At 39.9% G+C, this 288358-nt stretch overlaps 1 protein-coding gene, 1 long non-coding RNA gene and 1 other non-coding gene across 18 annotated transcripts; 1 reads left to right on the top strand and 2 right to left on the bottom strand.

Moving 5' to 3' along the window:
• Positions 1–96001: 96001 nt before the first annotated feature.
• On the bottom strand, positions 96002–105971 carry LOC136144376 (uncharacterized). 2 transcript variants are annotated; one of them, XR_010658532.1, is made up of 3 exons: positions 105876–105971; positions 103350–103474; positions 96002–97758 (listed from the first exon to the last, which is right to left on the bottom strand). It is a non-coding gene; the product is annotated as an uncharacterized lncRNA (long non-coding RNA). The 2 variants fall into 2 exon arrangements; XR_010658533.1 differs by lacking the exon at positions 96002–97758 and adding an exon at positions 101999–102182.
• A 52603-nt stretch (positions 105972–158574) lies between these two features.
• Positions 158575–282942, top strand: TSC22D1 (TSC22 domain family member 1). Of its 15 annotated transcripts, none has more exons than XM_065902375.1 (4): positions 158575–158607; positions 161813–161856; positions 280246–280297; positions 281463–282894. In XM_065902375.1, exons 3-4 carry the CDS (start codon positions 280295–280297, stop codon positions 281718–281720), a joined length of 261 nt encoding a protein of 86 aa, XP_065758447.1. In that variant the 5' UTR covers positions 158575–158607; positions 161813–161856; positions 280246–280294; the 3' UTR covers positions 281721–282894. The 15 variants fall into 15 exon arrangements, 11 of the variants coding, with proteins under 11 accessions (XP_065758447.1, XP_065758445.1, XP_065758441.1 ...); XM_065902373.1 differs by lacking the exons at positions 158575–158607; positions 280246–280297; positions 281463–282894 and adding exons at positions 158643–161449; positions 191937–192083; positions 192985–193832; XM_065902372.1 differs by lacking the exon at positions 158575–158607 and adding an exon at positions 158665–161449 and having other exon boundaries at positions 281463–282934.
• TRNAR-UCU (transfer RNA arginine (anticodon UCU)) lies at positions 254532–254604 on the bottom strand. Its single transcript has one exon. It is a non-coding gene; the product is annotated as a tRNA-Arg (tRNA).
• Positions 282943–288358: the final 5416 nt, after the last annotated feature.

Genomic DNA, 288358 nt, shown 5'->3' with positions numbered 1-288358 from the left:
TTTTTGCTGTGTGTTTAAAAAATTAAGAGCTTGGAGTAAAGAAAATAAAACCTCTCTACCCCATCGGTCCCAGTGTTGACAACAAATTCAGTCTTGAGGACTTGCCTCTCCCCGTATCTCCTTGTTTATCTGGGTAGATATTATTTCAGCTTCTGGGATATAAAACTTGCTCCTGGAGTCATTTGGACATTTTTATCCTTCTGATCAATCATTTTTCAGGAATGTATGTCATACAATGCAATGTTCTTTTGTTTGTTTGTTTTGCTTTGCGTTTTTGTTTTTGCATTTTGTTCTGCCATGAGGCTTACAGGATCTTACTTCCCTGACCAGGGACTGAACCCATGCCCCCTACATTGGGAGTCCAGAGTCTTAACCATTGGACCACTGGGGAAGTCCAGTTTACTTTTTCCTTCATAAGAATGATCTTCTGTTTGTGTATCCAATGGACATGAATTTGAGCAAATTCTGAGAGGCAGTGGAGAACAGAGGAGCCTGGCATGCTGCAGTCCATGGGGTCGAAGAGAACAGGACACAGCTTAGTGACTGAACAACAACAAAATGTGTATGAGGTTGTCAAAGAAAGGAATTTACTTTTGATGTTAGAAACTTCAGCTTTTCCTTTCTGCCCATACATCTCGGGAGCACTCAGCAGCCCTGAGTCTCTCTTTGACATTTATTTTGTTATTTCTTTGACCACTTACCATATAAGAATTGGTGAACTGTTCTGATCCTTTTCACACATCTGTCTTCATGCTTTCTTTCCAGGTCTATCTTTTTGTGTCTCTGTTCCTTTCTGTCTCAAATACAACCTATAATCTCTTGCACACACACACAAATTAAGCTTTACAAGAAGTTATGTATTTACAAAGAGTATGTTTAATTGCCAAAACTCATTGAACTAAAAATTTGTACTTTTTAGTACATGTAAAATTTCCACCATCAATAAGAAAAAGAAGTTTCATGTTTACAAATATGTCACTAGCTTTATGCCCTTATTGCTGGTTCTTGGCATCTGATGGTTCATGGTATGCATCCCTTAGTGCTGGAAAAGTCCTTGTGTGGATTCCCACATCTCAGTACCATGGAGATGCTTAGGATCTTCTTATATTCTCCCAGAGTCTAGTATTAATAGATGAGGCTCAGTCACTGTGTGCTTAATCAGTTGTGTCTGACTCTTTGCAACCCCATGGACTGCAGCACCCCAGGCTCCTCTGTCTGGTGGATTTTTCCAGCAAGATACTGGAGTGAGTTGCTGTTTCCTCCTCCAGGGGATCTTCCCGACCCAGGGATAGAACCCAAGTCTCCTGCATCTCTGGCATTGGCAAGCAGATTCTTTACCACTGAGTCACCTGGGAGGGCCTGATAGATGAGGACCACATAGCAAAGGTGGGGAAGGTGGGTAACTCTAGGATGAAAGGGAGTTTAATGTGTTACAAGGTGATGAAAGAACCCTGACCCACTCACTGAGCGGAGGGAAGCAATAACTTGAAAAGAGAATAAAACATGGTGGATGGTTTGAAATTCTCATTGACCTCCCGCTACACCCCTTAAGTGAAGGGTCCTGCATTCTAATTCCATTTATATGTTCTCTTTTCAAACATCTCCAACATTATTGCTATTACGACATGTACAGAGATGTAGGTAGATTGGGGTTATGCATCTGAGCTGTATTTCTAGTTTCATTGTTACATATTGGGAAGAACACTGGCTTTGGGTTCAGGCAACATTGCCACATTCTAGATGAGACCATAGTGGCTTGTCACCTCACCTGTTTCCACCTCAAGCTCCTAACATCGATCATCTCTTTGTTAACTGTACAGCAATGTTAACAGAAGAAAACCAAAGACTGGTATATGCATGTGTATGTCTTTCTGTGGCGGGAGGTGATTGGAAGCTTTCTTTTGAAGTTGGAGCCAATGAGCAAATCTTCTAAGATGAGATCCAGTTGCCAATATTTTCACCTTCTACCCCTCAGGCCATAATCCATTCTGCTTCTTCAAGCAAGTGGAGGTTACTCTGGATCCTGGCTTCGTCAAGGGAGAGCATGAAACAAGTGTTCTCTTGTCCTCACCTTTGGTTCAAAGGAGCACACTCCTAAAATCATCGGTCAGAGGAATTGCCTCTTGTCAGTGAAAAGAGGCTTCCCTTAACAGTTTAAAAAAAGATATTCATTCATTCAAAAAAATTCATTAAAAACACCAATATTCATTGAGCCGTCACTGTATCCCAAACACTCTAGCAAGTGCTGGCACCAGGAAGAATGGACACTGTGCCTTATTAACCTCAAGTCCACTCCAGTCCAGACCTTTTTATTTAACTTGTGACTGTTCCCATACAATTGTTTTAAGTTGATATGTTGTATTTTCATTTTTATTCAGTTTAAGAACTTTTTTTTTTTTTTTGGCAGCATGGCATTCGGGGTCTTAATTCCCCCACCAGGGATCAAACCCATGCCTCCTGCAGTGGACGCACGAAGTTCTAACCACTGGACTGTCAGGGGAGTCCCTCAAGTCCAGTCTTGAAGTCCTCTTAAATAATTCTGCCAACCCTGCTCTATTTTGTTGTTAGTTAGCCACAGCTGTGAAGATCTCCGGCATCCGCATCAGCTGCATGCCTCTCTCTCCTCCTCCAAGTGTCTGCCTCATCTGTTGATCCCCTCTCCTTTCAGTTTTCACCTACTTTTAGAGTTTCATCCTCATGATGGTACAGGTAGCTGTCAACGGTTCAGAAGCGTTTTCTTCCTGGGGTACTTGCATTACAGCAGGGTTCAATATCCTCCCAACAGCACTTTTCCTGCTAAACCTGGATTTGGTCCTAGAATCCATCTGTCATTATCAGTCAAAGCTGGCAGTTATGTTGAAAACTATTCATCATGGTTTAAGCCAAGGCTGCAATTTCAGGAATTGGATAGTGAACAATAGTTTTCTTTTTTTTTGGAGGGGGGAAGCGGCTTGGAATTTTCACATATTTTGTTGTCGTTTTTTGTTTCCAGGGCCCTGAAAAGTTAAGTGATATAGATAAGAGCCTACACCTACTCTCTCTCTATATATATACTCTCAACTTATGGAAAACATAGCCCAAGGGTGGCAGTTGTCATACAGTAATGTTCTTTACCAAAAAGAAAACTGGAAATGATATTTTCTGTGCCTGAAAACTTTGTCTTTGTACAAAGCAAAGAGTGTGGCATTTACTAAGACACTCTTATCCCTGGGTTCCTCATGTGTGGATACCAGAGGGCTTATTGTATGTACCATTTTATATAAGGGACTCAAATATCTTCAGATTTTGGTATCCTGGTACCAACTCCCCCTGATACCAAGGGGAAATCTGTATATCATTATAAAGTCACAGACACTCAAAATACCCATAGTAAAGGCAGAATTCAGAGCAGAAGCATTGTGGGTAAAGAGGGCTTAGAGGTGCTTTAAGGTACCTAAGTGAACAGTTTGCCTCAAGAAGAATATAATTTGAATGTTGTAGAACAACCTTATGAGGAGGTCTGTTCTAGGAAGTTCTAGCATCTGAAGCCCCTTGTTTGACAGTGGCTAAAGCACAAAGAAGAAAAATGAACTCATTCATTAGTGAGGATTCAACTTGCTGTTGTAAGATCAAGGAGACTCAATAATTTAAATAATATTTTCTAGCTTTAATACTATCCAAATGTAAAAGCAGTCATTAAGTTTGGGTACCTGCTGGGTTATAGTAGATTGTAATAATTTCAGCATAATTGTAGAATTTTTAATGCCATATTAAATACTCATGACTACAATAAAATGAGAGCTTAGTTTAAATAACTGCATTATTGGAGTTGACAAGAGAAGTATAAACACCTCCCTGACTAATAGGAGTGCTCGTGGCTCCTAGGTCCTGGTAGAAAGATAGAACCGTCTATGGTATTATTTTTGTTCTTGGCATATATGCCAACTTGGTACAGGCTAGGCTTTCTCAAGAAGCTCTCTTCCTGATGAATTAACTACAAATCCCTGAAACTCATCTCAAGTTGTGGAAAGTATTTGAAACACTTGTCTACAGACACGTGAGCGTGGTGACATAGCCACCTTAATAAACCAGAGAAACCAGCATGTTTTAAATATGCACAGTTATATTTTCGCCTGACATCTCATTACCAATATAAGCATATCATCTACTTTTGTTATTTGCATTAACAATTAATTAGATGACTTTAAAATTCCCATTTTATTCAAAGCTACTTTTTATAAATGCTTGATTTTTCTCTCTCAATAATTTCATGAGGGAGTTTTTAGCAAGTAAGTATTTTTCTATCTAACTTGTAAATGTATACAGAGATAAAAAGTATTAACAATTAATGGTTTGTAAGGTACTCATATTATTTTTATTTTTTTAAATCAGATTTTAAACACAGGCTTAATATCATGCATACACACATCCATGTGTTTGTCTTGATTAGTGAGGTTATCCTTAAACTATTCCTTCAAGGATATTGTATCATTAGATGATCGTCCCTATCACCTCACAGAGAAAGAGCCCAAACCTCCTTCAACATTTGGAAAATATATTTTCCCCAGATGCAATTGTAGTGGAGTAAATAAACAATGGATTTGGAGGCTGGTTTTATGCTTTAACCAGATTACCTGCTAATAGGAGGTAAGTTTTCAGAGCCTCAATTTTGCTATCGCTGTAAGGGAGATGTAATTCTTATTATGTAGTTCATTTAATTAAATAATATTTAATAATAAAATCTTAGAGAAAAGCACCTGGTAAAGACCTGCTGTTATAAGGTCTTGTTATAAGACCTGCTGTTGTGCTCTATCACACCATGACTTTATTAGTCCCTCTCTATTTTAACAAAGCCCAAACATTAATGGTCACTGGCCACTTGCAGGCTCAGCTCTGCCCAAAACCAGGCCAGAGAGACCCTGCCTAATAGAATATTAGTTAATCACTCGTTGTAGTGGACATCTTTTGGTTTTATCTTTCCCCCAACCAGATCTTCTTCTGACAATAGTACACCAAATTTCCATAGTGAACCACTTCTTTTTAAAATTTATTTATTTTTAATTGGAGGATAATTGCGTTACAGCATTGTGTTGGTTTCTGCCATACATCAACTTGAATCAGTCATAGACATATGTCCCCTCCCTCTTAAAACTCCCTCCGACCTCCCACCCCATCCTACCTGTCTAAGTTGTCACAGAGCACCAGGTTTGAGCCCCCTGTGTCACACAGACAATTCCCACTGATTTTTTATTTTACATATGGTATTGTATATTTTTCAAATTTGTCCCCCCCTCTCCTTCCCCCACTGTGTCCTCAAGTCTGTTGTCTATGTCTGCATCTCCATTGCTGCCCTGCAAATAGGCTCATCAGTACCATCTTTCTAGATTTCATATATATGTGTTAATACCAATGTACATTTGTTTTTCTCTTTCCGACTGACTTCACTGTATACTAGGCTCTAGGTTCATCCACCTCATTAGAACTGACTCGTATGCATTTCTTTTTATTGCTGAGTAATATTCCATTGTATATATGAACCACAATTTCTTTATCCATCTGTTGATGGACATCTAGGTTGCTTCCATATCCTAGCTCTTGTAAATAATGCTGTGATGAACATTGGAGTACATGTGTCTTTTTCAATTATGGTTTCCTCAGGGTATATGCCAGTAGTGAGATTGTTGAGTCACACGGTGGTTTTATTCCTACTTTTTAAGGAACTTCCATACTGTTCTCCACAGTGGCTACATCAGTTTGCATTCCCACCGACAGTGTAGGAGGCTTCCTTTCTCCGCATCCTCTCCAGCATTTACTGTTTGCAGATTTTTTGATGATGGCCATTCTGACCAGTGTGAGGTGATACCTCCTTGTAGTTTGATTTGTATTTCTCTAATAACGAGTGATGTTGAGTATCTTTTCATGTGTTTATTAGCCACCTATATGTCTGCAAGGAGATCCAACCAGTCAATCCTAAAGGAGATCAGTCCTGGGTGTTCATTGGAAGGACTGATGCTGAAGCTGAAACTCCAATACTTTGGCCACCTCATGCGGAGAGTTGCCTCATTGGAAAAGACCCTGATGCTGGGAGGGATTGGGGGCAGGAGGAGAAGGGGATGACAGAGGATGAGATGGCTGAATGGCATCACTGACTCTATGGACATGAGTTTGAGTAAACTCCGGGAGTCGGTGATGGACAGGGAGGCCTGGCGTGCTGTGATTTATGGGGTCGCAAAGAGTCGGACACGACTGAGCAACTGAACTGAACTGAACTGATATGTCTTCTTTGGAGAAATGTCTGTTTAGGTCTTCTGCCCACTTTTGGATTGGGTTGTTTGTTTTTCTGGTATTGAGCTGCATGAGCTACTTGTATATTTTGGAAATTAATCCTTTGTCAGTTGTTTCATTTGTTATTATTTTCTCTCATTCTGAGGGTTGTCTTTTCATCTTGTTTATAGTTTCCTTTGCTGTGCAAAATCTTTCCAGTTTAATTAGGTCCCACTTGTTTATTTTTGTTATTTCCATTTCTCTAGGAGATGGGTCATAGAGGACCTTGCTGTGATTTATGTCAAGGAGTGTACTGCCTCTTTTCTACTTCTTAACCCATGTGATTTGCTAGAACTTGCCTAATGTAATTAAGTGTAGCCAATCACAGTATCATTCTGAACATAGTGGTTGGTTCAGGCAAGATTCAAAGATCAAACCAGGCAATAAAAACTGTATCCTGGAATTTACTAGGGCCTCTCTTTCCACTAAAAGAGGGTGTAAGTAAGTTAAGAAGTAAGCCTGGCAGTGCTAATGGTCATCTTATCCATCTGAATTGTTGAAACTAACTCTAAGCTAACTATTGAAACTAAAACAGAGGAAAGCAGGAGATGGAGAAGGTCATATCCTAGATTACATCATTTGAGTCCCTGGAGCCAGTCATTCCTAAAGTTTTACTGATGTACTTTAGACTTTAGAGTTTAGTTTCTGTCCTTTGCAATGAGAGTAGCCCCAACTAATAGACTTAACTTCTTATCATGAAAGAGATGCTCTATTAGGCTACACTCTGACTTATGCTTGCATTGATGGAAACAGATCTAACTGCCAGTGATAGTACTGTGTGGTGGCCTTCATCCTACCTTCCTGTGTGCGATTAGCCTGACAAATAGACCTTGAGCCTGGATCAATCCCTAAATCAATCCAGCCAACAGGTGAGTCTGCCCTTTTGTCAGGTTGATTTCAGCTTTTTAAAAAGTGTATCTAAGGAAAGATCTGCCTTGAAAGTTGTAGATACCAGCTTTTAACCCCAGGGCTGGGATAAGCTTCTAATAAATACTCAGAATCTTTTCTGATGTGTCAACTCCTCCTTGATCTATTCAAGATTTCTTATTGACTGCAGAGACTTAAATATTGCCCAGATTTGGCACTCCCACCAGCTTGTCTATCTTGGACTTTAGTATCTGCCAAGACTGGATTTGAGCTTGTTTTGGATAACTGCTGAGTATAACATTGAACTTGAATTCCTGACCATCGTTCTCCTATACTCTGAATAGGATCTAGCCTTTCTTTCTCAGTTCTGCCTGGTTCCTACTCAGGCAATTCCTTTTTTTGGTAACTTTTGCTGGAATAGAGTTGATGCACAATGTTGTGTTGGTTTCAGGTGTAAAGCAATCTGAATCAGTTACACATATACATATATTAACTCTTTCCTTTAGATTCTTTTCCCATACAAGCCTTTACAGAGTATTGAATAGAGTTCCCTGTGCTATCCAACAGGTTCTTATTAGTTATCTATTTTATATATAGTAGGGTGAACATGTCAATCCCAATCTCTCAATTTATCCCTCCTACTTAGGCAATTCTTGTTTACCTTTCTACCATTCTTTGGGAGTGGTAAAAATAATTTCGTATATAAACTTCTGAATATCCTGAGTCTATGTCAGGACCTTGGAAATGCATTTTGTAAAACTAAATGAGGTTCTCAATTTTCCATGTAGCCAGTGCCTCTTCCCCATCTACAGCTCTGTAATCACTCTGGAGTTCTCTGATCAGATTCTACTTTGGAAACCAGCCAAAGGGAATCTCTGCTTCACATTGGTCCCATCCCATTTATGGCAGGGCGGTTGGAGAAGACGTGACTCCAACAAGACATGGCCTGCCCAGAGTCATTCGGCATGTCCTCATTCTGGCCCTGCAGAAGCTGAAATAGTAGAGCATGCTCACTGACACAGGAATGACTTGATGTTCCACTCCTGGAATTGCCTCTGAGCTTGTCCTAGAAGTGGATATTAGGTGCTGACCAAGAGAACTTTGATGATTGTTGGTAAAGCCAGGGCATCTGAATTCCTTAGTGGGATCCCTCCTCTCACTCTCAAGTTGGTGCAGGAGTCTTCCTGACATCTGAAGGGCTGAGTGATGGGTGCCCTGCTTGAAGGTAGGAAGCTGAAGACAGATATTACAGGTAACCCAGACCCTGTCTACTTATCCTGAGGAGCCCTGGGCAAACCACTCAGCCCAGACCACTGAGGCAGCCAAGACTTTCTTCTCTCCTGATGGCCTGCCATCATCTCCTTTCCCAGTCAGGACCAACTTGTGGATCTCTTGCACATCAAAGGGCCAGTGGAGAGGATATAGGTTCAAGAGAGGAGTCCAGAATGTCCAACTCAAACTGCAATAGAAGATGTTTAGTCCCAAACCAGAAGTCCTACGGAGGCCCAAATACAAACACAAACACAACATTTTTTCCTTAAGAGCTGACAGTATGGCTGAGCCCCCAAGGAGGAGCCAAGTTCAAAAAAGACATTGGAAGCCACAGGGTGATGCTACCCTTCCCATCATTGTTCTGGGTTTTTCTACAGTTGGGAAAAGGGAGCGGAGTGGTGAGTCCCAGCAACTGAGCTATAAACTGAAATGTGCCAACACTTTCCATGTACACAATATGCTGCCTGGGCCCTAAGCTAGCTCACAAAATTCTATCATTAATAACATATAAAATAGGAAATAAAATGCATGCCTGTAAGAAACTTATTCTGAGTTAAAAAAAAAAAAATAAACCTACCAATGAACTTGGGCACATACCTTCTGTGCAAAGCTGGAGATAACTTGTACTGTGCTTAGGTAAACAGAGAGTGGTTTTGAACATATGGTAAGTGCTTAATGACCACTTTATACTTAATAGGTTTCTTATTCTATTAAAGTTTACTCATGTTGTTTCGTTTGTTTTCTTTTTGTGTAACTCACTTTCAATCAACTTCAGTGTTTGACACTCAGAATCTTGCTAACAGAGACATCTTTAAAGGGGTACTATCTATACGTCAGTGTATCTTAAGTCTTCCTTTTCTTAGAATACACTTGCTGCTATATACAGAATACAAGGCAAAAATGTTTGGGGTTTTTGAGTGTTAACTAAAGGCTTGGCTTCTACCATTCATATAATAGAGTGCAGATTTTCCTTAAAAATGAGTTCTCCGTTTCAAAAAGGCTGGAGACAAGGGTAGCACGTATAAAGAATTTCAACAATTTAAATTTAAGGTCCTAAGACAAGTCCTCATGGAGAATATTTTCTGATCATGGGAAGATAAAATTTTTATTTGATTGTTTTTTGCAGAGTCAGAGGAAACCCAGAGTATAGTCAGGGGGTTGAGAGGTGACGAGTTCTTGTTGTGTTTTTCCTGTGAAGTAGGTCAGGACACTGTCTCAAGACTCAAGGGCATCATGTGACCAGCTGAGCTCGGCTTAGCTTTGGTGAGTCCCACGGATAGTCATCAGTCCCTGTTCTTGGGTTTCAGCTTCTTCTGTTTTTGAAAAGACAAAAACCAATTACTGATAGCTCTGCTGACCTCAGATGCGTGGTCCGTCTTAGTGAAAGTGAAAGTGTTAGTCACTCAGTCGTGTTCGACTCTTTGCGACCCCTTGGACTGCCTTTGCAACCCCATGGACTGCCAGGCTCCTCTGTGCATGAAATTCCCCGGGCAAAAATACTGGAGTGGATTACCATTCCCTTCTCCAGGGTATCTTCCCGACCCAGGGATCAAACTTGGGTCTCCAGCACTGCAGGCAGATTCTTTACCATCTGAGCCACCAGTGAAGCCCAGTCTATCTTAGTGAAGTGGTCTTTTCCCACCATTGCCAGTTAAAGGTGACCCTGGACTTGTTGACATAAGATCAGTGAAAAAAAATCACAATAACCATGAAAGAGATATTTTCCCTGAGTTTTCTGTTTTCGATCACCATTGTGGGTTTTGATCCCATTCAAAAAGATCCCCTTTGGGACTTCCTTGGGGGCCCAGGGGTTAAGATTCCATGCATCCAAGGGGCATGGGTTCAAATTTCCCTTAGTTGGATAATTAAGATTCCACATAGTCATGTAGCTGAGCCAAGAAAATAAAAAATAAAATAAGATAAAATGCAAAAAAGAGCTGTTTGTTTAAAAAACAACAAAAGATCCCTTTTATCCTTTTTGCTGGCCTCACTCTCCCTTTCCAAGGCATACTTTATAAGACTACCCGACCTTCACTGGGTAACCTAGTGGAGGATTATCATACTTTCACAGTTTGCTCAGACCCACCTCCCTGTCTCCACCAAGGGGTCCTAAGGGGCCTGAGTCATACCTGGCTCACCTCCCCTGCTCAGGGGCCAGCAAGTGCTTTGAACTTATAGACTCTCAACATATACACTCTGGAATTTTGAATGGAATGGAACCAGTCCTTGCCATCATCAGTTGATGATTAAAACAAGACTCAGATTAGGATTTGCTCCTTTTCAAGATCACCCCCCATGACCCAACTCCCAGCTTCTCTGCGAGTCCCTGGGGTCCCCCCACCCCATCCCCTCTTCCCCAGATGCCCCCCTCCTCCCCCTCAGATCCTTTCCCAGGCAAGCAGCAGCAGCCACCCAGGCCTTCACTCCTTCCCTCCACCCCCTTTGCCTGCTCAGTCTCTACGGCCCTGGCCTCTGGGCCCTGCTTTTAAGAGGAGTCAAAACCATTGAAGTCAGGACTTCTGATATTTCATGACATCTATAAATAATAGTCATTATAATAACTGTTCTTTATGAAGGATTGGCTGAGCTGGACATGTTTAAAGCCTGTGATTTATTTACCTAGCCTCAAGCCAGAAGAGTCATTCTCTTTGCTTATTCATTGGTTTGAAAAATATCTAATGAAGAGGACGGGGAAGATGACTGCTCCACCAGAACTTATATTGCTATGGCAAGAGAGAGACCAGTAAGCAAGTGAGCAAGGGAATTTCAGGTAGTGACTTCATTTTGAAGGAATGACAGCTGGGTCATGATGCTGTGAGTACTGCTTTAAGTCTCAAGATCGGGGAAAACCTAAGAGGTGACATTAATGCTGAAACCTGAATGAAGTGTAGGAGACTGATGGGGCTCCCCTAGTGGTCCAGAGGTTAAGCATCTGCCCTGCAACACAGGGCACACAGGTTCGATCCCTTCTCTGGAAAGATCCCACATCCCACATGCTCTGGAGCAACTAAGCCTGTGTACCACAACTACTGAACCTGTGTTCTAGAGCCTGGGAGCCACGACTACTGAGCCGCTGCACCCTAGAGCCTGCACTCCACAGCTAGAGAACGCCCATGTGCAGCTAAAAGCAATTAAATAAAATAATTTTTAAAAAGGAGACTGATGATGTAAAGAACATTCCTGCAGAAGGGCCAACCTGGGCAAAGGCCCTGTGGAGGGTATGAGCTTATCACATCACTGAGTCATCCCGTGGGCCTGTTTTCTCTGCTAGAATCTGAGCAAAACCCTTGTTCTCTCACACACTAACTGCAGGAAGGACTACCTTGTCCTTGCTGGTGATGGCGCTTTCCAACCTAGCATTCTCCTGACTCAGCTGGGACACTCAATGATGCCCATACACATGTTCTCTACCCTTCATGATATAGCCAAAACCCCACCTCTCTCTGACTCATCTTGGTGTCCAGTAGATTCACTTTATATTTATTATCTCCTGGCTTATTTACTTTGCCATATGAAACACGGTTATCACATTTACCCAGGCAGCTCCTGGCACTTCTGAGGCTCAAATGAGATCATTCATTTAATAGATTCCGGAGCATCAACCTTGTGCCAGGCACTGGGTTAGGACTTGAGCCCTGAAGATGGGCAAGAGTTGATTACTGCTCTTGAAGCTTATCTGTTATGATAACTGGACCTGTATTTTAGAGAGCTCTTTCCAATAAAATGGTGGAAAATTGCCAAAGAACAACCAGACAGGATACGGGGAAACTGACATGTATGTTTTACATGTATGTGAAAGTGTGGTCTGTCTGTATTAAACAGCTGCTGTTTCTGAAAGGCTAGTACTCATTTTTTTCCTGGGAAGAACACCTAAGTTTTCATTGATTAATCCCCTCCGACTCTTCTTCCATGTGATTGGGTGGGATTGATTCCATCCCTAGGTTTAAGAGTGGCCATGAAAGAGGTCCTGCCCAATCATACCAAGTGATCCTGAGATATTGCCAGAAAGAAAATGAGATGAGCTCTCTTTCCTCTAGGGTAGTGGGTAGCATAGGATGCCAGATGGCTTCTCTGATGGTTCAGAGGGTAAAGAATCTGCCTGCAATGCAGGAAACACGGGAGACACAGGAGACGCAGGTTCAATCTCTGGGTCAGGAAGATCCCCTGGAGAAGGAAATGGCAACTCACTCCAACATTCTTGCCTGGGAAATCCCATGGGCAGAGGGGCCTGGCGGGCTACAGTCCATGGGGTCGCAAAGAGTTGGACACGACTGAACGAATAAGCACACATGCAAAGGCAATGCAAGACTGGGCCTGCAGAAGAGACCCAGCCACCACAAGGAAGAAACCTAGGTAAGAGTGGAACTACAACATGGAGGAAATCAGCCCAAAGAAATAAGCAGCAGCACGATGAGCTCTGGGATCTAACTGGACACCCTTGGCCCCATTAGATGAACCACAAAACTCTCTTTTTGTTGAAGCCACTTTGAGTTGGGTTTTCTGTTACATGCAAACCAAATATTCCTAAATAATACAGTAGAGAAGGCTGAGGCACATTTAAATTAGTTGCTCTAGGTCCCGCAGCTAGTAAGTAGCAGTGCTTATTTTATTTTTTAAAAAAACACTTTATTTGGCAGCATTGGGTCTTAGTTGCGGCACTCAGAAGGTTGGTTGCGTCAGGCAGGCGTTTCCATCACAGTGCTCGGGCACTCTGTCTGTGGCACGTGGCCTCTGGAGTGCCTGGGCTCAGTAGTTGCAGCACGTCGACTTAGGTGCCTCCTGGCGTGTGGTATCTTAGTTCCCCGACCAGGGATTGAACTCATGCCACCTGCACTGGGAGTGAAGAGTGTTAACCACTGGATGGCCAGGAAAGTCCTATTTTTCTTGATTTACACATAGACATTCACACAATAAAGTCACGTTCTTTGCATGATGGCTTGACTGAAAGCTAGGAGAGGCAGATGGCATCTACTTCCACCATTCTTTCTCTGCCCACTCAGAACACTCTCAGATGTCTTCCATTTTTCTTACACAAAGCAATACCACATCCAAGGATTTACAAATGCTTTGGGCTTTCACTTTAGAGCCTATTAATTTCTTAGCATTCTGATTAAGGGCTATATCTTCTCTAGTCTCTACTGGGGAGAGAGATGGTTTTACTTAGATATAGATAGACTATGGTTATAAACAAAAACATGTTTTTATGCAAATATATGTATATACATTATTAGTTAAAAAATGACATTATGCTCTGTACTTTTTATGGCCTACTCTTTTTCCAATATAAATACATTTTAAGCATTTTCAGTGCCAATAAGTCTGAGTTAGAACATGCTTTTTAATGGTTACTTATTATTCCAGTTTATGGCTATAATGCAATTTTCAGAGGTAGTTTTGACATTTTTTTTTAATGTTTCACCAGCATAAATAATTCAGTGGAGTCTATATACTGTCATATCCCTGACACTTATGACAGTTTCTGGCACTTGGTAAATGCTCAATAAAATATTCGTTGAGTGATTGAGTTGGATGTGTCCATTCAATTTCTGTTCTGAACACTAGCATTTGTTTTCATACTCTGTATTATGTTTTTAATGTGTTTTTAATGACTGCAGTTATTAAAAATCAAGGTCACAGTTCCACTGTGCAGAGTTTCAGTTAACAGGATGCTGTGCAAGGCAAAGACTGCTTTGTCTCCTGAATTCAAAGCAATGCATGTTGACTGCAGAGGATTTGGGAAGCACATGTGAAGAAAGGAAGAAAGGTAAAATTACCTATAATTACAACACAAGTCAGAGTTGACATTTTGATATACATCCCATTAGTCTTTTTTTCTGTGCAAATACATCATTTTAATTTTTTTTTTTAACAAAAAGGGGGAATAATACTAAACATACTGTTTTGTTATCTGCTGTTTTTTTATTAATAGATGTCTTGCGAGCATTTCCTTATGCAATTACATGGTTTCTTTTACATGATTTCTTTCTTTTTTTCTATACTTTTTAATTTTAAATTGGAGGATAATTGCTTTACAATGTTTTGTTGGTTTTTGCCATACAACAACGCGAATCAGTCTTAACTATATATATATATATATCCTCCCTCTTGAGTGTCCTACCCTTCCCACTCCCCTAAATTATCACCGAGCGCCAGGCTGGACTCCCTGTGTGATACGGTAGCTTCCCAGCCTATCTGTTTTACACATGGTGGTGTACATATATCAACGCTACTTTCTCAATCCGTCCCACTCTCTCCTTCCCCCACTGTGTCCACAAGTTCATTCTCCACATCTGTGTCTCCATTTCTTCCCTACAGATAGGAGTATACAAGGTTTTTATTGTGTTTTTAGGATTACATTTTATGGATGGACTGCAGTATTTTTAACCAAATCCCCCATTTGTTGGTGAAGTATGATATTTCTAATTTTCCTCACTATAAATACAAATATTAAAAATCCTATTAATTTAGATATTTTAGTAGTTTTAAAATCTTGTCCTATAAATATACACTAATTTATAAATTTTTAAAAACCAGGAATATACTCCATACTATAGTTTTGAAAAGTAAATTAGGGGAAACATAGGTGGGACATTTTTATTCCTTACTTGATACAATTCTATACTGCTTGAAAATTTTTCCAACAATGTATATTAATTTTATAATGAAAAACACTAAAAAGTGTTTTTATTTATTTATTTTTGGTCTTGTCTTGTGGCTTGCAGAATCTTAGTACCCCAACCAGAGAGTGAAGCCATGCCCTTGGCAGTGAAAGTGAGAAATCCTAACCCATGGATTGCCAGAGAATTCCTTAAAAAGTGTCTTAAAATTCTAAATAATTTTCATTCAATGACCAGACCGTGGTTTCGAATACCATTCTCCAACAAAAGGAACCAGAGATCCTTGGGAAAATAGCCAATTCTAGGTTTGGGGCAAGGAAATTTCTAGATGAGCCTGGAGTATCTTGTGATGCTGGAAAATAAGAAAAATTTCAAAAAATAAAAGGATAAAAAAAAAATAAAAGGATAGGGCAGAGGCTTCTCTGTGGTTCAGTGATAAGAAATATGCTTGCCAAGACAGGAGCCCTGGGAGCTGTGGGTTCTACCCCTGGTTCCGGAAGATTCCTCAGAGGAGGAAGTGGCAACCCACTCCTGAAAAATCTCATGGATAGAGGAGCCTGGCAGGCTACAGTCCATGGGATCGCAAAGAGTTGGACAAGACTGAGCGACTGAGCATGTATCATATGTGTGTCTATCTAGCTAGATATCTATTATTTATGTACATTAGTGTGTATATGTACTTGTCTATATAAATAAAATATACAGAACAAAATATATGAACTTTTTTTTTTTTTTAAAGAATAGGGCTTGTCAAAGTGACACAAATGCCCATCTTAAAGAAATTCCAGTGACCAAAGCTGGAATACTATGAGTGACAAAAAAAAACAGTAGTGGATTATAATCCAAATTATAAAATGAATAGCCATGAATTTATTTTACTATAAATACGTGGTTGAAGAAATAAGCAAATGAGGAAGAGGGAGAAGAGGCAATGCCCCCTTACAGATGAATTTCAAATAATTCACACAGCTATTCCCCCCTCCAGGAGGTGGAGCTTAAACCCCACCCCAACCCCTAATACACACTACACTTTCAGTGTGGAGAGAGAGCTGTCTTTAGTGACTTGATTCCAAAATATATAGTACAGAAAGAGAAGAAAGTAACTTTATTGTGGAGAAGTCTAGCAAGTACTACCTCCAGAAGGCAACCAGGGCTGATTGGCATAAACAATGATAAGTTGGGACTTTCCTGATGGCCCAGTGGCTAAGACTCTGTGCTCCCAATGCAGAGGGCCGGCTTCGATCCCTGGACAGGGAGCTAGATCCCACATGCTGCAACTAAGACCCGGTGCAGCCAAATAAATAAATATTTAAAAGCAAACAAACAATAAGAACTCATGTTGATAGCATGTACCCTTGACAGATGTGATGAAAATAGTCCTTCCCGTCTGTGGTCTTCCTCCCCAGATACCCTCATTAGATTATAGATTCCTATAATCCAGTCTAATCACGAGAAAACATCAGACAAACCCCACCTGGCCAGTGGGGTTTCTATGAAACACCCACAGTGGGGTTTCTATGAAACACCTGGCCAGTCCTTCCCAAAACTATTAAGGTTGTCAAAAACAAGGCAAATCTGAAAAACAGTCATGGATCAGAAGAGAGCAAAGAGATGTGACGTCTAAACACAACATGGAATCCTGAATTAGATCTGGAGCAGAAAAAGGACATTCATGCAAAAAACTGGTGGAATCTGAATAAAGTCCGGAGTTTAGTATTGAGCCAACATTGGTTTCTTACATTTGATAAATGTGGCCAAGTTTAGTAAGAATGATATTAGGGGCAAGCAGGTCAGGGGTCTACAGGAACCTCTGGACTGTTTTTGTAACTTTTCTGTAAATATAAAACTGTCATAAAATAAAATTTTTTTTATTTTAAAAAATGAAAAATGTTTCCATCAATAAAAATGCCTATCAGCAAATATCTTTACATATTAAAAAATACTTTTAAGCCTTTAGATGATATTTAATCATGGTGTTATAAACACTACAAATTAGAATCAATTCTTTAGGCCTACATAGTCCAGAGCCTGCATTTTTAATACTATATTTTTATCCTTTTCCAATAGGGTTGCCTCAGGCATGCCTGTGAGATCAAGGCTTTGTTTTTAATCCTGCCCTACAACCAGTTGAGGCTTCTGTGCAGCATCTTTGCTTCCTTGACTCCCAAGGGCTAGAGTTAAGCCTAGTGGATTTTTAATGGACAAGCAGTGATACACTGGATGTTTTGCATTTCAATCTACCTTCTCTCAGAGTCAATCAAGGTCTTGGTAAGGAAAAGAGCTAGTTCTGTTAAAGATCTTTGATTGTATTCTAAGAGCAACAGGAAGCTTTTGAAGGTTTTAAGTGAGAGGGTTGCATTATCAGCAGAGTATGAGATGGAAGGGGAGGGAGGGAAGCACTTGTTTAGGAGGAAGTATTAGAGTTATCCAGGCAAGAGATACAGTTGCTTAGACTACGGTGCTGGCACCATGGGTAGGGACTTGTGATATTAATACCATGACAGCTAATAATTCTTGTACTTTCTTGCATGCTCAGTCATGTCTGACTCTTTACAACCCCATGGACTGTAGCCTGCCAGGTTCCTCTGTTCGTGGGATTTTTTAGGCAAGAATACTGGAGTGAGTAGCCACTTTTTCCTGCAGGGGATCCTCCCGATCCAAGGATCAAACCTGTGTCACCTTCTTTGGCAAATGGATTCTTTACCACTATGCCACCTGGGAACTCCATGATAATAATAAAAAACCATTTGTACCAATCCTGTAGAGTTTACTTTGCAAATGCTTTGACATTCTTCATCTATTAACATTTATAGCTCAGGGTAGAATTTTCATTTTGCAAATGAAGAAAATTGGAGCTGTAAGAAATTAAGTGAATTGCTCAAGGCTAAGTAGCATAACTTTAGCCCAAGCAGTTTGAGTCCAAATCTGATGTGCTTTACAGTGAAGTGAAAGTCACTCAGCTGTGTCTGACTCTTTGCCACCCCATGGACTGTAGCCTGCCAGGCTACCCTGTCCGTGGGATTCTCCAGGACAGAATACTGGAGTGGGTAGCCTTTCCCTTCTCCAGGAGATCTTTCCGACCCAGGGATTGAACTCAGGTCTCCCACATTGCAGGTAGATTCTTTACCAGCTGAGCCACCAGGGAAGCCCAAGAATCCTGGAGTGGGCAGCCTACCCTTTCTGCAGCAGATCTTCCAGTCCCAGGAATCGAACCAGGGTCTCCTGCATTGCAGGCAGATTCTTTACAAGCTGAGCTATGCCTGACTGCAAATTACGTGTGGGAATGGGGGAGTGATATATGTTAAGAATTTCTTTTTTTACCCTTTTGGATTAATGGTTTTCAAAATCACTTAAACAAACAAAAAAGACAGATTCCTGGGCCCTGCTCTCAGTGATTCTCAGTAGTTCTGAGCAGGGCCCAGCACTCTGTGGCACCCTGGAGTCAAGGGAAAAGCTTTGTGGACCACGCTTTGAAAACCAGCACGACTGTGGGTCTCTGCTTGTTTTCTCAATTCCCACACACAGGCAACACTGAACCTGGGCAATTGTTCTCCAAGTACACCTTTTGATGATTTGAAAGTGGATGTCAGGCTTCCCTGGTGGCTAGTGGTAAAGAATCCACCCGCCAATGCAGGAGACACGGGTTCCATCCTTGACACGGAAGAATCCCACATGCTCTGCAGCAGCCAAACCCGTGTGCCTGTGCTTCCGACCCCGGGAGCCGCAGCTGCTGAGTCCACGTGCCACATCTGGTAAAGTCCGGGGACCCTAGAGCCTGTGCTCCAGAACAAGAGAAACCACAGCAATGAGAAAACCGCACACCGCAAATAGAGAGTCGCCCCTGCGCGCCGCAACCAGAGAAAAGCCCGAGAGCAGTGAAGACCCAACACACCCATAAATAAATAAATAGAAGTGTTTTTTAAAAGCAGATGTCGATTTTGAAAAACTATTGTTTGAGCAGTCATCTTTGCTCATCTGGACAGCATTTGCAAACTTTGCTTTGAAACTATCTCTGCTGTTTCATGATTACCTTGTCCCTTTCGCTTCTGTCTTGTAGCAAGTTTCTCCCGTGCGCACTGCTCGCTTGGCCTCCCCTCTGAGGTTTCCGGGCAGCAGGCCTGTAACCCACGGGGCTGGCCGTGGCGCCCAGGCCTCCCTAGCCTCAGCCCAGCATCACCTGCCCTGCAGTCACTTTTTCACAGCAGAAACCTCAGCCTGTAGGAGTCCGTGTTTGAGTCTTTTTGGTCACCACAGGGGAAAGGGGATGGGAAAGGCAGGTTTGGGCGCTCTCCCATCTTAAAGCCCTCTGGCCAAACCGCAGGTCATGGCTTCAGTGTGTCTATCATTCTTCTTTTAGTAAAAATAACTCGCCTGTCCATAATCACTCCCTATCTTATTTTGCCTGAAAAATGGATTTCCTTTCTATTTTGTTTGGCTTTCCAGCACATCTAAACTCAAATGGAGTCCTTTATGTAATGACTTTTTCTTACTGCTCCACTGGAAGGGAGGCACGCAGTGCACCGTTGATGAATTTTATCTGCTTTTCCATCACCACGTGGAAATAAATTCCCATGCACTTGCACCTGAGGTTACAAAAAAGGGGCCTGGCTCATGCCATTTAGATGCTTTGAAAGAACAAGACTGCAGTGACCATCACTGTTTTATTCTCTCACCATTTGCCTCAGCCTCCGTCAGCCCGCTTCCCCCATGTGGTCCGTAGGAATGTTTTCCTGGAAGGCAGAGTGGGAGAAGTAGGGACCCAGAGAAAACTATTCCGCGTGGTGATGGCTTTTCAAAGTCTCTCCCAGACCCATGGCCTCAGCCAGGGGTGTAGAGGGGCACAGTTCCACCTTGCCCAGAGGAGCCCTGGGTGCCATATGCTGCATGTGCAAACTCAGGGGACGTTTCCCTTTTCCTACCGCAGCCCCTCGACTTTTGGTGGGTGGTGACTGTGAATGTTTATTGAATGCCCTCTGTGGACTGAGCGAGGCTTCCCTGGTGGCTTAGTGGTGAAGAATTATCCTGCCAATGCAGGAGATTCGGATTTGATCCCTGGGTCAGGAAAATCTCCTGGAGGAGAGAATGGCAGCCCACTCCAGCGTTCTTGCCTGGTGGAGAATGGGGTTACACAGAGTCAGTCCATGGGGTCGTACAAAGTCAGACATGACTGAGAGACTCAACAATAACAGCAAAATGGACCAGGCACTGTAGACCTGCTTTGATCAGTTACAGACATCTCTTTCTTTCAAGCAAATAGGGTTTGACTGTGTCTGTTTTGATGGTTGCTTGGTTGTTTGGTTCTCTGGGATGCTTCAGCCCCAGGGAGGACACAGCTCCCCATCTGGGCTTGGCAGGATTCCCCAATGGGATTTAGCCAAAAACCCACCACAAAGTGTTTTCCTCTTATAGAAAGCTCCTCAGGGTCCAGAAATATCTCATCTCTTCCTCCGGCTCTTCCTTACCCTAAAGGGTGCAACAGGAGGGCACCTTTTCCCTTTATTTCCCTCCAAAGAGTGGTCCCAGGGACACAGCCTCAGTCTCTCCATGGCCACCTGGCCAGGAGAAGTTAGCAAACCGTGTTCACTCCAATGCAATGTATAATTTTGGACCCTTTTCAATCCCTCCTACCTGCTCGTCAGGTTGAATAACAGCCCCCCACAAACACCCCACTTTTCTGGAAGCCTGGACACACCCTCTCTGTAGGCTACTCTCTAGGAAAGATGAGACCTCCGTCAGCTGTCACAACCTTTATATATATATATATATATATATATATATTTATTTGATTGCACCAGGTCCTAGTTGCATCACCCAGGATCTTCGATCTTTGTTGCCGCACGTGGTATCTTTAGTTGCAGCAGGCAAACTCTTAGTTGCAGCATGAAGGCTCTAGTTCCCTGACCAGGGATAGAACCTGGGCCCCCTGCACTGGGAGCGTGGATCCACTGGACCACTAGGGAAGTCCCTGCTGTCATAACCTGTTTAAGAAAATGACTCAGTGGGGGTTGAACTGGGCTGGCTTCATAGGGGGACTGGCTGAAATCGACATCTGACTCCCCAAAGGGTTTGGTGAATGAGGAGGTTCTAACCTTCCAGAGTACTTGATCAAAGATGTGGAGGCATGGGATGATTAGGGTTTCCCGGCTGAGGAACACTCATGACAGGCAAGTGACTTGATGGGGGAAGAATGTCTGGGCCATGAGGGTAGAAGCAGGACCGCTGGGAGCAGCGGAAGAAAGGGTGTGATGACAACTCCAGCCCTTCGGGGAGAGAGAGTACTCTGGAAAGGAGTGGGCAGACTGTCAGGCCCTGCGCCAGGCAGCTGTGGTTTGGGGCAGGGTTCCAGGGCTGGCAGGCAGCGGCGGTGCCAAGTGGGAGCAGGCGCCCAGTCATATGCCAGGCTTGGCCCACAGGGTGCGTTCAGACAGAGACGCTCTGGCTGCAGAGCACCTGGGTGCCAACGAGCTTTCTTGAGGCACCTGGATCCTGGCCGTAGGGCAGCAAGGCTGACCACTGCCCCTTCACCACTAGGGGCCAAAGGTCCCGCATTGTGAAACAGGAGGCTTGTGTAGGGGCTTCCTGGGTGGCTCAGTGGTAAAGAATCTGCCTGCAATTCAGGAGTCGCTGGAGACACAGCTTCCATCTCTGGGTCAGGAAGATCCCCTGGAGAAGGGAATGGCAACCCACTCCAGTATTCTTTCCTGAAGAATCCTACGGACAGAGGAGCCTGGCAGGCTACAGTTCATGGGGTCACAAAGGGTGGGACATGACTGAAGCGACTTAGCAAGCACTCCGGCTTGTGTAGGATCAGCCCAACTTCCTAACCGGACAGAGGAAGTGTGCAGGTTTCCTGGGACTACAGGGTACCATATCCCCCATCCTTCCCACCAGTATCTTTTTCATGAGAGGCAGCCATTTTTACAAAGTGAAACAGATGAAGCCTTGCAAAGGCTCCTGGCAGATTTTTTTTTTTAAATCAACTAAATACACAGACACACAAAGAGCTGAGGGGTGATGGACAGATAGATATATACATCCATACACACACAGGGACACTTGCACGTGTAGATAGGTCTCAAACACATACTAGATGAATTCCTAAAAAGCCTCATTTAAATTCAGTTTTTGTAAATAATCCCTTGCTTGAAATTTATCATGACAACATCTCCTAATGAGTCTATATGTTCTCTTTAATTAAATAATGGGACTGATGCAGCCTAACTTCTTTTTTTTTTTTTTCTTTCTCTTTCATTGCCAGGAAGCTCACAGCTAAACTTCATTTTTAATTTCATTACTTCCTTAGCTTAAATCTCCTAGCATAATTGCTTTCTTCTTTCAACCCATTTTACCACTTGAATTCTATATCTAGGTCCTTAATGTAATGATCTCATGGCTATTTGTCAGATGTAATTTTTGATGGTTTCAAAAGTGAATAATGAGTAAGTAATAGATGTGCCTGCGTGTGTGTGCTCAGTCGTGTCTGACTCTTTGTGACCGTTAGGGACTGTAGCCCGCCAGACTCCTCTGTCCATGGGATTATCCAGGCAAGAACACTGGAGTGGGTTGCCATTTCCTCCTCCAGGGATCTTCCTGACCCAGGGATCACACTTGCCTCTTCTGTGTCTCCTGCATTGGCAGGTGGATTCTTTACCACTGAGCCACTTGGGAAGCCCAAGTAATAGACACATGAGTTGAATTTTTTAGAATCTGAAAAATACCTATGAGGGAAATTTGTCCATTGATGGCTTTCTAAGTTCTGGAAAAGCAGAGTTCTGTTGTAACGGACAATATCCTATTAGAGAGCCCACCCTGATAGAGTTTGGAGTGTAGGATCCCCTTTGGCCTTGGAATGTGAAATGTGTGTCCATCTGGGTTGGAAGGATACATCAGAAGTCCCTGTGGCAGGAGGGAAGAACTGGGCTCCGGATATGGGCACGCTCTGCCAGCATCGCTGCCTTGACACCTATTCTCTGGGCCACATTTGCAAACAAACCTAGGAATGTTGGCCACATCCTCCCTTGGCAGTTCAGACAATGCTTTTGCAGCCCTGCACCTGACCCATTTGGTCACCACGGCGCCTGGACTCCAAGATAGCAGAGAAGAGAAAGGCCGGCTGTGTCACTGAGTCCATTCCTCAGGGTGGGGCAGGAGGGGGAAGCAACCTGATCGGCCGCCTCCTCCCCTGGGGAGAAGCACGCGGTGACGTCTCCTCTTTCTACCAGGGGCAAGCCACTGGCACCAGCCATTCCGGGAGTAACCCATTCAGTTTCCCACTCTGGCGTCTCTCCTTACCTCTCTGCATCCTCACCGCATTCTTGGAGACAATTTGCGGAGGCACGAATGGATGTTCAGAAACCTTTCGTAGGGCCAGTGGGTGGTGGGCGTCCAGCTGGGTTACCACCAGCTGGGGAGACAGGCGGAAGCTGTACCTGGCTGGGGGGTGGTGGAGTGGGCATCTGGGCGACTCTGCTGACCCTCTGTGCTTTGGAGTGAGTGCGGTAGCAGACAGGACACTGTGAAATGAGTCACCCCCTTAAGTAGCTCCCCAGGCAGGGGGTCCTTGATGTGGGTTGATGGGCTGAAGATGCCCCATCCTCGGGGCAAAGAATGAATGGGCAGAGGTGTCTCCCTCCAAAGCAGCTCCTCCAGCACTGGGTGTTTGTTCTCAGGCCTCATCTCATAAGTCATAGAGTCAACTTGGCTTTGTTTTAAGATAACAGAGGACTGACTTGGAAAAGGGGACTCACCATATTTTGTGTAGGTTTGAGAGCCAGAGCTAGGACCTGCGAACACAGGAAACAGAATTGGATTCAAAAGAAGGAAGGCTTTTCTAACCCGGAGAGCTGTTCAAAAGTGGGTTGGGTACATGCACAGATGAATGAATTAAAAAAGTGTACACATATAACCGAATATTATTCAGTCTTAAAAACGAAGGGAATTCTGACACATGCTTTAATGTGGATTAACCTTGTGACGTCATACAAATGAAATAAGTCACAGATCATTTCCACTCAAATGAGGTGTCTGAAATAATCAGATTCATTCATAGAGAAAGAAAGTAGGATGGTAGGTAGGTTTAGGGGTTTGGGGAATGGGCTGATACTGTTTAATGGGTACACTAAAGCTTCAGTTTGGGCAGTCTTATGGGGGGGCATAAATTGGGAGAGGGGGATTGACACACACTACTATATATAAAATACATAACTAATAAGGACCTACCATATAGCACAGGGAACTCTACTCAATACTCTGTAATGGTCCATATGTGAAAAGAATCTAATAAAGAGAGGATATATGTATATGTATAACTGGTTTACTTTGCTTTATAGCAGAAGCTAACACAGCATTGTAAATCAACTATACTCCAAGAATAATTAAAAAATAAAACAAAAACATCAATTTGGGAAGACGAAAAAGTTCTGCGGATAAATGGTGAAGATGGCTGCACAACAGTGTCGATATGCTCAGGACACTGGATGGTACACTTGGAGAATATTTAAAGGGAAATTTGTCTATTTTAATTGGCTGTGCTGGGTCTTTGTTGCTGCACGGATTTTTCTCTAGTTGCTGCAAGTGAGGGCTACTCTCTAGATGTGGGGCACAAGCTTCTCACTGCAGTGTCTTCTCTTGTGGAGTACGGGCTCTAGGTCTCATGGGCTTCAGTAGTTGCAGTTCCCAGGCTCTAGAGCACAGGCTTGGTAATTGTGGCACATGGACTTAGTTGTTCTGAGCATGTGGGATCTTCCCAGACCAGGGATCGAACCCATGTTTCTTGCATTGGCAGGCAGATTCTCTACCACTGAGCCACCAAGGAAGCCCTAAAAGGGAAAATTTTTATGTTACATATATTTTATCACAGTAAAAAAATTAAGTAAACTACATTGGCGATTAAAGGGCCCTGTGATACTGAAAGAAAAGTGGTTATTAGCCAGTTTATTTCATTGTCATGAATGTGCTTCTTTGGTAGTTTCCACTGATTTGGTTTTGATGAAACAGTGCCAGATACTACAACCTAATATGGAGAGGAAGAGGCCCTTTGTTCAGAGTTTTAAAGACAATTAGAAAGTAGAGTCAGAAGGCCAAGTTCCTACAGTAAAGGCGTCTCAGTTGCTTTCCTTAAGTAGACGTGTGTGAATGGCAGAAGTGGAGTGGTCATTAGCCTTTGAAAGGTAGCACGGTATAGTGATGGAAGGTAGCATGCACTGTGATGATGAAGAAAGATTCTTCCTGGGAATTCTAAGTGCTAGTTTGTGATTTTGTGGTTATGCAACCTCTTTGAGCCTCACTTTGTATCTGTAAAATGGGAATAATAGCTTTTTTTTTTTTTTTTTTTTTTTTGCAGAAATAAAGAAGTACTCTATGAAAGAATTTGCCAGGTAGTGATTTCCCACAAAAAGGGTCACTATTATTGGTCTCTCTATAATATTCATTTTTAAATATTTTACATTGAAACAGTTTTACTATGATTTGTCTGTCAGTGATGTAGTTCTTGCCAAATTCATCAACCAGGAAGTGAAGTTGATACTGCAAAATATATTATCCCTTAATAGCTGAAAACTTCCCTAAAATGGGGAAGGAAATAGCCACCCAAGTCCAAGAAACCCAGAGAGTCCCAAAGGGGATAAACCCAAGGTGAAACACCCCAAGACACATATTAATCAAATTAACAAAGATCAAACACAAAGAACAAATATTAAAAGCAACAAGGGAGAAACAACAAATAACACACAAAGGGATTCCCATAAGGATAACAGCTGATCTATCAATAGAAACCCTCCAGGCCAGAAGGGAATGGCAGGACATACTTCAAATAATGAAAGAGAATAACCTACAACCTAGATTACTGTACCCAGCAAGGATCTCATTCAGATATGAAGGAGAATTCAAAAGCTTTACAGACAAGCAAAAGCTGAGAGAATTCAGCACCACCAAACCAGCTCTTCAACAAGTGCTAAAGGATGTTCTCTAGACAGGAAACACAGAAAGGTTGTATAAATGCGAACCCAAAACAACAAAGTAAATGGCAACAAGACCATACCTATCAATAATTACCTTAAATGTAAATGGGTTGAATGCCCCAACCAAAAGACAAAGACTGGCTGAATGGATAAAAAAACAAGACCCCTATATATGCTGTCTACAAGAGACCCACCTCAAAACAAGGGACACATACAGACTAAAAGTGAAGGACTGGAAAAAAATATTTCATGCAAACGGAGACCAAAAGAAAGCAGGAGTAGCAGTACTCATATCAGATAAAATAGACTTTAAAATAAAGGCTGTGAAAAGAGACAAAGAAGGACACTACATAATGATCAAAGGATCAATCCAAGAAGAAGATATAACAATTATAAACATATATGCACCCAACATAGGAGCACCACAATATGTAAGGCAAACGCTAACAAGTATGAAAGAGGAAATTAATAGTAGCACAATAATAGTGGGAGACTTTAATACCCCACTCACAACTATGGATAGATCAACTAAACAGAAAATTAACAAGGAAACACAAACTTTAAATGACACAATGGACCAGCTAGATCTAATTGGTATGTATAGGACATTTCACCCCAGAACAATCAACTTCACCTTTTTCTCAAGTGCACATGGAACCTTCTCCAGAATATATCAAATCCTGGGCCATAAATCTAGCCTTGGTAAATTCAGAAAAATTGAAATCATTCCAGTCATCTTTTCTGACCACAGTGCAGTAAGATTAGATATCAATTACAGGAAAAAAATTATTAAAAATTCAAACATATGGAGGCTAAATAGCACGCTTCTGAATAACCAACAAATCATAGAAGAAATCAAAAAAGAAATCAAAATATGCATTGAAACAAATGAAAATGAAAACACAACAACCCAAAACCTATGGGACACTGTAAAAGCAGTGCTAAGGGGAAGGTTCGTAGCATTACAGGCTTACCTCAAGAAACAAGAAAAAAGTCAAATAAATAACCTAACTCTACACCTAAAGCAACTAGAGAGGAAGAAATGAAGAACCCCAGGGTTAGTACAAGGAAAGAAATCTTAAAAATTAGGGCAGAAATAAATGCAAAAGAAACTAAAGAGACCATAGCAAAAATCACCAAAGCTGAAAGCTGGTTTTTTGAAAAAATAAACAAAATTGACGAACCGTTAGCAAGACTCACTAAGAAAAAAAGGGAGAAGAACCAAATTAACAAAATTAGAAATGAAAATGGAGAGATCACAGCAGACAACACTGAAATACAAAGGATCATAAGAGACTACTACCAGCAGCTCTATGCCAATAAAATGGACAACTTGGAAGAAATGGACAAATTCTTAGAAAAGTATAACTTTCCAAAACTGAACCAGAAAGAAATAGAAGATCTTAATAGACCCATCACAAGCAAGGAAGTCAAAACTGTAATCAGAAATCTTCCAGAAAACAAAAGCCCAGGACCAGATGGCTTCACAGCTGAATTCTACCAAAAATTTAGAGAAGAGCTAACACATATCTTACTCAAACTCTTCCAGAAAATTGCAGAAGAAGGTAAACTTCCAAACTCATTCTATGAGGCCACCATCACCCTAATTCCAAAACCAGACAAAGATGCCACAAAAAAGAAAACTACAGGCCACTAACACTGATGAACATAGATGCAAAAATCCTTAACAAAATTCTAGCAAACAGAATCCAACAACATATTAAAAAATCATACATCATGACCAAGTGGGCTTTATCCCAGGAATGCAAGGATTCTTTAATATCTGCAAATCAATCAATGTAATAACCACATTAACAAATTGAAAGATAAAAACCATATGATTATCTTAATAGATGCAGAAAAAGCCTTTGACAAAATTCAACACTCATTTATGATTAAAACTCTCCAGAAAGCAGGAATAGAAGGAACATACCTCAACATAATAAAAGCTATATATGACAAACCCACAGCAAGCATTACCCTCGATGGTGAAAAATTGAAAGCATTTCTCCTGAAATCAGGAAAAAGACAAGGGTGCCCACTCTCACCACTACTATTCAGCATAGTTTTGGAAGTTTTGGCCACAGCAATCAGAGCAGAAAAAGAAGTAAAAGGAATCCAGATAGGAAAAGAAGAAGTGAAACTCTTGCTGTTTGCAGATGACATTATCCTCTACATAGAAAACCCTAAAGACTCTACCAGAAAATTACTAGAGCTAATCAATGAATATAGTAAAGTTACAGGGTATAAAATTAACACAGAGAAATCCCTTGCATTCCTATACACTAGCAATGAGAAAACAGAAAGAGAAATTAAGGAAATAATACCATTCACCATTGCAACAAAAAGAATAAAATACTTAGGAGTATATCTACCTAAAGAAACAAAAGACCTATACATAGAAAACTATAAAACACTGATGAAAGAAATCAAAGAGAACACAAACAGATGGAGAAGTATACCATGTTCATGGATTGGAAGAATCAATATTGTCAAAATGGCTATACTACCCAAAGCAATCTATAGATTCAATGCAATCCCTATCAAGCTACCAACGGTATTTTTCACAGAACTAGAACAAATAATTTCTCAATTTGTATGGAAATACAAAAAACCTCAGATAGCCAAAGTTATCTTGAGAAAGAAGAATGGAAATGGAGGAATCAACCTGCCTGACTTCAGACTCTACTACAAAGCCACAGTCATCAAGACAGTATGGTACTGGCACAAAGACAGAAATATAGATCAATGGAACAGAATAGAAAGCCCAGAGATAAATCCACGAACCTATGGACACCTTATCTTCGACAAAGGAGGCAAGGATATACAATGGAAAAAAGACAACCTCTTTAACAAGTGGTGCTGGGAAAACTGGTCAACCACTTGTAAAAGAATGAAACTAGAACACTCTCTAACATCATACACAAAAATAAACTCAAAATGGATTAAAGATCTAAATGTAAGACCAGAAACTATAAAACTCCTAGAGGAGAACATAGGCAAAACACTCTCCGACATAAATCACAGCAGGATCCTCTATGACCCACCTCCCAGAATATTGGAAATAAAAGCAAAAATAAACAAATGGGACCTAATGAAACTTAAAAGCTTTTGCACAACAAAGGAAACTATAAGCAAGGTGAAAAGACAGCCCTCAGATTGGGAGAAAATAATAGCAAGTGAAGCAACAAAGGATTAATCTCAAAAATATACAAGCAACTCCTGAAGCTCAATTCCAGAAAAATAAATGACCCAATCAAAAAATGGGCCAAAGAACTAAACAGACATTTCTCCAAAGAAGACATACAGATGGCTAACAAACACATGAGAAGATGCTCAACATCACTCATTATCAGAGAAATGCAAATCAAAACCACAATGAGGTACCATTACACGCCAGTCAGGATGGCTGCTATCCAAGAGGCTATAAGCAATAAATGCTGGAGAGGGTGTGGAGAAAAGGGAACCCTCTTACACTGTTGGTGGGAATGCAGACTAGTACAGCTGCTATGGAGAACAGTGTGGAGATTCCTTAAAAAACTGGAAATAGAACTGCCATATGACCCAGCAATACCACTTCTGGGCATACACACTGAGGAAACCAAATCTGAAAGAGACACGTGTACCCCAATGTTCATCGCAGCACTGTTTATAATAGCCAGGACATGGAAGCAACCTAGATGCCCATCAGCAGATGAATGGATAAGGAAGCTGTGGTACATATACACCATGGAATATTACTCAGCCATTCAAAAGAATTCATTTGAATCAGTTTTAATGAGATGGATGAAACTGGAGCCCAATATAGAAAGTGAAGTAAACCAGAAATATAAAGACCAATACAGTATACTCACGCATATATATGGAATTTAGAAAGATGGTAACGATAACCCTATATGCAAAACAGAAAAAGAGGCACAGATGTACAGAACAGAATTTTGGACTCTGTGGGAGAAGGCGAGGGTGGGATGTTTCGAGAGAACAGCTTTGAAACATGTATATTATCAAGGGTGAAACAGATCACCAGCCCAGGCTGGATGCATTAGACAAGTGCTCGGGCCTGGTGCACTGGGAAGACCCAGAGGAATCGGGTGGAGAGGGAGGTGGGAGGGGGGATCGGGATGGGGAATACATGTAAATCTATGGCTGATTCATGTCAATGTATGACAAAAACCACTACAATATTGTAAAGTAATTAGCCTCCAACTAATAAAAATAAATGGAAAACAAAAAGAAAAATAATATATATTATCCTTGCTCTGTATTGACCTGTCACTGTCACTTTGCCTTGTTTTGGACACCCCGGAGTGTTTCACAGAAGGAAAGGTGATTTCTTCCTGTTTTGGTTTCACTGAGACTCCCCCAGGGGTCCATCAGCTGCAGAGCTACAGCGTGGTCGCTTGACCCAGGAGACCCTTGGCACCACTGCAGGGCTCACTACAGTGTGCTCCAGCTCTCGCCTAATTGCCTTAATTAGAGACTCCTCTGGCAGGAGTCCAAGTGCTACCTCATCAGCATTCAGCATCTCTGCCAAAGTACAAGTGGGGAAGAGAGTCCAAAGCCAGCCAGGGGAAATGAAGGCAGCAACAGTTTTTCCTAATTAATCCAGCAGCAGCTTGAGGCTGTGGCGTGCTCCCATGTCGTAACCAATCTCTGTATATACCTGCTGGTAGTTACCCCGGGCTTGAACTGACAAACTGGTAGAACACAGTGACACTTCCCCAAGGACTGGAGGAATGGAAACACTGACATGTGGAGCCACCACTCTGCCTTTTCTACAGCACCTTGGAGCCATGGAGGTGCTTGCCACCAAGGCACAGAAAAGGAGATTTTGGCTTGTGTTCAGGCCAGCGTGAATTATCTCTACCCATTTCCCTGCCTCCACTGACACACCTATGGCAGCTCATGGAAATGACAGAAGCCCGTAGGTAGGGTTGTCCAGCTGTGGCCCGCCAGTGTTCCTGGCTTGAATTTTGCCAGGTCCTTACCATCTGAGGCTCAGGTCCACTTGCCATCTCTCAGATGAGTGTAGCAGCAAGCTGTGGGGGAGCAACATCTTTAAAGTGATGGAAGAAAAACTATCAATCTTGGATATAATACCTAGTGAACATGTTTCAAAAATAAAAGTGAGATAAAAACTTCTCAAAGGTGAAAAAATTCATCACTAGGTGTTCTTTGCTGCATGAAATATTAATGGAAGTTTTTCAGGTAGGATATCATACAAGAGTCTAGAATGATGGTAGAGTCCAGAAATGATAGACAGATATGTAATTTCTTTAAACAGTGATTGGCTATTTAAAGCAAAAATAGTCAGAGTGTATATAGACTTCATAACATATGTTGAGGCAAAATATACGAAAATAGCACAAAGGCAAGAAGGAAGAAATAGAAACATACTGTTATAAAATTTTTATACTATACTTAAAGTGGAATGGTATTATTTGAAGTTAGACTGTGACAGTTAAAAAGTATAACTATAGAGAACCAAATTATGTTACACATATTGAGTCCTGTTAAACTCCAAAGTGCTATTTCAATGACTTTGTCATTCTCAAATTGGTGTCTTTCATTTGGGTTTAATTAGTTATAATAACATGTGTAAGTTCAAATTTTAACCTGCCTCTATAGTTCAACATCTGCTCCACTTTTATTAAACATTGCCAAGCAACAGCAGAGGAAGTATTTTCAGCATTGTGCTGGTCTCACCAAGCTAAATTTGGTATTGCAGAATTTATTGGTGAGGATAAACTATGTGAGAATTCCTATGCTTGAAGTAATATTGGCTTTGGGCCATTTCTATTTAAGTGATGGACTTGGAGAAAAAAGTGTGTTTTCAAACAGATTCTGCCATTTACAAACTGCACTACCTTCTGTTGGGGAAAATATGTAAAGTCTCTGTGACTTGGAAGTCCTGTGCATCGCACGTAGATAAGTAAAGAACATACCCTACTCTGGTGCCCTTCTTTTACTCATTGTGAAATGAATAAGACTTTTGGACACCATGATGGAAAACTTGATTACTTAATAAGTAACCATTCTTGTCAGATGAGTAGAAGGCAATACTGACCTCATTGATTTTTTCCACCAATGGGTCTCCCTATTCAGGGCTACAAGTGGTTCATATTTGGAACTATGAGCTTTAAACAAAGCCTATTACTTAGTGGCTGGATAATTTGATAATGGCATGACATGGTAAATGCTAGTAAAGAGCTTAGAGAAGTAAGGTATATAATTAACAAGTGCATCTAGATAGAGGCTCAGGCAGCCTGGCTTACTGATGAGAACAAATAAGGGATTCAGGAGAGCCAAAGAATGTCCTAGTTCTGCCTCTTGTTTGACCTAAAGTGCATAACCTCCCTGGACCTTAGTTTCTACTTTAGACCAGAGTAATGTTTCCATATGTGGAGTAAACACCACTAGTGGTTAACCAGATTTTTTTTTTTTTAATATATGTAAGTGTATTTTAGGAAATCTATTTTAGAAAACATAGTTATACCAAATCATTATTTCATGAATATTATTCAATAGGATGAATTAAAATACAGAAATCAAGTCAGTGTAAAGAAAACTACTAAGGAAACAATAGTCCGAACAAAAGTCTTTTCAGTTTAAAATGATGTATTTATTCTACTCTATATAAAATAACTAATAAGGACCTACTGTATAGCATAGGAACTCTACTCAATACTCTGTAATGACCTATATGGGAAAATCACCTTTAAAAAAAGTAGATACATGTATAACTGACTCATTTTGCTATACAGCAGAAACTAACACAGCATTGTAAATCAACTATACTCCAGTAAAAATGCTTTTTAATGCTTAGGAAAAGGTAAAATAAAGTAAAATGACATGCTTAGAAGGATTTAGTTTTTAAAAGTTTTATTTCAGGTGTAAAGTGATTCAGTTATATATTTTCTTTTATATATTCATTACTGGTTATTACAAGATGTTAAGTATAGTTCCCTGTGCTATACAGTAGGTCCTCGTTGGTCATCTATTTTATATACAGTAGTGTGTATATGTTAGTCCCAAGCTCTTAATTTATCCCTCCCTCCCTTTCCCCACTGGTTAGCCATAATTTGGTTTTCTCTGGTTGTGAGTCTGTTTTGCTTTGTAATAAGTGCATTTGTATTACATTTTAGACTCCACATATAGGTGACAGCATACGATGTATGTGTTTCTCTGATTGACTTACACGATAACTTCTAGATCCATCTGTGTTGCTGCCTCCATTCCTTTTTCTGGCTGAGTAATAATCCATTGTGTGTGTGTGTGTGTGTGTGTGTGTGTGTGTTCACACACTGCATTTTCTTTATCCATTCATCTGTCAGTGGACACAGGTTGCTTTCATGTCTTATATATTGTAAATAGTGCTACTTAGAGTCCCTTGGACTGCAAGGAGATCCAACCAGTCCATCCTGAAGGAGATAAGTCCTGGGTGTTCATTGGAAGGACTGATGCTGAAGCTGAAACTCCAATACTTTGGCCACTTCATGCGAAGAGTTGACTCATTGGAAAAGACCCTGATGCTGGGAGGGATTGGGGGCAGGAGAAGGGGATGACAGAGGATGAGATGGCTGAATGGCATCACCGACTCTATGGACATGAGTTTGAGTAAACTCCAGGAGTTTGTGATGGACAGGGAGGCCTGGCGTGCTGTGATTCATGGGGTTGCAAAGAGTAGGACATGACTGAGCGACTGAACTGAACTGATGAACACTGGGGTGCATATGTTTTTGAACTATGGTTTTCTCCAGATATGCCCAGGAGTGGGAGTGCTGGATCATATATACACAGGCAAAATTGTGTCTGACTCTTTGTGACCCCATGGACTGTAGCCTGACAGGCTCCTCTATCCATGGAATTCTCCAGGCAAGAATACTGGAGTAGGTTGGCATTCCCTTCTCCAGGGCATCTTCCCAATCCAGGGATCAAACCCAGGTCACTGGATCATATCGTAACTGTCTTTAGTTTTTTAAGGAACTTCTGTGCTGTTCTCCATAATGGCTGTACCAATTTACATTCTTACCAACAGTGTAAAAAGGTTTAGAAGGACTTGTTTTAAAGCATACGCAGTAGCACAAAATTTGCACCTAATGATACAAATAAAATGAGAGAGATATTATGGCAACAAAATCTTAGAAACTAGACATCCAAGAAGGACATGGGGTAATTGATGAGTCGATCTGGGAAAGTTGAATCCTAAGCCAGCAGCGGGTGAAGTTCACAGGCAACCTGATTTGCATCTCAGAACCTCTGAAAAGCCTAGGGATTTGTACCATCAATTACCCCTTGAAGCATAGGCAGGGAGGTAAGATGAAAAGCGATTAAAAGTCTGCTTAGATCTTTCTTGGTAAATGTCACATTGCACTTGAAAATATATCGGTTATTTTCAAGTATCTTTTGATATTGATTTCTAACGTAATTCCACAGTGATAGGAGAACAGACTCTGTATGATTAAAATACCTTTAGGCCATGAAATTTTTGCACCTTCTTTTTATGTTCCAGTGTCTCCTAGTTTGTAATTTATGGGAACTTGAATAGAATTTGTACTCTACTGTCCTGTGAAAATTGTATCATTCTTAGTTATCTTGGATTAGTTCATAGTGCTTTTCAGGTCTACCATATCCATCTACTTCTCTATACATTCATTCTATTAATTTTTGAGAGCTTGATATTGAAACTCTAACTAAAAATTAAACTAAAAGTTTAATTTATCTACTTAAAAAATAATTGTGATATATAGTATAACTATGTGTAATCTTGTTCTGTATTTTCCAAGTCTCCTGTAAATGTGTTATCATGCTTTCATAATTTAAATTTTTTAATTAATTAATTTTAAACAAAAGAAAAAAAATTTTTATTTAAGAAGGAGTAGAACTCCAAAGGGCCAGAAATCTGCCCCCTCTCAACCAGCTGTTCAGAAGACTCCAGAAGAGAAGTCTTCAAGAAGATCAAACTGTTGTGATATCAAGAATATGAATGCAGAGAGAAGATTTAGGCAACTAAGGGAAGTTTGGAGGTGTGTTAGGGAAAACTATATAAAAAGTCTTATCCAACTCTGGTACCATTATCAACACTGCAAAAGGTTTCCCAAGGAAAACAAAAATTTGCTCAGAAAAGGAAAGGAACCATACTTTACTACATGGCTCAGATGTCAAGAGTGTTTTCATCCTTAAAGTAATGTCAACTGAATATTGATTTTATCCACATGCTTCTATTGAAAGAACGGGGAAGGTTGGAGTGTGGGGGTGGGAGTTGGGTAAGGGATATTGAAATTAAGCTTGATCTGAATCTGCCACAGAAGTCAATCAATAAATAATGCTAACATTAAAAAAAATCAAGGGGAAACATCAGGACTTGTAAAAAATAAAGAATTGGAGGTAAACAGGAAAATAATTTAGAAGTGCTAAAAGTGATAACTTCTAGATATATGGAATTAGTTAGACATGACAAATACAGAAATCTTTCACTGTTTGCAATATCATTTTGATACACTTTTCAAAATTCCATTTAAAAAGGTTTATGAAGATTTATGCAATTGACTGAACTTTGAAAAATATTAACCTGGAAGACTTAAGTTCCGACAGTCTGTGAGCTGATCCAAAGAAACAGTGAAAAACACTCTCTATCGCCATGTGTGTTGTTATAATACTCAGACAGCTTGTCACATGCATTTGTCGTTTAAATTATGGTGAATTGTTTTAGAGATGGTGGTGTAGAGGATTATAATCTGGAGACATTGCAGAGTCTCATAAACCAATGCTGAAGGATACCTGGAACATCTGAAAACCTAAGTGGTCGTGTGTAACGGCGTATTTACACATTTTTGCCTGTGTGTTTGTGCGCTCAGTTGCTCAGTCGTGTCTCTTGTGACCCCACGGACTGCTGTCTGTCAGGCTCCTGTATCCATGGAATTTTCCTGGCAAGAATACCTGAGTGGGTTGCCATTTTCTATTCCAGGGGATATTCCCGACCCAGGGATCCAACTTGAGCCTCCTCCATCTCCTGCATTGTAGGCAGATTCTTTACCACTGAGCAACCTGGGAAGCCCTCATTTTTGCCTAGTAAATACTATTTCACACCCCATTTCTTCCCCACACCTTGAAGCTAGAGATGATTTCTGGAATGGTGAGGACCAGGATATACACACCATAGCTCTAAGTCTTTAACAGTTTCATTTCATGACATTTGTTACATTGAAAATATTAGAGGGCTGGGTGGGCATATTATTAAATGAGATAAAGCATGTGAAATATCAGCTACTGAAAGAACTTTTGCTACCCTCTTTCTCTTTCACTGCTCACTCCTCTGGGAAAGGAGATTAGCTGGCAACCACTTAAATTATGACACATCACTCCTTGGGTTCCTGGAATCTGGGACCAGAGCAATGGTGGGGATGTGAGAAACTTCTTCCATAAAGCAGAGTCGAATGGCTGGGAGAAGCTAAAACCATATCCAAAGAAAGGAAAATGTAATGAGAAATGGCTAGACTTTACATTTGATAGTTTGAAACATTCCAGAGCCAAGAAAAATCCTTCTTACCACACGTGACCTCATAATATTTAGGACGAGCTGTGCCTGGGCAATTCAGGTCAAACCAGATGCCAAACTCTAACTCAAGTACTTACATAAAGATCCTCAAGGTCAAAAGCCACCAAACATTCAGTAGATAATCAAAAGAAGGGGAGTTATGTTATCTCTTCCCATTCCGTCAAAATATTTTCCTCCTAAGTACTGGTAACTTCTACGGTTTTTCCTTGTGCTTCCTATCAGGGGATGATGCTGCTGATGTTACATTGTGCATACATGAAATAATCCTTAAAAAAAAGTGCTTCTTTAACAACTTTTCCATTCTACTAGGATTTGTTCTTGGATTACTGCCTGTCCTCATAAGCCAGACCAATTCACCAATAAGTCACACATTTGTTGGCCAACAAAGATGAAAAGGGATGACAGGGTGAGTTGGTTAGATAGCATCACCGACTCAATGAACAGGAGCTTGAACAAACTTTGGGAGATAGCGAAGGATAGGGAAGCCTGGTAAGCCAAAGTCCATGGGGTCGAAAAGTGTCAGACACAACTTAGCAACTGAACAACAACATCAACAAAAGACGAACTGTCTCAGCATCTCTCTGAATTGGAGAGGAATTAAGTGGCTGGGAGGATGGGTTGTCAGAAGGGAGACTTTTATTAGGCTCTGTTGCAAGTTGTGAATTTAAATGAAAATGTGTACAAGAAATTCTCATTCCAAATATAAGCCCTAATTTTTTTTAGTAGAATATACCTATTCTTTTGCTGACTGACTCATCTGAGCTGTCAAATTTCTGGTGGACGTGAACTCCACTTTAGAAACTAAAAATGTCCTTTCCTCCAGGTCATTTAAATTATATTCCTGCCATTGAATTGTGGATTTCTTGGAGTACTTTAAATTGCAGGTCCTTTCATCATTTATTTCTTTTACTTCTCCTATTGCAAGGCTATTTTGTTTTTAAGCAACAGCTGAGAGAGACATTCAATAAAGCCATGCAGCATTTTGCCTCAGTGTTGGGGACTTGCCTGGTCTCAGGACTCCCCACTTAACTCATGCTAGCCTGCTCCTTCTTCAGACCCCTGTTTTCACCAGTCACTTTGTTGCAGCTGAAAAGGAGGTCGAACAAAAGCTGTGGCTCTATCGCTTTTTGCCACGATGACTAATTTTGGGCTAAATGTAGAATTCACTGCATTCCTCAAGTTGACTCACTTTCATCCCAAGCCCTTGGGCTAGAGTTAGAACTCAACTCAGGCTCTCCAAGGGGCTGCTCCTGTAAGCTGATCTTAAGTCATCTTACCTGGACCAGTCTGGGGTTTTTCTCTACTTTGGGGACCTGAGTCCAGCTTGTTCGAGGCCAGACTGATTTTTTTAAGGTTTTGATATTCTGAGATGGGAAAGAGAATTCAGAGAAGGAGACTCTGAATGGGTCATAGGCTCATCTGAGTTCCTTGACCAGAAGAAACGTCAACAAAGTAGCTTCCTCCATCTTCCTGGGACCGACCACAGTGCATCAAAGGCATAGTAGGAAACAGGCCATCCTCAGAAGAGCAGGAAACTCACATTTAATGTGAGCCCCAGTTTCGGTTAACGTCATCCTCCCTCTTAGATGTCCTCAATCCCTGCAGCAAAATTAGTTTAGAGATGCAATAATATTTTTCTTCAAGGCATTTTAGCCCTTTCTCTGAATAATTCAACAATGTTTAATGGAACTCATACCATTGAACCCTAGGTCTCCTCTGCTTGGAGGGAACACAGACTCATTTTATAGATCAGTGGGCCTTAAAATGAAGTCTTTGTACCTGGTAGACGTGCAAGACAATGCTTTTGAGCAGAATAAGAAAATATTCCAGCTTAGATTTATTTTTATCTACAACAAAACAGAAATCAAGCTTTAACTAGTGCTTAATAAATGGGTTGACACAGGTCTCCTCTCTCAGTCCTCCTGTCAGAAGGTCAGGTGTTCTGGACGACAAAGAAGAAAACCTGAGGGAATCCCATAATCTGGAGACATTAATAGCATCCCCATAACACATTTGTTTCTATTGTGGGACACGCTGCAGTTTATGTGTGGCAGTTTGCATGGATTTATAGATTTCTAAGCTAGTTTTGATAAACCTAACCCTGATAAAAATAGGCTAATGGCTTAAAATTATTTCTCTAATGGAATCAGAGAGTAAAGCTAATAAGAAATGCAGGCAGAATTAAACAGCAGGAGCATGGCAGAGCAGACACCTCTATTCCTTATTTGTCACATGAGGTAAAAACAAAAACAATCTAATGCATCACATGGTCCCAAGCAAAAATACTAGTGAGAGTAGAGTTGTAGTTATTTTATCTCTCTCATCATTTTGAAATTTTGTTTTAATAAATGTTTTAAAAACACACATAAATGTTAGTGGAACTTTATATGTATATAATTTTATAAATAGATAAACACTTCATAAACAAGCATGCCATAACATTTTTCTTTTTTTTAAACCAATGGGATGTGCAATAAAAAGAGTTTGGAGACCACAGTTCAAGAGAGGCAAACTAAAGCAAACTAATGTTGAATTACTTCTCCAAGTTCACACACCAAATGAGTAAATGCCAGAAATAAGTTCTGTCCCAGCCACAGTCAGCTCCCACCTCTCAGGGTCTCTGTGATTCTCTAAACTTCTTAAAATACTATTGCTAATACTAATTTCTAAAAAAAATTTTCTAATATTAGATCCCTGAGGCAATAAAATAAAACTGGAGAGAGTGAAAGCCCTGGAGTCTGAGCCGGGGATGTAGGCCAGGCCCTGGAATTTCAGTCTCCTCATTTGTCAACTGGGAGTAAATGACCTCTCAGAATTGTGAGAATTAAATGAATGAATGAATACCAAGTCTCTGGCACAGGGGACCCTTCCTTCTCTCCTTCATTTTATTTTAATTATAATTCATGACATTTCACTGTAGAGTGTGAGGTTGATCCAAATACTTAAAAAAATATATTTATTTGACTACATCATATCTTAGCTGTGGCATGTAGGGTCTTCAATCTTCATTGCAGCATGTGGGATCTTGAAGTTGCAGCATACGGGACCTAGTTCCCTGACCAGGGATCAAACTCAAGCCCCTGCATTGGGAGCTCTGAGTCTTACCCACTAGACACCAGGGAACTCCCCAAATACTTTTTTAAGTCAGGAAACCTGTGGAAATAAATCATTCCCTTCATCCTAAACATACTTACACACTTACCATCTGCTCCACCTGAGGAACCTGTACGGAAATCCTCCCAGCACCCAACATTAAGTCCCTTGAAGATGCTTCACTCTGCTGAAGGGCATGTCCAATTTCCATTAAGTCTCTTGGCAACACTAATGGGCCATGTCACTGGGAGACAGACGCTGAAACAAAATCCCTGAGGGACTCATGTCAAAAATCTTAGGAGTGGTGGTTTGACAAAGTAGACTAATATGAAAATATAGTTTTACAGTTACAAATTTTAAATGCTTGCATAATACATACCATAAAGAGTAAAATTCACCAAACTGTCTTGACTGATGAGGGGATACCTAAAAAGAATCTGTGATTATAATGGGGGAAGTGTAGAGTGAGGGCAGCCCCCATGGGTGGGGATGAAGAGAGACAGAAGTGGGGGTGAGAGTTTCAGGTCCATAAGGTGATGAGGAAATGGACAGACAAAAGATTTGAACAGACACTTCACCTAAAAGACATTCCGGTGGCAAATAGCCTGTGTGTGTGTGTGCTCAGTCACTTCAGTCGTGTCTGACTCTCTAAGACTCCATGGACGGTAGCCCGCCAGGCTCCTCTGTCCATGGGATTCTCCAGGCAAGAATGCTGGAGTGGATTGCCATGCCCTCCTCCAGGGCATCTTCCCAACCCAGGATCGAACCTGTGTCTCCTGCATTGCAGGTGGATTCTTTACTGCCGAGCCACCGGGGAAGCCCGCTAATAAACATGACTGTTGAAATATGCTCAGTGTCATTAGTCTTTAGAGATGGGCAAATTAAAATCACAATGAGAATCACGACACACTTTTAGAATGGTTTTAAAAAGAACAAGAAAAAAACTGACACCTTTATGTGCTGATAAGGATCAACTCTTGTACTTCATTGGTAGAAATTCACAATGGTGCAGCCACTTTGGAAGACAGTTTGCCAGTTTCTTATGAAGTTAAATATATACTTACCATACGACCCAGCAACCTCACTCCTAGATGTTTACTCATGACTGAAACCTTAATACTTCCACAAAACCTATACATGGATATTCACACAACAGTTTTACTCATAATTTCCCGAAACAAAACATCTGATTGATGTTCTTCAACTGGTGAATAGATAAACGAACTGTTATATATCCATATGTGGAATACCACTCAGTAGTTAAAAGGAACAAACGAGTGGTCCATATAAGAACATGGATGAATCTTTTTATTATTTTTATTGGAATATAATTGCTTTGCCACTTTGTTAGTTTCTGCTGTACAATGAAGTGAATCAGCCATATGTATACATATATCCCCTCCCTCTTGAGCCTCTCTTCCACCCTCCCAATCCACTCATCTAGGTCACCACATGGGCATCCCAGGTGGCCCTAGGGAGCCCATTGATTTCAGGAGTGGAGCAGCGATGATACAAAATGAGCCTGAAACATCTCGTAGTGCTATAGAATGAGGAAGTGCTCAAACACCAGGGTTGGGGGCTTGTTGAAACCTGAAAGTGCTTCCAATAGCCAAAGCTGAAACAATTTGAACAACAAAATAAATAACAATAACATGGGATTACAATGCAAAGAACAAAGTAAATATCCATGAGTTTATAGTGTTGTAAATGAATAAAGGAAAGAGAAAGGGCAACCCTTCCTTCAAGAAGAATTTAAATTAATAAATTCTAAATTTTTCCTGCCTATGAATCTGTAAGTTTTATTTTTAAAACTTACTCAGAAACATGTATATACTCCAGTAAAATATTAGTACCATATTAAACTTTACATGTTGATCACCAATAGAGAAATGACCATTAAGAGAGCATTTTTAGAAAGCTGAGATTTTTGTAATTCTAGAAGCAAGTATAATTTCCCTATCAAGTATCCAACTATTCAAAATATCAAGGCCTTGAAGTAATGATCTGCTGGAAATCTTATATTTAAAGATAAACCACCAATGAAGAGAGATAGCTTCTAATAATAAATAATTTTTGTTGTTAAACTAATGTTGTTTTCATTTGCTTACAGATTTTAGGTTTATTAGTTTGAGGCCAGTTTTGTTTGTTAAAAATTATTTATCAGAGAGAGACTCACAGACTTAGGAAACAAACTTATGTTGGCTGGGTGGAAGAGATAGCTATGGAGTTTGGGAAGGTCATGTACACGCTGCTGCATTTAAAATGGGTAACCAACAAGGACCTACTATAGAACACAGGGAATTCTGCTCCATGTTGTGTAGCAGCCTGGAGGAAAGTGGAGTTTGGGAAAGAATGGATACATGTATGTGCATGGCTGAGTCCCTTTGCAGTTCACCTGAAACTATCACAACCCTGTTAATGGGCTATACCCCAACACAAAGTTAAAAATTCAAAAACAATTATTTATCATTTCGAAGTCTTAAAAATATCATTTTGTCAGTTTTAGATTTTTACTTTTCTGGTTAAGGCTACTTCAGATAGGATCATTTGAACACCACAGAAATAACTGCAACAGGCACAAACCACTTATGGATGCTAAAATTAGTGAGTGAAAGTTTGAGGAGAAACAGATAGTAGAGAACCCTGGCAGACAAATGATAAGGGGTAACATCACCGGGAATTAGGACATACCAATAATATCTGGTCCCTGACATGATACAATGAGAAGGGCACATCTCATGGCGTGTTCTTCCCCAAAATTTATAACCTTAAGCTACTCAGGAGACATCAGAAAAAGCCAAGTTAAAGGACATTTTACAACATACTTGACTAGTATAGTTCAAAACTGTTAAGATCACAAAAGATAAGGAAACATCAAGAAATTGTAACAGATTGGAAGAGACTAAGGAGCCATGACAACTAAATGTGATGTGGTATCCTGGACTAGAAAAAGGATGTAAATGGAAAAATTGGGGAAATCTGGTTCAAGTCTGTGCATTAGTCATTCAGTCCTGTCCAACTCTGTGGTCCCATGAACACCTCTGTCCATGGGATTTCCCAGGCAAGATTACTGGAATGGGTTGCCATTCCCTTCTTTAGGGGATATTCCTGGTCCAGGGATTGAACCCATGTCTCCTGCATGGCAGGCAGATGTTTTACTACCTGAGCCACTTGGGGAATAAAGTCTACAGCTAAGTTAGCAGTATTATAATTATATCAATGTTTAGGCAACATTGTTAGTCACATCTTGATTATGTAAAGTGTTAATATTAGAGGAGGCTAATTGAAGTTTATATGGGAACTTGCTGGATGGGCTTTTGGCAACATTTTTTGTCAGTCTAAAATTATACAGAAAGAATAAGCCTTTTTAAAAGATGAGAATCTTGGAAGTATTCTTCTGCATGATTCCTCAGTCCAATCACAACACCTAAATTACATTCCGCAGGCTATTCACTAGCCCTGAAAATGCGTACATCTTCTAGAAACGGCTACCAAAGGTCCATGGAGGTAGCTAAGTGACTCTGGGGGTAACCCCTGTGCACCGTACATTCTCTGGTGTCAATCACTTCTAAGGAATTGAATGTTCCATCTTACTTCTTATAGATCTATAAAGCATACCATAGTTTCCCTATAAACTGAGAGCTTGATATCACCTCAAAAAGAGGATGTGGCACCAAAGGTGTAGATAGACTCATTTCGAGTGAAAATGAAAAGAGATGGACAACGTGGTTCTTTTTCCTGGTAAACCCATTTCTCCTCCTCCTGGATTTTTCATCAGGTTTTCACATGCTCCACCGGATATATGCAACATTGCAAGAGGACGCGTGGGAGAGGGGCCCTGGAACTAGCAAATGAGCAGGGAAGAGGGCCAGTCCTTACTTCAGAGACAGAGGAGTGGAAGACTGGGGAGACGAGCAGCCCTCTTCTCAGTTCACTTCTGCTGAGCATCCACCTCCGGACACTGCACAGGGAGCTCTGTGGCCATTTCACGCTTATTCCTCACAATGGGGACTTACCTGGTGGTCCAGTGGCTAAGACTCCTTGCTCCCAATGCAGCAGGTTTGGGTTCAACCCCTGGTCAGGGAACTAAGATCCTACATGCCATGTGGTATGGCCTAAAAATAAAATAAAATGAAATGAAATGTTCCTCATAACAGCCCGGGAGGTGCTGTTGGTATTGTCCTGGTTTGGTAGATAAGAAACTGCTTCCCGGGTGGGGCTAGTGGTAAAGAACCTGCCTGCCAATGCAGGAGACTTGAGACTTGGGTTCGATCCCTGGGTCTGGAAGATCCCCTGGAAGAGAACATGGTAACCCACTCCAGCATTCTTGCCTGAGAAATGCCTGACAGAGGATCCTGGCAAGCTAGAGTCCATTGGGTTGCAAAGAGTCAGACACAACTGAAGCGACTCAGCACTCAGAAGAGCTAAGTGACTTGCCCAGGGCCACACAGCTATGAGCAGCAGAGCCAGGTCTTAAGACCAAACAGTGTCAAGCCACAGTGAACACCATCACCACTTTTCCTCAAGTCCTGCAAGAGGTCATGGAGATTAAATAATCTAAGGCCGGAAACTAGAAAGTCGTTCTAGAAGCTGTGTGTCTGGCCATTAGGCTCAGAAGTAAGGCAAGGATCAGAAGTCAGATGAGACAGGAATAGGCAAGGCTGGCAGAGGTCCTGGAGCTCAGAGGTCAAGAGGATGTCTCCAGGGGCTTCCCTGGTGGTCCAGTGGCTAAGACTGCACTTCCAATACAGGGGTCCTGGTTCTACCCTGATCAGGGAACTAGATCCCGCATGTTACAACTAAGAGTTCACATGCCACAACTAAGACCCTGTGCAGCCAAACAAATAAATATTTTAAAATTTAAAAAAATAAGAGAGAAAGAGAGAATGACTCCAGGGGCAGGGTGCAAGAATCGGTCTTCCCCTCAGGCAGGGAACATGTGCTCCAGAGACTTTTTTTCCTGCTGGCAGCAGACTCTGCTGGTGGGTGCGAGTGTGAACTATGCTAACCTGTAGCTGTGTAAGGAAGGAGGCAGAAAGGCGGATGGTCCAGGCACATAGGGCTGTGTTCACATTGACATGATGGAGCCCAGGGTCTGAGATTTCCAGCTGTGTGACATGGGGCAACTTCCTTATCTCTCTGAGCCTCAGATTTCCCATCTGTAACACCGGGATCATAGTTGTGAACCAGATGGTCACTCCTCTACCCCAAACTCACTTTCAACATCTGATCACACCCAGAAAAAAATCTCTAAAACTCTAAGATCCCCATGTGACTGGCCCCTGGGTCCTTCCCACCCTCTCATCCTACTTCTTGCTCATGTTGTTCCAGCCATGCCAACCTCCTTGCTTTTCCTCCTACCTTTGGTAGGCAGTCTTGGAAGTCTAAATTGGTAGACAGGTTAGAAGACTACTATTCAGGTGGTCTTGTGCAGGAGACTAATGGACATGGGTTTGATCCCTGGGTAGGGAAGATCCCCTGGAGGAGGGCATGGCAACCCACCTCAGTATTCTTGCCTGGAGAATCCCATGGACAGAGGAGCCTGGTGGGTCACAGTCCATGGAGTCACAAAGAGTCAGACACGACTGAAGTGACTTAGCACATACAACATGCACGCAGGCCATAGGTGTTACCTCCGGGAGGAAGGCATGGTTCATTTCTTCATTCATCTAGGATCAGCTCAGAGGGTCCTTCCCCGCCCACCTTCTCCCATCGTTCTACTGTCTCCCCTTCATCCCCTTCCTCCACTTTATACTCATCTCTTCATTTGGTACAGCAAGCTACTTAACTAGTCCAGAATTGAAATGCAATTATTTATATCAGGACTGAGATATGGAAGTGAATTTATATAACTGAGCTCAAAGCAGGGAGTGGGAGAAAGAATAATTAAGAAAGCTACCTGGCGAGTTCCCTGGCGGTCCAGAGGTTAAGAATCCACCTGCCGGTGCAGGGGGCACAGGTTGGATCCCTGGTCTGAGAAGATCCCACGTGCCTCGGGTCGACTAAGCCTGTGAGCCACAGCTACTGAGCCTGCAGGCCTAGAGCCTGTGCTCGGCAACAAGAGATTCCACCGCAGTGAGAAGCCCACGCACCGCAGCACAACACAGGGTAGCCCCCTGGTCGTGAAACTAAGATCCCACATGACTCAGAGCAGCTAACCGCATGGACCACAACTTCTGAGCTCTTATGCTCGGAAGCCGGATCACCCCTTGTGAGAAGCCCTTGAAGACCCAACACAGCCAAATAAACAAATACATGCAAATAAAAGATAAATTAAAAAGGGAAATATTTTTTTAAAAAGAAAGTGACCTAATGCTAATTGGATGTTCTTTGTAAAAGTAAAGTATTGGAAACAACTTAAATGGTAACCAAGTGGGTGCTGATTAAATAGACTGGAGTATATCCATATCGTGTGATACACAGTACGATCATGGGAAAATCTGCAAAATAGTTTAGTGAAAAGGGCAAGTTACAAAACAAAACATGGTGTGATACAATTTATGTGGGAAAAAAAATTCTGTATATGTGCATATAAATGTAAATTTAAAGTATTAATTGGGTATACGGAGACACACACACATATATACAATTGGTTTTTTTTATCTTGAAAGAATATATATATTTTTCATGTACTTTATTTTAATTTCTGTCAGATAACTACCCCAAACTGAAATTGTAGGTTTTGAAACCTGGAGAGAGGAGGGGTCAGTGGACATACCGAAAGCTGAAGCCGCTGTCCTCAGAATCTCTCCCTCCTGCCCGGGAAGGTGAGCTCGTCACCAGTGACCCCACGGTAACGCAATCCTAGGGAGGAGCCTGAGTGTTCACCTGCCTGGTCACCTTTGCTTCTAAACTGGGGGTGAATGGTTTTCTCTCCTGTTGGAAACATTTTCAGGAGGGGATCTGAGGGTCCGGTTGGGAGGGCAGGCTGGGATTCACCCACCATTTCTCCCCTTGTCTAATCCAGGTCACCCTGACTGGATTTCGGTGTGTTCAGTTCACACTGGAGCCTCGAGAAGGGACATCCAACCAAGAGTTTTCAAGAGAAGCATTCATAAAGAATTGAGAAAGATATCCTTAAGTTACGTTTTGGTCTTCTGTGTCTTAGGTAGAGCTGTCTTGATTCATCTTTCCTCCTCACACACATCTATTGACTCTCAAGCTGTTTCTGCTCAAAGCAAAAGTTTGTCAGTTATATTGTGTAAAGTTGGTGCAGGAGCCTGAGCCCTGGAGGCACACTGTGCCGAGTATCCTGAACAACTGTGAACAGAGCTGTTTTCTCACCATGAACAGAGCTGTTTTCTTCTCCAGCCTTCAGTTCTTTTCTGTTACATGAAGGAGTTGGACTGGGTGCTTTCCAGCATCTCTGTAAGAGCTGACATTTATATTCCAGCCTATGAACCTTTGAGTGAACATATACCCGCTGCCAGATTGCGTGGGACACCATGAATCCACAAGTTTAGAGGATAAATGAAGTTTAAACTCTTTTTCTTTTGACTGCTCCCTTGCAGTAAAGAATCTGCCTGCAATGTAGGAGACCTGGGTTCGATTCCTGGGTTGGGAAGGTCCCCAGGAGAAGGCAATGGCAACCCACTCCTGTATTCTTGCTTGGAAAACCCCATGGAGAGAGGAGCCTGGTGGGCAACCCTCCATGGGGTCACAAAGAGTCGGACACGACTGAGCACGCACACATGCGCACATATTAGTGCATCAATGACATCACGAGATGAGAGACAGGCCAATGTGATTAGAGAAAAGGCTAGCTGCCTGATGGACTTTGTAGGCTGTCTCCAAGGCTCTCTTGAAGCCCACAGCTCGATGATGGCCTTGAATTGCCTCCTCCTCCTAGAATTTCTCCCAGACTGACTGAGAGTTTCCTAAGGTGCAGGAAGTGAGAAAAAGAATACTTGCCATCCTCTGAGTAAGCTATACCCCTCCATAGAATGTTCTCTAAGAGAGGCAGTTTTAACCCACCCCGAAATAGAGCCCTTTATTTTTTAATTATGGTTGGGAGGTGAAGGAATGCTACTGAAAAGATGCAAATGAAGGTGTTTCTGGGTCTATTTTAGCAAGTAGATGTTACTCGTTTAAAGGCAGTATATTACATTTTCTAAAAGCTTGAACAATACTTGAAAATTATTCTGTTAGCTTTAAGTAGGTTAAACTAATTTGTCTGTATTTTGTTTATCCTCTAGTTGGTTTAATAAGTTCTGTCTTCAAAGACAACACAAAGATAAACTTCAGCCAATGTAAATTTTTTTTCATTGAAGTATAATAGTAAAAGGAGTGTGTCAAGGCTGTATATTGTCACCCTGCCTATTTAACTGCTATGCAGAGTACATCATGAGAAATGCTGGGCTGGAAGAAGCACAAGCTGGAATCAAGATTGCCGGGAGAAATATCAATAACCTCAGATATGCAGACAACACCACCCTTATGGCAGAAAGTGAAAGAGCCTCTTGGTGAAAGTGAAAGAGGAGAGTGAAAAAGTTGGCTTAAAGCTTAACATTCAGAAAACTAAGATCATGGCATCCGGTCCCATCACTTCATGGCAAATAGATGGGGAAACAGTGGAAACAGTGTCAGGCTTTATTTCTTTGGTCTACAAAATCACTGCAGATGGTGGTTGCAGCCACGAAATTATAAGACGCTTACTCCTTGGAAGGAAAGTTATGACCAAACTAGACAGCATATTAAAAAAAAAGCAGAGACATTACTTTGTCAGAAAAGGTCCATCTAGTCAAAGCTATGGTTTTTCCAGTAGTCATGTATGGATGTGAGAGTTGGACTATAAAGAAAGCTGAGTGCAGAAGAATTGATGCTTTTGAACTGTGGTGTTGGAGAAGACTCCTGAGAGTCCCTTGGATGGCAAGATCCAACTGGTCCATCCTAAAGATTAGTCCTGGGTGTTCATTGGAAGGACTGATGCTGAAGCTGAAACTCCAATACTTTGACCACCTGATGCGAAGAACTGACTCATTGGAAAAGACCCTGATGCTGGGAGGGATTGGGGGTGGGAGGAGAAGGGGATGACAGAGGATGAGATGGCTGGATGGCATCACTGACTCTATGAACTTGAGTTTGAGTAAACTCTGGGAGTTGGTGATGAACAGGGAGGCCTGGCGTGCTGCGGTTCATGGGGTTGCAAGGAGTCAGACACGACTGAGTGACTGAACTGAACTGAACTGATAGTTGGTTTGCAATGTTATGTTAGTTTCTGGTGTACAATAAAATGATTCATATATATCAATCTATATATTCTCTACACATATACAAATACTATATCCCTTTTCAAATTCTTTTCCATTGTACATTATTACAAGATATGGAATATAGTTCCCTGTGCTATATATAGTAGGTCCTTTGATTATCTATTTTATATACAGTAGTGTGTATAAGTTAATCACTTAAGTGAAGTGAAATCACTCAGTTGTGTCTGACTCTTTATGACCCCATGGTAGTCTGTAGTCCATGGGACTTTCAGGCAAGAATACTGGAGTGGGTTGCCATTTCCTTCTCCAGGGCATCTTCCTGACCCAGGGATTGAAGCCAGGTCTCCCTCGTTGCAGGCAGACAGAAGCTTTACTGACTGGGCCACCAGGGAAGCCTATAGTCATTGAAGTTTGTGGAGAAAGAGCAACAACCTTGAATATATATCAACAATGATATGTATTCTATTACTATGTGTGTGTTACTTTCTCAGTCATGTCTGACTTTTTGCATCCCCATGGACTGTACCCTCTCAGGCTCCTCTGTCTATGGGATTCTCCAGGCTAGAACACTGGAATGGATTGCCATTCCTTTCTTCAGAGGATCTTCCTGACCCGGGGGTCACACCCTGGTCTCATGCATTGCAGACAGATTCTTTACCATTTGAGCTACAGGGAGGTCTCTTTAATCCCCTACTCCTAATTTATTTCTTCTTCTTTCCCCCTTTGGTAACCATAAAATTGTTTTCTATGTCTGTGAGTCTATTTCTATTTTATAAATAAGTTCATTTCTATCACTTTTTTAGATTCCACACATAAGTGATAACATGTGATATATGTCTTTGTCTAATACTTCACTTAGCATGATAATCTCCAGATTCATCCATTTTGCTGCAAATTTCATCCTTATTGAGTAATATTCCATTCCCTAGATGTGCCACATCTTCTTTATCCATTCATCTGCTGATGGACACCTAGGTTGCTTCCGTGTCTTGACTGTTGTAAATAATTCTGCCAACTTTAATTATCACAAACCCTTAAATTCAGTCATTCAAATAGATCTGTTAGAGTCATTATTAGTTTTCACATCTGATTCTTCCAGAAGCTCCTACTGATCTGTGACATCAGTCTCCGTCAAGTCATATTTTACTGGAAACCCTCTGATTTCAATTTCTTTCTTTTTTCTGCTGATCCTTATTCTTTCTAGAGTTTCTAGTTTTAACTCCTAATATTTCATTGGCAAGTGGCACCAAGCTTCTATGCTCCTGGTATTTCTGAAACATCGAGTCCCCACTCCTCACTACATTTGTGTGCTCCCAGAAAATCAAGACACATGAAGAAGGATCAAACGTAGTTTGGTCTCTTTTGAATGCCTCTTTGGGTCATGGCCAAAGTGAGAAAGAACCGAGCAAGAAGGTAGTGCAGCCTAGAGCGGGGAGCAAGCTTGACCAGTGGTCTCTAGAGCAGGCCTATGCTTTTGTGTGTGTGTGTGTGTGCTGAGTTGTGGCATGTGGGATTTTATTTCCCTGACCAGGGATCGAATGGACACCCACTTCAGTACTGTAGAGTTCCAACCACTGGACCACCAGGAAAGTTTCAGGCCTGTGCTTTAAGGACATGGGTTCACCTTTCCAAGTCTTACTTTCCCATTGGCAAAAAAGGGCTATTGAAGCTGACCGGTCACCTTGTTTTCAGTTCTGACTTTCCACTGTGTTGCAAGAGGCAGCATTTGGAAGTAGTTGGTATGATTTATAAGCCGTTTTAGGTCAATCAGAAAGAGATCATGTAAATCTTGAGAAGTACAACTACCAGTGTGCCCATGAGACTCTTGTAATCACATCTTTTCCTGGAGAGATTAGAAAATTGTGGTTGAAAACCAAAAATCCCTAAGTTGCAGTCCTGCTCTCATTGATTTGCCAAAAAAAAAAAGCTGTCAGTATTTTCGTTTTCAGAAAAGAGTATAAACAGCATGTTTTGAACTGAAAGAAAAGTAAACAAGAATAAAAAATGTTTATTAACATTAAAAAAATTTTCAGTCCCATGATTGTTCCAGAACACAAAAGCCCTCTCTGTTTTTGTTACTAAGTGGCCTGTGATTTAAAGCTGCTGACAACACCAACCGCTCACAATGCCCGGGTCCCCCTTTTCTTCCCTCTGCAGTCCTAGCAGGCACTCATTTGTATGTATGGGTTCAGCCTGTCTACAGCGTCTGGCCAAAGGGACAGATACTAATGGCATATGTTAATTACTATCCAACAACTTCCTTTCATTAGAGTGTTTATTAACATTCTCACTTCTGCCCATTGAACCAGCTGGCACGAGGCTACGCTGGCAGCCCCAAGTTCACGGGCTGGTTTCATTCGGGGCTTATAAAATAGAATGGACGTTTCCTTTTGGATAACAAAACCTTTCCTGTTCCTTTCTCAGTCGAGAGCTTTCTGAGATGTCACCAAAATAGCAACTTGGGGAAAAAAATGTCTTGTTGCTGGGACCCATCTTCAGAGTTGTTCTAGATAAATTTTGCTGCTGTAATTTGAGAAGTATCTATCTGTTTAGACACCTTTATTTTTTCATTTTTTTTATTAGTTGGAGGCTAATTACTTTACAATGTTGTAGTGGTTTTTGCCATACATTGACATGAATCAGCCATGGATTTACATGTGTTCCCCATCCCGATCCCCCCTCCCACCTCCCTCCCCATCCCATCCCTCTGGGTCATCCCAATGCACCAGTCCTGAGCACTTGTCTCATGCATCCAACCTGGACTGGCAATCTGTTTCACACTTGATAATATACATGTTTCGAGGCTATTCTCTCAGATCATCCCACCCTCGCCTTCTCCCATAGAGTCCAAAAGTCTGTCCTATACATCTGTGTCTCTTTTTCTTAGACATCTTTATTTTTTAAAAACTTCATTAATGGGCAACAAATAACCCTCATTCCAATCGTGGACACTCAGAAGGTATGAAATAATTTGTGTATCAGTGACAGTATGAACTATTTTAGGAGGAGTACTCAACTTCTCTAAGTACATTTCTAGGCTACATTTCTCAATAGCATGACCAGACGCAGTTCACTAAACTTTAGGCGGTTGGGGAGTATAGGCAAAGTAAAATAGCTGAGGAAATGAGAAGCTGAAAAGCCAAAACTTTGGATAGAATGATGAACTATGAAGGGACATATATATTTCCTTTTTTTTTAAATAAATGTTTTTAAAAACTTTTTTTTGAATTGGAATACAACTGATTAACAATGTTGTGATACTTTCAGGTGAAGGGACTCTGTCATACATATACACGTATCCGTTCTCCCCCAAACTCCCCTCCCATTCATATGCCATTGAGCAGAGTTCCACATGCTACACAGTAGGTCCTTGGTTATCCGTTTTAAATCTAGTGGTGTGTACATGTCCATGAAGGGACATATTTTTATATTGAGCAATGACAACACCGTTTACCACGAAGAACTCTAGGTCTGGGACTTCCTTAGAAAGTCCAATGGTTAAGACTTTGCCTTCCAGTGCAGGAGATACCTGTTTAACCCCTGATCAGGGAACCAAGATCCCACATGCTGCACAAATAATTAAGCAAACATAACACTGTAAATCAATTTTACTTCAATTTTAGAAAATCTTTAGAAAAGAACTCTAGATCTTTCTATTTCATTGGTTGCTCATGTCCCTTTAAGGTGACCCGAGGTGGGAAGTGGACTAGTCCCCATGAGGATGACAAAGCAAGAATGACATGGTAAACAAGCATTTTCCAGTGTTTTCACCCAGTGACACCCCCCACCCCCCAACCAACAATCACTTGTAGAAGATCAAATGTAGGAAAAAAGATCAGAAAGCCAAAGAGAAAGTTCTTGGTCACTTTGTCGGGAAATTATAGTAGATTCCGCTTTCAAGGGAATCAGAAGTTTTGTTGACATCTGATCAGGCCATATATGTTAGACTAACGGGCTTTTTTGCTTTTGTATTAGAGCATAGCTTTTGAATATCACACAAAGAACTGGGGTTTTGCCAGGGAGTTTCATAGCTGCAAAAGACATGAGCTTCTGTAAATTATTTTTTTACAGCTTTTTTTTTTATGTGGAGCATTTTTAAAATCTTTACTGAATTTGTGACAACATGGCTTCTGTTTTCATGTTCTGCTTTTTAATGGAGTCTTAGCTCCCCGACCAGGGATCAAACCCTCACCTCCTGCATTTGAAGGCAAAGTCTTAACCACTGGACTCTCAGGGAAGTCCCTATAATTTCTTTTTTGAAATTTATTTATTTATTTTTGGCTACACTGGGTCTTCATTGCTGCGTGAGCTTTCTTGAGTCGTGGTAAGCAGGGGCTGCTCTTGAGTTGCGACAACTGGGCTTCTCATTGTGGTGGCTTCGGTAGTTGTGACATGCAGGCTTAGCTGCCCATGGCATGTGGGATCTTCTGAGAGCAGGGGTTGGGAACTCCCTGGCTTCCCAGAGGTTAGGACTCCGTCCTCTCACTGCAGAGGGCCCAGGTTCAATCCTTGGCTAGGGAACTAAGAGCCTGCAAGCTGCTCGGTGCACCTAGTAAGTAAATAAATCAATGAGTAAACCAGAGCAGGGAATGAACCTGTGTCACTGCTTTGGCAGGTGCATTCTCAACCCGTGGACCACCAGGGGAGGCCCCTGTAACTTCTTCTTAAATTAAAGGGAGAGCAGGGCTGTGCTTTGTACTATAAACCCCTTGAAAAGGCTATACTCCTTCCTCTTCTGCCCCCTCACATCCCAGTCACCTGACCAATCAGCTCCTGAGGTTATGTGACCTGAGGCTAAGACTATCCTTCCTCACTCTGCATGGGTCCAGTGTCAAGGAGCTCTGGGAAGCAAAGTCTTTTGGCATTTGCTGGGGAGTTGGGGGGAGCAGATAATGGAGTACCAAGCACCATGAGAAGGATGCTTTAGTGAGAGGCGTTCATTTCATCAGCAAATATTTGTTATCTACAAACAAGGCTGCTATTTGGCTGTTCAGCACCAGGACGGCTGCACGGACCAGTTTCCAAAATATCAAAGTACTTCCATACTGATTGGTAATATGTCACTACCCTAAACCTCCCCAGTGTCCCCCTCTGCCCCAGACATGCCAAGACCCCTGTACCTCCTGAATTCCCTAAGACCAAGCACCCCCAGGATTCTGTAAGATCAAGGACCTATGAGATTCACACCTGGCCCCACAGCGACCTTCAGGACTCTGCTCCAGCATCAAGACTCATATTATATGGAAAGGACAGTGCCACTGACATGGGTGTAAATACTTAGACTGTCACCCTTGCCTATAATGTCCCAGGGCTTCCTTGGTGGCTCAGATGGTAAAGAATCTGCCTGCAATCCAGGAGACCCAGGTTCAATCCCTGGGTGGGGAAGAACCCCTGGAAAAGAAATGGCTACTCCCTCTAGTATTCATGCCTGGAGAATCCCAAGGAGAGAGGAGCCTGGTGGGCTACAGTCCCTGGGGTTGCAAAGAGTGGGACACGGCTGAGTGATTAACACTTTCACTTTTCACTATAATGTCCCAGCACTGAGCTGGGTATAGAGGATATACAGAAGAAGACGATATTGATCTCTGTCTTCCAGGATCACCTGGTGGAGAATTATCACGAAAAAGGTTCTAGGGACTTCCCTAGTGGTCTAGTAGTTAAGAATCTGCCTTCCAACTCAGGGGACACAGTTGTGATCCCTGGTCAGACAAGTAAGATCCCAGCTGCCTTGGGGCAATTAAGTTTGTGTACTACAACTACCGAGATTTTGAGCTCTGGAGCTCCTGTGCCACAAATAGTGGGACGCTCATGCATTGCAATGAAAGATCCCTTGTGCTGCAGCTAAGACCTGAAGCAGCTAAATATGTATATGTATGTATATGTATATGTGTATATATATATATATATTTTTTTTTTTTTTAAGTTCTCTGCTAAGCAACAGGAATTTTGAGATGGTGTCGCTTTGGTGCATTGATTTGCAGACTTATTAACCAGCAAAAGAGGATCTCAGGGATGGATACACATAAGTCAGATCTTTGAGAGACAGCCATATGAACCCAAGTCACAATTTATTACTTTGCAGAGAGAAACAAGCACGTCTAAGCAGAGTGGACGTTTGTGTCACCTTGACTGACACGTTCTCTCCCAGCAGGAAACTAAATAGGAAGGCAAGTGGTAATGAGAACACAGCTTGAGCACACAGCCTGAGCAGGGATATTAGAGGGATGGTTGTCATGTCAAAGGTGTCAAATGTTCTTAAGCTCATGCTTTCACTCACTCTGTGGAGATGGGCCTGCCAAACAGAAAGGACGGGATGTTCCCGTCAGCTCACCCGTGCCCTCTCCCCGTGGCGAGCCCTTCCCCCTGACTCCCAGTTTCTCTCTCCATGCAGACAGCCCCCTCTGGTTGACACCTTCTATCTTTAGATGTGTTAATACCGCCCAGAAATCTCCAGCCAGACTCTGCTGCTTTCCTGGCCCTGGCTTGGGAGACATTCTACCTTTCGGGTGCCCTACACAGATCCTTGGTGTTTGGGTTGGATTGTTATCATTTAATTTATCGATTCTCAGATTTGGCTTTGGAAACATCTGGGAAATCTGAAAAATACTGGTGCCTGGTTCCCTCTCCCCAAAATTCTAATTTAGTGGATACAGGGTGCAATTTGGACATTGTTTATTTTGGTTTTTTTTCAATTTTTCTTTGGAGGATAATTGCTTTACAATGTGTGTTGATTTCTTCCATATATCAATATGAATTAGCCATAGGTATACACAGGTCCCCTCCCTCCTGAACCTCCTTCCCACCTCCGACCCCATCCGACCCCTCTAGGCTGTCACAGAGCACCAGCCTGAGCTCTCCCATTAGCTATCTATTTTACAAATGGTCATGTATATATTTCAGTTCTACCCTCTCGATTCATCCCGCACCCCCAACTCCTTCCCCCACTGGGTCCACGAGTCTGTTCTCTATGTCTGCTCTGTAAACAGGATCATCAGTACCACTTTTCTAGATTCCATATATATGCATTGAGTGATCATTGCTCAGTCGTGCCTGACTCTTTGCAACCCCGTGGACTGTAGCCTGCCAGGCTCCTCTGTCCATGGGGTTCTCCAGGCAAGAGTACTGGAGTGGGTTGCCATTTCCTTCCCCAGGAATCTTCCCTACTGAGTGATCAAACATGGGTCTCCTGCATTGTCAGGCGATTCTTTACCAACTGAGCCACCAGGGAAGCCCGAACATTGGGGTACATGTGTCTTTTGCAATTACGGGCAATGGGTTTTGTTAAACCTCCCTAAGCTGTGCAACCGAATCTGGGGCTCCTAAAGAGTTGAAATTCAAAGAAAAGAGCTTAAATTCAAAGAAAAGAGCTTTGAAGTTGAGTCAAATTTGAGAACCAATGATTTCACTCAGAGTTGCAGGATGCCTCGAGCTGTGCCAGCTTTTAACGCCTGTCCGTGCTCTGTTTCCAGCCCAGGATGATGATTTATCTGGTCTGGAGGGGGAGTGGGGCATGGGCATTTTTACAAAGCCCCCCAGATGACTCCGCTGTGCAGTCAAGAGTTGAGATTCAATGGTCCAAGCATTCATTTGACTGAGTTTTTGGTATCAATTAGTCCTTGGACAAGGCATTGTACAGAGGGGAACACAGAAGAAAAATGGAAGGAAAGGTCCATAGGGGTGAGGTTTCCCAGAGAAAGAGCAGGAGCCTAAGCACAAGAGCAAGCCCCGTGGCCTCAGTAGGGAAAACGTGTGGGTGGGGTGGATTGGGATGTACAATCTTTTAGCTATTTTCTACTGTGTCTTAGAGTAACTTCAAGAGAAGCCAAAGAAGTCAGTGAGCATGGATTGGTCTGTTGCATCCTTTTCTACAAGAAATCTGACTCCTTGTCTTTTCTGAGTGATCTTTTGACTTGCTCCTCCTACCCTCCACCTGAGTCCCCTGCTGACTAAAGGCTACCATCTTGAAAGAGGCTGAGCTATTTTTGGTCCACATGCTCCTTAGCAGAAGCTAGGTTTAGCTGAGAAGCTGGAGACTGGAAAATCCCAGCCTGTTCTCTGCCTAAATAAGCTGAGGATTTTTCCATTTTCCTCATGATTCCCTAACTTCCTGCTGTCATTTCTAACCTTGCTGACAGGCGTTAAAATCCACTGGAGTTTTCTGGGGTGTTTGCAGCCTTGTCTGATTGCAGGACATCTGGGAAAACCATCAACTCCACTTTGTAAGCAACTTGGGGGAAAAAAAAAATGCATTCCTAGGAGAGGAAAAGGCAGTGGGAAGGGCAGAGTTTCACTCCAGTGCCTCCGCCCGTCCTTCTCCAGGGACTGCTGGTCGCAGGACTTGGAACTAAATGACTCTGAGTAGGGAGAAGGAGGCAGAGCCAGGCTGCCACGTACGGTTGGGCAGGTGACACGCAGCGCAAGACTAGGTGAGCCCCTGGCACTCTTTCTTTGCTCACAGTGACTACAGCCGCCTCCTTCTATTGCCCCACTCAGCATCCCTGGCAGATGCATTATTCTTTGAATTTCAGCTCTTCCGCAGCTCCAGATTCTGGTGGCACTTGTGCTTATGAGACATGCAGCATCAGAGAAGTCCCTTGCTTTCTCTGGGCTTCACTTCATTCGTTTAGAAATTGATAGGTGCTTTCCAGGTCTCAGCATAATTTCAAACATCACTTTCTCTTGGCGTGTGAAAGCAAAAGTGTCATTCAGTCATGTCTGACTCTCCCTGACCCCATGGACTGTCGCCCGCCAGGTTCCTCTGTCCATGAAATTCTCCAGGCAAGAATACTGGAGTGGGTAGTCATTCCCTTTGCCAGGGATCTTCCTGGGATCGAAGCAGGGTCTCTTGCATTGCAGGCAGATTCTTTCCCATCTGAGCCACCAAATGAGGCAGCATGTGCGGGCCCAGCTATTTGTATGCCTGAAACAATTTGTGCATAATCTTGCTGGTAGAATATAAGGAACATTAATTTGAAGATGTCAATAGCCAGGCCTGAGGCTGGATTCTTCCCTCTGGCCCTCTGTTTTGCCCATCTAATAATCCCTTGAAGCCAGTCCCCAGTTTATTCAAACAAAGATCCAATATCTCTCAGAAACGGAAAGTCAAAGTCGTTCAGTCATGTCTGACTCTGAGACCCCATGGCCTATAGCCTACCAGGCTCCTCCATCCATGGAATTTTCTAGGCCAGAATACTGCAGTGGATAGCCTGTCCCTTCTCCAGCGGATCTTCCCAACCCAGGAATCGAACCAGGGTCTCTTGCATTGCAGGCGGATTCTTTACCAACTGATCTATCAGGGAAGCCCCTCAGAAATGGAAGAAACCTCCATTATAAGACATCTCCTTATATCATTCAAAGAGCAGCCATGCTCAGCTCTTTATGATCATCTAAAAATCCACAATTAAATGTGGTCTTTTAACATAGAGAGCAGACTTCTGGTTGCCAAGGAGGGTGGTGTGTTGGGGAGAGATGGATTGGGAGTTTGGGATTAGCAGATGCAAACTATTATGTATGGGGTGGATAAATAACAAGGCCTTGCTCAATACAGCATGGGGAATTATACTCAATATCCTGTGATAAATCATAATGGAAAAGAATATGAAGAAGTATATACATATGTATAACTGAGCAGAAATTACCACCACACTGTAAATCAACTATACTTGAATAAAATAAATTTTTAATAAACTATGATCATTTTAGCTATTCCTCTCTCTCACAAGAACTCATAAGCTATAAATCAGGATTGTCTTTGTCTTGAGAAATCAGCAGTCTCTGTACATATAGGTTTGTTCTCCTGGGGTTGGGTAGAGGTGGGAGTGGGGGAGGGTGGGTTTCAATGTACCACTGTCTCATAGATCTCATCTTTAACTGGTCACAGTTAGATGCTTCTTCAAACTTCTAGATGCTGCAATGAATGGTAAACCCATATACCACTGTCTCATAGATCTTATCTTTGGTCACAGGTAGATACTTCTTCAAACTTCTAGATGCTGCAATAAATGGTAAGTCCAGATGAAAAAGAATCGGATCTTTATTATATTGATGGATACCCAGGGCAGGGCCTATCTGTGTGGGCCCATGAGAGAGACTTCAACTTTTGTTACTTGATGACATTTATTTGCTCTTTACTGAATAATCTACCAAAAATGTCCAGTGGGCAGCTGTGCTGGGAGGGTCCTGGGAGGGTTCCATGCAAGTAAAAGGTCTGGAAGCTTAAGCCTCCTGGCCCTCCAACGCTGGCTTCTCTGGGAAATGAATAGAAAATCGCTCACTCACCAAATCCCCCCTTTCCTTCCCACCCCTCCCTCCACTAGGCCAACTGTTGCTCATATAAAACTAACCTAGAGTATGAGGGTGCATGGCTACTGCGGAGAGATTTTAAAAACTGGACTCAGGGTTCCAACTGACTTCTCTGTGATGCTTGCAGCGTTTCCAGTTAATAAGTGGATACGTTTATGTTGGATCAAGTCACTAAGCAAATGTTAGGAATGAATGAAAGTTCCTGCGGTGTCACGCTCGCCTCATCACTCTCCTCGAATGAGCGGTTTTCAAACACAGACCCCTCAGTTTTCACAGAGTTCCTTAGGGGCTGCCTAGAGTTGGGAGGGGGGAAGGTGGAGAAATACTCAGGGAGGCTTTATGAGAAGGGCTCTGTCCCCCTACAAACCCAACCATATTCCATCAAATTCAACTCTTTCAGGTACTGAGGCTTTATGAGAGATTTCCATTCAATGAAAATATTCTGCTTAAAAGAAAAGTTTGAAATGTTTTCCAATCAGCTTATTTTCATCAGGAACAATCTTATGCATCCCTGGTTTGTATGCTTTGCCATTTAGAAATATCATCAGCTTCTTTGCCAATGATTACTAGTCAAAACCCTTACATAAATGCAGGTTAAATAGTTTTTTTTTCTTCTGTTCGTGTTTCACTATTACATGTTCACATAATATATAGGTCAGTTCCTTGCAGGATTGCATTATTTCTGCCTTGCTTTCAGTTTTCCATTCAAAAGGCAATTGGTTGAATAGAAAACATTTTTTTTCAGTTATTTAACACAAATTCTCTGGGAACACCAGCAATTTCTTGGTACAGCGGGGACACATCCACTGGCTGGCATTTAATAAGTGTTTTTTTTTTTTTTTAAACTTTCCTTTTTAGCTCTCAGAGTTATTCTTGTATTCATTTGAGGTTTGCCCTAGTAATTTTCTCTGGATTTCCTTATCAAACCCTACATCCTGCCAACTCTCCCATTTAGGTGTTTGCTTTTGGAAGATAATTTGCAAATGAGTAATTGATAAGCATTTTTCAGATATTGTTTGTTACTTTTGTTTGTTTGTTTGTTACTTTTATGCCACATCTTATTCTCTATTTTTATAAAGGTCAAGTACATGTATTCCCTTTTTCTTTTTCTTCTTCCTTACCTTCAAGAACTAGTTAGGAATTACATGCCTTGGGCAATTAGTAAGTCAATTTAGACTTGAATGAGTAGATACCTGAACAACTTGGTATTTCTGACCCCAAGTTTTCCTTCCTGTTTTTGTTTTGTTCTCTTCTGTGGATTCCTTGGGAGCTAATTTGAGTTCCTTCACTTATTCTACCCTTTCTACCTGGGAATTCCTACCTACGACCATTGCTCCAGTATCACAGCTTAAGAATGACATCTGTTAATGTCTAAGGCTGTGTCTACTTTCCTGAATTCAAGATCTGTTTTTTAAAATTATTTATTTAAATATCATGTATGGATATGAGAGTTGGACCATAAAGAAGGCTGAGAGCTAAAGAATTGATGCTTTCGAACTGTGGTGTTGGAGAAGACTCTTGAGAGTCCCTTGGACTGCAAGAAGATCAAACCAGTTGATCTAAAAGGAAATCAACCCTGACTATATTGGAAGGACTGATGCTAAAGCTGAAGCTACAATACTTTGGCCACCTGATGTGAAGATCTGACTCATTGGAAAAGACCCTGGTGCTGGGAAAGATTGAAGGCAGAAGGGGGCAACAGAGGATGAGATGGTTGGATGGCATCACTGACTCAGTGGATGTGCGTTTGAGCAAACTCCAGGAGATAGTGAAGGATAGGGAAGCCTGGTATGCTGCAGTTCATGGGGTTGCAAAGAGTCAAACACAACTTAGTGACTGAACAAACCAAAAAACAAATAATTTAAATAAAGACCCGTCTGCATGGGGGTCTTAATTGCAGCATGCATTGCAGCATGTGGGATCTAGTTCTCTGACAAGGGATCAAATCCTGGCCCCCTGAAATGGGAGGGTAGTCTTAGCCAATGAACTTCCAGGAAAGTTCCTTGAGATCCATATTTTTAATGGCTCATGAGCTACCAGCACAAAGTCCTCCAGAGCCTCAAACATATGTCTAATATTAAGCCTCTTCTTGTGATAAAGGATTAATTTGCCTCCACAAAACATGAAAAACCATTGTGCTTGCTCTGTAACATTACTTTCTTTTGAGTGAAGCATAATACCAAGTCCATGAAATTTCCTTTTCAAGGTCAGCCAAATTCAAAATGGTAAGAGCAAGTGTAAAAGAAAATAGCTATTATTAGAAGTAAGCTGTTATACTTGAATTGAGGTAGTCAAACCAACTCATTACCCATTGTGATGAAGGATTGCCAACCCTCTGGTAGTCTAACAGTCAGTCCTCTGGTTAAGGATCCAGGCACATGTCCAAGCTGTGTCAGGAACCATACTTATAAGACTATAAAATAAGGAACATAATTTTCTGTTAGAAATCTGATTTTGGGGGGGAAAAAAGATTGAAAACCTGTAGAGATATGTTTATTTTGATTGGGGTTTGGAACAAACTTCTCTGTCTGAGAGAGATACTTTTCTGTGTCTGAAAGTCTAGACTGTGGGACTTCGTTGATGGTCCAGTGGTTAAAACTCCATACTCCCAATGTGGGGGGCCAGGGTTCAGTCCCTGGTCATGGAAATAGAATCTGTATACAGCAACTAAAAAAAAACAACAACATCCCACATGCTGAATGAAGAATCCATGTGCCACAACTAAGACCTGGTGCAATCAAAGAAATAAAAATCAATAAATATTTTAAAGTAAAATCAAAGTCTAGATCTTATTCATCCCTTGATGACCATTTACTCATCCCACAGAGATTTGCTAAGTGCTCTCTTAAAAAGGGGGGCTTCCCCACTGGCTCAGTGGTAAAGAAACCACCTGCAATGCAGGAAATGTGGGTACAATCCCCGGGTCAGGAAGATCCCCTGGAGAAGGGAATAGCAATCCACTCCAGTATTCTTGTCTAGAGAATCCCATGGACAGAGGAGCCTGGCGGGCTACAGTCCATGGGGTCCGAAAGAGGCAGACACTACTGAGAGACTAAAAACCAACAACTCTTGTACCAGAGACAGTTCTAGATGCTGAGAGACCTTGGAGAAACAAGTTTCACCTTCCCTGTAGGAAGACAGTGAACAAGCAAAGAAACACATAATAAGCAACATGCCTCAAAGAGTGGTAGGTAAGGTGAGAAACGACGGAGCAGAACAAGGGGAAGGGGTGTGACTGGTGGATTGGGGGTGCTGTCTTCCCTAGGGGGTGAGGCCAGGACTCCCTGAGAAAGCTGCCTTTGGACTGAAGCTTGGATGATGTAAGAGTGAGCTATGCAGAGATCTGGGGAGAGAGCACCCCAGGGAAAGAAATAGTAAGTATAAAGTCCCAGAGGCAGGGATGTCCCTGGCAGTCCAGTGGTGAAGTCTCCATGCTTCTACTGCAGGGGCCACGAGTTTGATCCCTAGTCAGGGAACTAAGTAAGGTTCCCACAAGTTGCGTGGACAAAATTAAAAAAAAAAAAAAACCCTCAAAACACACACACATACAGAACATTACCTTAAAAAAATAAATAAGTTAGTAAAGTTCCAGAGGCATAAAGGAGCTTGACATGTTAAGCAGGGGTTCTTCATTGAGGGGGACCCATGGATAGAATCAGGGACCCCTGACTCAAATGGGAGGAGAAAAATCGTATCACTATTTTCATTAACTTCTAACTGAAATGTAGCATTTCCTCCGCTAATGAATATAGACAAAGGAATTGTAGTTGTACGAGCAGCATCTGTGACCCTGTCATCGTAGAAATTGTGAACATTTTCATATCACGTGACAGCTCTTACCGAGGCTTGCATGTCATTTGCACTCATCACGACTTTGAAATTATGATCATTTTCAGAGCTGCTGCTAGATCCTGTTATTTAACAGGTGGATGAAGAAAACACAGATTTGATCTTTAATATTCTATATCACAAATTTGATCTTTAATATTCTGATAACCATATTTCAATGTAATATTATCTTTCGTAATCTTCTGGAGTTTCTTTTATGCACTGAAAAACTTTCTTCTGAGAGGCAAATCCATAGGCTTTACCAGACTGCTGAAGCGATCCATGGCATGGAAAACGGGGAGAACTCAGATGTTAACAGAAAGCAGGGAGGCCAGCGTGGCTAGGGCAAAGTCACGACTTAGTAGTGGAATGGATCGGGTGGATGAGGACCAGGTCATGAGGGTTGCATAAGCCACAGTGGAGAGTTGAGGTTCTAAGATAAAGGCAACAGGACGTTATCAGAGGCATCCAAGCCAAAAGGCAACATATCTAAGTATTAGGTCACTCTGGATGCTGAGTGGGAAAGAGATTATTGAGGTGAAGAGTGGCCTCCTGGATGTAGATTCTAACAGGCTGGGCAGCTGGGAGATGATGGTTGAGGTGGAGGTAGTCAAAGAAGTAGCTATGATGAATGTATTTTTTTTATTTTTAATTTTTAGATTTTTTTATGTGGACCATTTTTAAAGTCTATATTGAATTTGTTACAACATTGCTTCTGTATGTGTTTCGGTTTTTTGGCTATGAGGCATATGGGACCTTAGTTTTCCTGACTAGGGATCGAACTCACACCCCCTACATTGGGAGGCAAAGTCTTAACCACTGGACCACAAAGGAAGTCCAATGAGTGAAGTATTTTGAAGGTAGTACCGACAGAATTTGGTGGGATGTGGGTGTGTGAGGGGAAAGACTCTTAGGTTTACAGCAAATGGCTGAAAAACATGGACACTCATCAGGATGGAGAAGGCTAGGGAGGAATAGGTGTGGGAGTGGGGAGTGAGGTGACTGTGAAACCAAGAGGTGTTTTTGAACATGCTGAATTTGAAATGCCTATTACTCATTCACGTGGGGTGACTGAGTGGAGCGTTGGATATGAGCGTGGGACTTGGAAAGGGAATAAGGGCTGGAGAACTACATTTGGGGGTCCTGAATACACAGTAGATCCATAAAGTCACAGGACAGGACCAGATCACCCAAAAGAGAATGTGGTTAGTGCTCTGGAGGGCAAGGCTTTGAAGTCTGAAGAGAAGGAAGGAGCTGGTAAAGCTGACTGTAAAGCAGCAGTTTGTGAGGCAGGAAGATAGGATGATATTTAAAGAAATAATGAGAAAGAAAGAAAAAATCTTATTGGAAAGATAAATGCACCCCAGTGTTCATAGCAGCACTATTTACAACAGCCAAGACACAGAAGCCACCTAAATGCCCATCCACAGGTGAACTGATAAAGATGTGGTGTAAATACATATAATGGACTATAACTCAGCCATGAAAAAGAATGGAATAATGCCATTTGCAGCGAAATGGATGGACCTCAGTTCAGTTCAGTTCAGTCGCTCAGTCGTGTCCGACTCTTTGCGACCCCATGAATCACAGCACACCAGGCCTCCCTGTCCATCACAAACTCCCGGAGTTTACTCAAACTCATGCCCATTGAGTCAGTGATGCCATCCAGCCATCTCATTCTCTGTTGTCCCCTTCTCCTCTTGCCCCCAATCCCTCCAAGCATCAGGGTCTTTTCCAATGAGTCAACTCTTCGAATGAAGTAGCCAAAGTATTGGAGTTTCAGCTTCAGCATCAGTTCTTCCAATGAACACCCGGAACTTATTTCCTTTAGGATGGACTGGTTGGATCTCCTTGCAGTCCAAGGGACTCTCAAGAGTCTTCTCCAACACCACAGTTCAAAAGCATCAATGTCTCGGCACTCAGCCTTCTTCACAGTCCAACTCTCACATCCATACATGACCACTGGAAAAACCATAGCCTTGACCAGATGGACCTTTGTTGGCAAAGTAATGTCTCTGCTTTTTAATATGCTATCTAGGTTACTCATAACTTTTCCTTCCAAGGAGTGAGCGTCTTTTAATTTCATGGCTGCAGTCACCATCTGCAGTGATTTTGGAGTTAGAGGTTATCATACTAAGTCAAGTAAGTCAAAGAAATACAAATATCCATATAATATCACTTATATGTGGAATCTACCATATTTTCAAATGAACTTACTTATAAAACAGAAACAGACTCACAGACACAGCAAAAAAAAAATTAAGTCTACCAAAGGGAAAAGAGGAAAAGGCAGGGGAGGGATAAATTAGGAGTTTGGATTATCAGATACAAACTATTATATATAAAATATATAAACAAAACAGTCCTACTATATAGAGCAAGAAACTATACACAATATTTTGTAATGAATTGTAATGGAAAATAACATGAAAAAGAATATATATATATATAAATACACAAAACAGAATCACTTTGCTGTACATCAGGAACTAAGACAATATTGTAAATCAACTATCCTTCAATTAAAAAAAAGAATTTTAATGAAAAAATGTGCTTTATTGTGTACTAAAAAAACCTACCTTTGTAACACAATAACAGGAGAGTAGAGTCTCCTACAACTTCCAAAACTCCACTCAAAACTGCAGTTCAGCCATGGATGAAGGGCTGGATTTAAGGACTTGAATTATGGACCACGGCAGGCTTTCAAGCATTTCGTGTTCTTGGGCAAGTTGTTTAGCCACTGTTTTCTCTCTCTCTCTCTCTCTTTTTCTGTCCATAAATTGAAATCCATACTTCTGACTTATTTCACAGGAAGATTGTGTGAAAAACCTCACAGAAGAGCCAACAGACCACATTTTGCTTTGCCATTTTAAGGTGTTAAACATCATATGTTAACATGTCAAAACATACCCAGTTCTGGGTTCAGTATGGCTCTTATTCAGACCCTTTGAGCATCAGTCTGTTTTCAGCATAAGACTTAAACAGGCTCCGTTCTAGACAAAAATGTGGGAGAATTGTTGATTATGAGCTACTTCATGTCTTTTTCTCATTTTAGTTTTTATTGGGGTATAGTTGCTTTACAACATTGTGTTAGCCTCTGCTGTACAGCAGAGTGAGTCAGCTATACGTGTACCTATATCCCCCCGCCTCTTTTTGTATATCCTTCCCCTTTAGGTAACCACAGAGCATTGGGTAGAGTTCCCCATGCTATGCAGTAGGCTTTCAGCAGTTACCTATTTTATACATAGTAGTTTATGTACATCCATAGCAGTCTCGCAATTCATCCCACCCCTTCCTTCCCCCCTTGGTATCTGTAAGTTTGTTCTCTACATCTGTGTCTCTCTTTCTGCTTTGCAGAAATAGCTCATCTGTACTATTTTTCTAGAGTCCACATGTAAGCATTAGCAGTAGTGGTATTTGATTCTTTGTGACCCCATAGACTGTAGCCTGCCAGGTTCCATGGGATTTCCAAGGCAAGAATACTGGAGTGGGTAGCTATTTCCTTCTCTGGGGGATCTTCCTGACCCAGGGATGGAACCTGTGTGAAAAAATGTCAGTGGGTATTAATAGGGCTAACACATTTCCTCTTCTAGGTCACGTTTTTTAACTTTACCTGGGGTGCCCTGAGGAATTTTGTCTTCCTTTATTCCAAAGATTTACTTCAATATTGATTGTATATAAATATTGAGGCAGGTCTGTGGGAGTATATTATCTCAGGTGTTCAGCTTTCAGTGGCCTTCCAGCCACCTTCTTCATTTGCATCCATCACACTCCTGACTGTGAGGACCAGTCATTTGAATGGAAGGGATTTGGAGATAGGTCAGTGAGAATGATCCACTGAAGCAGCATCATTCTTCAGGTGCATCAGTTCAGTTCTGTCGCTCAATTGTGAATTGCAGTACGCCAGGCCTCCCTGTTCATCACCACCTCCTGGAGTTTACTCAAACTCCTGTCCATTGAGTCGGTGATGCCATCCAACCATCTCATCCTCTGTCACCCCCTTCTCCTCCTGCCCCCAATCCTTCCCAGCATCAGGGTCTTTTCCAATGAGTCAACTCTTTGCATGAGGTGGCCAAAGTATTGGAGTTTCAGCTTCAGCATCAGTTCTTCCAATGAATATTCAGGACTGATTTCCTTTAGGATGGACTGGTTGGATCTCCTTGAAGTCCAAGGGACTCTCAAGAGTCTTCTCCCACACACACCACAGTTCAAAAGCATGAATTTTTTGGCGCTCAGCCTTCTTCACCGTCCAACTCTCACATCCATACATGACCACTGGAAAAACCATAGCCTTGACCAGATGGACCTTTGTTGGCAAAGTAATGTCTCTGTTTTTTAATATGCTGTCTAGGTTGGTCATAACTTTCCTTCCAAGGAGTAAGCGTCTTTTAATTTCATGGCTTCAATCACCATCTGCAGTGATTACGTCTCACTCCAGAGGGGGGACCAGTTGATGGAAAAATGAAAGACTGCAATTAACTGACTGTGAGCTCCCTGCTCCACTGGCCTAAGAATAACCATCCTAGGGTCCTCTCCCATGGATGAGAGTGCAGAGTCAAGGTAGTTGGAAAGTCATTCCAGACATCGCACCTGTATTATAGCTCCCAGAGGGCAGAAAGATCCTCCGGCCTCTGTGAAATCCAGAAGGATATCTCAGTTCTTCAGAGGCTGCCAGACTCTGCATCATGACATAAGAGGAAACATATCAAAAGCAAGGATTTGTAAATCCCACCACTATCCTTCTCACTGCATCTCCTTGGCACAGGATGACTACTGTGGCCTTTTTTAGGCTGGATTGTGGTGTCATTTCCAAATGTGCACGTGGTCTAGAGAGAAGCCCTGTGGAGGAGAATGTGGAAGAAAACGTCACCCCACTCCCACTCTTTCAGATGGGAGGTGGAACGGTAGGCACTGCGCAGTGTCCTCGGGGAGAGAAGACGTCTATCATCTCACTGACTTTGGACTTTGGAGAGTCCAAGATCAGACAAAGTGTGCCTGAGAGATAAGACAGATCACTTGAATATTCAGTTCTCTGAAATATCTACAACTTAATTAAACAACAGAGTTGATCTTGGAGCTCTTTTTATTTAAACTTTGCATCTCTTCTACGCTCTGCGGAGGCATTCCAGGGTAGCATTTGGCTTGGAATGAGCAGTCATTCTGGCCACCCACCATGGTTCGAAAGCCTCATTGCTGAGTTAACAGAATTCTTAAATGTGAATATCATCGGCCCCATTTTCACCCATATTCAGAAACTTCCAGTAGGGTTAATGAAACTCATGTGTTATTTCATTTATTCTTTTGTTGGCTGTCTGCATAAAATATCTGACTCTACATAGAAATCAGATGTCAATTAACTTTCAGGTCAAATTTCAGTCCTTTCATCTATAAAATGGTGTCACAGTTCTCACTTTTAACACAAAATTATGCTCCGCTTTGGGTGGACATGACAAAAAGAAAAGTTTATGACCATGTGTGGCATGATGTCTAAAGCACAATAGCCAGAATTCATGATAGCTGGGACACCAGTCGCCCTGAACAAAAAAGTGAGGGCTCTGCCACTGTAGAAATTGCTTGGGTCTAAAGTAGGTTTTACTTGTTTATTTATTTGGCCACTTTGTATGGCTTTCGGGATCTTAGTTCCCCAACCAGGAACTGAGCTTCCGTAGTGAAAGCGCCAAGTCCTAAGCACAGAACTGCCAGGGAATTCCCGGAAGTATCGATGCTAAAGGTTAGAGTGGAGAGAACCCCAGGTAGGGTAAAAAGAACATCAAATTATTATGTGGATGTTAGTCTCATAAACTACTCATGCTTTTAACTGGGAGAGGGCTTTGTACACATGTAGACTACTGATCGACTCCATGGTGGCTCAGCTGTAAAGATTCTGCCGGCAGTGCAGGAGACATTGGCTTCAGTCCCTTGGTGGGGAAGATTCCCTGGAGAAGGAAATGGCAACCCACTCCAGTACTCTTGCCCAGAGAATCCCATGGACAGAGGAGCCTGGCGGGCTGCAGTCCATGGAGTCGCAAAAGAGACAAACATGACTTGGTGACTCAACTACCACTACAGAAAACTGATTGACGGGTGAAAAAGAGAGGATGAGGTTAGGAAAGATGGGCAGATGGAGATGGGTAATGGCCTTCCTACACTACTGACTCTAATAATCTGGAACTATATTTTCTGCTCCATAAAAATGTACTTCACCAAAACCCCATTTCAATCAAATCCCCTACACATATATTTGTAATTCAAATGCCTCTGTCTAAACTCTTAAGGAAAAAGTGAATCAGGACAGCATAGATTTCAGGTTGGAAACAAAAATACCTCAAAATAATTCAGATTATTAAACTACAAGGTCAACCACAACGCGGTTAAAAATATTACTATAACTTTCCCAACAAATTTGGTTGTAGAATGTCCTTTTAGAGTGTGGCAAAGCAAACTCCTTAAAATTGATCACCAGAATTAAAAAAAAAAAATTTTGCAACATGGGAAGTCTGGCAAAACTCTTTTGCTCTACTATATGTTGGGAAACTTCATTTATTTTACAGCTAATGCTAAATACATCAGAAATAATTGCATTACAGTGTGTACATGCATATAAATATATACACACCTTCCTGGTGGCTCAGACAGTAAAGAATCTGCCTGCATGCAGGAGACACAGACTTGATTCCTGGGCCAGGAAGATCCCCTGGAGGAGAGAATGGCTACCCAATCCAGTATTCTAGCCCGAGAAATCCCATGAACAGAGAAGCCCGGTGGGCTATAGTCCATGGGGTCACAAATACATGTAAGAAATAAGAAATTTTAAGTTGGGAAGTAACCAAGAGGGTTTTCAAAGCTGAGTTTCTTCTTTCTGAATACAACATGATCCATATGTCCTTTTCCTTCTCCATATGAAAACAGAGTAACTCTTATTGCTCTGCATTACTGTCCTTGAGAGTTTGCTTCTAATCACTAGTCACAAGCAATTAAAAAAAATTTTTTTTTATTTCTATGGGAAAACAATGGCCCCTCTAGAGTGTGTTTTGCTTCAAAACTGACTGTCAAGATTATCTACATCATTAATGAACACAAGTGGCTTGAAATGTTATACAGGGAAGTCTGTTCTTCTTAAGAGCAAGATTAGGAACATAGAAACAAAGGAGATAAACCCTTTCATAATAATAAATGAACAACCATGGGAGAAAAAGGCGGAGATCTCTTTCTAATGCAAAACAAGGAACTAAACTATTAAAGGAAAAGAGCTATTGTTAATTCTACAACCTGAAATGTAAAGTGGATCATTTTCCTGAACCTCACCTTCATGGTAATTTTCTAAACTTTTGGAAAATGGAGTTTCTAAGGCAGGCATTCTGAGTGCACAGATGTAACAGACTTTACTGAGTAGATGCAATCAATGTTAGGATTACTCATCAACATCTTTAGCTAGTGGAAGATCTGGGTAGCATTACTTTATGTAGGTCAAGGCCCATTAAAAATGAACTCCAAAGTCAAATAACAAAACACAAGTGAGAAATACTTTGAATGTTAAAAATGCAATGCAAATGTAAGAAAGTATTATGTTATATCAAATATAGGGAGAATGAGAACATACGGCCTGAGCTTGGGATTCATTTTTAGATGAAAATTCTAGGGATATTTATTCTAAATGAAAATAACCAAAACATTTATCCTTTGCCATTGAGTTAGAAGAAAAAGAATGAGAGGAGAAAAGGAATTAAAATTTGTATGAGTTGGGACTCTATTTGCAGATAACAGGAATTCAACTCCAACTAACTCAAGCAAAAGGGGAATTTATTGGCTCATGTAAAAGTGAAAGTCCAGGAGAGCTAGACCCATGGACACAATCACGTATCATTTGGCCCCTCTCTCTCTGTCGACCTTCTTTTCCACTACCAGTGCTCTTTCTTCAAGAAATAGAAAAGATGGTGTGCTAGGGTTCTGAGAACCAGAACTAATGAAATGTGTGTTCAAAATCTGAAAGATGGGCTGGTAGCCAATGTCGAAATTCAAATTCCTCTTTCTTGGGGGAGATCAGTCTTCTTTCTATTCAGCCTCTCAACTAATTGGACGAGTGCCACCTACATTATGGGAGGTAATCTGCTTTACTCAAGTTCACCTATTTAAATGTTAATATCACCTGGAAAAACCCTCACAGAAACTTCCAGAGTAATATTTGACCATATATTTGCTCACCGTGGTCTTGCCAAATTAGCACCTAAAATTAACCATCACAGGGGGCTTCCAACAATTCTTAGCCTTCCAAATTAGCAATTCAGGAAGATAAAGCATCTTCTTTCTCCTAGTATTCAGACCAATCTCAAGGAAAGACTCTGATTAGTCATGATTTTATCCCAGGACCATCCTGGAGCCCAGAAATGCCTACTACTGTGATTGACAGTCCCAGCAGAACCTCATGGAATGGCAAAGGGGAATTGCAAGTACTTCAAAACTGTTCTGTCATATTACCCACTGAGCACATATCATCAGGACATACTGAGCCATCCTGTACGTGGGCCTGTGCTATGTAAATTTCCATCATGTGCAGAGGTCATGTGTTGGGGAAAGGTATATGTGGCTAAGGTTGTAGGATAAGAGGAGATAGGTGGTAAGGAATAGGCAAGGAAAAGCACATCTTTAAGTAAGGAGGAAGAAAGTCTGTTGCGATTATAGAATCTATAACCCATATACTGCTCACCACTGAAACTCATCCCAATAGGAAAGCTTGACAATAATGGATGCCCTTCTCAAATTAGACAAAATTATTTGTATTCTTCTTTAGTCAAGAATCCCCAGGTTGATTCTTCCCTGCTGGTCCAGTGGCTAAGACTCCATGCTTCACTGCAGGGGGCAGGGTTTCCATCCCTGGTTGGGGAACTGAGATCCCATATGCTTCATGATACAGCCAAAAAATAAAAATAAAATGTTAAAAAATAGAACCCCAAGTTTCAACATGTGGATATAATTTGGGCTATAGTATAGATTATATGTTTTTATCTCACTAGCTATAAATATTGGTATATCTGGAAAGTTGTTTAAATTTAGCTATTGATCTATATTTAAAAGTGATACAGAGATCGATGGTTTTGGAAAACTCAGCAGTGGCCCCAGGACTGGAAAAGGTCAGTTTTCATTCCATTCCCAAAGAAAGGCAATGCCAAAGAATGTTCAAACTACCGCTCAATTGCACTCATCTCACACACCAGCAAAGTAATGCTCAAAATTCTCCTAGCTAGGCTTCAGTAGTACATTACTGAGAACGTCCAGATGTTCAAGCTGGATTGAGAAAAGGCAGAGGAACCAGAAATCAATTGCCAACATCTGTTGGATCAAAGAAAAAGCAAAAGAATTCCAGAAAAACATCTACTTCTGCTTCATAGACTACACTAAAGTCTTTGTGGATCACAATTAACTGTGGAAAATTCTTAAAGAGATGGGAATACCGGACCACTTAACCTATCTCCTGAGAAATCTGTATGCAGGTCAAGAAGCAACAGTAAGAACCGGACATGAAACAATGGACTGGTTCCAAATTGGGAAAGGAGTACGTCAAGGCTCTATATTGTCACCTTGTTTATTTAACTTCTATGCAGAGTACATCATGGCATCCAGTCCCATCACTTCATGACAAATAGATGGGGAAACAGTGGGAACAGTGACAGGCTTTATTTTTTTGAGCTCCAAAATAACTGCAGATGGTGACTGCAGCCATGAAATTAAAAGACTCTTGCCCCTTGGAAGAAAAGCTATGACCAACCTAGACAGCATATTAAAAAGCAGAGACTTTACTTGTCTGTCTAGTCAAAGCTATGATTTTTCCAGTAGTCATATATGGACGTGAGAGTTAGACCATAAAAAAAAGCCTGAGGCCCAAGAATTGATGCTTTTGAATTGTGGTATTGGAGAAGACTCTTGAGAGTCCCTTGAACAGCAAGGAGATCAAACCAGTCAATCCTAAAGGAAATCAGTCCTGAATATTGGAAGGACAGGTGCTGAAGCTGAAGCTCCAGTATTTTGGCCACCTGATGCAAAGGACTGACTCCTGAGAAAAACCCTGATGCTGGGAAAAGATTGAAGGCAGGAGGAGAAGGGGATGACAGAGGATAAGACGGCTGGATGACATCACCGACTTGATGGACATAAGTCTGAGCAAGCTCTGGGAGTTGGTGTTGGACAGGGAGGCCTGGTGCACTGCAGACCATGGGTTGGCAAAGAGTCGGACACGATTGAGTGACTGAACTGAACTGACAGTCATCCATGGGAAAAATTTTCCCTCTCAATTTCAGACATACATCTGCTGAACAATAGATATATTTTTATCTTGACAACTTACCTCATCTTTCTTTTGCGACCCACCTCTCTTATTCATTGATTCATTCGTTAACTTATTGAGTAAAAGGCGCTGTGAAAGATGCTAGGGATAAGTGGGTAAAGACCACGTGGTTCATACATATCCTAACAAGAAAGCCACATTGGAACAAGATATTTTATGCATGTATTAGGACCTCAGGGCATGTATTTGTGTGCAGTTGACTTCTATCCACAGGTTCCACATCTGCAGATTCAACTAACTACACATTGAAAATATTATAAAAAAAAGAAAAAGAAAATTTCAGAAAGTACCAAAAACAAACTGAAATTTGCCCCTTTATTGGCAACTATTTTTATAGCATTTACATTGTATTAAGTACTATTAGTAATACAGAGATGACTTAAACTATACAGGAGAATGTTGTAGGTTATATGCAAATCTACATCATTGTACATAAAGGACTTGAGCATCCACAGAATTTGTTATCCGTGGGGGTCCTGGAAGCACCCCCCAGGACACAGAAAGAGGACTCAACCAACCTCAGTCAGGCTCCCTCTGGCTCTTAACTCTCTCTCTCTTTTTTTTTTTTGCGCTTTACTCTTCTTATCTATTTTACTTTTATCTTGCAGTGTTTTACCTACATTTGAAAACTACCTAAATCCCTTTTGGAAGAAGACAGAACATATATGAAAGAACAGTTCTTATTTTACAGGATGAGTTCAGCTATTTTAGGCAATACATTTTGTTCTCTTAATGAAACGCCCATGAAAGAACTCTCTGAAGGAAGCTTGTAGGTAGATGCACGTACCAGGTAGAACCTGCCTCACTCTTCATTCCAGATGTTCATGCCCATCCCAGAATGGGCAAATCAGATAAACAGCTCTCTTATAGGAATGCTTTTCAAATTTAAAGAATAGATGACTCTCTTTTGAAAGGAAATCATTATCATAAACTTTTGTTACTGACATTTTTATTATAATATTACCTAAATATGTAAAGTCATACAATGAGATAAAAGCTGTTTAGTTATATAGTTAGTATATAACAATAAAGCCAGAACAAATGTATTAATTAAATATAAGCAAAGTTACACACCTCAAATATTAACAATTTTAATGTGATTGAAGAATGCCATTTGCGGAAATTAAATTTCAAGTGCAGTTTTATATCTAATTTGTGTATTTTTTTGGTTTCCTTCCTGTGACTTCTGAAATACTAATGTGGCTTCAATAATACTACTGTTAATAACTGTTCACCTAAGTATATTTTTCAAGACAGTATTAACATTTTCAAAACTTTAGTTTTTACTTCAATAAAATATTATCTCATACAGAAGCAAAACTGCCAGTGAGAATCCCATGGATGTCAAGTTTCACGTGCACCCGTGACTGATTCATGTCGATGTATGGCACAAACCATATTGTAAAGTATACTTTACACAATATTGTAAAGTAATTATCCTCCAGTTAAAATAATTAATTTTTCAAAAAAGCAGTTCTGTGAAACAATCCATCTCTCTTGAAGATAAAATTACCATCACAGAGAAATTGGAATATGTGTTAAATGGGTAACAAAACCAGTTACTGCTTGACTAAGGAGCAGGAAAATGCTTCACTATACATTTAGTATTGTGCTGGCTACTAATGAATTTTTGCAAGTTGGTACGTAGAATGAGGGGATCTGCTTACAAGAGGAATATATACTGACTGCAGTGGAGCAGATTCTTTTGAATGTAAAACTTTGACCATGGGATTAATGCATTGACTCTCTCAGCACTTTCCTCTTTTCAAACTCCTGCAGAATTTTTGTCTGCATAGCATCCTCATTGGAAGTAGACATGCTGCATGGAGATGTTTGGAGTTCCATGTGATTCTGATAATAGTGATTTTTTAAAGATTATCAATGAAATTAAAATGTAATATTAAAAAAAAAAGACTCCAGACCCTAAGGAAACATGTGCAGCCTACAGCTTGAGAAATACTGCCTTGCAGAATGCTTCTACATCAGACTGACTCCTGAGAGGCAGAACAGCAGCATCCCTGGGTTGGGACCGAAAAGCTACTCCGAGTGCCAAGTCCGGGCTTCTTCCCTTCTTTCCCTCTTCACCGTTTGTCCCTGTGTGTGGATGGGCCACCCACAACCCATCAGCCCCTGCCCTGGATGCAGAGGGCTCCTTGTCCACCTTTTACAGAGGATCTGACAAGAGAGGGCTGAGGAACTCTCGGGCAGCGTTTCTCATAATTTAACACGTATGCAGATCAGTTAAACTGCATTTAGCTCGTGCTCAAATGCAGATTCTGACTCCATAGGTCTGGAGTGGGGCCTGAAATTGCATTTCTTCTTTTTTTTTATAGCTACGCTGAATCTTCATTGCAGGACACAGGCTTCTCTAGTTGCAGCTCCTGGGCTTAGTTGCTCCAGGGCATGAGGGATTCTAGCTCCCCAATCAGGGATCGAACCCGGGTCCCCTGCATTGGCAGGCAGATTCTTAACCACTAGATCAGCAGGGAAGTCCCCTGAAATTGCAGTTCTCACAAGCTCCCAGGATCCCTCCAGTGCTCCTGACTTGTGGCCCACACTTTCAGAAGCCTGAGTCCAAGGCCTGCCGGCCCTTAGAGGATGTGAACTTTTCATCATTGACCCTGAGTTACTGGAAAGTTGTCTTAAGACTATATTTTTGCTGGGACTATGGCATTTTGGCTTCTATAAATGGAGCAGAGGCTTGCTAAGCAGATTATACAGATTACAACAGTCTCACTTCAACTGAGAGAAAGAACGTTTCAGCCCACCCAAAGGATCTTTCTATTATAGGGATTTTTCATACCACTAGTTGGTACAAAGTTATGAGAAGATTAATTACCAAAGACTCAATATAGATAATTCTAGAAACTATGAATTAATTTTAATTCTACTTGTTGGTAAATGAAAAATTGGAACAATTTAGAAGTAAATTGAGTGATTTTATTTTCCTTTCTTGTCGGATTTCAGTGACTGCTGGGTAGCCTTCATGTACTATTACATCAGCCTGCTCCCAGACTGATATTCATGGTTAAGAAGTATTCTTATTTTTAATTAAATGTTCTACAGTATTAGAAGAAATTCATGACGAGTTATCTCCCTTCTGTGAAGCCTATGAAAATCTCCCGTGTCAGTTATAAATGTTAGTTGGCTGTGAGTGACAGACAATACAACCCATTGTGATTTGGATGGTAGCTTACTATGGTTAGCAGATGGTAGATTGCTTTTCTCACATGCCAAGAATCCTGGATGTAAGTGGCTTAGCATCAGTTGAGCAACTCAGTGATGTCAGGGTCCTGTCTTGGCGATTCTCCTGGTCTTTTCCTCCTCATCACAAAATTACTACCTCTGTTTTAGACATCAAATCTGCATTTAAGGAAGGAAGAAGGAAGATCTAAAAGCATCAGCCTTATACATTGATTAAACCACGAAAGCCAAATAGTTCTCAAAAGCCCCCTGCAGACTTCTGCTGACACATCGTTGGCCAAAACTATGTCACGAGACCTCTCCCTCCCCAACTCCCAGTGCTGAGACCGAATTCTGAAAAGCAAAATGCTGTTTATCTCTTTTTTAGGGTACCTCTCTGTTGGCAGAAGTTGTGATGATTTAAAAAGTATGACAGATACATGAATTTCCCAAAAGGAACCATAGAGTCCAGAGATTTCTGATGAATAAGAAAAGTGGAACATAAAAGAATTCCCTGACTTGACACACCTTCTAAGAACGTGGGACCAACCCCTAAGGTCATTGGGTCATCATCAAATTCAAAGCACTCTTATGGTTTCATCCCCCTAAATCTTTCACCAAGATTGCAGAATTTAGCAGAGAAGATTTTCTTTTTTGATTTAGAGCAGTGTTGGAGCTTCTAGAATGAGAACTTCCAGAAGTGAAGTGGAGTGGAATGCAGTAGTATAGAGCTCCCGGCTCTGCCTGCACTGTCCGTCCCTGGTCTTATCACAGCAAGTCTCTGCTCCCAGAGATTCACCTACTGCCGGAGGCCTCAGTGCAGTGGCTTCCCCTCCTCCTGCTTGCCCATATTATTATGCAACCAAGAAAGAACATTGCAGAGATTCCAGGACCTGTTCAGTCTTTACTTTACCTCCTCTTTGTTTTGATGCATTGATATGATGCAGAGTTCTTGACATTAAATTTTGCATATATGATTAATTTGTTTTGAACTAGCCAGAGATTCTTGGCTTTAACTATCCTTAATTTCAATTTCTGTTTTTAAACACCAGGGTTCTTAGTGACTCTTTCTAAGGAAGAAGTAATTTGGGTGCTATGCATTTGTGGGTTAGGGGAGACTTCTGTTTTCCAGTTTTACTAGGAATTCTGCAATTCCTATCTTTTTTTGCAGAACTGAGATGTTGAGTGACTGCTTTTATGATGTGAGGCTGAACTATCGATGGATTTCTTAGTTTACTTGTATCAGTTCTTCAGGTGGTGCCATATCGAATGCTGGTGCTCTAGATTATAATTTTTAGCCTGGTGCCTGCCACTTCCAGACGTCAGCCTCAAACAGGATGAGAAACAGGTAACCGTATTGTCAACCTTGTTTTCACTGTCTCTAGGACCTCTGTTACTGAAGAAGTACTAGACTATAATCATGCAAAATTGTAATTTTAATAAAAGAAATACATTAATATGTTAATATCAATATATATTAATAATAAATAATTCACATAATATTTATTATTAACTATATTATACATTTAGTACATATTCTTTTAACATGTTTAATATACAACATATTTTTGAGATTTATTTGAATGAGTTATTCTTTTTAAAAATTTATTTATTACTTTTGGCTGTACTGGGTCTTTGTTGGGAGGGTTACAGGAAATAGCTACCCACTCCAGTATTCTTGCCTAGGAAATTCTATGCACAAAGGAGTCCGGTGGGCTACACAGTTTTTGAGGTCGAAGAGAATCAGGCACAATTGAATGACTAAACAACTACAAATATATAATGTATTTTTGAGATTTACTTGAATAAGTTCTTTTAAAATATTTCTTTATTTGTTATTTTCGGCTGCACTGGGTCTTTGCCGCTGGGTGAGGGCTTCCTCCACTTGCAGCGAGTGGGGTCCGCTCTCTAGCTGCGGCGTGCAGGCTTCCCGTTGCGGCGGCTTCTCTGGCTGTGGGGCAGACTCTAGGGCGGGCGGGCTTCAGTAGTCGCGGTGAGCAGGTTCAGTTGCCCCGAGGCACGTGGGATCTTCCTGAACCAGGAATCAAACCCCTGACCCCATGTCCCCTGCATTGGCAGGGGGATTCATAACCACTGGACCACCAGGCAAGTCCCATGAGCTATTCTTTTAGAGGTATTTCAAAGAAGACAAGGAAAAAGAATCCAGAGATAGGACCCTGTCTGTAAAGGGCTCGGATCTTGGAGCATCTGTATTGAAAGAGTTGCAGGGAGGGAGTCTAATCTGGGCCACTTAAAGCATACAGTGCGGATGGAGCTGAGTCTGCCTACTTCACCAGTTTTTTACAAGACATGGCCCCATTCACATGGGATAAGAAAAAAAAAAAAAAAAGCTGCATGAGGAACCCTACCATAGCTTGAAATACCACAAGTGTCTGGGTAGCGGGGAGGGTAGGGAGACAAGAGAATAGCATGGAAGGAGGAGGTGAGGAGCTCCCAGAAAAACTGAATCTGCCTCTCTGTTTTCCTTGGAGGGAACCCCAATATCTTCTATCACTAAATACTTTCAGAGGAGAACTTCCCTGGTGGTCCACTGGCTAAGACCCTGCACTCCCAATGCAGGGGGCCTGGGTTTGATCCCTGGTCAAGAAACTAGATCCCACATGCCCTAAATAAGACCTGACGCAGCTAAATAAAGTAAATACATAGATATAAATGAATACTACAAAAATACTTTCAGAGAGTAAAGACTATCATTTCTGTGGAAAGAAAATAAAATTATGAATCAAAAATCAGATTTTCCTATTTTGTCAACTCTATTTCAATTAAAAAAGAAAAATGTGTAAGAAAATCATATTTTCTCTCAATTACCTGATGTAGTAATTTTTCAAGAAGAGCAGATTTGGGGCTCAACCTTTCTGCTTTACTTAGCAACAGAAAATGTCCCCATTTAGTAAATGCTTATGATGGTGATAGCGGTGAAGACATGAGTACTTCTTTCTAAACAAACAAAAAAAACATTTCACTAGGAAAGCAACTGAAAAGCATATGAACCAGATATTTAAAGATTGAAAGCAGCATAGAAAGGGTAGTGTCAGGATATTTGGAAATGACAAAAATGGGATGACTGCCTAAATACATACAGTGGCAAAAATACACCCTTGTTCTTTGAAGCAGCGAAGATATGTCAGCTTATGGAATAAGGAAATGATGGGTCTCTAAACACTTCTTTGATGAGACACAGCTGGTTGGTGACTGTTCTGTGGATAGTATCTCAGAGTATTTTGTGTGTGTGTGTGTGTGCATGCGTGTGCTAAAGTGTTGGGAGCTGAATGTAACCACCTGCTAGGGCTTGGGGAATTTTCTCCCAAAATCCAACTGTGGCCCTCAGAACTCCTCGGAGTTGTGAAATCACATTCTTTGCACTGGAAAAGACTTTTAAATTTCTCCAGTGAGGTATTTCCTGATCTTTTTTTGAGAAACAGGACTCCTTTCAACCTTAAAATATAAAAATAAAAAAGCTTCAAGGACCTTCATGTACTAGTGGTTGTACTTTTAACATCTGTTCTTTGAGAAAATGCAAAGCAGCAAAAGACTTTATAGATTTATTGACAGTTCATAATCAAATGGTACTCTACTGACATGACTTAGCAACTAAATAGAAACAACCCACCACTGATCATAAGATCATCGGCAAAATTTGAAAAAGAATAGTATATCTACTTGCCAGACATATTTTTCATTCCATCGAAAGCAAAACTTGTCTCTGTGGCTTCAGACTCATAGTAACTCCTCTGCTCACCAGCCTGTCCCTGGAGGCCTTTCGTTCACAAACTGGGAAATCCAGCTGCAAGAAAACTACCCTGCTAATGCTCTACAACAGTCTTACCACGGTCAGTTATTGTCCAGCCTGTACTTGACACCCTTCTGTGATGGGGAACTCACTACTTGAAAAAGTATCTCATCCTGTCTTTGAATCAAGACTATTAGAGGATTAGACTTCATCATCTTCAACTCAAACTCTTGTCACTTGCATTACTTGTTTCTAACTATTGGGTTGGCCAAAATATTTGTTCGGGTTTTTCCGTAAGATCTTACCAAAACACAAGCGAACTTTTTGGCCAACTCGATACTTCCTTAGGTCATGTAGACAAATCTAGTCCCTCTTCCATACACAGCCCTTCAAAAACTATAGCAAGTGCTGCTACATTCTCTGTGTTGTCTCTTCTTCAAGCTAAATGTATCTGGTTCCATGGACTATTTCTGAGTTAGCATTTTTTTTTTAATTTGTTAAATTTTAACATTTGAAATTGATATTGTGACGATACTACCTCTGAATCAAGTCATTGTCCCTTTCCACCATTTTCCTTTTCACCCTGTTGTAACACCCCATTTGTTCTCCAGGTTACTGGGGACCACTCCAGAAAGGGAAAAATTTTAATGTTGAAAGTAGGAAATAGATATGATTTTATTTTTCTGTGAACAAGAGTTAAAAGGAAGAAAAGGGGGTTTGTTTGTTTGGGTTTTTTTTCACCTTGTGCGTGTGTGCGTGCTAAGCTGCTTCAGTCGTGTCCGACCCTTTGCAACCCTGTGGACTGAAGCGCTCCAGGCTCCTCTGTCCGTGGGGTTCTCTGGGCAAGAAGACTGGAGTGGGTTGCCATTCCCTCCTCCAGGGGATCTTCCCCACCCAGTGACGGAACCGGCGTCTCTTATGCCTCCTGCAGGCAGGCAGGTTCCTTACCCTAGTGCCACAAATTTCATTTACTGATTGATGCATTGTGCAAAAGCGTATATGGTGGGAACATGGAGGCTGGGGCCAGAAGATCTGTGTTCAAGTCCAGCTGCTGCCTTGATGACCCTGGATGATCTTGGGCAACCTTGGGGAAAGCTCTTAACTTCCCTGCAATCTGTTTCATTGTCTGTAAAGTCAATGGAGTAATTCGGATGCTTTTAACCCACCTAATGGTTTCGTTTTATAACCTATTTCCCTACGAGTTCTCTTACCTAAGGCTTGGTTACCACCCTGTGTCCCCCCTGAGCTGCTGGGAGATATTGAAATTGTGCTACCTCTTCCCTGGCGACTCATTTCTTGACTCTGATAGCTCCTTGATGCATGTTCTCCTGCTGTTTTCACATTCCCTGACACTTTGGTTTGCATTTTTTATCATTTTCCTTAAGTGTTCTACATTTCACTGCCTCCCCTCCAGAAAAAAAAAAAAAAAAATAGAGGCTGTTTTGTCAAAACTTTATCAATTGCCTTCCCCTTTATCGTCAAAATGAATGATGTCTTTACCTATCCGTCCCTCCTCCTTGTCTTGGAGGAGGTTACATCTTTAACTCCTTCCAGGCCAATCCATCTCCCCGTGGTCTTGATCCTTCATTGATAACTCACCTTTTCTCTCTCCCCTTCTCTGTCTTCCCGGCATTGCTCTAATCCATGCACACACTACACCCATTTCCACCAGCCCTAAATAGAACACGCCACCTTTTCATGGCCACTGCCACTTGCCCCCACCTGTCACTGCTGCTGATCAGGCCTGGGTCCCCACATCTCTGGGAAGCAGCTGATGCTGGGGCTGGATGCCCTGTGGCCTCACGTGCCTTTTTTGGACTTTCTCCCTAGACCTGGATCCTGCTTGTTTAATTCCGTTGGCAAAGGCCTGCTGCCTGAGGACAGATCCCTGACATAAGGTGGAATATGATGGAAGAAAGAACAAGGGCTTTGAGGCTCCGCAGGCTTAGGTTCAAATCTTCTTACATTCTGCTGGCTCCAGACAGGCACGTGACCTTTCTGAACCTCAGTTTCCTCATTGTTGAGCTGTACCTTGCAAAGGTGTCCAAAAGATGAAAAAGATAACTATATGAAGCCACATAAAAAGCACATTATTTTTGTTAGTGATGGCTTCTCTGGCATGCAGGATCTTAGTACCTGGACCAGGGATCAAACCTATGCCGCCTGCAATGGAAGTGGACCACAGGACCACCGGGGAAGTCCTTCTTGTTCCCTTCCTGCCTTGTGTGTTCCCCAGCTCTGAGAATGGAACCACCACCCCACCAGGGGCACCCAAAACAGAAAATTCACTTACCACGACCCTGCAGTCCCCTGCTCCCCTCCCAACTCTCACTCCATCTGACTCTACATTTTATCCATTTTACTTCTTCCCTGTTTTTTCACTATGCTTAGTTCAATCTCTCACATTGCTTCATCCAATTTCTATAGCCTCCAAACTGATCTCTCTTGTAGCCACGCTCCCTCCTGGGCCAGAGATAATCTTTTTCAAATAGAGAATTCACACTGCCGCCTTGTTGAAGTCTTTGACAAATGTCCTTTGCCAAAATCATCAGTGAAGAATCCCACCTCCTTCACAATTTGTCCTTTGATGCTCACCCCTTGTTGAATGTCCCTGGGACTCCGGTGAGGGCCGATATGGCTTCTTTTTAGTTTGCAGTTCAGTTCATCAACTGATCACTTTCACTCACACGGTCTCTCTTCCTCCAAACAGCCCAGCTTTGCTTGAATTGTCTAGCATATGTAGGTGATTCAATCCCAGGAAATTTTTTTTGGTGGATATTTTTAGTCATCAAATGATATAAATACCGGTGTAGGAAATGGCAACCCACTCCAGTATTCTTGCCTGGGAAATCCCATGGACAGAGGAGCCTAGTGGGCTACAGTCCATGGGGTTGAAAAAGAATTGTACACAATTAAGCACACACAGACACACACCCTAATATACATGCATTGTATTTTTTTTAGATGGATGGCTTCAAGTGGTCTTAGTTGCAAATATACCCACTGTTTATTGTTTTCTGTAAAGATACAAATGCCAGATCAATGCTGTGCTTCTAAGGCACATAACTCAACAGTTTCTCATCTCTTTGTTCCTGCCCTTGATGCTCTTTGCCTCTGTCTTAAACAAAGAGAGAAATAAGAATTATGAGCATCATTCAATGCAACTAACTTGAAATTAAAGACTATGTTGTTGGTCACGTTTTTAAAAAAGATATAAATACTCTACACGTTAGTCATAGAGTTTACAAAATTTTAGAGCAAGCTTGGAACTATCTGATGGCATCTCAGAAATATTTGAAAGGATCATGGCATAATGATATTAGCAGAGTGATTCTGAACACTTATTCCAGTTAACATTGAACTCTGTTTTTTTTCCAGGCTAAGGGTAGAATACAGCACAAATAACTTACAGCATCAAGTATAAAAATATACCTATTTTGTTGTATATGTTATGTTTTTTCCCAAGTTGCAGAGTGACTTTTCTAAGGAAGCTTTTGTTAAAGCTGGGTGAATAAAAAATTAATTCTAATCTCAGATATCAAGCAGTTAATGCTAAATTGGGGAGTGACTCAAAAGTATGGGAATTTCAAGCATCAAGTTAACTGGGAGAACCACTTTAGTTGCAGATAAGTTTGCAACTATAATTTGAATGGAGAATGTGTCTTTTTGTCCCCACTTGACTGTTGATTTACTTCTTTTATGCGGTCACATCTTATGTCTAATCGAAAAATGATCATTAAGTTGACGCCAGCAACTTGCTCCCTGATAGGTATACTATACAGCGAGGAGTGTAGAATGTGGGTGATTTGGGGGGTTTTTTGATCATTACATTTGGGTCAGATGTAAAGCACACTCATAGACCAGAGTCCACAAAATATAGTCATTGTTGAAATGAGAGGTCACTCTATTTTTACTCACTTTCACTTTAATTGCAAATTGTTAGTGCAGGAATTTCCACAAAAGGGTTATGCAAGCATGCCCAAATTGCTTGAAATATTTTCCACTTCTCTGGCTTCCCATGGGAAAAGCCACTAGGTTGCATTTGTGGCATCTCAGTTGGTTCAAGCAGCCTAATTGGGATTTAGAAGTTTTAAACTGTACAGGTTTACAAAGGGACATCCAGGATCAGAACTCCTGTCTCCATGCCCTCCCTGGAATCCGTAAATGTGTAAATTACCAGTGGAAAATACAATCTGAATGATGGTGGCTAACATCCAACTTTTGTTTGTTTATTCATGATCCCATTTTTACATTTATTCCTTAAAATGATTTTTTTTCAAAAGACTTGAACAGTTTGCCAGGAATTTCATCAGGAAGAACAGTACACTGTTATGCTCTTTAAAAAAAAAAAAAAAGAAATCACATCTCATATGGGAGAAATATACTCTTGGGGGCACAGGTAACTTTCTTGTCTCTTGGGTAGAAACACCTAATCATCCTGTCCCATCTGTCAGAGCCACTTAATTGCAAACACAGGTCCTCTTGCAACACAGTGAACCAATGCAAAACAATTAATTAAAGCTTGGAGGAAAGTAGATGTTTAAAGGTATATACCAACTCAAGAAGTAAAACTCTTGCTGCGATGTAGCTTTGACTCCCTCTTGGACTTTCTTATACCCACCCCCATCCCCATCCCTGTACCTATGAAATTTTATTTGTCCTGCTTGTCAATTTCTGCTAACATTCAGTGTGATTTAAACTAGTCAGGGAAAAGAGCTGGAGTAAGCGATCCATTGTTTACCTCTCAAACTTCAGCCTGAGAATAAATCGCCAGGGGATCTCTTTAGAATGCGAGTTCCGATTCCGTGGGTCTGAGGAGGTGACCAGGAAGCTGCATTTCCAAAAAGCTCCCAAGTGTTCTGATGCTGCTAGTTTCAGACCACAATTTGAGTAAGAAGGATCTAGACCAGCGGTCTCCAACTTTTTGGTACCAGGGACTGGTTTCATGGAAGACAATTTTTCCATGGACCAGGGTGGGGGGGTGGCAGAGAGTGGGGATGGTTTCAGGATGATTCAAGTGCATCACATTTACTGTGCACTTTATTTCTATTATCATTACATCAGCTCCTCCTCAAATCCTCAGGCATTAGATCCCGGAGGTTGGGGACCCCATGCCTAGACTATTAGATACTTACTCTTCCTGTTGTGAATTTAGACTCCATCTCTTCAGGTTTGCTATGCAAGTTCATCTCCATCTTATCTGCTTCATACAGTAGGCACAGCTCAGATTCACCTTGCCTGCTTCACCTCTAATCAAACCCACACATATCCTTGCACATGTGGCTATATCCTCGGGAATCCTTAAGTACACACATCAGTGTCTGTTGTTGTTCAGTCGCTCAGTCTTGTCCGACTCTTTACGACCCCAGCACTCCAGGACTGCAGCACACCAGGCTTCCCTATCCCTCACCATCTCCTGGAGCTTGTTCAAACTCATGTCCATTGGGTCGGTGATGCCATCCAACCACTTCATCCTCTGTCATCCCCTTCTCCTCCTTCCTTCAGTATTTCCCAGCATCAGGGGCTAGGACTCTGACAGATCACACAAGGAAGGAATATATTCATGATGTGGTTCCTCCGGGCAGTTTATAAACAAAATGACACACATCTATTTTCCCTTCCCTTTTATAATTGAACTGTCATGCAGCTGTGCACTGTTTGGAAAAATGTGTTGGGCAGGTAGGAATCTGTCAAAAACTCCCTGTGGGTCTTAAGATCGTGTGCCTCCATTTTCTTCACAGTGAAAAATGCCAAGGCTGAATTTGATGATCTCCAAAGCCTCTTCCTGCTTTCATTCTTTATGATTCTAAGAGTTAGTCATTTAATCATCTGGAGGGATCCGTACTGGTTTAAACCACTGGATGCTCCTTTTGGGAGGTAGTCCTATTAATGTGGAACCCTGCTGAATTCACCAGGTTCTGCTGAGTGCATCCTTTTCTGTGCTCCCAAGAGCATATTACTTGACCCATAAGAATAGGGCAATGACACTGCAACTTCATCAGTTTACACCCACCTGTCTTTATGGCTGGACTCTGGATGTCTGGGTCTGGACCCTTTGGGTGGAAGGGAGGCAGCCAGGAAGATTGTGCCAAGTTGCTGAGACTGCAGGGCTTGGCTGGCCTGAGCAAGGCTTTCCCTAAAGTACATGAAATCAGCCTACTACCTAACAGGAAGTAGGAAGTGAGTATAAGAAGTGAAGCCAGAGATGAAAGCTGGAGTACTGTCAAGGGAATGAGGTGGAACCATAGTCAAGAAAATGAGATGTGACCAGAGTTGGTAGGCTTAGGAAACAGAATTTGAAAGGATGTCAAGTGAATGGTTCTGGCTGAAGGCTGTCATCACTCATAGGAAGTGGAAAGTGTTAGTCACTCAGTTGTGACCTACTCTGTGACCCCATGGATTCTAGCCCACCAGACTCCCCTGTCCATGGAATTCTCCAGGCAAGAATACTGGAGTGGGTAGACATTCCCTTCTCCAAGGAATCTTCTCAACCCAGGGATCAAACCTGGGGTCTCCTGCATTGCAGGCGGATTCTTTACCGTCTGAACCACTAGGGAAGCCCATCACTGATAGGGGTGGGGCTAATTTTTGAGTTGCTAGATTAGAGGAGCTACTCAGGACTGGTCAGAGAGCTTTGTGAGGGCAGACACTCTACATGACTCACCTTTTTGCTGAGTATCTCTAACAAGCGTCTGATACAATGAAGGAGATGAATTAAAGTTAGAAAGAACAAATGAATGAATGAGTAAAACAAGTCTAATTGTAATTTGTCTACTCTCTTCATTTTCTTTGCCACTCTACAAGTTCATAATCTCATTATTTCTCAAGCAAACCAAAAGGACTCCCCAATTCACCAATCTTTCCCAATTTCAATTCATATTTTAGACAGCAGCAGTTTTAGTCCTCTTGTTTGTAGATTAGTTATTTGCTTATTTGTTCTATCAAGGAAAGTAAGTCCCTTGAGATGGTTAGAAATGGTGTCCTACCAAGTTTTTCATGGCCAAAATAGCTAGCTGTCAAGAAATATTTGTTGAAGTGAATCATTATAGTCATATGTCAAGTCACTATAAGGATTCAGTGTCCTGAACATTTAAGACAAGCACTTATTTTATTTTTTGGCTGCACTGGGTCTTCGCCGATAGGCATGGGCTTTCTCCAATTGTGGCGAGAGGAGGCTCCTCTCCAGTTGCAGTGTGCAGGCTTCTCACGGCAGCAGCTTCTCTTGGGGAACGCAGGCTGTGGGTGCAGGCTTCTGTAGTTGTGGTGCTCAGGCTCAGCAGTTGCGATAGACAGGCTTAGTTGCCCCACGGCATGTGGAATCCTCCCAGACCAGGGATCGAACCCATGGCTCCTGCACTGGCAGGCAGAATCCCAACCACTGGGCCCCCAGGGGAGTCCCCGAACATTTAAGGCAATATCTTCCTTTCCACATTATTCTTTAAAATTCAGATACTCAAGAGTTACACTCAACTAAAATGTCCTCATAAAGTCTATCTCATAGAAACTTTCATGTTAATTATTACATCAGATTTATAACTTTAAGGTTAAATTCACACTTTTTAAGAGACCTTTTTATGAAGCAGTGATTCTTCATTTTTTTTTTTTTAGTAGCGGACTCTATGAGAGCTATTGAACTTCTTCCCCACAAATGCACATAGGCATACAAGCACAATATGATTTCAAGGGATTTACGAATTCCCTGACGCCCCTAGGAGACCCCTAATATTGATGGAAATCAAGCCTGGAATTGGTGCTGGAGAAGAATAAAGATTTTCTGCAGCTAAGAGAGAGGCTTCACTGGTAGCTCAGATGGCAAAGAATCTGCCTGCAATGTGGGAGACCTGGGTTCAATCCCTGGGTCAAGAAGATTTGGAGAAGGGAATGGAAACCCAATCTAGTATTCTTGTCTGGAGAATCCCATGAATACAGACAGAGGAACCTGGTGGGTTACAATCCATGGGGTTGCAAAGAATCAAACCTGAGATTCCACCCTATTCCTCCCTCTCACTTCTGTCTCCAGCCCTATTACCTAGTCCTTAGGAACGGAGACAACCAGTCCATCGATACCCATTTTGAGATCGAAAACAGAAAACACACGGGAGGCAGGACACCATGCATTCTGTGCTCTTCTCAACAAGGGTCTTTATCCTGGGATTATGGAAGATGAGCATGGATTGGCTGGATGGCCACTCCTGAAGTCAGGAGAAAGAGACAAGTGCTTTTGAAATTGCCAGCTGATGAAAGAGAAGACACAGGGTTACCTCCATTCAACGCTGTTGGCCCCTGGGAGCTCCTACTTGTCCTTGGAGGATCTGTGATAACAAGGGCTGCTTCTGAGCCTGAGGAGCCCTTTCTTCCTTTGAAGATTCTTTCCTCCATTCTTTCAGCTTCAAACTCGTGTGTGGATCTGACACCTGGGAAAGTTTGCTAGGAAAAGGGTGATTAGGTCCTCAAAAGTTAAAAAAAAAAAAAAGAAAGAAAAGTATCTGTCAAAAGTTGATTCTAGTTTAATTTCCTGGCAGCTTTATCCCAGAAATAAGGGCTTCCAAATTTCTGTTTCGAGAGATTTCAATATCCTTTGCAATTTTGGAATAAGAGATTTCTCTGATGCAGGTTGTCATGGCATGATGGAAGACGACAGAAAAATCTGTTGAGATCTCAGAACTCACTCACCCTTTCATGCTTTTTTCTTTTCACTCTTTTCATGGGTAATTTGCCATTTTAAAGTAATGGTTTCCCAAAAATCCATTCAGTATTTGAAACAAGATCCTCGGTCTCTTTATAGAGTGGACATAACCTTTCCTGGGCTCCACCTGTTCAGCTCATGATTGATTTCTCAACGTGTTGAGAGACATTGAGTTGGATGCGCAACATGTTATTGCATACAGAGCACAACCACTGAGGACCAATTATATAATAAAACCATGGTTTAACAGACATCATCAATTTTGACTTATGCCACCAGAATAAGTATAACTAGGGGTCAGGGAGAGAAAGCATTTCATCTGAAAAACCTGGGAAGAAATTGAGTATTCTGATGCAGAATTCACAGTCATTTCAAAACGAGAGGGAAACAAGTTGCAATAAGAATCGCAGGCATCAAGAGATGTACATAAGCTGAGGATTCTGCATTTGGGAGAAACATGGATTTAAAATTAATCCAAGCATCATCTAATAATAGCATACAGAGATGCTTCGCACGCAAAGCAGAGATGTTCCAGTAGCCTCTTCATATATATTCTGCTCAGTAATTAGTGCTCTTAATTATAATGTCGTTAGCAAATAATTATACCATTCTTAAGCAAAGAAATTTAATTCTGTACCCAAAAAATAAAAAAAGGAGATATGGTTTACTTTAAGAGATGGCTTAGTTACCTGTGGATGGAAAAAACTTCAGAGGTCCCACTCCTGAAATTCAAAGGCTCCACCTAATTAACAGCAGTAAGCAAAACAAACAAACAGCAACGAAACACCACTAAATTAACGCCACCACCCAGATGGTTCTCCTAGGCAAGGACAGGCAAGACATAGTGTACATGGGACTAGGCATGAACCTATCTGGGTTTGCGGGGAAAGTTGTTGCTATTTAACTATGTGGGTTTAGACAGGCACTTGTCACATCTGGATCCAAGTTCCCCATTTAGAAAAGGAGAGGTTTAAGATTGTAGGACCTAATGCTTATTGATCACAGTGTCAACCACTGTGCCTGACATTTTAATGTATCATCTTTAATTCTTCAAGAAACTTTCCAAAATAAATGTCACTGTATCCACATTACTGAGGAGCAAGTTGAAGGTCAGAAAGGTAAATCAACTTTCCAGAAGTGACATTAGTAACCAGCGATGGATCTGTATTTGGAACCCTACTCTATGAGGCTCCAAGAGAGGGTTCTTGTCCCTAAGATGCTTGTGCTCATTTATTTAGGGCTGGCCACAGAAAGCATCACAGATGGACTGGCTTACATGACAGGGATCGACTGTCTCACCGTTCTGGAAGCCAGAAGTCTATGCTCAATCATGCTGGCGGGGTTGGTTTCTCCTGAAACTGTGAGAGAGACGGTTCCATGCCTCTCTCCTAGCTTCTGGGGGCTTCTGTTCATCTTTGACATTCCTTGGCTTGTGGCAGGACAGCGATAATCTTTTTAAAAATGCTTCTGTTTGTTTTGACTGTGCTGGGTCTTCATTGCTGTACAAGCTTTTCTCCAGCTGCGGTGAGCAGGGGCTACTCTCCAGTGGCGGTGCGTGGGCTTCTTCTTGCGATGGCTTCTCTCGTGCAACGGAGGCTCTAGGGCAGGCAGGCTCCAGCAGTAGTGGCTCCCGGGCTCTAGGGCACAGGCTCAGTGGTTGTGGCTCATGGGCTGAGTTGGTCCATGCCATGTGGGATCTTCCCAGACCAGATTGAACCCATGTCTCCTACACTGGCAGGCGGATTCTTTACCACTGAGCCACCAGGGAAGCCCAGGATAACTGGGGTCTTCACATGGCATCCTTCCTGCATGTGTGTCTGGGTCTAAATTGTCTCCCCAACACACACATTTTTTAATAAAAATACTAGTTGTATTGGATTTGAGGTCCACTCTAACTCCAGGATTGTTACTGAAGGTGGGGTCCCGCTGCTCACCTCTCAGAAGCCAATAAAAATGCAAGGTTGGTGGAAAGGAAAGTTTGTTTTATTTTGGGCATCAGCAACCAGGGAGGAGGGTGGATTCCTGTCCAAAGGCTGATTCCCCCCACTGACAGCCAGTGGGTAAAAACCTTTATAGATGGAGGAAGAGGGTTACATGCAGAAACAGTACTGTCAGCTCTGACCATCATCTTGAAATTAGTCACTGGTGGCCTGATCAACGTCATCATGGTTGTTTTAAGTACAGTTAGTCTTTAGTTCCAGGGTCGGTATGTTCCCATTTCTTTGAGGTCAGTTCTTAGAATTGTGGCTCCTTATGTCATAACTATGGCCCAGTCATCATGTAGTTAACTTTTTCCACCTCGTGGGGGTTTCAATATCTATAATACGGCTCAAAGATGTGGCTTAGAACCTTATCTAGAGCCCTTGAAGGGGAACTAAAGGTCTTTGACTTTGCCTAGTGACTAAGCTACCATTTAGTCTTGTGGGACTCTTTTTGTTTCTGCAGTTCCTTACTTCTCTCATTAAACTTATTCTTTGGCTAAAGTTTTTCCACAGACAAAAGGCAGGCCGAGGACATGGGGAGCAAGGACCATAGGGGCCGGCTCTGTTTCAGTATGACTTCGTCTTCATTAATTTCGTCTGCAACAACCTTATTTCCAAATAAGGTCATATTTAGAGGAACTGGGGATAGGACTTCACCATGTGGACTTGGTTGGGGGATGCAGTTCAACCCATAAGCGTTGGGGTTTTAAATTTAATGCATTTATTTTTAATTGGAGGATCATTGCTTTACAATAGTGTGTTGGTTTCTGCCATACATCAATGTAAATCAGTCATAGGTAAACACATGTCCCCTCCTTCCGGTTGGGTTTTTTAACTTGTTAAAGCTCCAAGAAAGAAGTACACAAAGAAGTAATTAATAATCGGTCATGAGTAATAGTTCCAGGTGACACTAGATGTCAGAGTGCATGAGTGTTTTCTCTGGTCAATAATGAGTGCTAGCCCTTCAGAAGCCTAAGGAAATCCCCTTTGGTATGGATGACCAGGGAATGTTTCATACCATGATGGGATTTGAATTGGCTGTGAAAAAATGATGCATCCCTGGGGTCAGTAGAGACAAGAAGAAGGAAGGGGTGTGTTTTTGTGTAGGGATCTTGTCCCTGTTGTCAAGGAGCTTACAGTCTAGCTTAGGAAGCACAGATCAAACGTGTAAGAAGTTAACTATCAAGGCAAAAGTTTAAAACATGACCCCCACCAACACATGTGTGAGTAGTCATGCAATACAGCAAGCCGCAATGGCCGCGTGAGAAAGTGAGTTCCAGCACTTTCAGGAATGTTCATGGGTGTATGGCGATGTGGGTTGTTTTTTATTGTTTTTTTTTTTTTTTTTAAGAACAGGCTTTGGATAGAAGAAGAGCAGGTAAAGGGGTTCCCAGGAAGAGGAGGGGCTGTACACCAAGGTCGTAAAGTCTGAGACCTAACTAAAAGCCATCAGATGGTGCCACTTGGGTGGGAAAATCACACTCTTATACTGGAATGCTCCAGGGTAAGAGTGGAAAAGGTGGGAGAAGCCCCAGCAGAATTGAAGCTGCTTCTTTGAATTTGCAATTCAACATGTAAATTCACCCTATCGGTCTCCCTTTATTAATTTTTTGAGTATGTATTTATTTATTTGGCTGTGTCAGGCCTTAGCTGCGGCACACGGGATCTTTCGCTGCATGAGAAGGCTCAGTAGTCATGGCTCTCAGGCTTAGCTGCTCCTCAGCATGTGGGATCCTAGTTCCCCGACCAGGGATTGAACCCAAGTCCCCTGCCTTGGAAAGCAGACTCTTAACCACTGGACCACCAGGAAGTCCCTAGCCTACCTTTATCTTTTCAGAATCCTGTACCAAAGCCCTTGCCTAGGAAGGCATTTACCAAAGTATATGGTCAAAATCTGTGATTCGTCAGTCTTGTAGGTGTTCCTCAACTTAGAAAAAAAGTTATGGGTTTAATAAATTCAGAGGTAATGAATAATTAACATTAATACTTCACTCAGGTCCTCAGGTACTGGTGGGAAACAGACGACACACTCAAAACTAAGGCAGCTTTAGTAAACGACTGAGCAGTGTTTGAGGAAGCCATAAAGGAGAGGTGAATGGTCCAGGAGAGGGCTGGTACCAGTAGGAAGTCATTAACTATCCTGGTGCACTTCCCTGGTGGCCCAGGGGTTAAGAATCTGCCGTCCAATGCAGGGGACACAGGTTCGATCCCTAGCCCGGGAGCTAAGATCCCACGTGCCTCAGGGCAACTAAGCCAGCACACCATCACTGCTGAGCCTGAATTCTCTGGGGCCCACACCACAACTAGAGAGAAGCCTGTGCAACAAAGAGCCTGTGCACCGCAATGAAGATCTCAGGTGTGGCAACTGAGACCGAAGTAGCCAAATAAGTATTTTAAAAATAAATGTAAAATAAAAACTATCCGTAGGCTTGAAGAGAGGGAGAGACGAAGGTTACTGTACCAGGAAAGGGACACTGGATAGGACCCGTGTCCATGAATTGAGGAATACAGCAGCCCATGGTCACCAGGCAGAGAGCAGGGGACAAAGACTCCCACCTCACTCTCCTGCCTCCCCAGCTTCCTGGCCAATCCCAACTAAGGCCAAAGGCAAGGGAGTTCACCGATGGAGAAAGTCAAGTCTTCCTCCCAGGGCACACAGCAGGGTGGGGACAATACATGAGGCAGGGAGGGACAAGCAGGGGCAAATGGGAGGTTTCCTGCACAGTTACTTTGCAAGAGGACTTCTTTGAATACTTAATATGTTAATGTGTTAATGACCCTACAAAGGAGGTTTTGGAAGGCAATATTTTAAACTAGCTTTATCACAAAATTCCATTTTTGAAGGCTTCCTAGGACCAGTGATCAAAGGAAACCAAATTGGGAGGCTTTGATCGGTGGGATGAAATCCAAACCTCTTCTGTCAGTCAACCTTCTTTCAAATGAAAGTGTCAGAAATCAATCTCAAGCTAAATGAAAGGAGAAATTTTGGCTTTCACATAATTTGTGAGTCAGAGAGAGGCTTTGGATTTAGGCAAGAATGGATGCAGGAGTTCTCAGGATGGTGAGACCTCTGTCTGTCCCTTCAGCATTCCACTCTGTCCATCACAGATAAGCTTTATTCTGCATGCTGGCTCTCACCATGAGGTGGGCAGTACCCCTACTGACTGCCCCCCACCACATCCTCCCAGCTCAGCAATTCCAGTGAAGTAGGGACTTCTTTTCCCAAGTTCATATCCCAACTCCATGATGATTCTAAGTGCTTCTGCCTAAGATAGAGCATCCACTAAACAACATCGGATTATTCACTGAGGTTCTTTGATTGACACTGCTCAGCCCCTGGGAGGTGGGGAGGGTACTGACCCCTATTTTCACAGACTCACCAGGACATATTTCCCCAGAGTTTAGGGAAGAAATAAGATAGAAGGTCATAAAAAAGCATGAAAATTTACTACCATCTAAAACTATAGCTACCATGATCTATCATATTTCTCTACTGGGTATTCATGGCTTCCATCAAATTTGGCCTAAAACAATAAGTTCCAATACCCACTGTTCTCCTATATAACCTCACTGATTCAGTCAGACTGATTTACTTGCTGTTTTTTGAAGAAGAAGTGAAGTCGCTCAGCTATGTCCGACTCTTTGCGACCCCATGGACTGTAACCTACCAGGCTCCTCCATCCATGGGATTTTCCAGGCAAGGATACTGGAGTGGGTTGCCATGTCCTTCTCCAGGGGATCTTCCTGACCCAGGGATTGAACCTGGGTCTCCTGCACTGCAGGGAGACTCTTTACCATCTGAGCCACCAAGGAAGAACACACCATACATACCCATTGTTCCTCAGCCCTTTTGATTTGAATCCTGCTTCATGGGAATCAAGTCTCAAGACTGCAATGAAATGTGTCCACAGTGTCCCAAGCTGTAGATTTTGTTTTCCACCCTCGTAACTCCTACTGCATTAAAATGCCTGCACCACCCATTTGATCTTCATGACCCACTGCCCTTTCTTGTCTGTGTGTGTATGTGTATATCCCTTATCCCTGTAGACAGAACTAAGTTGTAAACAACTTGAGTTCCATGACATCACTGCCATATCTTCATATACTTTGTATCTACCTTGCCTAGCACACTATAGATGTTAATCAAATGTATTTTGTTCGCTATTTCAGAGGTTCAAGGTTAGCATCCCACCTCTTCTTGCTTGCTTGCATTTTCATCAATCCTTCACGTCCTCTATGCTAACATGTACAGTGGAGTTGAAAAATGCTATTACCTTAGTCAGGTCCCAGGTTCTTGTCAAGTGACTCAACAATGTTGATATGGTGGGAGAGAATAGCCCATTAATTCATTTATTCATTCATTTACTCACTCATTTGACACTTAATTGAGAACCTTCTATGAACAACACACTGTGTTAGGTATTGTGGAGCACATGAAGATAAATAAATAGATTGTGCCTTGAGGGTATTCAAAAAAATGTGGGGAATATAAAATAAGAATAAAATTTCTAAAAGACAAGGTAGACTATTGCATGTCAAAACATTTTACCAGTCCTTGTGGAAGGGAATTTGAGAACATCTAACAATACCCTTACCCCCTGACCCAGCAATGCCAGTTCTAGGAATCCACCCTAAAAATGGACTTCCATCTATATGAAACAACATATGTACAATGTTTTTCAATGTGGCAATTCCGAGGTAGAAAAATTAGGAAACAACATAACAATCTATCCTTAGAAGACTGGTAGAATAGATTATCGACCTAAAAAGACTGAGGAAGATCATTACAGGTTGAGTGAAGTGATTTCCAATATAATATTAAGAGAAAAAATGAGGCAAGGGACAAAAGTATATATGTGCTCGCTTTTGTTTATAAAAGGAAGAAAGATTTCAAATATGTTTTTCCCATGATGAAACACAGAAGGAATGAACTGAAATTAATTAAAATGACTACTAATAATGTCGCTCTCCCTCTTTTTTTGAAAGAGATTCCTAATTTGCCCCGTCCACTGAAAGGGGCTAAAAACAATGACTTCCTGGTAGAAATGAGCAAATCTAACACAGGGATTTTTTTTTTTCTAATTACCACTCTCCAATAAAAAGAACCAGGGTTTCTTGAGAAATGGCTCATTTCAAGTTGGTACAATATAAGTTTAAGGTAAACATGGAACATCTAGTAGTTCCATAAAGCAAAGAAATACTCAAACTCTAATGGGGTTAAGGTCAAAATGCCATAGGAATGAACTTCAGGGTTTCCTGAATACATTCATTAAGCACAGAACACACAAATAAAGTGTAAAAAAGCAAATGGAATATAACATTTTGAATAAGAGGGTGGGACGAATTGAGAGAGTAGCATTGACATATACACACTGTGTTCTTTTAAATAGTATATTGTTATTTTCAAATAGACTCTTTAACAGTTAATTTTGCCCTCTATACATTAAGAAATAGCAACTTCTATTCTATCCATGTGCGAATTGTTGCTTCCAATTTCAGCACTTTATCATGTTGAATATTTATTGAGTTCTACAATAAATCATGGAGTTTGTAAATACTGTCACAAGAAAACAAATTTATAAACTCATGTTATCACAGAGATTCCTGGAGCATTCTGCTATGTGGAGAACCCATCTCATCAGTCACTCAGGAATGTTATATATAAGATTTACAGCCCTTGAAAATGCAGCTTTAAAGGTTTTCATATGTGACTGAAGTGTCCATCCATTATAGCTGTTACTCAGTAAGTGCACAGGTGGTGCTGTTGGCTGAGTGGCAAGGTGAGTGCGGACCCAAAGGCAGTCTCCTGGTGTCTGCAGAGGTCAACGTGTGTGCTTGTGAACAGAGTAGGAGAAGAGAATGCAGCCAAATTTGAGGTCTGACCCTTCCATCAGCATGGATCCTGTTCAACAGAGGAGTTTGGCAATACACTGTCGTCAAGGTTTTAGACTGATCAGTGCCCCTATGAGAACATGAGCTGCGTGGGGACCATGGCCACTGTAACTGAGCCCGCCCATTAGGTAAAGCGCTCTAAGTTCTCTTGTAGCAGAGGTGGCCCATGCACCACAGCTCTTCTAGATCTTTCCCACAGAAATGTGGGCTTTCACCTCTGTGCATCTGTTTCCTCCCTGGGAAGTGTAGGACAGCACTTGCAGGAGGAAATCACAGCTTCTCCTTTTTCTGCTTCACTTTTAAAAAAAGTTGGGGGTGGGGGAGCGGAGTATCAGTTCAGTTCAGTTCAGTCGGCCAGTTGTGTCCGACTCTTTGCCACCCCATGGACTGCAGCACGCCAGGCTTCCCTGTCCATCATCAGCAACCAGACTGTACCCAAACCCATGTCCATTGAGTCAGTGATGCCATCCAACCATCTCATCCTCTGTCGTCGCCTTCTCCTGCCTTCAATCTTGCCCAGCATCAGGGTCTTTTCCACTGAGTCAGTTTTTTGCATCAGGTGGCCAAAGTATTGGAGTTTCAGCTTTAGCATCAGTCCTTCCAATGAATATTCAGGACTGATTTCCTTTAGGATTGACTGGTTGGATCTCCTTGCAGTCCAAGGGACTCTCAAGAGTCTTATCTATAACACCACAGTTCAAAAGCATCAATTCTTCAGTGCTTAGCTTTCTTTATAGGCCAAGTCTCACATCCATACATGACCACTGGAAAAACCATAGCTTTGACTAGGTGGACCTTTGTTGGCAAAGTAATGTCTCTGCTTTTTAATATGCTCTCTAGGTTGGTCATAGCTTTTCTTCCAAGAAGTGGGGGCTTGCGGGGGAGTATAGTTGCTTTAAAATGTTGTGTTAGTTTCTGCAATACAATGAAGTGATTCAGTTATATGTATACATATATCCCTTCCCTCTTGAGCCTCCTCCCAACCCACCTCCCCATCCTACCTCTCTAAAATTGTCACAGAGCGCTGAGCCAAGCTCCCTGCGCTATACAGCAGGTTCCCACTAGTGCTCTATTTTACACATGGTAGTGTATGTATATCGGAGAAAGCAATGGCACCCCACTCCAGTCCTCTTGCCTGGAAACTCCCATGGATAGAGGAGCCTGGTGGGCTGCAGTCCATGGGGTTGCTAAGAGTCGGGCACGACTGAGTGACTTCACTTTCACTGTTCTCTTTCATGTATTAGAGAAGGAAGTGGCAACCCACTCCAGTGTTCTTGCCTGGAGAATTCCAGGGACGGGGGAGCCTGGTGGGCTGCTGTCTGTGGGGTCGCACAGACTCGGACACGACTGAATCGACTTAGCAGCAGCAGCAGCAGTATACATATGTCAATCTTAATCTCCCAATTCATCCCGCCCACACCTACCTTCTTTATGTCCAAATGTCTGTTCTATATGTCTGTGTCTCTATACCTGCCTGGCAAAAAGGCTCATCAGTATCATTTTTCTAGATTCCATATATATGCATTAATAGACGATATTCGTCTTTCTCTCTCTGACTTACTTCACTCTGTATGACAGACTCTAGGTCCATTCACATCTCGATGAACAGATGTAATACACATATACAGAGGAGTATAAAATGGAACCAAATTCAGTCATCTGTAGAGATCTGCTTCACTTCTTAACCCATCACTCTCTTTGATAAGATACACACTCCTCTCTCTTTCAGATTGTTATCGAACAGTGCACAAATCTAATCTTTAAAGTTTAGCTTATTTAAAGTCCCTGGGGAATACTTAGGATTTGAAGAAAGCAAGAGGCAAATCCTGGAAAAACATGAATAATTACAATATTATTGACTTATTCTGTAAACTTGCATTTTATTTCACTTAACATGAGGCTGGAGTGAACAGCTGTCTTTTTCATTTATTTTTCAAAAGCAGAGACTAGTTCATTCTTTTCCAGGACAGCAAGCTGTTGATCAGGAGATGACAGTCGCCCTGACAAGTGAGCTGAGTTTTCTTCCTGTTGCCCTCTGTTGCCAGGATATCTCCTTTGGGTTTGGGGCAACCATCCCCAGCTTCCTTGTCTTTCCCCTCTTCCTACATGACACAGTGACTTAACAACCTCCAAGGGGGAATTTGGGAGGAGTTGAGAGTTTAAATGGGGCTTTGTACTCATAATTCATATCCATTAGCCTTACACAGATGATGGATGGCACTAAATATATCCAATTTTTGAGGCTTGATATTTGCTAACTATAACTATAGCCAAGGCCCTTTGGCTCTCACTGAAGGGGAAACTTAAGCTATTAACTGAGATTAAATGACTCATTTTGAGGTCAAACAGTAAATCTGGGATAGACCGGGAATTAGAACCACAGCTCCAAAGAGCTACAAAACCAAAGACTTTAAGAGGTGGGGAAAAGGATACAATTTAGGAAGATGACCCTTTCTCCTCTGGCTACAGTGACAGACAACCCTGGCTCTGGATTATTCGCAGGGATTAACAATTCTTTTCTATCCTCAATAATGAATTTGAGTGTTCACTCACACATCTTTTTGTGAGACAGTTCTGTGCCCTGCTCTAGAAGAAAACCGAAACAGATTGAAACGGTTCGCCGGCCCCCTCCCACTCTGCTCTCTGTGGTGTGTGGATGTAGTTCAGTTTATTTCAGCAAGAATTTATTCAGCACACACTGTGTGCCAAGCGTGGTGTTCATCCTCTAAATGAATATTGGGGAACTGAAACAAGACCCACTTCCCACAGGAACTCAGAGTCTAGTGGTCTATTCACTTACTGCCTTAAATGATTATTTGTACCCTTGTCTTTCTGACCAGCAAGATTACAAGAAGAACACAGGCTAGACTTTAACTGAAAAGTATCAAGAACACACAGTGTTCTTGAAGACACACTGGTTATTTTTCATTCAACCAGATGAAGCAGCAAATGCCAGCACAGTGACATCGGCGGCTGCCCTTCAGTTGTAGACTTGGAAAGCAGATCCTAAACCCTCCAGTGAAATGTTTTGGCAGGCATTTTCATCCAGATATTATTAACAACAAAACAAAAACAATTCACACATCAATTCTGTGTCCCAGGGAGGTCCCTGATGGGAATGCTAGTAACTGCAACTTCAAATGTTTCTGCCCCACGAAATCTCATTTCCCAATCAGTCATAATCTTTTAAGTAGCTTTTCTGTTTGAGGATAAATAAAGCATATGGATGTCCTTGTCCAGCCACTTGCATTTTTCAGTAGTGTGACATTTTTGGGGGTTATGACTGACCCATGACTTAACGACATAAGGATAGTCTCAACAGTGAAAGGCTGTTTGGCAAAAACATCACACAAGTACACAGCCCATCAGAGATCAAAAAGAGCAAGGTAAGTGCTGTCCATTCATTCAACAAATAATGAGTACTCCGTTAGATCTACATCTTAGACTGATGACTCCATTTCTTTGAGCCTCAGTTTTTCTCATCTGTGAAATGGGAATAATGATATCGACCTCAAAGGATGATGGTGGGGATTCAGGAAAGCAACCAAATAAAAGTTCACAGCCCAGGGCCCACCCAGGGGAGGTGCTCAGTAAATTCAGATTTCCTTCACTGCTAGGGGAGAAAAGGAAAATGTGTGTTTTCTTCAAGTTGCCTACTTCACCTCTGCCCTCTTCATCTTTAATAGCTGCAACCTTGGAGTCTTTGTAAGAGACAAAACAGATAGAGGGCATTGCTTGGGATACCACTCCTCGATGTATCCTCATCCTTACTTCAGTGGTCTCAAGGGTATCACCATCCTTTCTGTTGATTAACTCAACCTTCTGTGAGTTAACCCCAAAATCACTCAGCCCATTCCTTGACAGTTCCTAAAGATATCTTGCTATCCAAAACTTTCTCTTCCTGTCCTCAGGCACTTTACTTTCTGCATATAAACAAACTTGACTTTCTTCTTGGTCTCTTGAGCCCCCTCTGTCCATGGGTCTCTCTCGCTTTGACGTCAAAGCCAAGCCAAGGATGGAAGATGGCTTCTTCTATTCACTTTCTCAACCACCATTCACTACTCAAGCCCTCCTCCTGTGACTTCTGTCTTCCCCACACCATGGAGACTGCTCTTATCAAAGTCATCAGTCATTTCCAGGCCTACTGAGTATTTTTTTCATCTTTTTTTTAATGGTTCCTTTAAAAAAATATGCCTCTTTGGCTGCACGCAGGCTTTCTCTAGTTGCGACAAGAGGGGGGCTTCCTCTCCAGTTGTAGTATGAGCCCTTCTCATTGCAGTGGCTTCTCGAGTTGTGGAACACAGGCTTAGCTGCCCCATGGCACGTGGAATCTTCCCAGACCGCATCCTCTGCACTGGCAGGTAGATTCCTGACTAATGGACCACCAGGGAAGTCCAGTATTTTTTTTTTCCACTTTATTCTTCATGGCTCTTTATGACTTTTGAAACTGTTTTCCTTCTTGAAACTGTTGCTCCCCGACTTTGTGGTATGAGATTCTAGTCCTCCTCTTCTTTTCCTGGATGCTACTGGCTGCTCTAGGGGCTTCTCATCCATTATGCTTGATGATAATAACCAGTTTTTGGTTTTTTTTTTTTTAACTTTTATTGGAGAGTAGTTGATTTACAATGTTGTGTTAGTTTCGGATGTACATCATAGTGATTAAGTTATATATATTTCCATTTTTGTTCAGATTTTTTTCCAATATAGGGTAACAACTTTTACAGAGACCTCAATATATCCCCCCTCTCCTTTTACGCACAAGGAAAGAGGAGCTTAGAAGGGCTTAGCAATCTGCCTAGAGGGTCATGCTAATAATAAGTGGGCATTGTTTTTGTTCTTGTTTAGTCACTGAGTCATGTCCTATTCTTTGCGACCCCATGGCCTGTAGCCTGCTAGGCTCCTCTGTCCATGGATTTCCCAGGTGAGAATACTGGAGTGGGCTGCCATTTCCTAGCCTTGTTCAAACCCAGGCAGCCTAGCCCCAGAGCCCCTCTATCACTACCTAAAGGTTTGTATTCTCCATAACCCTTTCCTTCATTTTAACATTTCAATGATTTTTTTTTTTTACCCCTCATTCTGTAGGTTCTCCCAGATATGTCTAATTCACTTCCATTCTTTTAATAATTACTTACCTATATATTGGAGAAGGAAGTGGCAACCCACTTCAGTATTCTTGCCTGGAGAATTCCATGACAGAGGAGCCTAGCGGGCTGTATATGGGGTCATAAAGAGTCAGACACGACTGAAGCGACTTAGCATACACATATATTGATGACTCCTAGGTGTCTGCAGGATCTCCAAGAAGCACACACTCAGATGGAATTAGATGTGCAATAAATCTGTTGGAAGAAATGCCTGTAAGGGATAAAGGAGAGAGGGAGAGCCCTGGGCCTTTGTGCTGATGGACTGAAGTCCATTGAAATGAAAGAATAAGAAGGAAAGAGGTTGGGTAGGAAGAGCCTCAGCTCCAAATACAGCCCCAAGGAAGCCTGTGTTAGAGAAGCCTGCAGGCCATGGCCAGGCTCGGTCACTGGTGGCTGGGAGCAGCCCCAGGAGCGTGGTGGGTGTGAACACTGTCCCGCCTGAAGGTGCAGGGGCAGAGGACAGTCCGCCAGCCTAGGTTCCCACTCTCTTGATGGGAAATCTGAGCAGTATAAATTTCCAGATCATTGCCAAGCCCCAGTCCCCAATTTCTGTCCTATTCTTGTTTCTTTTTGTTTTTATCTTATTTTTGGCTGTACCATGCAGCATGTGGGATCTGAGTTCCCAGACCAGGGATCAAACCTGTGATCCCTGCATTGAAAGTGTGGAGTCTTAACCTCTGGACTGCCAGAGAAGTCCTCTAACCTGTCTTTGAACTCCAGTCTTATCCCCACCTGCTTGTCTTCTGTGTCCATCCTTCCCCCTACGGAACCACAAACTGAGCACATCCAACACTGAACTCCTTTGAGGGCCTCATCCTTTTCATAGTCTCTACACCCCCTTTTCAGTGTGATCCTACCATCCATTCATCATCCAAGTCACCTCCTTCCTTTCCCTCACGTCTGCATGTACAACCAGTAACCAAGTTCTGTGCATTTTAGGTCCGAAATTTCTGTTAAATTGGTGGGTCAGTTACTGCTGCCTTTGTTTAGACCCTCAACCCTCTCTGTTATAAGAACTTTATGTCTCCCTGGTCTCCTCATCGCCACCGTCTTCCCATGACGCTGCCAACAGAGCAAGCTGCCTCCACGGGGAAAGGAGAGGGTGGGACAAATCGAGAGAGTAGCATGGAAACAAAAACATGACCATGTGTAAAGTATGTAGCCATGAGAATGTGCCGTGTGATGCAGGGAGCTCCACCCAGTGCTCTGTGACAACCTAGAGGGGTGTGATGGGGTGGGAGATGGGGAGGGGGTTCATGAGGCAGGGGACCTGTGGCTGATTCAGGCTGATGTACGGCAGAAACCAGCACAACACCGCAAAACAATTTTCCTCCAACAAAAAATTAAAAGAGAAAAACTGACCTCATGACCTCATCTCCATGTGACATAGTGCAGTTTAAAGCTGAGCTCTGAGTACTACAAGAGTTCAGACAGGTGAAGATGGGCCTCTGTCGGAAACGCAAGGAAGCCTTTCTAGACGAAGTCACCTGAAAAAAAAAATCACAGAGTAGATGACCAGTCCCTGGTTTTGTTTTTTTTTGGTATTTATTTATTTAGCTGTGTCAGGGCTTAGCTGTGGCACCCGGGATATTCACTGAACCATGAGGAACCTTTCCTTGTGGCCACAGACTAGTTGTGGTGTGCACGTGTGCAGGCTTAGTTGCCCCGGGGCATGTGGGATCTTTCTTCCCTGACCAGGGATTGAACCCACGTCCTCCATACTGCAAGGCAGATTCTCAACCACTCGACCACCAAGGAAGTTCTCACCAGTCCCTGTTTAACTAGATAATTATTCACTCAGTCATGGCTGCTCATGGCCAAGAAGAGTTTAGTGGGAAAGAAGTTTCAAGCTGCTATGAAAACAGTGACTTGTTGAAGACAAAGAAGGAACTCTTCATTTTCCCTGAAATGTGAGGATCTTAAGGTCTGGGATTTCTGTCTTTCAAGTACAGTTGACATTGACACGTATCTGTTGGCTGGCCTTCAAGTTTAGCCACGGCCTTTGCCCCGGTGCCCCCTGACCTCGCCTCACACCTCCCATCTCCTTTTAACTTGAGAGGCAGAGGCATTCTCACTTCTCTTCAGGGAGGGATTGTTTCTTGTCTCTTCAAAGAGAGACTTGAGAAGGCCAACAGTGTGGGCCTCTCCTGCAGGTACAGTGAATTCTAGATGAGTCTGAGAAACAGCAGAGTCGATTTCAGTTTTCAAGGATATCAAAGAACTTTGGGAAAGCACCCCAATTTGGGGTATTTTGAGTTCAATTTCTGGACATGTCAATAGAGATATGACTACAAAATGCTCTGAAGGACAGTAGATATTTTGCTCAGTAAACTGACTTGTGAAAGTTTAATCAGCTAATTTATCCTTCCCCCACCTCAGCCCATCCAGGATGTAGAAATGAACACTTTCCTTCTTTCAAAAAGAAATTTATTCTGCATGCTCTGTGAGACAATGTGAGAGAAACTATAGTAGATCAGATAAACTGATCCACAAGAAGATGCTGTCAGCTACAAATGATACCAAATATCAACCTTTTAATTGTGATACCTAAACATAATTTCCCTAGAAGATATCATTTTACTTATTTTTTTAAAATTATTTATTTATATATTTGGCTGAAATATATATATTATATATATTTGGCTAAAATATATTTATATATTTAGTTGTGCATGTGAACTCTTAGCTGCAGCATGTGGGATCCAGTTCCCCCAAGCAGGAACCGAACCCAGGCTCCCTGCATTGGGAGCGGGGAGTCTTAGCCACTGGACAACCAGGGAAGTCCCCAAGGATGTCATTTTAGTAAGTTTTATACTTGCTTTATATGAGTGTTTACTTTCTAAAGGAAATGATCCCATTGCCATCCTTTTGCCTGTAGGAGAGGAGGCATAGTAGGAGAAAGACAACTTAAGGAAAAGGTTGTGGAAATGGATCCGATGGTTTGGGCAGATGATTAACTGCCTCTGCAGAGGCAGCCCTGAGGGCTACAAAAGCCCTTCCTCACTTTAAGACTTTCCCCGTTTCCCTCCTGATTGTTGAAATCTGATCTTTGTTTCATGGTCATACATCAGTAGCTCGACAACTTTAATTTGTTGATTGTAATTTCCCTCCTGTATTCAAAACTAGAGAAGCAGGTAAAAGCTCTATGCCAGGGTTGCCTCTTTTTGCCGGGCTTCATCTTCGCGTGTCAAGGTGGAAAGAACAAGAGCTTGGAAAGGATCCCCAGAGAGCTCAGATCACGGAGAGGAGAGGAGATGCAACTGCCTCCTTTGGGGGCCACTCATCATCCTTTGGAGTACTGGGTTCACCCTAATACAAAGGGGCACTTTCCCAGTTAAACCAAACTCTCGGTTTTCTATTGGGTTGGCCCAAAAGTTCATCTGGGCTTTTCCATAAGACATTACAGGAACACCTGAACAGAGTTTTCTGTCAATTTAACATGATCCTGGGTGTCAATATCAGTTGTGAAATGTATGTCACAAACACATTACTAATAATAAAGTGGTAGAGTTTTCTTAGTAGCAATGGATACTATTGTTCAAGAAATATGAGTGGATTAAGGGTTATCCTTTAAAAAATGTCTTCCTCACTGAGGTCCATTCTAATGCACTTTCCTGGGGGAGAAGCTGAGGGAGGGAGTTACTAATGAGTCACAGGGATCACTCTACGGCAGCTCCAGTGGTTCGTGCCCAAGGACCTCCTTTGCGTTGGGCGCCATGACTAGACGAGGTTGAGAAATACTGGTCCCAGGACCATCTCTCAGGAAGACCTCTGGCCTCTAAGTTGGTGCATGACTGTGCTTGCATGTAAATCTTTCTCCCCTCTTCCTTCTCACCGTGCAGTTCAACCTCAGGTACTAACACAGCACAGTGTTTGGTTGGCTCTTACATGTCACATGGGCTTCCTCTGAAACCTTCCGTCGAGTTGTCGTGGATCAAGCTGCTGCCTCCAACTTGTCCAGCTCTGCCATCACAGCATGCATCTATGGAGGAATGGGGAAACAGACTCCATCACCCAGTCATCTGTTAACAATCCACCAGCCTTGGGTACATGGCACACCAAGAAAATTGGCCGTGTTTTTCTTTTTTTCAAGTCATCAGCATTTAAAGCCCACCTCTGCCGTTTAATTTCTGTGTGACCTTGGAAACTTTCTTAACCTCTCCAAGGCTCAGTTTTTCTCACCTGGAAAACAGGAATACAGTAGGGTTGTTGTAAGTATTAAGTTGAGATGATACTATTTGGAGGAAAAACTTCCTCTTTCAACTTGAGTTCAACTTGTCAGGAGAAAACACAAAGCTTACTTACATCCAGGGGAGATTTTAAATGAAATGACTCCCAGAGCAGGGAGAGATAGAGGTGTATATACGAACTAAATGGGAGAGGGAGGGAAGAGAAAGAGGTTCTGTGGAAGAACAAAGGGAAAGCCTGACAGTTTCAGATAAAGTTTGTTAAGCAGTTACTCATCCCTGTGATAATGATTAGACTCCTTTCCGGCTGTAAGTCTCCTGGACAGGGAATTGATGACAGCTATATTTTTCAAGAGTGCTGGCTAAGTCACCAAAAGAAGCTTAGAGAAGGTTACTTTCTGTGGCTGCTATTTGTTCAGATGTTTTTAGCTTAGAATAATCTTTACGCTATTGAGGTCCATGTTGGATTCCTTCATTGAAAGACACAGGGTGCTATCTAGGTGTTGTTACAGGAGAGCTGAATCTTTCAGAGTTCAGAGCCATTAACCAAAAGGAACATCATCACCCTTGGGGGTCAGTGGCTCTCTTCTGGGCACTGAGGAGGAGGTACCATAGAAATCCTAACAGTGAAGGCAGCAATGAAAAGAAGTGTTCTGCTTCTCTCAAGGGGAGAAAGAAGTCCCCATTCTCCACTCCTAGAACACAAACACAGATGACGGGTTTCCGCCCCCACATGGGAAGAGCCTTTTCTTTGATCCTCAGCACAAGAGAACTCAAGTGGAATAAAAGTCATTTTCCTTCTGGAGTTTTTGCTCCTGGCATCCTTTGTTGTTGTTCAGTCGCTTGGTCGTATCCAACTGTTTGCCACTCCATGGACTGCAACACTTCAGGCTTTCCTGTCCTTTATCTCCGGGAGCTTGCTTAAACTCATGTCCACGGAGTCAGTGATACCATCCAACCATCTCGCCCTCTGTCATCCCTTCTCCTCCTGCCTTCGAGCTTTCCCAGCATCAGGCTCTTTTCCGATGACTCGGCTCTTTGCATCAGGGGGCCAAAGTATTGGAGCTGCAGTTTCAGCATCAGCTCTTCCAATGAATATTCAGGACTGATTTCCTTTAGGATGGACTGGTTGGATCTCCTTACAGTCCAAGGGACTCTCAAGAATCTTCTCCAACTCCACAGTTCAAAAGCATCAGTTCTTTGGCGCTCAGCCTTCTTTATGGTCCAACTCTCACATCCATACGTGACTATTGGAAAAACCATAGATTTGACTAGATGGACCTTTGTTGGCAAAGTAACATCTCTGTTTTTTAGTATGCTGTCTAGGTTTGTCACAGCTTTTCTTCCAAGAAACGTCTTTTAATTTCATAGCTGTAGTCACCAACCACAGTGATTTTGGAGGCCAAGAAAATAAAGTCTGTCACTGTTTCCGTTGTTTCCTCATCTATTTGTCATGAAGTGATGGAACTGGATGCCATGATCTCAGTTTTTTGAATGTTGAGTTTTAAGCCGGCAATTTCACTCTCCTCTTTCACCTTCATCAAGAGGCTCTTTAGTTCCTCTTTGCTTTCTGTCATAAGGGTGGTGTCATCTGCATATCTGAGGTTGTTGATATTTCTCCTGGCAATCTTGATTCCAGCTTGTGCTTCATCCAGCCTAGCATTTTGCATGATGTACTCTGCATATAAGTTAAATAAGCAGAGTGACAATATACAGCTTTGACATACTCCTTTCCCAATTGAGGGCTTCCCTTGTGGCTCAGCTGGTAAAAAAGTCTGCCTACAGTGTGGGAAACCTGGGTTCAATCCCTGGGTTGGGAAGATCCCCTGGAGAAGGGAAAGGCTACCCACTCCAATATTCTGGCCTGGAGAATTCCATGGACTGTACAGTCCATGGGTCACAACAGTCGGACACGACTGAGTGACTTTCACTCACTCTCACTCACTCACTCACTTTCCCAATTTTGAAGCTGGTGTCTGAGAGATGGTCAAAATGAGGCAAGGGATGTGGGAGAGGGCTTATAGAGTCAAGGCAGAAAATTACAATCACTTAATGAGGACCAGGGACTTCCCTGGTGGCTCAGATGATAGAGCATCTGCCTGCAATTCAGGAGATACAGGCTCAATCCCTGGGTAGGGAAGATACCTTGGAGGAGGGAATGGCAACCCACTCCAGTATTCTTGCCTGGAGAATCCCCAGGGACAGAGGAGCCTGGCGGGCTACAGTCCATGAGGTCACAAAGAGTCAGACATGACTGAGTGACTAAACAACAGCAGTGAGGAACAGATGAAACTCTACATCCAGGTATGTGTATTTTTAAGTCCAAGGACACAGGCTGCGTCAAAGTAAATAGCTTTATATAAAGGTGTGATTTGGTCTCAAGGTATTTTAAGCCCTGATAAGAAAAATCTTTAAAAATAAGAGATAAATCTCTATGTGGCTTATTAGAGAAAAGAAATAGTGGAATATTCCATATTGCATAGATTTTTATGATTTTTAATTCCAATTTTTTCGGGGGGATCTAATTCCATTCTATTTGTGGTACATGTAACTCTAGGAGTGAAAACTCTTTAGAAAATTTTATGTAATACATAATTGCATTGAAGATGGCTATACGAAAAGAGACTGACTCCCAGTGAGAAATATTCTTTAATTTTACTATTAATTTTATTAAGGATTTATTAATTGCATGTAGTACAAAGGGGACTGCTCCAAGCCTATGAATGTTATTCTTATATAATTGTGCAAATTATACAAATGATTTATGCAAAATAATTCAAAATGGCTAAATCTGAAAGTTTAATTTGGCATATATGACCAGTATTTTCTTTAGTAATGTATATTCTCCCCTCCCCCAGGCCAAGTGGTAATTAAATAAGAAATAAGGGGAGTAAGGTACATTGGAGGTTAGAAAATGAAGTTTAGTTTTCATTTTATTTATTTACTTACTAATTTTTTTAATTTTTGGCCATGCCCTGGGGTATGTAGGATCTTACTGCCCCAGCCAGGGCACCCAGAACAGCCCAAAATAAAAATAAATAAAACAAATAATAAATAAGCAAAAACATTACATTTTTTTAATCTGAATTTTCAAAATTATTGAAAACCATAATCTGTTTTCTATATCCATTCATTGGGTCATTCAGTGACTTTTCCATTACTTTTCACTATGGTCTTGTGGTGAAGGACACAATGAAACAGAATATCCAGCAGTGACTTCGTTCTTCAGCATTTGGCAAGAGCTTTACACACACTACTTGAGGTCCACAAGAGTTCGCTGAAATGAGTACTATCATTCCCATTTACCAATGACAAACCTTAGGCTCAAAGTGATTTTTGTCCAAATATCCATAACCTGACTCCAAGTCCAGGGTTCTTTCCACCAAAACATGAACTGTATCTTACCCTTGTACATTGCCTTTAGATTTCAAGTCTGGAAGAGGAGGTATCCATACATTTAAAAGGAAAAAAACAAACAAGATTTAGACTGCAGTGCAATACAGGGATTTGGAAAATATTACGGGATAGTAACTGGTTAAATGCCTAATGTGCAAGGCAAAAAGCAAGGATCACTCAGGAGAAACGTTATCACTCTTGATGAAGAAAGCAGAGTGTATGTTTATTACAAGTGGAAAATAATCTTTACCACACAAGGACAAACAGCCTGTATGTGGAATCTGATGTAATCATATAAAAACTATTGTTAACTTCAAACAAGCAAAAAATGCATAAATCAAATCCGTGTTTCTTATCAGATCTGTGTTACCTACTTTTGGCACCTGTAAATAATTCTAAGTGTGAAAAGCTTTGATAAACCAACTTCATTTGAAAAGCAAAAAGGTATAGATGGTGAGACTATCAGAGGAAAAAGATTTAGGGTAATCTCAATTTGCCCCAATATCAACTGAAGTGAAGGAAATGGGTTAACAACAGATACTTATCTTTACTAAACCACAGAATTCATGATATGTACTCAGCCCCTTTAAGACTCTCTGTTTCAGTAGTCAGTATCCACTAGATGTGACTATTTGATATTTAATTCATTATAAATTAAACTTAAATTTAAAATTCAGTTTCTCAGTTGCAGTAACCACCTCTGACATACTCAATAGCCATATATGGTGACTAGCTGCCATATTGGACAGTGCAAACATAGGACATGTTCATCTTTGCAGAGAGGTCTGCTGAACACAGCTGCTCTAGACTCTGGCAAAGGATCGATTTCAATGAGGATGTAAAATTACTTTTTAAAAGAAAAAAGGGGAAAATAAGGAGTTATTATTATACTTTTGCCTTGTTTTATATAATGGTAGCATTAGAGTTGTTGTATTCACTCATTTTTGAAAAAATATTTGAACTTTGTTAGGCATTGTGTAATTGTACCATTTCAGTTCTGTTAGGGATTGGCAGTTGTTTCTCCCAGAACCTAGCACCTAGAGTTGTGCAGGAAAATAGTCCTACTCAATAATCATTTATTGCTGGAACAGTACAGACCTTCAAACTCCTTCCTTTGTCCTTGTACAGGTCAGGAGTGAGACGAGCAACTCCAGTGCTGAAGATAAGGCAAATTCTTAATTACCTATCCGGTATCTTTTACCTTCTTCCTTGTGCACAGAATTCCAGTTTTATTCCAGTCATGTCCCCAGTCAGGGTGATGGATCAAGACTTTTTTTGTGGAGGTTGTGCACTGCACAAAGGTGTCAGCCCAAAAAAGTTGAGTGATGGCTGAAAAATAAGTCTTTTTTAAAGTTTATATAAATGTTTTATTAGCCTACTGACTGTCCTGCCTGAAGCAGTCTTTCAATTTTTTCAGTCTATCAGCTCTCTTTGCTGATATTTTATTGCATATTCAGTGTACAGTGCTACCTTCATCCCATTTTCATTTTTCCCCCATCTTTGATGCCTTAAAATATTCATTGTGCCTAATCCAAGTCTTGGGTCACTTTTCCCCCTCTTCCTCTTTTAATAGACTCTTCTTTCCTGTCTCTCAACAGAAATAACTTATTTTCCTCATTATAAACAATAACTGCCTATTGAAAAAATTAAACTCTACATAAAAGTATAAAGGAGAAAGCAAAATACCTGAAATCTCATTTCTGGGATAACATTAACATTTTGGTGACTTTTTTTTCATGTTTGTATATACAAGGGATTTTCTGGATCATTTTGTCTGCTTCCTCCAGTCTTTTCCCCACATGATAAATTAAGAACCATCTCATTAGAATCCACTACAAATTTAGTTGTCAGACTTTACCTGGAGGCTTACACTGCTTGGCAATGTTTTAAAATCTATTGCATTTCCTTTCTACTACATTGGGTTAATGGACATCTTCCCAGTTCTCCTCAAGCTCTACCCACTTGGCCACAAAGAGTGAGTCCCTCCTCAACTCCCCTTCACCTCCACAGACTTCTGTCATGGCCCATGCATCAAAAAAAAAAAAAAAAGATGAAGAGGGGCAAAGAGAAAGGAGGTAAGTCATGGTTACTTTGGGATGGACAGTTGGCACGCTTAGGAAACAGAAGCTGGGAAGGCAAAACGTAACAGACCAGGAAGGCATGTTCACCGGGAAAGGCCAAGTCCAGATGCAAGAGCCAAAAAGCAAGATTGCAATGGAAGCCAAAGAAGAGCCTTAGAGATTAGTCACCTGAGTGTGGTTCCTATTTTTGTTTTTGTTTTTAATTATTTATTTATTTTTGGCTGCGCCGGGTCTTCATTGTTGCAAATGGGCTTTCTCTAGTTGTGGCGAGAGGGGGCTACTCTCTATGTGCGGTGCATGGGCTTCTTATTGCAGTGGCTTCTCTTGTTACAGAGCACAGGCTCTAGAAGCACAGGCTTAGTTCTTTGGCACGTGGGATCTTCCCAGACCGAGGATCACACCCAGGTCTCCTGTGTTGGCAGCCAGATGACTCCTGTTAACAGGGCGTTATGACAACCAACTCCAGGTGCTAAAGTAGCTCGAGGTGTCATGTGGCTCCTGACAGGTTGGAGTTCTGGCCCCCAAAGAACCAACCCCTCATGCACCCTTGGCCATTTGGTCCACTCACTCCACTTGCCTGACTGTGAACCTTGGAAGCAGCTTGTGCCCACATGAAGGTTAAGCCAGTGCCAGTTTATGTACGATGGCTTGTCTATGGAACTTCTCTTCCAGGGCGGAGTTGACCAGGGTCCTGCTCTGTCCTGGTGAGTTGTTCCCTTGAAGCATTCTTCCTGATATTCCTAAAGCCCTTGCCAAGCTCTGGTGAAAGATATTATGTGTATTGCCAGAAGCCATGTTCTAAGATGGGAACACATCCTATGTTTCAATGCTGTTGTGTAGAAAAGAGAGGGGAATAAAGCCTTTCAGTGTCCTGGTAAGATTGAAAGACTGCTGGGTGGATATAGAGGGGAGAGTTGGGGAGAGGATCTGAGGTTCTAGTAGCTTCTTATGTGGACTTTAAAGCAACTGACTCATTTTTCAGGTGCATGTTCATTGTCAAAGCCCAAGGTACTGTGATTCCAGTTCCTAGGCATTTCAGAGATATTATGGCATGTCAGGTCACTTCTAGACTTCCTTTACTGCTGGTGTCAGGTGCAGTTTTCATGAATTTCCTGAGTCAGTTGTGGCTCATCCACCTGCTTAACGGTTTTCAAAATGTTGATGACATTTATCTTCGTGGACATATACCTATCTTTTAAATTTATTTAGTTTTAAACTTTTACTGTCAGTTTTGGGGTTGGGGAAAACAATTGAAGTAAAATGCCCTTAACTCATCATCTTAAACCAGAAGTTAGTATGAGAGTTTGCCAAGGAGAGCAATATTGTAAAAACATTAGTTTAAGGAAGCTCAGATCGTCTGTAAAATGCAGGACAAATTAGATGGGCAGAAACTTAAGTCACGGAGTTAGGAGGGCCCCACAAAAACCCCAAAGGGAGAAAGTTGAAGGTCTAAAATGTGGTTGTGGCAAGGAGATTGAAAAGAAAGAGCAAAACCTTTGAAAAAAGAGAAAGGAATTTGTTGACCAACTGACTACAAGAAAGAAAGATGAGTCCATGTACTTGGGAGAGGATAACTGAAAGAATCCATGTAATTTATGAGAAGGAATAAGGAAGAAGCAGCATGGAAGAAGTCTGAGGGGCAGTTTCTGGCTTCTGTTTTTATAATAGTCTAAGTGTTCGGACCGCGCAGAAGCGTGGCCGTGAGGAGCTACCAAGGTCAAGGGTAGCAACCGAGAGCGCCAGGCTGCGACAGCGCAGGAGCCGCGGCCCAGAGGAGCGTCCCCACGCCCGAGGTCAGGGGCGGCGGCCGAGAGGAACTACCCCACCCCGGAGGTCAGAGGCCCCGCCCGAGAGGAGCTACCCCACCTCCACGGAGCGGCCCCACCTCCAAGGAGCGGCTGCTGCGCGGGCGCAGGAGGTCCGAAAGGAGCTACTCCACGTTCAAGGTCAGGAGGGGCGGCCGTGAGAAGATACCCCTCGTCCAAGGTAAGGAGCAGCGGCTGCGCTTTGCTGGAGCAGCCGTGAAGAGATACCCCACGTCCAAGGTAAGAGAAACCCAAGTAAGACGGTAGGTGTTGTGAGAGGGCATCAGAGGGCAGACAGACAAAAACCATAATCACAGAAAACTAGCCAATCTGATCACAGGACCACAGTCTTGTCTAACTCAGTGTAACTAAGCCATACCGTGTGGGGCCACTCAAGACGATCGGGTTATGATGGAGAGGTCTGACAGAATGTGGTCCACTGGAGAAGGGAATGGCAAACCACTTCAGTATTCTTGCCTTGAGAACCCCATGAACACTATGAGAAGGCAAAATGATAGGAGACTGAAAAAGGAACTCCCCAGGTCGGTAGGTGCCCAATATGCTACTGGAGATCAGCGGAGAAATAACTCCAGAAAGAATGAAGGGATGGAGTCAAAGCAAAAACAATACCCAGTTGTGGATGGGGCTGGTGATAGAAGCAAGGTCCAATGCTGTAAAGGGCAATATTGCACTGGAACCTGGAATGTTAGGTCCATGAAGCAAGGCAAATTGGAAGTGGTCAAACAGGAGATGGCAAGAGTGAATGTCGACATTCTAGGAATCAGCGAACTAAAATGGACTGGAATGGGTGAATTTAACTCAGATGACCTTTATATCTACTACTGTGGGCAGGAATCCCTTAGAAGAAATGGAGTAGCCATCATAGTCAACAAAAGAGTCCAAAATGCAGTACTTGGATGCAATCTCAAAAACGACAGAATGATCTCTGTTCGTTTCCAAGGCAAATCCTTCAATATCACGCTAATCCAAGCCTATGCCCCAACCAGTAATGCTGAAGAAGCTGAAGTTGAATGGTTCTGTGAAGACCTGCAAGACCTTCTAGAACAAACACCCAAAAGAGATGTCCTTTTCATCATAGGGGTCTGGAATGCAAAAGTAGGAAGTCAAGAAACACCTGGAGTAACAGGCAAATTTGGCCTTGGAGTATGGAATGAAGAAGGGCAAAGGCTAATGGAGTTTTGTCAAGAGAACGCACTGGTCATAGCAAATACCCTCTTCCAACAACACAACAGAAGACTCTACACATGGACAGCACCAGATGGTCGACACCGAAATCAAATTGATTATATTCTTTGCAGCCAAAGATGGAGAAGCTCTACACAGTCAGCAAAAACAAGACCGGGAGCTGACTGTGGCTCAGATCATGAACACCTTATTGCCAAATTCAGACTTAAACTGAAGAAAGTAGGGATAACCACTAGACCATTCAGGTATGACCTAAATCAAATCCCTTATGACTATACAGTGGAAGTGAGAAATAGATTTAAGGGACTAGATCTGATAGACAGAGAGCCTGATGAACTATGAATGGAGGTTCATGACATTGTACAGGAGACAGGGATCAAGACCATCCCCATGGAAAAGAAATGCAAAAAGGCAAAATGGTTGTCTGAGGAGGCCTTACAAATAGCTGTGAAATGAAGAGAAGCTAAAAGCAAAGGAGAAAAGGAAAAATATTCCCATTTGAATACAGAGTTCCAAAGAATAGCCAGGAGAGATAAGAAAGCCTTCCTCAGTATTCAATGCAAAGAAATAGAGGAAAACTACAGAATGGGAAAGACTAGAGATCTCTTCAAGAAAATTAGAGATACCAAGGGAACATTTCATGCAAAAATGGGCTCAATAAAGGACAGAAATGGTATGGACCTAACAGAAGCAAAAGATATTAAGAAGAGGTGGCAAGAATACAAAGAAGAACTGTACAAAAAAAATCTTCATGACCCGGATAATCACAATGGTGTGATCAGTCACCTAGAGTCAGACATCCTGAAATGTGAAGTCAAGTGAGCCTTAGAAAGCATCACTACAAACAAAGCTAGTTGATGTGATGGAATTCCAGTTGAGCTATTTCAAATCCTGAAAGATGATGCTGTGAAAGTGCTGTACTCAATATGCCAGCAAATTTGGAAAACTCAGCAGTGGCCACAGGACTGGAAAAGGTCCGTTTTCATTCTAGTCCCTAAAAAAGGCAATCCCAAAGAATGCTCAAACTACCACACAATTGCACTCATCTCACACGCTAGTAAAGTAATGCTCAAAATTCTCCAAGCCAGGCTTCAGCAATACGTGAACCAAGAACTTCCAGATGTTCAAGCTGGTTTTAGAAAAGGCAGAGGAACCAGAGATCAAATTGCCAATATCCGCTGGATCATCGAAAAAGCAAGAGAGTTCCAGAAAAACATCTATATCTGCTTTATTGACTACGCCAAAGCCTTCAACTGTGTGGATTACAATAAACTGTGGAAAATTTTGAAGGAGATGGGAATACCAGACCACCTGACCTGCCTCTTGAGAAACCTGTATGTAGGTCAAGAAGCAACAGTTAGAACTGGACATGGAAAAACAGACTGGTTCCAAATAGGAAAAGGAATACGTCAAGGCTGTATATTGTCACCCTGCTTATTTAACTTATATGCAGAGTACATCATGAGAAACTCTGGGCTGGGGTGAGCACAAGCTGGAATCAAGATTGCCGGGAGAAATATCAACAACCTCAGATATGCAGATGACACCACCCTTATGGCAGAAAGTGAAGAGGAACTAAAAAGCCTCTTGAAGAAAGTGAAAGAGGAAAGTGAAAAAGTTGGCTTAAAGCTTAACATTCAGAAAACTAAGATCATGGCATCTGGTTCCATCACCTCATGGGAAATAGATGGGGAGATAGTGGAAACAGTGTCAGACTTAATTTTTTTTTACTCCAAAATCACTGCAGATGGTGACTGCAGCCATGAAATTAAAAGACGCTTACTCCTTGGAAGGAAAGTTATGACCAACCTAGATAGAATATTAAAAAGCAGAGACATTACTTTGCCAACAAAGGTCCGCCTGGTTAAGGGTATGGTTTTTCCAGTGGTCATGTATAGATGTGAGAGTTGGACTGTGAAGAAAGCTGAGTGCTGAAAAATTGATGCTTTAGAACTGTGGTGTTGGAGAAGACTCTTGAGAGTCTGTTGGACTGCAAGGAGATCCAACCAGTCCATCCTAAATGAGATCAGTCCTGGGTGTTTATTGGAAGGACTGATGCTGAAGTTGAAACTCCAATACTTTGGCCATGTCATGCGAAGAGTTGACTCACTGGAAAAGACCCTGATGCTGGGAGGGACTGGGGCCAGGAGGAGAAGGGTTCGACAGAGGATGAGGATGGCTGGATGGCATCACCGACTCGATGGCCATGAGTTTGAGTAAACTCTGGGAGTTTGTGATGGACAGGGGGGCCTGCCGTGCTGCAATTCATGGGGTCGCAAAGAGTCGGACACGCCTGAGTGACTGAACTGAACTGAAGTGTTGAGAATGAGGAGAAAATGTGTTTTCTCAGAGCAACTAAAATGTAACAGAAATTCTGCCAAAAATCATCAAACTTGTTAAATTAATTAGTTAAATTATTTGGTGCTGTGCTGGGTCTTTGTTCCTGTGTACAGGTTTCTCCAGTTGTGGCCAGAGGAGGCTACTCTCTAGAAGTTGTGGCACATGGACTTAGTTGCCTGGAATCTTCCCGGATCAGGGATCAAACCTGTACTGCCTGCATTAGGATTCAAATTCTTAACCACTGGACCACCAGGAAAGTCCTTAAATTATAGATAGTTTAAAGATATTTGGAATAGATATTCAAGAACTTCTAAATGTAACATTGAAAGTGAATGACCTCAGAGGTTCAGGAGGTGATGTCCTTTCTCTCTCCATTGGAAGGTCACATCTTTTTAGGAAAAGGGTTTTATTCTCTGGAGGGAGTAAATTAGAGGGGTTCTGATTTGGGAGATACTAGGCATAGTTTCCCTGGGGAAGGAAATGGGAACCCAGTCCAGTATTCTTGCCTGGAGAATCCCATGGAGCCTGGCAGGCTACAGTCCAGGGGGCTCAAGAGTCAGACACAACTGAGTGACTAAGCACACACAGGCATAGTTTAAGTTTGGGGGTACTACAAAGTTATGTTAGGGGAATAAGAAAAATTCTGCAGCCTTCTTACCCCACTGGTAGCCAGGCTATCTTTTTTTTTTTCCGTTTATTTTTATTAGTTGGAGGCTAATTACTTTACAATATTGTAGTGGTTTTTGTCATACATTGACATGAATCAGCCATGGATTTACATGTGTTCCCCATCCTGATCCCCCCTCCCACCTCCCTCTCTACCTGATTCCTCTGGGTCTTCCCAGTGAACCAGCCCTGAGCACTTGTCTCATGCATCCAGCCTGGGCTGGTGATCTGTTTCACCCTAGATAATATACATGTTTCGATACTGTTCTCTTGAAACATCCCACCCTTGCCTTATCCCACAGAGTCCAAAATTCTGTTCTGTACATCTGTGCCTCTTTTTCTGTTTTGCATATAGGGTTATCATTACCTTCTAAATTCCATATATATGCATGAGTATACTGTATTGGTATTTATCTTTCTGGTTTACTTCACTTTCTATATTGGGCTCCAGTTTCATCCATCTCATTAGAACTGATTCAAATGAATTCCTCTTAATGGCTGAGTAATATTCCATGGAGTATATGTACCACAGCTTCCTTATCCATTCATCTGCTGATGGGCATCTAGGTTGCTTCCATGTCCTGGCTATTATAAACAGTGCTGCGATGAACACTGGGGTGCACGTGTCTCTTTCAGATCTGGTTTCCTCAGTGTGTATGCCCAGAAGTGGGATTGCTGGGTCATATGGCAGTTCTAATTCCAGTTTTTAAAGAAATCTCCACACTGTTCTCCATAGCAGCTGTACTAGTCTGCATTCCCACCAAGAGTTTAAGAGGGTTCCCTTTACTCCACACCCTCTCCAGCATTTATTGCTTGTAGACTTTTGGATAGCAGCCATCCTGACTGGTGTGTAATGATACCTCATTGTGGTTTTGATTTGCATTTCTCTGATAATGAGTGATGTTGAGCATCTTCTCATGTGTTTGTTAGTCATCTGTATGTCTTCTTTGGAGAAATGTCTGTTTAGTTCTTTGGCCCATTTTTGATTGGGTCATTTTTTTTTTGGAATTGAGCTGCAGGAGTTGCTTGTATATTTTTGAGATTAATCCTTTGTCTGTTGCTTCATTTACTAATATTTTCTCCCAATCTGAGGGCTGTCTTTTCACCTTGCTTATAGTTTCCTTTGTTGTGCAAAAGCTTTTAAGGTTCATTAGGTCCCATTTGTTTATTTTTGCTTTTATTTCCAACATTCTGGGAGGTGGGTCATAGAGGATCCTGCTGTGATTTATGTCGGAGAGTGTTTTGCCTATGTTCTCCTCTAGGAGTTTTATAGTTTCTGGTCTTACATTTAGATCTTTAATCCATTTTGAGTTTATTTTTGTGTATGATGTTAGAGAGTGTTCTAGTTTCATTCTTTTACAAGTGGTTGACCAGTTTTCCCAGCACCACTTGTTAAAGAGGTTGTCTTTTTTCCATTGTATATTCTTGCCTCCTTTGTTGAAGATAAGGTGTCCATAGGTTCGTGGATTTATCTCTGGGATTTCTATTCTGTTCCATTGATCTATGTTTCTGTCTTTGTGCCAGTACCATACTGTCTTGATGACTGTGGCTTTGTAGTAGAGTCTGAAGTCAGGCAGGTTGATTCCTCCAGTTCCATTCTTCTCTCTCAAGATTACTTTGGCTATTCGAGGTTTCTTGTATTTCCATACAAATTGTGAAATTATTTGTTCTAGTTCTGTGAAAAATACCGTTGGTGGTGTAATAGGGATTGCACTGAATCTATAGATTGCTTTGGGTAGTATAGCCATTTTGATAATATCGATTCTTCCAATCCATGAACACGGTATACTTCTCCATCTGTTTGTGTCCTCTTTGATTTCTTTCATCAGTGTTTTATAGTTTTCTATGTGTAGGTCTTTTGTTTCTTTAGGTAGATATACTCCTAAGTATTTTATTCTTTTTGTTGCAATGGTGAATGATATCGTTTCCTTAATTTCTCTTTCTGTTCTCTCATTGTTAGTGTATAGGAATGCAAGGGATTTCTTTGTGTTAATTTTATATACTACAAGTTTACTATATTCATTGATTAGCTCTAGTAATTTTCTGGTGGAGTTAGGGTTTTCTACGTAGAGGATCACGTCATCTGCAAACAGCGAGAATTTCACTTCTTCTTTTCCTATCTGGATTCCTTTTACTTCTTTTTCTGCTCTGATTGCTGTGGCCAAAACTTCCAAAACTATGCTGAATAGTAGTGGTGAGAGTGGGCACCCTTGTCTTGTTCCTGATTTTAGGGGAAATGCTTTCAATTTTTCACCATTGAGGGTAATGCTTGCTGTGGGTTTTGTCATATATAGCTTTTATTATGCTGAGGTATGTCCCTTCTATTCCTGCTTTCTGGAGAGTTTTAATCATAAATGGATGTTGAATTTTGTCAAAGGCTTTCTCTGCATCCATTGAGATAATCATATGGTTTTTATCTTTCAATTTGTTAATGTGGTGTATTACATTGATTGACTTGGGGATATTAAAGAATCCTTGCATTCCTGGGATAAAGCCCACTTGGTCATGATGTATGATTTTTTAAATATGTTGTTGGATTCTGTTTGCTAGAATTTTGTTAAGAATTTTTGCATCTATGTTCATCAGTGATATTGACGTGTAGTTTTCTTTTTTGTGGCATCTTTGTCTGGTTTTGGAATTAGGGTGATGGTGGCCTCATAGAATGAGTTTGGAAGTTTACCTTCTTCTGCAATTTTCTGGAAGAGTTTGAGTAAGATAGGTGTTAGCTCTTCTCTCAATTTTTGGTAGAATTCAGCTGTGAAGCCATCTGGTCCTGGGCTTTTGTTTGCTAGAATATTTCTGATTACAGTTTCGATTTCCTTGCTTGTGATGGCTCTGTTAAGATCTTCTTTTTTTTTTTTTTTTTTTCTGGTTCAGTTTTGGAAAGTTATACTTTTCTAAGAATTTGTCCATTTCTTCCAAGTTGTCCATTTTATTGGCATAGAGCTTCTGGTAGCAGTATCTTATGATCCTTTGTATTTCAGTGTTGTCTGTTGTGATCTCTCCATTTTCACTTCTAATTTTGTTAATTTGGTTCTTCTCTCTTTGTTTCTTAATGAGTCTTGCTAATGGTTTGTCAATTTTTTCAAAAAACCAGCTTTCAGCTTTGGTGATTTTTGCTATGGTCTCTTTAGTTTCTTTTGCATTTATTTCTGCCCTAATTTTTAAGATTTCTTTCCTTCTACTAATCCTGGGGTTCTTCATTTATTCCTTCTCTAGTTGTTTTAGGTGTAGAGTTAGGTTATTTATTTGACTTTTTTCTTGTTTCTTGAGGTAAGCCTGTAATGCTATGAACCTTCCCCTAAGGACCGCTTTTACAGTGTCCCATAGGTTTTGGGTTGTTGTGTTTTCATTTTCATTCATTTCTATGCATAGCTTGACTTCTTTTTTGATTTCTTCTATGATTTGTTAGTTATTCAGAAGCGTGTTATTTAGCCTCCATATGTTTGAATTTTTAATAATTCTTTTCCTGTAATTGAGATCTAATCTTACTGCACTGTGGTCAGAAAAGATGACTGGAATGATTTCAATTTTTTTGAATTTACCAAGGCTAGATTTATGGCCAAGGATGTGATCTATTCTGGAGAAGTTTCCGTGTGCACTTGAGAAAACAGTGAAGTTGATTGTTTTGGGGTGAAATGTCCTATACATATCAATTAGATCTAGCTGGTCCATTGTGTCATTTAAAGTTTGTGTTTCCTTGTTAATTTTCTGTTTAGTTGATCTATCCATAGTTGTGAGTGGGGTATTAAAGTCTCCCACTATTATTGTGTTACTATTAATTTCCTCTTTCATACTCGTTAGCGTTTGCCTTATATATTGTGGTGCTTCTATGTTGGGTGCATATATATTTATAATTGTTATATCTTCTTCTTGGATTGATCCTTTGATCACTATGTAGTGTCCTTCTGTCTCTTTTCACATCCTTTATTTGAAAGACTATTTTATCTGATATGAGTATTGCGACTCCTGCTTTCTTTTGGTCTCCGTTTGCGTGAAATATTTTTTTCTAGCCCTTCACTTTTAGTCTATATGTTTCCCTTTTTTTGAGGTGGGTCTCTTGTAGACAGCATATATATGGGTCTTGTTTTCGTATCCATTCAGCCAGTCTTTGTCTTTTGGTTGGGGCATTCAACCCATTTACATTTAAGGTAATTATTGATAGGTATGGTCCCGCTGCCATTTACTTTGTTATTTTGGGTGTGCGTTTATACAACCTTTCTGTGTTTCCTGTCTAGAGAAGATCCTTTAGCATTTGTTGAAGAGCTGGTTTGGTGGTGCTGAATTCTCTCAGCTTTTGCTTGTCTGTAAAGATTTTGAAATTTCCTTCATATCTGAATGAGATCCTTGCTGGGTACAGTAATCTAGGTTGTAGGTTATTCTCTTTCATTACTTGAAGTATATCCTGCCATTCCCTTCTGGCCTGAAGGGTTTCTATTGATAGATCAGCTGTTATCCTTATGGGAATCCCTTTGTGTGTTATTTGTTGTTTCTCCCTTGCTGATTTTAATATTTGTTCTTTGTGTTTGATCTTTTTAAGTTTGATTAATATGTGTCTTGGGATGTTTTGCCTAGGGTTTATCCTGTTTGGGACTCTCTGGGTTTCTTGAACTTGGGTGGCTATTTCCTTCCCCATTTTAGGGAAGTTTCCAGCTGTTATCTCCTCGAGTATTTTCTCATGGCCTTTCTTTTTGTCTTCTTCTTCTGGGACTCCTATGATTAGAATGTTGGGGCATTTCACATTGTCCCAGAGGTCCCTGAGTTTTCCTCATTTCTTTTGATTCTTTTTTCTTTTTTCCTTTCTGCTTCATTTATTTCCACCATTTTATCTTCTACCTCACTTATCCTATTTTCTGTCTCTGTTATTCTACTCTTGGTTCCCTCCAGAGTGGTTTTGATCTCATTTATTGCATTATTCATTTTTAATTGACTCTTTTTTATTTCTTCTAGGTCCTTATTAAACATTTCTTGCATCTTCTCAATCTTTGTCTCCAGGCTATTTATCTGTAACTCCATTTTGTTTTCAAGATTTTGGATCATTTTTATTATCATTATTCTAAATTCTTTTTCAGGTAGATTCCCTACCTCTGCCTGTTTTGTTTGACTTGGTGGGCATTTTTCTTGTTCCTTTACCTGTTGGGTATTTCTCTACATTTTCATCTTGTTTAGATTGCTGTGTCTGGAGTGGGGTTTCTGTTCTGGTGGTCTGTGGTTCCTTTTCAATGTGGAGGTTTCACCCAGTGGGTGGGGATAGTCAATTGGCTTGTGAACGTTTCCTGGTTAGGGAAGCTTGCGCCAGTGTTCTGGTGCATGGAACTGGATTTCTTCTCTCTGGAGTGCAATGGAGTGTCCAGTAGTGAGTTTTGAGATGGGTCTATGTGTTAGGTGTGACTTTGGGCAGCCTGTATGTTGACACTCAGGGCTATGTTTCTGCTTTGCTGGAGAATTTGCATGGTATGTCTTGCTCTGGAACTTATTGGCTCTTGGGTGGTGGTTGGTTTCAGTGTAGGTATGTAGGCTTTTGGATGGTCTCTTATTACTTAATGTTCCATGTAGTCAGGAGTTTCCCTGTTCTCAGGTTTTGGGCTTAAGTCTCCTGCCTCTGGATTTCCGTTTTATTCTTCCAGTAGTCTCAAGACTTCTCCAACTATACAGCACTGATAATAAAACTTCTAGGTTAACGGTGAAAAGATTCTCCACCATAAGGGACACCCAGGGAGGTTCACAGAGTTACATGAAGCAGAGGAGAGGGAGGAGGGAGATAGAGTTGAGCAGGATGAGAAAAAGTGGGACTTAAGAGGAGAGAGACAGATCTACGCAGTTCTCTGTTCCCAAAATGTTCTCCATAGCCCAGATACCCACAGAGATTCACAGAATTGGATTGGGAAGAGAAGGGAAAGGGAGGAAATAGAGGTGTTCTGAGGTAGAAAATGTAGAGTCAAAAGTAGGAGAGAGTAATCAACACACTCCTGAGTAAAAATGGGTACTGAATATTGGCTTCTTAAATGTCCAAAATTGATATCAAATACTGAAAAACAAAGATTAAAAATCTAGAGTAGAGGTTAAAGTCCTAAAAATACAATATTAAAAACAAAAACACAAAAAATTTTAGAAATATATATGAAGTTTGGTTTAAAAATATGGCTTCTCCTTTTTTTTTTTCCTGCAAGGTTATAGTGAAATGAAAATGAAAATTAAGGATTAATAGCAGACTTTAAAAGAAAATCAGAGAAAAAAAGTAAAACAGGAAAAAAATTTTTTCCTAATTAAAAAAAATAGTAAAAATATATGAAAATGAAAATGAAAGTTAAGGAGTAATGGGGGAGGAATAGGGAATTTTAAAAGAAAATAAAAGAGACAAAATAAAAAAAGAAAAGAAAAGAAAAGAAAATTTTTTAATTAAAAAAAAGTAAAAATATATCTAGGAATTTTTCTGGAGCTGTTGTGGTCAATATGGGTTCGGTTCAGTTTCAGATAGCTCCTCATTCCAGCTTACATTTCTCGATATCTATAGGCCCCTTCCGGTGTAGTCGGTGTTACCTACAGGGATTTTAATCTGTTGCAGCAGTCCCTTCTGAAGCGGTTCCCTTTGTTTATTTGGCTTCTGTTTGCCGGTCTCTTCAGTGTCTAATTTCTGCCCTGACACAGGCGGGCGAAGGTGGTCTCTTGTTTAGGTTCGCTGGTTCAGTTGTGCTGCGGGGAGGGAGGGGCGCTGCAGGCAGATATCTCTGTGTGTGTGGGGAGGACCCGCAGTGTTCCGGCCACACTGGGTTTTGCTCCCGCTCATGGGTGTGTGTTTTCCCCGTCTACACTGGTCAGGCTCCCGGCTGCTCTATATGGAGCGGGCCCTGCGTTGCGTGCAGTTCCAGTTTTCGGGTACTACACAAAAGCGCAGACTTGGTTGAGCCTGCGTTTTGTGCCTTCCCCGCCCCAGCAGCTCAGGCAGCCAGGAGCTTGACGGGCGCGCTCTCTCCTGGGGGTGGTGCGCCTTTTCCCCTCCGCGGTCCCAGCCTCCATTTCCCCATGCCATTGGGTGCGTACGCCTTTTGTCTCTCTCGGGAGCTGGCCTCTAGCCGCGACCCTCCCAGCAGATGTCAACCATCCAGAATCTCAGGAAGTCTTTGGTTAGAAACTGGGAGCCTGTTTGCAGTTTGGTAGGGGTGCCGTCTCTGGAGCCGAGTTTGCCCCTTTCCCCTCCCCCCTGCCTCCTGCCTCCAGCGGGGATGGGCAGGTCCGCAGCAGGCTAGCTCTTCTCTGGGATTGCTCAGTCCCTTTGTTCTGCGAGTAGCCGGCAGGTTAATTCTCTCTCTCTCTTGCGATCCCACAGTTTAAGTTGCTATCTCATGTTAGCTCCCTCCGATTGCCCTCAGGGCATTCGGGCCCAGTCCTTATCTTAAGCAACGCCGCCTGCTCCTCTCTGTTCTGCCCCCACTTGCTGGTGGTGAATGCGGGCGTCTGGGGTACTTTTCTGCTGGGAGTTGCTTTTAGGCATGTAATCTGTGAGTTTTATTTATTTTTCCTCCCAGTTAGGTTGCCCTCTGAGATTCGACAACTTCCCCCAGACCCGCCCGTGAGAGGGTTTCCTGGTGTTTGGAAACTTCCTCTATTATGACTCCCTTCCCGGGACAGGTCTCCATCCCTAGCTCTTTTGTCTCTCTTTTTATCTTTTATATTTTGTCCTACCTCCTTTTGGAGACGATGGGCTGCTTTTCTGGGTGCCTGCTGTCTTCTGCTAGCGGTCAGAAGTTGTTTTGTGAAGTTTGCTCAGCCTTCAAATGTTCTTTTGATGAATTTGTAGGGGAGAAAGTGGTCTCCCTGTCCTATTCCTCCGCCATCTTGGCTCCTCCCCCTCAGGCTATCTTTTTTAGTCAAGAGACCACAAGAGGCTTTTTAAAGAAACCTGGGGACCTCCCTGGTGGTCTAGTGGCTTAAGACTCCCTGCTCATTGCAGGGGTCCTGGGTTTGATCCCTGTCAGGGAATTAGATCTCCTATGCCACAATGAAGACTGAAGATCAAGACGGCTGTGACTAAGACCCAGTGCAGCAAAATAAATTAAAAAAAATTTTTTTTAAAATAAATCTGACTAAGCCAAGAGGAAAAGTCTAAATATACAGACAACAGGGGCTCCCTGTGCCAGTCAAGGATCTCCAGGGAAACATAGAATCAATAGGATATAGATATATTTGCATTAAGAGATTTATTTATTTTTATTAAGAGATTATTATTTATTTTTATTATTTATTTATTTATTATTATTTATAGTATATTTATTAAGAGATTTCTTAATAAATTGACTCGTGCAATTATGGGGACCAGAAAATCCAACATCTATAGGGCAGGTCAACAGGCTAGAAAGTGAGGCAGGATTTCTTTGTTACAGTCTTGAAGAAGAATCACTTTTCTTGGGAAACCTATTTTTTTGCTCTTAAGAGCTTCAACTGATTGGATGAGGTCCATCCACATGATTGAGAGTAATCTTCGTTAAAGTCAACTGACTGTAGATGTTACTCACACCTACAAAATATCTTCACATCATGTCTAGAATAGTGCTTGATCAAACAACTGGGCACTATAGGCTAGGCAAATTGACATATGAAACAGTCCTCACATTCCCTGAAGCAACTTTCCATCCAGATGGGCCCAACACCAAAGCCCACCATTGACAAGGCCCACTTATGGAAGAGGCCTCTTAGTCACCCTTTCTAAATGTCCCATGCTGAAGAAAGAACAGTCAACTAAGAATCAGTAGACATCTGAGCAAAGTCATTTGTGGAAATAAAAACAATTCAGGCAGAAGGAAAAAATTTAGAAACTATCATGAATATATTTGGGGAAGATAACAGAAGACAAGTCAATCATGAAAAAAGAAAGAAGCTACTGGTGAAAAAATGACTTCAGAGATCAAAAAGAAGCTCTTAGAAATTACAAAAATTGTAACATAAATGAAAGACTTGGTAAGAGGTTTATAAGATAAAGATAAGGAAATCTCCAAGAAAGTAAAACAAAATGACAAAAAGATGGAAAACAGATAAGGGAAAAAGAGAGAGATCAGTTTGGGGGAACTGATACCTAAATGAGGTTTTCAGAAGGAGAGAACAGAGAAAATGGAGGAGGGGAAAATATCAAAGAAACAATTCAAAAAAGTTTCCAAGCATTTAAAGGTCATGAGTTTCCAGATTGAAAAGGTTTACCCAGTTCTGCTCAGGGGTTAAATCTCTATCTACATGAAGCTACCTCATCATGAAATTGAAGAAAACAGGGAGTAAAGCCTTGGTGAGAAGGAGGGCTAGATTACATACACATGATCAAAAATCAGGCTGACTTCAGACTTCTCAACAGCATCAGCAGAGAGCAATGGAACAATGCCTTCAAAACTCTAACAGAAAAATAATATTTTTCTGGTATTAAAGAATAACCTGGTATTCTTTTCCCAACCAAACCTAGCGAACTAAAGGGTGCAAGGACGATATTTCCAGAAATGAGAGTTCTCCAAAAATTCACTTCCCAACCAGTTTTCTCAGCAAAGAGTGAAGGATATATTACTCCTAAATAAAGGAGGAAATAGGGAGGAGGAAATAAAATTCAGGAATCAAGGGATGTAAGGAAAGAGAGAGGGGAAAAGAATACTCAGGGACATGGTGAGGGGAGATCTCAGAACACAGAGGGAGTAGTCAGTCCAAACTGAATAAGATCAAAAGGTCTGGGAGAAATGGCTCCAAGAATAAGAAGTTGATTGGCAGGACTTCCCTGGTGGTCCAGTGTTTAAGAATCTGCCTTCCAATACAGGGGATACAGGTTTGATCCCTGGTCTGGAAACTAAGGTCCCACATATGTATGTGTGCGCTTAGTCGTGTCCAACTCTGCAACCATGGGGCAACTAAGCCCTCACTCAGCAGCGACTGAGCCTTAGCACTCTAGAGCCTGTGCTCTGCAACACAAGCCCACTTGACACAATGAAGACCCAGCATGGCAAAAAATTTTTTAAAAAATTAAAAAAAAGAAATTGATTGGGCATCTGGCATGTTTGAACATATTAAAAGGAGAGTTACACCTCTTGGAACAATTTGGAGACAGAAAACTAAGCAATAAAATAAAAAACAAACCAAGAAATTATCAAATCCAGGAAAACCAAAAGTTGTTGAAGAAAGTAAAAGTAATCATGTCACTGAGAACTACTCGGTTCAATTATAAACAGTATTTACCTAGTTAAAATAATGTAAATATTAAACATTGTTTAACCAAATGACATATTTGTTTAGAGGATTTATATTTGCAGTGCAGGCCAAGAAGTGGGGAAAGAGCTAAACTCTTATCTTGTATAATAAATAGAAACACAGATAATAAGCAATACTGGAAAATCAAGTAATGGTATTTATTTCCATAGCATCCCAGTAAGGTTATTTAAAGATTTAAAGATAAATACATTAAAAAAAAAACAACAGAAAGTTAAAAGGCTTGTCTCTGGGAGGAAAAAATTAATGGTGAAAACAAGGAAAAGATTATTGTTTTTCATAATAAGCTTGTTGAACTGTTTGATCCTTGTCCTACACACACAATTTTAACAAAAACAAAAACTTAGGAAAAAATTTTCCAGAATAGCATAAAACCCAAACTCCTGGCTATGGAGTCAGAATCCTGGATTCCCCTTACTAGTTTTGCCACTCACCAGCTACGTAACCTTGGGCAAGTTTTCTAAGTTCTCCAAATTCTGTGAAAAGGGGATGGTAATAGTTCTCACGGGCTTCCCAGGTGGCTCTGTAGTAAAGAATCCACCTGCCAAGCAGGAGTTCGATCCGTGGGTCAGGAAGATCCCCTGGAAAAGAAAATGACAATCTGCTCCAATATTCTTGCCTGGGAAATCCCATGGACAGAGGAGCCTGGTGGGCTATAGTCCATGGGGTTGCAAAAGAGCTGGACATGAAACGACTTAGAGACTACACAACAACAACAATTGTTCTCATGGTAACGGTACAAACTTACTGATTCACAGCCCTGCTTGTGAACTATGAATGAAATAACCCATGTGAAGTCTAAGCACTATGATTGCTACACTTAGTGTGTTGCATAAACTTTGGCTAATTTTTTAGCCATTATCAGGCTGATATTCAAAGGCTCTTTGTATGAATAATCTCTCCCATCTGCTTTTCCAACCTCCAGTTGTATCACTCTTCAAGACAAACACTATGCAAATTCTAAGTGTGGCCTGCAGTATTCATCCTTTGGGAAACACACCACATTCGTTTCTGCCTCCTTGCTCTTGCTCGTGCAATTGTGTGTTTTCCTATTCCACAACCTATTTTGGTTGAAATAACAATGGAAAAGAAATGTATTACACCCTGTAAATAACTGGACGATATTTGCATTCATAGGGTGGAAATCCAAGATGTAAATATTTCCTCTAGAGGCTAAAAGCTGAAAGAAGCAGCTCCATTTTTGTTTGAGACATGTTAATCTTGTCATTGCTCAAGGTTGCCATGGTTCCTGTTTTGGTGCTTCCAGGACTTAAGCTTAAACCACTACATCTGAACAAGTGGAAATAACCCTATTTGATTGAGACAGGGAGTCAGGCAGGGTGAGATTCTTGGGAGATAGGTCAATGCTGTAACTAGAAATATAAGCCAGGATTTTTGTGTTTCTGTGACAAACTGATTCTAGCTGCCCCTGACACTGCCTATTTCTAGCTTCATGTTTTCCAGAGAATCAAGGAGCAATTTATTTTGTAAACCCTTTCCTGTGGCACAATATAAATGTAATGCTTCTAGTTTTCTAAACTAGTCTAATTTATTAATATTAGAGTCAATTATTTCACTAGAGAGAGAGAGACTTCATTAAAAAAAATAAAGATTAAGCCAATGAAAATAAAGCTATTAGACTTTAGTAAATCATACTTTTCTGTCCACTTCACAATCATTTTCAAATTCATAGTCATAGACAGAACTGTTCCTTGAACAGAAATGAAAATTGCATTTTTATGAGACTCATTAAGAAATGGCAACCCACTCCAGTAATCTTGCCTGGAGAATCCCAAGGACAAAGGAGCCTGGCAGGCTATAGTCCATGGGGTCACAATGAGTCGGACATGACTGAGCAACTAACACTAACACAAGTCATTTCTGATGACGTTTAAATGCTTTCTTAGAGACTTTTGGTTGCTGCTGTATACAGGAAATAAACAGCATTATAATATGGGAATATTGTTCATTGTTCTTCATTGCTTTAAATGGTCACAACATTTCAAATTTTATGATCGCATAAATCATTTTATAAAACTTTCTTTTGCAGATTTAAAGTAAGAAGATGCATAATATTATCTTCTTTCTAACCATCATTCTAAGTTGAATTCAGATAGACTATCCAGAAGCTTATGCAAATTCATCAACATTTCATCATTTATTATCTTCACCAACAATATTTTATTGATATTTGCTGACACTTTATCAATGTCCCTAAGGCATATGAGGATAAATCAGGCGTATATTTGTATGGACTAGGAATATTCTCTGTTCTTAAAGGGTAAATAACTTGTGAAAGGTTGTTTCTTGGCAGCTGTATTAGGCTTTTAGGTAAGGAAGTGAGAGATGAGAATATTTTCATGTAAAATAGAAAATCTGAAACTCTCAGGTTAGGTTTTGAAAACTCTGATTCCCTTAGCTTGAAGGAAGGATAAAGTAGAAGACATTTAGATGAGCCAAGGACTTCCAAAATGTACACTTTAGTTTCACCTTCTCTGTATCATTCCTATGCCTTCTCTTCCAAGCCAAATACTATTGCTTAGGACACCCGAGGAACAATCAGAGCACCACTGAATCTCTATTTCAGATAATTTCTTATAAACTGAGTCTTAACTCATGACCACCCTTAATTTCTAAATACATTCTTGCTTATTAATATCTGTGTTAATTTAAACATACATGGGGACTTCCCTGGTGTTCCTGTGGTTAAGAATCTGCCTTTCAATCTAGGGGATACGGGTTTGATCTCTGGTTAGGAAACTAAGATCCTACATGCCATAGGGCGAGTAAGCCTGTGCATCATAACTACTGAGCCTGCATGCTGCAATGAAGATCCACTGCAGCCAAAAATAAATAAATAAAAATAAACATATGTGCCTGCTAAATCTCATGGAAACAGAGTCTTAGACAATGGACAAGATATGTTGCCAAGGCAAAGTTGCCAACTACAGGATGGGACTGTTCTTAAAACAAGAAGATCAAGTCCAGGAAAGTACCCATGAACCAAGTCTCTGGGACCCTCTAGTATGCGCTGGATACCAGTGATTAAACATGGAAGTACTAGCAACCCATTATGCTTCCAAAATTTCATCAGATAATGACATCTTCCTTGGATTCAAAAGTACAATGGCTTCAAACACTATGGTTGCCAACTTTTCAATTAACAGATTGATGGGTATATTGAAAAACTGGGCTGCTCTCAAGTAGTAATCTCACTAATGAATATTATGCTTGATAAATTAATTCTGAGGCTTAATTTCCAGTGTGGAATGGAAAACAATGAGAAAATCAAAGAGAAAACAAAAATGAAACGACAATAGCACAAGATACAGATTTCAAAGAAATAGTTTGTAGTCTCTCCTACAGAAGAGGATAAGAGGAAATAGGTATTTCCAGAAATGGAGCAGGTGACATAAGAAGAGGACCTCATCAGTTTGCCTTGACTGGCATGGAATGTCGTCTTGCACATGACTTGGGTGCAAAAGCTTTCTGTTCATGATGGTTTTACTGCTGTCGCTGCAGGACTCGGTCAACTACATGTGATGACCATGTGCTTTTTCCATAGCAATGTCTATAAGAATGTTTAATTTGAATTTTCCAGAACAACAGTCTAATGGCTAACAAGGCCTCACACCCGTTCCCACTGAGTGGAGCCCAGGGACCTCCTCTTCCTGATTGTGGTTGATAACTGACCACTAGGTTTAATATTTGCCCAATTTCTGTACTTTTCTTATCCTACTCCACCCCCCCCTCTTTTTCTCCAACTACATGTCATACACAGATTGGGGTAAAACACTTCACAAATTATTTCTGGTTTAATATTTCTCATTTTCAAATATGCTTTTCAGACTTTAATTAAACCAAGTCTCCCGAAGGGGCTACTAGGAAGCACTGTTTTTTCCTGCTTACCAGAAAGGGACAAAAAAAAAAAAGGATTAATGACTTCAGACAGTAAAAGTGGACAGAGACAATAAAAAAGAAACTCTCCTGACTGTTTCTGAATTTAGAAGCTTTTCTGTGTTTCCTCAGAGCTCAGTTCATACTATTATGCCTTTTAGGGAAATCTGATTCCTTGAAGAGGTTGATAGGTATTATATTCTATTTCATAATATGAGGGAAAATATCACTTACTTAACTTTTTATAGGTGTAATATCACATATAAAGTAAAGTAAAAAAAACATGTCTCCCTTCAGCTTATTTGCTTAGACAAAAATTATTTTTATGATTTATTATGAAGCAATAAGATCATTACTTTTCAGTTTGAGGCAAAATTCATTCATAATTAGGCCAAAAATAATTATAATTTTACATACTGTCCTTTAAGTCATATAATTTGATAATCTTGTATAATTAGAAACATTTATTGAGACAATTTAAAATATAACCATTTTGGGAACTTGCCTGGTTATCCAGTGGCTAATACTCTGTGCTGCCAATGCAGGGGGCCTGGGTTCAATCCCTCATCAGGGAAGTACATAATCACAGGCCACAACTGAGACTGCATGTGCGACTAAAGATTCCATGTACTGCAAATAAGACCTGGCACACCAAATAAATAAAAAAAAAATCTTTTAATGTTGCACTTTACATGTGTGTGTGTGTATATATATATGTGTGTGTGTGTGTGTGTGTGTGTGTGTGTGTATAACCAGTTTGTCTTTAAAATGCAGCCACTTAGTTTTGATTGCATTTACTAAGGCCAAAGAGAACATTTGCAATCAGCATATATTAAAAAAAAAATCTTAGAAAACTTGTGGAAGAATAATAAAGTAGATCTTTGAAGAAGCACTTATCCTTTCTTCCAAATTCCACAGAAGGTAAAGAGAAGTTTATTTTTAAAGGCAGATGCTGTAGATTTTTTTTACAGAAAATGCTGAAGAGTTCCCCTCCTTGAGGTGTTGCTATTGTTGTTCAGTCACTACATCGTGTCTGACTCTTTATAACCCCACAGACTGTAGCATGCCTGGCGTCCTTGTCCTTCACTATCTCTCAGAGTTTGCCCAAATACATGCTCATTGAGTCCATCAGGTAATCTAATCATCTCATCCTCTGTTGTCCCCTTCTCTTGCCCTCAATCTTTCCCAGCATCAGGGTCGTTTCCAATGATTTGGCTCTTCGCATCAGGTGGCCAAAGCATTGGAGCATCAGCATCAGTCCTTCCATTGAAAATTCAGGATTGACTTCCTTTAGGATTGACTCATCTGATATTCCTGCAGTCCAAGGGATTCTCAAGAGTCTTCTCCAGCACCACAATTCAAAAGCATCTATTCTTTGGTACCCAGCCTTCTTTATGGTCCAGCTCTCAATATCTGTACACTACTAGTGGAAAAAACGTAGCTTTGACTATGCAGACCCTTGTTGGCAAAGTGATGTTTCTATTTTTTAACACAGTATCTAGTTTTGTCAAAGCTTTTCTTCCAAGGAGTCTTTTAATTTCATGGCTGCAGTCACCGTCCACCATGATTTCGGAGCCCAAGAAAACAAAATCTGTCACTGCTCCCAATTTTTCTTCTTCTATTTGCTGTGAAGTGATGGGACTGGATGCCATCATCTTAGTTTTTTGAATGATGACTTAGTTTTAAGCCAGTTTTTTCACTCTCCTCTTTCACCTCTTCAAGAGGCTCTTTAGTTGCTCTTCAATTTCGGCCATTAGAATAGTGTCATCTGCATATTTGAGGTTGTCGATAGTTCTCCTGACAATCTTGATTCCACCTTGTGCTTCATCCAGTCTGGCATTTTGCATGATGTACTCTGCATATAAGTTAAATAAGCAGGGTGACAATATACAGCCTAGAGATAATCTTTTCCCAATTTGGAGCTAGTCTGTTGTTCCACGTCTGGTTCTAACTGTTGCTTCTTGACCTGCATACAGATTTCTCAGGAGACAGGTAAGGTGGTCTGGTATTCCCATCTCTTTAAGAATTTCCCACAGTTTGTTGTGATTCACACTGTCGATTTCCTTGCCTTTACTTTGATCAAACGAATGTTGGTTATTTGATCTCCGGTTCTTCTGCCTTTGCTAAACCCAACTTGTTACACCTGGAAGTTTTTGGTTCATGCATTGCTAAAACTTAGATTGAAGGATTTTGAGCATAACCTTATTAGCATGCGAAATGAACACAATTGTTCAGTAGTTTGAACATTCTTTGGCACTGCCCTTCTTTGGGATTGGAATAAAAACTGACCTTTTCTAGTACTGTGGCCACTGCTGAGTTTTCCAAATTTGCTGGCATATTGAGTAAAGTACTTTAATGGCATCATCTTTTAGGATTTGAAATAGCTCAGCTGGAATTACATCACCTCCACTAGCTTTGTTTGTAGTAATGCTTCCTAGGGTCCATTTGACTTCATAATCCAGAATGGCTGGCTCTAGGTGAGTGACCACACTATCATGGTTACCCAAGTCATTAGGATTTTTTTTTTTTTTTTTGGTAGAGTTCTGTGTATTCTTCTTAATTTCTTCGGCTTCTGTTAGGTCCTTACTGTTTCTGTCCTCTATCATGCCTGTCTTTTTAATGTTCCCTTGATACGTCCAAGTTTCTTGAAGACATCTCTAGACTTCCCGTTCTTTTAACTCTATTTCTTTGCATTGTTCATTTAAGAAATCAGAAAAAGAGGGGATATATACATATACATGTATATGTATATTGGATTTCCTTCCCATTTAGGGGGGGTGATACAATTTTTATGTTAGGGTCTCTGGTAAAGAAGCAAGAGCAATGGCAAAAGTTCTAGCCAAGATAACAAGTTTTAAAGGGCAAGGAAAAGGAAGAGACAAGAAAGACAGAGAAGATAAAGGAGAAATGAAGAGAGGAAAACATACAAAAGGAGAAGAAAAACAGTAGAATGGAAAGGGGAGGGAATGGTACTCATTTGTTTTGTTTTGCTGTTGTTGTTATTTTGGGTTTATTGCTTTTAGCTTTCAGTCCACGTTCTTTCAGTAATAGCATCCTCCATTTACCGTTTGTGATTACATCCTCCCATTCGGATACCATCTGGTGGGACAATTGTTCAGAAGCGGGGTGCCTTCCCCCAACCAAGAAGAGAAGAGTTGACCCTAGTTAAACCAGTCAAACCCTCTCTTTGGAATCTGAATCATTGCTTATAAATGCAGCTGTTGAGACTTTCATGCTGTGGAGACTCGTGAGCTGCTTGGTTCAGTCCTTTCCGACACTGGATCTTCAGTCTTCTCTCTTCAATCCTTTGAGCTTCCTGACTTTGCCCGATAAATTTCTTTCTTTCTTTCCTTTTTTTTTTTTTTTTTTTGACCTTGCTACTCAGCATATGGAACTTCCCTGCCCAGGGGTGGAGCCCATGCCCCCTGCATTGGCAGCATGGAGTCTTAACCACTGGACCACCAGGGAAATCCCAATAAATTCCTTTCTTGCTTAGATTTATCAGAGGCAATTACTGTTGCTTGCAACCAAAGAACTCTACCTCGTACAGTCAAGGAAGAAGACAGGTGAAAATACATGTGGAAAATAAGATCTGAGTGAGATCCACTGAGAATATATTTTTATATCCTGAATCAGTAGATACTGTGGAAAACAATTTTAGCTTAAACCTGAAAAAGATGTACAAATTTGTATTCAATCATCGCAGCTCTCTAGAAGCACATATAATCACACTGTAAAGTAGCAAAGGGTTTCTAAAAGGTGAGAGTAATATTCTCTTTCAAGGATAACCTACTGCAAGATTGACATCATAATTTTGAGCAATGAAAAGAGAATGTGCTTCCTGCAAGGCCAAGGTTTACCTCTGTTTTTACTGGGTAAGATCTTTGTGTCTTTGATGATTTCACATCGTTGGCATGACTAAAGGATTTTTCAATTCAAATCGAACTCCTTCAACTTACTAGTCCCTCCCACCTCCCCCCAGTTGCCCCCTGGGATTCTTTCTTTTCACTGCCAAGGATTAAATTCTCTGTGAAAGCCATGAAGGCAATAGAAATCTGTACAAGAAATGAGACACAAAACTGTCCGAAAAGAGAGACGCAAGCTCAAAGCTTGAGTGAGAAAAATAATTGAACTCTTATTCATACTGGAAAAAAGTCCAGTTTCAAACCAGGTGTTTTATTGACTTTTTTGGTCCAGAAAAGTATCATTATTTATGAATGAGAAACTGTTATTCTTCTACTTTACCAAAGATGCTAAGTTTTGCATGTTTTAAACACCAAACAAACATCTCCATAGAAAATGGCTTGCTGCCAGTTTCTGGTGAGCATGCCAGACTTTCAAAACAGCTCAGCTATAGCAGCTCTGTGTTGATGGGTGAGCAATTCAAGACAGAAGGCTGAATTAGAACTCCGTCCTGATCCTGTGTGAGTTGCTGGTTTTATTGGGTCATAGCTTGGTGATTAGAATGCAACCTCCCATGCCTACAGTAGCACAGATCCATTGCTCCCTCCTCAAACTACAGACATGAAAGGCACACATGTTAGCAATGTGGAAACATCAGATGTGATGAGTACAAATGCAAAGGACTACACATTGTAGACTTAAACTATTACCTTGTTATTTCATCAGTCCTTACTCTCTCCCCAGTGGCTCAGAAGGTAGAGAATCTGTCTGAAGTGCAGGAGACCAGGGTTTGATCCCTGGGTTGGGAAGATTCCGTGGAGAAGGAAAATGGCAACCGACTCCAGTATTCTTTCCTGGGAAATCCTATGGACAGAGGAGCCTGGTGAGCTATAGTCCATGAGGTTGCAGAGTCAGACACAACTTAGCAACAAACACTTTCACTTTTTTTTACTCTCTCCACCTCACATATGAAATATCTTCCATTAATTTTATATTATTTTTTATTAAAAAATATATATTTATATATTTGGCTGCACTGGGTCTTCAATCTTCCTTGTGGCATGTGGGATCTTTAGCTGTGGCATGAAAACTCTTAGTTCCAACTTGTGGGATCTGGTTCCCTGACCAGGAATTGCACCAAGGCCCCCTGCATTGGAAGCACAGAGTCTTAGCCCCTGGACCACCAGGGAGGAACCATTATATTAATTTTATATCCTTGTAATTGGTACATGGAGCCATAAGTTGTGCCCAACTCAACTAAAGAGATTGCCAGTTTAGACATAATGATGAGGGGGTTCATACAAGAATGATATATTATCAGAATTGTATCATCTCATTTTCTGTCTGTTAACCCAAAAGCTCACCAGAAGCCTGAGGCTGAATAAAAGGGAATATGATCAATTGACAAGAATTGCACTCTATATATTAACTGTCATAAAATAGTCCCTTGAAAATGTCTTTCCTTTATGTTTATTTGACATGGGAATTTGTTGTTGTTTTATGTTCATTCACACATTTTTGCTCTGTGTGACAAAAATGAGCTTGGGGGAAAAATCACAGATTATTATGTCAGGGCTCCCAAATGGTTAGATGACCCTATCCAAGAAAAAAAACAAACAAAAAAAAACAACCCTAAGAGTTCTTTGTTTTTCTTATAATTGCTCAGGCTTTAATTCTATTGAAAAATGACTAGAAAAGCCAATCTATGAAACAACTCTTTAGTATTTGATAAATGAGTCAGTCTGATGGGCCTCCACAGCCACATCAGTCATGCTTCTCAGTTAACACTGCATATTTTCACATGGGACAGTCATTAAACAAACCTTTTGACACGACAGGACCTCAGTCATCCTGTCTCATTTCCCAGAAGGAAGAATAATGGAATAAAGCCTGGAAAGGTAAAAGAAAAAGGAAAGCGTATTACACACACACACACACACACACACACACAACTTCTTTCTAACCTATATGTCTTTGAAACTTAATTTGTTATAAAGAGCTACTGTGGCCTATGAAGTAGCCAAAAAAAAAAAAAATGTACAGGAGACATTTATTACTAAATCCTCAGGACACTTTAATGAGATAGCAGGAGATATTCTGCTAAATAATTATATTATTATTTAGCCCTTAATGTTTGGGGAAATTAAGCAAAGTAAGGCTGAAAAATATATCTAATATTACATTACCAATCTTATTTAAAAGGCCAGAACTTGCTCAAATAACCTTGTTTGGGAAAATGAATCTAAGATGTAGAGTGACCTGGACCAGATAGCTTCCATGTGGATCCATATGTTATTTCCATTCTATTCTAAATAGCACTGCTTTTAACCATAGACTAAGAGAGCTCTGGTACCTCCCAGGAGAAATCAGACTGTCAGACCTCTCCCTTGGATTACTGTGCACCCCCCCGGTTCCCCCCTACGCACACAAACTCCCACACTCATGCTCTCTACACAAACCTACCAGCTGCCCACCAGAAAACCAGAAACAGGTGCCTCAAGACAGGGCTGTAACGGAAGTCTTCTTGCAGATGGACAACCCTTAGCAGCTGTAGGAACTCTTCAACAAAATCATCCCTTTTGGCTTCACATCCAACTTTTGACTCTGATTCAGATAAATACATAAAACGTATATGTTTTGCAGAAAACATAAAAAATACACAGAAATCTTTTCTTAAAAAAAATTTATTCATAATCTCACTACCCAGAGTGATGTCTGTCAATATTTTGGGATAGTGTAAAACAAAAAATGTTTAAATAGTCATTTGGGTTCCCACTGTACTTAGAATTCTTCTTAATATTTCATTTATTTACTTGGCTGCATTGGGACTTAGTTGCTACACGCAGGATCTTCCCTGTGGCTCAAGCTCACTAGCTGTGGCACTCAGGCTTAGTTTTTCTGCAGCCATTTGAGACCTTAGTCCCCCAGCCAGGGACTGAACGCACATTGCCCTGCATTGCAAGGCGGATTCTTAACCAGGAAATTCCTGTACTTTGCAATTTTCAGTCCTGCTTAATTTTATCTTAGTTTTTTGAGACTTTATATTGTCAGCCTTTCTCTGTGTCATAAAGCATTCTTTGTAATCACTACACATATCTAGTGCATAAAAAATAATGATTATAGAGATCAAGGAGATACCACAAAGCCAAAGGGGAAAAAGTAAACAATCTAAAAGTTGAAGATGAAAGAATGATCGTTCCTATTACTAATTTTCAAATCCTAAAGGGGAAAAATGTTCAAGAAAAAATTGGAAACTAGTAAAATAAGAATGACGTTACTTTGATCAACATATAAAATAATGAAAAGGTAGCAAAGGCATAATATATAAATATTGAAATCGAGCAGGGCCCTGTGGGGCTCCCAGGCACTGAAGCTTTTCCATCTACCATTTCTTGTGGGCAAGACTCCAGCCTCCATGGCTTTCCCTAAGTTCCAAAGGGTAGAGTCTAACAGTTGCTAATTAGGGGAGAAGCAGCCAAGAAGCCACCTGAGACAAGATTAAAGGGACTAGAGAAGTTCATCAAGATTGGGAGACCCCCACCTGAGACAAGATTAAGGGAGTGCAAGCCCTTGTTGTTCAGTCGCTCAGTCATGTTCAACTCTTGGCAATCCCGTGGGCTGCATGCAGCACGACAGGCTTCCCTGTTCATCACCATCTCCTGGAGCTTGCTAAAATTCATGTCCATTGAGTCAGTGATGCCATCCAACCCTTGCATCCTCTGTCATCCTCTCCTCCTCCTGCCTTCAATCTTTTCCAGCATCAGGGTCTTTTACAATGAGTCGGCTCTTCGTATCAGGTGGCCAAAGTATTGGAGCTTCAGTTTATGCCTTGCTCACACACTAATCTTGTCAAAGGCCCCACTTATGAATCATTGTTATAAAACCCATCCTCAAATCCTCCCAGGTTGGGACACATAGTTTTTTGAGGTAGGAGCCTGATGTGTCTCCCTTTGCTTGGCAAAGTAGTAAAGCTGTTCTTTTCTACTTCACCCAAAACTCTGTCTCCAGGAATTGATTTGCTCTGATGTACAAAGAGGCTGAGCTTTCAGTAATACTCTTGTTAGGGGATGAACACAGACTGAAATGGCCCACCCTGGCCAGGCATCCTCGTAACCATTTGCATGAGTCATTTTACGACCGGAAGTCCTGGTAAGGAATACGGAACTAACAAGCCATCACCAACAGGGAGAGTTCAGTTCAGTTCAGTCGCTCAGTTGTGTCCAACTCTTTGCGACCCCATGGACTGCAGCACGCCAGGCCTCCCTCTCCATCACAAACTCCCAGAGCCTACTCAAACTCATGTCCATTGAGTCGGTGATGCCATACAACCATCTCATCCCCTGCCGTCCCCTTCCCCTCCCGCCTTCAATCTTTCCCAGCATCAGGGTCTTTTTGAATGAGTCAGTTCTTCACATCAGGTGACCAAAGTACTGGAGTTTCAGCTTTAGCATCAGTCCTTCCAGTGAATATTCAGGACTGATTTCCTTTAGGATGGACTGGTTGGATCTCCTTGCAGTCCAAGGGACTCTCGTGAGTCTTCTCCAACACCACAGTTCAAAGGCATCAGTTCTTCAGCGCTCAGCTTACTTTATAGTCCAACTGTCACATCCATACCTGACTACTGGAAAAGCCATAGCTTTGACTAGATGGATTTTTGTTGGCAACGTAATGTCTCTGCTTTTTAATATGCTGTCTAGGTTGGTCATAACTTTTCTTCCAAGGAGCAAGCACTCAGAGATGCTCAGAGGGCTCAAACTTTGTGCCCTCAGGACCCAGAGACTCCACAGAGACTGAGACAGAACTGTGTCTGAGTGTCTCCTACAGAGGTAGGGGTCAGCAGTAGACTGCCGCAGGAGTAGGGGCTTTGGGTGCAGCAGACCTGGGTATGGCATAAGCACTCTTGGAGGAGGTCACCATTAACTCCACCATAGAGCCGCCAGAACTTACACAGGCCTGGGGAGACAGGCTCTTGGAGGGCACAGATAGAACCTTGTGCACCAGGACCCAGGAAAAAGGAGAAGTGGCCACAGGACTGGAAAAGGTCAGTTTTCATTCCAATCCCAAAGAAAGGCAATGCCAAAGAATGCTCAAACTACCACACAGTTGCACTCATCTCACATGCTAGTAAAGTAATGCTCAAAATTCTCCAAGCCAGGCTTCAGCAATACATGAACCGTGAACTTCCAGATGTTCAAGCTGGCTTTAGAAAAGGCACAGGAACCAGAGATCAAATTGCCAACATCCGATGGATCATCGAAAAAGCAAGAGAGTTCCAGAAAAACATCTATTTCTGCTTTATTGACTATGCCAACGCCTTTGTCTGTGTGGATCACAATAAACTGTGGAAAATTCTGAAAGAGATGGGAATACCAGACCGCCTGACCTGCCTCTTGAGAAACCTGTATGCAGGTCAGGAGGCAACAGTTAGAACTGGACATGGAACAGCAGACTGGTTCCAAATAGGAAAAGGAATATGTCAAGGCTGTATATTGTCACCCTGCTTATTTAACTTATATGCAGAGTCCATCATGAGAAATGCTGGGCTGGAGGAAGCACAAAGTGCAATTAAAATTGCCGGGAGAAATATCAATAACCTCAGATATGCAGATGACACCACCCTTATGGCAGAAAGTGAAGAGGAACTAAAGAGCCTCTTGATGAAAGTGAAAGAGGAGAGTGAAAAAGTTGGCTTAAAGCTTAACATTCAGAAAACTAAGATCATGGCATCTGGTCTCTTCACTTCATGGCACACAGATGGGGAAACAGTGGAAACAGTGACTGACTTTATTTTTCTGGGCTCCAAAATCACTGCAGATGGTGACTGCAGCCATGAAATTAAAAGATTACTTACTTACTCCTTGGAAGGAAAGTTATGACCAACCTAGATAGCATATTAAAAAGCAGAGACATTACTTTGCCAACAAAGGTCCATCTAGTCAAGGCTAAGGTTTTTCCAGTGGTCATGTATGGATGTGAGAGTTGGACTTGAAGAAAGCTGAATGCTGAAAAATTGATGCTTTAGAACTGTGGTGTTGGAGAAAACTCTTGAGAGTCCCTTGGACTGCAAGGAGATCCAACCAAGGAGATCATCCTTGGGTGTTTATTGGAAGGACTGATGCAGAAGCTGAAACTCCAATACTTTGGCCACCTCATGCGAAGAGTTGACTCATTGGAAAAGATCCCGATGCTGGGAGGGATTGGGGGCAGGAGGAGAAGGGCACAACAGAGGATGAGATGACTGGATGGCATCACTGACTCAATGGACATGAGTTTGAGTAAACTCCGGGAGTTGGTGATAGACAGGGAGGCCTGGCATGATGCGATTCATGGGGTCGCAAAGAGTTGGACATGACTGAGGGACTGAACTGAATTGAACTGAAATATCAGGGAGGGAACACAGCCCCGTTCATCAGCAGATAATTGGATAAAGATTTACTGAGCATGGCCTCACCCATCAGAACAAGACCCAGTTTCCCGCTTAGTCAGTCTCTCCCATCAGGAAGCTTCCATAAGCCTTTTATCCTTCTCCATCATAAGGCAGACTGAAAACCACAACCACAAAAAACTAACCAATTTGATCACATGGACTACAGTCTTGTTTAACTCAATGAAACTATGAGCCATGCCCTGTAGGACCACCTTAGACAGATGGGTCATGGTGGAGAGTTCTGACAAAACCTGGTACACTGGAGAAGGGAATGGCAAACCACTTCAGTGTTCTTGCCTTGAGAACTCCATGAACAGTATGAAAAGGCAAAAAGATAGGACACTGAAAGAGGAACTCCCCAGGTTGGTAGGTGCTCAATATGTGACTGGAGTTCAGTGGAGAAAAAACTTCAGAAAGTATGAAGAGACGGAGCCAAAGCAACAACATCCAGCTGTGGATGTGACTGATGATGGAAGTAAAGTCTGATGCTGTAAAGAGCAATATTGCATAGGAACCTGGAATGTTAGGTCCACGAATCAAGGCAAATTGGAAGTGGTCAAACAGGAGATGGCAAGAGTGAACATCAACATTTTAGGAATCAGCAAACTAAAATGGACTGGAATGAGTGAAGTTAACTCAGATGACCATTATATCTACTACTGTGGGCAAGAATCCCTTAGAAGAAATGGAGTGTCATCATAGTCAACAAAAGAGTCTGAAATGCAGTACTTGGATGCAATCTCAAAAACGACAGAATGATCTCTGTTCATTTCCAAGGCAAACCCTTCAATATCACAGTAATCCAAGTCTATGCCCTGACTAGTAATGCTGAAGAAGCTGAAGTTGAATGATTCTATGAAGACATACAAGACCTTCTAGAACTAACACCCAAAGGAGATGTCCTTTTCATTATAGGGGACTGGAATGCAAAAGTAGGAAGTCAAGAAATACCTGGAGTAACACGCAAATTTGGCCTTGGAGTACAGAATGAAGCAGGGCAAAGGCTAATAAAGTTTTGCCAAGAGAACACACTGGTCATAGGGAGTTCAGGAAAGGTGAAAAGCAGACACCACGTATCCAATCACCTCCCAGAATCCTTCTCTCTGGCATCCATCTTGGCTGAGTGATGCATGCCCCACCAGGAAGGACTCTGAGACAGAATGATTGGCTACAGACAACCTGGAAACTAATCCCATCACCATAAAACCGGAGACTGCAAGCCACGTGGCAGAGCGGTCCTCCTGGGTTCCCTTACCCAACTGCTCTCCACCTAGGTGGCCCTTCCTAATGAAATCTCTTGCTTCATCAGCATATGTGTCTCCTCAGACAATACATTTCCGAGTGTTAGACAAGAGCCGTTTTGGGCCCTAGAAGGTGTCCCCCTTCCTGCAATACTATCAAGAAAATAATTGGTATTGTGCAGCACCAAATTATATTGGTTAAGGTTAACTAAGGTAGTTTTATTAAATAATAAGGGCTTTCCAGGTGGTGCTAGTGGTAAAGAACCTGCCTGCTAATGGAGAGACATCAGAGATGTGGGTTCAATCCCTGGGTTGGGAGGATCTCCTGGAGGAGGGCATGGCATCCACTCCAGGATTCTTGCCTGGAGAATCCCAAGGACAGAAGAGTCAGGTGGTCTACAGGCCACAGGGTCACAAACAGTTGGACAGAATTGAAGTGACTTAGCAGGCACACATTAAATAATGAAAGGGAAATGCCTACATTTTAAAAATATGACTAGAGAAAATACGTAGAAAGGATCTCATTATTTGTGAGTATGGTATTTTTTTTTAACTGACTAGTATATTTGTTTATTTTTGGCTGTGCTGGGTCTTTGTTGCTGCGTGGGCTTTCTCTAGTTGTGGTGAGCAGGGGCCACTCTCGTTGCAGTGCACAGACTTCTCATTTCAGTGGCTTTTCTTGTTGTGGAGCACTGGCTGTAGGCTCAGGGGCTTCGATAGTTGTGGTGCACGGGCTTAGTAGCTCCATACCTGTGGGATCTTCAGGGACTAGGGATTGAACCCATGTCTCCTGCATTGGCAGGTGGATTCTTAATCACTGGACCACCAGGGAAGTCCTGAATATGATATTTTTAACAGAGCATTGCAACTTCTGACATGAGATTCCCTATGTGAGCTTTATGAGGACTTAGGAAAAAAAGGTGGATAGTATGTTAATAGCAGTATATTAATAGAAAGTTCTTAAAGAGATGGGAATATCAGACCACCTTACCTGCCTCCTGAGAAATCTGTATGCAGGTCAAGAAGGAACAGAAAGAACCAGACGTGGAACAATGGACTGGTTCCAAAATGGGAAAAGAGTACATCAAGGCTGTATGTTGTCACCCTGCATATTTAACATCTATGCAGAGAACATCATGCAAAAGGTCAGGCTGGATGAAGCACAAGCTGGAGTCAAGATTGCCAGGAGAAATATCAACAACCTCAGATATGCAGATGACACCACCCTTATAGCAGAAAGTGAGGAGAAACTGAAGAGCCTCTTGATGAAGGTGAAAGAGGAGAGTGAAAGAGTTGGCTTAAAACTCAACATTCAAAAAACTAAGATCATGGCATCCAGTCCCATCACTTCATGACAAATAGATGGGGAGACAGTGGAAACAGTGACAGACTTTATTTTCCGGGGCTCCAAAATCACTGCCGATGGTGACTACAGCCATGAAATTAAAAGACACTTGTTCCTTGGAAGAAAAGCTATGACAAACTTAGGCAACATATTCAAAAGGTGAGACATTACTTTGTCAACAAAGGTCTGTCCAGTCAAAGCTATTGTTTTTCCAGTAGTCATGTACAGATGTGAGAGTTGGACCATAAGGAAAGCTGAGTGCCAAAGAATTGATGCTTTTGAACTGTGGTGTTGGAGAAGACTCTTGAGAGTCCCTTGGACTGCAAGGAGATCAAACCAGTCAATTCTAAAGGAAATCAGTACTGAATATTCTGTGTAACGACTGATGCTGAAGCTGAAACTCCAATACTTTGGTCACCTGATGTAAAGAACTGACTCATTGGAAAAGACCCTGAAGCTGGGAAAGGTTGAAGGCAGAAGGAGAAGGGGATAATAGAGGATGAGATGGTTGGATGGCATCACCGACTCAATGGACATGAGTTTGAGCAAGCTCTGGGAGTTGGTGATGGACAGGGAAGCCTGGTATGCTGCAGGCTGTGGGTTCTCAAAGGGTCAGACACGACTGAGGGACTGAACTGAATTGAATTGATGTTAACAGCAGAACTGTCCAATTCCTTCCCCTGGCCCTCACCAAAGAGTATTCTCAAGGACAAAAAAATAAAAAATAAAAAATAGTGGTAATATTTAACCTCTCGCAAAATATCTTGTGTTCACTAGAGATTGATGCTGATACTACCAGCCTTTCCCTTTGCTTCAGAGCTATCTCTCACTTTCCAATTATAGCCAAGGAGGTGGGCTGGACCTGGGCTACAGCTGGGAGGAATGAGCTCAGATAAAGGACTTGGAGAAGATTGTGGTTTACTGCCAAGAGGATGCGCTCTGGAGACAACTGCATTCCAATACGAAGTTGTCACTTGTAGCTATATCACCTGGGCAAGTCATCCAAACTGTCTGCAGCTCCATTTCCCTATTTATATAGTAGAGGTAATAAAATCTATTTCTCACAGATGTTTCATGAAAGTTGGTTACTGTCATTTATACTTTATTTTTTATGTTTTCATATATTTCTACTGTCCCTTTTTTGACCATGGAATTGTAGTTCATTTCAACAGTGATTCTGGCTTCTTGTTTTTTTGTTTCAGCTTTATTAAAAATTCACTAGACTTGTGTTATGGTAAGCTGGAAGGTATCCTTCCATCCTTGTCATTTGATGTTTAATAAAGCTCATATATGGCACAAATACTACTCTTTAAACATTCATTAAACATTCCCTAAATAAACTTTTTATTGAAAGTCTAACATTGTGCTAAGCACTATGCCAAATGATGTGGCTGGAAATTAAAAAATACTGGCTGGATGAGAAGGTAAGAAAATTGTCTAAATATATTTAGAAAAAGGCTTAGGCAAATATTTTAAAAATGTATAATGGATGAGGCTAATAAAAAAGTAGAATTCTAGTTGTAATATGAGTTAAAGACGTTGGCTTAATTTCAAGAAGCTTTCTGATAGAGTAAAGAATATGAATTAATAAATTGGAAAAGCAAAGTGGAGTGTTAGTCATGAGATTTTGTTTTCAGCTCAGGCATTAGTGATACAATTTTGGGCAAGACATTTAATTTTTCAGGACTTTAGTTTCTTTACTTATAAAAGAGAATTTGGAGGTTACAAACTGAAAAAAAAAATTCTTCTACAGAACTCATGGACTCAAGGGGAAATCACAACGGAAATGATAACATTTTTATATGTACAACAATATATCAAAACGTGGGGGTAATCAGAAAGGTAATAGTAATTAGAATGAAATGCGTATGTGTAAATGAATTTATTTAAAATATAAGACAGCTTGAGCTACATGCTCAATTCATAAAACTAGGGTTAAACGAAGTAGAAAAGGAAAATAATGAAATTAACTATGGAAATTAAGGAAACAGTAGAAAAGAATAGAAATATAGATGATCAATAAAACCAAAGGCTGGTTTTGGGGAATAATCCAGACAAGGCAATTTATGGAAAGAAAATAATGGGCCAATCTCATTTACAAATTCAGATGCAAACTTTCTGAACTGACTACTAACAAATCATGTGCAAAAATGTATGAAAAATACCTTGTCATCAGAGGTAGAGCTACTATGGAAAACAATATGGCGACTCACTCCACAAATTAAAAATAGAACCGCCATACGATTTGGCAACCCCATTTCTGGTCATATATCCAAAAGAATTCAAAGCAGGATCTCAAAGATATATTTGCATACTCATGTTCATTACAGCACTGTTCACAATAGCCAAGAGGTGTAAGTAGCTTACATGTCCGTAAACAGATGGGTGGATAAAACAGTGGATAATCACACACAGCGGGCTCTTTTTTCTGGCCGCTCTAGGTCTTCGTGGCTGCACTTGGGCGTTCTCTAGTTGGGGCCCGCGGGCCTCCTGCTGGGTGGCTTCTCTCATTTTGGAGCACCGGCTCTAGGACGCCGGGGCTTCAGTAGTTGAAGCATGTGGGTTTAGTTCCCGCGAGGCAAGTGGAATCTTTCTGGACCAGGGATTGAACTTTTGTCCCCTGCATTGGAAGGCAGATTCTTAACCACTGGACCACCAGGAAGTCCCCCTAATGTACTTGGATGGCAGTCTCTCCATAATATAGTTCTGACTGTATCTGTCATTCAGACCACTCAGCTCTATACCAGGGTTATTGCCATTAGGAAATCAGCTTAGGTTTCAGCAGAAGACAGTAATGATAGAAAATGATGTTCAGGAATTTAGGTTCTGTATGTCTGGGCTTCCTCTTTCTTTGAAGAAGACGTGACTTCCTGTCTACCTACTCTCCTCATCCCAAATAAATAAAAATTAGGCAGCCAATTCAGAGACAAAGGTGGGTCCCTTAGAGACAAAGAGATCTGCTTACTCTTCCAGAGACCTCTCCCAGGTGCTTTCCAACCACCTACAGGCACCAAAGAATTGTGTTATTTCTATTTTCATGCAGCCTTTGAAGAATTCTGTATACCTGATTCTGATCAGAATCTGGTCAAGAATTCTGATCTCAGTACCCTTAAATAAGTTCTTCCTCCACGACTCAATCTATTACTTTTTTTTCTTTTTTCCCCCTCTTACTTTTTGATAACCTGATTATGTCATATTTCTGCTGGCTGTATAAGTGTGATAGAGTTGACTGAAATGTATATTATAATCATTCTAGAATATTCTGTTATAAGGTATGTAGGCACAAACATGCCTTTTCTGTTCCACACTAAAAATGACTTACAATTTAGGCAAGTCCTTAATAAATGTTTGTGGGCTGAGAGACCTCATTGAAACAAAAGCGGTCAGCTTTTTATTATCTTTGCTATTAGAAGAAAGCAATGGCGGAATTCTTCCAAAATAGTAGAAAAAGTATAGTAGACGTCCACCTCAATAGTTACATGCCTAGACTTTTTCTCTTTTTGTCTAGACCTAATTGTAAATGATTTGCCATCCCTTACATTGTAGTGTGGGGATGGGGGAACCCAGTGGGGTTGACTGGGAGGTTTGAGATGGTTGGGGAATGCAAACTGCCCAGGGGACAAGCATATGCAGATAATCAGGCGGTGACTGTCCCTGAAATACTGATTAAAATACACTTTAATCTGTGCAATAGACTTCAGGTTCTGCTCTCGTCCCATTTCCTTGTTGAAAATGGGACTCAAGTTCATGTTTTAAAATTTTCATTTTAGCAACCTACATGTCCATTGATAGATGAATGGATAAGGAAGATATAGTACTTATGCACAGTGGAATATTAGCCATAAAAAGGAATGAAAAACTTCATTTCAATGCTTTAAAGGTGAGGCTGATAACATTGCTTTTATTTAAACATAATCCCCCTTTCTAGTTTTTCTACTTATGGAATGCTCTGTCACCATAGAGATAATGGGCTGCCATAGAATAAAATCAATTAATGTTAAACATATAAGATACATACATAGTTTTTTTCTGTGCTTGGCTGTTGGCTATCATGACATTTGTCAGATAAGCAGCCTCAAAGAACCCTTTTGGATGTTGTTATTGTCTCCGCTTTCTACTAAGTTTAGTATATTTCCCTGACCTTACTAGTAATATTGCTAGATTTAGTCACACCAGGAACATACAGGCTTTTTGCCTTCAGAACGTCTGCCATTAAAAAATGAACAAAAGCAAAAACCCAACAACTGAAAATTAAGACGAGCAACAAAACTCATACATTTACTCAGAATCAATTATCATACTAAAGAGCCATAATTGCAGGGTTTTTTTACATCTGTACTGGGCACTACCATATGTTCATTCCCCAGCAGATGTATGCATCAGTGAGGCATCATGCTTTCTAAACTATAATGTTGCTATTGTTTTACATTAGAATTCTTGTTATCTAATTTCCAAAGATTCATATGGTGCCTACATGTAATTGCTGGATTAAGACATGCTTGCAGTGACTTAGAAGACTCTGATTACCTTCAACCTCGAGGAAAAATATCTTTGGTGAAACGTGAACCAAATTGTTCTCCTGCTGCTATTTGCTGTCTGTTTACAATAAAGTTATATAAATACACCTTTGAGCTGGAGGTGAGGGTCCATGGTAAGGTTGGGCTTCTTTTGTGCCCTCATTGATACATAAAAGAGCACCGCCTAGGCAATTTTGTCTCCTTAAAAAACAGGTAGTAGATATTCAATTAACGATACTGAACTTCAGTCAATCTTACTATTTCCTATTCCTAGTTCTAAGCAGAGTTTCCCTTTTCTCTCCCAGGTGGCTTAAAATTCAGGATTAAATATCATCTTACTAGGAAAGGGTAGGGGGGATGCAGATGTCTTAAGGTAGAGTCAGTGACTTCTAGGAGAGATGAGTGGACTCTTAAAAGAACACATTGGAAGTATGATAGCTTGTGAAGAACTTTGTCTGAGTGTGGTGCTGACTTCCACTCTCCTCCTGTGATGAGTCCAACCTCCCTGGTTAATGAATTAAAGAAACTCCCAGGGAGAGGATTTTTGACAATGGAATTTCTTCTGGAGGATCTGTCTTTAGGCATATACGGAAGTTCAGAGAAAGCCTCTCCCCGCACTTGCCGTTTGTTAAGCGCCTACATCACAAAATATTAATAACCAAAGCAGCATATTTTGGGAGTTGTATGCCACGCTACCCTTCACAATAATAAATAAAAGGAAAAAGTGTTTCATATGGGGACAAATGCAAAAATAATAGAACCCTCATTTGGTATTAATACTTCAGAATGTAAGGTTTTTTTTTTTTTAACAATTTTATTATTTGTTAATTTGGCTGCATTGGGTCAGTCGCAGCACACAGGCTCTTCATTGCATCGTGCTGGATATTTCGTTGCGGCATATGGACTCTCTAGTTATGGTGCATGGCCTCAGTAATTGCATGGGTTTAGTTGCTCCGTGGCATGTGGGATCTTAGTTTCCTGACCAGGGATGAATCCAAGTCTGTGGCATTACAAGGCAGATTCTTAACAACTAGACCACCAGGGAAGTCCCCCAAATGGAAGTTTTGACCAATGAACAGGTAGTAAGTTTTTTAGATGTGTTAAGTAAGCTTTAAAAATTAACCATTTTATCTGAAATTATTCATTGTAGTCTTTGTGTGAGCTCTGTGATGAGTCATGCCAAGTTAAGTTTCTTAGATAGTAGTTCTGAGAGGAAGAAGCACCTGAATTCTCCATATACTGAAGCCAGGATGTAAGGAATGAATTTCCAGAATCCACAGAGGCTAAGGATGTCAGTTCTCAACAGTATTTAACACGATGCTCTGTCCCTAAACAAATGCAAAGCTATCAGAAAAGGAGATGCAGATTCAACTTGTATCTTCTTACCATTTTCACTGAACTTTGCTTCTTACAAAAAAAAAAAAAATGCATTGGGCATGATGTTCCATGAAAAAGAGTAGTCAGCAAATTGTCTTTAAGTTTAGTTTGGGGAAGGAGAATTTTACAGAGATCAAGTAAAGAACAGAGAAGGAAATATAATACCATTGGATGCCCTTGACTGAAATTTTAATAGTGAGCTTGTTTCTTACTGCCATAATTTCTGAACCTGATGTTCTGCAGAAACATCCTGTGAAAAGTTCACTAGTGAAAGTTCATGTGATAAATTATGTTGACAATATTACTGCAAAATGTGGGATCTAAGAAATTCTTTACAAGTACTTATTGAGTTCCTATCACATGCTTGACAAGAATAAAAAGAGCTTACATCCTTTTTCAAGATGCTTTCACTGGAAGTATTCTTTTCAAAATGCTGTTTTTCTTTTGTTAAGTAATTTAGGATCAACACTGGGGTGAAACAGTATTATCCCATTTTAATCAAAATGTATATTGATAAAAGTGTAATCCAACAACTATTTTTTGTGTGTTACTATGCCTTGGATAAAGGAGGTGTTTAGAAACTCTTTAAAACATAAAAGTTAAACCACTGAGTTGGCATTATGGCACGATCCCATTCCTGTCTATAAATAACTGGAGCAAGAAAGCACCTGAACCTTCACTTCTAGGTTTTGATGGAAAGCTTTGCTGGCATCCTTGCAATTAACTTTATGTTTAACTCCGTGAAGGGGCTGAATCAGCTATACATTTAATTTTCTTGAATTTGACAAGTGTGTATACACTGCATGTATTAAATCACTTTTGTTAGGCTCTTTTCTCTAAATCCCATCTCATACATTTCTCTGACATTCCAACCTTTCCCCTTTAATTGTTCTAATTATATCACTCACATAGGAAGGTTTTGTAAACACCTTATGAAAACAGTTGCATTTAACAGTGGTCATACACTTAAAGGGATTTTATCTTGTGCTTCTGATTCTAATTTAACTTGCACGTATCCAAGTTTTTTTTTATTTTCCATCAAAGGTATAAAAATCAGGAAAGACTTTGGCCTTTATGACTACTGATTTCCTGTTTTCTTCCACAATGAAATTAACTGGGAATGTCAATTTAAGTATAAGTTACTGAAAACTATTTTCTCGTTTTTCTCCTGAAAGATAACTCAGAGTAGGAGAAAATGAATGACCAAAGGAAAATTCCACACTGAGGAATGACTTCAACAGCCATTCTTTTTCCCTTGAGCTCTGAGACTTGAAATAGATCTGTGTTTGTGGACCTAATCTTTAAATACAAAGAAATATTGGCTGCCATGATCTGTTTGTACTTCTTGACCTGGTTTTGGTTCACATATGGTGGAAGGACAGAGGTCTTCTCGGAATTGTAACACAAAGAAAAATAATGAATTTGTTTATTTCAATAACTCAAATATTCAAAAACATGTACAAATACAAATTGGTCCTTAGAATGTGTTGGAAAGACTAGGTTATTATTGTCTCTATTTTACAGGCTCTCATGTTCAATGAACACTAATTGCTAGGATGGGAAAACATTTATCTTGTCCTGCATAGACAGTGTTCCCCAATTATGTGTGATTAATGCCTTTTCTCCCCCCAAGCATTTGACATCTGTTTTTGATCAGTGAAGGATCATCCAACTTATCAAGCCGTGGTTCTGTTCATTTATGTCCAATTCCTACGCAGCCGTAGTAGAGATTCTAAAATGTACATTCTTTCCTAGAATGTTTCTGCATCAGGAGAAAATGGTGTTCCCAGAGTCTTTGGACAAATTAAAACATGAGTATTCTGTGGAAATTTAACTTGGGAGCTAGAATTGGCAGAAACCTGATTTAACAATGTGTCTCAGACGCAGCCCTGATGGAAGAGAAGGTTACACTGCAGGGATTTGTATCTTAGCCCTACCAATTGCTAAATTTTAAGACCACAAACTCTCTGCACCCCGTTTTCCTTATTTTGGAAATGGGGTAATTACAGCTTGTACATTATACAGTTGTGAGAATTAAAGATAAAACACTTAGAGAAGTTAGAAAATGTATGTAGGCATTAAATAAATATTAGCTATCATCTGGGGAGATCTGGAAGGTTGATTATAAACTTAGGGAAAAAAACAACTAAGTTAACAAATTATTTCTTTTTTTAATGTTACTTAGTTCTGTAGCAGAAGTTAGAAATGGTTTTTTTTTAATTGTGAGGAAATTCTCCAAATTAACACATTCCTCAGAGAAGACCGACTGTGGAAGCGTCTGTAACATTTATGTTGCTTCAAACAGGGAAGAAGTCTTTCATCCCCTTCATGTAGAAGAAATGCTGTGTGCAATTAGTGTGTGTGCTGAATTATCTTCCTTGGCATTCAGAAGCATTAAAAGAACACTCATTAATTTCCAAAAGAGCTTTGAAAAATACTAGTCTCTAGAGGTCATACTGTGTTTGCAGGAAAATCCTCAGCACAGAGGCATGGAATCTGCAATGAGGAGGGACCTGGGTAACCAGATTTAGGCATAAACCTTGGACAAGTTATTTAATCTCTCTGTGATCACTTGTTTCTAAAATGAGAATGATAAAGCCTTCTCCCTCAAAGGGTAGAATTTAACAAGCTAATGTATATCAGTGTGCCCGCTGAACCATAAATTCAAATTTCTATACTTTTATTTTAAATAATCATGTCTCCTTTGAGGATACAACATTGTTTAGCTGACCAGAAACATATTTATATTAAAAGTTTAACAAGTACTACAAAATTGAATCAGTTGTAAGTTAAGCTATACTCAGTGAAATGTGAATGAAAAGTTTCAAAATAAGTATTTTGTGCAATTTACAAAAGTCAGAGAGCACATATGACTCCTGAACTCATATTAACAATTTTCTAGAGAGCAAACTGATTTAATAAACCTGCTGTAATATCCCCGTGCATAAATTTCATATGTAAAAATGTATGACTTTTTTCATGTTTATAACTCATTATTAAAAAAATTTGACTTTTTAAAGATGATATTTAAAAGTTACACATAACTACAGCATGACTGAAGCCCTAGTTAGCCAGAATAATTGATGAAGTGGATCAATGGTGTATTTTCTGCATCCGTTTCTCTTTCGTATTTATCTTTGCACTCACAGCCATTCTGAGTGCAAGTATTCTCTTCCTGTTCCTCAAGGGCATTACTTTTGGAGAATTACTTGGTTTTATTTTATTAAAAAATTTTTTTTGGCTGCACATGCAGCATATAGTTTCCCTGCAGGTGGGCTCTTAGTTCCCTGACCAGGAATCGAACTTGCACTCCCTGCATTGGAAGGTGAAGTCTCAACCACTGGACTGCCAGGGAAATCCCTGCTTGGTTTTATTTTTTAACTTAATTTATTTTAATATTTTTGGCTGCGCTGGGTCTTCGTTGCTTTGTTCGGGCTTTCTCTAGTTGTGAGAGGGGTCTACTCTTTCTTGTGGTGTGCAGGCTTCTCATCGTGGCGGCTTCTCTTGTTGAGGAGCACAGGCTCTAGGGCGTGAGGGCTCTGCAATTTCAGTGCAAGGAAGTCCCTTACTTGGTTTTAAATGTCCATCTATTTCACAGTTCTCACAAACAGGTAAATTAAGTTATAATGGTCAGGAAATTTTCCATTTTATGGTAGAAAAAATTCTGGGATTCTCCAGGCAGGAATACTGGAGTGGGTTGCCATGCCCTCCTCCAGGGGATCTTCCCAACCCAGGTATCAAATCCAATCACCTGCATTGGCAGGCAGGTTCTTTACCACTAGCACCACCTGAGGAGCCCACTAAAAACTCCTGACACAGTGAAATTTACATGCTGGTTTGCAACGTCACCATAATGAGATTTAGGTGAACACTGCACCTGGGATTAATATGGACAATAGAGAGTAATTCAGAACTATACCTTCAGAATGTAAATAGGTGAAATATAGGCTTTCAAAAGACAAAGGATAAGTCCAAGTACTGGAATCAAAGGAGTTAATGACACACAGCAGGGGGCATTTGATAATAATGTAAAAAAAAAATCCAGACTTTTCAAACTGAAACGTGGGAACATAATAACACCACCAGGTTGGTTCAAGGGCTTCTGTTTGTTTTTAGGGACTCATATTAATGTATCATAGAAATGCTGGCAACTGGAGAAAGAGAGAGACGTTTCTCAAACTCAGGTTTTCCATATTTGCAGACTTGCTCGTCATATCTCAGTGGGACTTGAGGCTGCCTCACCAGGAATTTGAAGGTGAAACAGCAGATAAAAGTGAAACATGTTTCGAAAGACCATATTTTCTTAGGTCTTACTGTTACCCTGGAAAAATGAAAACAAGTCTCTTTTAAAAGAAATATAATCCACCCACCCACCCCCAACATCAAAACAGCACAAAAATAACAATATTCATTATTACTGGTTATTTGAAATATCTGCTTTTACAAGGTTATCTCAATGAGTCATTCTGTCCAACTTTGGAAGACTTGATTATGTGTTTCTTCTGCTTCAAACCTTATCAGCACAATCATGGTGGGTATTTAGGTGGCCCCAGGCGTGTTAAGTTGTTGTTTGGGGGTAATTTAAAACTTTGACCTAAACATTTGAGGGACTGTGAGTATTTTCTTTCACATAGTAGCTCAGAGACACACTTAGCCCCACTACATTCCACTGCACTTTCAATTTTTTAGGATACTTCCTTCCTATTCTCTGTTCAAAAACTATTTAAAAAGCATGTCACATTTGCATTTCAGCAATGAATGGTGGCCATTAATTGTGTGTATCTCCTACAGCAAAGGCTGTTGTAGCCTAAAAACCGAAATTATTTTTGTAAATGGCCATCAGTCAGTGAGCCAGTTCAGTTGCTCAGTCGTGTCCGACTCTTTGTGACCTTATGAACTGCAGCACACCAGGCCTCCCTGTCCATTACAAACTCTCAGAGTTTACTCAAACTCACGTCCATTGAGTCAGTGACGCCATCCAACCATCTCATCCTCTGTCGTCCCCTTCTCCTCCCGCCTTCAATGGCCATAGTTATGTTAAAAAAAAAAATGGCCACAGTTACGTAAAAAATTCAATTGTTCACCTATCAATTCATGAATATCATAAAACAAGTCTGAAGTTCTCAAATGATTTTGATTTTTACTACCATCTCCCTTTCAGTATTTGTGACCACCTACTTTGTACCCAGGTCCTCTGAGTGGCACAGTGGTAAAGAATCTGCCTGCCAATGCAAGAGGCTTGGGGTTTGATCCCTGGGTGGGGAAGATCCCCTGCAGAAGGAAATGGCAACCCACTCCAGTAGTCTTGCCTGGAAAATTCCATGGACAGAGGAGCCTGACAGGCTACAGTCCATGGGATCGCAGTCTGCTGCCGCTGAGCAGGCACGCACTTTGTACTGAGCCCAGAACTCCACGTTAAAAACATGTAGTCCTACTTGAGTTTGGTGAAGGAGAGCATAGAAAAAACAATAATATATCAAAACTGACACAGGTTATACAGGGATGTTGAGCATGTGCTTCTCTATACTGGCATAGAATAGTGAGGTTCCCCCCCCTTTTAGGGGATAGAAAGAGGGGAAAAGTTTAGAGAAAGCTAAAATGTAACATGCTGAATCTACTATTACGCATCTTTCAAACCCTGCCATTTATGTTTTTAACAAGTCCCTGAAACAGGACTGTAGATCTGGTCTGTGAGATTTAGTGAATCAGAGGTCTGACCATAAACGTTTAGTCCCTCAACACTAAGTTGAAAAAAACAAACATTTCTGAGGTTTCCTATACTGCATTTTTGTTTTCTTGGTTCCTAGGTGAGAAGTGCATTTTTGTTTAGTGGTCAAAAATGCTTAGGGCTAGAATGTTTTGATGTGTAATGAATGGCAAGAGCAGCAACTTCCAGTTAACTTGCCTCCAATCAAACCTAACCCTGCTTCTGTAGAACTATGCAGGTGTTTTCCTTTCTTTTTTCCAAACTGGAACTGCAGATAGTTCTTTTTCTAATCCCCAAAGGTGGTCTTCATTGATCATTGTCCTCGCGTTTTCACCATGACCAGGCCACTTTGTCTTTCATGTCAAAACCTATGCGGCCTACCGCCTGGACAATTACAGGGAAAGCTATCCCTGCGGGCGATTAGCTCCACCTGTTGAGGTCAGTTTTGTTTTTTTTTTAAACTGGGCCGGGCTGCTTCCCTCCAGGTAACGACGGATTGCAAGCGCTCCCTTTCTGGAGATGAGCTCCCTCCGGCCGTTGACTGCAAACAGCAGCATCTGCCGGCTTGCTCGCCCCTGCCCGTCGAAGGGGCCGAGGGGACCGCAAGGCAGCTGCCACCGCGCCGCACAAAAGGGGGCGCCGCTCGCGAGGAGCCACCGGCCTTCCGCGGACCCCGCGGCTAGGGGTTGCCCTAGTAGCCGGCGAGGGCGGCGCGGGCCGGGGGGCGAGCCCAGGTGCGGCGAGGCGGGGAGGAGGGCCCCGCCGCGCGCCGAGGAGGAACGCCTGACTCATGTCGTGGCGGCGGCGGACTCCTGGGAACTGAAACTCGTGATGCTGCTGCTGCGGAGAAAAGCCTCATTACCCATTCCGCAGGCGCGGGCCGGGGGGGAGGGGGGGGGGCACACCGCCCGGGGCGGCGTCACCCGAGCCCCGGGGCCCTGGCTGCCTCCGCCGGCCCCTCCGCCCGCCGCGTACCCGCGCGCGCGCCGGCCGCGTGTGGAAAAAGGAGCGGACACGCCTAACCGGCGCGCGCCCCGCGCTCCGCCCCACCCCCCATCGGGCCGAGCCGGATTCGCTCCCCCGCGGCCGAAATCCCCCCCCCCGCCCCCGCCGGCGCCTCAGTCAGCCTTCGGCAGTTTCCGCCGGAGCGCTCGGCGAGGCCCGAAGACCCGCCGCCGCCGCCTCCTTCTATCGCCAGACCTGGCTTTATGTCTGCGGCGCCGGGGCGCATGCGCAGACGCCATCTTCCCTCCTTCTCCTCAGCCGGCCCCCTCCCCCCCGCCGCCGCCGCCGCTGCCGCCGCCTCCGCCTCCTCTCGCCCGCGGTCGCCCCTCCTCCTCCTCCTGCGCTCGGGCGCTGGTCCCTCCTCTCCCGATGCCGCGAGAGACCGGGGGATACGGCGGAGCCGGAGAAGAGCACTAGTAACAACCACCACAGCCCCCTCCTCGCCCGCCGCCCTCCCTCGGCACCCACCCACTCACCCGCCCCGTTCGCCGACACCGACCAAACCCCACCTCTCGTTCCTTTGAACGGCGTCGGCTGCAGTCGCTGCACCAGCCCCGTCTGGCCACCAAAGCCGCCGAGAGAGGAGTCGCTGCCGCCTGCGGCCCCCTCCCGCCCGGACCGCGGGAGCAGCGGGGGTGAGAGGACCAACCGGCTGCGGAGGACGAGGACGAAGCTGCTCGCACCACCGCCGGCGCTCCTCAGCGCACGTCCCGCCGCCCTCCGGGGAGGCTCGGGCGCCGGCCCCTTCCTCCCCGAGGACGTCTGCCGAGCTGAGGCGCCTGCCCGGAGGGAGGAAAATGCTCGGGCTCCATGGCTGCCAGTGATGGAGCGGTCCCTGGGCTCCCGCTGCCACCGCCGCCGCCGCGCCCCGGCCGTGCTCCGCGAGGACCCGGCGTCTCTGCGCGCCCGCCCGCGCCCCGTTGCTGGGCTCACCGTACCGGGCGCCCCGCCGCCCGAGCTTCGCCGCGCCGGCCCCAGCCGCGGCCAGCGTTTCCTCACGGAGCAGCAGCAGCCGCCGCGAGCCCAGGGGGTTTGAAAGGGTCCGCGGGGCCGTGGGGGGAGGAGGCCCGAGCCGGGCCGGCGGGGCCGGGAGTGGAGGTTTGAGCGACACTGACTGAGCTCGGGGCTCGCCGCCGGCAGTCGCCGCGGCGCTGGGGGGCGGCGAGGGTAAGGCGACACTCGCTCGGCGCCGCCTTCCTGCAGGGCGACCGGGAGGCTTTTTGCAGCGGCCGCCGCCGCCGCCGGCGGGAGGAGGGGCGGAGGTGGCTCCGGAGTTGTCCGGAGAAGGTGGGCATTTCTTGGCTTTTCCCATCCCCTTCCCCTCGCCTCCCCGCTCCCCTGCCCACGCCCTCCCTCCCGCCCCGCACCCCACGTGAAGCGGAGTATAAAGGGGGTGTGAGGCCAGAGGGGAAAGTGGATGGCGGACTGAAGGGGTTTCCCCCTTCGGGTCCCCGGCCTTCCCGTTCACCCTTGTCCATCCTCCCTTCCCGAAGCTCGCCCTCGAAGGCAGGAACGGCCGGCGCCTGCGGCGGCGGAGGAGGAGGAGGTGGGGGAATCGCGCCGGGCGGAGCGTCAGCTCCCGTTTTCCTCCTCGGCGTCTTGAATACAAAGATTACGGTGCAGAAGGAAATTGCACTCGCCTTCTCCGCCCCCCGCCCCGGTACCCAACACAATGCACCAGCCGCCCGAGTCCACGGCGGCCGCGGCCGCTGCAGACATGAGTGCTAGGAAGATGGCGCACCCGGCAATGTTCCCTCGAAGGGGCAGCGGCGGGGGCAGCGCCTCCGCTCTCGGTGCAGCAGGTACCGGCGTCGGTAGTAGTGCCCCATCTGCTGAGGATTTTCCGCCTCCGTCGCTGCTCCAGCCGCCGCCTCCTGCAGCATCTTCTCTGTCGGGACCACAGCCTCCGCCTCCACAAAGCCTGAACCTCCTTTCGCAGGCTCAGCTGCAGGCACAGCCTCTTGCGCCAGGCGGAACGCAGATGAAAAAGAAAAGTGGCTTCCAGATAACGAGCGTGACCCCGGCTCAGATCTCCGCTAGCATCAGCTCGAACAACAGCATCGCAGAGGACACGGAGAGCTACGACGACCTGGATGAGTCTCACACGGAAGATCTGTCGTCTTCCGAGATCCTTGATGTGTCGCTTTCCAGGGCCACGGACTTAGGGGAGCCTGAACGCAGCTCCTCGGAAGAGACTCTCAATAACTTCCAGGAAGCCGAGACACCTGGGGCGGTCTCTCCCAATCAGCCCCACCTTCCTCAGCCTCATTTGCCTCACCTTCCACAACAGAACGTTGTGATCAATGGGAATGCTCATCCACACCCCCTCCATCACCACCATCCCATTCATGGCCACCACCTGCACCACGGGCCCCACCACCCATCCCATGCCGGTGTGGCGAGTACATCCATCTCTGGAGGGCCGCCCTCAAGCCCAGGGTCCAGAAAACTCTCGGCCGCGGGAAGCTCTGACGGTGTTATGCCAGTTGCACCAACTTCTGCTGTATCATCGAGTGGCTCGCCGGCATCTGTCATGACTAGTATCCGTGCTCCGAGTACTACCGGCAGCCTAGGTATAAATTCTGTTACAGGCACGAATACAATGAATAACGTTAACATCACTGCTGTGGGTAGTTTTAATCCTGCTGTGACCAGCAGCATGCTTGGTAACGCTATAAGTGTGAGCAGTATCCCCAGTGCTGCTAGTGTGAGTGTCGGGCCTGCAGTGAGCAGCGGGGTTAATGTGAATATCTTGAGTGGCATGGGCAATGGTACGATTGCTTCCTCCGCGGCCCTTAACAGCGCTGCCAGTGCAGCTGCGGGCATGACTGTGGGGTCCGTTTCGAGTCAGCAGCAACAGCCAGCCGTTAACACGTCCAGGTTCAGAGTCGTGAAGTTAGATTCTACTTCTGAGCCTTTCAAAAAAGGTCGATGGACTTGCACTGAGTTCTATGAAAAAGAAAACGCCGCCATACCCGCCACCGAAGGGGTGGTGGTAAATAAGGTGGTGGAAAGTGTAAGACAAAACCCGACCGAAGCGACTTCCGAGAGGGAGAGCACGAGTGGGAGCTCCGTGAGCAGCAGCGTCAGCACACTGAGTCACTACACGGAGAGTGTGGGCAGCGGAGAGATGGGCACCCTGGCGGCCCCGCCGGTGCAGCCGCAGCCTCCCCCGACCCTTCCAGGGGTGACCCTTCCGCAGATGGACTTCAGTGGCTCCGCTCCACAGGGCATTTCAGCAGTTAGCATCCCTCAGAGTATTTCTCAGTCGCAGATCTCACAGGTACAGTTACCGTCTCAAGAACTGGGCTATCAGCCGAAGCCAGGTCTTCAACCAGTACCTCTGCAAGCCGGTATCCAGCCGTCACCTGTTGGCGTGGTGGGCGTCACTTCGGCTTTAGGTCAGCAGCCTTCCATCGCCAGCCTGGCTCAACCCCAACTGCCGTATTCCCAGGCGGCCCCCCCAGTGCAAGCTCCCCTGCCAGGCGCGCCACCCCAACAGGTACAATATGGCCAGCCGGCGCCAGCTGTGGCCCCTCCGATGGCCCCAAGCCACGGTACATCAGTGACTCCAAACCCAGCCTCCGAGTATGTTCAGCCCTCACCGCTTCTCCAAACAGCGGTGTCCTCTGGACAGCCCACTTCTGCAGGGGTGGCCCTGGGAGCCACGGTGATTCCTATGGCTCAACCACAGAGCATCCAGCTCCCAGTGCAGCCCGCGGCAGTCCAAGCACAACCTGCAGGGGCAGCTGGCCAACCTGTTGGCAAGGCTCACACGGCAGTAGCCGCTGTACCTCCCGGCAGTCAAATTGCAAATATTGGTCAACAGACAAGCCTACCATCGGCACTGCAGCAGCCTTCCACCCAAGTCACACCTTCAGTTATCCAGCAAGGTGCTCCTCCGGCTTCACAGATAGTGCCACCTGCTCCAGCTGCGATCCTTCATCAGGGAGTTCAACCCAGCGCTTCAAGCCTTCCTCAACAACTGGTCATTGCACCCCAGAGTACCCTGTTACCTGCGCCTCCCCAGCCACAGGGGGTCGAGTCGGTAGCTCCAGGAGTGGTTTCGAAGCAGTTGCCTGCAGTTAGTCCTTTGCCCTCTGCTAGTAGTATTTCTGTTACGAATCAGGTTAGTTCAGCTGGTCCTTCTGGACTGCCTTCTGCCCCGACAAACTTGGTTCCGTCACAGAATATAGCACAAGCCCCCGCGACTCAGAATGGTAATTTGGTTCAGAGTGTCAGTCAGCCTCCCTTGCTAGCATCTAATATAAATTTGCCTTTGGCACAACAGCTACCACTCAGTTCTGTTCAATTCTCCGCACAATCATTAGCTCAGGCAATTGGAAGCCAAATCGAAGATGCCAGGCGCCCAGCGGAACCCTCCTTAGTTGGCTTACCTCAGACCATCAGTGGTGACAGTGGGGGAGTGTCAGCAGTTTCAGATGGCAGTAGCAGCAGCCTTGCAGCCTCTGCTTCTCTTTTCCCGTTGAAGGTGCTACCGCTGACGACACCCTTGGTGGATGGCGAGGACGAGAGGTAAGCTTATGCCATGTTTCTGCAGGCATTCAACAGATTCAGAGTTCCTCTGTTTAGTCATTGCATGTGCACAGGGTTAGTCTAAAGGCATTATCTACTTTTTTCCTCTTTAGAGGTGAACGAGCATTTTTCTGGTAAGTTTTTCTAGAGCAGGAGTGTGATGGGATGGTTTCAAAATGCTTAGGAAGTGGTCTAAGTAAAACGTAAACAATACTTCACAGAATAGTTTTTGAACATTAAGAGTAGGTATGGGAGCCCCAAGTGGTTTTGTTATTTACGAGATGGTTTTTTAGAATTAATTATGAACAGAAGCTTAATTTTTGCTAACCCAGCTTAATAGTTCATCTCTTCTTTTGACTTATTAAAATCGTTATGATCATCTCTTGGGGGCAGGAGGGGAGGTTGTGGTTCCCACATTTGTTTGTCCTTCACTGGACTGGATGACCCAAAGTTCTACTGTGTTTGCTATTAGCCTGAAAAAGATCATGTTACTGCTTTTCCTAGTCAGATATTATAGGAAAGGTGACCTAAGCTGGGTTATACAGGTTGCTCTCAAACTAATTGACCGACTTTTGTATACTTACTTAATGGCTGTTTTATCTGAACAGTAAAGAAATGGGAATGGTAAAAAGTGTTTTGTGGGGGAGGAGGGGCATACACTCTTAAAAACAGCCCAATTTATCTTTGACAGTAGGATGCAGTATGTTTTTCCTTTTGCATAGTAGATCAAGATGGTAGCTGTTTTAAAGAGTAAAGAAAGAGAATGTCTTGGAGGGTTGAACTGACTTTATTCTCCTGCTAATCTGCTCTACTTGTTCTCTTCTGTGACCAGAGAAATACAGAAAGCCTAAAATACATTACTAAACCATTGTTTTCTTAATAGGATTGGTAATAATATGGTGATCACATTTATTGAATCAAATTGTGTCTTTGAAGCTGGCTAGCTGGAAGAGTTGTGAAATCTCTCATGATACTACACGGCTTTAAATTAAGTCGATTTTTAAAGGAATGTTCTTTTCACAGATTTGCCAGTCTTACTAACCTTGATCAAAGTAATAGTTTTGATCAAGGAGTTTTGACAGAGGCTATTCATTTTCACTGTGGAACTTTGAATAAATGTGAAAGATACTTAAATATTTTAGTATTGGAGGTTTTTGTGATTGAACTTTTATTAAGCCAGTTGGAACGTTTACATTCTAAATGTATATCTGTGGTTTTCACTTTGGAAAAATTGGTCATATTTGAAAAGAATTGCCATTGTAGAAACACAAAGGCCAAATGTTTCAGTGAGGCTTTCTTTTTTTTTTTTTAATTACTTAAAAGATATAAGGTAAAGGCATGGTTAATTGAAATAATTTAAATTCTTGCCTTTGACGATTCTTATTTTTCTAAGTCATATATGGAACCTTGTTATCTAGCCACATGTATTCCATATCATGTATACAAGTCTCTACTTTTTAAAAGAGAGACCTCTTCTAGGAGGTGGTTTCCTTAATAGTTGTGTTATAATTATTGCTAAACTTTTAACTTTATCAAATAATGCTAATACACATCTATAATTTTAAATAATTAACTTAGCTCAGATATTCGTGTTTTCTAAATCTAATGAGTGTGATCTGAGTAAAACCCCCTATAAGAACAGGTATATTATGTGGATGCTAAATTTAGAGAAGTAAAAGATGGGTGGATACATAAATAAAAACCACATACTTTGAATTCAAACCTGCCATGATTTTTACTAATTACCATTGTGGTCTCCTGGCATAACTTTTTCCTTTTTGTTTTCTCCTCCTGGTGGTAGGGCATGATAGAGCCTTCCATAACGTGGTGTTCCAGACGATTAAAGTCAGATTTTGCTACTTACAACTCGGTTTTTAACTGTAGAGCTAGAGTCACAGTTTAAGATATTAGAACAAAATCAATTTTTCCATATAGCAACTGAGATGAGGACTAATTAGGGGCAAATTATGTAGAAAGGTTTGAAATTAAAGGGGTAAAACAGATACTGAGAAATATGATTAAATATTGGTGTACAGTAACTTGAGTTGACTGTACTTGTTTTGAATTAACCACATATTTGAGCTTTTGTTAACATCCTTTAAATTCTGTAATATCAAAATGACCCTTAAAATAGCTGTAAAGGTCAGATCTGGTAAATTTGTATAATCTTTTCTTGGCATTTTACTGCAGATTATTACTGTAGTTTGGAAAAAATTTTTTAAGTGATAATGATTTAAAAAATTGTTTTTACTTTTTTCTTCCCATGTTAGTTTCTTTGTCGTTTGTGTCTTCTGGGCTTTACCTATGGATCTCATGGGAGAAAAGGAGTACATTGTAATGTCAGTGTTATGACTTAGAAAACACATTGGCAATAAAACTTTTAGGTGGTAGGATAAATGAAGATTGACTGTTCTTTAGTCATCTTTTGAAATAATATTGCAACACTGTAAATTTTAACATGTTGGTAACATATGTGTCTACTGGTGTTGGCTACTGGCAGAGACTATAAAGATTAGAAACATGGATCAGGCCTTAAGATTATGTAAGATCTTTTAAAAAAAATCATTCTCATTAAAAAGGTCTTAATGTCTTACGTTGGGCTTCCCTGGTGGCTCAGATGGTAAAGAATCTGCCTGCAGTGCAAGAGTCCTGAGTCTGATCCTGGGTTGGGAAGATCCCCTGGAGAAGTGAATGGCTACCCACTCCCGTTTTCTTGCCTAGAGAATTCCATGGACAGAGGAGCCTGGTGGGCTACAATCCACGGGGTTGCAAAGAGTTGGACACGACTGGGTGGCTAACAAACAAAACACATAATGTCTTAGATTAGCCTTTAATGTGAACTTACTGTTAACAGCACAGGGAAGATGCAGGTATTTCACACTGATGTTTTCAGTGTTTCGTGATTGTTAATACAGCCTCTTCTGTGAAATTGGTCAAACTTGCATTCATCCTTCAAGACTCAGCTCAGATGTTCCCTCTGTATCATTCTCTTCAAGAAATGTTTTCCTTAGCCCTTTTTAGTGTTCCTCTATTCAAGGCACTGTGCACATTCAATTAAAATTACGTTTACCCATTTTTCCCATAAGACCGTGATTTCTTCAAGGGCAAGAGCTGAGTGTTTTTTGAAAAAATTAATGAGCAGACCTTTCTCTGCCTTTTGTATGATTTAAAATTTGTATTGTCTCTCACCTTAAGCATAACTGTTGGAGATGCAGGATCATATAATTTAATGCAACAAAATGAAAAGAAGTGAATGAAAATACTTAGTGTACCTCTTTTACCTTTTCATACCTTGAGGTAAATTGATATTTATCTTCTAAATACAGTACCTGTATATAGAGTAGTTCCTCAATATTTATTAATGAGGAATTCGAGTTTTCTTATCAAATAGGAGTAATGCTCATTTTTGCCAGCTTCGTAGGATGGTTGCATCAGATAAAATACTTTAACTGTGAAATACTAAATTATAAGATCTAATTTTTATTTATGTTGTACCTGCCCAGTTTAAAGAGCCAAATAGTTTACGTGCTTATCAAAACAAACAAAAGCTTATTGCCCTCTTTATTTCCCTGGAAGCAATCACTTTCACCTCTTGTAGATGATGATTGTGATATTTACCTCCTAGTCTCTAAATAACTGCCTGTATTACTACTTGACGTACAACGCAGCCAGGTGGTTAGGAGCGTGGACTGCTTAGGTCTGAGCCAACCTCTGTTGTTCACCAGCTACTTAACCTCTCTGTGTCTCAGTTTGCTCACTTTAAAAAGTGGGGAGAAAAAAAAAAGTGGGGAGAATAGTATCTACTGCATAGATTTTGTAAGAGTGAAGCGAATTTGGAAAGTCCTTTGAAATGTCTCTAACTCATATGCTCTACATTACTGTTCGGTTGCTAAGTCGTGTCCAACTCTCTGCGACCCCATGAACTATAGCATGTCAGACTTCCCTGTCCTTCACTGTCTCCCAGAGTTTGCTCAAATTAAGGTCCATTGAGTCAGTGATGCTGTCTAACCATCACATCCTCTGCTGCGCTCTTTTCCTTTTATCTTTGATTTTTCCCAGCATCAGGGTCTTTTCCAATGAGTCGGCTCTTTGCATCAAGTGGCCAAAATCTTGGAGCTTCAGCATTAATCCTTCCAATGAATATTCAAAGTTGATTTCCTTTAGGTTTGCTTTGTATGTGTTAGATAAAAATACTCCTTGCTTTTGTTTTTGGCTTTAGTAACTTCCTGGGTAGAAAATGAAGATTAGCTTTGTCATGATCTACTCAGCTGGTCCTTCTTCCTCCTGGTCCCCCCTTCATCTTAATAGTTATGATTGCATCACTGTTGATTATTCAGTTTTCTTGTAAAATATAACTTTTCCTAGCCTGTCTAATGTCCTGCATTTGCCTTCCTCCTCCTATCCCAGCTGTCTAGTATGTATGGTATACCTGTATATATATTTCTGTATATTGTTTAACATATACAAATGTTAGTAGTGGGTTCCCTTACCCCAAGTTTTCATCCATCATCATCTGTTTCCTCCAAGTTGCCTTTCTTCCCATTTTTGTGGGTTTTGGGCTTAATCTTTTGTGATAGAGCCTCTCCTCAGATGTCTGGCAATTCTTGATCTTCTGGGTGTACTTAAATGTGGGAGACTAAAGAGCTGATAAGCAGTTCTCAATGTGACTTGTTAACTGTTAGCTTTTCCATAGGCTGATCTGGCTGGAATTCATTGTCTCCACGCCTCCCGCCTCCCTGCTGCTTTAGTTTTCTCTGTAGTAATCACTGACTCAGCGTTTCATCAAATGTCCTGGAGATGTTCAGACATATCAGGTATTGTTACCACTTTTAACTTTCTGAGGAAGTCTCATATTTCTCTGATCTTCATTCTGGACTAATTGCCTTTTAGACTTAGTAATATTGTGAGGTTCCTTTCAGTGTCTTCTATGGTTGGATCTCTTTTCCGGTGACCCATGTCATATTCTTTCTTGGCTTGCTTGATATTTTAAAATGGCTTTATATTACCCTTATACAGTTAGGTAAGGGATATTGGATTGGAAATTGTATTATTTTATAATTTTGCTCCATAGCTTTCTAGCTTCCATATTGCTTTTGAGAAGTTTAAAGCCATTCTGATATCTTACAGATATTACATGTGACCTGTGTGGGTTTTGTTTTTCCTTCTTACCCCCATCCTCTTGTTTATTCTCTTTTCTTCCCTTCCCTCATTTTTTAAATCTCTGAAAGCTTTTAAGAATGTGTTTGTTTTTAGTGTTCTGAAATTTAACAGTGAGGTTTCCTTATTTGGATTTCTTTTCATTCAGGGTGCTGAATACTTGGTGTGCCCTTTCAGTCTGGAAACGCCTTTTAGTTTTGGGACTTTTTCTTGAGTGAGGTTGTTGGTTATTTCTTCCAATTTCTCTTTTCTTTCTCAAATTCCTTTTATTGAGATAATAGACCTTCTTGACCAATCTTCTAATTGTCTCATATTTTCTTTCCTATTTTCCGTCTTTTGCTTTTTGCTCTACTGCTGTTGAGTTTTCATCTATTATATATTTAATTTCCAAGAGCTTTTGTCTTTGGTCCTTTTGAATAGTATCTATCCTGTTCTAGTAACAATCATACTTTCTCTTAGGTTAGTATAAAAGTGTTTTTTATTCATTAAGGTTTCTTCTCCATATGTGATCTGTGTCCTCCATTTTTTACTCTCTTAGTTTTTATTTGTTTGGTCTTTACCTTTTGTGTTACAGCCTTTTCTTAGATGGTGGTTGTGTGTGAGAGTAGGGGAGTTGAATGCTGATTTGAAATTCTGAGAGGTTTTGTTAGCTTCATTCTATGGTAACCTGTCTGGGCATCCCCATACGTGTTTCTTCACTCAGTCAGCTTGTTTTCAGTATGTTCTCCTGCATATTGCTGTGCCTCATTTTCTCAGTCCCAGAATCTTGTGTTTTATATTCACGAGACAATATATTTTCAGTTTTTTGTTGGGGTTGGGGAGGGGTGGTTAGTATCTGTGGGGATGGTTGCTTCTTAAACAGACTTTTAAACAATCTTTTCTTATTTTAGCACTCTCTCTCCCCCACATCCCACTTCAGATGTATGTGGTACTGCCAATTCCTGAGTCTTTTGGGGATTTTACAGTTTAAATTGGGTTTGTTCTTGGCTTTTCCCACTGTTTGCTAAAGATTTGATTTCCTAGTGTTTGCTAAGTCATTTGTCACTCAACCATCTGTTTTCCAGCTTCCAAATTTTTGTTGCTATTGTCTTTTCACCCATTCTCTCAATTTTTGTGGGCTCATGGCTTTTTATATCTTAAAAATTCCTTTTCTGTCATTTTTGTGAGGTTTTAGGAAAGGAGTGTAAAATAAACATTTTACATCTATTTCAGTTGTTTAACATTACACATCTATTTCAGTTGTAGAATGCTATGCTATTAAATATGAAGAAGGATGCTAATTTTAATGATTCATGCTCCAAGATTTGATCTGTAATTAGTACATAAATTTTGAGTGGAATTGCTTGGCTTATATTCAGCAGAAATAAGAATGGCATATAACTTGGTATTTCAGTTCACAGAAGTGATATAAAATGTTAGGATTAGATTCAGTTAATACTTATTATCGGATTTAATCACTAAACAACTTTGTGCATTAAGTTTTTTCCAACTTACTGGTGCATAAACAGAAGCTTATTTGGTTTATTAGAGAAACCAAGTGAGTTGTTGTAAGGTTACACATATAACAGTAAAGCAGAGTAAGGATTAAAAGTCGTTTTTCCAATTCAGAATCTGGTGCTGTTTCTACTGCTCATAAATCCAACATGAGGTAAGCCCCTAAGGAGTGTTAGAGTGGCTGAAAACCTGAAAGAAGGCAGGCTTCCTTGATTTGTGTCTTAGTACAAAGGATAGGATTGCCCTAGAACATATCAACGTTTACCTATGACCCTTTGATGACGAAAAAAGTGGGCAGAGTCATAAGAGTGATGTACCTGGAAAATACAGTAGACAGACAAATGTTAGATGAATTAGTTTTAACATTTTGGTGGGAGAGTTGTATGAAAATTACTTTTTCAGGAAAACCATTTTAATTTCCTAAATTCTGTCTTTGTAACATTGGCTTCAGTATTGCAAAGCAGATATATTTTATTTCTTGTTTAGAAACTTCAATTTAAAAATATGAAACTGCAGAGCATGCCCTGTTCTGGTACGGCATTATCTGATCCATGGTGGTTGATTTTTGCTGTGTCACTGTGTCTTTAGGGTTCACTATGTCACGGTACGAATATGCTTTAGTGGCTTATTAAAAGAAATGACATGAGGGGAAAAATGATAAAGGATGTTTATATTATTTTAAAAGAATGATCTGTCTATATTGAGTTTTGGATTCCAGGTTGACGTTTTTCCTAGGCTTGCATATATTCAAAGGTCCCGCTCTTCCCAACCCTTCACTTCTTCCTTACCTATCAGCTAGACCTGAAAATCTTACTGGATGTTTCAGCCTCATTAGGTCTAGTTGAGCTTTGTTTTCCTTCCTTGAAGCACCCACTCTCTTTTACTTTCAGTTCAGCTCTTCTATCAGAGTCATCGTTGGAATTCTTTGGATTTGTGTCCTCTTCCCGTCTTCTCCCTTTCCCCTAGGTAGCTGGCTGTTCTGTGGCTTCAGATATGATCTGTATGCTCTCAACTTCTGAATGCATATCACTAGACCACACTTTCTCCTTAGCTTTAGACTGATGTGGTCTTTTGCCTTCATGTTATTGCTACTTGTGTTCTCACAGCCTCTCAGTCTCAACAGATCATAACCTTAACCTCCTCATTAGTTGACCTCTCAAATTTCTTTATTAGTCATCCTCATTTTAATAAATGTTATTTCTTATTCTAGTTTTTCACTTTAGGAGCCTGAGTCATTTCTTGATAGTTTCCTTTTCCTCACCCTCTACATTCTGACCATTACTTCCTAAATATATCTTGAATTTATCTTTTCTTTCACTATCTCTGTTGCCACAACTCTAGCCTAAGATAACATACTCAACTCTTAAAAGTACTGCAGTTGCTTCTTCACCAACTTTCTGCATACATTCTTGCCTTTCTCTGATTTTGTGTCTTGTAGTCAGAATGATATTCTTAAAATGGAAATCTGTTTCAGTCAGTCACTTGTCCCAAATCCCTAAAGCCTTTCCATGTCTTTTAAGGTGATTGCATCTTGCTTTGGTCCCTTCTGGCTTCATATGCTACTTCCCCTCGTTTTTTGAGTCCCATCTGCTTCCTTTCAGATTCTCAGGTTGTCATGCTTTCTTGCTGTCTCCTCCAGGCTTTGACTTGGGCTGTTCTTTTAGCCAGAACATGTTCTGTGTCATCTTTCTTCCTTTCCTCCCTAAAGCCTCACTGTCACCTTGAGAGGCCTTCTCTGATACACTAGTCTAAACTTAGGTTCTTTGTTAACACTGTTTAAGATCACCTTGTTACTTCATAGTGCTTAGTACAGCTTGTAATTAATGTGTGTGTGTGATTATCTGTTTGATTTTAAGCTTCACAAACAGAGGGTTTTGGTTCGCTACTGTATATACAAAGTATATGATGGTATCTGACAGTAGGTATTCAGTAAAAATCTGCTTAATGAATAAGTGAAGAAAAAAAATTTAATGTTGGCATAAGGACAACTTTTTTTTTTTTTTTTTTTAGGACAACTTCTTTTTAAAAACACTATTATAACATATTTGAAAGGTAAATAAGTTCTTTATACATCATGTGATAACACTATTTTCTCCTTTAATAGGGTTGACTGAGAGAGAGTTGATTGAGAATTATTGATTACTTTTTGCTGTGTTCATGAGCAAAAAAGAAATACTTGCTGCTTTTAATAAGCATCTCTTGTTTATTTTTGCACATAATGTTTTGTTTATGTATGTTTATGACGAGTTTTGCACCTTAAACCCATTTATTTCTAAATTGTGTCAGTATTCTTGTTTATCTCCTTTTGACTGGTTCAGTTCTTTAACATAAATGATTTAGCATAAATGATCTAAGTATTACCTTGAAAGTTCTTTGCAGTTTCAACTGTTTAAAATATAAACATTTAGCTGGCAAAATGCCACTTGTTTGTATTAAGAGTTTCCTTTGTTAGTGTAGTAAGCATTGAGTCAATTACTTGTTTAAAATTCCTAACCACTCTGTTTTGCTTATGGTCACTGTAGTTACTTGTTACTAAACTAGCAAGTTATGGTTTCTATTAAGGGCAAAGAACCATGAAAAAGACATGGCAGTGATTAGAATTAGCAATAAATTTAATTGATTATATATGGATATTAAATGGGAGTAAAAAAGTATTAAGAGATGAGGCCTTTTAAGGTTGGGGTTATTAAAAACAGAAGGAAAATACAAAATCTGTTGTAGTGATCATCAGAGTCTAGTTTTGAGAGTCTTTAAAGGTTTTCATATCCTTTTGTGGACATACCAGTGTTAAAACTGGCTGCGTGGCTTAAAACTGTACTTGTATTGAGTGGGGAGAAGATTTGCTGTGGCTTGATTTTATTAAGGATTAGATCGTGGTGAGTGGTATTGCCTTTTCCCATCCATGGACCCATAGAGTAAAGGGTGCTCTTGAGTTTCCTGGGGATAAGACAGATGCAGTAGCATCTTGTTTTTCCAGGCAGCCCAGGTATTTTTATAATACTGAATCACTGCCTAGGCGAGGGGCTCCTGGTGCTTAGTGTATGTAGCTGAGAATTCTCTTTTTGAGTCGTTGTGGATGGATTGATTATAAAATTGCTCACTGTTGATGAGACTTCATTCTCTCTCAGCTGTCCTACTTACCTAATTTCTTTGGATATTAGGGTTAGTGTATATCTCCATGTCAGCAAGCCCCGTATATTGACTAGTTAGTCAAACAACATATAGATGTACAGTTGAAATAATATCTAGCATTACATTTTTGCTATCATATGGGTATGATGTATTTCTAGTGGTGACAGTAATAAAACCTTACTCTTGTATTATTTTTGTGGGGCAAGGGTTTAATAAAACCATTTGAGATAGATTATGTGCTCTTGAGTCATAGCAGTCTTAAAGTTGTTCAGTTTTCACAGAGGAATACACTGAATCTTGGGTTCATTTATTCCTTCAGTAAGTAATAAAATACTGAGTTCCTACTATGTATCATATATGCTGTTTTTAGCTTGTTCATGGACAGATTGCAACAATTTAATAATAGTAGTAGTAGTAGTAATAGTTATAGTAGGAGTAGGCAAAAATTATAGTACTTGTTTTCTGCAAATTCTAAGCACTTTCCATGTTATCAACTTGTGAATTCTCCGAACAACCTTTGTTACCCACATTTTGCAGATAAGGAAATTGAGGGATAGAATGATTAAATAATTTATTCAAGGTCACCTGGCTAGTAAGTGGGAGCTGGGACATAGCTCCAGGCAGACTGAGTCTGGAGTTGGTGCTCTTAATGACTTTTGTGCTCCGCTGTCTCTGTAGCATACGATCCAAACCACGGTGTTCTGGTGGCGTTTCCTCACTCAGCTTACATGCAGTGGAAGGCACTGAGAACTGTAGATGCTCCTTATTTCCTCAGAGCCGCAGGTACTCCTTTTGATCTTGGAAGTTTGGGTGGGGCTGCTACTCCTGTGGTTGTGTTCTAGAATGTGAGCACCTTGAGAGCAAAGATGTTACCCATCTGTTTTTACCTCTGTATTTCTACTGCTCTACAGTAGAACCTGGCTCATCACGTGTTCTGAATTATTTGTTGAATACGTGAGTGCAGACATGTGGCAGAAACAACCCCCACAATTGTCCAGGAAAGCCATATAATTACTGCCAAATACTTCGCTATCCTGTTACTGTGATTGCATAGCTGTTTTGATAGACAGGAGTAAGGCTCAGATACGTTACTGTCCCTGTTATAGTAAATGGTTTGCCCCTCACTGGCCTACCATATGGGTATATTTATTGAGTAGGTACTCGCTGTGAGGGCTTCCCTGGTGGCTTGGACGGTAAAGAATCTACCTGCAATGCAGGAAACCCAGGTTCGATCCCTGGGTTGGAAAGATCCCCTGGAGAAGGGAATGGCTACCCACTGCAGTATTTTTGCCTGGAGAATCCCATGGACAGTGGGAGCCTGGTGGGCTGCAGTCCATGGGATAACAAAGAGACAGACTCGATTGAGTGACTAAGCACACACTAGGTGTAAATCATTATATCTAGTAGTGCTGTAGGCAAAGATGTAATCTATCATGGTTCTTGTTCTCAAGCAGTGTATGCTACATACACATGGGGAAATTATAAGAGCTGAAGAACAGTTTCAAATCCTAAAAGATGATGCTGTTAAAGTGCTGCACTCAATATGCCAGCAAATTTGGAAAACTCAGCAGTGGTCACAGAACTGGAAAAGGTCAGTTTCCGTTTCAATCCCAAAGAAGGGCAATGCCGAAGAATGTTCAACCTACCATACAATTGCACTCATCTCACATGCTAACAAAGTAATGCTCAAAATTCTCCAAGCTAGGCTTCAATAGTATGTGAACCATTAACTTTTAGATGTTCAAGCTGGGTTTAGAAAAGGAATAGGAACCAGAGATCAAATTGCCAGCATCTGTTGGATCATCAAAAAAGCAAGAGAATTCCAGAAAAACATCTGCTTCTGCTTTATTGATTATGCCAAAGCCTTTGACTGTGTAGATCACAACAAACCGTGGAAAATTCTTCAAGAGATGGGAATACCAGACCACCTTACCTACCTCCTGAGAAATGTGTATGCAGATCAAGAAGCAATAGTTAGAACCATACATGGAACAACAGACTGGCTCCCAATTGGGAACAGAGTACAAGGCTGTATATTGTCACCCTGCTTATTTAACTTCTATGTAGAGTATATCATGGAAAATGCAGGGCTGGATGAAGCACAAGCTGGAATCAAGATTGCTAGGAGAAATAGCAATAACCTCAGATATGCAGATGATACCACTCTTATGACAGAAAGTGAAGAAGAATTAAGCCTCTTGATGAAAGTGAAAGAGGAGAGTGAAAAAGCTGGCTTAAAACTCAACATTCAAAAAACTTAAGATCATGGCATCTGGTCCCATCACTCCATGGCAAAAAATGGAGAAACAGTGGAAACAATGAAGAGACTTTATTTTTGGGGGCTCCAAAATCACTGCAGATGGTGACTGCAGCCATGAAATTAAAAAAGACACTTGCTCCTTGGAAGGAAAGCTATGACCAACCTAGACAGCATATTAAAAAGCAGAGACATATTTTGCCAACAAAGGTCGGTCTAGTCAAAGCTATGGTTTTTCCAGTAGTCATGTATAGATGTGAGAGTTGGACCATAAAGAAAGCTGAGTGCCACAAGAATTGATACCTTTGAACTGTGGTGTTGGAGAAGACTCTTGAGAGTCCCTTGGACTGCATGGAGATCCAAACAGTCCATCCTAGAGGAAATCTGTCCTGAATATTCATTGGAAGGACTGATGCTGAAGCTGAAACTCCAATACTTTGTCCACCTGATGTGAAGAACTGACTCATTAGAAAAGACCCTGATGCTGGGAAAGATTGTAGGCAGGAGGAGAAGGGGACGACAGAGGATGAGATGGTTGGATGGCATCATGGACTTGATAGACGATGAGTTTGAGCAGGCTCCGGGAGTTGGTGATAGACAGGGAGGCCTGGCGAGCTGCAGTCCATGGGGCACAGAGTTGGACACAACTGATTGAACTGAATTGAACTGAAATAATAGTTTTAAATAGAATGAAATATGAAGTTGAAAAATCAGAAATTTTGAGCTGGAAATCTTGATCACATTCAAGTTTTGGCATATAGGTAGAGGAACAAGTTCAAAGAGGCTATGTGAATTCCTGACACAGTGCTACAAAATGTTTCTTAGGCTTTAACTGGAATGCCAGCCTCCAAAATGACAAAGAATACTACATTCAGAGTTTACAAGTGGGATATAATTGACCTTTGGTAGGTTAGGAAAGCAATTGTTGTTTGAACTGACTTTTCAGAAATCTTGAGTTGAAGGAGAATGTTTCAGGCAGGAGAATGCTAATAATGAAAATGGCATGAAATAAGGAAAATATTCTGGGCACCAGTTAGGCAACAGTTGCTCTTAATAGATGTCTAAGGTGGTGATAGGAAGTGACTGAAGATTAAATTAGGGAGTGATTTTTGCCTTCAACACTTGTTAACTGATGTTCAAGGAAAATTAGTATAAAAGGAATTTGTAATTTGGATTGAAGTGGGGATATACTTGGAATAGGAAGGACAAGTTAGGAAGTTATGTTTTTCTATTATTATTTAACGAATGGAGGAAATTAGGGGGATTGTGGTTTTCATTGTAAGATGATTCAGTTCAGGAATCCTTTGGTTAGCAAATTTCTCAACTTATGAAAATACTGCATTCACTTTTCTAGCTTCTCCCTCAAAACAGTGTTTCATTTCTTTTATGTCAAAAAGGAAAAAGACAACCCTGATTTTCCAGAAAAGCTATTGATTTATAGCTGTAGTTTTAAAGGTCTGAAGGATAAGTGGTTCTAACCTTCAGGTATGATTTTGGCAGTTTAATGTCTCTATAGGTTTTATCTGTGTCTGTAATCCAAAGCAGATGTGTCCTAAATACATTTAGTAGTGAAAGGAAATCCAAGTAACTGTGAACTAAATATTTAGGATGGGTTCTTTACATTATTGATCATAGGTGCTTTCTTTGCGTACTAACCAGAGTCCATTGCCAGTTTCTTCCAGGTACTGGAAGGAGGTGGAATTATTTCTTCCTATCCCCTGAGCACTCCTAGGTCTTTACCAAAAGGAAATGGTATAGATTTATTTAAAATGAGAAAAACATTAAAGCTATCATTGACAGTAATTATAATTTGATTGTTTTATTGACATCTAAAGTGCCACAAAACTTATTCCTTTATATGTTGGTGCCTTTTTTCATTTTTGTTTGCCATTTCAAAAATTTGAGAATATACACATATATGTGTGGGTCCACATACAAAGGAATATGCTTTTTTAAAAGGACGCTTTGAAATTGTCCTTAGATTACAGAATCTCCTGGGTATTTGAAAGGATGTTATTTACTGTGTATATACATAGCACTGATTTATATCCTTAAGGAGAGCCTGCAGTTGAATTTAAGAGTAAGTGTGTGTATATGTATATATATATATATATATATATATACATATACACACACACACACGCATACATATATATGAAAGGAAGAGATAACAGGTAACAGATTCAATATATATTACTCTTTTCCTGTTTTTGGTTCTTTGTGTCAGTTTTTTCACCCATTTATAATTTATTTTATCTTGTAATATTTACATCTATTTTTGCAAGTTTCTGGAAACATTTTAGGGAATGACTTGAGATAGAAAGTCAGTAAATGGGAAAAGTATGACAAGGTAGAATATGGTGTATCATAAGAGATACTATTAAAGCAGTAGTGAGAGATAGAAGGTAAAGATTACATGCTTTTGTGAGAAGTTTGATAGCTGTGGGGATTGTAATATGTCACATTAGCAGAGAAAACATCCCCAAAAGGTTCAAGGTATGGAAAGTGTTTTATAGAAAAGAACACAAGACATAGTCTAAGTTGGTAGGAGATAATGTCTGTATACAAGAACGTGGCAGATGAGGCTAACTTCGAAAAGCCTTAAAGGCAGGATTGCCAAGTTTAGACTTAATTGGACTTGGAATGGAGGGCCCTTCTTGTGTGTATGTAGTGGCGTGATCAGTGCTGTGTTTTAGGAAACACATCCTTACTTTGGCTGTCTCGTTGCTTCTTTTCTTAATGGCGTATGAGAAGTTCAGTAATTCCTTTTCCATCACTGGTGAAGATGGAGGCACATTCTCTTTGTGGTTGCAATCTGAGATAATGGTTTGAACCAGTGACCTTGGCCTCATTAGGAAAGCTAAGAAGGTAAGGACCCAGTCCACACACGGTAACACTCCACTTATCCAGAGTGGGTAACTTAATCCTTCAGAACACAGCTCTGGCTTCTGAAACTGCTTGAAATTGCCATCACAAAATAAAGCTATGTGGGTTTTTTTGTTTTGTTTGTTTCTAACCTCTTTTTGCATAGTATCTCTGGTCCTTTTTTGGACTTTTACTAGCTGTATCATCTTAAAGGAGATGAGGGGAGGGGAAGGGGAAAATGGGACTCTTAGGCATGTAGGATAACAGTAAGAAAGGAGCAGTTCATAACCTGACTGCAAAGTCGGAGTTGGAAATTTTAAGAAAACCCCAGAGAAGTTTGATACGGTATTGAATGTTCACTAGTTGGAAGTTAGGTTATGTTTTGTATATTATTTTAAGGAAGCATGAACCTGAATGAATCCCAAATGGTGTTAATTACTGAGCTATGGGTAAGTATAAAGAGATGGTATTTTTAGTTGTATCTGCCACCATTGTATCATTTTAACCGTGGACTAATTAATATACTGCTTTATGTTGCTTTTTTCCCCCATTCTCAAATAAGGGAAGTGCTTCACATTTTCCTAGTAAGAGTCTTCTGTAAGAAATTCAGAATGTGTTATAAATAAATGTTAGGCCTCTACAGACAGATATTACAGAGAATATTTTCAGTACTAAAAAGTCCCTAATGCTAAGATTTAAGTAATTATAAATGATTTTTATATTTTATATTATTTATATATTATAATATATATCATATATTGTATATATTTTTATATAATTTTATATTTATATTAGTGAAATTATTGATGAATAAATGGCATATCAGTTACTGATGAATAAATGGCATGTCAGTTACCTATCAGTTTAAGGTATTGTGTAGATACCTACTTATTTGGATATTTTGTTATTATTCCCCCCTCAGTTTTTTCTTTGAAATATTTTTATTATCTTTTCAATGCAGTGAATCAAATAATTGCATCAAAGCTGATTTCTCATTTTAGATGTTATAAATCTCTTTTTTAGAAATGGATAATCCAACCACTTTCATAAGGAAGTGTTGCTTATGCTTTTAATGTAGTTTTGTTTTTTGGTTGTATCCTTTTTATTGTGGTATTTTCAATGACTAGGATTCTTTATTGAGGGAAATACTCTCCTGTTTTAAAATTTACTTATGAGAGATGGTATTGGAAGGGATGATGCTCAAACTGAAACTCCCAATACTTGGGCACCTGATATGAAGAACTGACTCTTTGGAAAAGACCCTGATGCTGGGAAAGATTCAAGGGGGGAGGAGAAAAGGGGACAACAGAGGATGAGATGGTTGGATGGCATCATTGACTCGATGGACATGAGTTTGAGTAAACTCCAGGAGTTGGTGATGGACAGGGAAGCCTGGCGTCAGCAGTCCATAGGGTCACAAAGAGTCAGACACGACTGAGGAACTGAACTGATTCAGTGAAACTTACCTTATTAAATTTATTTTGGAAAAAATGCTACTTTGTAGTTAACCTTTTTTGGTTGATTTTTGTTTCTTCAACTGTATTGTTTGGGGTTCAAGGTGACGAGGTGAATCGAGTCAATCTCTGGTTTTGGCTCCAGTGGTGTCTGCTGATCAGGTGCTAATGAGCCATCACATGTCTGAGTCTTTCCTTCTTGTCCTGTTTTAAAAGGCTTCATCACTTACAGTTGATCTTAACGTCTCTTCCAGAGTCAAGCACAGAGCCTTATCTTTTGTCTTTGGTGGATATTCCATGATATCATAGAATCTTAATATAAGGGATTTCACCGATTTCTAAGCTGTTCTTCAGTTTCATTGTATTATTCTCTTCTTTTGGAATCTATCAAACATTATCTACCAGTTATTCTCCTATGTGACATCAGGATTTATGTTTGTACAACTGGGTATATATCTTATTAGGAATTTACCTGTTTTGAGATTCCAGGGAGGAAGGGTAGATCTAGAATGAGGAGGTGTAGGTTGAGTCCAAGCTACGTATCTTAACTAGTTTTCTGCCTCCATTCTTGAATCCCATAGTAATAAACCAAATATTAAACTTCATCCCAGTCCTTTTTTAAAATTTATTTTTCAATGGAGGATATTGCTTTACTGAGTTGCCTTGGTTTCTGCCCTACAGCAGTGTGAATAGCTGTACGTGCACATATATCCCCTCATCCCAGTCCTTTTAGGAGCAAGCATACTTGCCTGTGTGCTTAGTTGCTTCAGTCGTGTCCAACTCTGCGACCCTGAGGACTGTAGCCTGCCAGGCTCCTCTGTCCATGGGATTCTCTAGGCAAGAATTATTGGAGTGGGTTGCCGTTTCCTCCTCCAGGGAATCTCCCCATCCAGGGATCAAACCCATGTCTCTGGCATTGGCAGGTGGGTTCATTACCACTAGAGCCACCTAGGAAGCCCCAGAATCAAGTATGTTTAATATTTACTGAAGGTAAATAATATTGAAAGTAGCAACTTCTTTAACTTTTTTTTTTTTTGTAAATTTGTATAAGGTTGATGATAAATTCATAGGGGACCTGAGGATTGTATGACAGATGATTCTAAAATTTCTTTCACTATATTATTGGCTGACATACTACTATAGGTAAAATATTGTCAAGGAAGTTGTTCACGTAACTACCAAGTGATGGAGCTAGTATTCCATTAGGTGATTTGATTCCAGAGCTTATACCACTTTGGCTCTCCATATTTGTGGGTTCCACGTCCATGGATTCAGCCATTCTCTGGTTGGTTGAATCCGAGGATGTGGGATCCACAGATGGGGAGGGCCAGTAGTATTGATACTTGATACTACTTTGGACCTAGGGAGTGTCATAATGAGTGAAGTAAGTCAGAGAAGGAGAAATATCCTATGACATCCCTTATACCTGGAATCTAAAAAGAATTGATACAAATGAACTTATTTACAAAACAAAGAGACCCAGACTTAGAAAAGGAGCTTATGATTGCCTGGGGGAAGAGAGAGATAGGGAGTTTGGGAAGGTCATGTACACACTGCTGTGTTTAAAATGAATAACCAACAAGGACCTATTGTATAGCACATGGAACTCTACTCAATGTGATGTGCCAGCTTGGATGGGAGGGGTGTTTGGAAGAGAATGGATTCTTGTATACATATGGCTGAATCCCTTTGCTGTTCACTGGAAACTACCACAACATTGTTAATTAGCTATACTAATAAAAGGGCTTCCCTGGTGGCTTAGATGACAAAGAGTCCGCCTGCAGTGCAGGAGACCTGGGTTCGATCCCTGCGTCGGGAAGATCCCCTGGAGAAGGAAATGGCAACCCACTCCAGTACTCTTGCCTGGAGAATCCCATGGATGGAGGAACCTGGTGGCCTACAGTCCATGGAGTTACAAAGAGTTGAACACAACTGTGTGACTTCACTTTCACTAATAAAAAGTTTAAAATTTGAAAAAAAGCACAAATGCAGGCCACAAAAAAAGCAGTCTTTAGCATATGAGTATGGAGCTCTTTGGCCTTAAACACTTCCTGTTGGTTCTTCATTATCGAGTGTACAGTGATTGGTGTTCCAAATGATGATCCTCTCAATCTTAATTTCATTCTTTTTTTCTTAATACATTTAAAAGCATTTTCTACTCAAAATTAGTTAAGTTTTCCAAGTTTTTGCTAAAGAATAAGCCTTTAATTAGAAAATTAAGTGGAATCCAATTTCTAAAAAATAAACTGATATAGAGATAGTTTTATGACAAACATTTTAATAGATCAGATTGGTAGCCTTGTATTGATCTCAGTGAGCTTTAAATACAAGCTTATAAGCTCTTGATACTTTGGATTATTTTTTGTTTGTTTCACGTGATCAAATTATAGTACTTTTCAAAATAGAAAACTCTCATCAATTCAATCATAATAGCACATTGTGACTCAGATCTGTAATTTTGTACAGTGACAGCTTATTTTCACATTGCATGATTATTATTGGAATAAAAAATTACTAATTTATGTGAACATTTTTATATTAAGTTGAAAAGCAAGATTCACCTAGTCTTTTTTGTTTATTAACCTAGAAGAGTATTATTTTTAAATCTTAGACAGTTGCATTAGTTATTCTTTTAATTCAAAGGTCTTATAGTAAAGCTGCTTTCCTTAATTTTTATATTTTCCTGATTCACTTATAAACAGTGGAACTATAGAAAACAATTGGAATTTTTTTAAATCATAGTTAACAGTAAAGATATATCTTAAAGGATATAGTAGTAGTTTATAATTTAATAGTAACATAGTACAAATCTTATTCACATGTTCCATAATTTCACTTTCCAGTAATATGAAATAGCCAAAGCTGCTAAAAGTCAGTAATTTTCACATCTTGTACAGTTGATTGCATTTCTAGACATTTTGCTTATTGATATGCTTTCAAGAGCCTAAATTTGCCACTCTTCCCAATTCTTGAGGCAATCACATTGAAAAAGAGAAAATTATCAGTGAGGTTACCCTTCTGAAATGGATAGGCTAAGAGACTCACTTTATTTTTTCTTTATATAAAAGTTTAGGTATGTCTCTAACTATATTCAGATTCTTAGCTCATGAGAATCTGCCAGTAGCTTCAGTTAGCTTATTAAGAAATTGATCCATATGCCAAAAAAAAAAAAAAGTGAACACATCGGCTTAACAAAAACCTGGTTGTGTTATGAATATGTGACTTAAATGCAATTAATACAAATGCAGTTAATACGAATGGTTGAGGTAGAGGTTCCAAACATGAACAAGGGGGTAAAAACAAATAGAAAGGCCAATAAAAGGGATGGTCAGGCAAGAGGAGGATCTGGTGATAGTTTTTAGCTGTATAAAGTGTTTTAGAAAAATTAAGCAATTTAAGCAATTGTCTGTTAGCCTAGAAGGTTTTTTATATTTATCATATTTCTGTTCTTTCTTGATATTTGTGATGATTTATTTATATAAGAAATATTTATTAAATGCTTGTTATACACGTGTGTTCACACTGAGCAAACATCCTAAGGATGCAAAGGGGAAAAGACATGATTTTGGTCTTAAACAGCTTTGTCTTGTACCCCGAAGAAATATCCTAAAATCTTGTATGTCTTCTGAATTATTCCATGTTAAATTATGCTTAGTTATTCTGTGTGTGATGTGCATGACAGCTTTTCTGTTCACACAGGTTGATTAATCTAGGCTGTAGACTAATGAGCATAGAGCATAATGAGGTGGAGTTTAATGAGCATTATCCTTGGCCTCAGATCAGGTGTCTAATCTTGTTTATGCTATCTCTTCATTGTCTGACCTTTGTAAATGTACCTGTAAGCCCAATTTCTTTACCTGTTAAGTGGGAGTGCCAGCCACCCTTGCACTGTTAATGGGAGGGTAAAGGAGATAGTGTAGTGCAGGAAGTTCACTTCTTTGTTCGGTAAACGGTAGCTGCTGCTCTTTCTGTGCCAAACAAGAATGATTCCTTTTCTACCTACTGTAAATTGAAATTACAAACTTGTCTACGTGTTTAGAGACTTTCTCCATACTACAGCCTTAGAAACAAGTGATGCTGCACCTTTGTGATATTTTTGGTGGTAGCCTTTCTCACCTGGAGCTCCATTAGAGAATTAATGCATGCAGGAGGAGTGAATACCTTCTCAATTCTCTTAAGAACAATGTATATCTAGTATCACCATTCCAGATACGTAAGAGAAAAGTGAATTTACTACATATAATGAAAGCATTGCGATTAATTCTTTTGCTGAATCCCAGGATGCTTGGACTGTAGCTTGACTATTGGAGAAGTGCTTCAGAATTCTGGAACTCATGGAAATAAAAGTTGTTAAAAGCACACTTCCCTCTTAATGGGGGCAGGGAATATGTAGAAGGAATGTAGTGTCATGTAGCAGATTGTTGATACTCCAAAAATGAAACCATTTCCCTAATCAAATGGTTCTGAAACTTTTTTGCTGTAAAGACTGTTTCAGACAGGCGTAATGCCCTGAAGACCATCTGTTCCATACTCAGTCCCATATGGAATTGAAGACTTATCTGCTTAGAATGAATGGAATTAATCAGTTTATTTTAAATAAGATAATGAGTCAGTACCTGGTTTCTAAGTTTCAGAGATTCATTGAACTGGATTTTGAAATCTAGTTTAAAAGTTTGAAAACTAATGTTTTGGGAATGCTGGTTCTTCAAGTAAAAAGAAAAATGTTCTAGAGCCCTGGAATTTGGGGGAGAATCTTTTTGCTATAAACATCTTGGAGACTGATATTGTATTTTAATTTATCGAAGACTGAGAAATTCTGCAGAAGAAAGACAGTTTTATTTCTTGACTCCAACTCATTTGAACATATAGCACCTATTAGTGTCTTATAGACCCTGTGTTTTTTGGAACATACTTTGGGAAATGTTGATCTGTTTCATTTTACATGTGAGGAATATCCTGGTTCGTATAGCTAAGTGATGGCAGGCTTCAAGTGCATCCCGTCCCTTCATTTATTATTCTACGTGAGCGGTTCTTTTTCTGCTATACCACCCTGTTTTCCCTTAAGTATTTGATTTCTATTAGAAATAAAAGTATAATTGTTGTCATGTGAAAGTATATACCAAGTATATATACCATCTGGCAGAAGTCAAAGAACATATTGTGAGAAGTACAGCACTCTTATATTTGCAGCCTCATTTAATTGGCCCTGTCATTGTAAATGGTTTGCAGACCTTAGGGATGGGCCTCATATGAGTTAGCATATTCCTAGGGGAAATCTGTAAATAGGAGAGAAAGAACTAGTTAACTCCATAAACTCAGAGATAGGGACGCTAATCAGAATTCGTTCTGTGCTTCAGTTAGTAAAACATATGACATTTTACTTACTTTACTTTGTTTTCCTTATGTTTTAGAGTTAAAACTTCACATTGTTAACGAAGTAAAGGACCCAGTTAAACATTTGATTAAACATTTGCATTCCCATTTATCTATTTCATGTGTTAAACATTTATTTCAGCAATGGAATAAGAAAGTGGTACCAAAAAGGATGTCAGATTCTGAGAATAATGGAAGTCTTTTGGAGACTAAAAGATTCATCAAAGAGGTGAAAAGAATGGATATTGGAGATGTTCTTGAAGATGTATTGGTAGATTAAGGTATTTCTGGCTTTTTTGGGAATAACTTTGATGATAGACCACCATAAAACAGCAGGAAGTCAGACTTTTTAAAGTACTAGCTGTTTTTATCAGAGACTTGATTCAAATTTTGAAGGAAGAATGGAAAAAGATTTTCTAACTCAAACACTATAATCTGGTATTCTGAATAAAATTTAAAGAAGTGCCTTATTTAAACATGTGAAGGAGTATACAAGAATTTTATTTCTTGAAGAAGTTATATCCACATTTGTTATTTTCTCACTGACAAAATTGAAAACTTGAGTTGTGGTAACAGTGGCACTTGCAAGGCCTTAATCCAAGATCTGTGATGGCCTTTAGGAAGTTGTGTGGATAGCCCACATGGTGTTAACTAACCTTCATGTGTCTCCTTTATGTCAGATCACATTTCCCAAGTTGCTTTGATGGTGATGATGTTCTTTTCCTCTCATGCCATTTCACCATTTTCTTTTTTGGCAGTATTTTCATTTTCACAACCTGGGTCGTGTCTATAAAACCTTACTTCCAAAATGCTTGGAAAGTAGGATTGTCTGTGAAAGCTGTGTATGGTTGGTAAAATAACAGGATTAATGTGGTTTTTTTTTTCCAGAATGTAAATTTAGTATAGCATATCAGCTTAGGCATTCTTTATTTTCTGGGTTTGTAGTTTCATTGCTGTGTAGGTATTAAATACCTCATGAATATTTGGCAAACTTGGACTTTCTTAATTTCTGATGGTTTACTGACTGACATGAGCCTTGAAGTTCAGGATGCCATCTATGACTTCTTTTTGTCACTGCAGGCTCAATGTCCAGACAAGTTATATAAGACTAGAGTAGATTAAAGGTGTTATTTATAATTAAATAATTCTCCAGTCTTTTAAAAAACCTTCCTCGCTTTGTTGATAAGGAATTTGAAAGCATCTTGTTCTTGTATAAACTACTGAGTGCTTCTCATATCATACTCACAAGGAGATATTATATGATTTTTATTAGATTTCATTGGAATGAGGAAGGGAATGACCTTCTTTTGATCTTGTTTTTATATACAGAAGAATTTGAGTAGAAATAATGAAAGCCATCTGTAAATAATTTTAAAAATACATTAAAATTTAGGACAGCTACTACAGCCATACAGAATATTATATATGCTAACAAACAAAAGACTGTTCTCTAAGTAGCAGAATTGAGCTCTGATTTAATAGAGAATAAAATCCAATTGTTACTGCTAGATCATCATTCTTACACGGCTCATAAAAAAAGTGATGACTTAATATAATGTTTATTAATTTAATGTTTATATTTAATGCATTAAATACAAGGTTTAAAGTACATTAAGATAATTAAACTCATTGAACTTTTTATGAGATTTTTATTTAAGAGACTGTCCTATATATTTGTTAGGCAGGTTAATAGATACATGTGACATGTAAACTAGAAATTAAAATTTGCATCTTGCTTTTTTGAAGATCCTTTCAAGATGAGAAGAATTTCGAATTCCCATTTCAGCAGACTTTTAGATATAGGCCTTTCAGGTTCTGTAGAAACATCTGTTTCTAGGTTATTTATGGTGCTGATACTGAGTTTTGCTATACTTTATTTCTATGTCTTTTTGCCTTGCCAGACTTTCCTGGGTTGGTAGAAATGCCAAAACAAATAGAAGGAGAACATTTCAGTTCTACTTAAAGCATTTATTCTAGCATTTTATCACATTCTAAGTATTTTAAAAACAAATATTGCTAATCAAAATAATATAATTTGGAGAAGTAGAAAATTAGTTAAAACTCAGGATCTTGGAGACAAAGTGTCCTAGTCTACACCTTACTAGATTTGTGATCTTAGATGAGTTAACTTTACTGCTTTGTGCCTTAGTATATTCTCAGTAAACTTGTGATGATCGTATTGTATGTCATTGAGTTGTGAGGCTGAGTGAGGCCATATATATAAAACGCATACTATATTGCTGTATACTAAGCTCTCCATAAGTGTTAAAAAATCAAACAGGTTATGAATATTTACTTTTAACTGATTTTTCAAGTGAAGGTTTATTAATTGAGAATTTTATAATTTGATTTTTAGGAAAAAAAATTGTAAGAGGGATATTTATGGCACTATACTTTCTTATGGAGATTTTTAAGAAAATGAGCACAAATTTTTGTTCCTTGCATTTTTTATTATGCAGGAATAAAAATTTACATATGTTAATTTAAAATCTGAAGACTTTTTGTTTTTTAGCCAATTACTTCTATATGCTTGCTTTAGTCCAAAGTTCATTTCCATGCTAGTTTAACATAAACTTAATTCAGTTTCTCTGTTTATAGAAGAGAAGATTTTTTAAATCTCTGATTTCTTCCAAATCAGAGTTCTTTGTATAAAACTATTTATCAAAAAAGTTAAAAGCCTAAGCAAGACTATCACCATCTGATTAGTTTTCTGATGTTAGTACATAATATTAATGCTGTTATTTCGACTAGAGTTAGTTTTTAAAGAAAGATTGGAGTGCACTTTATGTCAAATTATTCAGAACCTTTTGTTTTTATATTTTTATTTTAAAGCAAACTTAGGTCTACCAAAAGTTGCAGAAATTAGTACATAGAATTCACCCAGCTTTCGCTAATATTTGTAGAACAAATGTAGAAATCAGGAGTTAATACTAACCATCTGTAAGTTTATTTGCATTTGATTATAGTCCATTAAATGACCTTCTTTTGGTCCAGGATCCTATCTAGAATTTCACAGTGTATTTAATTGTCATGTCTGTTTAATCTTCTTCAGTCTGGGCTGGTTCTTCATTCTCTTTGCCTTTTGTAACTGTGACATTTTTGAAGAGTACTAGCTAGTTAGACTATTTTTTAACTTGTGTGTCTGATGTTCTTTCCTAATCAGATTGAGAATCAAGCATTTTTGGAAAAGATTCCACTGAAGTGATGTTATGTCGTTATCAGTACATTGTATCAGGAGGTACATGTCCTGTTACCGGTGGTGATAAAAGTTAATTTGGTTAAGGAAGTGTCTGTCTGATTTCTACACTATTAATTTACTTTTTTCCTGTGTAAATAATAAGTGTCTTGTGGGAGATATTTTAATACTGTGTCAATATTGTTTCTCATCATGTTCCATTAATTTTAACATAAAATTACTTTCACTAAAGTTTTCTGTTTTTGAAATATAGAAGCCTTTTTCATTTAAAGGAGGCAGTGGTAAATTTAAATGTTTCTGTGTTTAGTTGTCTTGACCCTGAAGTTGCCTTTTTAAATGCAGCTTGATTCTGAATTTGACTTTTTTATAGTTGATATGTATTTTTAGGATTGCCTTTTATCTTTCATTCTATAGTGCATTAACCGCTCTAAAAATGTATTGCATATTTTCTTTTTTCTTTTTTTTACCTTTTTTACTTCCCTATCTTATAGTTGGTAGAACCTGAAGGCACAGTTGGATTAGCTATTGCTTTTCTCTCTTTTAACAAATACTTAATATTTAAACCTAATAGAGTAACTTGAGCCCCAAATTTTGGGATTAGTATCTTTTCCAAAAGGATGAAGAAAAAAATATATTGATAAATCTTGGAATTTGGTTAGATTCTTAAAATAATCTGGTAGGTTTCTTTCATTCTCATTATATTTTCTTCTCTTTTAGGTTATTGCTTTCCATGCTCTATGTTCCTTAATTTCCAGGCTTTCTTCCTTATTTTAGTATTTATAAGGTGTATCCTGTTTGATAATATATACAGGGTTGTGGTTTAGCTATAACCTTTTCTTGGAAGCTAAGCAGGGTCGGGCATCCTTAGTACTTGGATGGGGGATACAGCCTTTTCCTCGAGATACAACACAATACTGTGGCTAACTAATTCTAAGGAAGCTGGGCTTTGTTTGTCTGTTTGCTTTTTACAAGATCTCTCACTTTTTAAAATTTAAAAGTGAAATTGGGTGTTTTGGCAATATCCAGTTTGTTTTCTTACTAATTTTTGGTCTGCAAAAGAACATTAGAAAATTTATAATGGGTCTTATAATTTAGCTAAAATTTGTGTCACCTCAGGATAATACCTGTGAAGTTGCAGGTGAATCCTGTGAAGTTTTACGTAGAAATTAACCCTAGATGCTGATGGACACCTCCTCCCCCCAAAAAAAGAGACTCCATGAAACTAATACTTCTGATGATTTTTATTTCCTTTAGGGTAAGAAAGCTTAACTTTAGACATCAGCTGCTTGACAAAGTTCTTCTTAACTTCTTGTTTTTTGACCAGTGGGCTTCATTCATTTGTAAAACCTTTACTGAATTTATTTAACCCAAGTGTGTATAGGGGCTGGAGTTGCAAAGACTCACTGCTTTTCTTAAGGATGTTCTTTCATTTTCTTCTTAATGCCAGTTGGGCCTGATCTGGACATTTGAAGGGATTTGTGGGAAATTCTTATTCTTTGCAGAAGTGCCTTAGAACTAGTAAGAATTAATGATAAAAGATAAGAAGAAGATATTTCTGTGTCATGTTCCCAGTTTAGAGTGAAAGCGAAGTTTCTCAATCGTGTCCGACTCTTTGCAACCCCATGGACTGTAGCCTACCAGACTTCTCTGTCCATGGGATTTTCCAGGCAAGAGTACTGGAGTGGGTTGCCATTTCCTTCTCCAGGGGATCTTCCCAACCCAGGGATTGAACCTGGGTCTCCCGCATCGTAGGTAGACACTTTACCATCTGAGCCACCATATGACTCTTAAGATGTTTTATGAATTGTCTGTAAATTTCTAATTTAGACTTCAAATTAGTCTTCTGTAACACAAGAGAATAGAAATCATAGTCTTCGTAGAAATGTGTTATGTTCCATTTCATTGCTTAAAAATGATTGGTGAGTCTCTTTTTGTTGATATTGGAAATGTTATATGCTTATTTAGTAATTTAGTATTGAGAACAAATATTGCAAATAGTTTGTACATTTCAGGAGCATTTCTTAAGAGTGGTATTTATATATAAAATACTTAGATTGTTTCTGATTTGAATGTAACTTAATATTCAGTAAGAATCTTTAAACTTTAATAATGGAAAAAACTAAAATGATAGATGAATAGACCTTCTGCCTCTTTGTTTGAGTTCTTCTGTTGCATTTCAGCATTGCTGATTTTCTTAGCTTTGGTTTGTAATTTCTTCTTTACTGGTTGAACTGTAAATCCTGAAGCAGAGTAATTTCTTCTTTCCCTCTTGAAACATCACATCGAAGAATGCTGTCTATTAAAACAGAATTACGTTAGGTCTTACTGTGTCTTTCTTGTGAGCCTCAATCAGTAGTAGTCTTGCAAAGGCTATTCTTTCTTGTTTGAATAATGGTCTCATTTTGAAAGTGCCTTTACATTTTTCTGTGTAAGTGATTATCAGTCCATAGACTTCATAAATTAACTCCTGAAGCAAGAGAGATACAGTTCTCCTCAGTGATTCAAATAATTCCTATTTAAGGAAATCTGTTTAGTTCATTTTTGAGTATGAATATGTTGAATCCACAAGTTTTGGCATACTTAAGGCAAAATAGAGAAGTGATATCTTGAAAGTAATCTCACTTGGGAGAATTTCATAAGTGGGTCTATTTCTCTAGCCAGCTCTCTTATTTAACTTACATAACTTAACCCAAGGACGTTGGGTTTTTTTATACTAAGTTTGTTGTCTTTTTAATTTGTATATTCTGTGGGACCTGGTAAATCAAGGATTTGGAGCTCCTACTTAAGGAGAAACTGTAAATTTAGACCATTATTAATCTGAGCAAGATAATGATTTCTTGGGAGTTGTTTCTCATTTTCAAAGTGAAGTGGGCTTCTAAATTTAAATTACTGAGTGATTTTTTTCCATAATGGAATGCTCCCTTTTTGCCTGTATTTTCAATCAGACCTATCACTGTACTACTGATTAGTATTTATAAGATGAAGAAAAACTAGGAAATTTGGAAAGTCATGTCTTTATAGTTTCTGAATATATTTTAATATTTAATATATCTTAGTTAAGTTTTACTTAGCTCTCATTCATTTGAGAGTCTTTAAATTTTCATGATTTATATTGAAATATTATTAGGTATGAAAAAGAATTTGTCAAGAAAATTGATTAGAAAAGGGTAGAGGTTGATTGTTTAATAATTTTAAAAGTGCTTTTGTCATACCTGTTTCCACAGTATAGGTCCACTGAAAACAAATGAGATAGCGCTGATGTTTCAGTTTTAACCTTTCTCATCTGTTAAAGAGCCACTCCTTAAGAACTCCAGCTGTGGAATACTTTGCTAATCTGTTTGTGATTTTTGACCCTTGAAAATACCTATTTAGACTTTGTTTTCTTGAGAGATTGAATATTCAGATCTTTTCTTTTTGTGCTCTTTTCCTCTTGTTATCCCTCACGTTCCTCCTAATGTGATTTTACTGTAAAATACTGTTTAAAGACCCTGGGATTTAAAATCTATTGGAAATTTGAAATGAAAAAATAGCTGCCACATACACTCATAAAATACTGTTGTAGTTATTTATTTGATATCTCTTGTTAGATGACAGTTTCACCCCCTTGACTTCCTTTTACTTCTTTTTTCATTTCTTTAAAATTTGGAAATTATAGATTTGATGGTTAAATTTATAGGTTTTCTAAGTCTGAACCATTTTCATTTCTCACTTGTAGAGAATTGAATATATTCCTAAGGTACCAAAGGGTTATATTACCTCATTCCTTCATCTTCAGGCTTAAAAATTTTTTCCTTACTCTAATTGTTGTTAGGTAATGGAATAACCATTCCTTTTCAGCTGTTGGCATTTTTCCAAACTGGCTGGCAGAGCCAGGAGGAAGTGAAGGCATTAAAACTAACTTTGGTTGGTTGCTACCTTCTTAGTGCTGAACCTATAACCTTTGTGGGTTGATTGATAGAGAACAAGAGAGCGCAGTCCTCGTTCCACTAACAGGTAAGGAACCCTTGTGATAACCAGTTGGGGTGAGAGAGAGAGAAATTATTTGATAGCCTTTTTTCTTAATTTATCCCCAAATATAACATGTCCCTGAAGTCGGACAGTGACTGCCCATGTTCCATACAGCAGGAGCATACAGCACCTTTCTATTTAGAATAAGATCTGAAATTTAATAGGGCTGTATCATTCCTTACCACAAAATACAGTTGATCTGTTTTCCACTGTTAAATTTATCCTGCAGTCCCTCTAACTTTAAATATTATGTATATCTGCCTATCTTATTCTCCTTTCAGCTTTTCCTTGATCAGATACTATGTGCTTTGAACTTCCTTCTCTTGTTCACCTTATTTCTATAATAAAGTGAACTATTTTCCAGTATCTTTATCATCATCTATTATTTGGGTATATCTTAACTGCTTTAATTTCTGCATTGAAGCCATTAATGATTATTTCCTGGTCCTTCTTGACCCCAAACCAAATGATCATGTTTGAAAAGGATTTTTAGTCCGTATTGACTATGTCCACTATTCTGCCCTCCCACTTTTAAAGATGAGTGCTTGAAGAATAAATCTTTTTCAGTGACAGTAGGCATAGCTTGATAAAATTCAGGTTTATTTTTATATACTGCTATAATAAGGGACTGTAGTCTGATTAATTCTTTAAATTACTGAAGAATTAAAAAACTGAGAAATTCCGCTTCTTAAGGTTTAGTGGTATTCCTGTTAATGTGCTTGATTATTCTATTTCTGTTTTTCAATCCATCGTCTTCTCTTTGACAGCAGAATTAATTGGGACTCCTCCTTTAATATATCTGAGGTCAAGTGCCTTTGCCTGTCCCTTTAAGACACTTATGATCTTGTTTACCAGTCCTAATTTATCATTTTTATATTTGGTCTTCCACTTGAAGTTGAGTGGTTTGTCACACACTGTGTTATGACTTAGACCGAGCTAGTTCCCTTCTTAATAGTTACTGAGTAATTAATCATTCGTGGTGAAAGACTTCTAAAATTCAAATTAAGAAGGCACTGAAGAATGTGTGCGCAGAGGTGGCTCCTTTTTGTCCCGAGGATAAGTCATTACAAGCTCAAATGATCAGAGAATGTAATTTCTTAATAAGAGTTTTTTTCTTAAATCTATATTCAGCTCTCTATTTCAGTGCTTCTCTCCTACCAGAGGTGCAAGGAGTGATCCTAGAACCACAGATACAGCCAAGACCACGGAGAGCTTTTGACGTCAGGGGTCCACTTTCTCCACTGAACCTTTGGAGGCAGAATATCCAGCTTCTGGAGAGAGTTGGGAAAGGGTAATAAACAAGTGGGTGCTTTCCATTATTTACTTGGGTTTATTTATAGACTGGAGTGTCCTTCCATTGCCCATGTAATTCTGTTGTTTACTCCTTGGGTTCATAGAAGAACCAAGTGGGGCTGCAATCTGTTTGTTTTTCTAAGAATGCTAACTAGTGCCCCTTCAGAAAAGAGACTTAAGATGTAGTTAATTTTCTCTCCAGATAATTAAAGCAGTGGCTGATCTGGGGGCACTGATTTGGTGAATGCCTGTGTAGTCCGCAGGAATTTTTAAAAGGAAATATTTGCCCATTTTAACCTTTACTGGTATTAGTGTACTTCTCAGTGCTCTTTTATATTCCAGTATTTAAGAAGTTTCTGTATTTTGTCTTTGGGCAAACTGGACATCTGAATTTTTCTAATTTACACCATCTGATGTCCAGGTGTTATCCTGCCCTATTAGTGAGAACTTTTTGGTCTATTCTCCTATGTTGAACTTTAGGACTTCATATCAGGTAGATCTTTAACAAGATGCAATGATAGTACCATTATGGTTTTACTGTTAAATCTAGGCTTCATTCTTTAATACAATACATACAAATGAATGTGTTTCAGGAGATACTATCCCTGAATGCTTTGTTAAATATACTCACAAGTAGTTTTCCAGTCCCTAGGAATAATGTTATTTGTGGCAAAAGAACCTTGTCCTAGATTTTCCCCATGGCATTAATACAGTTTTCTGTTAGTATCTTTGATGCCAAGGGTAGGATTTGATTTCAGGAAGTTCTTATCATCTACAGTGGGTAGAACGTGAACTTTGGTGCCTTTGGCAAGTTTTCATTTTTTCCTTGGTGGATTCCTTCTGTGACTCCAGGTATCTTGATAATGGGAGACCGGTTTATTTGTTCTCTAATTGCCCAGATTTCTTTCAACTGGTAAACATCCTCCTTCAGCCAAAGGAACTCCTCTAGCAGAGCCTTCATGGATGATATCTGTCACACATGCAGCAACTGCAGTTTGGAAGGCAGTGGTGAACGGAGCCACGCACTATGTCTAGAAGACACAAGGATGAGAGAGCCACCTGACCTTGTCATTGACAAACTTTAAGAATTCTCTCTGGTGTACTCTTGATCTGGAAATGGAAAGGCTCAGATAATGACGTAATTTTCTCAGATTGGAACTTTACATGACCATGAAACTATTCCTTTCTATTCAGAAGACTGAACTAGAGGAAGCATGAGAGACTCCCTTCTTTAAAAAAGCAGCTCTCTGTTTTTGTGGGATTGAAAATCACCTTAATGAAGCAGGCAGACTTTCTGGTAGTCTCGGAGACCCAGAAAACTCAATGAAATTTGTCTTTTGTTGCCCAACACTGAAAAGAACTAGGAAGTAAAGGGTGAAAATCTTAATTATTCCTAAATCACTTTTAATATTAGGATGTACTTTTTCGGTTTATCTTTTTCTAGTCTTGAGTCTTATTCTTGTCGAATCAGCAGATTCCAGTATAGAAGTAGAGGCACCTTCTAAGTTAAGTCTTTTAAAGTAAATACCTGTTAAACTTGAGATATTGTTCTGCATTTGCAGGCATTCTAAAGTTGAATGATCCTGAAACAAAGAGTTATTTTATAGAGCAAAGGCAAGTAGTAGTAGTAGAATAAGCCTCTGTGTGTGAATTAAGTGTTGCAAGAAAGTTATCCAAACTATGGATTTGATAAATTGATGGAAGTAGCTATCAAAATGTTTTATTTCTCTTTTTAGTATCTATTAAGCTAGTCAGTTGAAAGTTTTTTAAAGTTTTAAAGAAGTTTTTTAAAGTTATGTGATGCTGCCAGTTTGTCTTATTTGGTTTAAATTTTAAGAATAGAAATTCTAGAGATGTGGAAGCATCTAAATGTTTTAGAATCTTAAGAGGTTTTAGAAACCACACTTGCTAGGTTATAACCTGGCCTTTAGTCTTTGTTGACTATGTGTGGGACCCGTTTTCCCCTTATTAATTATACATAAACTTTTGTATGTATGGTACTTAAAAGTAAGTTTAGAAGATCAGTTTGAGCTAAAATTTCCCGGGAGAGCTCTGAATTCCCATAAATGATTACAACTTTTTACTCTTGATTTGCTTTTGTTAAAAGTTAATAAGATAGTTTTTACAAACACATATAAATTAAAAAACAACTACTCAACATTTTAGAAGGAACTCAGGGAACTGAAGGCCAGTTTATGGCCTTTTGTTTCAGTTTTGAAGAGAAATGATTTAGTCTCTTAATCCCATTCATCTCATGCTTTGATTAAATTTTAGCTTTGTTCCTTAAAGTGTGCAAAAGAAATGTAAGTGCATTTCTATTCATCTCATGCCACTGAAAGCTATTTAAAAGTGAAACTTCATGTATATTAATGTGAACTGATTTGTTTAAACTTTAATTTTGATTTTCTTTCAAATTTTTAAATATTTCATGTCACAATATGCAATCCTATATTTTTCAGTGTTTATTTTATGAATATTAATATAAGCTAATTTTTTTCTAGAATGACTAATTGTGTAACATTTGTATTATGTGATCATTTGAAAAACTAATAAATATTTTCTCCATGAAAAAAATGCACTTACTGATAAATGGCTTATTTTTCTTTCAGGAATAGAAAATGGAAACTATAACAGTATTTTAAAATGGATTTTAATTTTATGTGTCTTCCTCTTAAGTATTTCTGAATATATATTCTATCATTGTATGTGTTAAAACTTTTTTGAGAAAAAAATTATTTAAATTATTGAATTAAAATGACTTTTCATTGGGTCACAGAGTGCCAAATTAAGGAAATAGGTGATCTATTTAGTCTTGTTTTTACACTTTACTGATTAACTTCACCTTAGCTTTGTTTCCAGAATTGGAATTTTTTAGATGTCATTTTCATATGTCAATTTTGCAAACCATTAAAACTCTTGAGTTAATATTGAAAATATCAGGAGTAATATGCTCAAGTCTTTTTTAAAGTGAGATCTTGATAAAGATAGACCCTTACCTAATTGCATACAGAAGACATTTCTTGTAGTCAGAAAAAGAATATTTGAGAATAGTGACTTATTGGAGAGCTATTCAATTAGTGGGTGCTGTTAATAGGAGAAAGTATTTTACATTTTGATGTTCTGCTTGAACAAGTAATTGTAGAAGGGGAAATCTTAACTTACAGAGTCTCTTTCTTTTAACCTTACCAAGAGAACATGGGAAAGGATAAAATTTGGTTTTCATGATTCTTGTCTTTATATCTACACAAACTTAATTAGAGCCATTAGAACAATTTACCTTTTTATGCAGTCTGCTAGAAACAAGAGGAGATCTCTCTTTTGATTTGATGAAAATTTGTAAGAAGCTGATTGCTGAAATTAAAAAACTTTATGGTAGGGTCCTAGGTGGCAAATAAGTTTAGTTAATGACAACTTGTGGATTAAAATTATCTAATTTGGCTCTCTAAAGAAATTATACTCTGAAAAAAAGAATTATAAAAGGAAATTATGATTTAGAATAGCTATTGTATTTACAGTGTGGGAGAGGAGCTAAAGTTCTTGGCTTTATTAGTCTAGTAAGTTTGGAAAAGATGAGTAAAAATACTGTGGATAAAATTTTGTTTTTAGGATTAAAGCTATTAAAAGATTGACAGACAAAATGTATTTCTATGAAAGATGGGAGACTATGTTTCCTTGAATACAAAAGAATTTAGAAGCCTTAACTATATGTATTTAAAAGATGTAGGGCAGGGAGTGTTAAATAAAAGCATTGCACTGGAAATTTCAAACATATTGTAAAAAGAGTGGTGAAATGAGAGTTTTAAAAATAATTTTCATTACATGAACTCTTCCCTATACTATCAGTAGCCTCAAAATAAAAACAGTTATGAATATTGAATATGGCTTTATGTTTGAGGTATAAGAACTAAGCTTATTGTTTCACTATGATTCGTAGGACTAGCTCATAAAATAGTTTTTTTAAATTTGAGTAAAGAAAGTTTTTTTTTTAATAACTTCTGTTTTAAAGAAGATAAATAATAAGAAGTGTGACTACAAGTACTGACATATATATATGATAAATATATCAATAAATCTTACTTGATTTTGCTGTATTGAAACACTTGAGCAAAATGTCAGTGCCTAGATGTCCTAAGCAATTTCTTGATTTTTTAAAATTCAGATATTTTTATTTCCCATTTTAAAAAGTTCACATTAACTTAGTCTTGATATGTGGAATATTTGTATTTCCAAAATAAGCACATAGGTGCTCTTTAAAGGTTTTTCCCACTTAAATGTACATCTAAGGTAATCAGGTTACTGCAGTAAAAAAGACAAAAACAGAAAAACATGCTAGGGAACTTTGAAGTGTGCATCGGAGTTTTCAGGAATTGTGATCAAAGTGATCTCTACTCAAGAGGTAAGGTATGGCATGTAGGTAGAAAATGTTCAGAATATTTTCAGTGTAACGTCTGATGATAAAGTGACCTACAACAGTTATCCTTGGATTTTCAGACAGATGTAGAATTAGGGAAAGAATTTTTCTTTAAATTTGTCCCAGAGGAGAGCAATGGGTAAACCACAAATTTGTTTGGAGTGAACTTAGGAACATACGTCTATCTACATTGTACTCTCTGTACCTGGCCTACTGTATTCCAGGCGTCTCCTACCCTTGCTCTTTTTTTTTTTAACCCTTGTTCTCTTAATGTTTATGATCCATACTTAATTTAGTATTTCTTATGCACTGAGCACTGTTAAAATACTATACATGGAAAGTTGAGTACATATTTTATGAGGTTATTCCCTGGTTGTTGGTTGTGTATGCTTATTTTTATTAAACGAAACCTAAAATATAGAAAACTGTAGCTGTACTGAGTAATTTTAACTTTGGTTTTAGAAGTTAATTTGAGTTTTAAACATTCACTTTCAGTATTGTTGGCTAGTATATACAAAATTGTTCAGACAAGATATTTATAAGGTTATTCCATAAGGTATATTAAGTGGGTTCAAAGAATCAAATGTTAGCATCATAATCAGTATATCTAGAAACAAAGGAAAATGTAATATTCAGTACAAATGAGCTAGAAATATGATTTAGGATTTTTTTTCCTAAAATTACGTTGTTATAATTTACTCAGTAGATGACAACATAAAAAACAATAATCTTCCATCCTGTCTTTTTAATTCTTTTTATAAGAATACCAGTTTGTGGACATTTGGCTTTTACTTAAAATACTGTGCTATCTATCTGTTGTGCTTTTTCCTTTATACAGAGCACATGATTGTGTTGCTATGAACTAGTGATAGCACTCATGACTTCAGTGAGATAGCTCAATCCATGTTCAGGATACTCTGATGGTAAGAAGCTGATCCAGAATATGCTTCCATGTCATTTTTTTATTTGAAGATTACCTTAGGAATTAGCCAAGTTAGAACCTTCATCTTATGTATAAGATTAATGTCTGAGAATATCACGTGTATTTCTAATATCACATAGTTGATTAAAGGTCTATTGTAGGATTTGAGTCTCTTGAAGGCTCCGATATCTATACTTATCCTGTACTTTATTGCTGCCTCATGTTAGTCCTAGTTCTGGGAACATCGAGCAAGTCTGATTTCCCTTCAAGTACCATAGCCTTCAGGTGATTTAAGGTGGCTCCTCATACTGCATCAATTTCAAATGCAGTTTGTTTTTTTTTCCCCTACTAAGCATACTTCCATTTCTTGCTGTTAGGTAGCATGGTTTTGAAATCCTTAAGAGTTTTGTAGATCTCTGAACATGCTTCAGTATATTATTTTTCTTAAGGTGTGACACTAGACAGTATAGATGTGCTCAGCCTCTGTTTGACCTTGTGACACTCACTGCTTTGTTTATCCTTACATATTTATCCAGTCAGGTGCTTAATGTTACGAGATTCTCTTGGACAAAAGAGTTTCATATTGATATGCAAATTTTGTTTTTAAAAAAAATCAGGGCAGTATCTTCCAGACTAACATGCGCAGTTCAGTGGAAAAGAAAATAACTCCCAAGTCAAGCCAAGACCTTGAGAAAGCAATCAAAGAAGTGTAACCTTCATTTCAGTATTGCTTGCTTAATTCTGACTCACAGAGCTATAAATTCTGTATTAAATAGTTTTTATTGTTGTTCAGTCGCTAAGTCATGTCTCACTCTTTGTGACCGCATGGACTGAGCACCCCCAGGCTCTGAGCATCCTCCACCTCGCCTCCACTGTCTCCCAGAGTTTGCTCAAACTCAAGTCCATTGAGTCAGTTATGATATCTAGCCATCTCATCCTCTGCCGTCCCCTTCTCCTTTTGCCCTCAATCTTTCCCAACATCAGCATCTTTTCCTTGCTTTTTGCATCAGGTGGTCAAAGTATTGGAGCTTCAGCATCAGTCCTTCCAGTGGATATTCAGGGTTGATTTCCTTTAGGATTGACTAGTTGGATCTCCTTGCAGTCCAAGGAACTCTGAAGAGTCTTCTCCAGCACCACAATTCAAAAGCATTAATTCTTAATGCAAAATGTTATTTTTCAGATTGTCCTTTAGTAATTTAATGGGAAGCAGGCCCTTTGGAACTAAATTGTTCACACAGGACTGACATTGAGACGAAAATGAACTTGTGTTTAGTAACATAATTAAAACTGGAAGTGAAAGGCAGTGCTTCAGTGGAAAAATTCGAGATATACCCCAAAGGGCTGAAGATGGTGGAGAAGTGCCCTGGAAGCCTGTGTGGCCAAAATTCTCATGCAAGCAGTTTCCTGTTGCCTCTTGACATTTCGTGCAATACTTCAGCAACCTTGTTTTGGTATAACAGTGTTTTAAGCCACCAGTTAAACAGCTTCCCCCCCTCCCCTCTAAATTTTAAATTGAGCTTCAGGAAGACATGTATTTAATAGCTTTACGGTATGAGTAGCCTAATGATTTGTTTAATGGTTGGTTGCATGTACCTTTAGGGTATGTGTTACCTATTTTTGAGAAATACTCAGGGTGTGTTCTACCTTACCTGAGTTAAAAAGAATCTGGGGACAAATGAGCAAGAAAGAAAAGAACGATTTACGTGCCTACTTTGTGCAACTTTTGCTAGGTGAATTACATATATTTATGTGTATTAAATCCAGTTGACCTTTTAGGTAATTTTTTATTTTACACCCAAAGATGCCAAAACTCAGAAATCACAATATCTGCCCAAGGGCATATAATTATTAAGTAACAAAATTAGCATTTAAAAGAAAATTTGTCAAAATCTAAAGAATTCTATCATTGTTGATTGTCAAACATCTTTGCCAAAAAGAATGGATATTCTTAGGAAAATTTCATTTTTATTAAAAGGGATATTTTACTTAGTATGCATTTTAAAATTGAGAGTAATTTTAGTCTTTACAGAAAAATTCACCAGAAAGTTCAGAATACCTCCCTCCTCCCCATATACAATTTTGCTTATCATAGTTGGCTCTATTGACATCTTGTGTGGTGTATTTTATAATTCATGAACTGATATTGACACCTCATTATTAAGTGAAATGCACAGTTTAGGGTTCACTCCTGTCATACAGTTCTGCAAGTTTCCTCATATACATAATGTCATGTATCATAGTGTCATACAGAAAAGTTTCACCAACCTACACATGATATTCCTATATTCATCCCTCTCTTCCCTCCCCACCCCTGGCAATCACAGATCCTTTTCTTCTTTCTGTAGTTTTACCTCTAACCACCTCAGACTGGCTTCTTTCAGTTAGCAATGTACAATGTCTCTTTGTGACTTGTTAATGTACTTCTTTTTATTACTGAATGGTATTCCATCATATAAATCTACCACTGTGTGTTTATCCACTCATCTTTGAAGGACATCCTGATTGCCTCCAGTTTTTGGCACTTAAGAGCAAAACTGCTGTAAACATTGGTGTGTAGGTTTTTTGAGGACAGAAGATTTCAACTCATTTGGAAAAACACCCAGCAGTGCAATTGCTGGATCTTACGGTAAGACTGTGCTCAGCATTGTAAGAAACTGCCCAGCTGTCTTACTTCCACAGTGGCTGTACCATTTTGCCTTCCCACCAGCGATGAACCAGAGTTCCTGTTCTGCATCCTTGCCAGCATGTGGTGGTGGTTGTGTTTTCGATTGTAGTCCCTCTGATAGGTGTATAGTGGCTTCTTCTTGTTTTATTTTGCAATTCTCTAATGATACTATTTACCATCTGTATATCCTTTTCTGTGAGGTCTCCTTTCAGATCTTTTGCCCATTTAAAAAGTTTTTTTTTCCTTTTGTTGAGTTTTAAAAGTCCTTTGTATGTTTCAGATAGCACTACTTTACCAGAGAAGTGTTTTGCAAGCATTTTCTCTTCTTCTGTGACTTGTCTTCATTATCTTATCCTTGTCTCCTAGAGAGCAAAAGTTTTAAACTTTAATCAATTCCACATCAGTTTTTTTTCCTCTAATACATTGTGCTTTTGGTGTTGCATCTTTAAGAACTCACTGTCGCTGTTAAACCCGTGGTCACCTACAGGTTTTGCATGTTACCTTCAGGAAGTTTTACAGGTTTGATGTAGGCCTGTGGTCCATTTTGGGTCACAGTTAACTTTTGTCAAAGGTGTAAGGTAAGAGTTTAAGAAAAGACTGTCCTTTTTCCTTTGTATTTTCTTTGCTCCTTTTTCAAAGATCACTTGACTATATTTGTATGGGTCTGTTTCTGGGCCCTTTATCCCATTTCATTGACCTGTCTTTTCTGCTGATACTACACTGTGTTGAATACTGTAGATTTTTTGGTTCATCTCAAAATTGGTTGTCAGTTTTCTAATTTTCTAGGTCTTTCCCTGAAACTGAAACTAGGTCTTTCATATAGATTTTAGAATCAGTTTGTCTACAAAATGACTTAACTAGGGTTTTTATTGGGATTGCATCAGATCTAAAGATTAAGTTGGGAAGACCTGATGTGTGACCATCTATGATCATGTAATTAGTCTCCCATTTATTTAGATCTTTGATTTTTCATCAACATTTTGTAGTTTTTTCCTCACATAGATCCTGTATATATTTTGTTAAATTTATACCTAATTTTTTTTTTTTTTTTTTGGTGCTGATGAAAATGGTGTATTTTTAACTCCAGTTGTTCATTCCTGATATGTAGGAAAACAGTTAACTTTACCTTTATCTTGCAACCTTTTTATAGTTGCTTACTAGTTACAGGTGCTTTTTCTTTCTTTCTTTAGGGGCTTTCAATATACAGTGTGGCAGCTGCAAACAAAGACAGTTTTATGGTTTCCTTCTTAGTCTTTGTACCTTTCATTTCCTTTGCTTAGTGCACTGGTTAGGACTTGCAAGTACAAAGTTGAATAAGGATGGTGAGAGGGGACTTCCTTGTGTTATTCATGATATTGAGTGGAAAGCATCTGGTTTCTTACCAATAAGCATGATGTTAGGTGTAGGTTTTTTGTAGATATTTTTCACATTATGGAAGTTCCCCTCTAGTTCTGGTTCCTCAGGTTTTTTGTTTGAGTGTTGTGTATTTTTTTAAAATCATGGGTTGATGTTGCCTTTTGTCAGATGCTTTGTCTGTATTTATTGATGTGATCTTATGATTTTTCTCTAGTGTTTATAATTTATTTTTGAATACTAAATCAGCCTTACACATGTGGGTTAAATGGAGCTTGGCTATGGTGTATAATTCTTTTTACATGTTATTGCATTCAGTTTGTTAATATTTTGTCAAGTATTCTTGTATCAAGGTTAATGAAACACTGGTCTGTAATTTTCTTTTTTGTAATGTCTTTGACTTTGATATTCTACTTGCTTCATAGAATGAGGAAGGAATTGTTCTCTTTGTTTCTACTTTCTGAAGGAAATTGTAGAGAATTGGTGTTATTTTATTAAACATTTGGTAGAATTCATCAGTGAAACCATCTGGGCTTTGTGCTTTCTGCTTGGGAGGGTTATTAATTGTTAATTCAGTTTCTTTCAATAGATATAAACCTTTCCAGTTTGTTCCTTGTAAGTTTTGGTAGATTATGTCTTTTTAAGTTCACTTAATCTAAGTTAACAAATTTGTGGAGATAAGAGTTCATAATACTCCTTACTACCCTTTAATGTCCGTGGGATCAGTAGTAATGGCTCCTCTTTCATTTGTGTTATTAGTGACTTGTGTCTTCTTTCTTTTTACTTGTTAGCCTGACTAGAGATTTATCAGTTTTATTGATAAAATTACCAAACCTTGTTTTGTGGATTTTTCTCTGTTTTATTGTTTTCAGTTTCATTGACTTCTCTAATTTTTATTTCTCTTCTTCTGCTTGCCTTAGGTTTATATTGCTCTTCTTTCTCAGCACTGTTTTTGCTGTATTCCAGAATTTTGATAAATTGTATTTTCACTTTCTTCAGTTTGAAATATTTAAAGATTTCTCTTGAGACTTTTAAAACCAATGTATTATTTATAAGTGTTGTTTAATCTCCATTTTGGGGATTTTCATCTATCTGTAAATATTTGGTATCTTACTAATTTTTAGTTTAGTTCTATTGTGATCCAAGAGCATACTCAGTATGCTTTCTATTCTTTTAAAATTTTGTGGTGTGTATTTTGGCCTTTAATCTTGATGAATTCTCCATGTGAGCTTGAGAAGGTGTATTTTGCTGCTGTTAGATGAAGTAGTCTTTAGATGTTAGATCCAGCTGATTGATGGTGCTGTTCGGTTCAACTCTCTTTACTGATTTTCAGCCTGCTGAGTGTCACTTACTGGTAGAGCACCATTGAACTCCTTCAGTATGTTAGTCTATTCATCAGTTTCTCATTTCAGCTGTCAGTTTTTGACTCACATATATTGATGCTCTTTTGTTAAACAAATACATACTAAGTGTTATCATGTCTTCATAGAGAATTGACTCCTTCATCGTTGTGTAATGTCCTTTATCCCTGGTAACTTTTCCTTGTTCTGAAGTCTGATTTTCCTGAAATGTACGTGGTTATTCTCGTGTTCTTTTAATTAATGTTATGGTGTATCTTTCTTATCCTCTTAAATCTCCTGTGTCTTTATATTTACTGTGAACGTTTCTTACAATATATAGTTGGGTCTTTTTTTTTTTTTTTCCTCCAATTCATTTGACAGTCTTTGTCTTTTAATTGGTATATTTCAACCATTTACATTTAAAGCAATGTTTTTTAGTTGGGTTTCTATCTATCTTGTTTGTAACTTTTCTGTTTATTGCCTTTGTCCTTCTAAAATGTGTTTTGCCTTACACTCTATTTCTGCCTTCTCTGATATAATTCTAGCCTAGCATTTACATATGCTTTGCCAGGAGCCTTCTAAATCATTTCACTTCTTTAATTTGATTCATTTAATTCTTTTGAGCATCCACTGACTAAATTTTATGCATCTCTCAAGTGCTGAAGATAAGATACTTCTACCCCATACCCATCTTTTCAAAGGCTTTTCTGCCTTGTTCTCCGGAGCCTGGATCTATCTCTTGTGTCTTGTCAAAGACTTTATGGCTTTGGTATTTTCTCTCTGAGCCAGTCTCCCTCTCTACTGGATCATTCCCATTACCATCTAGTTATGCCATATGTCATCTTAAGGAAGCCATCTTGACCTTTTCCCTCACCCTCTAACTTCGACTACAGTCTCTACTCACTTTTATTACCAAGAATTATCTACTCATTGTTATAACTTCTCAAATTTTATTTATTTCTTAGTCTATCCCTTTGTGGCCTTTGTATCTAACATCATGTGACTTCTTATCAAAGTCTCTCGGTTTCTGTGGCAATAGCAGGTCTACTCGATGCTTACTTGTACCTTCTGACCTCTTAGCAGAATTCATTGTAGTTGAACCCATCTTCTGAAATGCCCTTCTCAGTCCTTGAGTTTTTCTTTTAGCTTCCTCTTCCTTTGCACTTAGATGACTTCATCCATTCCCATGACTTAATGCTTTTCCTTTTTTTTAAACTCCCCTAATGGTTATCTCTTGCCCAGCGACCTCCTTAAAGCTCCAGTCTTGATACCCACTTGGTTATCAAGTGTATTAAAAAAAAAAAAGTCCAACCCCAGGCTATTTTTTCTCTGTGTCTTCTTCATTTCAGTAAAGAAGGATGTTCATCTCACATCAAAAACAATGGGGTGGTCTCCCTTACCTCCTACATGCAATCTGTTATTGTTAGTTCAGTTGTTTGTTTGGGGATTTTTAAAAAAAAACTTTGTTTTTTCCTCTTTTTATAGCAGTTTTACATTTATAGAAAAATTGACCAAAAAATACAGAGCTTCTATATTAATTTCCCCTCCCTAGTTTCCTTTGCTTGCATTAGTTTGGTATATTTGTTGTAGTTGAATCAGTTTTGATGCATTGAAGTCCAGAGTTTACATAAGGATTTACTCTTTGTGTCAGCAGTGCTATGGATTTTGCTAAATGTGTAATTTCACCTATCCATCATTAGGGTATCTTATCACCACCACAGTCCCTGGCACCCACTGATATTTTTACTGTCTCTCAAGGTTTGTCTTTCCTAGAAGGTCATATAGTTGGAATCTTGTAGCATTTCCTGCTGGTTTCTTTCACTCAGCCATATGCAGTTAAGGCTCGTCCTTACCTTTTTGTGGCTTGATAGCATATTTCTTTTTAATACTGTATAGGTCTGCCACAGTTTGTTCTTCACCTTTTGAAGGACATCTTGGTTGCTTCCTGTGTTAGGGACTTACGAGTAAAGAAAGCTACTATAAACATTTGTGTGCAGGTGTTCTGAGGACATACATTTGCAACACACTTGGAAAAATACCTGGTAGTGCAACTGCTGAATCTTAAACGGTAAGTGTCTGTTTAGGTTTGTAGGAAACCAACACACTATTCCAGAGTAGCTGTACCGTTTTGCATTCCTACCAGCAGTAAGGGAGAATTCCTGTTGTTTTACGTCTTTGTCAAGTAGAAAATAAAATACAGCCCAAAAGCAGAGCCAGAAAATAGTATCTAGTTTTTCGCCAAGAAATTATGAAACAGAGTTTACATATAAATATCTCTACTTTTAGTGGAGTTTTCATGTCACAACAGTTGACTATATTTCCCAAGAATGTAAGAGGTGTTAAATCCTTTAGGATAATCTCCTCTTCGTTATAGGTATCCTGACATATTGTAGACTAGTGAAAAAGGTCATAGATGTGTGGTGGTATCTCATTGTTTTAATTTGCAGTCCCCTAATGGCATGATATTGAGCATGTTTTCACATGCTTATTTTCCATCTTTATATCCTCTTTGGTATTTAGATAAGGCCAGTGTTTTTAGATTGATCTATTTTTTTCCCCAGTGTGGATGTTTATTTTTTCTAGCACCAGCTTTTGAGAAGACTGTCCTTTCACCTTTGAATTGCTTTGGTTCCTTTTTCAAAGATCAGATATCCCTCTAAATCTGTCTCAAGCCTGTCCAGCTTCTCACTGTTTCCATCTACCAACCTCTACTCCAGGCTGTCCCTTGCTTGGACTCTTGCAGTAGCCCTCTCTGGTCACCTGACTCCTGTGTTCTTCATAGAATAGGATTTATTACATCCATCCATATCTGTTTCCTGTTGAAGACTCAGTTGCTTTTCTTCATTAAAACTATAAAATCCAAATTCTTTTATCATGGCCTGTGATCTTGCCTCCAGCTTTGCTCTAATTCCTGCTCTCTAGGCAACCTTTGGTTTATTTCATGAAGTCTCTAAATTGCTTATTCTCTACTTTAGGGGATTCCCAGTGACTGGAATGCCCCTTCCTCTGATTGTAGGTCTCAGCTTCAGTGTTTGCTTTTCAGAGATGCTGTTTCTAGTCACTAGATCTAAACATTCCATTCTGCTTCTTAACCTTCATTCTTTGATATCAATTCCTTCCTAGTCTTTTTCTCAATTTAAAATATAGTTTATCTGTTTATATATTGCCTGACTTCCAAAGGTCATGTCTTTTGTTCATAGTTTTTAGCACTTGGCAGAGTAGCTATCACACAGTAGGCCCTGAACAGATACTGCAGTGAGGAAGACGTAGGCAGCTTTTGAGATGTCCACATCCAGTGAGGGAGATCCACATAGAAATAGGTAAATCGCAGTGCCACTTCAGTGCTGTTGGACCATTGTTACAGTTCTGGAAAATAAGCAATAGAAGACATTAAAAAAAAAACTTTGGGTTTCTTTCTCCGTAGTGTGAACTACTGATTGCAGAAATCTTACCGCCCAGGCTTATTTATGAATCCTCATTGCCTTGGCCGTAAGTGAGTTAAATATTTGATAATGCGGGGTGAACATAACTTTCACCCTGGCAGTACGAGACTTAGGATGTCCAGTGTTCCAGAAATCATCTACTGGTCCTGACGATACAGGTGCTTTCGGGACAGTGCCAAGCCCGCCGAGAGATGGTCCAGCCTGCTGGCTGAGCATGGTCTGAAGGGTGAGTGTTGGATTTGAGCGCCCAGTGCGGCCGTTCACCTGGGCAAGTTTAACCCCCGCGGGCATCAGTCTCCTCCTCTGTGAAGGAGCTAATGAATGCTGCATGGGGTTGTGATGAGGGCTGAATAGACTCATACTTATGTAAAGCATTTTTTCATGTGCCAGATAAAGAAAAAGTGCTTATTCTGTCATTAACATTTTATGATGTTAGAGTACCCTGAGTAATACGCAGCTTTCTCAACAGACAATTCCGTTCCCACTTTTTCTTTGGACTTCATTCTGATGCCAGACATAAATCTTAACCTTCTCAGCACCCATCCTTTCTCCTCCACCTTTGCTCTGCATCCAGTCACCTCTGCTTTCTCAGGTGTCTTAAGACTTAAATTCTGTCTCATATTTCTTCCTTTCAAACAAATCTTTCTTGTCTGCATACAAAGACATTCAAGTCTCCGATTAAAAAATAAGTAACTGCAGACGCTGCCCCACCTCTTCCTCTGTGTATGCAGACTTACTCTCTATAACATTCTCTCCATTTCTTTCAATGCCACTCATTTCTCTGTCTACTCCAAGCTTGTTCTACCTCTTAACTTCATTGAAATGATACCACTGAAGTGATCAGTGACCTTATCACCAAATCAACTGGACCTTTTCCATCCCTTGCCACGTGTGTGCTCAGCATTCAGCACAATTGACCCTTTTCTAACATTCGGATTCTGAACATTCTAACATTCTGAATTTCTCCTATCTTTCTGGCTGGTTCTGAGTCTGATTTGCAGACCCATTCTTTCCCAGGCTTTGTTTTACATATTGAGAGTTTCTGAGGCTGGATCCTTGGTCATTTAATTACCTTTATACTGATGATTCAAGTTCAGTAATACTGGTCCAGCTTTAGAGACAGAATGACCTACTTGGCATCTCTTTCCCTGTCTTTGTGTCCCAAGGGCACTTCAGACACACTTTGTGAATTTTCCATCTGTCTCCCCTCAAATGTGATCTTCCTTAGCATTCCTCCTTTAGTGACTAGCACTACCGTGCATCCACTTACGCGGGCCGGAAACCTAGATGACGTTCTGTGTGTATTCCTCACACCTCCTTTACCCCATCTGTCACCCTCCCTTGTTGACGTTCGTGCCTGAAATCTCAGCAACCGGTTTCTCTGTTCCCAGTGTCCTCAGTCTGTTGTTTCCCAGCTTGCACTGTAAAAGTTCTGACTGGTCTCCTTGTATACAGCCTTGTGCTAGTTGAGTTCACTTTCCACAGTGCAGCCAGAGTGATGGTTCTCAACATACAAGTTTTATTGATATTATATCTTTAATTAAAACAATCAGCTTTCAATTTTTAGTTCGAATCCTTGGGTAGGTTAGAGACAAAATCCTTATTATAATTTGTGAAACTCCAACAGACCAAGTTCCTGTTAACCTCTCCACTCATGCTTGGCCACTTTTTATTTATTCATTTTTTTTTTATACTCTGCCTCTCCCTCATCTTTTTTTGCCTTCATTCTGTGGTCATTACCTTGCTTCAACAATACCTCTGATGTTCTTGACCAGGTTAGATCACCATCCTCTTTGCTATCATAATGACATGTTCATATCGTATCAGTGGTAGCAGTCTTATATTTCTGTGTCCCACCTCTCCCTCCAGCTAAAAACCCCTAAGAGACCAAGGATTGTGTCTGGTTTTGCTTACCATTTGTGGGTACTTACTTAGCCCAGTAACTGGCTTATACCCTTCAGTTCATCAGATCTTGAGATGCTACCTTTATTTTTCTTTCACTGAGGAGTAAAAAATTTAAAAAAGGAAGGAAAATAATGAAAGATAAGCTCACAATAATGTTATTGAAAGAATTTTCTATAAAATTAGCTTGAACTGTTACATTTTCTCCCAGCCCCCTGCCTTTCTTAGATAATAGAAGAATGTTATTTAAGAAAAATATCCTAGAGTTTATTTCTAGATTCTTGATACTATACGAAAATAATTGGCATTTAATTATAGTTCCATTCTTGAGGCCTTCCGAAACAGAGAAATTAGATTTGTTTCTAACTTGGAAATAAAATTTCAAGCTGGTTTTGATTTGTGTTTTAAGTGCAGCTTTGGCGACTTCTGAACTCCCAATTGATGCTGCCTTGTGATCATCTCTGGGAAGGGATACTTAGTCATAATTTAAGTTCAAGAACAAGAATTACTTTTTAACTTTAGGGTGATGTGAAATGAGTCTTTGTCTAGCTCTTCATTTCATTAACTTACCCTTTCCTCTTCTCTCATGCTTTTGTTTCTTATAGGAGGGTACCAACTGTCAGCATTTCTGTCTCCATTCCTTAGTTCATGAGGTTCTCTGCACTGTTCTATTAGGGGGCCCAAGAGGGTTGTTCTGTTAGGGGGTCCAAGAGGATAGTTTCTATAACAGACTTAATTTTTGTCTTGACTCAGTTTATGCTTTATATTAGAGAGATTTATAATAGAAAAAACTCAGTTTGTCATTTGACATTGTATTATTTCTCAAAGGAGTTTAAATTTAAAAATCTAAAAAACTTAAAGTTTTAAATTTAAGAATCTATCCAAACAAACTTTTTGTAATTTTGGGAGCCTTGCTTTGCTAGATGCTGAATAATCAGCACTCCTGGTAGCCTGGCATTTGGTAGTTGGAATAAACTAATCACTTCAGGCTTTTGCAATCACTTGAAATACTCATTAACTGTGAGTCATTGTTTTGAAATAATGTACATTATATTCTTTTTGTTTTTCTTGCTTGAATTGCCTAACTCAATGTTAAGAACAGCTTTGTGTCATGAGCTTAGCATACATTTTTATTCTGAAAATCAAGTGGTGCCAAAGTATGTTGCAGGACAACAATTTATTCCTTTAACATGAAGTTGGTAGTAAGATGTTCTTTTGTGGAACGAAAAGTACAGCAAAGTACAGAACTTTTTTTTTCCTTCTTACTGAAGTACTTATAAGAAAGTGCATATGTCTGAAATAATAGGGAACTAATTATCTCTCCGTGTCCCTGATGGCTCAGATGGTAAAGAATCTGCCTACAGTGCTGGAGACCTAGGTTCAATTCCTAGGTCAGGAAGAGCCCCTGGAGAAGGGAATGGCTACCCCCTCCAGTATTCTTGCCTGGAGAATTCCATGGACAGGGGAAGCTGGAGGCCTACAGTCCATGAGGTCACAAAGTCTGACATGACTGAATGAATAACACCAACACTGACATCTTAAAAGTTTATAAACACATTTCTTTGCTAAGAATGGAACTGCATTTCTTTATTTTCAAAATTGCTTACAGTAGTTCTTTGAAAGTATAGAATAATCTTCATATTTATGAATTAAAATCAGTTACTACTATCATTAATTAAAATATATCTGTATAAAGTAGCTTGTTAAATGCTTTCTAAAATTTCTAGCTTTAATGATAAGGACCTAGTCATTTTTTCATGAGTAAATGAAAACATTTTAAGTATTATTGTTTTTAAGTTGGGACATTCTACTTTTCTAAATATAAAGCCTTTTATTAATGGAAAATGAGACTTAATAATGAACTCTTGTATTTTTCAATATTGTCTTTTAAAAAGTCATTGAAAACAATCCTGTGACGGCTATCAGGGTTTTAAAATGAGCAGCTTTGTTTCCACTTTTCACATGAACCAGAGCTTTGATATTTTAGTTGCACAATTCAGTGCATTAAAGACAAAACAAACCAATAATCATCTCCTAGCAGTCGTCTTTGTTCTCTGAACTCTTTGTGTTGGTGGTGGATGTAGGACTATTTGAAGACACATTTTGTGTATGTTTTCTAATTAAGTACTCTAAATTCTGACACCTTTGTTTAAATATATTTATCTTCCTATAATAGAGTTTCTAATAGGCCTGTATCAGTATTCGCAATTTAGATATTTCTCAATCTACTAAATAAGTTGGGATACTATAATGAAGAGAGGGTTATCCAAAGGATTTAACACCTCTTACATTCTTGGGAAATATAGTGAATTGTTGTGACATGAAAACTCCACTAGGAATGGAGATATTTATATGTAAATTCTGTTTCATAATTTCTCAGTGAAAAATTGGATACTGTTTTTTGGCTATACTTTTGGCCTGTGTTTTCTATCTGAGTTTGGCTTCTAAAATAGGAAAAGGGGGATGAAATTTGTCATGTATATTAGAGTTTTATTCTTCACCTCTATAAATCAAAAGTTCTTTTTAAGCTCTTAAGTTTTCTTTCAGCCTTAATTTAAGTACATATTTTCAATGTGTAGATATGAGAGATTTTTAAGATCACTCTGAACATTTCAATACAAATGACAAAATGGTGAGGATGTTTCTGAGCATCCATCTATAACATGCTTCATAATTTTTTAAAAATCTTGGTTACTTTGACAGCAATATGAATGATTTGGTGGTCATTATTTTGACACTTATAAAATGGCTGTCAGAGATGATTCACAGAGATACATCGATTGAATTGACAGTAATTCCTAAATCATGATACTAAGATTTTAATATCATCCAGCAGTTATGCAGAGGTTCTGGTGATACTTGGCTGGTCCCTAGTAGTCTGACCTTGCACCTGATGGAATGGATTTTAATTTCCATCATTTTAAGAAATCGATTAGAAACCTGATGTTTTTCTGGAAGGTTTTGAAAGTGGTTAAACATTATGGTTCCAAGCTTTTAAATGAGAGGTTTTTAAAAATTACCTCTCTCAACATTTTTAGTACTGATCACACAATGATAGAGCTGTTTTGAGACATCCATCTTTAAAATTCCCGTAGAAGTTATTCCTGGAAAGCAATCATTCTCTCATGAACTGTTGAAACGTTTTCACATCAAAGGTACGGGTTCAGTGTGTTTGTACTGAAGATTTCTGTTTGGTGGCTTATTAATCTCTTGTCATCACAGGAAAGCTCAGTAATTGTGAATGTTTTTCTTTTCGTAAAAGAAAAACCCATAGCCCATCTTTTAAGTTCAACAGTTCTAAGTTTTTTTTACAATAGCTAGCAAGCCAAATAGAGGAAAAAGGATTTTTTTTCTGTTCTCTGTCTCATTGAAAATACCCTTATGACTCTTCTGGGCTTCACTGGTGGCTCAGTGGTGAAGAATCTGCCTGTCAATGCAGGAGACGTGGGTTTGGTCCTTGGGTTGGGAAGAACCCCTTGAGTAGGAAATGGCAACTCACTCCAGTATTTTTGCCTGGGAAATCGCATGGACAGAGGAGCCTGGTGGGCTACAGTCCATGGGCTCGCAAAAGAATCAGACACGACTTAGTGACTAAACAACAACAACAAATGATCTTTCTACTTTAAATAATTTTTTTAAATGAAATTAACAACGTTGATATCCTGGAGCATTTAGTGCAAACTTATAATTTCAACTTCTTTGCTGTAATAACTTGCCTGTAACTGGATGACTCATTGATTTTCACATGAGTTGATGTCTCTGATTTATCTGCAAATCCCTTTTCTAGCTAAAGCAGCTGCTCCATCGGAAGTTGCAATTATAAAAGAAGAAATTTGCGGTTGAGATTACATCTTCGCCAGTAAAATTTTTCTTTAATTCATCATATACACAAACACAGTGTTTTATTTTGGAAACAGAATCTAGCAAACACCACACGCTGAGCCATGTAAGAAATGTGTCTTCTTTTTATCTTCTATCCGGCGTTTTTGGACTACATCATTTGCACCAGTGCTTCTTTCTTCAGACATTACACAATCTTTCTTATAACCCTTCTGACAATATTTATTGATTGAGGATTGCATTTTAATTTGTCACTAGACTTTTATTTTTAAAATTCAGTCAGTTTTGCCGTAGAGCAAAGTATTTTCCTAATGTAACATGACTACTTGTTAGGGATATTTAGTGACTGTTGTAAAATGTTGAGCCAACTGGATTGAGTATTTGCATGGCTTTAAACATATCTTGAAAAAATACAGATATTTGTCGTGGTTCTAGATTTTTAAAATTTTAGATGTCTTGTGAACAGTGATGGCTTCATATTCTCATTAATTATCTAAGCACAATATATATTTAGGACTGATTATTCGGTAAGGGACATAAATCAATATTTCAAATGAATAGTTTTGCAGGGTTCTTTTTTTTGTAGATCTGATTAGCATGATGCATTTGTCAACTGTTGTGGTTAATAGGATGTTCTTGCTTAGAGAGTTATTCAGCTCTGCCATTTTCCTTTTATTTACCTGTTCGTGTTATCAGTGGGCTTCCCAGGTGGCGCAGGTGGTAAAGAATACACCTGCCAATACCAGAGATGTAAGAGATGTGGGGTTCAGTTCCTGGGTTGGGAAGATCCCCTGGAGGAGGGCACAGCCCCACTCTAGTATTCTTGCCTGGAGACTCCCATGGACAGAAGAGCCGGGCGGGCTATAGTCCACTGGGTCACAAAGAATTGGACATGGCTAAAGTGACTTAGCATGCATGCACATATTATTAGTTATCATCCTAGTCCTATATTCCTTTGCAGGAATATTTTAAAGCCATTTCTTTATTTGGTGTGGATTACTTAGTTAATATAACTCAATTAATCAAATGCCCATAAACTACAGTAAAATGTGAAGCTTTGAAAGTGATCAAGTAAAAGTGCTACTGAAAATTCCTATACCTTTGTGGAACTATTAATACCCCTGAGGAAACTGTAATGGGAACACAACTTGAACACTAGTTGATGAGACCATCTAACCAAAGGATAAACCGGGGTCACAGTGTCAGTCTGTATGTGAAATATCAGCACAGCTCAATGTCTGACTTAGAAAATTAAAAACTTCTTCCCGCACCAAATAGATCATCTTTTATACTCTCTTCTGGAGTTCACTGGTTTAAAGTATGGTTTTAAAAATTGGGATTTTCTCTCTCATAGTCCTTTAAAATTCAGATAGTTTGCATGTCCATTAAAATAAATTTTGGCCTTATTTGACAGTCCACGATTATTCCCGTCACCTTAGCTTTTCATTTCCAAGGTGATTGAAATCTTTCTATTTAGACCATTGTACAGTCTTAGATAAATATTAGAGCAAAGTTTGATGAAAGTAATAATATTATGTCCATGATATGTTGATAGTTAGATGTTAAAATTAGGACTGTCCATGAATTAAATAAGCAGTCTGTTTTTAACTTTGTCCTTGGGATGGGGTGAGACAATTTTGTTTAGAAATACTCTCTGTGAATTAACATATAATTTGTTTACCTCCGCTTTGAAGGAGGATATTTGTTTTCTTTTGGGATGCTCAGTCATGTCCGACTCTTTGCGACCCCATGAACCCATGAATAGATGCCCACCAGGCTTATCTGTCCATGGGATTTCCCAGGCAGGAGTGCTGGAGAGGGTTGCCGTTTTGTCTTCCAGGAGATCTTCCCAACCCAGGGATCAAGCCCTTGTCTCCTGCCTTGCAGGCAGATTCTTTACCACTGAACTGCCTGGGAATCCCTTTCTTTGGGATATTTAACTTCATTTTTTGTCAAAATTATTTTTGAAGGTGCTAACATATTCTTGAGATTGATTTAACTGGTAGACATTTAAAGAAAATAACAGCATTAGAATATGCTTAGGTTCTGATAGATCCTGCACATTTAAGATAGATTTTAATGTTCCTGCAGATTTTCAGTGGGAAATTCAGTGCTTATTTTCTGTTATTGATATGTCTTAGAAATTATAAGGGATAATCAAGTCTTCTGAAAAATTTTCTAATTTATGCTCACTGTTCATTTTCTCCAGTTTTTACTTGACATTTTAGTGAGTAGGCAGTAATTTTTTTGTGATATGCAATGACGTGACCATTGCTCTTGATTTTTTGAATGTAATGCTTGTAGATCAGTGCACACTGTTTAAGAAAATAAATATTAGTTAGTGAAATGGGCCATGGCATAGGATGAATTAAGTTTTGCAAATCTGCTTCCATTTCAGTTGTTACCTCTAAAGACTAAAAGGTGTGTATTTTACATACATTCTGGATCTAATTATATTAATATACATGTATTTGTGTAAGCATACAAACACATGCACATACATGTATATTTGCGTGTATAAACAGTTCATTTATCCCTGACCAGAAGGAAGCATAGTAGTCAGACAGTGTAATTCTGGGTTGAGTTTTTAGATTGTTGGAGCCCAAAGAGCCTCTACTATATTTTGACTAGCAACGCATGAGCGTATTCATTCCCCTTTCACAGATTACTCTTGTTTTAATTTTTTTGTTAATTTTCTAATTTGTTTTAATGTGAACTTTGACTAATGAAGATGACATGTTAAAAGTACAGTTACATCTCTTTTTTTCAATTATCCTCTTTTCCCCCCTTTTAGTTCTGGTAGTTAATTTAGTGAGCAATTGCATATTCTTACTTGATCTGTTGTGACTTAATAGACTTAGATCATAATCTTCTTAGTTTTTATGACTTCTCACAGAAAGGAGTTCCAAACTTTTTAGCCTTAAAGATGTATTGATACTTTCCTACTCCTGACCACCCCCCTTTGAAATTGTAGTATTTCATTAAATATTACATACATTACATAATAACATCACTACACATTATATAAAATTGACTATCTTAACCATTTTTAAGTGTTCAATTGAGTAGAACTGAGTACATTTATATTGTGAATCACTGTCATCCTACCCTCTTGGTCATTTTAATTACTCTGCTATCATAGTAATGTTGGCTTAAAAATCTCACTGGTGTTGCCTGCAGCATTCTTATTGTTAGTGAACCATCCTTTTGGTTACTGTTTTTATCAAAATGTTGTGAAGATTCGTTGACTTCTCTGGGTGTGGAAGTATACTGTCTAGGTACAGAAGCTGAGATTTCTAGTTTATATTGAGTCTTGGTTGCTACTAGTAATTTAGAGTCCATCATTCATTGAATATGGCTGATTAACATGAATTTCAGTTTTCCCTAAACTTACTCTGTCCTGGTTAGACTGATGCTCAATCTGCCACTTTCTGCGTATCACATGGAACCTCATGAGATAATTCCATAGTTTGTTCTTTTCAGCTAGACACTTAGGGCTGTGTGTCTCCCTGTTTTGGCAAAAGGCACAGGAAGTACAGAGGCTCAGATAGGGAAGGAACTTGATGTTCTCAGCGGCCAGGAGGCAGCTTGGTGGCTGGGTACGAGGAGCCCGAAGTGTGAGATGAAGGGGCCAGGCACCGTGGGCCCCCGAGGAGTTAGGTTCCTGTTGTGCTGTGAATGGAACTCTGCTGAAGGAGTCCAAGTGAAGCTGGAGTGGAGTGAGCAACACACAGTCTGTGTGTTTTATAAAAGATCATACTGGCTACTGGGCGGGAAAAAAGGGATTCTGGAAGAGCAGAAGCAGGGAGATTGTGTTGGGATGTGGGATGTGTAGTCCAGGTGGCAGTCTCACCCTGCCTTACTTCCCTTCTTTCAGTCTCTCTCTCTCTCAAACTAAATTCACGATGTGACCATCTGCAGCACATCTGAAGATAACTTGGCAGGTTTAGTCCATGGAAAAGTGAGGCTTATCAGGATGTATTATAAACATCAGAGCAATTGGTTCATTAGTATCATACTTTAATTAAGCTAACTAACCCCAGGCTAAATATAGTTTGCCTGTGAATCTCAGAAGTTTGCTATCAGCTATCTTTGAACATCCCAGTGGGGTTAAATGAACTTTGATTATGTAGGAGTTAGTGAATTCAGAAAGTAAACTCACGTGCCTATTTTATACATGAAGAACAGGACGTAGGACTTATAGTCATTAGTAGTACTAAAATAAAACCAAAACATTTGTCACTTTCTCCTTAACTGCAAGCAACGTTTTGTCAACATCATGCTTTTAGTTTAATTCCTTCCAAATCCATTTTAACTTCAGAGTATGGATGAAATTTGAGTTTTATGCACATATTTGGCATTTATTATTTTGGAGTCTCAGGTCATGTAATTCCATGTATTTGCTTCTAATTCCTTAAGACTGGGAAAAGGCCCCTCTTCTGTGCTTTTATCGGAGAAGACAATGGCACCCCACTCCAGTACTCTTGCCTGGAAAATCCCATAGATGGAGGAGCCTGGTAGGCTGCAGTCCATGGGGTCGCTAAGAGTCAGACACGACTGAGCGACTTCACTTTCACTTTTCACTTTCATGCATTGGAGAAGGAAATGGCAACCCACTCCAGTGTTCTTGCCTGGAGAATCCCAGGGATGGGGAGCCTGGTGGGCTGCCGTCTATGGGGTCGCCCAGAGTCGGACACGACTGAAGCGACTTAGCAGCAGCAGCAGCATGTGCTTTTATAGCATCTTATACCTTCCCCTATGTTAAGCTTTTATTCTGCTTAATTATAAGGCTCTTTGAGAACAAAGGTCAAGATTGGGGAGAATGAAGACAAATGGGAGAATTGGAGAAACAAACTTGAAGGAACTTGAGGCAAGTGTGAAATTTCTGTGATGTCTTGTGAATATTCAAGTTCACTCCATACTACAGCTTTGTTATTTGAAACTGTATTTCAGATTAGCAAACATTGAGGGAGATTGACATGACAAGAAGCTATGTATTGTTTACACTGTGGCTTTATCTGTTTTCAGCATACTGTTGTCTCCTCTAGTGTGAGGAATTATAGTTCTATAGTATTTTGTGAACTTTCAAGTTTCTTATGTTGGCTTTAGGGGGATAACATCAATTGTTATTTTGTAGTTGCTCTGTCGTATCCAACTCTGTGCGACTCCATGGACTGTAGCCTGCCAGGCTCCTCTGTCCATGGGATTCTACAGGCAAGAATACTGGAGTGGGTTGCCATTTCCTCCTCCAGGGGATCTTCCCAGTGCAGGCATCAAACCTGTGTCTCCTGCATTGGCAGGCAGATTCTTTACCAATGAGCCACCAGGGAAACCCAATAACATCAATACACACCTGATTAGACCTTGTAGGCTTTAAAAAGCAATACATTTTTACTTTTTTTTTTGACGTATAGTTGATGTATAATATTATATAAGCTTCAGTTGTACAATATAGTGATTCACATTTTTTAAGCTTATGTTCCATTTATAGTTGCTGTAAAATATTGACTATATTCCCTGTGTTGTATAGTATATTTTAGTAGTTTATTTTTTACATAGTAGTTTGTGCCTCTTAATCCCCTGTCCCTATGTGAGATATTTACTTTGTAAAATTTTGCAAGGACTTCAGATGCTTAGTTCTTCAGTACAATAGTCCTCTGACTCCTTGCCATTTTGGACTTCTCTAAACTTGGTCTTCCATTTCTTTTGAATCTTTCTTATTTTGACATTGTACTTCTCTGGTTTACTCCTTACTTTTAAAATCTCATTTCTTGGCTATTTACCTCCCCTCCCATAAGCCATGTAGAGATATGTAAAAGGTTTCTCCTTAGTTCTATTCCTTTCTGTCAACTTACTCTTGGAACATCTGTGACAGTTCTTAAACTCTAAATACTGCAGATGACGCCAAATCCTTGTCTTCAACCTTGATCTCTTTCCCATTGCCCTGTCCTGTGCTGCTGAACAATTGCCTTGTATCCTGTATGTGTTCCTTCTCATGAGCTTAGAGCCTCTGTTAACCATCACCCTGGAGTTCCCATCGGCCAGACTCCAAAGCTTAGTCACCTTGATTTCACTTTCTCCTGCTTCCCTTGAGCTTGCTCCTGAATCCCCAGTGCCTGGTTCATAATGGACACTCTGTGTTAGCTGATTTTGGAATTTCTTATTCTGTAACATCTTGCTTTTTGTTCTTTTTCTTCCCACCGCTATTATCACCCCCGTACTCTTGGCTGTTATCATTTTTTTGGACTATTTGTGGGAGATGCCTTACTGACTACCCAGCCTCCAAGCCTCCCCACCTCCTTCCCAGTTATAGGATTAATCTCACTGAAACATCCCCTCCCAATACCCAGTTCAGACATCTTTAGTGGCTTCCTGTTGTTTTCTTCTAGCTGACTACTCACTCATACTTTTAAAATATCACCTTAACATAACCCCTTGCTTATTCGTTTTTGTTCAGTCACTGAAGTCATGTCTGACTCTCTGTGACCCCATGAACTGCAGCACTGCAGGCTTCCCTGTCCTTCACTGTCTGCCGGAGTTTGCTCAACTTCATGTCCATTGAGTTGGTGATGTTATCCAACCATTTCATCCTCTGTCGCTCCTTTCTCCTCTTGCCTTCAACAGCATCAGGGTCTTTTCCAGTGAGTCAGTTCTTTGCATCAGGTGGCCAAAGTATTAGAGCTTCAGCATCAGTCCTTCTAATGACTATTCTGGGTTGATTTCCTTTAGGATTGACTGGTTTGATCTCCTTGCTATCCAAGAGACTCTCAAGAGTCTTCTCCAGCACCACAGTTCAAAAGCATCAATGCATATGCTTATTCATATGCATCCTTTTTACCAAGAATTCCCACTCCACTTTTCCCCTGAGGCTTACGTGTCCTGGGACCACATTTTGAGTTCTACCCATTTGGATGTGATCTTTTGGAAACTCAATCCATATATGTGTGTCTTGTACTTTTAAAAAAATTATCACTCATCCACAACCTGTCTTAATTATTTTTTTGAGTCATCGTGGGCAGAGTGGTTAAAAGAATGGACTCTGGAGCTGCACTGCCTGCATTCTCATCCCAGTTCCACCTCTTACTAGTCCTACACCTTACCTCTCTGAGCTTCATTTTTCTCATCTGTAAATTGGGAGCAGTCATAATACCTGGCTTACAGGGCTGATGTGATTAATAAGCAACTTAATACATGTTTAAAACATGGCCTAATACCATATAGATATTTTCTATTATTATGTGTTTTCAAAAAATTTATCCTATTCCATCAGCTCCCTAAGGGTCGGGGATGTCTTGTTCTTATTTGGAATGCCCCATGGAAACTATCAAGGTACCTTATACTTAGTAGGCATTGAGTAAATTACTTATGGAATGAAATTTAAATTTATTGAAAGATCTAGTTGTCCAATAACAGCTACTTTTTTTTTTTTTGAAATAAGGTTCTTTAAATTTGTGCCAGGGGAGTTTCAACAGTCATAGTGTGAGGTCACAGAGTTTTTCTGGGATGGTTTAGCACCAAAGTATATGGTTTCCTTGTTTAATTACATGGTTTGGAAAGTAAACCAACTATGTACTTTTAAAAAATAGATTTTAAACAAAATCATACAAAGATGATGAACTAGTGAACCACGGAACACTAAAACTCTTAAGACATAAACTTTGGGGTTTTAAGTTAAAAAGCAGCAACAGCAACTAAGAGTCATTTTGGACAACAGTTAGCATGCAACAGAGACAACCTTCTAAGTGAAAACACCCCAGAGTAGAACTTGACTGGTTACATATAATTTTAGACTCCATCCTGACATTTTTTATGTATGCATTTGGGTTTTCCAACATATATTTAATAGTGTTTTTGAGGACTGAATTGAATAAGAGATGGCCAGGGCTAGTATTTGCTGTTGCTCTTGTATGTTGATTGTAAATTGGGGTAATGATGTTTCAGGCTTAAATATGTGAAGGTGTATCATGTAGTAGTTTTATTTATATGGTTTTAAAGAAAAAGTAAACATTATCATTGGACATTTCATTGAGGTTGCTTTTATCAGTCAGCTTGAGACTTTTAATAGGAACTTAAAAAGCTCTAAGACTAGACTACAGGTAAAACACAGAGTAATGTTTGGTTCTGATGGGAAAAAGGGAAAAAATATCCATTACGTATGGGCTTAATTTTTTCTGGCTCCAAGATAAGAAAAGTTGAATTTTCACCAGTACATAGAAACCTGTCTCAATACCCCAAGAAAGTAAAATTATTTGCCTCAGATTAAAATATTTCATTCCATTTGGTGATAAAGTAGCTTTTTTCCTGTGGTTTAACAAGGGTCTTGAAGTAATAGCGAAAGAGCCATTTGAAATGCCATGTAACCCTGGATCTCAAATTTGCATAAACTAATCATCATTTTATAGTCAAATATACATATATTATCTTGCATATTTAACAGAGTAAAAGGCTAAATTTCCATCTTTTTATGTTAATATGCTGTTAAGATGGATTCAGTTAATGTCTCCTAATTTTGTCATGAATTTATTTGAAATAATTTTTAATGTTTAAGTGTTCTAAGTATTTCTAGTCCAAGTAAAAACATAAATATACTCAAGAATCTGTAAAACTAGGTTTTGTAATGGATCAGTATTTAAGTAAAAGGAGGAAAGGTATCAGGTAATTGTAATGAAACATTCATCAGCTGGAGAATGCCTTATTCATCCACTAGCCAAGTCTTACCCTGTGTTTCTGTTTCATTTGTCTTTATAACCTTTGTGTTGAAACCCTGAGGGTTTATGCTGTAAAGTCTCTCTCTCTGCTTTAGAGTTGAAAATACTGATTTTTATATTCTAGATTATACCTTCTCCTCCCCCACCAAAAAAAAAAAAAAATGATGAAAATTCTTGGCAAAGTATTAGCTCATTTACAAACTTAGTAGCAATGGCAGTTTGAAAATTCAAAGGTATTTATGTTGGCATCCTGGAGTTTGGTGGGAATCATTTATTTTCCTTTCTCTTCTGCCATGTTAACTTTAGTCTAGATTTATATATTCCTAAATAGAGCCCCGGCAGATTTCTAGAATCCTTCATCATGTACTACAATGCCTGCCTGCCCTCTGTTTTTCATATATACTTCAGGGTATTTGTGTGGGTACATTAGAAGCTGTCTGAAGGAACTAGAAAGTAAAATTGCTGAAAAAGCAACCTTCATATTAGTAATTATGTGATAACTTAAAAATGATTGATTGTAGATATGTCTGTGTTGTGTGCATTTTCCCCATATTTTTATCTTCAAATTTCATTATGTTCAGTATGTACATATTCAGTTCAGTTCAGTCACTCAGTTGTGTCCAACTCTTTGCAACCCCATGAATCGCAGCACGCCAGGCCTCCCTGTCCATTACAAACTCCCGGAGTTTACTCAAACTCATGTCCATCGAGTCGGTGATGCCATCCAGCCATCTCATCTTCTGTCGCCCCCTTCTTCTCCTGCCCCCAATCCCTCCCAGCATCAGGGTCTTTTCCAGTGAGTCAACTCTTCGCATGAAGTAGCCAAAGTATTGGAGTTTCAGCTTCAGCATCAGTCCTTCCAATGAACACCCAGGACTGATCTCCTTTAGGATGGACTGGTTGGATCTCCTTGCAGTCTAAGGGACTCTCAAGCGTCTTCTCCAACGCCACATAGTTCAAAATCATCAATTCTTCAGCTCTGAGCTTTCTTCACAGTTCAACTCTCACATCCATACATGGCCACTGGAAAAACCATAGCTTTGACTAGACAGACCTTTGTTGGCAAAGTAATGTCTCTGCTTTTTAATATTCTATCTAGGTTGATCATAACTTTCCTTCCAAGGAGTAAGCATCTTTTAATTTCATGGCTGCAATCACCATCTGCAGTGGTTTTGGAGTCCAAAAAAATAAAGTCTGACACTGTTTCCACTGTTTCCCCATCTATTTGCCATGAGGTGATGGGACCAGATGCCATGATCTTAATTTTCTGAATGTTGAGCTTTAAAACAACTTTTTCACTCTCCTCTTTCACTTTCATCAGACTTTTTAGTTCCTCTTCACTTTCTGCCATGACGATGGTGTCATCTGCATATCTGAGGTTATTGATATTTCTCCCAGCAATCTTGATTCCAGCCTGGGCTTCTTCCAGCCCAGCGTTTCTCATGATGTACTCTGCATATAAGTTAAATAAGCAGGGTGACAATATACAGCTTTGATGTACTCCTTTTCCTGTTTGTAACCAGTCTGTTGTTCCAGGTCTAGTTCTAACTGTTGCTTCCTGACCTGCACATAGGTTTCTCAAGAGGCAGTGTATCTCTAATGACTGATGACTATACTTTGGCTCGAGTGAGGCTTATATCAGTAAACCTACACTTAGTCGACTTTTTTCAGGAGCCTGAGGCTATAGGAATACAAGGGAAGTTTGTTGTGGTCCCTATTTTAAGCTTGCAGTTTTGTTGTGATAAGTATGTATGTTTGTAAAATAACTATAAAAATAGTACATCATTAAGGATTAGTTCATAAGGTATTGCTTACATATGAAGGGAGAGATTCCATGGTGGCTCAGTGGTAAAGAACTTATCTACCAATGCAGGAGATGTAGGTTTAATCCCTGAGTCGGGAAGATCCCCTGGAGGATGAGATGGCAACCCACTCTGGTATTCTTGCCTGGAAAATCCCATGGACAGAGAGTCCATGGGGTCATAAAGAGTCAGACATGACTTAGTGACTAAACAACACCATATATGAAGGGAGAGCTCAGTGGATTCAGAGCTGTAGATTTGGAGTTACTGAAGTAGCAAGGACTCTGGATCTGAATCCTGCTTCCTCCGCTTACTTCACTAGCAATGTGACCTTGGTCAAGTAATGCAGCTTCTGCCTCACTTCCTCGTCTGTCAAATGGGGACAATAATATAGCTTACCTACTGGGATTGTTGACTTATGGGCTTTCTAAACAGGAATTTCTTGGGAAAATTCAGCAATAATGACCTCAGTCATCTGTTTATGTATTGATTTGTCTCCTACACATCTGAAATGGTGCTAGTTTTCAACCACTGTTGGGAGATTTGAGAAAATAGGCATCAGATAATTTTCTGTGTACAGTGCTTCCAGTAAGGAACCCTGGTTGAGGATTAAATGAGCAATCAGTCATATGGAACAGGGCTTGAAAGTGTTAACTATCATTGTTGTTAGACTCTGAAAAGGAAAAGAGGATTTAATTAGAGGTAAAGGGTTTTTCAGGCTGAGAGAAGTTAAAGGTTATCTGAAAGTGTTTTCCATCTCAAATAAGTATCCAATTACTTGTATCTTTGGAACCAAGATGGGACTTGGAAAAATCAGCAACTTAGTTATCAGTCAGAAAAGCATAGAGCATTTGAAAGAAGATTGTGTATTAAAAAAAAATGCTTCTTAATAAGCATTTAGTTGAATCAGCCATATAAATTTATAAGTATCATATTGAAACTATGAGAGAGAGAAAAGTTTTCAGTGAGCAAGTGATGGCAAACGGAAAATAACCATATACCAAAAAGGTAAATCGACACACCTTTTTTGGGGTTGGTTCCATATATTTTTTGTTGCATATAAAGACAAATCAGAGAGAGATTTAGAGGGCTGTTGGAGCGCAACTTTAGGTAGGTTAAGTACAGTTGGCTATTGAGTATAAAGATCATTGATAACCCCGGGAGAGTGTCATTTCAATGCAGTTCTCCCCACCATGCGTGTGCCACTCACTCTTCTCCCCTCCGCCCCCACACAGAGTTTCGGTATGTTTGTAAATTCATCTGACTTTGATACAGTTAATATGCGTGTTCAGAAGTTTGTTGGTTTTACTACACTAGACTGGTCATCCCACATTCAGAGCTCCTCTTCTTGTATTTCATCCGGCATGTCACACCTCTGATCATTTCCTTTCATCTGTTCCACTTGACTCCCTCTAATATGCGCACCCCTTCCCCACCTGAGCCTCTGGGAGCAAGTCTGACCTTAGGGAGGATTTAAAGAGGTCCAGCTCAACACGGAGGATTCAGCGGTTGGGATGGCTGGTGCTGCTTTAGCTCTTTATCGGGTAGCAGTATGTATAGTCAGTGTACTGCTTTGTTCCAGTGATCAGTCCCCGCCATCACCCCCTTTGTGTATCTGGGCTACTTTTATTTCTCTTTGCAGAGTAGTTTGAAACTTGGCCTCTTTGTGGAACTCAGGGCCTGACTGTCTCTGCTCTGTGACATTTGCAGTGTCCCGTCTGCCGAGGCCTCTCTTAAATGATACTGAAGCTCCCTGAGACTAACCTCCTGCCTTCTTATTACCCGTTGCCTGTCAGGGTTTTATCTTGTCCATTGCTCCACACGGCTGGTTCCCCACCCTGCTGCTTCTAGTTCCGTATCCTTAACCCTTCTGGGTTCTCACTGCAGGAGCCACTGGTCCTGCCTAAAACAAAACAATGGCAGACGGTGAGTTGTTGTTTAATAAAACTTCTCTGGCAAAGGAAGAAGCCGGCATAGGAGACGCCGTTAAGTATATGTGATAAAGTAAGGCCATAGGGAAATGCTGAGTAGGTTTTGGCATTAAGAACCCAGAGGGAAGCATCTTCTTTCTTTTGGTTGAGATTATAATTAGACATTTTAAGATGCAGTCTGAGGAGGACAGTGAGGGAATTTAGTTGATTGTCTCTATCACCTCTGAAATTTAGGTAGAGATGTTGCTTGTTGATAGATAAATTGCAATGGCTCCAAAAGAATGAAAAACAAAATATAGAATGGTTTATGTGGAGTATAGATGTATAATCAAACAAGAATGTGTATGTGGGTTGCTGAAAAGCTGTGAAATAAGTATGATTAAGTCTGGCTCCTATAACATTTGGAAGCCCAGAAGCAGACTGGCTGATAATTAGCCAAGTGTGTATATAAAGTTTTTCTAACAGTACATTCCGTAAGGAGTTAAAGAAGTTTACAAAAATATATCCAGCATGACAGAATTATAAAAGTATACATTGAAAGTATATACATTAAAAAAGAATAAGATGGGGCTCAGAGTGAAAATATGACCCAGACAACATACACGGAAGTCTAGAAGTAGGGCATAAATTAGCTGAGGGCTTTCTAGCTGCCTATCTAAAGATGGAAATAGTAATTTCTAATTCCAACTCTGTACGGCATAAAAGAAATGAGTTAATTAGGCAAAACACAAGACTTGTTGGCATTGAGAAAATATTTGCCCAAAGTTTTTTCTGGGATTTTATAAAATGATGAAAACAGGGAACATGTTTTGGGTCAGCAGAAATAGTTCTAGGTAAAATCAGTCTTGATCATAAGAAAGTAAGTTAGCTAATGGCAGTGTTTCATTCTTTCCAGGGTTGGAAATCTATAAATGTTAAGTGGACAGAATTCGATTGAATTAGAAGAGTTAGAGTAAAACTAACCCCATTACCAATGAAAACACAGAACTGTAGTTTGTCATGCAAGTACTATTTTTTGGAAAGTATTTGTAAATTATAGATATTTCAAAATATCAGTTTATACCTAATTATCAAGGCAGTCTAGAGGTACAGCCCTGCTTACCTCGGGCTTCCCTGGGTACCTTCAAATTCAGATTGTTGAAACAGTCTTAGATATCAAAAGTGTTTTCAGCAGAAACAAATAAAAAGAAAATACTTTATTTGGAAAATACTATGTGAGCATTTAGTTTCTAGCATAGTATCTAATGGCATCCAGATGATTTGCTGAGGCTAAGAGTGTGGCAGTGTGCCCGGGGAGCTGCTAGCTAGTGATGCTGGATGAGTGAAACCTACGTCCAACTCCACAGGCCCAAGCCGAACTGGATTTCCAGTGAGGGAGAGAACCGTTCCGTTAGTTAGATTTTTATATTTGGGTTTTTCATCTCAGAACTAATTAAGGGATTTTACCTTGACTGTGGCCTTATTTAATAAGAAAAAGATTTACATTTCCTTAGATTGACTTAGAGCAGTTTGTTTTTTTTTTAATAAGGAGGATTAGAAAATATTTCTTCATGTATTAAATGCATTAATCAAGTCAGAAGCTCTTGTTTTAATTAGTTTGAGGATGGATTACGAGGCAGAAACATTGCACAAACAAGTTGCTAATTATTCCCTCAGATACTGGACAGCTATGAAGACCTAACGACCAAGTAGCAAAGGGTGAGCAAAGCTGTGAATTATTTTCTGTTTGACTGACCAAGTAAAGGACTAAATGCATGAGCATTGCTAAGCAGGGTACCTGGGATATAAATATGATACAGTCATGGCCCCTGCCTTCAGGGTCTGGTTGAGGGTTATCTGGTCTATAGGAAAGTAGGTAAGAGGTAAGTGCTCTGATAAATGCTTGAAAAATATGCTGTGAAATAGTGAAATAACCCTTTCTAGAGGATGAGACATTTAGTTGAATTTTGAGGGAAGTTACTTGGGAAAGGATTTCCCAGTTAGAAAAGGACAGACCCCTTCAGCAACACAGGTCTTTAAAATAGGAAGAGTGTAATTGGGAAAGGCAAGAACTGATGCTGAAGCTGAAGCTCCTGTACTTTGGCCACCTGTTACAAAGAGCTGACTCACTGGAAAAGACCCTGATGCTGGGAAAGACTGAAGGCAAAAGGAGAAGGGGGTGGCAGAGAATGAGATGGTTAGGTAACATACTGACTCAGTGGACGTGAATCTGAGTAAACTCCGAGAGATGGTGAAGGGCAGGGAAGCCTTGCATGCTGTAGTCTATAGGGTATCGAAGAATTGGATAGACTAGTGACTAGCAGCTGAACACCACCACCACCAACAGAAGGCAAGAAGCTTCAGGAGGTGAGGCCAGAGGGCTAGGCTGCTGTTCAGTCACTCAGTTGTGCCTGACTGGGAGGGGCTACACTAGGGAAGACCTGTTGTGCTAGATAAGGACCTTCACTCTGTCCTAAAACCTTTAGGGAAACTACGGGAGGATTGGGGGTAGAAAAATTACATGATTAGATTTGCATTTTGGAAAGATGGACCTGGCAGCAGTTTAGAGAAGAGGTGAGTTGTGGTGAACAGTGCTTTAACTATTTTAAAACAAATAAACTATTTACCGCTGAAATGTGATATTAAGTACATTCACTGTGTTGTATAATTTGTCATTCTAAAACATTTTTATCACCCCAAAAGAAAACTTCATACCTAGTGAGCAATGCTTGCCATTGGCCTCTGCTCCCAGGCCCCAGCAACCACCAATCTACTTTCTGTTTCTGTGGATTTACCTGTTGTATTTCATATGAATGGCATCATACGACATGTGACCTCTTTTGTTTGGCTACTTTCACTTGGTATAAGGATTCCCAGGCTCACCCATGTTATAGCATGAATCAGTACTATTTTTATGGCTGAATTGTGTCCCTGGGATGTCTGTACCACATTTTGTCTATTCATCTATTCCTGAACATTTGATTGTTTCCACCTTTTGGCTCTTATGAATAGTGCACATTAGTGAACATCGGTGTGTAAGTATTTGAGTACATGTCTTCAACTCTTTTGGATGTGTACCTAAGAGTGGGATTGCTGGGTCATGTGCTTTTTAAGTTTTTGAGAAACCACCCAACCATTTTCCACAGTTGCTACTCCATTTCACATTCCCACCAGCAAGGTACACGTGTTCTAATTTCTCTACATCCTCACCAAGACTTATTTTCTATACTTTTAATTATAGTCCTCCTAGTGGGTGTGAAGTGGTACCTTACTGTGGTTTTGATTTGCATTTTCCTAGTGATTAAAATGGACTTCACTGGTGGCTTAGACAGTAAAGCGTCTGTCTACAATGTAGGAGACCTGGGTTTCATCCTTGGGTCAGGAAGATTCCCTGGAGAAGGAAATGGCAACCCACTCCAGTACTCTTGCCTAGAAAATCCCATGGACAGAGGAACCTGGTGCAGGCTACTGTCCATGGGGTCGCAAAGAGTCGGACACGACTGAGTGACTTCACTTTTACTTTCTTTCTTTCAGTGACTAAAAGATGTTAAACATCTTTCATGTGCTTATTAACCATCAGTATGTCTTAATTCCACTCTTAGGTATATACCCCAAGGTCTGTTCAATATATACTAGATCCTTATTGGATAGTATTAGTCACAAGTATTTTCTCCCATTCGGTAGGCTGTCTTTTCACATTCTTGATCATGTTCTTTGATCCACAAAGGTTTTAATTTTGACCAAGTCCAACTTACCTATTTTTGTTATTGTTGTTGGTTGTGCTTTTCAGTGTGTTATATCTAAGAATCCATTGCCAAACCCAAGGTCATGACATTTTATTCTGTGTTTTGCTCCAGAAATTTTTTAGTTTCAGCTCTGATATTTTGATCATTGGTCTATTTTGAATTTGTCGATGATATGAGTAGAAGTCTAGCTTTATTCATTTGCATGTCAGTATTCAATGTACCAGCACAATTTGTTGAAGACTATTCTTCCCCTCTTGAAGAAGACACCCCTTTCTAAAATCAGTTGGTGAGAGTTGTATGGGTTTATTTCTGTGTCTTTGCTGTAGGTGATCTCTGAAGTGTCTGTTCCATTCTTTTGAGGTCAGCTAGTGTTTTGGCAGAGATTGCCTTGAATGTCTGGAACCCCCAACCCCCCCTCCCTTGCCAAATAACCCCAAGTCTCCCACTCTTTGTAGACTGGCCCTGGATTGGGACAGCCTTTAAAGCTGAGCTCGGCTATTTATAGTTCTCCCTTAGCCTTCACTTCCTCATGCACTGAACCTGAAGATCAGCCAAGGGTAACATTTCAGGGTCTTCTCACATCCTGTCCCGGGCGTGCATGTTGGCTTTCTAATTTCCCAGTGTATATGGTACCTTTCCAGTGTACTAATTTTCCATAGGATCTCTCTCCCCAGGCTGTCAGCGTATCTTTTGTGCACCTTCCCTTAATCTTTTTGCGCCAGGTGACAGAGGGTTGTTCTCTTGCCTTTAGTGTTTTCTAGGCATGCCCTCTACGTAGCCACTTTTCCACCTGGACTGAGTGAATGTCAGTCAGTCTTTCAGGCTGTCCGCAGATAGGTCAACCCAGACAGGATTCTTTGAGAACAAGGTCTACTGTGCTCCTGGTGCAACCAGGGACCAGTGTCCCACACTGTGAATGAAGGCTACCGTCATCAAGACTGCAGCAGAGCCATGGAGTTGGTGGGCAAGTAGGAATGCTGTCAAGCTTATCTACCATTTTTGTGCTTCCGCTTATGATTCACTATTTGCTTGGTTGCTTACAAACCTTTGACTACTTTCCAGAACTCCTACAAAGTTGATTCTGTTCGTTTTGCTCCTTTTGGAGCATGGTTCTTGGAGGGACATGCCTTTGGAGCCACCTACTTTGCTATATTTGCTACTGTTACAACCACAGGTGGCCATTTGAGGAAGAGATGAAGAGTACCTGAGAGTCATTGGATGTAGATAGCTACCCGGTGAGAGTATATGTCTTGAGCAGTTTTCAAGGGAAATGAAATGGAACTCATATTTTCATACTTTAAGGAGTTCTTTTGGTCATGGGATCTGGGAGTCATGTAAAAGAATTACATAACATTGAAGCTAATTATGAAATAAGCAGCTGTGGATCTACTAAGCTGTGTCCGACTCTTTGCAACCCCAGGGACTGTAGCCCGCCAGGCTCTTCTGTCCATGGGATTCTCCAGGCAAGAAGACTGAAATGGGTTGCCAGGGGATCTTCCTGACCCAGGGATTGAACCCACTTCTGCATGGTAGGCAGATTCTTTACTGCTGAGCCACCAGGGAATAAAACATTAGAGTATCTTTGAAACTATTTTTCATCCCTTCCCCCTCCCCCCAGCATCCACTTCCCCCTGTGTTTTACATCAAAATAGATCCCACATCAGCTTTTCTAGATAGGTACTATGCCTAAACAATGTGTTGCTAGTTTTGTTTGTTTAGGAGCCATAAAAAATGGACTTCCCTGGTGGCTGAGATGATAAAGCGTCTGTCTACAATATGGGAGACCTGGGTCGGGAAGATCCCCTGGAGAAGGAAATAGCAACCCACTCCAGTACTATTGCCTGGAAAATCCCGTGGATGGAGGAGCCTGGTAGGCTACAGTCCATGGGGTCGCAAAGAGCCGGACACGACTGAGTGAGTGAACTGAACTGATAAAAAATGGAATCCTGTGGGGAGTCTTGTCTGGATTATGTGTTTCACTCGGTGTGTTTTAAGAGTATCCATGTTCTGTGTATAACTGTGCATTGGTCATTTTCATGACATGAAACTTAAAGATGTGTGAAAGCCCACAGTTTATATAGTCTTCTCTTGCTCAGCATCTAGGGTTGTTTCCAGTTGTGTTTTGTTTTTGTCTTTGTTGTTTTGTCAGCATGGACAGGGATGTTGGGAACATTTTTTTTTTTTTTTTAATTTATTTTTTTATTTTTCAGTGGGTTTTGTCATACATTGATATGAATCAGCCATAGAGCTACACGAATTCCCCATCCCGGTCTCCCATCCCACCTCCCTCTCCACCCGATTCGCAGAAGTACGGAACAGACTTTTGAACTCTGTGGGAGAAGGCGAGGGTGGGATGTTTCGAAAGAACAGCATGTATATTATCTGTGGTGAAATAGACCACCAGCCCAGTTGGGAACATTTTTTTACACATGTGCCCAGACCTGTATAGTATTTCCAGCTGGAATGGAGTGGCCCAGTCATGGAAGAGACATGTGTTCAACTTCTAAAGGGACTTTCCACAACTATTGTTCCAATTTGCTCTCCCACCAGCTGTGCATAAAAAGCTCACCGATTGTAATTTGATATTACAGACCTTTTCAATTTTGCTAATACAATTCATTGTGGTTTGAAGTTGAGTACATTACCAGCATTCTAGAATCCCCTTTCAAACTACCTCCTAATTACTACCCTCATTCATCCAGGTAAAGATACTAATCTAGTGTCAGTTACTTTTGTCCATTTCAAACTTTATATAAGTGAAGTTGTATGCTATATATGCATTTACTTCTGGTTGTATTTGTGAGATTCATCCTTGTTGAGTTTTAACAGAAATTTGCTGATTGTGGTAACTATGTAGTATTTCATTGTATGAGTATATGACATTGTATTTTTCTATTGATAGACTTCAGATAGTTTTTATTTGGAGACTTTCATGACTATTCAGCTATAAACATGCCATGTATATCATTTTGGTGCACATATGTTTGCATTTCTGTTGGGGGTAGTCCTAGGAATAAAATTGCTGGTTGGTTTGTGTATGTTCATCTCTAGTAGATATTACCAAGTTTCCTATTTGCACATATACCAGCTATGTATGAGTACTCTATTTGCTTCTAACTCCATCCACCTCATTTAAATCTGTTCATCAGTCTTTCTAATTTTAGCCATTTTGGTAGGTATGTAGTGTTACCTCATTGTGGTTTTAAATTGCATTTCCCTTATGAACAATGAGATTGAGCATAGATAGAAAAGCAGACAGACATGCTATTGGGATATATTATTTTGTAAAATATCTGTTCAAGTCTCTTGTCTATTTTTTCTATTAAACTTTTTCTTTATTAATTTTAGGGGTTCTTTAAATATTCCTGAAATAAGCTCTTTGATGTATTACAAATATCTCCTCTCACAATGCAGTCTGTCTTTTCATTCTTTTATTGATGTCTTTCCCAGTTTTGATGTAGTTCAGTTTGTTTATTTTTCCCTTTATAATGAATGCTTTTGTGTTCTGTTTAAGAAATTTTTGCCAAGATATTCTCCTATGTTATTTTCTAGAAACTGTTTAAAATTTAGAGCTATAGTCCATCTTATTTGATTTTTTAAAAAAATGTGGTTCGTGATAGAGATTAAGAGTAGTTTTTCCATATAGGAGCAGCTAATTAGCTCAGCACTAATATTTGAAAAGACCATCCTTCTTTGCAAATCTGTCTTTGTCATAAATCCAAATAACATAGAGGTGCAGGTATCTTTTTGATTTCGTGTTTTTAAATACCTAGAAGTAGAACGGCTGGGTCATATGGTAGCTGTATTTGTAATTTTTTGAGTAATCTCTATACTATTTACCACGGTGGCTACACCAATTTACATTCCTACCAAAATGCACAAGCATTCCCTTTTCTAGACATCTTTGCCAACATGTTGTATCTCGTCTATTTTGCTGATAGCCATTCTAATAGATATAGGTTTTGTAGTAGGCACATTAAACATGTAAAGAAACAGGTGCAACTAATTTGAATAATATGCTTTACTTAATCCAATATTGTTATTTCAGAATGTAATCAGTATAAAAATTATCAATGTGATATTTAACTTCTTAGAGTTACTAAATCTTCATAAACTAGAATATGTTTAGCATTTACGGCACGTCTCAGTTTGGATTAGCCATATTTCAGGTGCTCATAGTTGCATGTGGCTAGTGGCTCCTGTACTGGTGAATATAGGACTAGATTTTCTAGTAGAGTGCTAATACTGGCAGACTTGCTCCTAACTTAGAAACAAATGCTTCTGACATTTCACTGTTAAGAAGGATATGGTCTGTAGGTCTGGACAGATGTCTTATATGTGGTTAAAGAAGCTTTCTTAACATTTTTAGTTACTAAGTTTTATTAAATTTTGTCAATCTTTTTAAATCTCTTGAGATAATCTTTTCTTTTTCTTTTAATTTTTTAAGGTGATAAATAAAATTTTAAGATTTTCTAATGATTAGCCAGACTTTTATTGCTGGAATAAGCCCAACTTGGTCATGATAACTTTTTATTCACTACTAGATTTATTTTGTAAGAGTATCATCTTCTGTACCTTGGATGCTTGATAGAAATTTACATGTAAAAGGTTCTAGGTCAGATGTTTCTAAGTGTTGCCTCAAATTTCATAATACTCTAATATATTTTAATTTTTTATTGTATCCTTTAATTCCTCATGCTTTGTACCCCGTTTTCTTCATTAATGTTTTCAGTGAGTGAGTGAGTGATAGTCACTCAGTTGTGTCTGACTCTTTGCAACCCCGTGGACTGTAGCCTGCCAGGCTCCTATGTCCACGGACCTGTTTTATTAGCCTTTCAAAGAACCAAACGTGTAAGAATTGTATCTTGTTTTAAAGTTTTATGAATTTTTGTTTTATATTCATTGTCTGTTTCTCTCTGCCTTTAGGCTTATTCTAGATCCTATTCTATTAAGTTGAAATTTTAGCTTTTCACTTTCAAGTTTTCTTCTTTAACGTTGTAAGCATTTAAGGCTATAAAATTTCTTCCAGGTTATTACTCTGGCAGCATATCTTACAAGTCTACATTTTCTTTTCATTTGAATTGTTTTTATTTATCTGGCCATGCTGGGTCTTAGTTGTGGCATATGAGATCTAGTTTCCTGACTAAAGATGAACCCAGGCCTCCTGCACTGGGCGCATGGAGTCTTAACCACTGGACCGCCAGGGAAGTCCCCATTCTAAGTGTTTTAACTCATCACTATATTCTGTTTTTGACGCAGAAATGATTGATCTAGGAGTGCTTTAAAATGTGGGTGTTTTTACATTTTTATCATTTTTGTTAGCAAATTATGTATAAATGAATTATGCATAGTGATCTACAAACTTGGTTGTGTGATACAGATTCTTTGAAATTTGTTTAGTCTTGTCTTATGGTTTAGCACATGAACAGTTTATGTAGATATTCCATGGATGCTTGTAGAGGATGTGTATTCTTAAACTGTGAAGTTGGGAATTCTCTTTGTGTCCACTGAGTCGTTATTTAATTGCTTTTTTAGATGTTTAATACCTTAACTAATTTTGTCTGCTTGATCTAAATATTGTAAAGAGAGGGGATTTGACACATTCTCCCTTATGATTCTATCAATTTTTGCTTTATAGATTTATATGTATTCAGTGAATACAAGATGAGAATTCTTATGCATTTCTGGTGCATTGAAGCTGTTATGTCTAGATTCTTTTTATCCCTAATGATGCCTTTTGCTTAGATCTATTTTGTCTTATTTTAATAAGGTCATTCCAGCTTTCTTAAGTTGATATTGCCAATGATCTCTTTTTTCCACTTTCCATCTTTTAGTATTTCCATGCCCTTATATTTTGCTGTGTCTCTTGTAAATACTGTATGGTAGGATTTTGTTGTGTGTGGGGAGAGGTTCCCCCCCCCCCCCATTCTGGTTTGAGAGTTATATATTCTACTTACATTCTTTTAGTTTATAGTAGTCAGATGTTGTTATTGACCATTTTAACTTCATTTTTTAAAAGTTCCATAAATTTGACATTATTATTTATGTAAATATTGACATTATTATCTATTTATTATCTAAATATTAAATAAATATTATTGACTATTATGGTAGACAGTGTTTGTTTAGTATTATGTACATGTCTACCAGCTTCTTTGCTTACTGTTCCTTCTTGTAACTCAGACCTTTTAAAGGGAGCATTTTTCTTTTCTCTAAAGGAATATTTTTGGGAAGTTTCTTTAGTGAATGTTAAATAGTGACAAATTTTTATTTTATGTTTATCTGACTTTATTTAACTCTAATTTTTGAAAGGTCTTGGGTACCCAATTCTAGGTTGAGAGTTATCCTAGTCATTTGTTCTTTCTGCAATAGTAGGATATTTTTGAAATGTCTTTCTAATGAAAATGTAATAAAAAATCTAATATTTAATATGTGTGGGTTCAATAAAAATAATCTTACTAAAAAGTCTCTTAATAACTATGTACACAGTTGGAATTAGGTTGTATATAGGATTGCTATACATTTTAAAGATTGAAATATGACTAATAGAAATTTCTGTACACATATGTATGGTGACTGCCCTTAGGTTTGTAGCTGGAGTCACTAGTTATACTAGTACTATTTATGACTTTGAGGTTTTATTTGCTTATATTATGTGCCCATTTTTCAGAAACTCATACTTTATTAGTTTTTGCTGATAAGAGGGCAGGTTGTCTGCATTTCAGTGTTTTAAAACCTTGTCTTCTGATTGTTGCCTTGATGAAGTGATTTTACTACTATTTCTGTCTGCTCTTCACTGTTTCTATAATATGATAGAAGGAAAATGTAGTCTTACGTTCTCTGGATCTTTGTATGTCACTTATGCTGTATATTCTACACAGCTTTTATTTTTTAGTTCTCATTATAATCCCATCTTATACTTCCATTATAAATGGGATTTATATACTTCCATTTTATAAATGAGGAAATTGAGTTTGAAAATTATTTAAATGACTTCCTGAGGTATCATAGTATGTAAATGTTGGGACTAGGAGCCAAGGCACAAGCACTCAGGTACTGTCTACAGTTCTGGCCTCACTTAAGATCCCCTACGATAATCCATCGTCTTAATGCAGATCAGTAGGTAGACTGAACAGCCGCCTGTGTCGCTTGATGTTGCATGTGCCAGAGCCCCTCAACTGAAAATAGTGCTGTGCTGTTTTTTGTTGCATCAAGGTGTGTAACTAGATTTACTTGTAGGATTTGAGACTGCTATCTTATGCCACAAATCATTTAGTATATTTATCACGAGCATCATTTATACTTATAATACTTTCTGTCATTCCCTGTCTTCCCCTATCCCAGCTCCCATTCTAGACTAACATGACAGGTAATAATAAGTAACTGTGCATTTTATCTCTTCCAGGCTAATTAAAATAACTTTTTACATACCTATGTTTGCCCAGCATTCGGAGACAGTACTTACCATTGGGTTGGCACTGTTATTGTTCAGTTGCTCAGTTGTGTCTAACTCTTTGTGACTCCTTGGACTACAGCATTCTAGGCTTCCTTGTCCTTCACTGTCTTCTGGAGTTTGCTCAAACTCATGTCCATTGAGTTGGTGATGCCATCCAGTCATCTCATCCTCTGTTGTCTCATATCATGATGTATAAAAGGTAGGCTAGTACGTGAAGGGGTGGGGAAGAACTATATTCCCTTTCCTGTCAAGGAAGTTAGAATATTCTGAAAAGTTTTAAAGGATTTTGTGAAGAGATAGGAAAACTGATGATGGTAAATACTAGAGGTTTTAGAGGGCTGTTTGAACATTCCTATGGTTGGTTGACTGTAAAAATAATTTCAAACTTTCTGGCTACTCTAACCTCAAAACATTCACATACTATTTTTGAGTTTATTTTATATGTTATTTTTTTTCCCCAGTTTTTCAAATTTTGTGATAGTGTATCTGTTAAATTTGTTAACAAGTTTTGTAAATTTTAATCGTATATCAAAGCAATACATTTTAAAAAATTGTCCAGATTTGTGTATAAGATACTTATGTATTCAGGTTTGAATAATTAGATTAGAAATTAAATTATATATAATCATACTTAATTTAAGATAACCTGGGTTGTCTATATAAAAGTATTCTTCTAGAAGGGAATGGACAGCTATTTAAAAAAAAAAAAAAAAGAATATGATGTGTTAGCGCCATCTACTGTTGAGTAAGAATAATCTCTTTGTGTATACTTGGATTTTTCCCAGCCCCTACCTATTAAGTCCTGCCCATTACTGTGGGTGTCCTCACTTAGTTGACCACTCTGTAAACTCTGGGTGTTTGGGAATATTTAGGTGATATTCTATGTTCAGAGTTGACCAGTTTTTGAAGATCTTGCTCATAATTCTCATCAAAGTAGCAGTAGCAAATTTCCTATAATATTCTTAACAGTTAAGGATTTTAAAAGGAAACTAGCTGGTTATGCTAGCTTTCCATATAGCATCTTTGGTTTATTTAAAGTTTACTGATTGATTGGCCATTGCTATAAAAAGACTGAAGGAGTAAAATTCAGATTTTAAATTGAACACATCTTTGTAGTTGAAGGACTATCCATGGAGAACTATATTTCTATATGTTGCTTGTTTTATAATGAATGTCCAAATCTGCATAGTACAGTATTGAGTGTATTTGTCATTTAGAGGAAAAGCTGTGTTTAAATAATATATTAATTTTCTTGGAGTTTAATTTGTTACTCGAAAGGGCATTCCAGAAATAGTTTCCTGTAATACTATTTACTTTGCCACTTATGATCTTGAGACCGTTAACCTTAACTTCTCTGAGCTTCAATTTTCTCATTTGTAAATGAGAATAACAGTAACAATACCTATCTCTTGAGATTATTGTAGAGCATAAATAAGATATACCTTCTAAAGCCCTAAGCATAGCTTATGGCACCTTATAATAATAAATACTAGTTGTTATCATTATTTGTCATTAATATTTTTATCACTGATTATATACTTAAATATAATTTTCAACAAATATATTTTTTATCTTAGTAACTAATACCTTTTAAAAAAACCTATAATGTTTGAATAAAACTTGCCGCCTAAGAATATAGATGTTCAGAATGTTTACTCTTTCTGCACATCATTTATAATGGAGGATGATGTGTGGTTGGGTGAAAAGTAACAAGGCCTTTTGGATCTCTGGTCCTGGACCTTCAGTTACTAGCAGTGTAACCTGCAGTAAACTATTTAACCACTCTAAAAAACTCAGTTTCTTCATCTGAAAAATGGGGGGAGGGTGTTATGAGGATTAAATGATACAGTGTATATATGGAGCCGTTATTCATTTCCTTTTTGTGGACTAGCAGACAATAAATGTTCATTCTCCCTTTCAAAAACAACCTACTACAAGTTTGCTAACATGCATCTATTTCTCTAATTTTGCTTTGCATTATTTATGCTAAAATAAGAGATTAAGCATCTTTATGTTTGAGAGACATGGAGCTTGAGGGGATACAAAGAATTTGTGACAGCTTTGAGGTGTCTAATTGACATAGGATCTAAATATATGAGCATTTTCTTTTTAATTTGAATAATGTAATATGTGTACATGATTGTTAAATAAACTATACAGGAAATATTTGGGGGGAATTCAGAGGAGGAATACTTTTTCTGCTGGACCCAGCTTACCTGCCCCCTTCCCATTATTGTCATTGTCACCATTATCGTCATTGTCACCATCATCTATCACCATCATTGTTTTAGTAATTATCGCCCCTTGGATATTCTAAGAGGACATAAAGAAGATAAAATCCACTCATGGATTAATAGAAATACTTAATCAATTGCATGTTATTTAGCAGCATTATGGACCAAGTCTTCAAGGTAGGTCAGGGGTTGGATGTGGTGGTAACTGATGAACACTGAAAACATAGTGAGAGTGTTTGTGTGTGTGTGTTCAGCTATACTTGGTACATGCTTGTAAATACATGAACAAATGAAAGCCTGTGCATCACAATAGTAACGTCAGCTGACCAGTGTTCTTATCACACTCTAGTTTAAATTTCTGTGCATAATTATAAACAACTAATTCCCTCCTGTGTCCTCTGGGTCTTCACTTCATAATGATGCTATCAGTACATCACCCCTTGTTATCTTGCATCTTTTCCTCTTTACTGGCAACTTGTGTGTATCAGCAAGCCAGACCGTGTCTTCCTGATCCCCATTCATCGATGTGGCTGTGGGTTGACTCTTGCCTCTGCCTCACCCCCTCGCAGCCCAGGTTCCTGAGACTGTCGTTTGCACACTTGACCAGTGACTTCCTGTCAAGTCTCGAGTCCGAGAAACACTTTTCAGTCTTACCTCTTTCAGTCTCTTGTCTTTGTCATCGTTGTCTGATATTCTCCTCCCTTGGTTCCTAGTTCTCCTCTCTTAATCTTCTCTTTTTGAGTCTCATTTATTTATTTTAAATTTTTTCCTCGCCCAGCCCTCTTAACTGTTGGTCTTTCCTTAGGTTCTGTCGCTGCCCTTCTCTTCCTCTTCCTCTGCAGATTTTCTTTGCACTGCGGGGACCCTGCCCAAATATGATGATCAGCTGCCTCCACTTGAGTTTTATCTGTGGGATCCTAGGTCAAACTCTGGTAATGTAGGGGACAGAGGGCGGTGGGCTTTAGCCCATGAGACGCTCCACCACCTGTCAATGCACGAAAGCTTCCCCGCATAAACATACAATCCGTGTGAGACAAGCAACTGAGAACCACAGAAACACGGACAAGTAGTGTGTTTGGTGTGAAAACAGCCTCAGAAGTGTCTCTAACCCTTTCTGCTGCTGACGTACGCCTCTGTAGAAATTCTGGAGCTGCGCTCGAGGGGCCTCACGCTCCCTGTGAGCATGTCTCCTTGTGTCCCATCCAGGCTGCGCCCCTCAGCTATCACCCCCTTCAGATGGTCTGCTCCTCCCGTATTCTGCCAGTTAAAGGACCAAGATACACTCTGTGTATGAGCCAAACCCCTAATCATCCTAAACTCAGCTGCTGCCTCTCTTATCGTATGTAACCAGCCAGCCCTGGGATAACTACTGCTTTAGTATCTTTCCTTCGCATCTGCAGTGGAATTTACTTTGTTACAGTTATTTGGTCAATGTCTATTTATTTCACTAGAATCTTTATGTCCCAAGTTCCTATCATATTTTCACATGATATTTTTATATGTAGAAATACATTTAGTAACAATCCCTAAATCCCAAGGAATATTTAATAGCATCACCCTATACTATACCAAAGAACCCAGGTCTCCTGCATTGCAGGCAAATTCTTTATCAGCTAAGCCACCAGGGAAGCCCAAGAATACTGGAGTAGGTGGCCTGTCTCTTCCCCAGGGGTTCTTCCTGACCCAGGAATCAAACCCGGGTCTCCTGCATTGCAGGCGGATTCTTTACCAGCTGAGCCACCATGGAAGCCCTCCTAAAGAACACTAACGTACCATAAAACAATAAGTCTTTTAATCTTGATCAAATGTTATATTAAAGAATATTAAGATTGTATTAAAGTGAAATACTTTAAGCTTGTTTTCTTTTGTAGTTTCTCAATTTAAAAGAGTTGTTTATATGTTATCAATACCTTCTAGAACTTGCACACCTCTGATTCCTTCAGTTTAAAAAAATGAAGTTAAACTCCCTATCTTATGTTATTATCCAGTTCTTCTATTTAATATTTCTCAGTATTATTTTTGTTCTTTAGATGCTCTCCAGTGGTGGTTCAGTAGTTACATTTTTGTGAAATGTATACTGTACTTCCCATTTGTTGTCATTTTTACAGTAAACTCTCCCCATTATCCTTTCAGGGCCAGCCTTGGAGGTGTAAACTTTTTCCACTTCAGTTCTAAATAAATAGCATGAGAAGATGGCACCTTCCAAATTCTAAACGGTTACAACTTATTCATGTAGGTTTTCCAATGGTTCTAGTGTTTGACATAAGAGAAGTATTGGGCTAACTGAAACAAACTTTTAGATGCCTAATCTTATTTTAACCTTCTTACATGGTTACTGTTTGATGATGACTCAGGCTTAGATCCAGGGCCATGACTTGTCTTTATGGATGCAACTACTTATCTCTCAGCCTAACAAGACAGAAAAGTTACCTCTTCTTGATGCTGTGTATAACTGGTAACCATTTGCCCGTTTCATTTATTTTTTTTCATCTCCTGAAGCCCAGAAAGCCTGATGATCAGATTTTAAGAACTGTATGATAAAAGTGTCAGTAATTCTCAAACAAGATCTAAGGTGGTGGTTGTTTAGTCGCTCAGTCGTGTATGACTCTTTGCGAGCCCATGAACTGTAACCCATCAGGCTCTTGTATCCATGGGATTTTTCCAGGCAAGAATACTGGAATGGTTTGTCATTTCCTCCTCCAGGGGATCTTCCCGACCCAGGGATTGAACCCATGTCTCCTGGTTTTCTGTATTGGCAGACATATTCTTTACCACTGCACCATCTGGGAAGCCCGAGATCTAAGGAACAGAGCCTGTTTCCTAGGAGTGGTGGCTTTTTGAGTCAGATGCTAAACCTTACTCAAAAAATTATCTGCTTAGGCCTATGAATTTGGGCATGTTTCCTGGTCTTTCTGTGCCTCAGTTTTCCTGCCTATAAAATGGTAAAGTTCTTACGGGCTTCCCAGGTGGCACTGATGGTAAAGAACCCGCCTGCCATTGCAGGAGACATAAGAGATGCAGATTTGATCCTTGGGTCGGGAAGACCCCCTGGAGAAGGAAAAGGCAACCCACTCCAGTGCTCTTTCCTGGAGAAGCCCATGGACAGAGCAGCCTGGTGGGCTGTAGTCCACAGGGTCACACAGAGTTAGACACGACTGAAGCAACTTAGCACAGCACAGAGTTCTTGTGGGGATTACATGAGATACTGTATCTATAAAGTACTGAGGAGAGTGTGTGGATGCTAGTTCCTCAGTAGTGGTAATATCATTGTCTATATATTATTTTTATTATTTTCTTTTGTTGTTGTTTTTCAGTCGCCAAGTTGTGTCTGACTCTGTGACTCCCTGGACTGCAGCACACCAGGCTTCCTTGTCCTTTACTATCTCCCGGAGTTTGCTCAAACTCATGTCCTTTGAATCGATGATGCCATCTAACCATCTCATCCTCTGTTGTCCCCTTCTCCTCCTGCCCTCAATCTTCCCCAGTATCAGAGTCTTTTCCAATGAGTCAGCTCTTCACATCAGGGGCCAAAGTATTGGAGCTTCAGCATCAGCCCTTCCAATGAATATTCAGGATTGATTTCCTTTAGAATTGACTGGTTGGATCTCCTTGCAGTCCAAGGGACTCTCAAGTCTTCTCCAGCACCACAATTAGAAAGCATCAGTTCTTTGGTGCTCTGCTTTCTTTATGGTCCAGCTGTTCTTATACCGATATATGACTACTGGAAACACAGCTTTGACTCTACAGATCTTTGTAGGCAAAAATGTTTCTGCTTTTTAATACACTAGGTTTGTCATAGCTTTTCTTCCAAGTAGCAGGTGTCTTTTAATTTCATGGCTGCAGTCACTGTCCACAGTGATTTTGGAGCCCAAGAAAAGAAAATCTGCCACTGTTTCCACTTTTTCCCCTTCTTTTCGCCAGATATCATGATCTTCATTTTTTGAATGTTGAGTTTCAGGCCAGCTTTTTCACTCTCTTCTTTCACTTTCATCAAGAGGCTCTTTAGTTCCTCTTTGCTTTCTGCCATATTGGTGGTATTATCTGCATATCTGAGTTTTGTATATTTCTCCCAGCAGTCTTGATTCCAGCTTGTGATTTATCCAGCCTGGCATTTCGCATGATGTACTCTGCATATAAGTTAAATAAGCAAGGTGACAGTATACAGCCTTAATAAACTCCTTTACCAATTTGGAACCAGTCTGTTGTTCCATGTCCAGTTCTAATTGTTTTTTCTTGATCTGCATACAGATTTATCAAGAGGCAGGTAAGGTTGGTATTCCCATCTCATGAATTTTCCATTGTTTGTTGTGATCCACACAGTCTAAGGCTTTTGCATAGTCTATAAAGCAGAAGTAGATGTTTTTCTGGAATTCTATAACTTTCTGTGTGATCCAGCAGATGTTGGTAATTTGACTTCTGGTTCCTCTGCCTTATCTAAATCCAGCTTGTACATACATTATTTGTTACATAATTTTTCCTGTGCCAGACATGTGAAATGTAATTTTTCATGTAAATTTAAAATGTAAATTTAAAAATTTCCTCAAACTTAAGACTTCTGGAAATTTCTGGCATCTCTGAGGGAATGTTGTGATTTAACTATTTAAGCAACGTAAAGTAATTCCAATCTTAAGTTTGGTTCCAGCTTACACAAAGAACCTGTTGAAATTCTTTTACTTTTTATATAAGAACTTTATTTAAAAATAGGAATGATGCTTGCTATGTTCTCCATAGCTCCCTCTTCCCTCTGCTTCACACACATCTGACTCCTGCCAGTGCTAAATGCTGGCGGTCCAACAGTGAGAAAAGCACCTGTGTTCCATGTCCTCTATGAGTAGAGCACACAGGTGTGCCATGCTGTCCCATCTTCAGTTACACAGGTGACTAAATTCTATAAAGCAGCGGTATTCATGTGTATTGCTGGGAAGGACTGAGGGCAGGAGGAGAAGGGGACGACAGAGGATGAGGTGGCTGGATGGCATCACCGACTCAATGGACGTGAGTTTGAGCAAGCTGGTGTTGGTGATGGACAGGGAGGCCTGGCGTGCTGCGGTTCATGGGGTTGCAAAGAGTCGGACACGACTGAGCGACTGAACTGAACTGATTCAGGTCTATGAGAGCATTTCACAGGGAGACCTCACCTGGTCTAAGTGTTAGGAAAAGACTCACTTCGGGAAGGAACTTGAGATGAAGTCCAGAGATTGATCAGTATCATTAACTAGGAACAGGGTGAACAGGGCAAAGCATGCATTTCACACAGACATGATGTGCTTGAGATGAAAGGGAGCCATTATAAAAAGGTGTGTTCTTAAAAAGATGTAATGAATTCTTATTTTTTTACAGTTGTGGTATTTTACTGTTAAATATATTCTGTCTAGGAAGATCTAAGTATTATAAGTATTATAATAGTCTTAAAATTTTTAATCAATAACTGTGATAGTCTTTTCTTAATAAAATCTTTAAGAAAATGTAAAAAGGAATGATTTTTAAGGTAAATTGTAATTACTAAATATTGAAAATAGTCATAAAATTTGATTTGATAAGCTGTGCTTTCAATATGAAAGATTATTTTAAGATAATTTATTCTTGATTATTTCAGGGGTCAGATCATGTGGCTAATGAATAATTTTCATCACTTTCATTTTTAAAAATAGAGCACATCATCCCTGTTTTGGGGGGCTTCCCTGGTAGCTCAGCTGGTAAAGAATCTGCCTGCAATGCAGAAGACCTGGATTCGATCCCTCGGTTGGGAAGACCCCCTGGAGAAGGGGAAGGCTACCCACTCCAGTATTCTGGCCTGGAGAATTCCATGGGCTGTGTAGTTCATGGGGTTGCAAAGAGACATGACTTGAGCGACTTTCACTTCACTTTCTCCCTGTTTTTGTCAATTTTACCGTTTATTACTTGGTAACCAAAAAAAGGAGGATCATTTCATCATTTATTAAAAATGTATTTCAAGTGACAAATAATGCGTGTTTTGGACAGATTTAGAACTAACCGTTCTGTTCTATAATATTTTGAGTGTATTTTTTTTTTCTGTACTTGTATTCCTAGAAATAAACTGCACCAGTTGTTCTGTAGTTTGTTTATAGTTTATGTAACTGCTGAAGTAGAAAGTTAAATAGATCTTGAAGGATACCTAATTTACGTATTCTGTCAGCAGTGACTTTTCAACTTTTTTTAGCGACTCCATATCCCTTAGAATTTTAACATGTCTTGTTAGAATCATAGTTGGTGATGATTGTATAATCTATGCCTTCATCCACTGATGCCCCCTTCTCCAACAGAGTTTCTCACATGGACTCCTCTGACTTATCTAGTGTCTACCACATGGCACTAATTTTAATTTTCTCCATCTTTTTGGGCCACCCACTGAGGTTCTTTCTGTTCATGGGGGAGTGCCTCTTTTGGTGGTTTTTGTTGCTGATCCTTTCTTGGCGGTTGCAGGAACCGCCCAGGCCTGGGTCACTGAATGATATCTAGGACTTGATGGTGAAGCTGTCTGGCCTGGGAGTTTTATTTATAAAAAGGTTTTTCACTGCTGATTTAATTTTATTTAGTGGCAATATTGGGCTGTTCAGATTTCCTATCTCTTCAGTGTGTTCCAGTAAATAATGTTTTTCTAGCAATTTGCCTATTCTGTATTTTTAAATGATGGCTCTCCTCCTTTTTCTTTCTTGATATTGCTTATTTCTGCCTTCTCTTTTTTCCTTAATCATACTGGGGGTTTGACATTTTAGTCTTTTCCACAGGGCCAATTTTTGGCTGTGTTGATCTTCTCATATATGTTTTCTGTTTTAATTGCTTTTGCTATTACCTTTGTTAGCTCCTTTCTTTTACTTTCTTTGGGTTGATTTTGCCAAGTTTTCTCCTCTGTGGTAAAACCTCATTATTACTTTAGTATTTATTCTAATGTTTAAGACTGTTACTTTGGTTACATCCTATGAGTTTTGAGATATACTATATTCATTTTAATCTCATAATTTAATAGGAAATCTGTGGTGTTGATCCCTTTGCTTTGTATTTTTTATTACAAATGTTCCTGAATTTTCTAAAGTTTATTTTTGGAAAGCTCTAACTTGGACATTTACTTGTTATTTTGTGTTCTATAATTGATACCATCCAGCTTTTGCTGATAATCACATCCTTTCATTTTGATTTTCTCAGTCCTTTTCTACCTTCCGAAGTAGCGTTGTGTAGGAGAAAAACAAATGAAGAACTCTGTTTCTCTGTATTTCCCACCCCGTCCCCACGTCTGCTCCAGGAGAATGGTGAATTTGTAAGACTAGAGTAGCCTATCCTGGAGGTCAGTTGTAGAAGTACTGGGCCCTCCTGGGAACTGAGCAGCTGCTGGGCAGGAAGTTTCTGCCTCTCTCCCTGAGCCCTCCGCGTCTGCATGTTCCAGCTTTGCTTTGCGAAGCCTCTTGAATGTTCCTCTCTTCCCTCACCTTCTTCTTCTTCCCTCCTCTGATCCTTCTCTCTCTCCCTTCCTCCCCACCTTTTTCTCTTCCTCCCTCCCTCCCCAACTTCTTCTCTCCTATCTTCATCCCTCCCTTCATCTTTTTTCTTCCTCAAATCTTCCTTCTGTTCTGGAGTCTTCATTGCTGCCCCCACCCCCCAACATGATTCGAAAGTTGGAAAGCCCCCGCACTAGATACGCCTGGTTTTTGGATCTCGAAGACCCGCAGGAGCCATGGCATTGACTTGTTACACTCTAAGAAAACCTGAAGAAAATCTCCTGTGCCCTTTCAAATCCTCGAAGCAGAGCATAGTGTTACAGTTCTCTGGGAAGCCAGGTCATCCCGAAGAAATTGGGTCACTGCCCCTTTAAATAGAAACTGCCTGGAGGGAGGGGTGGAACTCGGGACACTTCCTGAAGCGCTGGGCCCACCAGGAGCGTCAGTTGGGCCTGAGTGGAAGGAGAAGCCCTAGGAAACCCCGTGGTCTGTGTACCGGGAAGCTTTTTCTGTAGTCTGGTGGTAGACCTGCTGTGAGTACTCAGCTGCCGTCAAATAACTGTAAAGAATTGCCCCCCCACAGTGGCCCTATTCTTTATTACCTTGAAAGAGAGTTGACTTCTAAATACCCGTATTGGAGGGTGAAATAAGGTTCAGTTCAGCCATTTTTATGTCCTGGTTGGAACATTTTAATATATATATATATATATATTTAAAACCACTTGGACGATTATTTGGAGATTATCAAGGAAATAATTTTTTCCTTCTCTTGTTAACTGAGATGAATTCTGTAATGTCCATTTTTTAGCTTAAGATCTTTAAAAGCTTAGTTGCATAACACCTTTTTAATTTGTTTGATTCCCGAGGTAGAGCGCTAATGAATTGACTTAAAATTGTAGATGATTTAGGACTTTATATTGAGCTTTTCTATCAGAAAATGTCAGTATCCCTTCATTTAGCTACTTAAAAATGATGTTAGCTGTACTTTATAGTATGTTTTGAAATTAAAGATCTTTAGATTTATATGTAAGTCAGTTGCATGGTTCTTTTGAGTTGCCCAGAATTGTTGTGAATGCTTCTTAGAGCTGGTGAATTCTAGCTTAATTTAAATATATGTTGTATATTATGTATATTTTATGAGTATATGGATGTATATATGTGTGTGTGTGTGTGTATATATATATATATACACACACTGTCTCTACTGTTTCTGTAACTTAAACTGATTTGAATGCTGGCAAAAATCCTCATCCAATTGTATAGTTTCTACATAAAATTAAAGTACTTCAGAGTAGTTGGTATTAACTTTTTAAATTGAGAATTCTAATTTTAAAAGTAAGTTTCCAAAAAAAAAAAGTTGTTCACTAGCTTCAAATTGGAGAAAATAGTTATAGGAATTTTGCAATTGGCTTAGGTGATTCAGATGGTAAAGAATCTGCCTGCAGTGCAGTAGAGTTGGGTTCGGTCCCTGGGTTGGGAAGATCCCCGGGAGAAGGGAATGGCTTCCCTCCCCAGTATTCTTGTCTTAAGAATTCCGCAGACAGAGGAGCCTGGTGGGCAAGTCCGTGGGATCGCAAGAGTCCCACACAACTGAGCGACTGACACTTTCACTTTCACTACTTTACCAAAGAAAGACACAGATTATGGTTAATTTTATTTAAAGAGAGGTGAAATAAAAAAGATAATGGACAAAGAAACTTTTAAATCTTTTAAAATTAAATCTGTAGATTTAATCAGTGCCAAGTTTGAAGAAAAGTTATATACATCAGAGCTGAAATTGCAAAGGGAAATTTTCTGCATAGCATAAATGAAAATCCTTGAATCTTAAAGGAGAAATAATCTTTTTGCCTAAATTAACTTACATATGATGGCAATTTTTTCTAGTTATTTTTAGTGAAAAACATATGAATCCAGTTTTTAAAATTCTAATTTCTGTTTGATTTATGGATTCCTGAGGTATGTGTAAACTTTATAATAGAGTCATGATCTGACTGCTAATGGTCAAATATTTGTTTTCATAACAATATATACAAATGGAAAGCTGTTTTTCTTTAAATCACTGAAATAACTTATATTTTAGTTATTGATTAAACAAATGGCCAAGAGTTGTTGTTTATGATGTAATTTTTTTTAAGAACTGGCTTATGATGATTTTTTTAAAAAGCATACTTTTGTTAAACCAAATAACACTAATGATTTACAAATGAATAGTTCACTGAAGTTTATGGTTAATTGAAAATATTTTAGATATATAGGATGAATTTCATCTCAATTATAACATTAAGTGATCTTATTTGCCCACTTGTTTTGTCATATCACTTGCTTCTCTGATTTGGCTTTAAAAATAACTTAATACTTTATAAATGTTTCTGCATGTATTGTCTCTTTTGGATCCTTAGAATAACTTATGAGGGAGGTAAAACAAATACTCTTATCCTTATTTTACAAGTAAAAAAATTGAAGTCAAGAGATCGTTACCAGTCAGACTCAGTCCTAGTCTTTCAGCTGCTGAGTTTGTACGTTTTATATGTATGTAGTACAAATAAAGTATGCCTAATAAATATTTGTTGAATGAGTTAGCATAAATAATTTTTCTTATAAAGTAATAGACTTATTCATGATTTAATTAGAAATTTCTTTAATAAGAAATCTGGATGATATAAGAAATTAGAAGGGAAAAGTCATCTTCAAATTCATCTACAGTGCATTTGATGAAACATAAAATTTTTTTTTGAAAGATAAAAAATTATCTCACATGTTATTTGTATGTGATTGTAACAAAAACATAATTCTATATATAAGCATTAAAAATACATAATTATAGTGTATAGTATGATATATACACTTATATACATATATGTATTTAACTGATATCATACTTCATTGGCAATTTAAAATCTGATAGTTGACCTGGTGTCAGTGAAGAAGCATTTCTAGAGGAATTTATGTCCGATTTTAGGAAAATTTAGGGAGAAAATTAAGGAAAGTTATTTATTTTATCCAGAAAACTAACAGAGGAAACAGAATGAAAAAAAGGACAGTGATAGAACTTTAAAAAGTGGCGCTTGGTTAAAAGGGATTTGAAGCAAATTCAAAAACCCTTTCTTTAATTTTCTTTAGTCTTCTGTTTTTTTTTAATTTGCTTATGGAATTTATATATAATACTGGTATCCTGTAGCCATTCAATGGGTTGTTTGGACATTTTAACAGAAAAGATAAAAAGATTGTGAAAACATTTATCTGCATAATCATTATCCCTGATACAACTTGTTGTTTTGTGCTTTTTTCTATTAACATACTACAAAACTTTCTGTTATAAAAAAAACCAGCAAAGCTGTGCAATTAAATGTGAAGCTTATCTGGAGAATGACTTTGAGGATGGGAGGAGTGGACAAAAGTAGATACCTCAACGCTAAAATAGCTGCCCTTCTTCCTAAATTCCATTATTCTCTCTACACACTGGTCTTGAAATACTTATCATTAACACTGTCTCCTTGCCTCTACTACTAAATGGTAATTTTTTGATGGTAAAGACTGCATTTTCATGTCTCCTCCTCAGTACTTGGCATACACAGCAGGGTCTCAGATATTTGTTGGATGGAGAAGGAAATCAGATAATACCAGTGGCTTTAAATTTGATAGCAGATGAATGGATAAGGAAGCTGTGGTACATATACACCATGGAATATTACTCAGCCATTAAAAAGAATTCATTTGAATCAGTTCTAATGAGATGGATGAAACTGGAGCCCATTATACAGAGTGAAGTAAGCCAGAAAGATAAAGAACATTACAGTATACTAACACATATATATGGAATTTAGATAGATGGTAGCGATAACCCTATATGCAAAACAGAAAAAGAGACACAGAAGTACAGAACAGACTTTTGAACTCTGGGGGAGAACGTGAGGGTGGGATGTTTCGAAAGAACAGCATGTATATTATCTATGGTGAAACAGACCATCAGCCCAGGTGGGATGCATGAGTCAAGTGCTCGGGCCTGGTGCACTGGGAGGACCCTGAGGAGTCGGGTGGAGAGGGAGGTGGGAGGGGGGATCGGGATGGGGAATACGTGTAACTCTATGGCTGATTCATGTCAATGTATGACAAAACCCACTGAAATGTTGTGAAGTGATTGACCTCCAACTAATAAAATAATATTTAAAAAAAAAAAATTTGATACCAGCATGCAAAGTAGAAACTGCTGGTTTATATGAAAGAAAGAGAAGGCACAGTTCTGGGGCTGTGAGGATAAAAGAGATGACCAGTTTCTTGTTAAAGAAGTAAATTCAAATGATGCTGCAGAACCGAAAAAAGTAACAGTCAGTTTGCCTTCTCTCCTGAGAGTTTTAATAGTTAAAAGGAAACATAAATACTATTTAAAGCCATCATTAACAGAAAAACAAAAACCAAAAAGATACTCATTATCTTTTTAGAACATTTAAAGCAGATATTCTACTTTAACTATGTAAATATCTGTTCTATTGGATATGGCGCTTGGAAATGGGAAGTAGACAGGCTCTGTCACTTGGGACAGATTATTTGATCTGTAAGCCTCAATGACCTTAGTATCTTAGGAGGATAAGAATGGTTACCTCCTTCACAAAGTTAACATGATTATTTTATGAGAGAGGTAAGGTGAAGTACATAGCACAGATTTATAGGAAACTCTCAATAAATTTTAACTTATTACAGTAAACTAAATTATAGTTGAGCTGTCACTTTAATAATATTTTTAAATTATTAAAAATAATTTAGATTTTTATTTAAATTTATTTAAATAAATTTATTTAATTTAGTGCAACCTGATTGTAATTGGTGGTCATATTTTCACAGAATAAACTTCCAATCCTTTATATTTCAAAAGTGACTTAATCTTCACTGAATAATTTTCTTAAAGGGAATTTATACAGATGGTGCTCTGAAAATGTCAGCGGTTCTATATTTTTATCCACTATTTTAAAACTAGTCTTTGTATGTCAACATGATGTTAAGAAACTTCATAATCATTTAGACTCATTAGGGAGTTTGAATAATTTAAGAATTAGAAAATGTATGTAGTTAAGGTACTATGGCAATTTACCATACTTCATTTATGCCTACTTCATTGTTTAAAGTTGATAAAACAATGCTATCTAGTGGGCAATAGATATATGTAGTTCCATGTATTTAACAGGATGGTTATTTGATTACCAGAAAGGAAAGTGTGATCCCTAATTGATGTGATGAATTTGTTGGGAGCTCCAGGTGCTCACAGTGCTACATCTTGTATTTGAAGAGAACAATCTAGTTTTGACCTTAGAAACAACTTCATTAAATCAGATGTTGACAATTTTAATACATTTTCATAAATTTTATGAACATTAATATCAGTATTTAAGATTTTAAAATAAGTCTTACAGTATCCTGATGAATATTTTTCTAAATAAGCACATTTTTAAGTCACAGTTTGTTTTAAAGTATGAAGTGGTGAAGGTCTAATGAATAGGTACCACAAGGTGGCAGGATTGTGTTTTCGTAGATTCTTTTTGCTCTGATGGCCTGCAAATTCTTGGTTATCTGAGATTAGTGTTTTCCATGTGGTTAACTGTTAAGCATTTTATATACCAGAACTTTTAAATTTTAACTTTTCTAATGGAAAAGCTTTAAAGTACATTCCCTGTTTTCCTGAATTCTTAAGCAGAAAAATACAATTTAGCCTTTATCAATAAGCCATTTGAATACCAGTTACTGGATTGCGATTAAGATGAAGTGCGAGATAAAGGTGGTGTGTGAGGAATGAGGACTTGGCCCGGCAGAAACGCTAGAACTCAGTGCTGTAAAAACTTGGGCTGTTTGCGTTAGCTTGCTTTTCTGCATATCTACATTTTTTCCAAACAAAGTGAAGTCAATCATGTCTAGTGCCAGACTCTGGTGTAGTAGAACATAATTGCTTTCTGCAAAATTAAACAGAAATGAAGACATCTGTTGCCTTTTCCTCAGGAGTAGGGTGGAGAGCGGAGTGGAGGAAAGAAAATAAACTATGAGCCCTAAAAAGTCTTCATCAAAGACCGCTTTGGTAAAGCAACCACAGAACGTGAGGACTAGGATTCTGTAGTTATGAGGGACATTAGAAACTAATATAGCTGCTTGTGGAGCAACTTTCAGAAGTATTTCCTGTGATAATATTTTAGATTCTGAGTTGTACATAATTTGTATAAAAGAGATAATACTGATTATAAAAGACATCTCTAATTATATACTTAGAGATGGATGTATTTCCATGGTGACTGTTCTTCTGCTGTGGTCCTAGAGCTGTTTCAAGGCCGTTTGTGCCTTTACTGGTGGTACAAGTGTTGGGTAAAATCTTCAGTATCTTGGAGGCTGCATTTTTTGCCAGAACGTTTCTCTCCCCTCCCACATACTTCCAGTTGTTCCCACGAATCTATTACAGCAGAGGTTTGGCCTAATAAAAATAGGTTTTCTTTTGGATTTGTTTCCTTCACTAATTATTTGCATATTTTTTGTAATCTTTGAAAAGATATGGATAGAATTCATGGGACCAAATTTCAGAACAAATCCATTTAACCTCCCATGAGCTTGGAGAAAGTACTGTTGAGCTCTGGTGATGAAGCTCATTGAAGAAGAGGATGTAGCTTCCTTCAGCACCCATTTATTTCTCTGGCTTTCTGGAATGTTTCTTGACCTGCCTTCTGAGTTAATGAGAAAACTTTGAAAGGGCTGCAGAGAAGCCCCTGGAAATGACCATTAAGTTAGCTCTACCTGAAATAGTTATCAGCGCATAGACCCTCGATCCTTGCTTCTCAGTTCTCCTCAATGACACGACTGTTTTTAACCTGTAGTAGAAGAGAAAGTAGGAGTTTCATGACTAAATATATGGATAAACTTCCCTGACTTGTAGTTTAAGCTTGTATGTGCTTTCCTCCTGGTTAAGGTATTATATGTTTTTAAGTAAAAGTGATCTTCAAGATTAGACTGGTTCTGTGGGTTATATAAAAGATTCATGCGCTAAGAAAGAGCCAGAACCCGCCCTGTTACCCAAGGGCAGTTTTGTGTAACTGTACAGGCTGGAGCAGAATTAACTCTAATTTTGAGATTACCAGAAAGATGCAAGAGGTTCGCTGTGTTAAGAACATCCCGCTACACATTCTGCCAAAAATTGAAGAAGTGTGAGCAAAAGCAGCATGTGTGAAGTGGCACCAGGTTTGAACACTTAACTCCAAAGTACAGTCTCATTAAAAGTGTTAGCCCACAGCTTAAGTAGTATCCTTCTTTTAACTGTAGTTTTAAGATAGATTTAATTTTTGTTTCGGTGAAGGAATTTTGGACTAAAAATGCATTGCAGTTGAATTTTTAAAAATTTTTTCAAGTCTATTAGATAGAGAACATTTTATTTTTTATTTATTAATTGGAAGATAATTGCTTTATAATGTTGTGTTTAAAAAAAAAGTGATGAGTTAGAGCAGTTACCTACAGACTTTGACCGCCAAGCTAAAGGTTGGGATTTTATCCTATAAGCAGTGTGTAATCATTAAAGAACCTGTAATTGAATGAGTGACAGGCAAGAAAGTTAAAATTAAGAATATTAGCCTGGAGGCAGTATACAGGATGGATTTGCCTGGATCCAGGCGGATGGCGATTAGAGCCAGATTGACCAGTGGGGATAATACGGCAAAAATCCAGAAATCTTATGATATGGGTCTGGATTAGGGTGTTGGTAATAGAAATAGAAAAAGAATTAAAGGCAGAGATGTTAGCAGGGAGGAATGGACAAGACAGCAAATTGCTTATGTTGTATAAAATTTCTGTTTTTGTCGACAGAAGTCTTAGGCACAAGCCCATCTTTCTGCAGGAGAACTATTTCTGTACATTAACGTATTGCAAATTCTTCATCATAAAGAAGATAATGCTACTTGATTTAAAGTCCAGTAATGGAAGACTGTTGATGTTGAGCCTGATTTCACAGAATGATATGCTAAAAGTGACACTAAAAGATTATAGTACAGCAGTTCTCAAAACTCCAGCAACCTCAAAACCACTGGTTTATTGGAGAGGGAGAGGATGTTTTAAAGGATGCAGAATGTCGTGGTTATAAGTATAGGCTCTATGCATCCCTACAGGTGTGAAGCCTGGATCCACCCTTGACCATGGGCAAGTTAGGCTTCCCGGTGGCTCAGCTGGTAAAGAATCCACCTGCAGTGCAGGAGACCCCAGTTCAATTCCTAGGTCAGGAAGATCCCCTGGAGAAGGGATAGGCTACCTACTCCAGTATTCTTTGACTTTCCTGATGGCTCAACTGGTACAGAATTAGCCTGCAGTGTGGGGGACCTGAGTTCGATCCCTGGGTTGGGGAAATCTCCTGGAGAAGGAAACAGCCACCCATTCCAGTATTCTTGGGCTTCCGTTGTGGCTCAGCTGGTAAAGAATCCACCTGCAATGCGGGAGACCTGGGTTCAATCCCTGGGTTGGGAAGATCCCCTGGAGAAGGGAAAGGCTACCCACTCCCGCATTCTGGCCTGGAGAATTCCATGGACTCTATAGTCCATAGGGTCATAAAGAGTCACACACGACTGAGCAACTTTCAGTTTCACTTTTCATGGGCAAGTTACTTAACTTCTCTATGTCCCAGTTAACTATTTAGGGTTGTTACAGGTACTAAATCCAATGATACATACAAAATGCTTAGATTTCCTGAGACATTGTAAATACTGAAAAACAGCCGTGGCTGTTTTTAATTTATCATTTCTGGTTTCTGAAAATTAATTCATACCTTTGACTTTGGGCTCAAGAATCTGTGTTTTTAGAACTTCCTGCAGCTCTAATCTCCAAGTTTGAAAACTTGTTGCCACCTGCTTTTCTACCTCCATGTAATAGGACTGTATTTAAATGTCTCTATCCATTTTCTTCTTTTTCTTTTGACATTCCAAAGATGGCCAAGTGTTTAAATGGAATATGAGACAGTGTCCATGTGCTCCATCAGGAACTCCTGTTGAATAGCTTATCTAAATCCCTCTGGAAATTCCTCCAAGCACCCCCACCACTATTCCTCACCCCTTGGTCTCTCAATGGAATTGAGGATCCTAGCCGTAGTTGCCAGCCCTCCCTGCTGCCTCACCTGGAAAGCAGGATTAGGGCTCCCTGGTCTCAGCCCTCACTCCCCAGCTCTGCTTGTTTCTAGCCCTATCTGTGCCCTCAGAAATTTCTTTGTACCCCCCCCTTTTTTTTTTGGCTGCACCGTGTAGCATGCAGGATCCTAGTTCCCTAACCAGGGATTGAACCTGCGCTCTCTGCAGTAGAAGCACAGAGTCTTAACCACTGGACCACCAGGGAAGTCCTTGTACACTTTGTTGGAGAAAATGAGTATAGAATCTTACTGACTAAGAATACTGGAGCAGCTTGCCATTCCCTTCTCCAGAGGATCTTCCCAACTCAGGGATCAAACCCGAGTCTCCTGCATTGCAGGTGGACTCTTTACCGTCTGAACCACCAGGGAAACCCACTTAACAACTGCAGAGTTTTTTGAGTTATATCAAATAATATCAGGTTTGTTTTTGGTAAAAAGAAAACAACTCCTAGTACCTTTTCTCCAATCTTCTGATTGTTGCTGGTGTCTTACTCTGATCTAGTGGTTCTTAGCCCATGCCTCATTTGATATTACCTGGGGAACTTTTAGGATTTCCCTGGTAGCTCAGACGGTAAAACGTCTGCCTACAGTGCGGGAGACCAGGGTTCAATCCCTGGGTCGGTAAGATCTCCTGGGGAAGGAAATGGAAACCCACTCCAATATCCTTGCCTAAAGAATGCCATGGACGGAGGAACCTGGTAGGCCACAGTCCATGAGTTTGCAAGGAACTTTTAAAACCTACCAATGCTCAGGATTCATACAGGGCCGATTAAATCAGGATGGACCTGAGGCTCTGTATTTGTGAAAAGCCTCCCACTTGAGTCTAAGCTTCAGCCAAGGTTGAGAAGCACTGAATTAGTCTGTCTCATCACAGGCAGACCCCACCCCACCCTGCCTGGCACAGTTGTGTTAGACAAAGAAATGCCTCAGCCATGTGAAGTGAAAACAGCTCTCCTGTCTGGCAGAGAATTTGAGATGGTAAAGAGAAAGCTTCCTGAAGCGAAGCCTGTGTTTTTCCTGGTGGGCTGTCCTTGTTTTCCTTTCTCTGTGCTTCAGGCCTTCACACTGGCTATTCCCATATTAGATCCAACTCCTTTAGAGCTGTAATAACTGTCCTTAGCGGTGCAGGCTTTTCTTCTATACTATGACGTGGATGTTTCTAAAGACCCCACTTTGCAAAATTGCATGCCAAAACTAAGGCGGCTTCTGGAGAAAACCAAGTCAAGCCGATCACTCAACACTTAGGCAACTTTTGTAACTAGAGTACCGAGAAAACAAAAATTTGGAGCCAGCTCAAGAGCTGAAACTTCTCATGGTAGATATTAAAAGCACACACACACAAGTAGGGTGAAATGCCAGCAACATTTTAATTAGCACAGAGGCAGCGGGTGCTAAGATAACACAGAAGGAGATGGAGCTCTAAGCTAGGCAGGCTGCGGTGGGGTGGGGTGCAAGAGGCAGCTTCCTTGGCAGAAGCTGAAAGCTGCACAGAGGTAGGGGGTGGCTCTCCTGGGGAAGCACTTGCTTTGAAGTTTTGTTAAATGCAGCAGTAGGGCCTGGGGCTCTCTGTGTGCCTGCTCAGTTGCTTGGTCGTGTCTCACTCTGCCACACCATGGACTGCAGCCCGCCAGGCTCCTCCATGTATGGGGTTCTTCAGGCAGGAATACTGGAGTGGGTTGCTGTTTCCTCCTCCAGGAGATCTTCCAGGGATCAAACCCACGTCTTCTGCATTAGCAGGTGGATTCTTTACCACTGGGCCACCTGGGAAGTCCCTGGATCTCTTCATTTTCTTGCTAAAGTTTGTAATTGACTGACTATGCTGGCTGTTTGGACTTCCTATCCTGGGTGACATTTGCTGAATGGATGAACGACTTGAACTTCTCTAATGAAAGTGGTGGGAGCAGTCAGAGATGGGAGCATTGCATATATACTTTGAAAAGATGGAACAATGAAAGTGACAGCCTTATGGAAAGTTTAGGAAGCTGAGGAAGACGTCATCCTTGATCCTCTTCTACTGCAGTCATACTCTAGTACTCCTATTATTGTTGTTGTATTGTCATTACATGACCTTTTGAAATATACATTCTATCAGTTTTCTATTGCTGTAACAAATTACCCTAAAATTTAGTGGCTTAAAGCCAACAATAAATATTTATTATCTGCTCAGTTTCTGAGGGTCAGGAATAGCTTAACTGGATGGTTCTGGCTCTGGGTCTCTCAGGAGGTTATGGTCAAGATATCAGTCAAGACTATAGTCATCTGAAGGTTTAACACTGGGCTAGAGGATCCACTGTCAAGATGGCGCACTCTGGTCAATGTTGGATGTTAGCCGATGTCTCTTAGTTCCTTGCCATGTGGACCTTTTCTGCACAGGGCTACGTGAGGGTCTTCATGACATGACAGCTGGCTTTTCCCAGAGAGAGTGATCAGAGAGTCTTAGAGATCACACACCTTTCTTTGTAGTCTTTTTCCCAGGTCAGCACTCTTCACTGTGGAAGGGGGCTGAACAAGGGTGTGAGTATCAAGATGGGATGATCACTGGAGGCCATCTTGAAGGCTGGGTACCACATATACACATTTGTGTTGATAGTTGTCATTGTAAAATAGATACAGTCTGTATCTTTGTTCACTTAACTTAGTACTTTCATGTTGTTTAGTTTTTATTATTTGTGGTATCTATAACTCCTTAGTTTCTTTTGTTTCTAAACACGAGATTATAAAATGTAATAGTTACACATAATTTTCTCTAAAATTCAATTCAGCAGACATTGAGTACTTTCTATGTACATAGTTAAGCATTTAAAATTTGACACTATATACCTGAATATATGAAAATGTAAGCCATGTACATACATTTAAAAATAACTCAATTATGGGTACAGTCAACAGTACAGAAAATGACTGATTTTTCTTTTCATTTTTTTTTTCATGAATTGATCTACTTTCCTGGCATTGCTCTTTGACAATTACTGTGATTGGACTTCAGGTAAGGAATCTTTGAAACTTTTTCTCTTTTATTATAATCTTGAGAGCAAATGAATGTAAATTTGCAAATATAATTTTTTAAATGAAATCCTTGAATGAAATACCACACATTTAAGGATTTAGACATTTCTTTCAAAAGGCCATCTTCAAAGAAAGAAGTAGTCTCTCTATATCAACTTCCATATGAAATTCAATAGTTAATCTGAATTCCCACTGACCCATCTCTGAGTTCAAGTGCATAGTGTTAAACCCTTGGGCTGGTCACCCAGCTGAACTTCTAGTTCATAGTCAAGAGTACTGCAGTTTAGCCAAAGATACTGTTTCTGTAATTCTGGGTAGAATGAAGATTAATACAGGTGCGTGAGAAGTCTGTGAGTATGTCAAATAGTTGAATGTGATTTATAGATGTTAGGTTCCTGTTATTATTGAATTGCTATGATGTGTCCGGCTGTTTTGTGACCCCATGGACTGTAGCCTACCAGGCTCCTTTGTCCATGGAATTTCCCAGACGAGAATGCTGGAGTGGGTTGCCATTTCCTTCTCCAGGGGATCTTCCTGACCCAGGAATCCAACCCGTGTCTCCTGCATTGGCAGACAGATTCTTTACCAGTGAGATACAGGGAAGCTCCAAAGAAATTTCCATGGACTTTTAAACTGAAATTTCATAATTTTAGGAAATCATACATAATTTTTATAGTTATTTATACTTTCTTCCTTATGTTTATACATAGATGATGATGTCTAGTTTTGTTACTTTGTCAAGTAAAATTGAACCCTTTGATCAACGCTTGAGAATTATAGAATCAATTTTGTTTTTTGTTTTTTTCAGAATTTTGTTTTTGTTTTTTCAGAATTAAGGTTAGCAGGGATATGGACTAAAATTATTAAGTGGATCTTTTTTATTGAAGAGTGACATAATTTGAATTATTTTTCAAATTTCTTAAGCATTCAATGTGTATAACATACATCTAAAATCTTATTTATAGTTATGTACATTAACTTAATTTTTATACATTATGTATTTTAATAGAAGCTTTACTTTTCACAGATAAGTAAACAGTATTTAAATATTTCCTGACACATTCGCCATCTTTTTCTAATTGAAATATAGTTGACTTATAATATTAGTTTTTAGTATACACATAGTAATTTGGCATTTTTACAGGTTACACACCGTACAAAGTTATAATATTGTTGACTATATTCCTTGTTTTATACATTACATTCCTGTGACTTACTTATTTTTAAACTGGTACTTGGTACCTTTTAAAACCCCTTCTCCTATTTTTTCTATCCCCATCCCTTCACCACCCTCCAGCCGCCCACAACCTCTAGTTTGTTTTCTGTATATGTGAATTAATTTTGTTATATTTGTTCATTTGTTTTGGTTTTTAGATTCTATGTATAAGTAAAAACATACAGTACTTCTCTGAGTTATTGCACTAAGCTTAATAACCTCCAGATCTATCCATGTTGTTGCAGATGGCAAGATTTTTTTTCTTTCTTATGGCTGAGTAATATCCCCCACCCCGCCGTGTGTGTCACATTTTCTTTATCTGTTCATCTGTCGGTGAAGATTGCTTCCGTATCTTGGCTATTGTAAATGATGTTGCTGTGAACACAGGTACATATTTCTTTTTGAGTTAGTATTCTCACTTTCTTCAGATAAATACCCAGACGGTACTCTGGATTGTTCGGTAGTTCTATTTTTAATTTTTTGAGAAAACTTCATAATATTTTCCATAGTGACTGTACCCATTTACATTCCCAACAACAGTGCACAAGGCTTTCTTTTTCTCCAGATCTTTGCCAGTTGTTATTTCTTGTCCTTTTGATGAGAGCATTTTGACAGGTGTGAGGTGATATCCCCTTGTGGTTTTGATTTGCATTTCTCCGGTGATTAATGATGTTGAGCATCTTTCCATGTGCCTGTTGTCCAGCTGTATGCTTGCTTTGGAAAAATGCCTGTTCAGGCCCTCTGCCCATCTTTCAGTTGAGTTGTTTTTTGATACTGAATTGTATGAGCTCTTGATATGGCTTGGATATTAACCCCTTATTGGATGTGTCATTTGCACATGTCATCTCAAGTTGCCTTTTTGTTTTGCTGATAGTTTCTTCGATATGCAAAAGCTTTTTAGTTTGATGTAGCTCCATTTGTTTAGTTTTGCTTTTGTTGCCCTCACCTGAGGAGATAGTTCCAAAATAATATTGCTAAGACTGATTTCAAAGATTGTACTACTGATATTTTCTTCTAGGAGCTTTATGGCTTCAGATCTTATATATATATATAAGTCTTTAATCCATTTTGGATTTATTTTTGTATGTAGTATGAGAAGATGGTCACATGTAGTCGTCCAGTTTTCCCAACACCACTTACTGAAGAGGCTGCTGTCTTATCCCCATTGTAAATTCTTACATCGTTTATTGTAGATTAACTGACTATATATGTGTGGGTTTATTTCTGGGCTCCATGAAGGAGGCTATTAGGACTGGAACATAGTTTGGGACATCAAGTAAATAGGTGAGGGAAAAAAGAGACAATTCTCTAAAGATATTAAACAAAAGTATTGGGAATCATTCTCTGAACTAATTCATCATATGTGCATGCTCAGTCACATCCAACTCTTTGCGACTCCATGGACTGTAACCTGCCAGGCTCCTCTGTCCATGGGATTTTCCAGGCAAGAATACTGGAGTGGGTTGCGGTTCACATCTCCAGAGGTTCTTCCCGACCCAGGGATCAAACCCTAATCTTGTGTATCTCCTGCATTGGTAGGCAGATTCTTTACCACTGAGTCACCTGGCAAGTGCTTCATCATATCACAGAGATTAAAGCAAAACTTTAGCTGTCCTTTTAACAACTTAATGAAGTGTTTTTTAGATGACTATTATGAATTGGTTCTTGGGATAATTTCTATGTGTTAGGGATTCTCATAGTTGAAAAAATTTCTTTTGGGTATAATCTATAACAAAACTATTTATTAATTAGGCTTTTCTCGGGCAACTTTCTGTTTTAAAAAGTAAGTGGAGAAATTTCCTGACCTTTTGATTAACTCTAGTTATGTCTGAAACCAAGTAGTTGAGAGTAAGAGGTCATGACTTTAATTGCTTGATTAACCTGATTGATGTGAGAAATGCTAGGTTCTTTCCTTGTGTTATCTCCCCATAGTATATAGAAAGAAATGATTTTTGAAAATTTGAATTTTCTTGGACTCCAAAATTACTGCAGATGGTAACTGCAGCCATGAAATTAAAAGACGCTTGCTCCTTGGAAGAAAAGCTATGACCAACCAAGACAGCATATTAAAAAGCAGAGACATTGCTTTGCTGACAAAGGTCTGTCTAGTCAAAGCTATGGTTTTTCCAGTGGTCATATATGGATGTGGGAGTTGGACTGTAAAGAAAGCTGAGCACCGAAGAATTGATGCTTTTGAACTGTGGTGTTGAAGAATACCTTTGAGGGTTCCTTGGACAACAAGGACATCTAACCAATCCATCCTAAAGGAAATCAATCCTGAATATTCATTGGATGGACTGATGCTGAAGCTGAAACTCCAATCCTTTGGCCACCTGATGTGAAGAATTGACTCATTGGAAAAGACCCTAATGCTGGGAAAGGTTGAAGGCATGAGGAGAAGGGGACGACAGAGGATGAGATGGTTGGATGGCATCACTGACTCAATGGACATGAGTTTGAGCAAGCTCCAGGAGTTGGTGATGAACAGGGAAGCCTGGCAGCAGTCCATGGGGTCTTAAAGAGTTGTACACAACTGAGTGTCTGAACTGAACTAAACTGAATTCCAAAGCAGAGTTAGATAGCACCACTGATTCAATGGATATGAACTTAAGCAAACTCCAAGAGACAGTAGAAGACAGAGGAGCCTGGTCCATGAGGTCGCAAAGAATCGGCCAACTTAGCAACTCAACAACAACAAATTCCAAAGTATAAAATCTTTAAAGCAACATTAAAAAGACATTACTGATCAAGGAATAAATAGATCTGAAATTTTACAATAACATATCTGAAGTCAAAGGACTAAAATAACATCATAGTTGCTTTTAAGGGTTTTTTGAAAGTGATAACTTTAATTGGAATTAAAAAGACTAAGTCTGCATCATTTTGGCATCTCTCTCTTAGGCCATAAGAGGAGAGGGTGAGATGTATGGAAAGAGTAACATGGAAACTTACATTACCATATGTAAAATAGATAGTTAATGGGAATTTGCTGTATGGCTCAGGAAACTCAAACAGGGGCTCTGTATCAACCTAGAGGGGTGGGGAGGGAGATGGGAGGGAGGTTCAAAAGGGAGGAGATACATGTATACCTATGGCTGATTCATGTTGAGGTTTGACAGAAAACAGCAAAATTCAGTAAAGCAATTATCCTTCAATAAAAAAATGTTAATTAAAAAGAATAGAATTGTGTATGCTATTAAGAGACTGAGGAGAATTTTCTTTGATATCAGAACCTTAGAAACATAAGGAGGCTCATATTTGATAGAATCTGGTGACTTGGGAATGAATAATCAGTCTTCACTAATTCATTTGAGAATTGGAATTGGATCCTAGAATTCTTCTATTTTGATATAAACAGACTTGAATATCATTGGAAACTTAGTTTTCTAAGTCCATCCAATAATATAAAACAGTGTCAGTAGTCATAGTTCTTAGACTTAGGTCAAATGTATGCACTTACAATAAATACCTATTTCATCAGAATTGGAAATTTGATTATATACACACACATACATATATATAAACTCCTTTTTCCATTAACTTGTATATCATTGCTGGAAATTCTTTAGCAGTTTTCTCTGCTTCAGAGAGAATGACAGCTGGAAACTTTAAAATTATAGAGATTTTTGAGACTATTAATCATTAGTGGCACTGTTAATAAAAGAAGCAACTTCTGCAGCATCTAGTGATTTCCATTTAAGATCTTTGTGTAGAGATAGTGCTTTCTCTTTGATTGTGAAAAAGGTTGTTCTTGGTTTGTTTTTTTTTTTTCATTTTGTTTGGAAATCAGGAAGATTTCCATTTCTTCTGTTTATTAAGAGCTTGTTCTTATGGGCTTCACATCACTTGAAGTTGCTGTAGCTATAGATTTTTTTTTATGTTCAGGTGTTCTTTGGTGGTCCACAATGTGGATTCTCTTATGCTTGTTGCTCTGGAGATATCACGTACTCTCTCATGTCTTTCAAAACATCCTATTCTTAGCTTCTTCCTCATTAGTTAAAAATTTTTCCTTTTTCATGCACTGCTTGATATTTTTTAAAAATTGCAGTAGAGCTGATTTACAAAGTTGTGTTAGTTTCAGGTGTACGGCAAACTGGTTCATTTATACATACATATATATATATATATATATATGCGCACATACACGTATATATACACTAGAGTCTTTTTCAGATTCTTTTCCATTATAGGTTATTATTATAGGATATTGAATATAGTTGCCTGTGCTATGCAGTAGGTCCTTGTTGTTTATCTACTTTGTATATAGTGGTGTGTATCAGTTAATCTCAACCTACTGCTTGGTATTTTTGAACCAGGGTTGTTAGACATGTTCGGGATTTGAATGAGTGCTTTTTTTTTTTTTTCTTTAATATAGAAAAGTTAGAAAAGTTAAGATTTGCAAAAGAATAGCAAACAATCTTGTAGGATATCAAACTATGAGTGGCTGATAATATGCTTGAGATGTGTGTGTGTTTTTCCAGGCAGCCTGATCTAACTGGATGCAGTTTCCTGTGTTCAGCTAATATTGCTTGAACACATAAGCCTAAGCAAAATGTGAAATATGAATTATGCTCAAGTTGTTCTCTAATGTATAGGCTATGTTGGAACAATTTGTGTTTTCTCAATATGCTTTATAACAGAACAGATTGTGCTTGATAGTCTTAATTTAAAAAAGCATGATCTGTAGCTCTAGGAAATTTTCTTGCATTATTTTATGATGCTTTCTTCTCCTCCATATTCTCTGTTCTGTTTGCAAAAATTTTGAGTTTTTATTGAACATTTGCTGCAGATGTTAGTCCTTCTAAACTGCTGTCCTGGAACTTCCCTGGTGGTCCAGTGGTTAAGTTCCGATGGAGTGGGGAGGGCAGCACAGGTTTGATCCCTGGTTAGGGAACGAAGATTCCGCATACTGTGTGGCGTGGCCAAAACATAAGAATAGAAAAGAAAGCAATCCAGCTTTTAAAAAAATAATACACTGCTGTTTTTTCTCTTCTTTCCTGTTTTTCCCTTTTTGGGATTTGTTCTGGTTCTGAGATATTTCTTTAGCTTTACTTTTCATTCATTCTAGGAAATTTTCACTTGTGCTTTTATAATAGTAGTTTTTCAATTTCCATGAGTTTTTATAGTGTTTTGTTGTTTTCTACTCCGCCCCTCTCCATCTCCATTATTTTATCCATGTAGTCTTTTAGCATCTTTAAATCTTTTCCATTTCCTGTTTCCCCCAGGTTCCTTTTTCTTTGGGTGGTGGTTCTATTAGAGGGTAGTTAGGTCTTGCTCAAAGAATTAATGCTTTTGAAGTGTGGTGTTGGAGAAGACTCTTGAGAGTCCCTTGGACTGCAGGGAGATCCAACCAGCCATCCTAAAGGAGATCAGTCCTGGGTGTTCATTGGAAGGACTGATGCTGAAGCTGAAACTCCAATACTTTGGCCACCTCATGCGAAGAGTTGACTTATTGGAAAAGACCCTGATGCTGGGAGAGATTGGGGGCAGGAGGAGAAGGGGATGACAGAAGATGAGATGGCTGGATGGCATCACCCAGTCGATGGACATGAGTTGAGTAAACTCCCAGAGTTGATGATGGACAGGGAGGCCTGGTGTGCTGCGGTTCATGGGGTTGAAAAGAGTCGGACAGGACTGAGCGACTGAACTGAACTGACTGAACTGAGGCCTTGCTCAGTTATTCAGTTGGTAAGGATAGGTAAGGGTCTGTTTTTCTCTACAGAGTCTCATTTTGCCTGTACCTTGTACTTTGAGAAGCCTGTACTTTAGAAGTATTGGATTCTTTAGTGCATATCAGCTACCTTCTTGCTTTGTCTTGCTTCTGTATGTCTTGCTTTGGTGTCAGCTTGATGAATTACCATCTTTTTTCCAGGCTGTTGAAATCGACATCTCTCAAATTTACTCTATCCTTCTGTGTTTAAAACCAGATTCTCTATCTCTTTAGTGGTTTGTTGGCAGCAACAGGGATAATATAATTGACTGTATTCAGTCTCCCATATTCACTTGAAAGTAGCTTTGAACAGCTTTGTAGCTGAAGAAAATAAACCCTGTGAGATTCTCATGGCTTCATGAAACTATCTAAACTAAGATTCAGAGAAGAGAGCTATCATTGTATTTCTAGTGCTGGAACTTTATAGGCAGATGATTCTACAAAAGGACATCACTTGTGTATATAGTTCCAGGCAGGAAAAGTTTTTTGAGTTTTTATTGAAAGATGAAAAGTGCCCCTAACTAATCTTTGAAGAAACTAGTTTAGGAGCATACCAAATGGTATGTAATACCTATGGCTGTATTGCTATTAAATGCTCAACAGTGCTTTTTTTTTTTTTTTTTTTCAACAGTGCTTCTTAAATGCACTGTGTATCATAATGCTGATTTCAGTCACTGTTCTGCCAGAGAAGAAAGGAGTCTTTCGGAGTACCAAGAAAGGCAGGGCTATCCCTTGCATTGTAGACTGCTCACCACATATCCCCATGATGCTTCATGATGGCTTGACTTTGTATGGACTCATGAATATCAGAAGAGCATTGCCTCTTCCTTTTCTGTCTCTTTGATTTGCTCTTCCATGACTGATTCCTTCATTTCCTTCAGGTTTTTACTCAAGAGTCACTTTCTCATGGAGGGCTTTCTTGATGACTTTATCTGAAATTTATCTTCTCTAATCTTGGATGTTCCCGCTTCCATTCTTTTTCTCCTCAGTATTATCACTATCTCCCATACTATATATTTGCATGTTTGTCTTGTTTAGCTTTTAAATTTTTTAAATTTATTTTTATTGAAGTATATTGCTTTACAGTGCTGTGTTAGTTTCCGCTGAACATCAAAGTGAATTAGCTGTCCGTATGCATATATTCCCTCCCTCTTGTGCCTTCCTCCCACCCCGCCCCATCTGTCCCTCTAGGTGAATACTCCTTAGATCTCTAAATGTAAATCTGGGATTCCTGATCTAGAGGACACCATATTGAGTCAGAAGGTGGTTCTCTCTGCCCCATCCTACAGTAGATGAGATGAACACTGTACAAAGCACACAGTGTCTTTGAACTTCACTTTCTAAAACTACAGAAGAAGGAAATTAGAGCTAGATGATCTCCAAGGGCCATTTCAGCTCTAAAATTCTGCAGAGACCAGTAAAAGAAACCCTCAGGCCCAATGATGTCCCAGAGCTGGAGTCTGAGAGACCATATTATGGAAGTACATCCCTTGATCAAAGCAGAAGGTATTTATTAAACACATAGTGTCCCTAGCACAGAATTATCTTTTCCAATCGCTAATGTTTACCTAAGTCTGTACTGCATTTGAAAGTCAGGAGCTATGTAATCCTCTAGTATTTATCTTCACCTTTGTAAGTAAAACTGCTCAGCTGAGCTCCATCTACTTGTTTCAAGATCACCAAGGACCAACTCTAATGGCCCTGCGTGGTTCTCTGTGTACAGGATAATGGTTAGTTATACTCCCCACGGACTCTTCTTTCTCTACTGCTTATCATTGTTATTATCTTAGGGAAATCAACATGAAAAAAATAGCCTAAAGTAACTAGTTACTTTTAAAAAGTTATAGAAGAGCCTGAAGCATCTGTTTTCCATAGCTGTGCAAAGGTAAAATAGAAATAGTATTCATTTCTGATAGACTTGCACAAGGTTCTTGAAATAGCAAATCATAATCAGGGTAACTTTTTGCTTCTTCAGATGTTTTATGTTTTTTTATTTCAAAAGTCGTGATGCCCATTTTGCCCATGGCTTCTGATTTTCGTAATCTACCACAATTTAGCAAAAGCAGTGATTTATGAAGAACCATGGCTTTGAGGAGGTTATTTTCATTACAATTAAAAGGAGAAAAGAGATTGTTAATCATTTGAATCCTATTGACTCTTTCAGCATAACAGCGTTATTTTGGAATTAATAATTGTGTCAGGGACTTCCTTGGTGGTCCAATGGTTTAAGATTTCACCTTCCAATGCAGGCCTTCCCGTGCAGAGGGTGCAGGTTCAGTTCCTGGTCAGGGGGCTAAGATCCCACATGCCTAAAAACCAAGACGCAGAACAGAAGCAGTGTTTTAACAAATTCAATAAAGACTTTAAGAATGATCCACATCAAAAAATCTTAAAAAGATAGCTATATTAAATAAAGCAAAAATATATATAGAGAGAGGCATGTGCAGACAAGTATGGAAGAACCAGAGATTGCTTCTAGAACTTTAAAATAATTTAAAAGTAATTGTATATATTTAGAGAGAAAATATACAGAAAGATACAGGAAAAATATATTTATAGAGAGCCTTATATGTGTATATATAAATAAATAAAAGGTTAATTTAAATTTGCTAGTATTTTGTTAGGATTTTTGAAATTCTTCCTCTGAGCAAGTAATCCTTATATAGGATTTAGGAAACCTGTAGTATCAATATACCTTTGTTCTTCTGCAGGTTAATTACCAACAAATTTGATAGCTTTAAGACGAAGCAAAATTGTAGTTTAAAATTCAAACCCAGTAATACATTTCAAATAATTATAGAGCAGTGAATTCTGAAATAGACATTTCTTTAGGTCTGGTCAATGAAAGTATTCAAGTCCTTGTATTATAACTTTTTAATAGCTTTTTTTTTTTACTCTCTGCTTTTACTTAAAATATTTTTAAATCAAAATACATGCATAGGTAAGTAGAGAAGTAAATTCACAGAAACAGTAGCATGACGATTACTGGGACCGGGGTGGGGGATGGCTGTGGAGAATTATATAATATGCATGGTTTCAGATTTGCTAGAAGAAAAAGTTGTAGAGATCTGTTTTACAACAAGTTATATACTCTTAACACTACCAAACTGTACACCTAAGATAGTTAAGTTGATAAAAGTTTAGGTTATTTGTGTTTTACCACAATAAAAAATACACAGGCATTTATAAAGAACAAGTAGAATTAATAGAAAAAAAATATTAACTGTTCCTTTTTTTTATCCTCTCACCTGCTACGTAGATGTAGCCACTCTTTTCTTTCATTTTTTTAAAGTGTGATTTACATACAGTAAAGTTTCTCTCTTTAGTACACAGTTCTACATGTTTTGACAAACATACACAGTGGTTATACCATCACCACAATCAAGAAATGAAACAGTTCCATCATCTACAGAAACCTCTCCTCTCTTACCCCAAGGCTCTGGCCAACTTCTGATCTGGTTGGTTTGTTTGTTTGTTGTCCCTATAGGTTTGCCTTTTCTGGTTTCTTTCACTTAACCGTAATATGTTTGAGATTCATTCGTGTTCCTATGTGTATCAGTACTTAACCTCTTGTTATGACTGAGTAGTATTCCATGGTATAGGTGTACCATGATTTGTTTATCCATTCTGCAGTTGAATGACACTTGGGTTGTTTCCACTTTTGAGTGATTATGATAAAGGGCTTCCGTGGTGGCTTAGCGGTAAAGAATCTGCTTGCAATGCAAAGAGCCGCAGAAGATACAGGTTTGATCTCTGGGTTGGGAAGATCCCCTGGAGGAGGGCATGGCAACCCTCTTCAGTATTCCTGCCTGGAGAATCCCATGGAGAGAAAAGCCTGGCGGACCGTAGCCCGGTAGTCGTCTCTGTCCATTTGGTCGCAAGGAGTCGGACATGACTGAAGCGACTTAGCATGCGCTCACTAACTTAGACTGGGATTATTGGGTTTTATGGAGAGTGAGTCTAACTTTATCAGCAACTCCTGAACTGTTTTGCACACTGGTTATATCATTTTGCATTCCTGTCATCAATACATGAGCATTACTGCTCTGCAGCCTTATCAGCAGTTGATATTTTTAGGTTAAATTTTTAAAAGATTTCCCCGCTGTGGTATCTCACTGGGGCTTCCCTGGTGGCTCAGATGATAAAGAATCTGCCTGCAATGCAGGAGACCTGGGTTCGATCCCTGGGTCTGGAAGATCCCCTGAAGAAGGGGATTATGTTGCTGTATCTTATTATGGTTTTAGTTTGCATTTCTGTAATGATTTATGATGTTTAACATTTTTTCATGTGCTATTTACCAATCTTCTTTATCTTCTTTGATAAAGTGTTGTCCATTTTTTAAAAAATTGGGTTGTTTCCCTATTGATTTTTAAGAATTCTTTTTATATCTGGATATAGGTCCTTTATCACATATGTGACTGGCAATATTTAATTACAGTCTATAGTTTGTATTTTCATTCTTGCAACAGTGTCTTTAAGAACCAAAATTCTTCATATTAAAAAAGTCTAGTTTATTGATTTTTTTTTTCTCTTTTATGGATGGTGCTTTTTGCCATATGTAAGAAATCTGCCTAATCCAAAGTCCCAAGGAATTATAGTTTGGGATTTTACATTTAAGTCTATGATCCGTTTTAAGTTGATATTTCATATGGTGGGGAGGAATGGGTCCAATTGGGTTTTATTTTTTTATATGCCATCTAGTTGTTTCAGTACTGTTTGTTGAAAATATTATCTTTCTGCATGGAGTCAGTTTTATATCTTTGTCAAATCAGTTTCCGTATATGCACGGGACTATCTCTTAACTTTTCTGTCCTATTCCATTGCTCTAAATATCTGTCCTTTTGCCAATACCATACTATCCTGACGAGAGTAACTTTATAGAAAGTCTTGAGTGGGAGTCCTTCAGCACTTTTCTTAATATTGTTTGACCATTCTAGTTCTTTTACTTTTACATATAAATTTTAGAGTCACTGTATCATTTTTTTATAAGAAGTCTTGCTGGAATTTTGATTGGGATTATATTGAATCTATATATTATTGTGGGGAGGGGCAATTGACATGTTAGCCATGTTGAGTCTTTCAGTTGGTGACCACAGTTTATCTCACCATTTATTTGATTCTCTAGGATTTCTTTTGTCCGCATTTCTTAGTTTTCAGCATACAGATTTTATACATATATTGTTATTTCACGTGTTTTTTGGAGAAGGCAATGGCAACCCACTCCAGTACTCTTGCTTGGGAAATCCCATGGATGGAGGAGCCTGGTGGACTACAGTCCATGGGGTCGTGAGGAGTTGGACACGACTGAGTGACTTCACTTTCACTTTTCACTTTCATGCACTGGAGAAGGAGATGGCAACCCACTCCAGGGTTCTTGCCTGGAGAATCCCAGGGACAGGGGAGCCTGGTGGGCTGCCGCCTATGGGGTCGCACTGAGTCGGACACGACTGACAGGACTTAGCAGCAGCAGCAGCATGTGTTTTTAAGATATTGTAAATGGAATTTTAAAAATATCAGCGTTTAATTGTTTATGCTAGTATGTAGGAATACAATTGATTTTTCTGATTGAACTTATATCCCGTGACTTAGTCAACACACTTATTGTTAGTTCCTGTAGTTTTTTTTTGTGCATTCTTAGGGATTTTCTATATAGGCAATCTTGTGCTAAGTTGCCTCAGTCGTGTCCAACTCTTTGCTACTCTATGGACTGTGCAGCCCACCAGGCTCCTCTGTCCATGAGATTCTCCAGGCAAGAATACTAGAGTGGGTTGCCATGCCCTCTTCCAGGGGCTCTTCCTGACCCAGAGTTCAAACTCGAGTCTCCTATGTCTCCTGCATTGGCAGGCAGGTTCTTCAACACTAGCGCCATCTGAAAAGCCCCATGTCTCATATTATCTGTTAATAGGATAGTTTTATTTTTTTCTTTTTAATCTGGATATCCATTCTTTTGTTCTTCCTTCCTTCCTTCTTCTTCTTTTTTTTTTTTTTTTGCCTTATTTCCTGCCTATTACTATTACCTTCAGTGTGATATTGAAATTGCCCAGATTTGACATTCTTGCCTTTTTTTTTCCGATCTTAGGAGGAAACCATTCATTCTTATAGTTAAGTGTGATGTGAACTGCATGGTTTTTATTAGGTTGAAGAACTTCAATTCCTATTTTGCTGAGAGGTGGTTTTTTTTTTATTATGAATGGATGTTGAATTTTGTCAGATTGCTGTTTCCTGCCTCTATTGTGATGACCCTGTAATTTTTCTTTAGTCTGTTGACTAAATCATACAGTGAATCATATTGATTTTCAGATGTTTACCTTACCTTCTCAGAATAAATGCCATTTGGTCCTGATTATATAACTGGTTTCAAGTTGCCAAAACTTTTTAAAGAAATTTAGTATCTCTGTTCAGTAGGGCTATTGGTCTGCAGTTATCTTCTTTTTTTTTTTTTAATGTCATTGCCTGATTTTAGTATCAGGGTCATGCTGGCCTTGTAGAATGAGTTGGGAAGTATTTTCTCCTCCTTAGTTTTCTGGAAGAGAGTTCATATAGAATCAATATTATTTCTTCCTTAAATGTTTACCAGTGAAACCATCTGGGCCTGAGGGTTTTGGCATAGGAAGATTTTAAATTACAAATTAATTTTTTAAAAAGACCATTCAGGTTACCAGTTTCTCCTGGAGTTGGTTTTGGTAGCTTTTGTTTTTCTAGGCATTTGTTCATTATATCTAAATTGTTGTATTTATTAAAGTAAATGTAATATGCTATGTTTTATTTTATTTTTTCTCAGTTCAAAATATTTCCCAGTTTCCCTTTTATTTGACCTCTATAGGTTATTTAGGTACGTGTTATTTCCAAATATTTGGAGATTTTCCAAATAATTTTCTGTCATTGATTTCTAATTCAATTTCAATGTGTATATAGAACATGCTTTGTATGATTTGAATTCTTTTAAATTTATTGAGATTTGTTTTGTGGCTTAGAATATGGTCTCTCCTGGTAAAAATGCCATGTGTGCTTGAAATGAATGTGTATTCTGCTGCTACTGGATGGAATGTTCTACAAAAACCAACTAGCTCAAGTGCTTGACAGAGTTATTCAAGTGTTACTGAGGATTGTCGAAAACTACACTTTTGGATTTTTTAAATTTCTCCTTACAGTTCTATCAGTTTTTGCTTAACATAGTTTGAAACTCTATTATCAGTGTATAAACACTTAGGATATGTATGACCTCTTGATAAATTGATCCTTTTATTCATTAGGAAATGATTTAGATTTGCAGTCTACTTGGTTTGAAAAATATAGCCTCTTCAGCATTCAGCATTGGATTATTTTAACATAGAGGATCTTCTTCCATCCTCTTACGTTGCTCATTTATGCCTTTATATTTAAAGGATTATTTCTTAAATGCAGCAGTACTTGTGTCTTGTTTTTTTATCTAATCTAACAACCTCTGCCTTTAATTAATGTGTTTAATTGAGAACATTTACATTTAATGTGATTATTGCTACAGTTGGTTTACGTGTACTGTCTTACTGTTTGTTGTTTATCCCTCTTTTCTTTCTTTGTACTTCTTTTAGATTGTATTTTCTCTAATGATTCCATTTTATCTTCTTTATTGGCTTATTACTAATAGCTATAACTCTTTGTATTGTTATTTCAGGTATTACTTTAGAGTTTGTAGAATCCATCTTTAACTTATCACATCTACTTGTTAGTAATCTAAGAACTGTACAGCAGTATCCATCCCTTCTCCCCTCCTGGCTGTGTTCTACTTTGTCATACATTTTACTTCATTGTATGATATAGCCCCTCTTCACTCATATACTGTTATTAATTTAAAAGAGATATAATAGTTTTTTTTAAAGAGAAATAATAGTTAAGGGAAATATTTTTGTGTTTAACTACACAGTTCCCATTTCAGGCGCTCTTCATTCTTTTGTGCAAAATTTCTTATAGTGATAAATTTCTTATCACTGCCAGTGATTGAATCCTTCCAGCTTTCTTAAAAAGAATTTCATCCTCATTTTTTTTCTTTTTTAAAATATTTATTTATTTGGCTGTGCCAGGTCTCAATAGCAGCATGCAGGACCTTTCGTTGCAGCATGTAAGATCTAGTCCCCTGACTAGGGATTGAACCCAGGCCCCTGCACTGGGGGCACAGAGCCTCAGGCACTGGACTACCAGGGAAGTCCCTCATCTTTATTTTTGACAGATATTTTCACTGGGGCAGACTCGCCCCAGTTGATAGACTCTTCAGAATTTCCTCTCAGGGCTTGAAAAACACTGCCACACTCTTCTGTCAGCCTGAAGCCTGCTTCCAGTCTCATCCTTGTTGCTCTGTGTGTGATCTAGTTCTTTCTCTGGGCGGCTTTTAGGGTGGTCTCTTTATCGCTGGTTTTAAGCTGTTTGATGATGATATACCTTGCTGCAGTTTTCTTCATATTCTCTTGCTTGAGGTTTAACATCTTGGATCTGTTTTTTTCAATAAAATTTGGAGAAAATTGCCATAATTGCCTCAAATATTTTTTCCCTCCCTTCCCCTCTTCTCTTCTTCAGGGACTTCACTAGAGATTTATTTGGTTGTTTGAAATTGCTCCACAGTTCAGTGATACAGAGCAATAATAATTTTTTTTTCTCTGTTTTGTTTTGGTTAGTTTCTATTGCTAATATATCACTAATATTTCTGCCCTGTTTAATCTGCTGTTAATCCCATCAGCCTATCTTTTTTCCCAAATCATATGTTTCATCCTCATAAACTGGGTTTTCTGCACTTAATATGCTAATGTTTACCTGTACTTTCTTGAACATATAGAGCAAGGTTATAATAATTTCAGTGTCCTGGTCTACAAATTATATCATCTTTGTCATATCTGGGTCATTTTGATTGATCAGTTTTCCTCCCCATCATGAGTCATATCTCCTTGCTTGTTTGTATGCCTGGTACTTTTCATTGGATGCCAAACATTGTGAATTATTGGTTTCTAGCTGTATTTTATTTAATATCCCTGAGCCTTGTTTTGAGAAAAAATTAAGTTACTTGGAAACAGTTTGATCTTTTCAGAGCTTCCTTTTATATTTATATATTTTTATTGAAGTATAGTTGAATTACAGCACTGTGTTAATTATTGCTGTCAGCAAAGTTACTCAGTTATACACATACACATTCTTTTTCATATTCTTCTCCGTTATGGTTTATCACAGAATATGAATATAGTTCCCTGTGCCGTCAGTCGGACCTTGTTGTTTACCCTTTCTATATATGATAGTTTGCATATGCTAACCCCAAATTCCTACCCTTACCCTCTCCCACCCCCTTTCCCCTTGGCAACCACCACAGAAATAGAAGTCGTTTATCTCGTATTTTAGATTGCACATATAAGTGATATCACATGGTATATGTCCTCCTCTTTCTGACTTACTTCTCTTAGAATGGTAAACTCTAGTTGCATCCATGTTGCTGCAAATGGCATTATCCCATTCTTTTTTTTAATAGCAGAGTAGTATTCCATTGTATACATGTACCACATTGTCTTTATCCATTCATCTTTTGATGGACACGTAGTTTTATTTGGATATATGTCAAGGCTTCCTTTTAAACTGTTTTACACAAGACCAAACACCCGTCAGTCTGGAACTAACTTTTCATCATCACTTTGGCACTATCCTTCTAAATACCTGGCATCCTGTGTTTACAAGTTGGTTTTTTGTTTTTTGTTTTTTGTTTTTTTTTCTTTTTTACCCAGGCTGGTGTGAGTTCCAAAAATTGTTCTGCTGCTTCTTTTGGGTGGCCTCCCTGAGCCTCAGACAGTTTCCTCACGTGTGCTAAGTACTCGACTGAAACCTGGGAGCAGAGGAGCCCCTTGAGGACCCCATTCTCCCTCTTAAAAATATTTTTTAATCAAAGCAATACCTGTACATACCTAAAAATAGAGTGAATAGGAAAAAAGTTATCAATTTCCTTTTTTCAGTCCATGAATTTATGCCTTAGCAGGCAGCCACTTCTAATTTCTCATATTTACCCACACATGTCCATGTAATAATATATTTATACTGATATTTTTTGCTCTGTCAATTGTAGGTATTATATAATCAAGCCATAGTAGAGGAGGATTTAGCACTTTTACACCATTCTTAACAGACATTATTCTTTTCCTACTATGCATTTCTTCTTCCCACAACCTTGCCAGTAACCTTAACTTTTTTAAAGTAAAACCAGTAAAACAATTTTAAGAATTATTATAGTCAAGTTTTATCTATGAACATTCTTTTCTTTTCATTTACTTTTGATTTCTGCAAAACTGTAAAACTGCTTTTGAACTTACCTAGTTGTTTCATTAGATCCGGTTCATACCTGGCTTTAGCCCCCGCCCTGCACAAATGCTTAGATCTATTAGATCATGTCTCTGTTTATTTGCACCGAAGTGCTGCCTCCCAAAGGCTCTCACTTCCCCCCACGATTACATACCCGTTGCTGCTAGGGTTTGCTTATTAGCACCTGCCATCCCCAGATTTCCTTCCCCACCATCTTCTTTTGGGTTTTTTCAGTGCATCATGCAGCATCTTAGTGCCTGCACCATGGATCGAACCCATGCCCCCTGCAGCAGAAGCATGAAATCCTAGCCACTGGACAGCCGGGAACGGCCCCGGTTACCCTGTTGCTTCCCTTCCTTCTCTCCACCATTTGAGTTCCTGGTTCATGCTTCTCATGCCATCTTTTCTTTCTGGGAGAATGTATTTCTTATGTTTTTTTTAATTTTTATTTTATTGTGGTAAGAAGGCTTAACCTGAGACCCACACTCTCAAAGTTTTACATTTTCAACATCATAGTATTGATTTCCGGTCCAAGGTTGTACTGCCGATCTCTAGAACTTATTCCTCTTGCTTTAAACCCCTTTCCCTGATTTGCTCCTCCATTTTGGTGTCTAAAATGTTCTGAAAATGTTCTCCTGATACATTTACATTTAAATGATTTGACCAAGTTAAAAACCTTTCTCTCTTAGGATTTTATAAGCAGTTTCCCCATTGTTTCCCAGTGGCCACAACCACCATTCTGATACTGTTATCTGTGTTTGTACCTTGCTTTTTTCTGCTCAGGAGCTTTTAGGATTTTCTCTGTCCCACGTGATTATTAGTTTTGTCATGACGTGCTTTGGTGTAGGGCTGTTTTCATTGATGGTGGTAGCCATTTGGTCATCTCATATGAACAGAAGACTTACGTCCTTCAGTTCTGGACGTATTCTTAAATTATTTCTTTGGTAATTGCCATCCCTCTGTTTTCTGTCTTTGGAATTCATTCTGTTTTGCTCTTGAACTGCCTCCTCGATGGATCCATTTAGTGTCTTGTATCCCATGTTTCTATCTCTGTTTGTTTTGTTTTGTTATTTTGGGGAAGATTTTCTCTACTTTATCTTCCATCTTTTCAGTGGAAATCAAGGAAATTTAAAGTACAGTTAAATTTTTCTTGATTTTTTTCTTTTTGACATTCTTTCTTGTTCCAACAGTGTGCAGGACCCAAACACTAAAACATTATTCGTGGTTTATCTGCAATTCAGCTTTAATTTGGAGTCCTGTAGTTTCATTTGCTAAGCCTGGTAAAACGACCCCCAAGCGTCTAGTGAGAGTGGACGAGAGAGGGAAGGCATCGAGCAGCCCCTGGGCAACAGCGGCTCGGTCAGGCGTGGGGTTCCGTGCTTCGGCCCCTTCTGCGGCGGTCAGTTTATAGATTTGCAAGGAGTTTGGACAGAGGGACAAACAGGTTATCCTGTTTGAGTGGTGGGTCACCAACTGTGCCTGTGTTGTTGTTGCTGTTGTTCAGTTGCTCAGACTCTGTGACCCCATGAACTTCAGCACCAGGCTTCCCTATCCTTCATCATCTCCCAGAGCTCACTCAGACTCATGTCCATCGAGTCAGTGATGCCATCCAGCCATCTCATCCTCTGCCTCCCCCTTCTCCTCTTGCCATCAGTCTTTCCCAGCATCAAGGTCTTTACCTACATTGTACCTATCAAGTTTGGGAGAAGAGCACATGTCACTGAATTAGCATACATGCTACTAACATGCAGAAGTGATTGAATTGGAATCCAGGTAAAAAGACACTTAGGCAAAACAGAACAGAACAACAAAATCAACAACAAATAACCACCGAGCCTTAAAGGTTCGGGCTTTTTCCTATGATCCAGATTCCTCACTGGAGTGAGACCTCTTGACCTCTGCCTAGTGTCTGAAGGGGACTAGTATCATCCATGCCTTCAGGGGTCTCTCCTGGAGGCATGCGAGTGCTTATCCTATCCTTGGTTAAACTCTGGGCACTAAACTCATAGATGTTCTATTTTGCAAATGGAAGAACCTTTAATAGCTGGAAAGTAATTTTAGTCCCTTGGGCCTCAGACATTCCTGACCCATGGACTCTCCTCTGTAGAGATCTCTAATCTTGTTGCCTTCTTTTTGAAATTATGTCTTTTCAGTTTTCAATTTAAAATCTATCTTATCCAGGCTACCACATAACATTGAGCAGAGTTCCAAGCTCTATACAGTAGTTCCTTGTAGGTTATACATTTTAAATATATCTGTGTGTACATGTCCATCCCAAACTCCCTATACCCCTTCCCCCCATTCTTTCCCCCAGGGAGAGTGGATACTTGTCTATGAATGGCTGAGTCCCTTTGCTATTCACCTGAAACTATCACACCATCATTAATCAGTTGTGTGTGTGTGTGTGTGTGTGTACAAAATAAGAAGTTAAAAAAAGAAATGAAAATCAAACTTAACAAATCTAACAAAGGCTATAACATTCATAGAGGTTAAAATTTTTTCTCTAGTTAAAATCTATCTTAAAGGAACCTAGCACATTTATGGAAAAGATAAGAAAAGGAATAGATTTATAATTATCTTTTTACCCAGCAGATTCTCCAGAAATATATTACAGATATTCAAGGGTATATGTGCAAGGATATTTCTTGCAAGTGTATCTAAAATAGCAAAGTGTTGGTGATGACCATGAAGTCCCACTGTAGACATATGGGGTAAACAGACTGCAATTCGAATATTGGCTTCTATAGCTTAATACTTGAATGATCAGTTGGAATGAATGAAATGAAAACATGACCAACTTGTAACTTTCTATTTTCAAGAACATCATGAATAAATAAAATTCAGTTAATTTATTAATCTTCTTAAACCAGTGGGAATTTAAAATTCCTTTCTATATATGATCTTAGAGTTTTGTTTTTTTTTTAAGCTCCTTTTACAACTTAAGTGATGCTCTACTTTTTCCTGTGCAGTTGACATTCCATTTAAATTTGTAAATGACTTAATCACATAATGATAACTGTAACTTTCAAAATATATAGAAACTATAATGTAGTAAATAATAATTGTGCCTAGATTCATAGACATACAGACCACATATCTGCTTCCCAAATTGTGATTTTTGAGCTTCCACTTAATGTTTTCCTTTAGAAAATAAGTTTGTATCATAATATATAATGTTTGTAAATTATTGGCATATCATTTGAATATCATTTGTTATTCAAAAGCAAAGCCTTAAAGCTTAGAGAACAATATAAACCTTAAAATAACAAAGAATGATACTGCCTTGATTTTTTAACCCCAAAGAGAATTAATTGCCCTTTCATCAGCTTCCACATTCACCAGATTTGGTACCTAACCATTTTGGACAGTTTCTAAAACCAAACACACTCTGCCAACATTGGGTCAACTTCAAAGACTATCTTAAGAGGCTCCACTAGCAACTTAAAATTTCCTAAATTAAAGGATTCTGCTTAAGAGAGAATGCTTGAGAGAGGAAAGACTATATGTGGGTTTGTGTGTGTGTGTAAATAGAATACATACCTATATATGTTCTGTGGCCAAGTTTTATGTTGGAATTATTTGTGATGGTACAATTTGCTTATTTGAAAGTCTTTATTAGTATTTAGTTTTTTGTTTCTGTCTTTATAGGATTACGCCATTAGAGGGCAGTATTGTAGAGGCTTAAATGCACCTTCTTAAACATACTGAATTGCAAGCTGTTTATAACCTATAATAATCAAGTGACCTTCAGGCCTTAGACTTATAGGATATTAAACTTTAAACTCAGTTGGTACATTCTTGCAATATTTTAAATTAATAGAAGAAAATTATGTAACGGGTTAAGCTATTTCACACTCAGATATTTTAATTTTGGTTTAGAGAAGGGAATTATTTGGTCAGTGTGGCTATAAGGTTGACATACAGACTTTACAGTATCTCAATTCCGCTGACGTAAGAAGGCTCAAAGGACTGACTCTTATAGAAATTGCACTTAACATCTAAAAACTTGCTTTAGGGACTTAAAGTGAAAATAGATCTATGTAGGAAGGATTCAACCTGTGGATTTTTTTTCCCCTAGCTATACACGGAAGGAAATGCAATTTTAAGGTTTATGGCAATGGGAACTTTTGACATCTCATTTCATCTTGTAGATTCCTTTTGGCTTCAATTTATATGTGCATAGCAAATGACTATGTACTGTTTTTTGTTTCTACACATAATTGATAAATTCATAGAAAGGTAGAATCTCTCAAAGGAAATATGATTTTTTTCCTCTAAAATTCACTAGCTTAGAAAAAAGTATTATTACAGTATAGTTATCTTTATAAATAAAACCACCCTTAAAGTCCTCCAATTACTGCTGCCTGTTAGAACGAGATAATTGAAATCGAGATACTCCAGTTCCTGCGAGTCTTTAAGTGCTGGGACTGGGCATGCCCAGTAGCTCAGAGGGTTCTGGTTGCAAATAAGCAGCTTTCGCCGTTCAGCAGCCACGGGGACAGGCAGCTCCAGGGACGGGGTCTGACTCCCTTAAACGTAAGCACGTGCAGAGCCCTAATCGCATTTTCAGGACCCCTCGGCGTTTTCCGTCCGAGCAGTGCTCGGTCTTTGCTTTATCTTGGAGGCCCCTTGCGGCCCGCTTCCCGGCCCCTGAGGCCGAGGCCTGGGCCAGCCCACCCGAGGCGCCGGTCGGGAGGCTGGGGGCGGGGTGGGAGTGGGGAGGGGGGCGGGGCAGCGGGAGGAGGGCGGGGAAGAGGGGAGGGGGCGGATCCAGCGGCGCGCTGGCCAATCGGCGCGGCTCTTCCCTGCATATATTTTGCACCAAGACGGGGCGCCCTAGGCTAGAGCCTAGTGGAGCCCGGCTGCTGACCAGGGAGCCTTCTCCGCACAGCAGTGGGAGCTGCGTCTTCCCGGAACCTCCAAGCCCCAGAAGCCGGGCTTCTTTCAATTAGTGCTGCCGTTTTCGGTTTCTCCCTAAGCTGCGTAAAGCTGGAAGATTTTTATCTAGCCCCACCAAGGCGGCTAGTATTCCTTCTTTTTTTTTTTTTTCCTGAGAGGGTGATTTTGGCTGCAATTGCATGAAATCCCAATGGTGTAGACCAGTGGCGATGGATCTAGGAGTTTACCAACTGAGACATTTTTCAATTTCTTTCTTGTCATCCTTGCTCGGGACCGAAAACGCCTCTGTGAGACTTGACAATAGGTAAATGTCGGCTGGGATACTTTTGAAAATTTACTCGTGAGATCCTTGTAATAATGCAGGTGAAAGATAGCCCGGCGAATTCCTTTGTCCATTGCTGAGAGGCTACGGTGACATGGATGTTGCTTTTTGAAATGTTCCGAATAGCCTTGTTTTTGCAGGTCTGGCCAGAGCACAGGGATTTACCACATTATGTAATTTAGCCTTTGTGGCTCACTTAAATAGGGAAATGTCTGGATATTCGTTAGGAAGAGAGTGGCTGGTGTTTTCTGGAGGGTGATATATTACATAGCATTAAAGAATGTTCAGAAAATGATGTTAGTAACACCACAGAATTGGGGAATTCTTTTTGTCTGGGATAGAAAAAAGATCCCATTTATTGATTTTTTTTTTTCCCTTTTCTTTTTCAGCTCATCTGGTGCAAGCGTGGTAGCTATTGACAACAAAATCGAGCAAGCTATGGTATGTACTGTTTTAAAAATCGTTTGTACTAAATGTGGGCACAGTACAAAATGCAGGGTATCTTGGGATGAAAGGAGCGCATCCGTAGAAGACGATGACTGCTCTCCATACATTTAGAAATACCGGCACTGTCTCCATTCTGCCAGCATGAAGCCACATACCAGGGGTGCTAAGGAGAGAGAAAGGGACCCTGCGGATATTCGATGTTCTTTCCAGGACCGATTTCAAACAACCGTCAAGATTTTGGCGGAGGTGCCTGCCCCTTTTTTGCTGGGGAATTGCTGGGAAAGCGCTGACCCAGCGTGTCCTTCGGTCTCGGGCACATCGCTAGTGATGTGGCTTTCCTAGGGATCGTAAGGTTTACCGCGGTGCCGGGAGCGGGAAGGGCCCCAGAAGTGGGGGTCTCGTGAAGGAGCCTCCTACACGGGGCCAAACAGATCCCCAGTGGTGGAGGCTCCTGCACAATGAAGAGCCGGAGAAAAGTTTCGCCGTCTCAGCCTGCTCCTGGATTTCTGCTATTTTTTATTTCCGCCTTGGCCGTTCTTTGTTATTGGAGCAGCGCCTGTGGCTCTTCTCACGGGATTCTCTGCCCACTGTTGCTAGGCAAACTCCGAACCTTTAATTCGGAGCTATAAATAACTCGAGCGCCCATTGGCTGCGACGGCTGCCCAGGTTTCTGTGATGTCAGCTTAATCACGAAAAGGGGGGGTGGGGGGAAGGAAAATGCGGCAACACGCTCTGTAGGAACTGGCTGCAGCCGGTGCTGAGGGAGGCGGTCCGGCGGGCGGAGGGAGGGGCTTGGGGGCGGGGTCGTGGCTCCCGTTGCTCCGGGGCTGGACAACTCTGAGCCCGGCTTCTTTCTGCACCGAGCTGGAGCCCGGCTGCGTTTTGCCATCTCGAATAGGAAACCTGAGCGTAGGCATTTCTGGCCAACGGCTGCAAGGAAAGCAAAACCTTGATCACTTACACGTTAAACTGAAGTATTGTACAGTTAAGGTGGTATTCCGTCGTTTTCCCCTGGAGCCTGTTAAATGAACCTCTAAAGGCAGGATATGTCGTCGTTAGGGAGAGACATGCAAAATGTTTTAACAATTCAGAGTCCGGGAAACAGTCAATAGAACGTTAAACCTTTCCCCCCCACCCTCCTTCCTTCTCTCCCTTTCAGGATCTGGTGAAAAGCCATTTGATGTATGCAGTTAGAGAGGAAGTGGAGGTCCTCAAGGAACAGATCAAGGAACTCATAGAGAAAAATTCCCAGCTGGAGCAGGAGAACAATCTGCTGAAGACACTGGCCAGTCCCGAGCAGCTTGCCCAGTTCCAGGCCCAGCTGCAGACTGGCTCGCCCCCTGCCACCACACAGCCACAGGGGACCACACAGCCCCCGGCCCAGCCAGCGTCCCAGGGCTCAGGACCAACCGCGTAGCCATCCCGGCCCCCGAAGAACTGGCTGCTGTGGTCTGGACTGAAGAGACCTGAGAAGATGTGCTAGGGGAGGGGTCCGCCCCCACCGCCACCCATTTCATTGCTCGCCGCAAAAGAGACGTGAGGCTGACACATGACGTTTTCTCTTTTTTCCAGTATTAAAACACTCATATGCTTTCGGCTTGAAGAAATTTCTTAGTTGGGTGAGTTAAAGGTTAATCAGAGAATTAGCATGGATATACTGGGACCTCATGCAGCTTGGCAGAACCGTGAGAAATGGTTTCATTCATCTGAGGAGCTGTTGTGCCTTTCCACCCCCCGCCCCTGCTCCCCACCCTCCCCACCTCCAAGAGTTCTTCCTGCTTGCATGGTAGTGTACTCCATGGGGTTCCGAAGCAGAGGAGCTTGCCACTGGACTTTCCTCTCCTCCCCCGAGAGGAACTGGAAAGGGAGGTGAAGGTCAGGATTGAAGCTTAGTCTCACCTAAGATGAGGGGAAAACCTAGTTCATTGTACAGACGACGACTGTCACCAGACTCCATTAAAAAAAAAAATTGTGCCTCTTTCCGAAACAGTGGATGACACAAAACTATTAACGTGACTAAATGGTGACAGGTAGCTGGGACCTAAGCTCTCTTACCATGAAGGTTGTTTTGCTTATTGTATATTTGTGTATGTAGTGTAACTATTTTGTACAATAGAGGACTATAGCTACTATTTAGGTTGTACAGATTGCAATTTAGATGTTTCATTGACTGTCTGAAGAGGTGTGGATTGTCTTTTCTATAGCGATCTCCATGAAAAACCCATGAAGCAAAACACACCTCCCTAAAGAGATTTTAAGAATTTGGCACAGTTAGTCACCTTGTGTAATCTGCAATCTTTTAGCTGCTGAGTATATTGAAGTCACTCCCTGTTCACTGAAATCCTTTGATTGAACTGGTTGAATACTTTGAAAAATGCGGAGTTCTAGCTAATGGATTTCCCAGTAGGGGTTTCTGCATATTACCTGTATAGTAGTTATCTGCATATGTTTCTGTGCATGTTCTCTACACAGTTGTAAGGTGTCACTGTATTTAACTGTTGCACTTGTCAACTTTCAATAAAGCATACAAAATGTTGATAAATAAGTGTTTCTATGTTACAGTGTTAATGTAATGGTAGTCATTTTCACAACTATTTCCAGGCAAAGTTCAAACAATTTGGTGAAATTCTGAGGGGGGGGGTGAAAGGGTTGGGCAAAGTAGTGATGCTCATGGTTTGATTGGAGAAGTATAAGGAATCTACCATTGCATTCTTTCAGGTAGTAAGGGAAGAGACAAGGAGGCAAGAGCTTGGTTCTTCAGACTGGTATGATCTGGACAAGTGGCTTTCCCCATTCACAGCTGATGGGAGGGTACTGAAAGAAAGAAAGCCTCTGTGGCTTTAAAACCCTAGGAGTCCATGGAAGTCTTAATCTTCTAGTGTTTACCAGCTGAGGGGAATGAACCTTACTCTGTGTATAATCCCAACAAGCAGCTCTAGGATCAGAAGATGGGGCTTAGAGAGAGAATCTGATTTCCGCTTGAAGAACTCTGAGAATGGATGCCTTTCCTACTGTGGATTGAGTTCCCAGCTCCTAGGGATGCCCAAACAAAAGACAGGATAATTCCAGTGGTTTCCTTTATACTGAGTTTGAGGAAGGACCAGATGAACAAGGGAGTCCCCTCCCACTTGTTTCCTTAAGACTAAAATAAGTCAAAGTTCTAAACATGGAATCCTAAAGCAAGTTGGCACCTGAGAAGTGAGCCTGCAGGGTCCCATTCTGTTGTAAGAGCCATGCCGGTGAGCAGAGATGAACAGGGTGAGTTTTCAGCCCTGTGGTCTGCCCCAGCACCTCAGTAACTATCCCTCCACTAGAGAGATGCAGCATTCCTCAGCTCTGAGATTTTTTTCAGGCCCTTGCAGGACAGGACTCAAGTTTTCTGAATCCTTCTCTAATGTAGCACTGATGGGAGATTGATGGGTGGATGGAGGGAACCTCAGAGTTCCCTGGAAAGAACTGGACTGGGTGCATGTGTGATGGAGCTCAAAGTGACCCACTGGGCGACCTAGCTCCTATTGAAGCACTGAACTGCCAACTGCCGTGGGAGGTGGCGGTGGCCATGAAGATGGTTTGGGGAAATTTGGAGAGGGCTTAAAACAATCCTTGTCATACTCACGTGAAGGTTATATATTAATAACTTTGTCAAAGGGGGGATACTCATGTAGCAATCCTATTTCCTTTAAAAAGAAAGCTATGCTGATTCTAAACCCTTAACCATTTCATCTTTTATGTTTTTAATGAAGCTCTTCAATAGCAAAGGTCATAATTGTGGGAAATTTGAAAAAATTCATGTCAATGTATTATTAAGGCAGAACTTTCTTCATTATTTAATGGAATTGGGGGCCTTTTTTATTAAAGATGGGAGACTCCCATGATGTTTTGGGAGCTGAATATTGTATGTGAAATAAGAATGAATTATTAAAATCCAAAGATGTTTTTTCATGCATGCTCATTTTAGTTATTACTAAACATATTTTAAGTAATTTTAAAGGGCATTTTTATGATCTGCTTACAGACCTGATTAGGCCTTTGTTGGCCTGTGGGTTGTTATATAATTGATTATATCATACTTAGTTTCTCTGGAGCAGGAGAGATTTTTTAAGGGGGACGGAATGTTGTTCAGCCTTGGGTGTGCCCGATATCATCAATTGCAGCAGGAGAAACCACCATTCAGGGAAGGAGAGACAAGGAATTTTACGTGATTTTAATGAATGCTTTCTGTTTGAAATTCACAATGCTTATAACTCATTAATTCTGCTCTTTTTTTGCATAGTTTAAAAACAAAAATTTATTTTTCGTTATGTGATAAATACATAATGCCAGGATCAATTTTAAATTGATAGAAGAAATGTATAAATATTTGTTATAACTGGAATGGGTAAAGAATTTGCCTGCAATGTGGGAGACCTGGGTTTGATCCCTGGTTTGGGAAGATCCTCTGAAGAAGGGAATGACTACCGAATCCAGTATTCTTGCCTGGAGAATTCTGTGGACAGAGGAGCCCGGCAAGCTGCAGTCTTTGGGATTGCAAAGAGTCAGACACGACTGAGCAACTAACACACACATAACAGATTAGAAATGAAAACTTAATTTCCACAAACACTGCTCTGCCCTTACTTTTATGTAAAATGAGTAGCTGAAGCTCCCAGGGGCCTGGCAGCCTTTAACCGTCAACTTCACAACCCTTCCAATAGCAATCATGGCCCAAAGATTAGAAATGGAGGCAGAGAAGATTAAATTTCCTCCCTCTTAGATAAGAGCGCCTGCCATGGAGCAGAGATGAAGAGTTCTGCCTGCCAGGCCTGGCCCTGCAGAAACTAGCTCTTCGACCTTTTCAATGGAACCTTCTACCCACTTTCTCATCAGTAAAATATGGAGCTGGATCAGATTACGAAGATGCTGTCCTGCCGCAAGATGCTACAGTCCTCCGCTTTTTCCAGTGACTTTATTTCATTGGAACTTTTGGGACGAGAGTGTGCCGTTTTGTTTATTTGTTTAACTTCATGGGCTAAATTAATTTGGTGTTAATCCTTACTTTGCTGGTTACTAGCAAGGTGATGTTGGCAGGTTCCTTTACATACTGGTCTGTTTCCTCATGCTAAAATGGGGACATGCTATCTCTATAGGTTTTCTTTTTTTTTTGGTAAGGGAATGCTGTAAACATAGATATTGGTTCAAAGCATATGGTTCAAGAAATGTTAGCCTCTCTCTTATTTTTGAGTCATTCATCCTCTTGTTTGTGTTTATTTGTATATGTATATGTTTATTTAATTTTGTATTTTTTTGCAGGAATAAAGGTGTGGCAGTTTCATTTTCTGAGCTTCCCTGATCGCTCAGTTGGTAAAGAATCTGCCTGCAAGGCCGGAGACCCCGGTTTGATTCCTGGGTTGGGAAGATCCGCTGGAGAAGGGAAAGGTTACCTACTCCAGTATTCTGGCCTGGAGAATTTAGGGTTAGGGTTAGATTAATGTTAGGGTTTAGGGTAATTCCATGGACTGTATAGTTCATGGGGTCACAAAGAGTTGGACATGATTGAGTGACTTTCACTTTATTTTCTAATAATTTTATTTAGCATTGGGATAATAGTGGTGGCTATTATTTTATAATTTTATTACAAAAATGCACTAAAAAATGCCTTTTCTTGGAATATGGACAGAAGTATACCATTCCTTCTATATCCAAGAAATTATACTTAAGGCAGCTATTTGATTAGAAAGAATTTATTGGGAATTGTTTGAATGTCATGTTGGTAGTAGTAAATACACAATTGCAGGTGGAATGTATATCTTACATGATTGATTTCCTTATGGAAAGAAGTTCTAGGTAAAACAGTGTTATGGATGGTCAGGCAGGCCGGAGTCACTGGGGTCAGTAATTGGGCTTTATCAACAGCTGTTCTAAAGGTTTAGCGACCATTTTAAAGTGTGCAAAAATTACTGCACTATTACAGCGTAAATCTGTGCTTTAATCCAGGTGTTATGGACCCAGATGTCTGTAGGATATGAAAGAGAAATCCCTTGAGTGAAGTGAGGCCAGACAATAGGAAGTGGTGATGGCCGTGGCCTCAAGAGTAAGCTCCATCCACACACGCATGAAAGCCTGTGCTGCTCAACTCTGCAATCGTTGCTGTGTGGGAACTCAAGCTCTGTGTTGCCAGATCTCCACATTTTTCGAGATCCAGAAATCCAGGCTCTGTCTGAAAATTCCTGATTTTAGACATCGTGCAGACCAAACAAAAGCACAGCTACTCTGCTGATCTGGCCCTCAAACTGTGAGTCTCCGCTCTCCACTTTGTAGATCTGCAAAAACCAGACTCCTACTCCTAAATGGCAGCTCATCCCTTCAGCACAAAACAAAACAGAAAACTTCTCTTTTGAGTAGAAAAGATGGGCACAGGCTGTCTGGGAAGCTATGTGTGAATTTCTTCTAAGATCCTTTCCCGAGTACCCTCCTGGCTTTTTTTTTTTCCCAATGTGGACCATTTTTTAAAGTCTTTATTGAATTTGTAAATATCGCTTCTGTTTTATGTTTTGGTGTTTTGGCCATGAAACATATGGGATCTTAGCTCCCTGACCAGGGATCAAACTCTCACCCCCTGCATTAAGGGATGAAGTCTCAACCGCTGTACCGCCAGGGAAGTCCCCTGTGGCTTGTTCTTTATATTAGAAAGGAGTACAGAATCTCAGCCCTAAAGGGCAGCCCAAATATTACCTGTTAGAAAATTGAGGTACTTTGTTTTCTGGAGAAATTTGCCTTATGTGACAAAATACCTGAATCTCTCCTCCTCTTTCAGATGAATCCTTCAGCAAAAATATTTCTGGGAGTTCTTTTAGGAACTGTTGTTAAATCGGTATCGATTCCTCAGGGGAGTATGACCCCTCCACTACAGTTTACAACTGACTCATTTCAGGACAAAGATGTTTGTGGATGTGTGTACTACAGGGTTATATCACACCTGCTTCAAAGTGCCAGGAATAACTTGTATTTCAACAAAACAATCTGCCCTATTGTGTCAGGTATACTCAAGCGTGTCCGGGTAGTGGTCTATAGTCAGTGCAGACTAGGAGACCAAGAAAACAAAAATCTGTGTTTCTCCCCTTAAGGGGAGAGAGAAGTGAAGGCAGACTGGCCCACTGTCCTGGTTTGCTGGGGAATTGAGGATGATTCCTGGAAGTGGAACTTTCAGTGCTACAAGCAGGAAAGTCCCAGGCAAGCTGGGAGAAATTGGTCTCCCTAGAAACCGTTTCCTCTTCTACTTGGACACACAGCTGAATCAACCCTCCCAGCCCTTTGAAATTCGGTGCAACCTGGAACTCAGTTTTAGCCAACAGATAGAGAGCTGAAGTGATGAACACTCGGCCATAATAAAACCAATCTGAGGACTTCCTTGGTGGTCCAGTGGTTAAGATTCCACTTCCACAGCAGGGAGTACAGGTCCGATCCCTAGTTGGGGCACTAAGATCCTGTGTGATGCGCCGTAAAATAAAAAAACAAAAACAATCTGCCCTGCTTGTTCCACTGACCCAGTGGGGAAGACCTGGGGCCCTTGGGTGTGACAGAGCCTCTGTCAGCCTGGGTGTGTGAATGACTGAGTGTCCTCCCCCACTAATCAGGAACCAGCCGGCACAGTTCCGTAAGCTGGAATGTGTCAGCCTTCAGACATCTGAGAATCTGCTTGTCTTGGGGGCTGACCCAAGGCTAACAGAAATGATGCTGAACTGGGGTGTTGCCGTGAGAACAGAAATGTTGACTGTGGCACTGATGGTGGCCGGTGATAAAACCTTTGGAGGTTTGAGAGGTTGAGACCCATACTGGAAGTGGCAACGTGTTTTGTAAAATTGGTGCCCATAACCACCCAGGTGCCCAGGGAGCCTGTATTTCTGAAGGGTCAGAAAGTTAGTAACCCGTGGTTCTTTGCTATGTTTGATAGAGGCTTTCAAGAAAAAGGTGGGCTCAGGAAAGAATGAGTCTAGTTTTTCAATAAAAAGGAAAGGGAAGAAAAGATACAGAAATTGGGAAAATCAGAGTCAAAGGGTTCAGTCACTCGGTCATGTC

The sequence above is a fragment of the Muntiacus reevesi genome, chromosome 11 (assembly GCF_963930625.1).
Source record: "Muntiacus reevesi chromosome 11, mMunRee1.1, whole genome shotgun sequence".
In the NCBI taxonomy this organism is placed as follows: Eukaryota; Metazoa; Chordata; class Mammalia; order Artiodactyla; family Cervidae; genus Muntiacus; species Muntiacus reevesi.
This window is presented reverse-complemented; position numbering and strand designations above follow the sequence as displayed.

Bases quoted from the DNA above. Each gene is read 5' to 3' on its own strand.
- TSC22D1 (XM_065902368.1), top strand. From the start codon at position 158,993: ATGCACCAGCCGCCCGAGTCCACGGCGGCCGCGGCCGCTGCAGACATG. The intron at 161,857-280,245 runs GTAAGCTTATGC...TTTCTTTTTCAG, and splicing joins GTGGATGGCGAGGACGAGAG to CTCATCTGGTGCAAGCGTGG. The intron at 280,298-281,462 runs GTATGTACTGTT...TCTCCCTTTCAG, and splicing joins ACAAAATCGAGCAAGCTATG to GATCTGGTGAAAAGCCATTT.